General features: G+C 50.6%; 14 protein-coding genes and 5 non-coding genes across 24 annotated transcripts; 10 read left to right on the forward strand and 9 right to left on the reverse strand.

Moving 5' to 3' along the window:
* Positions 1-19,016: 19,016 nt before the first annotated feature.
* Positions 19,017-35,582, reverse strand: CENPI (centromere protein I). The gene is made up of 20 exons (XM_075720661.1): positions 35,381-35,582; positions 34,945-35,082; positions 33,849-33,967; positions 32,590-32,697; positions 31,318-31,366; positions 30,952-30,998; positions 30,147-30,236; positions 28,532-28,657; positions 28,107-28,271; positions 27,723-27,843; positions 27,379-27,470; positions 26,926-27,043; positions 26,767-26,831; positions 26,198-26,295; positions 25,640-25,775; positions 23,724-23,848; positions 22,028-22,076; positions 21,645-21,878; positions 19,978-20,019; positions 19,017-19,148 (listed from the first exon to the last, which is right to left on the reverse strand). The coding sequence occupies exons 1-20, from the start codon at positions 35,580-35,582 to the stop codon at positions 19,017-19,019; spliced, it is 2,256 nt and encodes a 751-aa protein (XP_075576776.1).
* Positions 35,583-40,330: 4,748 nt separating this feature from the next.
* TMEM35A (transmembrane protein 35A) lies at positions 40,331-43,681 on the reverse strand. The gene is made up of 2 exons (XM_009489165.2): positions 43,562-43,681; positions 40,331-40,726 (listed from the first exon to the last, which is right to left on the reverse strand). Exons 1-2 carry the CDS (start codon positions 43,679-43,681, stop codon positions 40,340-40,342), a joined length of 507 nt encoding a protein of 168 aa, XP_009487440.1. The 3' UTR covers positions 40,331-40,339.
* A 2,683-nt stretch (positions 43,682-46,364) lies between these two features.
* TRMT2B (tRNA methyltransferase 2B) lies at positions 46,365-54,622 on the reverse strand. Its single transcript, XM_009484782.2, has 12 exons — positions 54,129-54,622; positions 52,817-52,871; positions 52,204-52,323; positions 51,688-51,787; positions 50,574-50,644; positions 49,976-50,122; positions 49,742-49,836; positions 48,969-49,183; positions 48,739-48,840; positions 48,439-48,558; positions 47,324-47,423; positions 46,365-46,579 (listed from the first exon to the last, which is right to left on the reverse strand). Exons 1-12 carry the CDS (start codon positions 54,425-54,427, stop codon positions 46,453-46,455), a joined length of 1,551 nt encoding a protein of 516 aa, XP_009483057.2. The 5' UTR covers positions 54,428-54,622; the 3' UTR covers positions 46,365-46,452.
* A 2,766-nt stretch (positions 54,623-57,388) lies between these two features.
* Positions 57,389-58,465, reverse strand: LOC142594836 (40-kDa huntingtin-associated protein-like). Its single transcript, XM_075720757.1, has one exon. It carries the CDS (start codon positions 58,463-58,465, stop codon positions 57,389-57,391), a length of 1,077 nt encoding a protein of 358 aa, XP_075576872.1.
* Positions 58,466-60,834: 2,369 nt separating this feature from the next.
* LOC104034096 (putative G-protein coupled receptor 34) lies at positions 60,835-61,848 on the reverse strand. The gene has a single exon (XM_075720351.1). The coding sequence runs from the start codon at positions 61,846-61,848 to the stop codon at positions 60,835-60,837; it is 1,014 nt and encodes a 337-aa protein (XP_075576466.1).
* A 7,694-nt stretch (positions 61,849-69,542) lies between these two features.
* Positions 69,543-70,619, forward strand: LOC142594837 (40-kDa huntingtin-associated protein-like). The gene has a single exon (XM_075720758.1). The coding sequence runs from the start codon at positions 69,543-69,545 to the stop codon at positions 70,617-70,619; it is 1,077 nt and encodes a 358-aa protein (XP_075576873.1).
* Positions 70,620-73,385: 2,766 nt separating this feature from the next.
* On the forward strand, positions 73,386-79,602 carry LOC142594846 (tRNA (uracil-5-)-methyltransferase homolog B-like). Its single transcript, XM_075720784.1, has 10 exons — positions 73,386-73,879; positions 75,137-75,191; positions 75,685-75,804; positions 76,221-76,320; positions 77,365-77,435; positions 77,887-78,033; positions 78,173-78,267; positions 78,826-79,040; positions 79,169-79,270; positions 79,451-79,602. Exons 1-10 carry the CDS (start codon positions 73,581-73,583, stop codon positions 79,600-79,602), a joined length of 1,356 nt encoding a protein of 451 aa, XP_075576899.1. The 5' UTR covers positions 73,386-73,580.
* A 264-nt stretch (positions 79,603-79,866) lies between these two features.
* On the forward strand, positions 79,867-90,625 carry DKC1 (dyskerin pseudouridine synthase 1). The gene is made up of 15 exons (XM_075720639.1): positions 79,867-79,893; positions 80,117-80,178; positions 80,495-80,581; positions 81,153-81,244; positions 81,781-81,965; positions 82,481-82,545; positions 83,133-83,259; positions 83,661-83,791; positions 84,820-84,963; positions 85,417-85,537; positions 87,167-87,285; positions 88,427-88,530; positions 88,986-89,052; positions 89,821-89,979; positions 90,499-90,625. The coding sequence occupies exons 1-15, from the start codon at positions 79,878-79,880 to the stop codon at positions 90,565-90,567; spliced, it is 1,548 nt and encodes a 515-aa protein (XP_075576754.1). The 5' UTR covers positions 79,867-79,877; the 3' UTR covers positions 90,568-90,625.
* LOC142594863 (small nucleolar RNA SNORD17) lies at positions 82,650-82,907 on the forward strand. The gene has a single exon (XR_012831616.1). It is a non-coding gene; the product is annotated as a small nucleolar RNA SNORD17 (small nucleolar RNA).
* On the forward strand, positions 83,477-83,552 carry LOC142594866 (small nucleolar RNA SNORD83). Its single transcript, XR_012831619.1, has one exon. It is a non-coding gene; the product is annotated as a small nucleolar RNA SNORD83 (small nucleolar RNA).
* LOC142594862 (small nucleolar RNA SNORA36 family) lies at positions 83,958-84,092 on the forward strand. Its single transcript, XR_012831615.1, has one exon. It is a non-coding gene; the product is annotated as a small nucleolar RNA SNORA36 family (small nucleolar RNA).
* Positions 85,796-86,053, forward strand: LOC142594864 (small nucleolar RNA SNORD17). Its single transcript, XR_012831617.1, has one exon. It is a non-coding gene; the product is annotated as a small nucleolar RNA SNORD17 (small nucleolar RNA).
* Positions 87,604-87,677, forward strand: LOC142594867 (small nucleolar RNA SNORD83). The gene has a single exon (XR_012831620.1). It is a non-coding gene; the product is annotated as a small nucleolar RNA SNORD83 (small nucleolar RNA).
* Positions 90,626-93,560: 2,935 nt separating the features above from the next.
* On the reverse strand, positions 93,561-112,897 carry MPP1 (MAGUK p55 scaffold protein 1). 3 transcript variants are annotated; one of them, XM_075720687.1, is made up of 12 exons: positions 112,796-112,897; positions 106,035-106,127; positions 105,559-105,637; positions 104,450-104,535; positions 103,161-103,229; positions 100,006-100,202; positions 99,624-99,730; positions 98,605-98,685; positions 98,002-98,082; positions 96,276-96,478; positions 95,565-95,639; positions 93,561-93,737 (listed from the first exon to the last, which is right to left on the reverse strand). In XM_075720687.1, exons 1-12 carry the CDS (start codon positions 112,895-112,897, stop codon positions 93,561-93,563), a joined length of 1,350 nt encoding a protein of 449 aa, XP_075576802.1. The 3 variants fall into 3 exon arrangements, with proteins under 3 accessions (XP_075576802.1, XP_075576803.1, XP_075576801.1); XM_075720688.1 differs by having other exon boundaries at positions 100,006-100,142; positions 105,984-106,127; XM_075720686.1 differs by having other exon boundaries at positions 105,984-106,127.
* Positions 112,898-120,310: 7,413 nt separating this feature from the next.
* Positions 120,311-149,266, reverse strand: F8 (coagulation factor VIII). Of its 2 annotated transcripts, none has more exons than XM_075720565.1 (26): positions 149,115-149,266; positions 145,256-145,380; positions 144,831-144,953; positions 144,111-144,323; positions 143,005-143,076; positions 142,452-142,559; positions 140,310-140,531; positions 139,780-140,014; positions 138,507-138,681; positions 135,092-135,185; positions 133,324-133,535; positions 132,881-133,031; positions 132,524-132,733; positions 128,475-131,229; positions 127,999-128,164; positions 126,958-127,164; positions 126,143-126,371; positions 125,863-126,045; positions 125,540-125,656; positions 124,207-124,278; positions 123,790-123,875; positions 123,164-123,319; positions 122,185-122,329; positions 121,167-121,315; positions 120,706-120,882; positions 120,311-120,466 (listed from the first exon to the last, which is right to left on the reverse strand). In XM_075720565.1, the coding sequence occupies exons 1-26, from the start codon at positions 149,264-149,266 to the stop codon at positions 120,311-120,313; spliced, it is 6,690 nt and encodes a 2,229-aa protein (XP_075576680.1). The 2 variants fall into 2 exon arrangements, with proteins under 2 accessions (XP_075576680.1, XP_075576681.1); XM_075720566.1 differs by having other exon boundaries at positions 127,999-128,167; positions 133,324-133,530; positions 135,087-135,185; positions 149,115-149,263.
* Positions 149,267-159,457: 10,191 nt separating this feature from the next.
* Positions 159,458-166,456, forward strand: FUNDC2 (FUN14 domain containing 2). The gene is made up of 5 exons (XM_075720433.1): positions 159,458-159,476; positions 159,989-160,139; positions 161,509-161,584; positions 162,773-162,907; positions 163,571-166,456. Exons 1-5 carry the CDS (start codon positions 159,458-159,460, stop codon positions 163,646-163,648), a joined length of 459 nt encoding a protein of 152 aa, XP_075576548.1. The 3' UTR covers positions 163,649-166,456.
* A 1,255-nt stretch (positions 166,457-167,711) lies between these two features.
* Positions 167,712-172,180, reverse strand: CMC4 (C-X9-C motif containing 4). Its single transcript, XM_009480556.2, has 2 exons — positions 172,123-172,180; positions 167,712-168,759 (listed from the first exon to the last, which is right to left on the reverse strand). The coding sequence occupies exons 1-2, from the start codon at positions 172,178-172,180 to the stop codon at positions 168,590-168,592; spliced, it is 228 nt and encodes a 75-aa protein (XP_009478831.1). The 3' UTR covers positions 167,712-168,589.
* Positions 172,181-173,299: 1,119 nt separating this feature from the next.
* On the reverse strand, positions 173,300-175,050 carry MTCP1 (mature T cell proliferation 1). Its single transcript, XM_009491930.2, has 4 exons — positions 173,880-175,050; positions 173,608-173,778; positions 173,403-173,454; positions 173,300-173,321 (listed from the first exon to the last, which is right to left on the reverse strand). Exons 1-3 carry the CDS (start codon positions 173,985-173,987, stop codon positions 173,407-173,409), a joined length of 327 nt encoding a protein of 108 aa, XP_009490205.1. The 5' UTR covers positions 173,988-175,050; the 3' UTR covers positions 173,300-173,321; positions 173,403-173,406.
* A 3,189-nt stretch (positions 175,051-178,239) lies between these two features.
* On the forward strand, positions 178,240-187,634 carry BRCC3 (BRCA1/BRCA2-containing complex subunit 3). 3 transcript variants are annotated; one of them, XM_075720505.1, is made up of 8 exons: positions 178,240-178,411; positions 178,783-178,902; positions 180,109-180,196; positions 180,894-180,982; positions 181,601-181,656; positions 184,606-184,737; positions 185,308-185,351; positions 186,317-187,634. In XM_075720505.1, exons 1-8 carry the CDS (start codon positions 178,241-178,243, stop codon positions 186,466-186,468), a joined length of 852 nt encoding a protein of 283 aa, XP_075576620.1. In that variant the 5' UTR covers position 178,240; the 3' UTR covers positions 186,469-187,634. The 3 variants fall into 3 exon arrangements, with proteins under 3 accessions (XP_075576620.1, XP_075576621.1, XP_075576619.1); XM_075720506.1 differs by having other exon boundaries at positions 178,240-178,345; XM_075720504.1 differs by having other exon boundaries at positions 178,240-178,345; positions 181,605-181,732.
* Positions 187,635-210,134: the final 22,500 nt, after the last annotated feature.

Below are 210,134 nucleotides of genomic sequence, written 5' to 3' on the forward strand. Positions count from 1 at the left end.
ACTCATAATGAGTTATAAAATTCCCTTTTTCATTCCATTTTTAACACTGTATGACCAGTAAAGCCAGTCAGCAGTGGTCCCTTGTCTATCCTATAGATCTGAAATGCAACCTCTGATCACAACACTGCTTTTTTTGTTGTTTGGACTCTGAATAAGTTAAAATAGTGATTTATCCCACTGCCAGCATCATCTCGGCTTTACAGAAAGCCACGAGAAAACAAAGCCCAGAGCAAACAGTGCAAGGTAACATTTACCTGAATCTGTCAAATGTCTAGAACTGAAACACAATCCCACAACTCTACATTTGGCCAGTGGCAGCACCATGAAAGGAGCTGCACCAACATGTTCACAGCAGGATGGAGACCTAACATACAAAAGCTGTGAACACTATGCAGAGCTTTGCCCAGACGAGACTCAGCACATCTGAGGTCAGATGAGCAAATCGAGAGTGATGCTTGAATACTGTGACGGCTCAAGAGGCAGTGCTGAGGGACTGTGCTGTCTCCTGTCCAATCCACTGCCTGACTTGGTGATTGCTTTCCTACTTTTAGAAGTCTGGCTCCAGCGGCCAGACCTCATGTGCAAGCAGAGATGGGGCTGCTTCCAAGGCACAGAGGGAGCAATGCTGCTGGAAGAAGGTCGTTGGCTCCTTCACACCCAGCTCACTTGGACCAGCGGAGAAACTTCCTGCTTGGTCCTGGCAGGGCAGGAGCAGGCAGCACATCCTGCACAGCCAGCAATCACGCTGGACAGCCAGGCAAGAAGAAAGCCCGCAGGCCCTGGTACACTCTGCCTCTCTCACACTTTCACATCCCTCACTCCCCTGGCCTGAGATTTCACTGTCTCTCCCCCCTCCATTACACACGTTAAGAGATCAGCTTATCCTGTTACGATTTTTTTAATCCCTTAGCAATTTCTACAGTCATAATTCTCTCCCTCTCCAGCAGAACAGCCTGTGCTGAGCTCTTCAACATGCCGATAATCCAAGGTCCTGTCCTTTACCCCTCCTGCCCATTTGCACAAATGAACATCGCAGACTGCATGTGCATCACAGAACCCTTGCCCCGCTCCTTTTCCCGTGCAGGCAGGGTTATAAGGACACCTTAATAGTTATAAATGCCACGGTCTTCAAAGCACCCCAGCCTTGCTGGGCAAATTCACCTCATGCAACTCAGTACAGTGGATGATTCCTGGTTTTGACAGCAGGTAACACCATGTCCTATTCCTCCAATGCTTGCGCTATTTGGGGTCTAAGCTCTCCCTGATCCTCTAAATGACCTCTAGATGAGGCTCAACCTAGCAGAGATACAATTCTCAGTTCGTGAAAAGTTACTTTGTCTCAAAGCCTCCATCAGAGGAATGCCATTGAGTCCTACCACATTACTGGGAAGTCCATGGCTATTGCCAATGAGGTTCTGCGATGTCTCATTGCAGCTGCCATCCTGAGGCCTCAGTTCTTCTGTGGTGCAGTGCAATGTAATTTGCACTGATGTGTGTTGGCCAGGCAGGTTCAGTCAGCCTGGCAACACCACACGCAGGGGACCTCTGTTCCCAGTCCTCCCAGCACAGCCTGGTCTCTTGTTCCTCCCACCAGCGCTGCAGAATGGAAGCAATACTGGGAAGGTCACTAGCTCTGATCTTAGAATCATAGAATCGTTTAGGTTGGAAAAGACTTTTAAGATCATCCAGTCCAACCATTAACCTACACTACCAAGTCTACTCTAAGCCAATCAAGGGTAGACTAGACTAAACCATGTCCTGAAGTGCCACATCTACCCATTTTTTGAACACTTCCAGGGATGGTGACTCCACCACCTCTCTGGGCAGCCTGTTCCAATTCTTGACTACCCTTTCCATGAAGAAATTTTTCCTAATTTCCAACCTAAACCTCCCCTGGCGCAGCTTAAGCCCATTTCCTCTTGTCCTATCGCTAACTACTTGGGAGAAGAGACCAACACCCACCTCACTACAACCTCCTTTCAGGTAGTTGTAGAGAGCCATAAGGTCTCCCCTCAGCCTCCTCTTCTCCAGACTAAACAACCCCAGTTCCCTCAGCAAAATCTTACTGCATTTTGCTCAAGAATAAGTCCCCATGCACAGGGTGGGTGTGGTTCTGGAGACAGAGATGGGTAAACCATGTCCTATGGGTATCCATGTGTAGGACATGGTGGGTCTCCATGCTCTCTGTGAGCACTACAGAAAAAGGAACAGCCCTTGCCTCATCTCCTGAGTGCCAAGCTCCTGAACTCCTTCAGTGATGACAAGGTCCGTTACAACACAGAGCCATGGCACAGGGGAACTAAAGCCTGCCCGAGGCAGCAGTCAAAGAACAAGATGGAACTGGAAAGCTAAGTGCCAGAAAAGGCCGCTACCTCAAGCGCATCCCATGCAATACCTTGGTGACACAGAAACCTTATTGCAGGTTTGATGGCAATGGCTTAGCTGCTGTTTGCGACTCTGCAATAGCAAAGGCAAAGCCCAGATGCAGAGAACCCAAGTTAATGTGGAAATAACTCAGCTGCATGGCAGCCGGCACAAAGGAGGACACTCAGTGGGAGAGAGAAACAACCAGACGGTGAGGCACGACTGCAAGTGCAAGCAAATCAACAGCTACATATGATCCCTTGCCAAATTGCCTGGTCTTACAGGAACCAGGCAAGGAGAAATGCTCTTGATCTGCTCTGGCACACAAAATAGGTCCAACTCTTGCACTTTTACTTTAGTGCTTCTGTACGGCACTGTGTCTGGGCACTGCAGCATGTAGAGCAGATGCTTCCTGGCTAAATATCGATTGCCTGCTGCCTATGCCTGGTCAAGAACTGAACCTGTGATCCACCTTGTCTCTCGCACACCAGTATTCACCCTCTGCACTCTGCAGTAGGTGGGTGCTGGAGACCCAGCAGGCTACTCCCAAGGGACAACATCAATCAGAAAAGATTCAAGTGCTGGCAACTAAAACTACCATCCCTGCTGCCTACTACAAGCCTCTACTTGAAAAGGAGTTGAAAAATCCTCCTTTGGATAACTCACGGAGCAATGTGGTCAGACAGTCCAAACAGATTTAAAGTGAGGTTGATTTCCTGGGCACATTTCTGTGCAAGAAGGAAAAACATCAAGGCCCATGTGAGCAGAAGCACGTGAGAATTTCCACAGGAGGACATCACAAGAAGCAGTCTTACAGTCACCATGGAGCAGGCACTGGGGCACTGCACCCATACAATGGAGAGAGCAAGGAGTGAAATCTTCCCCACTGGTGTGTCTCACCTGGTCTCTGCTGGAGATCCCCAATCCAGGCCCAAAGGTGATCAGACCCTTCCTTAGAAGGATCAGGTACAACCTCGTTACATGGCACTGTTTTGCATCCTCCCATGTGACAAGTACCCAACACTTGCCTCTGCTCTTAGTACACCTTAAGAAATGAAGCATTAGATGTTTCACAGTGCTGTTACAGCTTCCAAACACTTTAGTAACCAAGCCACAACTGTTTAGCCTAGCTGGAGACCATGATAATCCTGTAGTTGAAAAATAAGAAAGCCAAAAATCTTGATGTTACCTTTCAACAGTTGAATGCTTGGGCATTAGGGTATATTCAAATCAAAGTAGTTACCTTTTTCCTCTTCCTGCATGAGCTGTACTTGTTACAAATTCAGCACTGGAGAGCCTGGCTCACTGCACTGCTTCCCAGGTTGTCTGACAAAGGCAGATGGAATGGCCTCTGCTCAACCAGTGCTGCTTCAGCTCTACCACACAACTTACTGCTCTGCCTAGTGATCTCTGCACTCTCCCTACTTGCAGACCCATTGCAGCAGCAGCAGCACTGGCTGGCCAGAGAGGCAGCACTTGGGTGCACAGGTTATGCCCCATCTCCTGCAGCATCTCTTCTCCACCCCAGCCAACAGTAAGATGACAGCTTGCCACCAGGGCACATGCTGCACAGTGTATTGCTACCATTTTGCTGCATTTGTTTAAAATCCTCCTGATACAAACCCAGATCCAAACTCTCCCAAACATCAAGGGAATTCACACTGCAGCTGACCTGCATCACTAAAGGTAACCCCCAGGATTAGGGACCTTCCACAGAAGCTAGAGTCCAATATTGGATGTTGAATTTCTGGCTCTCTACCACATATAACAGCAGCAAATACAGCATATAGGTCAAGAGGTCTCTCGATCACAAGGCTTATGCTTTGAATTGCTAATTTCCTCCAAAACGTTCTTTCCGGACTGAAACTTTCCACTTCAGACCTTGGCCTATAAGGAAAAAATATGGCAACATTTTGAGGCAAGGCAGCTCAGCCTTTATCCCATGAGAGGAATGGAAAAACACACATGTTCCCTGCTGCTAGAAATGTTAATGACTTTGTTGTTGTTTAACTTACTGTACAAGAGAAGTAATAACCTTTTAGCTCAGCATGCTCAGTGTCCTTTAAGGGTAAAGGTGGGAGGCTTGTGGATATTTCAAAGTTCAGCTCCCATGTAGATGCTAACAAAAGGAGCATTCCCAAGCTGGCAGACAGCAAGATTCCATCGACAGCGCAATAGCACATCCTGTTCCAGCAAAAACTGGTTTCTGCACACGTAACTAAATAGTTTAAGCCTGAGATCGAAGGCCAGCAGACTTACTTCCCAAGACCCCACTAGGTCAAGGTTAGGTGAAAGAGAAGGAAGAGAAGTCTTTGTCCCACTGGGACCAACTGTGCAAACAATACAACTCCCCCTTAGAGCATGGGCCCTTAGTCTCCATCTCTTCACAAACCAGGAATAGATACCCAAACACACTCCTTAAAAAAAAAAAATCACCCAGTCTCCCGATTCTCAGTTTCTCCTGTGTACAAGGAAAGGGGAAAAGGACCATCAACAATCTTCCACATGAGCAGGCATTTACAAGCCCATCATCCAAGGGCTAAAAAACCCAGATGCCAAAGCTGCAGCTGGGCTCCACACTGCACTTCCACCTAAATACCAGGTCCCCTTCATTAATTAGAATGAAGGGTCCTTCAATTAAGCAGCTGTCCTTAATAAGTAACATAAAATCTTTGCTGTATCTGGTAGTGAGCAAATGGCACAGAAGATGCCTTATTCACCAAGGATGGGTGAAGTGGGGCACTCTCGCATCTAATGAGCCGCATTCTTAAATGACCACTTAGACTTTGAGCTCTTAACCAAAATGTTACTTTAATTCAATGGATAAATAGGTGCCACACATCCTAATAAAGAAGCAGCATCTCTTCCGCTGGCTCACTCGCTCTCCGTTTTCCCAAGCAAAAGAATATGCACAGGTACACAAAAACTCAAGTTGAAAAATTTCACCAGTTAGTCTTGCACCAGGAAACTGGGATGATGATGTCCCCAGCTAACCAGGTGAGTGTGGGTGCATGCCCACAACATGGCCATGCAGAACTGACTGCTCCTCTCTCTGTTTAAATATAACTTACCGGAATTTATTTAGGAAGATTGAAATCTAAATTTCTTTCACATGCCATTTCAGACTCCCAGTTGGGTTTTAAGCTGCTCTCTCCAAAACTCACTTTGCCTAGGAATTCTTCCCATCTCTTCTCCTCCTCTTTCAATTAGACAAGTACTACAAATAATTACTCCGGCACCTTGAGGACCCAGCTGTAAACACACAGCCCTGCTGTGCTGGACACAGAAGTTGCTGTCTGATAGACCTGACAGACAAAAAGGAGCGGGGGAAGCAGCAAACATCCTCCAACCTCTGAAAACAGAGGCGGGACGGGGGGCAATAACTTGCCTGATGACTGAGAGAAGGTTGCAACCAACCATAAAAATTGAACCCAATTCTTCAGAGACTCAGTTGTGTCCTGTAGCCCTGAAACCAGCCTATTTAAACCTACTAAGAATCCTGAGTCTTGTCTTTCTCTACAAACCTGAGCTTTCTCCTCCCCACTGTTAGAGGCAGGAAACAAGTCTTGCTGCATTGTGAAGAACACATCACCCATTCGCCATACTATACAACTGATCAGCAATAGTGGGAAGAGCACACCCACCACACAGCAACAGCCAAGGTAATGCTGTGCTAACTTTTGGCTTCCTTGATGCTTTGTTTCTCATTCTCAGTGTCAAACTAATATCTATTTCTCTGTACTGAATATTCTGCCTTGCCCCCAACGAGCTTGTCTTTATAATAAACTCCCAGTCAAAGCACAGGGTTCTCTGGCCTTCTGAGGCCATGCATTTTATAAGCAGGCTGTGTGCCACATTAAGTCACATTTTCTTTCCTTTTTTGAGATGTATCAGAGTGACCTTATTCTTATGTTAAGGGAAACAGCAAACGAAAACGGGATGGAGCTAATTTGGTTGAATTCTGAAAAGCTCAGTTTCATCTTTATACACCTGTGAAAATGAGGTTTTTATGAAGATTGAATTCTTTCTGGTCAGTATGTCTTGTTTCATGACACTTAAAATTCCTCTTTTATGCTTTTGTCATAGGCATCCTGCCTAAAGTGGAGGCCTTGAATATATTTCTCAAAATAGTATTATAATCAGAAATTCACCATACATCTCCAGAACTCAGGGCTTTTGTTTAAACCCATTCATTTAATCCCTTCCCTATCTCACTGTGTTTAGTTTTGAAAAGAGTAATTCCAACCTGAGCAACCTCATTCACAGTTACAGTCCTGGCCAATTTTAGTGAGTAGGATGATCTGTCTCAGGTATTAATCCAGAGAGAGATGGCCCTCATCTTGATTTCTTCAATTAACAAAGAGGACCTGAACACAGCATCACATCACAGCACCCACTCCAGCACCTTCCCATCCCAGTGCTCCAGGCACCCATGCTCCTGGGCTTGATATTGTCTGGTCCTTTTCTGGAGTGCCATCACACGCTTGTCACCAGAGCCCTGCCTGGCCATCCTCGCAGCGGCAGAGAAAGCAGCTTTCAGCATAGGGAACTGGCAGGGTAGGATGCGAGATGGCACCAGAGCCACAGCAGGCACACACACTACACACAGCTGCCATAAAACCAGAAACCCTTCCGGCATGACTGAACCTTGTATCTGGGACTTCACACAGTGTGTTGCTGTAGGGTACTATGGTTGGGCAATAAAGGCCATTAAAGAAAATAATCAGGTAAGAACTCTCACGGCTCCAGAGAGATCAGTGAGCAGCAGCAGCAGAGAAGGTGCGAAGGACCTCGGATTAAGGCACAGGTAAAACACAGACTAACAAAGATTTGATTAGAGGGTTTTTTTCGATGCTAAAAACCAAAACCCAAACAAACATCGGTTTCTCCCAAAGTCAGCACAGTGTTTAAAAGTGTGGGAGTAGTTGCTCCACACTCCTGTCACTGCACACAGGCAATCTCAGCACTGAGACTCCATGAATATGATGCTGGCAATTCCACCAGTGGAGCTCTACACCTGCGATGCCATGCCAGAGGGAAGACTGAAGGGAACAGGCTGGACTGGGGACTGGTAATAATCTGTTGTGCAAAGCGGCACTAAATCTTGGTGAGCCACTGCCCAGGCTGCCCTGTCTGGCATGGAGAGGGAAGCAGAGTGCTGAGCCCTGGGGAGCAGGAAAGGTCCCGTGCCTCCTGCAGGCGTTTCTGCAAGCTGGTCAGGTCTGCCTGCATCAAAGGGAAGGTCAGCAGTGCCAATATAAGGCCTTGAGAGAGGGGGAGGAGGAATGAGTGAAAGGGATTGGGGAGAAGCTGGGGGAGGGGAGGGCAGACACATAAAGCAGGCAAGGCTGGACTGGGCAAGGTAGTGAATGAAAAGGGCAGAGCTGGGACTAGAGTCTGATCCCAGCTTACTACTCAAGCAATATTTGGGTCCCTGCCTTGCCCTGCTGTCTAATCCTCCCAGGAGGATGCTAGAAGGCCACCATGCACCCTGCCCAGGGCAGTCCTTCAGCTCAGGCAAAAACACTGCCAAGGTAAATATGCCTTCAGTGTGCAAAGAATCAGAGCTGGTGAAATCGGGATGCTGCTTACTATTGTTTGCCTTAGGAATCCGCATCACTTACTGGTTCCCAGCCTCTCCCTTGTGGAAACAGTCTTAGCCACCTCTCTTGCTCCCACTGTGTCCCCCCAACACCCTTTTCTGCTCTGCAAGTTTCTTCACCCGCACATACATGGACAGTGTTACTGTGAAGGGATATACTCATGCACACACACCCAAAGAGAGTATTTCCGAGGTTAACCATCCGCCAATATTTTTCCCTTTTCCAGCCCAGCCAGGATCTGAGCGGGAAACAAATTTTGTCATGGCCTACCTTCCAAGTCCACCAGGTCTGAGATGCGGGGGGCAGCAGCCGCTGGGCTTCGGGAGCAGGGACTGGGGCTGCCTCTGTGAATCAGCGAAGGAGTCCCTGTGACAGGGATGCATGCTGAGGCTGAGTGCTGCTGTCTGCACACTCCCTGCCTCTCCTCCTCCACCGCCCAGTGCTGCTGTGTTGCTATGCCATCACATCACCAGGAGTAACAGCATCTCTCCAAGCCTGCAAAGAGGTACCCTTGACTCCGCAAATGCGGGAGGAACAAGGACAATCCTACAAAGTGCCCAGCCCTTTGGAGGTCTCCTCAGCCAGCGATCGATCCGGAGGAGGGGAGGGAGAAGAGCGGAGATGCAAAGAAAGACACACGCACAGGAGGAGGAGGAGACAAAATACACATGGAGAGGGAAAGAGAAAAGGGAGGCGGGGAGAAATACAAATGCACAAAAGGCGCTGTGGTCTGACCTCCAGAGACCTGACACAGGCTGCTGGGCTCAGACACGCTTCCTGCTGATTGCCGACGTCTCCCCATTGCCTTTCAGGGCTGGTGGCTCTCATTTTACGTTAGATATGGCTATGTGTGTGCTGGAAAATGCCAGACACATTCACCTCCTTTCTTAACCAGAATTTGGGTGTCTGGAATAAGATTAATAACTTAAAACCAGCCCATTTTAAAATTAAAGTTAAGGAGCGAAAACAGGATAATCACTTAATTTTGGATATGCTTCCTATTCTTCTTAGAAAATAAAAATAAGTAAAGGAAAAGCCAATTCTCCAAGCTGGGGAGAAATCCTGATCCAAGTTTTTTTTAAGTGTCAGGGTATCTTAGCTCAGCTCACGAGAAACAGAAGGATTTGAGCTGCTATCTTGGCTGAGGACACAAGCAGACCTGGAGTTGGGATTTCAGTCCATATATAACAAATAGTTTTCAGTTCTTCAGATCATTCCACCCAAGGATTTCAAACTGTTCAAGATGCCAGTGATGCTATTCCCGTATTACACAAAGAGAAACAGAGTTACATGTCTTGGTCAGAAAGAGTATTCAAATAAGATCCCAGCCCCATGCTTTAGCCACTAGACTGTCTCAGCCTCTCCCTGGGAAACACGATCTTCCTGGTCCTTGTCAGAACAACCTTTAATGAGCCTTAGCCCTTCTTTTCCCAGAGCTGACAGACAAAAGATGTTCATTTTCTACTCATACAGCCATGTTCTACAGAAATATCACTGCTGTTTATAAAGGTTAACCATTTTCATATATTTATTCCTCACGAACAGTAGGTTGGGTGAACCTCAAAATGCAGGTTCACTTGGCTCATTCAGACCCAGTGAATGGATATGTGACAACAGCTTCACAATTCCACTACATTTCTGAAAAAAATTTCTGGCCAAGACTTCTCTCTTGCAGCAATGGAAAACGCAACTGGCAAACTATTTGCAGTGGCATGGTGCTTCCTGTGGGCTGTGCGTAGAGCAACATTGGTCAGGAAATGCTGTCACATAGAGCAGTAGTGCCCAGTCCACCTCATTTGCCCACTGTTGTGACCAGCATGGTGGGGAGGCCAAGTCTACCTTTCAGCCACTTTTGGCACCCTAAGAACAAAACTTTCTAATCGCACACCATTGTTGGAAGGTGGAGGTGAACGGATCAAAAGCTTTTCTCGGTCGACAATTTAAAGCTGGAGAAGACAGTCAAAATATAGTTGATCTTCAGTAAAATACATTTGAGAAAGTCCTCAAGAAACCAGTGCATTCCTCGTGGTGGTACTGGCTAGAACCTCCAGCAGGTGGGTGGCTGACCCCAAGGAACCTCTCCTTTCATCCTAGGTAGATGAACCAGGAGTCAGGAGCAGAGCCCATCAGCACATAGTGAGGCAAGATGCACAGAAACCTCGTGTAACTACACTGAAAGGAGGAGATTTTTAAATAGCAACCTCCTTATAGCTGGTTCCAACAGGAGCCACACTGAGTACTTTGAGTACCAACCCAAGAATACGTACTCACTCCACACACCTTCTGCTTTTAAAATTTTCAATAGCTTCTGCTTCCACAACAGCTGTACTGATGCAACAAAACTCATTCTGAAAAGCTGTATTTAGAACAAAACAAAACAAAAAGACATTGATAGGAAGACAGAAATCAGCAGTTTCTGCTGGGCTATTTTTGTGCATACATACACACACACACAAATAGTAAGTCCTGGATTAAGTAAGGAGAGTGAATAGAGGGCTGGAAGGCCTACCCAGGCAACACCAAACACACCATTCTACAGGGACTCATGACCAAATCCAACTGCAGCATGCATCTGTCACCAACAGTGCCTATAAGTGACGTGGCATGACAACATGGATAAACAAAGTGAGTACATATCAAGCCAAGTTACACATGTACACGAGAGACATCAGCACAGAGACATTAACAGACAGAATGAACCACAAAAACAAGGTGCTTTGCAGCACATGCATCCTAAATTATTGATAGTTTAGGGACAGCAAAATACAGCAAAAGAACTCTTGTGTCAGTTTAGCTTACATTTTGACACAAACCAGAATCTCTGGTGAAAAAGTTGCTTCCATGGCTGAAAGCATCTTCCTAAGTCCCCTAATACCTTCTGTTTTAAGGATATAATTAGGACAAACAGCCAAGCAATTAAGAACTCAAAGGAAATCGGGGAGACAAACTCAGATTTGTCATAAATGCAGCCTTTCACATAAGCACAACTTTTTAAAGTGTATAGGAAGGTTTATGACATGCAATGCTAAATTTGGTATGCTTTGAGTTCTGAAGAGAACTTAATCCAAAAAAATCTCCTAAGGAACTCCAAGAACCCAGCTTCCAGAAGACACAGTGGTATCTACCATATGCCTTTCCCTAACAAAACATGTCAGACATTTTATGTTTTACTAAATGGCAAATATGTACCCTGTTAGCAAAACTAAGACTCTCCACATACCCAAGAGGGACATCTCCATATGCACAATACTAAATACAGCATACAAACGTACAATAGATAAAAATCAAGCCATGTTTTATAAGGCATGAACATGAAATTGAAATCAGATTCTAATTCTACCAGAATCACTCCCTTTAAAACACTAGAGTTTAAATCAATTTAAATCATTGAACCAGATTCTACTTTATGCTTGTGAAATCAAAATCAGCCACACTGACTAAACAGTCACAAAATGCAGAATACCCTGAATACAAATGCATTTGCTGAAAATGACTGGTGAAAACTGTGCTATATGGAGATATACTAGCAGTATTTTTAGTTTGAAAGTTTTAAAAAGCTAGAAATAAGGGCTGTGTCTGGCCTGACCTTAAAGTATCTATTACTTTCTCTTTGTTCAAAGTCAATATTAATTTGTCCAAATCACTTGTAAGCTGGAGCATCCATAAGAGTAAGTATCCTATCCTGCATTACCAGCTGATAAAAACATTAAATAAAAAAATCTAGCATTCACATTTTCAACACAATACTTCAGGTGTTGATACAGCTAAAGGCTTTTTTTTACTTCTACTTTTTTGCTTTCCATAACCTCCCACCCCATTAACTTCCTTTTCTGAAATAGTCCTTGTCACAGATAATTGTTTCCTAAAATGCACACTCTCTTTCCTCTTCAAACACTGCAACTCCCCTCCTTTGAAATCTCACATCTCCTGAAAGAGGAGGATCATCTTCCCTCTTGTACAGAAGAGGAAGCATTGTTACCATCCTTTGGAAACTTTGCTAGATTCTTTCCCTTTCTGAGTAGAGCTCAGATTTATCAATTTATCCCAATTAAAATATTTTAGAGAATGATACTTTACCTAGGAACCTAGAATGTAGATTGTGCAAGGGAGATTACAATTTACCAGTGTGGAATAAATTCTCAAAAATCCCTCATATAGAGCACTACCAAGAACACACACAGAGAATGCAAAGTGAAGAAAGGCTTCAGGGAGCATGACGCAGCAGCAGCAAGGAAGGCAGTAGGTTAGAGCACATTCATACACATGTATTCAACCGATCTTCGCCTTGCACAAAGCGCTGCGGCATTTTGTCAAGCAACCTCTGATGAGGAACCCATGTGCCATTTTGAGCAGAGAAGCAGCTGATGGAGCCTCATGAGCTTAATTCCCAAACTAGTGCTGGAGAAGCAGTTAGAGGTTGTGAAGTTCCTACATGCGGAAACAAGTCATCGACATCCTAACAGCCTCCAAACCCCTAAACCAAAGAACAGAGCTAAACATTAACTGAGAATATATATGAAAGCACATCCTTTCTAAAAGAATACAGGAAGAGAGGAAAAAAAGAGCACTTTCCTTAGAGCCATACACTGACAGTGTCCTTGTGGATCCAGCTGCTGAAGAAGAGTTTGGTGAAAGGCTTGTGAGCCAGGCCAAGGTCCCTTATGGCTTGAAGAAATCCTATTTCTCCCCAAGAGCCTACAAATCCCTGTTTTCCTGAGACACAGGGCTCCCTCATCTGGGTGTCCTCCTAATTGAAGTAACAGATGAGACTGAGTTCTCACACAGCTGTCCATACCAAAATGACAGTAACTTGGTTTTGATGCAGGATCACTGATCTCAGTGGTTATGCTGTGCTTACCTGCAAAGGGAGAGCCAGAAGGAACAGATCTTGCACAAAGGGACAGACCTGCCCATCAATTCGAGTACATTAGATAGTCAAGCATGCTTTTGAGTAGAGCACAAAGAGCCTCTTTTCAACAAGAAGGAACAAAACTAGAATTAAGGGCCCTAAATTCAGCTTGAGAAGAATCTAAGAATGGTTACTCAGATAATGTACCATCTGGTTCCTTTTTTTGTTTAAATAACCGATGTCAAATAAATAACTGCACCTCCTTTGCTAGCATCAATAAGCACAAAAATCTTCCAAGCACAGATTCTACCCTGCCGAAAGCATTTAGAAAAACAGTGGGATACTTTCTAAAAGCACAGTACCTGGGGTGAGAGAGAAGAATGGGTAGAAAACTGATACAAGCAGACAGCTGACATGCACGGAGAAACAGAATGAATCCCCCTTTTCATTTGTTCCTGCATAGGGACTGAAACAGTCCCCCCTGAATGAGACATGAGAAGGACTACAGGGGAGAGAGGAAATCTTTTCAGAGCAGCAAGCACCAAAAGAATAAGGGGTAGGTGTCAAAAGAGTGTAAAAGAATTTGGGGGAGAGATGGAGAAAGAAAAGAGAAAGGAGAAAATGGTAGAAAAGAAAGCAAAAACATGAAGGAGAGAAGGAGAATGCAGACAGGCAGTTTTCAGGGGCCATTCTGTTCTTCAAAAACTGTCAACACATTTACAGTGTGCTTTCCACCCCCCTCCTTATTTACTGGGCCATGCACACAAAGGAGCAAGAAAGCAATCACACAGGAGCTGCAGAAGATTCACTTCAACATAGAACAGGGGTGCCCTAAGAGAAAGAAAACTGCTTAGTGATCCTTGTACAACAAACCATGATAGGAATTTTACAGGCCTAGAGACTCTAGAGAAAAGGTTGGGAGAAAACCTGCGGAGAGCAGCCTCTTCCTGCAGAGATCACACTCAAGACCTAGAGGCAGCACAGATACTGGAGGAGGGCAAGTCAAACTGCATGGGGATACAGCTGCATGTAAAAATATACATACACACAAGAAACTTATCACTGAATTCTTTAAAGGAAGAGCCCAAATGATTTAGGCAAAGAATAAAATTTTCAAAAGTGTCTGTTGCAATTCACACCTAAACCCAGTGCCTGAGGCTCAGGAGCTCAGCCACATTACACTAACTTAATATCCCATCACCTAGCCTGCACTGGAACAGTCCATTTTGCGTCACATTTCTGGCAGGTACCAAAGCTTGCCTGATGCACGTTCACTCATTAAGCTGCAGAATGGGATCACATTTGAGCCTACAGATTTCTAAATGTTGTCAAGATTAAAATAGTATTTAGAGCCTGTGTAAGGTACCTGCAGCTTTTTTTGAAGACCGTTTCAGTTTCTGCATTTGCACAAGACTATAGTAAGCCTGAAAATGGAAATTACATGCCAAAATAATTAAGGCTTTTTTTTTTAAATCTTACCCTCTGCTATGCAGACTTTTCACTCCTACAAGACAAGAAACTGAGAAGCAGAGAAATAAAGCAGCATCACAAGATATGTACTTTAGCAAACATTATTTATGTACTTCAATACTTTCCTTGCCAACTATAATTACTTGGGAGTTACTCAGGCAGGTCTAACAGCTAGATACAGATCTCAGGAATCCTGTGCTGAAAACCACATCACCATATGCTAAGAATGTCATAAAAGACCTTCTTAGGCAAAAGCAAAGTTTGGTGAAATCAAACCATTATCAGACCAAAATCATTACTTTTACCCTAAAAAGCAGAGCCAGAATGAGGGAAAGCCATTGGTACAACATAAATCATCTTTCCTGGAAGAAAATACTTGGAGACTTTGTTCTTTCAAGATATTAATCCTCCAGAGCAAGCTTGTTAACAATGCCTGTTGTTCTTCACCCAGACTGGATGTACCCTCTGACTAAAGAGCACATAAAGAGCTCCCTCACACACTCTCTCAGGAGCCACAGTGCTACAGATAAAAGCAGTCCAGTGTGTATTATTAATGACAAGTTATCAGAGGATCTAGGACCACAGCCAGACAGGAGTTTCACTGTGCTGTGATTCTGTAGAGAAGATGAACCCTTAGCCAGGTCAGATCCCTCAGTTTCCCTTATTCTTTTCTCCCCTGTGCAATGATTTGTGATAAACCATTTTGTCACAGCAGCTGGGAGGAGATTGCCCTGCTCTAAAGGGCTTATAACTGAGCTTTAACTAAAAGACAAAGGGAGCCAAATGAGGAGACACTGGGTAGAGGCACAAAAAACTTAAACATTATATAAAAAGGGCAAAGTGAATTTTATTTTGGTACCAGTTAAATGTTATTAGAAGAGTTCAGGAGCACACATATTGGCAGTTGTTAGAGCTGCAGTACAAGCCTCAGAGGTTCAATTTTCTGAGTGGCTACAGCTGTACCACCTTCTAAATCCTTGGGTCCTGATTTATTCATGGCATTAGGAATGCAAAATGCAAGCAGAGGGAAGTAGGCCAAGAGAATAGAAAGCAGAGGAACACAGAGGAACCAGTTTCTTCATTCTAGCTGAAAACAGGTTGAAATTATTAACTCTTTCAGAGCAAGCTCTCTCTGAAAGGGCAACACAGCCTGATGCATAAAAATGCAATAAGTCCCTCCCCACAAAATAAAATAATGATTAACAGAAACACAAAGCAAACATGGCTTCAGAAAAAGAATTCTGTTTAACTCTAGCCCGAGGCATTTACTTTTTCAGATGCATAATGCTCAGGCCAATGTGCCTGACAGGGGAGGGGTTAATGGTTTTGGTTCTGTGAACTGTGGACCAGATGTTCAGCTGGTGCAACTCAACATAGATCCATTAGAAATTAGTGGAGCTATGCCTGCTTACCCCAGACAGGATCCTGGCCCTGTAGTTTGAAATCTTATCTAAAACACATGCAGAGATTTTTCTAAAGGAAAAATCCTCACTTTCTGGAAGCATATAAACAGGCTATTAGAAAAGCTGCAGAATGTGGTTGAGCCAGAATGACCACTGCCCTGACCTGCTTGTAATATTACAAATCCCCTAAACTGAAAGCATGTAGAAGCCTCCCAGGAAGGGAGGCCAGACACAAGTCATCAACTTTTACTCATGGGGAGACAGCATTCCCCAAGATCAGCTGATACTAGAAATTTGGACACTGAAACAGCATCCTCAAGAAAGACTCAAGTGACATGAAAGCATGTACCTTGTAGTGAAACATGTTGAATATAATCCCCTCAGATGGAGGTTACAGGCCTGACCTAAACTTAAACATTCTAGGTTGCTGACTGACATGAACCTTAAATGAACTTTTCCTCCTGCACTGTTCTATAAAACACTACCACAAAACAGTTGTTTCTGCTACACTTTCATAGTCCATACATAGGGCAGGCACCTTAAAACAGGCAGGAAAGGGCACTAGAGGTAAATGACTGATTTGTCGCTTACCAGGAAATGGATGGGTCTTGACTATCTCCATCTTAGTCCTCAAGGCAGATGCTGTGATCGGCCAAGTTTTTGAGCATATGCTTGTAACAGAAAATGGTCTAAAAAATTTACCATGGTGATTAAATGGTAAAGAGCGAGCAGGGGTGGGGAGAGGTACAGCAGCACATTCCTCCCTAAAAGGACCATTCTTCCATTCAAGTGGAATATTAGTAAAATCAGATATTTAAAGAAAAAAGAAGAAAAAATGTCCAGATATGAAAGACGACAAGAACTACCAAGGCATACAAAGAGGCTAAAAGTCATCTCAAGTGCCCAATAATACTAGGAACATAACTGCTGCATGGGAAGGATTTTAAACAGCCATCTTGACCAACAAAGCTGACATTAAAGAAAAGTTATCTGCCCTGTCACTTTATTTCTGCACCTCTAAGCATCCAGCCTGTGCACTTTAATGACAAAATTGAACACAATTTATTTAAAGACTTTTGTAACACAGGGTAAATAAAAGACCTATGATGCTGCAACAACAGTCTTCCATAACATGATTCTGTGTTTTCTCAACCAAAAACAAAGGGAAAACTCATCTCAGGGACCAATAACAATATAACATTCAGTATATCCTAAAGGACTCTGCTATAAGCCTCTTAAATGTATTTACATACATCACACACACTCTCTTAAGAATCTAGACACTTTTCACTACTGAAATGAAGCCTCTGGCAGCACCTTCCAGTCTGACAGGAATGCTGCAGAGCTCTGCTGCTTCCACATAAACTCCAGACAGCACCCAGGTAACACGAAGTCTGTCTTCCTGGCTAGAACTAAATCCTTCTTTGAGATGTTCTGTATTTGCTCCTTCCCTCACTGAATGAGCCTGCCATACACAGATCTATAACTGGGCCCACGTCTTCACCTCATGTTTTCTAGGGCTGTCAATCCCTCCAGCCCTATTCCTACACAGAATCCCAGTGCAGCAATATGGAAGTACAAGTCTGGTCAACATCTGAAGACAACTATATGGTACAAAAGCTGAGGATTAAGTTGTCCTTAAAGAATGTAGTACACAGGCTTTCCAGCATAAGTACTAGCATTTCTTGGAAATGCTACCTTTCTGAAGGTAGCTTCGTAGAAAAATTATAAAAACAACTATGGAGCTACAGAGCTCTCCTCCTTGGGTCCTTAGCTAAGACATTTAAGGAGTCTGACAAACAATAAGCAACACTATGATAGGGATTGCTAGCCCATGGTGTTGGGGTAGTCCTCAGCCAACAAGCTGAGCTGGTCCAAAACAACAGTACCAGCTTTTAAACGAGGTAACTTGTTATATGTTAGGGCCACATTTTGAAACATACACTTGGAAGAATTTGTAATTTGTGGAGTTTCCCCTGTTGAGAAAATATAATCAGGATTTTTGAACATCTGTTTCTCTTGACAGAAATTAGCAAGCAGCTCTTACGCTAGCTAGAGTAACACAGCCAAATGAGAAAAGGCAATACTTTAGTCTAACCAGATTTTTCTGCAAAGCTCTCTTTCAAAGTCTTCAGTGAAAGACTTTCTTATTCTCTGGAGAGAATCTATATACACATATAAATATATATACAAAAATTAACCAGATCATCTATTTGAGCCAAGAAGTATGGTACTCAACCTAGAGCCAGCCTAATTTTGAGAGGATGAAGAAAGCAAACACATCCTTAGTGGCTCTGGAGTCACTCTCAGGAGTGAGATTCCTTTGATTCCTTTATTGGATCAAAGGACAGATTCACAATGCAAAATTCAGTATACTCTGACCTATCTTTCAAGTGGTTACAACCTCATTTTACAGCAGTGAAATAAACTTCACTCAAATTTTAGAGAGCTCAATTCAGCTTCTCTCAACTTCTACTCAGTGTTAAAATTAAATGACAGGAGAAGATACATTTTGTAGCAGAGTTCCTTCAAAACAGCATATTGGAAACAGTTTACAGAATATAAATTATATATATGTACATGTATAATATACAACACGTACAGAGCTAAAAACACAAAAAGGAAAGCTACATTTGCACTTATCAATAGAAAATGGTGAGCTGGTGGCTACATTGTTCAAGAGTTCATATCATCAATAAACCATCATCAAACTTTCCAGCTGCATTAGAAGAACATTAAAGTTAGCAAAAAGTCTCTTTTGGAAGCTTCATAATGAAAATGAAGTTCAGGAAGGTCAGTCTGGTCAGCCTGTTAAAAGCCAGTATATACACGGTACAACAGGGAACTGGCAAACTTGTAGTGCTCCAATGCAGCGCACATACGGTATCCCTGAAAGGCTGATTAAATTGTTTCTCATTACCTACTGTCAAGGAAGGCAAAGCAGGTCAGGGATCAACATTACTTATAAATGAAACAGCACTGGTCATTGCAGTTTTGAGATGGAAAATGTTTGTTTCTCAATCAAAGCAGATACTCCAACAGAGGAAATTGAGGATGAAAAATGTGGATGATACATAACATACAAGCTCAGCAGCTTCAGACCAGAGAAGTTCAGCAGGGACAAGAAGGGGTTCAGGGTCACTGAACCAAGCCAGCCTAAGCATTCCTTCTGTGTCTTCACTTTCCTAAAATACATGTCAGTACAAAAATGCAGACAAGGGTAATTGCTCTGTTTCTTTCCTCTGAGGAGGGAAGAATTAGTGACACAGTCCATTATATTCTGCCTTCCTGTTCCATATGATAACAAGGCTCCAGTGAGTCCCAGGGTCATACTTGCACATTCCCTGCTTTGCTGTGAGAGGCCTGGGAAACACGATTGATGCTGCTTTCAATAAAGACCTTCAGGCCCTTTAAACCTTGCGCATAGAGATATTCCAGATACCAGTTCCACTTCTTTCCCTATAAAAACAGAAAGAATAGTCAGATGTGCAGAACATAGCTTTGTCTCTTTCTTAGGCCAATCTGAAAATGTCTGCAAATATCACCGCCCACAATTTGACAACATTCATCCCAGTCTGTAAATACCCACAGGTATACAGGGTCACGTCCTGTTCTCAAATGCCCAAACTTTTCACTTATGTATTACACATTCTTAGCTTGAACATGATAAATCATGATCTTTTTTTAATACTGAAGATGTTTATAAATCCCAGTTCTAAAAAGAGCAAAGTCTATTGGATCAACAGTGAAGACAACAGGAACCAAATGAACATGGATATTAAAGCCTTCCTTCCATCACTAATGGTGATTCCTCCAGATAAGGTTTGAAGTACACTGTGATACAGGAAAGGAAACAAACTGCCACTGTACTTGCTCAGTGGAGGATCCCTGTTCAAAGCTATAACAAAGCTACATATCCATCTCAGAAATTTAATATAAGTTCACTGATAACAGAAATTCTGCTTCAAGTACACCAAAAATATAACTGGTTCTAGAGCCTGCAGAGAACAATAAACAGCCTTGTCCTGATACTGCACTGACTCGTGGAGGAAATATATAAAAATCTCAGACCACTACCCACAGATGGCTAGATACATAACTTCTCAGATGTTGATGTCCTCAATGTTTGGTCCTGTTAAGAGATTGAACCAAAGTCTACAGCTGGAATTTTTCCCTTTCAAAATTTTTATAGAGCATTTGTGGAATTGGTGAATATTATCACCTCATCCTCTTCCACACAGCTGCTGAAAATTGCCTGTTTTCACATCACTAAAACAAGAAATCTTACCTTAATTAAACTGAAGTTGAAGGTGGTATCATCTGGCCAAGCCTTAAGGAGAAGGAATAAAACCAGTATAAAGTCAGATAAAAAGTATGTCCAGAGTTGCTGGGCTCTGCTTAGTCCCCTCCTAAATCAGGAATTTCAGGTGTGCAAAGAAATTCAGAGATTTTTAATCATGCTTCAGAATGGCCTTCCAGCATCATACTGTGTCCACAAGTGGCAAGGTAATGCAGAGACCCTCTTACCTGGTGCTGCAGCATTACTGGATAGCAACAGAGAATATTTATAGGTATCTTTAACCATTGTCTGTCTACAATGTAAAAGCTACCCCTTCAAAACATTAGACAGATAATTCCCAACAATGAGAAACAGCAAGAGGAGAGAACCTATTGACATTTAGATTATTGCTTGTGTTCTCTGAGCATGCTGCAGAGCAGTGCCCTCTGGTGCTCAGCACTGAAGTGTTTAAGACAATATCACACTGCAGCTAAATATTTTTTTTCCTATCTTTAGACACAACTGTGATAGCTGCTAAGCAAAATCTCTTTATTGGTTCTGCAGTAGGAATAATGCAAAAATTCTCCACCAGAAGGTTTTGGGTTGGTATTTTTTGGTTTTGGTTTGGGTTTTTTGGGGTTGTTTTTTTTTTTTAAACATACAAAAGCTATGAAGAAGAATCAGGAAGCCTCAGAATGGAAAGGAACTAGTCAAAAGATCTGAAAAACTAATCCTGCTATGACAGCTGAAAGACAGAGGAAAAGAAAGTTGTATGTAACAAAAATAAAATAGCCGCCTCTGGCAAAGACAAAACTTGGGTTTAATCAGCAGTAAGAGACAAAATACCTAGATTCAGGACACTGATTATATAAACAAAGGCAAATTTTTAAGTGTTCCTAACCAGCATTCTTTGCTTCAACTTTAACCTCAGGTTTCCCTTGCTTCATTCCAGGAGCCAGACCTATGCACACCTTCAGCCTGCCAGCGTTCCTCACAACAAAACGGCGTCTTTGTGCACTACAAAAGCTGATTTCTCAGAGCAGCACGCGCATCTCGGAACAATAACAACTTTGGCAAGCTGCTCCTTCCACTATTCAGTAGTTGCACTGAACACATGAGGGCACCAGGAATTCCAGACAACTACTAGTGGAACTCCTATCAGCCAATACAAGACAGCACCATATTATCTTACTTCTGTACATGAAGTAGCTACTTGTATTTCTTTTTTAATAAGCCATTTTCAAAAGCTACTGCAAGAGCCAGAAAGCACTGCTAAAAGTTCTACCATGTGCACCTGTACACAATTTAACTACATATTTCTTGACCTTCTGGAGTTCAAATGCTTAGGTCATGCTCCATATTTTGTGGAGCAGGATGCACTATTGGGAAGCTTTTACTGAATTAGTAATTTATTTCATTATTTAGCTGTTTTAGTTCTATCCTCAAAATGATCATAAGCACAAATTCACATCTAAAATTCATGCTTTTATACCGTGCAAACAAAGACTATTCAAATTGTGCCACTGATCCGACACAAACACAGAATGCCATACCAGCTTTTGAAAGCTCAGTTGACTCTACAAGTCAGCCAGTACACTGAGATGGTTCTCTAGAGAAACCGTCAAGACAGAACATCTGGTGCTGCCAAAGGCCCAAATGTTGGCCTACACCATTACCTGCTGCAGGAAGAGGACAGCATAGCCCATCATGGCTGGGTGGTAGACAATGTTAAAGCTGGTTTTGAATTCCTGCACTGTCGTTTTCTTCAGCAGTTCATCATCCATACGAAGACCCTGAGGATGCGTATCCTTCTGGAATGCACTGGATGTCCACAGACAACCCACCATAGCTGTAATGTACTGGTTGTACTCTTGGTATGTCTGGCTACTGAACTTGAATTGCTGCATTTTCTGAGGGAAGAGAAACCAATAAATAGCATCCTCACAGAGCAGTTGTGTGCTCCCTCCGGTCCTTAAAAGAATATCAGAACACCTCCCCTCCATTCAGCCCAACTCCTTGATAAGGTCCATGCTAGCACATAGCAATTTGTGCACAATACCTTTTTACTCAGCTCATTTTCTTTTGCAGCCACCAAGTTGGTTCGATACCTGGAGGAAAAAAAAAAAAAAAGATAAAGTTAGGTGCCTGTAAATTTTTACTACCTACCAGTATTGAAAAAAGCTGGAGGAATGTATTAAGAAAGCTTATTTCCTCCATGAGAGATCAAACTTCACTGGTAAAAAAGAATTCAAAGGGACTTTATCACTTGTCATAGACCCACCCTTTTCCAGGCAGAGTAGGGAGACACCTGGTAATATTAATCTCTTAAATGGTTAAGACACAACTGATTTGCCTGGGACAGTCACCTTCATAAAGGCATATTCATAAATATGCAAGAATTGACATACAGCCTTAAAATCAGCAGAAAAATGCAGTGTATTTTTAAGAAGGGAGACTTTCATTCACTAAGCAGAGAAACAGAAGCCACTGGAAGTAATGCAACTTGACAGTTGTTCTATATAATAAGCACTAGCTTCTCTTATTTCCCAGAGACCATCCTGTCATGTTAATTACCCTGCAGACTCCTTAGAGAAAAAGCCACATGGAGACCCCTGTGCCAGCTGTCAGCAATGGCCTACTCTTCTATTCAGATGCAACCACTGGAACTAACAAGGACAAGAACAGCAGCCATGTTGGTGGATCCTGCAGAGAGCTAAACAGTGCTGTCTTTGGACCTGCAGGCAGCACGAGGCAGTCCCAAATTTCCAGTCTGGAGGTGGCAGAAGGCCTTCCTTCTCAGCACATTACAGAATTTGTAAGGTAAAGCTCAAGTCTAGTCGTCAAAGCACAGGAGTGAGAGGTTGTATAGTTAACTACTAGTGATTCCAGCTGGCTGACTTAAGCTCTCTCAAAACAAGATGGGAACTCCTTCCTTCACATAACAGAGTGTCCTGGTTTCAGCTGGGATAGAGTTAATTTTCTTCCTAGTAGCAGGCATAGTGCTGTGTTTTGGATTTAGTAGGAGAAGAATGTTGATAGCACACTGATGTGTTTAGTTGTTGCTGAGTACTGCTTACACTAGTCAAGGACTTTTCAGCTTCCCATGCTCTGCCAGGGGCACAAGAAACTGGGAGGGGGCACAGCCAGGATAGTTGATCCAAACTGACCAAAGGGCTATTCCATACCATATGATGTCATGCTCAGTATAGAAACTGGGGTGGGGGGTGTTGGCCAGGGAGCAGTGATTGCTGCTCGGGAACTGTCTGGGTATCGGCCAGCAGGCAGTGAGCAATTGCATTGTGCATCACTTGCTTTGTATATTGTTGTTATTATTATTATTATATTATTATTTTACTTTATTTTATTTCAATTATTAAACTGTTCTTATCTCAACCCAGGAGTGTTTCTCACTCTTACTCCTCCAATTCTCTCCCCCATCCCATCATTGTAGGGGGAGTGAGCGAGCAGCTGCATGGTGCTTAGTTGCTGGCTGGGGCTAAACCACGACACAAAGATATGGAAATACCAGGAAAGAGGTCAGAATCCTGCTATTTTGGATAACAGACTGAAAAAAAGACAGTAGGAACTACAGCTATAAAATCCTGTATTATGAAAGCTGGGCACAACTGGAACTCTCACTTTTGCCTTGCATGGTAAGAAAAAGCAGATTTCAGATTTTACACAAAAGTAATTTCATTTCCAAAAGATTGAAAGAGAAGACAAGGAGTGCCTACAGCCCACACCATTTGTAGTACCTGTACATAATGTAGCAAAGCTGATTCAAGCTCACAGAATCCATGCTGAGAAGCGCTGGGTAGAATACTCCAGCAGGAGGCATTATCAGCAAAGGCAGATTGTACCTCAGATACATGTCACACACCTGCAGAAATGAAGCAAATCCAGGCAGATTATTACTGCCATTAACAAATCCCAAAGCATCTAAGAGCAAAAGAGAGCATGATGCTGCATTCCAGCCAGTGCCATCAACTTCTCCTAGGAGGGAAGGCCAGGGTGAAGAAATTCTATTTGTTAGCTTCTCAGTACGAGACATATTCATCAGTTCATATCTCAGTCTCTGCTTCAATCATTTAGGTATACCATATGTTTTGACATGGTTACTTGCTGAGTCAAATCTACCCAGATAGATCCCTGTAAGAAAGCAGCAGCCATTTTTTCCTGATCTTTTAGATCATTCAACATACATAGCTGGGATTGCACTGGAGTTGACCGTGTTCCTAGCCCGGTTTTCTGATACCAGCCAAGCCAAACAGACCATACAACTCTTCCAGTTGGGAAATTAGATCTTTCTATTTCACCTTGCTGGAATTGCATGAATACATGATAAAGCTTTGCTCTAAGAAAAGATGATATGGCCATAAAACATGGGTTTAGAATTTAAGGTTGAGTTTCAAGTAAAAAAGTCATTTTAAAGTTTCTGCAGATTTAACAAAATCTTCAGCTATAATGACAATCTTAAAGTATGGATAAATAATTGAAAGCAATATTGCTGTAACTTAATGTATTAGTGTCCTTTATAGCTTAGCCACAGTAACTATTCCCAAAGGTATGGTCTTCAGAAAGGTATGCATCATTCTCAGAAGAGCAGTGGTCTAAGAATATGCATATCTAGTTACTACAGCTCAGACCATAAACAACTAAGCTGTGACAGCCTGCCATCTCGAAGATGGATACTTTTTACATTTTGTTAAATTAGGCACAACAATTGTTTTAGGACTCCATCCCCTAATCACATAATAGGCTTCTCACTAGTTTGCCAGACTGTCACCTTTCCTCTTGCCCTCAGTACAGCTATGCCATATAAGGTATAGGCAGATATTTGTATGTAACAATTACTGGTATTTTCAGAAATTTAGACTCTTTACTTAATATCTCAGCTGCATGATTTTCAAAATCTCTAGAGTTCTGAATACATAAGCAAAACGTCAAGAAAAAATTCAAATCCTAGTTGTCTGCTAGAGCACCAATAATTATATATCGAAGGGTGCATGATTCTCTGTATATTCCTATAAAATGAGCATTTACTTATTTTAAACACAGCCTTATGCCAATGTTATTGCCCACTAGTTTTGTGCCTTTTTAATGGTCATTTTAGTTACAAGTAGATTCCAGAATTATCATTGTTTATTCAACTCTTCACAATTTTATCCAAATTGTAGGAGCAACAACAGCACGGCTGGAGTTCACACATCAGTAAGCACATCTACAGAGAGGACGTGAGGAAGCTAGAGACTAGTCTTAAGCCTATTTGATGCTGCTTATTTTGTCTACAGGACAAACGGGGGAAAAAACTTAATTTTTTAAGGGAACATTTAAGGAAAAAATCAGGATATGGTGTTTGAAATGGAATGGAACATTGTTCTTTTCTATAAATTAGCATAAAAAGCACATTATGCCATATTGTTACTTCCCCGTCCACATTTCCCTTCTGACTTGGGAGCAATTGCTTTCTAGCAGCATATTTAGTTCTGCCTATGGATGCAACAGCAGCAGCTATCACCTGTAGATCTACCAAGTATTTGGAACATTCTTGCATTTAATCACAAAGTTATATTAACTACAATGAGGAAGGTGTTTTCATGCTCTAGCTTAGAAAATGCAAATAGCCTTAGAGTATTGGGATTTTGAAAGCCAAAATGAATGGGATACATACAGTCTCATAGAAATCCAGGATGAAGTACAGCAAGAAAGTAGGATTGTTTTCCAAACGCAATGCAACAGTAGAGATCCACCCAACAAAGTGGATCAGTTCAGCCACCACATTCACTAGTCCAGACAGGGTGGTATTCCTGCAGCAATGACATGACGCAACATTAGTATATACATCTCTTTGCAAATGGTAAAAAGGAAAAGTGGTAAAAAGGAAACTGAAGTTTATCCTTCTGCCCAACCAAACATTCAGCAACATGCATTTGTTCTTCAACATACCCAGTAACATATTGTTACCAACATTATTACAAACATGACCCAGCTGTCGGTATTACAAGGATTTTGACTTCTGGACATTTCAATTTTCAGTGTCAATAGAAATACTTTTAAAGAAGGAGAAAGAACAGGATTGACAGGGTAGCTTACAATATAGCAGAAACATTACAGCCTTATTAACCTCTAGTCAGTCTTTATGCTAGGTAGTAGGGCTCGAATACATATCTAAATACACTAGTGAACAATGCACAGAACACTGTGTTGCATTTATTTCAGACAAACTTACAAAGAATGGACTTGAGAGTCAGACTCTGAATCCAGATGAATCACGTGCCAATTTAACCAGTTCAGCAACAGCTCTTTCAGGCTCTCAAGAACACTGCACTGCAAGAGGCAAAAAGAAAACAGGTTGATAACAATTTACATAAGTGAATAATACTAAACAAAACAATGCCATGAGAATTGACACATACAAGGAAAGATACCAAAAGTTTCTCAGGACCACAAAAAGCAGCAAGATAACTGCTTGTCCCCTTGAATTGAATGTATGTGTTATGCAGCTTTTCCTGGAGAACGCGAGTTTCAAATACTGAGGTAAAATTGCAATAAAACAAGCCAACTATTGTCTTGTGTACTATCAGTTCTTTTTATTTCCAGTGTCCCAGTTTAATTCCAGTCAAAAAAGAAAACGTCTTAAGGGAACTCAAATTCCCAAAGTTACACCGTAAGTATATATTTTACCCTCATTTGGGCACAGACTTCCCCCTATACCGTCCCTCAGACTGCTACACCTGACACAAGTGCAGACAGCAATATCAACTAGAAGCAAACAGCCACTGTACTCACTTAAATTACCTTAAAGTAAAGGGACGATGTGAAAAAGAGCTGTGCCAGGGGATCATAGAGATGTGACTTCATTTCTGAAACAAATGAGAAAGCAGCATGATATCTGTCCACAAATTCTATCCCCCAAGCTCAGACACTATCCTCACCCAAAGGATCTGCAACACGTACCAGAGAAGTTGCTGAGGGGGATCCAGCTCACAAGTCTGAGTATTTGTGATCGACAACAGAAGCCATCCCAGAGAGGAAGGCTCTTATACAGGAACTCTTCACAGGAAGAAAATCCCTCCTACAAAGCAGAAGATGAACATTCAAAAACTCATCTCGTATGGCTGCACCTTGCCATGCTCACTTCACCCTGGAGAAAGAAAGAGGCTTACACCTCCTTCCTGCCATACAGTTCACCAGGACATTCAAATTATCATTCTCAATATCATTCTTAAATTTTCTTTCTTGCAGAAAACAAGGCCATCTCCAGAATACTGACTTGCTACAGGCATATGTATTTTTATTACTCAAGACACTGTCACTCCTCAGAGATACTACAGGAAACAGGTTAAGTCCCAAAACTACTTTAAGGGAAGACTTTGTGAAACCCTTGGCTTCCACAAAACAGGCACTTACCTGCAAGAAACACTCTGTCTTGTAGACAGTTTCCAGGAAGTCCTTGAATTCTTCTTCATACTGGTTATTATCAGCCACACACCAGGTGCATTCTCAACAGGAGAGGATATGAATATGAGTATTTGAAAGAGTATTAGGAGAATACGAATATTAGGAGAGTATTTGAATATAAGCACAGCAAGAATAAGCACAATCAGAAACACAATCCAGTTCTCTTCCAGTGGTTGTTTTAATGCTATGTGATTATCACTATAGATCTGAATAGCAAAGTACCATTACTGAAAGGTGAAAAGCCTCAGGCAAACTTTACCTCCCTACCATGCAAGGTAATACTAAATTCCTACCTTCCTGAAGAGTCTGGCCCATCCAATAGTAGAGCCTCAGGTAAATAGATTCATCTTTGATGCAATTCATGTAGTGAAGCAATAAAGGGTTTGTTAGGACTGAACCCATCTGGGAAGGAAACTGCAAGATAAATAAAAAAAAGACAAGACTTATTCAGTATTTACATCAGCAAATTGCCAGAGAATCTCATTCTATCAGTTGTCCAATCCTTTTATGGGCAACAAGACCATCTCCAGGACTCATTCATCACCCTCATGTAGGACTAGATGCTCTGTCAGAACTAGGTAGCCCACACACTATTCACATGTAAACAGGGTATATGGAAATATCCTTTGATCTCTCAAAACATTCAGTAAGCTTACCGAGACCTTCCTGAAACTCACCTCTAGATGGTGAATATTTTGTAGGAGCTGAGAAAAAGTCTGCAGCTGCTCCACTGGAAAAGACTCATTTGTACTGTACAAATCAATACGGTTCTTTTCCCTGTCCTCTTCTAAATTATTTTTGGTTTTACTCCTTACAGGTATAATCAACTGGGTATTCCACTTCTGTAGAAAAGAAACACAAGTGAATAGAATGATTTGGTTTCCAATGCAATCAAGTGCACTTGTGACCAGTGTTCCTATAAAGATCCTGTTTTGCAAAAAAGGTATCCAGGCTTTCATTATAATGGGAATGCTGCATTTTTATATAGCTACTCCACCCTTCCCAGAGCTGAAATAAAGCCTGACTCCCATTATTTGCCAATATTCACAACAAAACCAGCTGCTTGGCACCTTCTAGGATCTACCTTAGGCCCATAACCTACCCTTTTTCGTGACTGAGGTTGAGCTGTGCCTAAAAACAGTGGCTGAGACACTGGAGAGTTCTGGTTTCTTCGCCTTACTGTGTTAATTGCTGCTTTCCATGGGCCCTCCGAATTCTTGAAGTAAGTCTGAAAACATAAATCAGACATCCATGCAAGAAGCCAAACTAAGACAAAGCGACAGAAAGATCAGTTTCTATTCTGATAAACGCCACTACAGCGATATACACTCAACTCTGACTGACAGACCAAGAGGCTAGGTTTTCACAGCACAGAACTCTTGTCATTTCTCAGTTTTCATTACCTTTTGACTATAGTTCAACAGTTATGCTTTTATTTCCTTCTGAAATGATGTTCCCTTTTTCACAAGAGATCTCCAACATTTATAATCCTCATTCAGATCAATCATCATTTCATAGAGTAAATCTCAAGTATACATTAAAATAAAACATGACCAAGGTATGCTTATAAGTTACTAGGAAATCTTCCTGAATTCAGCATCAGTGATATCTAAACAGAACGATTCAATGAGTAATTGCATTCTTGAATTAATGTAGATGCTACAGCTAAAAAGAAAACTGGAAAAATTAACCCAACAACTTTTCGGCACGAAACTTATTTTTCATCACTTCAATTGCAATCAGTCTTTAAATCCTAATCAAGTGCCAAACCATCACAAAAGTATTCAGATTGGTTTGGGCCTAGGTAATCAAGCTTCTATTACACAAGTTAACACAGTGTGTTCATAAAAACAGTTGAAGATGTATCCAGGTTTTATTTGCTAGCTATTTACTTCACTTCTGTGCATGCAAAAAAATGTAAATTCTCCAACAGACGACTGCGCAGCACAATGCGAGGTATAAATTTATAGAGCAATGTAAGTACACAAGCAGATTAAAATAAAAAAATTTTATTTTACAGAAGCACTACTTGCCTACATATAAATTAAATGACTCTTCAAAAAAAAAACCAAACTCTAGGTCTATCCCATTGAAGTACCAAAAGAAAATTTGTTGCAGAATTTAGGTCTCACCTGCTGCTATTTTCTGTTATATATTCAGTTTCTGCTACAAATATTCTACTTGGTCAAAGGGCTAAGTATACACATAAACCTGTCTAAAAGCAGAGTCATTTTTTGCTGTTACCTTGAGGCTCTGACAAACCAGCTTACCCCATTTTTCTCCACTTTTTTCCTCTTTCCTATGACGTAGACTTTCCAAGTGGGAAGTTAGTTACTGACTTCCACTGTTATTTGTACTTGAGAAAGTCAGCAATTTGGAAAATGCCTTGTACAAATAAGACAGTTTGTTTCCTGAAGAACTTAACATTATGCAAAACAAGTCAAAACAGCAAGAACACCAAAAGGAGGATTACAGTAACCCTCATAAGGATAAAGGTAGATGCCATTCCATTCCAAATCATCTCATTGTGCTGAAGAGGGAACAAAACACAAGGCAAGGAATCCTCATCTAAACCTGATTTTACTTAGTGAAGAGGAAACAGATTTAATCTGCAGCATTAAATCATGCCATAGGTTAAATGGAAAGCTCGGCACAAATACCGTTGTAAGTACTGGTTCCAAATAGATTAATAGATCCAAATAGATCTAATTCCTTACCTTCATTTTCCCAGGAAGTGTTATGGTTACCAGCTCAGGACAGAAGAGTTTGTAAAGTGATAGCAGAGCCTGCAGATGAGACTGCATTCCCTGTCAAACAGCAGAATAAAAGGAAACACACGTGGGGTATGTTTTTAATATAAAAACTGAATACTGTATTCTAGAAGAACCCCCCCGCCCCCCGCAATTACTAAAAGCTTTCTAAAGCTACACAGCTGTAAGTAACCACAGATGTAACCAATGAACTGAAAATGAAAGGAAGAACAGAAAATGTATCAATGAAATACCATAGGAAGGGGATTGAAGAAGGAACTTCTCATAACTCTAATAAAAATTAATTTAACAATCGAAACTATGAAAAATACACTCTTCTGCTGTCTAAACAATCCAAAAACATGTTGTTATAGCTACAGGTTTTTTCTTACAAAAAAGGGAGCAAGATCCTCTACAATCTTATATTTCTCAGTCATTTTTGATACCACTTGAAAAAGGAAGATTAATAGAAGATTAAAGATGGTAATAGATAAATGCAGCTGTCCCTCACTTCAGAGATTTTACCACACCTAGCCATAAAACATATAGCTTTGTGCATGTCATTGCATGTGCTCACAAAACACAGATGAAAATTAGGGATGCAAATGCAAGATAGACAAGCCCTGATGTTACAAAGACTACAACCTACAATTCCAAGTCTAACCCTGTCCTGAGACAGTAGCCACTCTTCTCCATCCTGTAAGGACATTAGTCTTACAAAGTGCATTATTAACGAACAGTTCAGACTCTACAAGATTTGAAATAAACTCACCATTTTTGCTTGGAGGTCAATCAGTCTCCTAATCCGAAAAGGCTTGACTGGGTACACAATTAAGAACATAATGGATTTAAAAACCACTGTATAGGACATTTAAGCAAAAATGCAATATCACTTTTATTACAGAAAGTCACGGCAAAGCAAGCAGAACCAATTAGTCTTATTTCTAGGCTAACAGACAGGTTTCCAATTCAGAAAGCATTACACAAATTAGGCTGAACTACCATTCATGCTTCCTTGCCTTAACAGCAATGTATTGGCTAGTCATTGTATTAGCCCCATTGGAAAAAAAAAGGCAGTGCCAGCAAACAGAATAAGAAACAAAATGGTATTCCATCTCATACAATTGGATCTACTCACCACTTTCTTTCCTGGTCAGCAGGTAGAGCAGGTGGCAGACATAGGGGCACTGCAAGGAAAAGGCAGCAATGAACTATCCTGCTGGTGTAGACTGCTAACCAGGATACACTAAAAGCAACACAGAGGCTTCACAAGCTAATATCGCTTCATTCAGTTGGCTGCCTCAAGTCATCGCTGCATCCCCACTGGGGCAGAGCATACCTTACTTCCTTAGGAAGTAGCATGTTTTTTACATGTCACATATGTCAATTTTATTTAGAAATATTATCTGCACTATGAATAGTCCCTATAATAATCAAGCTATTCAGTGAGTTTGGATCCTATTTTTTGAAATATGGTCTAGATATTTCAGGAGTCAGCAGTGAAAGTACAGTTACATTTTCAAAACGAAAGGCACCTTTGAATCAAAATAATTTGTTAGAGCTTCTAACTGCAGTTGAGGCTGTAAGGGTCTTAAATTAGTTTCACACCAACTCTGCTGCACTTTCCAATTGGCCCATCATGCCTGAAAATGTTATTTTAAACAGTAAGAACTGAAATCGAGTTTTATGAAAAGATTATGAAAACCATAAAAAACTTTGCAAGAAATACAACTCAGAACTTTGGGAACTTTAAAAGTCTTAACCACAAAATATCCTAAACTGAAAGAATATTAACAATTTCATATCTAACATGACTGCCAAGATCATCTTAATATGAACTGAATCCAAACACTTCAATGTTCCAGCACCTGGATTTTACCGTTGCCATATAGCAGAAATCTCCTGATTGCTTGTTCTGATTTAAGCTACATTTCAAAACAATTAAGTAGAACAGCATTTAGAATTTCTCACCTTTAAATAAACATTGCTCTAAAAGGTTTTTTTTCTTTCTGCCAAGGTATGCAAGTGGAGTGGGAGATTTCACCTGCTGATGTCTGACATCAAAGGCAATCCCAGAGACTGTGCAGTGTCATAGTTACTCTTGGGAATTTAGACAGAATACACTCTCACTCTGTGATGCAGAATAGCAATTCTTGGAAACATGTTTAAATAACCAGACCACAGCATTGAAACCAAAATAATCCTACAGTACCTCTCTGTTTCTGAATCTAAATTACCCAGCAATCTTAGAATGCAAAATGAAAAAAAAAAAAAAGAAAATAAATTCCAGCTATCAGAAAATAGTCTTTAACCAACAGCTACTCCAGACTAATTCTAGCATTAATATACATGCACTAATGAACATTTAGGCTTATTTTGTCAATTCCATATATTCTTCAGCTCTCCTTACCATCTTCTCATCTTGCAGGAAGGAAAAGAAGAAACCATAGAGGGCATGAAGTTGTTCCTTGTGATCAATGAAGTCAAACATTGTGATCAGCCACCTTAAAAAAAGTAGCTGCAGATAGGAAAAAAGCCATATTACATTAAGTGATGGGCAAAGGCAAGACAGACCAGTCAGTAGCCAATTTAAGAGACAATCATTAAGGATACATGCCACTCTCAAGGACAACCAGATAGCTACAGATGAACAGTACAGGGATAACTCAGCTGTGGAAGAAAACCTGCCAAGAGCACCAGCTGCCATATCAGAATGGAAAAAACAGCTCAGTTCTGAATATGTGCTAACCCTCAGATAGGATCTGAGGGCACTTCACTACAAGAGAGACATTGAGGTGCTGGAACGTGTCCAAAGCAGAGCAACGAAGCTGGTGAAGGGTCTAGAGCACAAGTCTCATGAGGAGTGGCTGAGGGAACTGGGGTTGTTTAGTCTGGAGAAAGAGAGGCTCAGGGGAGACCTTGTAACTCTCTACAACTACCTGAAAGGAGGTTGCAGCGAGGTGGGTATCGGTCTTTTTTCCCAGGTAACAAGTGATAGGACAAGAGGAAACGGCCTCAAGTTGCACCAGGGGAGGTTTAGATTGGATATTAGGAAAAACTTCTTCACCAAAAGAGTTATCAAGCACTAGAACAGGCTGCCCAGGGAAACGGTTGAGTCACCATCCCTGGAAGTCTTTTAAAGACTTGTAGACAAGGCGCTTAGGGACATGGTTTAGTGGTGGACTTGACAGCATTAGGTTTAGAGTTGGACTCGATGATCTTAAGGGTCTTTTCCAACCTAAATGATGCTATGACGTAAGCCTTTGAGCAGACTACGTGAAGAGAAAAAAAAAGACTGTTTTGCTAACATTAAGTCATGTTGCTATGGCCAAGGTACACAGAATCTAAGGGAAACCTTGCTGAAGTTGGTGAAGAATGCCTCACATGGCTAAAGTATTTCACGGAAATGTTGGTGGAGAAACCATTCCTAAGGAATCCGGAGATACAAGACAAGCAGGAAGCGTGCAAATTTCCACTCACACTTAAAAAGTGTTCCTTGGTTCCCACTGCTGTTCCAGCAATGGGTGTCTCTGCCAATCTTTCTTACATAAGATACCATCATTTAGAATGTTGTACATTAAAACCTCAGGATTTTTGCTTCCTGAAAGTAATCTGTCCTTATCATTCCTGTGCAGAAGCAATACCTACTGTAAACATTTACTAAGGTACCTGGATGTTGCCTGAGCATTTGCTGACACAGAGCCAAGATACAGATGAAACCACAGAAGTTTCTGGTATTACTGAGGCTGGAACCAGGCTCTTCAGTAAACGAGTATTCACTGTATCAGCTGGAAAACAAACAATTTAAAATAAGATGGTGCTCATGTACCAGGTTCTTGGATATAATTTTGCAGCTTAGGTCCAAATTCCCTCTGGACAAGATTATTCAGAGCTTCATTGCTTAAAGTAACAGTGCACAAGAATCTAGCAGGGACTTACCTATACCTCAAAAAGTTATGAGAAACATTTCTTTCCAGCTTAAAGAAAACGGAATATCATGTATTTTAGTACTGAAATAGCCTTTAGTCTCTTGGCTAGACAACCAAAATTAACACAAATTTCTGGTCATATTAAATGACCAATTCCTTCAGCAAAACAGTATATGACTGTCAGCCAAACATCAGCAGATTACTGTTCTGGAGATAAGCTAGTAATTTTAAATCAAGAAAAGCACTAAACTACTTGCATAATGGGGAAAGAATCCTGTGTGCTCCTCTTGGGTTGGAGGGAAGGGAAAGTTTAGGGGTTTTTTCTTTGAATATTTCATTATTTATAAGTATAAATGGTGGCCACCACTTCTAAGAAAGCAGCATGAGGACTGCACTGACACTGCTGAACTGATTGTTAGGATGACATTTTAATTTTAGCAAGTTTCACTAATACAACTATGTCACATTGTTCAATTATTTTGACCTTGGGGAAAAGAAACCTACACAAACAATTACAACAAAGAAAAGACACAATTGCTGCTAAGGACTCACTTTAAGCCTTTCACAGACCTGCAATTACGAACAAAGGAAATAAACTTTTCAAGAAGTATTTGTAACAAGCCATAATTTTTTTCTGGGTATCACTCCCCTGTAGCAAGAACTGAGGTTATTTTTAGCATGAACTCAGAAATTACACTGCAGCATGCCAGAAAGATGAATTTTACGCTGAAGTACCTAACAATACAGTCACAGTAAACATATTATCTCAAGTAGGTTTGGTTAGAGGGGAAAGAGACATTCACAGAAGACATGCTAACAGTATATAAATGTTTTACCAAGTTTGCCACTGAGTGCCACATTTAGCAATACATCAAATCCTTCAGGGGGTAACCCTCTTTGCAGGGCAATGCTCTCCACAGTAGTCAAGTGTTTCTGTAGAACACTGTTCTTTTTCAGTGAAACACGGTCTTGAACTAGGAGGAAACAAACAAACAAAAAGACAACAAACACAAGAATGAAACAACTTCTGAACTGAAAATGAACTATTTTAAACTTCTCTGAACTGTCCCTACATATATTCCTTTCTGTTGGGTTCTTTATATAGTAACAGAAATGGGAAAACCTTTTAAGACATTAAAGAAATATTACAAAGCTCAGGCATTAAAGAGGGAAAACAGCAGGTAAAATTATATTTTTATTATTATTATTATTATTAAGAAATTAGTTATTATCTTTTCAATCCTAGGTAGCTAACCTTAAAACTACTCTTACCTGTCTCAAAGTAGCTCAAAGCTTCCTCAAGGGAGTCTTGCTTGCTGTCATTTTTCTGATCATTAAGAGACTGATGATTCTGCACACTTTTTTCAGGGTCAATTCTCCCTCCTTTTCGCCATGCAGAGAGATCTGTTTGAGTTTTATGGTGAAGAACTTGCAGAGGCTGCTTTGGGGTCTTAGAACTCCGTCTTCGCTGCATCTTTTCAGACTTCCAGCTGAGACTGGAGAAATTTACTCATTTGTCATGTGGGTTCCAATAATTCATTACGAAGAGGCAAGAAAATAGATCAACCTCCAACAGCTGAAGAACATCAGAGAGACTGTTCCCTGCAAGAAACGAAAAATATGTTTTCCTAACAAACAGATTTTAGAGGGATCCTGTGTAAGGTAACAGAGGAACTCCAGAGGAAAACATTTAGAGCTGCCTGCCCCCAAAAGATCAGACAATATACTCAGAAGATGCACAGACACCAGTGTATCAAAACTCCATTATTTTTCACTAAAAAAAAAAGGGGGGGGGGGGGGGATCACAAGTAAAAATTAACACAAGCTCCTTTCAATTTAAAAATTATCTAATAAAATTTTACATAGTATTTTGATCCAAAAATTAACACAGCCAGAAAGTTAGCAAAACACAATCAACAGTTTTCTTCTGAGTTTATTTTGTGCATTATCAGTTTCATTATTTGTACTGTGTATCCCAATGTAATCAGTCAACAGGTCATGATTTCCTGCAAGGTAACACACAGATTTTAGAGGATCATAATAACATTTATCATCTTATTTTACAAAAAATAGATTCTTCTGCAGCCCTTCTACCTAGCAGCTATGATTGAAAAAACCCATGGAATTTTGGTAAACTTCCAAGTGAAGCACAAGAGCTACCAACACTGCAAAACTGTCTAGCTCTGGGTAAAATACAACCGTGAAAAGTGGCATTTTCTCCTCTCTCCTGGAGACATCAACCTTTTACCTGCAAAATGTGAAATTCTGCTACAGTTTCCTGGATTTGGTAGAGTATGCATGCATCTTTTGCTCCCCAGCTTTCCTGACACAATACAACAGAATGTTTTTCAATTCATACTCCTTCTTCAGCTCTCACTTTCGCAAGATGTTAGAATCATCCCTATTTTCCTATAGGTTTGTCACTAACTTCCCTGTGCAGCATACCAAGAACAAATCTCTGTCTAGCTACGTCAAGACCTCCTCTGAAGCACGCAGGGCATTCACATTTAGAAATGAAATCTACTGACTTCAGGTGAAATGTACCCTCTCAGTATTAAAGGACAACACCAAGCACATCAGAACTCCCACAAAGATGCTTTGCATGATGGTGACTAACAATAACCGAGATGCTTCAAAACAGTGAAAATTCCTGATAGCGACTATACTGTGGTTAAATTGACATGAGCCAGACTGACATGTAAGAGTTGCAGAAAACCCCAAACACTCTGGAATCTTGCTTTTTGCACCTTGAATCACCTGAGCACACTGTAAGTGGCTCAGGAAGCAGATCGAGCTAACAGTCCTCGGTTACCACACTCTGGAGTACAACAGCTTTCTCGCAGATTCCTTAGCACCTGCTCTACCTGTTTTGTTAGGTTTTTTTTTCTTTTGTCTTGCAGGAGTTCTACCAGAAGGGTTTGGTGGGGAAGAGAGCGCCACCAGAGCTTAAAGCAGAACTAACAGACAGGCTGGAACGCCAGTTCTTACTAACAGCGAGCTCACCGTCGCACAGCTCTTCAGTACTAGACAGTTCCCCAAGGACATTTGGCACGAACATCCCTTCCCCTCCTCCCCAGCCGACGCACACACACCCTTCTCTCTCCAGGTCCCCACAGCGGCTCCCCCCGGACGCCCCCGCAGAGCCCTCTGTGACGCTCCGGCCGCCCGGCGGCCCTAAGGCAGCGGAGGAAGCCGAGGCCCTCCCGGCCCAGCCCCACCGCCGCGCTCAGGCACGCCGGTTCTGGGGCCCCAAGAGCCCCCCGCCCCGGGGGAGAAGCCGCCCCGGGGGAGGCCCCACTGCCATGGCCGCAGCCCCCGCCACAGTCACCTCCCGCCAGCACCGGCTCCAACGGCCCCGCAGTTCAAACCTCCGCGCCGCGCACGCGCACTGCGGCCACGCAGGGCCGCGGCAGATGACGAGCGCGGCCCCGCCTCCCGCTCTCGCGCATGCGCAGTGCCGCGCGCTGCTGGTAGGACGGGCGGCGCTTCCGCCCCATCCCCGGCGGCTCTGAGCATGCGCAGTGTCGCGGCGGCCTCGGCGTGCGTGCGGCGGGGGCCGCGCTGCGCGGGGGCCGGAGGGGTGGGAGGCGGAGCAGGGGCGGAGCAGGGGCGGTGGCGGGCGGTGCTGCTCTTCATCCCTCTGCTGGCAGGCAGGCAGAGGTGCCCCGGCAGGGCGGGCGGTGTTGCGGGCGGCTGGGTGGCTTTGGTGAACCGGCGGGTAGGCCGCAGCTCTGCCCGGCAGGCCGGCCGCGCTGCAGGCACCCTTCCCCCCACAATCCCCTGCCTCCGCAGCCGGCTGCAGTTGGGCAAACACTGGCGCTAGATGGTGCCTGCCATGGCAGCAATTGGATGAGACTAACGGGAATGGAATTTTGGGCTTCGAGATAAGAAGGAAAAGCGCAGGGGAAAAAGATAGGAAGAGTAAATTAGCATTGTGGTCTTACAAAAGGACTATATCGGTTCTTGGCGCCTTACCACCTCTAGCAAGCAAAGATGACCGGTAGCTTCCAAAAACAGTTCGCTAATGCTAGGGGGGCAATGATGGAGGTCACCCCTATATAGTTAAATACAGAATTCTTGTTACTGGACTCCACGGAGAGTTTTGTCTTCCTCCGTAATAAAAGAACACATAGCCAGTACTGCAGATCAGTAATTCATACTGTTGCAAATGTGAAAAGAGGGGGACGTTTTTCAGAATTCACTTAACAGTCTGAAGTTTTTGCAGGGATAAGCTTTACTATGCAGAATATTTTATGTTTATTATTATGGCATCTATAGAGGTTTCAGTGAAGAACATTACAAAAGACAAACACTTGTTTCCAAAATTTCACTGAATTAGATGCATATGTGAGGGGCAGCTGGCCAAAAGGTTGCAGCAATTTAGTTGCAAGTACTGTGTACAGGAATACACATCATGGTGTGGTTTTGAGTTGGTGGTATTTGTTTGTTTTGAATTAAAAAGTGATTAATAACTGCAGTCAGGGCATGGTAGATGAAGCATCTGAAGTGCAAGTAAAGCAAATTCTGTATCCATTTGGGATGACCTTGAGGTAGTCCGTAAAGATGAGAGATTGTCTAACAAAGGTGACATATTGGTAGTTTCCTTTGTTCAGGGTGCACATCTGATAAAGAGAATTAGTCACTCTAGGAAGAGGATTTTTCAGCATACGTATGTATTTGGGACTACATCTGTTTCAGCAGCAAACTTAACATAAGAAAACTGGATATACTGCATATGAACATCCATCATCATTTTTTATAGAGATACAATACTGACATTATACTGGAGCTTTAGTATCTTTTCTCACTGCCACATTGCACTGAAGCAGAAATTTATCTGAGACTGTTTCATGAAAATGTTCAAACGCCTCTTTTAAATACCTGTGGTTATTAATACATAGCCCAGTAGCGTTCAGATGGCTTCCATCCTGCATCACCTTGTCTTTCTGTGAAATTCCTCATGTGATTCTGCCCATTTTAGGTGCAGCGTTTGAGCACAAGAAAAATATTTTTAGATGTGTCTCTCAAAAAAGAAATTTGTTTCTGTCAAGACATTTTTCTCCAAATTTCAAAAAGTTTATTTTAATGAATAATTAAGAAAATAAGGAAAAACTGAAAACAAACAAACAAACATCAAGAGAAACAAACTCAGATGTAACACATGCTTCTTATGACGCTCTAAGATCTCAGATACAACACACAGAGATTCAGGCTCTGGTGACAGGACTTCCCCCAGCTCACCGAAGCCATACGTAGGATGAACAATGAGGTACGTGGACACGTTCAGACCCTCATCTACCACCAGTAACCGACAATTCTATAAAGTTGCAGTAGTTGTGGAAAAAGGGATTTTTTTTTTTTTTTTCTTGCAAGGAAATAGGGAGCATGATGCTATTTGCCAACAGCAGACATACCTTGGAGTTCTTTGGACAGTTTTGCTCCCCATCCCCTAACCAGGGAGCCTTACTCTCCACCAAGAGGGGTTAAGAGATGCCATTGCCTCATGTGAAGCACGCAAAAAATTACGCTTATCAGGCCATTGTCCCAGTGTTAGAGCCTCTGCAAAGTATGGAAATCCAGGAAGATGCAAATAGCGCATCCCATGGTTTCCCTGGATAACTAGCCCAAAGAAAGGACTGGGCACAGAGACAGCAAAGGCTAAGGGGTCCCTCTCTCAAACACAACAAACAGCACTTGTATGCTCAGTAAGGTCCTTCCCCGTCTTGACTACGGAAGAGGAAACAGATTTGTGGATGGGGCTGCAGAAGCCAGCACAAGGACACTGGTTATGTTCTACCCAGCCGCTGTTTGCCGAGACCGTCATGTAGCAGAAGTGCATCCAGGCTAGGTTTCAACTGCCATGGGGCTCAGGGCTGACGCTCAGGGACTAATCTCCCCACTGCAGCAGTGCCGAGTTAGCATGACTACCTGCCCTTATCTTTGCCATGCTCTCAGGCTGGTTTTGCAGCTTCTGCTGAGGCCAGTGCTACTCCAGCCAGGCTGCTAACTGCCTCCAGGCTGTCCTGGTGAAAGCTAGCTTGTACTTTTCTACATTACAGGGCAGCAGCAAAAGTAAGACTACAGTATAGACATACCATTGTGTCTCTCAGACCCCAAGTGCAACTTTATTTAGACAGACAAAAAAATATAAATAGATAAATAAAAAACAAATTTTCTGGGTGATTTTGGAGAGAGCTGCCTCGAGGGTCCGTATTTCTCACACATGCTTAACTAGGATACCTTCATTTTGCCTTTCTCAGGAGCTGCTTCATGGATGAGTGGCTGCTCATCCCCATTCACTGACAGGATCCTCTTTTCTGGCAGCTGCTCCTCAGGTTGGCGGGCAATCAGCAGGCGACAGGTAAGCAGGATCCCAAAGACTAGGGCATGGGCGTAACGCTTGAGTGGATCCCCCACTAGCTGGTGGAAAAAGAGCACAGCCAGCACAAGGAGAAGGAGGAGAAAGTTGGCCACGTCTTTGGGGCGACCAGGCACCAGCGTCATGACAATGCCACATGCCACTTCTAGGGCACCAATGCTCTTACGGAGAAGGATGGAGCTGACTCCTATCTTCTTTAGCATGGGGAGGGCCCGCACGTAGCTTTTGTATGCTCGTTTCTGAAATCAAGCAGTAATAGTATAGAACACCATAATGTAAGAAAGTAAAGGCAAAGGTGACTTCCATTGAAATAGACTGATGTGCAATATTACCTAAGATCACTTCAATCATCACAGACCCCTCTGAGACAATATCCAATCTGTACCCCTAAAGCTTCTGTTGGAGGGATATTAACATCATCAACCTGCAATTTGCCCTTTGTAAGCGATTATCTCCTCACTAGAAAACAGTTCTGCAACCTAGCATGCATCTTTGGAGCTAGGACCAGGCCAGGTGTACCTTCTCCTGAAATCTGAAGTTACAATTGCTATAATCAGCAATGCAGAACCATGTTGTTAAAAAAAAAAAAAAAGTACCTCTCAAAAGAGTAGCTCGTCCTATAATTAAACACCACACCTAGTCCCTGCAAAGCCAAGGCACAGCAAGTACAAAAAGAAGTCTCTTTCTACCTCAAAGCAATTTACAATATCCCAGTGTTTATGGGCAGTACAGTCTTAGCATGGGACTATACATCAAGCTGAGATTCAACAACCCTATCCTGTGCTTACATACCTTTGGGATCCTTTCTTTCCTCAGATGAAAGCAAGCTGACATTTGACATTCTTTGTTCCCTGGTTTATGCTGGATTTAGAAGCAGTATAACTTGCAAGACTCAGCCTCCTTACACAGCTGCCTCATTGTTTCAGGGAAGAAACAACCTCTGTCCTTACACACATTCAAGTTCTTGTATTTGAACATTAGGTGCTCATAGGCTTGTTTTTCTTCTTTTTTTTTTTCTTTTTCAATCAAGTATTTTTTTTTTTTATATTTTAATAAAGCTCCTAGTTATTGGAGACAAATTATTTCCACTTACACTTGAATATGCTATCCCTGCAAGATATTCTTGCCATTACGTTCTCTGCTTTCTACTCAGGAAGGGGGAAATGGAAGCTGAATCTCAAGCACAGAGTTGTTCAGCTCTCATAGGCACTGATCAGATTGTAGATTTACTTCCATGTGATTTTGGAAGCCTGCACTAAAGGCACACAGAACTTCCCCACTTCTCTGTAAATTTTGCTGCTTCCTTCTAAGAGGAGCTGACACTTTGCATGTGGTTAAAAAATATACAACATTGCCATTTTTGCTACTAAGTAATTGAAGATCTCATGACACATTTACTCTGTGTAGGTATTCTAAGGATGTATTTTAAACCTGCAGTGAATAAAACCTCAGAGCAGAGTATTTTTAAAAAGCTGTGAAAAATACAGCTTTGTAAAGAGATGTACTATCAGCATGTCTTAGAGTACTCTGGTACTTTATGGATTTTAGTAGACAAACTAGCATGTCTGTCTTTTGCTGAAAGAAGAAAATGCAAGTTTGGTGTTGTAGGTAGATAACAGGGGTTCTCTATTTGCTCAGGGTAAGAAGCCGTGCTTACTGATTGGCAAGATCAGGTTTTCACTGTCTCCATTACATGACAGACCACCCTGGTATGCAGCACAGCAAAAGCATGAAAGCCTAATGAGCCATGAACATGTTACAACGTGGGCTATTAAGAACGATGGAGCTGTGCAATAGCTAAGTGCCTCTGCTTTCTCTTTGTAAAAACAGAGATAATTCCTACCTGTAGGCCTGACTCTTGGTAAAGCAGAAAGGGACAGAGAAGTGAAATATTTTACAGAGCAAGGATTTTGCAATGCTTCTTAAGTCTCAGTGCTTTTTCCTGTCCCTTATGTAGCAGAAGCTCAAGAGCTTTGTTTCCTGGGCATTTTAGCTCAGTTTCTTGCTCCTGAGTTACTTCTTGGTGATTCTTCTCTGTGAGATCCCTGTGCTGGGCTGCAGACGAGGCACTGTGATTCAGATGTTATTTGAGAACTAAGGAAAAGCAGCTGGGCAGGTGGAGCAAATGGAGAGAACAGAATGTGCTGGAAACTTCCAGCACTATTTTTTTAGGGGCACAAAAATTATACCAACACTTTTCAGCCACTGCAATAAAAATATCAGGGGACAGGGGGGAAGGCAGCAGGAGAATAAACATAGACAAGGAAGCAAAATGTGGCAGCCAGTCCCTTGCCTGCCTGCAGCTCGCAGACAGCAAAGCTCTGCAGCAGGGTCAGCCCTGGGCAGAAAGGAGCACATTTCTCACCAGATGAAAAATGCATACAGTGGCTTCTTCCTCTCATCACCCCTTTCCCATTAGGCAAGAGGAGGAGAGGCTTATTTCCCAGGCTAAAGAGAATAATAAGGTAACTATTAATAATATCCTCTTCTGCCAGCTAAGAATCTCAGAGCATTTCACAGTCATCAATTAATCCCTGCACAAGTCTGGTGAGGCAGGGACAGTCAGTGTCATTATCCTTGCTTTAAAGCACAGAATTTTGAGGATGATCATCTAGCTACCAAAGCCGGCATCTTCTTTTCCTGCCCCCAGTCCAGGGGGTAGGTATTCTCCGAGAGATCAGCCGTACCTGCCTGCTAGATGTGTGACGCTTCTTCAGACCTTGCTTTTCAGAGACCCCGTGTCCCATCTTTTTGCAGGCATCGGTGTGCTGTGCTATCCCATCCTCCTTGCCTCCCTTCCCTGTCCTTACCCACAAGAGGTTTCTCCACAGATAGGCTCAGACGGAGCCCAGGCGAGGGCTGCCAGGATATCCTTGGCACTACATATTATTTGCTTCTCTCTGCGTCCATCAAATAAGGAGACACACAAGCTTCTTCCCCCTCCCTCCCATCCCTCAGGGCTCCAGAGCGGTCACCACCCTCCATGTATCCTACTACAAACACCGCTTCTGCCGCAAGGTTGAAGGGAGAGAGCCCCGATGTGTCTCCCTCCATGCTGCCACTGCCGTACTCACCATCTCATTGTAGGCATCTCTGCTGAGCCGAGGGGTCAGTTTGATGGTCCCCATAAAGACGAAGAAGAGCCCCAGGGCCACCGAGAGGGCAACAATGGTGATAGTCCTGGGAGATGCCATGGAGCTGCCAGGAACCGGTCCTGGGAGCCGCTCCTAGCGAGGCCTTCTGGCTCTGGCTGCCAGCCCGGGCTGGAGGTAGTCAGTCACCATTGAAGGAGATGAGGAATAAAGCTGCGGAGGCAGGGAGGATGGCAGCGGGAGGGGGGGTCAGCCTCCTCCGCTCAGCAACCTCTGGGTCCTAATGCCCCGCGGCCACGCCGCCAGAGCCAGGCAGCTCGAGCACCTGCTGAGAGGTGAGCATTCCTACCGCTCCTGCCATTAAGTCATCCTCTGTTTCCTTGCACGTTCCACAAATTGCCCACAGAAAGCGAAACTGAGCCAGCTCTAGGGATGTGGGATGGCAGCCTGTCGTGGTTTAGCCCCAGCCAGCAACTAAGCACCACGCAGCCGCTCGCTCACTCCCCCTACCCCGATGGGATGGGGGAGAGAATCGGAGGGGTAAGAGTGAGAAACACTCCTGGGTTGAGATAAGAACAGTTTAATAATGGAAATAAAGTAAAATAGTAATGATAATAGTAACAATATAATAATAATAATAACAATATACAAAGCAAGTGATGCACAATGCAACTGCTCACCACCTGCTGACCGATACCCAGACAGTTCCCGAGCAGCGATCGCTGCTCCCCGGCCAACCCCCCCCCCCCCCCCCAGTTTATATACTGAGCATGACGTCATATGGTATGGAATAGCCCTTTGGTCAGTTTGGATCAACTATTCTGCCTGTGCCCCCTCCCAGTTTCTTGTGCACCTGGCAGAGCATGGGAAGCTGAAAAGTCCTTGACTAGCATAAGCAGAACTCAGCAACAACTAAAACATCAGTGTGTTATCAACATTCTTCTCCTACTAAATCCAAAACACAGCACTGTGCCTGCTACTAGGAAGAAAATTAACTCTGTCCCAGCCGAAACCAGGACACAGCCAAACGCATAGCACAGTTGCTCACTAGTGGGAAAACGAGGACGTGTTAGCAGAGAGCACACAGGAGTAACTTGCTATGTAGGAAAACTGGTTGTAGGTCTCCTGTACATAGGCAGCTTTCAGTTTCAGATGGTCAGACGCTAATACACAGCAAACAACATATTGCTTAATATATTTGCCCCAGAAAAACAAAAAAGATGCTTTGCCCCTGTGGTTCTGGAACCTGATGCCCAAAAGGGATGGTGAGGCCACTGCGCCACCCTCACCCGTTGCAAATAAAACCTGCCCTGTATGTTCAGCTCCCCAGAGACTAGTGGAAAGGTTTCCTCATCCTCTATTACTTTCTGATTTTAAGTCATTATCTCTCCCCCTCTAATTTGCAACACATTTCCTTCTGACAAAAGCATAGCCAGGCTAAGGAGAAATCCAATCGGATCTTGCAGGGAGAAGCCAAGGTATAATTATACAAAACAGAACTGCTGGAAAACTGCATCCCTCACTATAAACTGAAAACAAGAGGTTGTAACAGTGTGCAAAAGTCTTACACTCGTGGCATAGTACAAGACTGACACTTCCTATGCCTGTCAAGAACGTCCCTATCACCTCCTTTTCTGGTGTAGTAAGTCTCAAGTCCGAAACCCATGTATTTTAAGCCCCTATGACTTGCAAACTGGTGATTGTTATTATTCCAAGCTCAGGGTTCCTTAGGACTGGAGTTGAAAGTCTGAAAAATACAGGCAGCTCTCCCTGTTTCTTTGGGAGTTCATCAGCCTTAATTCACCCAAATCAGATAGGGAACTCCTCATTTGGAGGAAAGAGGCAAATTGAACAGCCTGACTGTAGAGATGTGTTCTGCTACTGGTCTGGCCTAGATGACAAGGATAAACCAAAAGGCAACTTCAATACAACATAAAAGTAAAAATTAAAAAAGAAAAGGAGCCCTCAAAACAATGTCGAGTTCACAAAACCCAAGGGAACTCTGCTCCATCAGACCTACCTCCAGGTTGTAGCAGCTCCATCTTTTGAACAGCTGTAGAGAACTTTATGTAACATTGAGGTTCACAGCTTGCCAGTCAGTGAGCATGGCAGGACAGATACAAAACACACCAAATTGAGTTAGCTATTGCAGACAAACCTGATGAGGAAACAACTTGTTGCTGCTGACATTTCCACAGGGTGCTTCATACTTAGGTATCAGCAAGCATTAGCAGAGAAGGGGGAGGCAGGTGTGGAGAGACACTAAAATCTGTTTTCTCTTCATTTTGTTTTATAGAAAAATCTTTCACATTGCCTCCAACTTATCCATGTGACGGACAGCAATTCAATAGTGGTTTTAGAAGTTTATACAGAAAATATTTCCCTGACCCCAAAAGTCAACATTTGCCCAGTGAAGCATGAGGATTTCTAGTTCCTATGGTTTCTTCATAGCAAGTTCACTATCAACTTGAAAAACACCTGAAATATCCTTGAAGCAAGCAGAGAACTAATGGCATAGCAGTATTAGAAAATACAGTGGCTTTTAGTACTTTCTATTCACATGTCGATGGTGAAAACCCACAATACCAGGGAGAGGGTATTTTCCAGGCTGCTTTAAGCAGCAGCCTAAGAAGAGGTTTGCAGGGGAGGGAAGGTGATGAAATGCTACAGAGAACCTTTTCACCCCAGAAATCTGACTGTTTCCTTACAGAACAGGGTAGTTTGGCAACCCAAAGTAAGAGCAAAAGCAAAATTATTTATTTTTATACAGCTTTCAAGAAAACAAGTTAAAATCCTAACTACATTGACTGCAGTGTTCAGGACAGTAGGAGGTTGCCTCCCAAGCTCTCAGAGCTGGTATACCTGCCTCCTTGTCAGCGGGTGAACAGCAGCACCAGCTCACAATGAACAGTATGAGGAAACATATCAAAAGGTATAGCCAACACGGGGGCAAATGGCTCTCCAGCCAGCTTCTTCCCTGGGTCAGGTGGGCAGCACAGCCTGTGGAAAGCAAAGAGAGCATCCTTTAGATCAGTAGCAGAAGCCTTCCCACCATTACTGGTAGCACAATAGCACAGAGGCTGCACTAAGGAGGTATCGTGTTTGGCTAACATCCCTCAGAGCCTGCAGCTGACACTGGCTGAGGTCTGGAGCATCCATACTGAATCCCAAACCAGCTCTGAAAACCTCAGGGACAAGCTGAAGAGTCAGTGGCAGGTTTAAAGCTCCCTTTCTCACAAACCATCCCAGCTGAAAGACACTTAATACCCTTAGGAAATAATCCTCAGTTTTGCACTACCTTCATTGGTTACCTGCAGACAGATTTATCACCTGCAGATGGGCCTGCCCCAGATAAAGACTTAGCTATATGATTAACCCTAAGCAGGTGACTAATCCCCTTGGCTTCACTTCATTGGCTAGGGGACAACCTTCCTGCAGTGAACCCAGTGGACTCTGTATCCCACAGATATCCAGATGTGCTGTTTTGTTGGGGAAGGATACAAATGTCATCATAGCATGTTTGCATTATTTTCTATTCCTTACTGATGCACTAAAGCATCCTGCTGGAACACAAAACCCAAAGAATACCCACTACCTTAAACCAGCAAGTGCAGCTTGCAGGTAAACACAAATTCAGTTGCAACAAAAACTTTCCTAAGCCAAAGTTAGATATTTATGTCCTTGTCTGGACATAATAGGGTCTGTCACTAAGGTCAGTGGAAAGGAAGAGACGAGGGTGCTCACTCAAGAAAGTTCCTCATAGCTTCACCCTCTGGCTTGCAGGAGATGTAGAGCAGCCTTCGGATGGAGTTGCAGTTTCGGATAGCTTGCACAACGCTATAATCTGCAAAAACAGATACTGTGCTTTCCCAGTGACCCACCACAACCATAAGCTCTCCAGAAGGAATGATTGCACTGCAAGCATCACAGAACTGCACTGAACTGTCAAAAATACAGGGGAAAAAAAGAATATACACGTTTTGCCATGTCCTGTCTCGGGTGCAGGCTCTTAGGAGGCTAGGGATGCAACCCACACTGCTAACAGCTTAGCCAATTTGGCAGGGTAGAAGAGTGGGAGAAATCCTTCTGCTTCTAAGGGGGATGAAGGATGAGAGGAAAAATTGCTCCTTAATTAAGCAGAGGCATGTAAAACCTTCCACACACACTTGTGAGACCACATCTGGGCACCAGGACCAGTTTGGGACTTCCCAGTACACACTGGAGCAAGTCCAGTGGAGACCACTAAGACAGTTAGAGGGCTGGGGCATGGCATGCATGAGGAGAGTGTGCGGGCTGGGGTTATTCAGCCTGGGGAAGAGAAGGTGAGCTGGGATCTGTTTCCTATCTTCAGGGGCCTCATGGGGGATTACAGAGAAGATGGAGCCAGGATCTTCTCAGAGGAGCACAAGAAGAGGATAAGAGGCAACACATGCACTGCAGCAAGGGGAAATTCTGATTAAATATATAAGGGAAAATATTTTCAGATGCAGGTATCCACCCGTGGACACATTCAAACCTCAACTGGGCTTTATAGCCATGTGCAACCTTATACTACTCTGAAGTTGGCCTTGCTTTAATTGGGAGATTGCACCACAGACCTGCAGAGGCTCCTTCTTTCCTAAATAATTCTGTGAGCCTATGAAAGATGGAAAAAAAGGTTAGAGCTGCCTGCTTTAAAGAGAAAGCATGATAAAGGCACTGAAAACAGCAGACTCTATGGGATTTTAGCTGCTGTCAGGAACAAGGTAAGAAACTAGAGACTAAGCAAGCAGAGGGTTTGGAGTCAGCATAACAGGTCTCACAGAACTCGTTCAAAATTCCATGTTTTCAACATGAAAATAAATAGCATATTCTCTCACGGAGCCCAGCCCGAGATGGGTTCACCACAGCAACAAGGGGTCTGGTATCCTCCCACGGCGACAGGAGTCGCGGTAACACGGCCTCTGCCTTTCCACTGTGAAACTCACAGTTTGAAATTCCTGTGAAGCAAAAAGCAACCACGTGAACTGAGCAGAGTCAGTCTCACCAGACGTTAGGTGTACATGAAGTACCACCCTTTGCTGTATGGAGGTACCTTGTTAGGATCCCTCCACTCACTTCTGCTTCCGATTTTTCAGCAGTTACTTTGAAACTTTCTGGCACAGCGAGGTTGAACTCACCATTCAATGCTGCATTCCACCTGGCATCCTCTATTGCCTTCTCCACCACCTCAATACCAATAACCTTGGACACCTGGTGAGCCAGGGAGAGACCAATTGTGCCTAGAAACAAGGGATATAAAAATGCTCCGTGCATCCATGCTGAAGACACAAGCTTTTAGATAGTGGGGATCATTTCTGGCATGCAAGGCGCCAGCCCCGGGACCCAGGCTTACACAGCCACTGCTCACCCGTTCCACAGCAGATGTCGAGGAGGACGGTGTCCCCACCAGCTTGACACAGCTCCCCAACTGCCTGGTACAGAACTTCTGCTCCACCCGTGTTTACTTGGAAAAAGGCATCCGGAGAGATGCGAAACTTCAGGCCGAGCACTTCTTCAAAGATATGCGGTTCTCCGTGAAGGAGCTGGAAGGGCGACTGCTCATGGGTGCAGCGGGTCATGGTGCTAGCAGAGCACACAAAACCCAGCTGTTGGAAGGCAGCAGAGAGCCAGCCGATTTCCATTTCCACTCCTGGGGTGCTCATGTGCAGGGGAGGATGGCTCTCCCCCCACCAACTTTTATTTCATGTGAGCTTTTCAACAGGATCAAATCATTTTGATTCTTTGTAGGGCACCTGTAACTTGCACAGCCTAGAATTCATTAAAAGGATCAAAATGACTTTGCAGAAGGCAGCAGTCCTAGGGTCTATCCCCCAGTTTTGCTGCTAATGTGTTTTGCTGTCTTGGGAAAGTCACCATAGCTTTTTCTTTTTTCCTTTAGTTTCCCAGGCTCATAACTCCCATGAGGCAGAGCCATAGCGTATTCAAGGATTTCAGGTCTGGAGAAACAAAAGATGTGGCCATCTTAAAACCATGTCTGCAAGGGAATCCAAACTTCTGTCATTCTCTTCAAGCACTCCCTGAACTGGTAGAATTTGAATTTCATAGAATCATAGAATCAGAGAGGGGGCAGAAGAAGGAAGTGGCTTTGTTTCCACTCTTTCCCTGTGTCAAGACATATACCTTTCTTGGAAATAAAGTGAAGTCAAGGCACAGGCTGTTCCAGGACCACACGTGAAGAACTCCTTAAGCAATGCTTTCTGAGTAGCTAGTGCCTCCTGTCAAGAGCAAGAAAGGAAAACCTGGCTAGTTGGGTAATCTGATTAGACACCTCTCCCCAGCAATACCCCCAGCAAGCTCGGGTCAGCCAGATACTGCGTGCCCTCTTGCCAGGGGCCCTGTCCTCCGCGTACTCACCTGGTCCAGCTCCTGGGGGTGGAAGGTGATGATAGCCATGGTGTGGCCATGGCTGGTGGTGCGTACCACAAGCTCCCGCCAGTGTCCGCCTTCATGGAAGAGGATGCAGGGGTCCAGGGGGGAGCGACGGATGAACTCCTCATAGCACTGAGCAGAGGGGGAACAGCACTTGCAGGACAGCGAAGACGACTGCCCTGGTCTTAGGATAACCCTGCGCGCCCCAAACGGGTGGCCCTTCCACCAGTATCATCCATTTTTTCTGTTCAATTTCAATACACTGGATGAAAGCTCTTTCCGAGTTCTTGGAAGACACGACATTTTAATAACATCAGTTTGTGATTCTTACGTATTTTAATAGGTTGGCAAGAATTCATTATCACTCGATTAGCTTCATTCTCTGGGACAGTTTAGAGGCTGCAACATTAACATGCAAGTTTTAAAAACGTATTTATCCACCAACCAGAGTCAGGCCTGAAACTTCTCAGGACATGAAAATGGACTTTAAAACCCAGCGTAACTAAAATTACAACGTTCTCCCAAATAAGAGTTATGGCAGTCCCTCTATTCCACGGTCTAGGGACAGACATGACTTACTTACCTGGGCTACTTGTTTGTGTTTTGGGGGTATGTTCTCCATGTGGTTGGCTTTCACACAGACAATATTTCTTGCTGGAGAGACACAGACAGGTATTTAACTCTTTTGTGTCAGGGCAGGTAAACCACTGTAGCATCTGACATGATAAACTGTGGAGAGGGCTTTCCCCTGAATTCTCCCACTGTACCAAAAAAAAAAAAAAAACAAACCAAAAAAAACCACCCCAAAAAACCCCAAAAGAAAATAACTGGTATCTAAGTGCCCCATTAAATCCTATGATGTTCTGGGTACCTCTGCAGGACCTGCCAGAATTCCCTTTGCCAGAGATTATTGTCACTAACTTCCATGAAGAGGTTGGAGCTCTGGGAGCTTTGTAGATGTCCTCTAGCAACTCCCAAAGGAACCACTGCACTCTTCTTAAACTAAGGGAGCCAGAGCAGAGCAAGCTGGTTTCCTAACTGGAGAATAATGGTGTGGGCTTACAGCAGCAAAGCAATTTAGCTTGCCTAGAAGACAGCATTCCCACTTCAGTTCAAATGCTAAGCTGCTGTCAGAGGTAAAAATGCACCCATGGAATTATTTTTTCAATGAGAAAAGTACACAGCAACCACCCCAGCACCTCTTGCTACGGATGATTAGAAGCAAAACCCAGTATCAATGGCGTGAACGAGTTCACCACTGAGCAGCTTGCAAGGAGCACACAGCTCACATCTTTGTTGCACAAAACCAAACTGTCTCACGCATGCCAAACGCTCCAATGTCGCTCTGCTGCCTATGGACACGCACACCCCGCCATGCTCTCCCTGCTCAGCACAGGCTCCTGGAGCACACCAAAAAACCACAGGAACAGTATAGTTAAGAATAACAAAGCTAAATCCTGGAGGGGCTGCTACACAGCTGCCGTCTTTGCTGCTGTATTTAGCAAATTAGAAGCTGGTGTTTCTTTAGAAGCTAATGAACTGAAGTTTTAAAATTGCTGCCCCAGCCTTGGTGGTGTTTCTGTTGGCATCCCCCAGGATTCCGGCTTCTAACTCAGGTGGAGGCTGTCACAGCAGAGCCTTGCCCCAACCCAGCCCCCACCAGCAGTTTTCTACCCAGCTCCTTGTCCTGCGCTGACCTCTGCCAGTTCCCACATACAACCCCACGGTTTTGGGGTTCCCATCCGGTCCTCGATTCACAGAGAAAGTAGATTTGTTTCGGTAGCCATTAATGATGGGCTGAGGGAGGAAAGAAGGAAAAGTAAAGCCCTGGATGAAAAGAAAAAGTAACAGAGGAAAGCCAAAACCCAGCCTGGTTGTCCTGTTGGCAACACAGGAAGATACACATGAACGTGCAAAATGCAGAAGCGGAGCTTGTGCGTGAGACCCCCAGTCCTTCCCCTTGGGAAGGAGAAATGGCTCTCTGTGACAGAATGGTGACAGGTTTATCAGGGAAGGCTTGGGCACAAAAAAGGATTCCTAATCACTGGGCTTGTTTCACACTCTGGCAATCACAGACTGCAAAGCACAAGCTAGCAAGGACTGCCACAAACACATTCTCTGCAACCAACTAATCCCCACCATGAGACTCTTCGGGAGCCAAGTGGGAGACTGTTCGTGGGTCAGGGGGGAGAATGTTCCCACGGGATACTCACCGAAGGGACTACAGGCCGGAGAGGACAGCAGAGCCCGCCAGGTTTCTGCGCATCTATGCCCAGCTCCTCAAGACGAGATGCCAGTGTCTGCAAAACCTTCCTTTGGCTTTCATACTTCACCTGCAGAGGAGCCCTAAGCCAGAAGCTCTCACAGGACCACACGACAGTGGGCAGCTCTTCATCACCCACCTCTGGGAAGGCTAACAGGAGGGAATACTGCAAGTGGGATATAGCCCTAGAGGAACTCTGCCTTTCTCATCACCACAGCCACTTGGAGCAACGGGGAGAGGGAGGAATCCTGTGTCCGTGGTCCCCAAGCACTGGCCTGGAGCGCTTGATCCAACCTGAAGCCCCAGTGAACCAGCTGTCCCGCACTGGACAGAATCACCGTGCACATGCCCATCCTCTGTGCTGTTGGTGATCACACACGCCACCCACGGGGACCCTCCCGGTTCTGTCCTGCACAGTAACTGAAGAATTAAAGCAGCAGTAAATGGTGTCTGAAGAGTTTACAGCATTAAGCGACCAAGATGCTAGGGGCTGTTGCTCAAGGGGGATGGGAAGGACAGTTGGGGCAACACGACAGAGAAAAGTCCACGTAAGCACATCTTACCTGCAGCTGCTCTTGATAGGGAAGTCTCCACAGCGGAGTCACTGCGTTCGCTAACCTGGAAAGCACAACATCGCAGCAGTGCCCAGAGCTACTCGCCTCCTGATACTTATGGCATAACATCCCTGCCAGCTGCTTCATGGGCAGGACCGTTCTGGTATGGGCTCTGCACCAAGGCTGGCTGTGAACATCCAAACTCCCTTTTCATGGCACCTGCCTGGTGCCAAATACTTGGACTGGAAGAGGGACCCAGGAACCACAACAACCAGCTCTCCAGAGGACAGGCTGAGCCTTTGGCAGAAGATTGACCAGCGATGCCTGGGTGTCCTGGGTAAGCCCTGGGTGAGGTCTGACGCTAGGCTGGTAAAGCCAGGGGAATGACTGTGCAAATGTTCCTGGGGTCAGATGGGACAAAAACCCAAAGTGCAGGCAGAGAAGGGCGAGGGGGAAGAGATCATGTCGTAGCTTCAGATGGGCCCTGTTGCTTTCTCCCACTGAATCAGAGGCTTTGGCCATCCCTTGCTGCTGCGAGGACAGCCTGAGTCCTGTCTCCCTGGAGTTTTCCCCTAAAAGAGCAGGATGCTTCTCTCATCACTCGATGCATCATGGATCCTGCATCATCTACCTGCTCTACAGCCACTACTACATCTTTTTTGCTAATGCTGTACTAGATTAAATCCACGACAGTGAAATGCACAGTTTGTGTGTAGCAGGCAGGGAGTTACAGGCTGCCCACTCGCACTGACCCAGCCACCCGTGTAGCAGCAGTTCAGAGATAAACCTCGGGACTTGCCACTACTTGTATCTGAGGCAGGGCAAGCAAGAACAAAACACAGAAAAGCTGATTTTTTTTTTTTTTTAAAAAAAAAAAAAAAAAGACAGAGTAAGGGGTGAGGTGGATAATATGACCCAAACTGTCATAACTATCCATCAACAACTGACTCACCAAGCCCATAGAGAACCTCACCCCACAGCTGGATAAGCTGCTGTTATTGCTTACTGGGATTTTTGGAGCCACTTCCAAAGCGCCCCGTGCCAACTACTTTCAGGCACAGAACTGCAAATCAAATGGACTATTGCTTTTTGGCTTGTACGGCAACTGCTCTGCTCCTGATCCTTTCCTCTTAGACCTTTTTGTTTGTCTTTTCCATTATTCCTGTCCCCAGGCCAAGCTCCAGGGAAGCCAGCTGAGTCCTGGCTCTTCTGTTCCTGCTGGGGAGAGCTGGATGGAGGTGAAGCCCCCAACCCGCTGCTCTCACCGCTTCAGGTGCTTGGTGCTTTGGAAGAGCACTTGGTCATTTTGGAAGAGCCATACCTCTCCTCCCAGGAGGAACCTGGCAGGTTGCAGCCCTCCCTGGCCTTTCTCTTCTTCTTCCACTTCGCTACTGTCGTCTTCTCCGTCAGCAGGCTGCGGTCCCGACCAGGCAGGCTGCTCAGGAAAGCATTCGAAGGGCGAAGCTGCCAGCACAGCAGCCTCAATGCGCTGGACAGAGCCGTGGTAGGAGGAAGAGGGGCCGCACCCCTGCAAGCAGCACAGCGAGCCCACCCTCGGCCTCCCAAAAAGCAGCACGTCAGCTGCACTCCTGGAGGTGGGTTGAGAAACACCATGCTCATGGCCAGCTCCACTCCACGAAGTAAACCACTTAGTTTAAAAACACCCACGGCCGGTCTGACCCAGTGGCTGCATTTTTACTTTGCTCAGGGCTGCCAGACAGCACTTGCAGCACAGCGAGCGCGCCTGCCCTGCGCCACACAGGAAGCACGGAGGGAACAGACAGCTAAAAGCAGAGTTTCTTTCCTCCGCTGCAGGTGACCAGCCTCTGGCAGCCAGTGCGCCGGAGCTCAGTTAGCGGCGCCCACTGCCAGTCCTGCTTGCCTTGGGCCCTGCCGGTGCTTTCATAGCTCAGGTCTTATCTCGCATGATGAAAAGCTCGCTCCTTCCGCTCGCTGCCAATTGCCTCCCTGGGCGTTCGGGTCTCACGTGGCAGGATGCAGCGGGCTGCGTTTCCGCTGCCCTGTGTGGTGTTTACAGCTGAGAAACCTCCCCAGGCCGGGGAGCTCCCTGCCGTGCTGCAAGGCAGCCAAGACCCCTGCCAGGGAGCCAGGGCCAGCTCCCCCCAGCCCACTGGCACTTCTGCTCGGTGCCGAGTCCCACCGTGCCGCAGGGGCCCCTGCCTTACCTCCTGGTGCAGCGCCCCAGCAGCACTGCTGCAGGCTCCCAGCCCTGCGCTTTCCAGGTCCGGCAGCAGCAATAGGGCGGTTGTGGTGCCCGACCCGCTCCCCTCGCCACCCCGGGGCACTGAGCCATGCCCAGAGCACGCCAGCTTCGTGCTCGTGGTGAGGAGCCCTGGCACACCCCGGGGTCACGGCACCGCACGCCGCAGCCCTTAGCGCATGCACAACTGCGCCATGTCCAGGCAGCTCCGCGGCAGTCCGGCACCCAGGAGCACCTCTCCTCGGGGAATGCTGCGGAGGACACCAGCAGCCACGCAGGCTGCGAGACCACCCCGCGGAGCAGGACGAGGGGGCTCCTGCTGATGCCCGCACGCCCAGGCGGCATCAGTCAGTACCACCGCAACTCACCCCAAATGGCCTCTGCCCATTTAGGCACCTGAAACAAAGACGGCAGCAGCGGGTGCGATCAGGCTCCGATCAGTCCTGTCCCAGGATTTAAGTGTCTCGGAGAGTTCTGCAGAAGAGCGGGCCTGTAGCTCCCGGGACCGTGGGAGAAGGAAACTGCCCCGGGACACCCCCCGCTCAGACCCCAGAGCCTCTCCCAGGGTCCTGCTGGCAGACAAGGCTGCGCAGCAGAGCTCGCCTGCTCGGTTTTGCTGGCACAAATTACCATTATTGTAGTTACGGTCACTCTTCCGACCCGGTGCCTCGAGGAAGGTTCTCAACAGTGACCAAAAGTTATCTGTACGCAGTTTTTAAGTGTTCTGATTTCAGATCATCTAGGCATCTTACAGACATGCCTCGTCCAGGAATTAACTCCACACAGCTACCGCTCTAGCCTCTAAGAAGTTAGGGTAGAACAGTTGCTTTTTTTGGATGACCGCCACATAATATTCTAGTAACAGTTTCATCTGCTTTAATTGAAGAGGAGAGGGTCATTAAGTACTTTTGATGCATGGATTTTTATTTTTGCTTCACGGCATGGCACATCCAGAGCTAACTTAGCTAACTTAACCATAAAGTAACATTGACTTGTGAATTAAGCATTTATCAACTCCAATTTTATCTAGGCAAAAAAAGCTTTGTGGTCGTGGACTCTTCTTAAATATTGCGGGAATGAATGTTTGCCTTTCAGCTAGGAAAACCACAAGTTCCTACTTATTGAACTGTGGGACCTGAAAAGCATTTGAAAAAACCTGCTGTCTCTAGACCCAAGCATTAAAACCAGAAGCACATGTAATACCACTGTTGTGCCAGAATTACCTCTTGCCTCTGCCTTCTCTCCCAGGCGTGCAAACGGGATTGCTCTCTCACACAAAGCCCCAGCCTCCCGCGGGGTCTCTGGGGAGCATTTGCTGCAAGCATTTGTTTCGTTTACCATTAGCCGGGTGTACTAGAATCGCTCTTTATTTACGTGACACGCACAATTATTTGGGGACCACCAGGGCGTCTCTGGCTTCCAGAACAAAGCGTCCCCTTCTTGAGATTGCATCTTAACGCTGCAGAAATTTGGCTAGGCCTCTAGGCAACAGCTGGGTGCACCAAAGACACTGGGTTCCTTTCCTTTCTGATCTAAAGGCTAGCCGCCTTTACCTAAATACCGGAAAAAGTCCCAGTGAGCAGAAAGCCAGAGGCAGAAGTGCCCAATAGCAGGCCGGAACAGCAGCCAAAGAGAACCGAGCAAACGGTCCATTCCAGTTAAGTCATCCACCTCCACCACTGATTTCCTTCCTAATGACCCTCAGCTCTAGTGGATTTGCCATCTTGCAGCCTCAGTTCTCCAGGCTACCAGCTGTTCTACAGAAAACGTAGTCAGGCCACCACCACCGCTCCCCAGGCAACCACTTGCAGGTCAGCGACCAACTCCTTTTGTCCGCCACAAGAGCCAAACGCATGGCTTCACGTTGCCTGCAGCGTCTAATGGTTGGGGGGAGGTTTTGGGGGTGTGTGTGGGGTGGCCGTGGGGAATCTGATTTTACTGAGGTTTTTCTTAAAAAAGCAACTCCAGCAACATCTGATTCCTAGATGTGCAAACCCTGCAGCACACGCACCCCAGGTGATATTCTCCTAGCAAGTTTTCCTGGCCGCAAAGTGCGGCCAGCTCTTTAAGGAACAGCCTGGTTCTGCCTCGAATCGGCCTTTCGGCTTTGGGATTACACTTTTTCAAGCACGACAACTTCCAGTACGTACAGCGAGTAGTTTACTACGACACAAGACAAATGAGTAGATGAGCACGTTTGCTCATCGGTCACTCCGTGCTTCTGTTACAGAACCGGTAGCGAACAGAAACGCCGGACTAGAGGGCACGCTGACACAGGCTGCGGCTTCAGCGAACAGTCCAAGCCCGGCCCTGCCGCCCCGCGGAAGCACGGCGAGGCCTGTCCGCGCCGGCGGCGGCGCTCAGAGCCCCTGCCCGGCGGGGCTGAGCATCTCCTGCAGCACCAGGTGCAGCAGGTGGTTCTGCTCGGCGCTAAGCAGCGGCCAGAGCTCGGCCTGCAGGGCCTTCAGCGCCTCCGCGTCCTTCTCCTGGCACGCCAGCACGGCCGACTGCAGCAGCAAGAAGAGCTCGGCCGGCAGGTAGCTCGCCGCCGGCGGCAGCCCGCCGCCCGCCCCGGGGCCGCCCCCGGCCCCCGGCGCCGCGCCGCCCTCCGGCGCCTCCCAGCAGTACTGCTCCAGCGTCCGGGCGTGCTCGGGCAGCAGCTTGGCGGGCGGCGGCTGCAGCAGCAGCAGCAGCAGCACCCGCGACACCTCGCAGCGCGCCAGCACGTCCAGGAAGGCGCCGCCGGGCGCGCCCCCGCCCCCGCCGCCGCCGCCGCTCAGCCCGGCCCCGGCCAGCGCCTGCGCCCGCGTCAGCGCCGCCAGCGCGCCGGCGTAGTCGCGGCCCAGCAGCAGGCAGGAGGCGCGCTCGGCCAGGCAGCGCAGCGCCTCCAGGGGCAGCCGCGCCGCCGCCAGCAGCTCGGCCGCCCGCTGCAGGTGCGCGGCGGCGCGGGCGGGCCGGCCCGTGTCGCGCAGCGCCGCCGCCAGCTCCAGGCACAGCCCGGCCGCCAGCGCCGGCTGCCCCCGCTCCAGGTGCAGGCGGGCGGCGAAGGCGCCGCAGCTCTGCGCCGCCGCCACGTGCTCGCCGAAGCCGCCGCGCAGCCCCAGGCGCTGCCGCAGGTCCCGCTCCTGGCGCAGGAAGAGCCGCGCCGCCTCGGCCAGGGCGGCCGCCTCGGCGGGCCCGTGGAAGAGGCTCTGGGCGCAGCGCGCCACGGCCAGCTGGCACCAGGCCGCGTAGGGCAGGCTCTCCTGGGCGCGCAGCTCCCGCGCCAGCGCCGCGAACTGCTCCGCCGCCTCCGCCACGTTCGGCTTCCGCAGGAACCGCCGCCGCAGCTTGGCCGACACCAGCCGGTACCGCGACAGGAAGTCCCCGTCCCCGCCGAGGCCCGGCCCGGAGCCGCCCGCCCCGCCGGGGCCGGAGCTGCCCGCCGCCGACAGCATCGCGCGCCGCCCGGAACTGACGGGCCCCGCCCCGCGTGCCGCTGGCCAATCGGCGCCCGCTCCGGCGTCACGCGGACGGCGCGGCGGGGAGCGCGCTGACAGCGAAGAGGGCGTGGTCACGTGGTGGGCGCGGTCAGCACCGCCCCTTTCGCCCCGCCCCGGGAGGCTCCTCCGGGCGGGCCCGGCCCTGCCCCGCCGCGGGCTCCCCCGCCGCGCCGCGCCGCGCCGCGCCGCGCCGCGCCGCGCCCTGCCCTGCCCTGCCCTGCCCTGCCCTGCCCTGCCCTGCCCTGCCCTGCCCTGCCCCGCCCCGCCCCGCCCCGCCCCGCCCTGCCCTGCCCTGCCCTGCCCTGCCCTGCCCTCCGGGCGCACTCCCGAGAGACACCGCCCGGGGCTGCAGGGCCGGCGCCCAGCTCTGTGACCCTGGGACTTGCCGAGCTGCGGGTGGCCGGGCTCAGAGGCGCCCCTGGGTCCCAGCAGCAGCTGGCCCAGCCCTTCTCTCTCGGGGCGGGGAGGAGCAGCAGCAGGAGCTGCCTTCCCGGTCAGAGACGGACACGGTGTGGGGCACTGCCTATGGGGAGTGAGCGTCAGCCCCTTCGCCCTGGGACTTCTGCTGCCCGGGGGCTGCCTCTGCTTCGTCGCCAGCCTCCTGCTTCCTCCTGCCTGCTAGCCCCCCCGCGGCACGTGGGGTCCCATCTCTTCTCACCTGCGCCATCGTCCCTCTTGTTTCCCCCAAAAGGGAAACCTGCGCTGCTACCGTGTGTCCTGCATGGCCCTCCACTCCGGAGTGGGGTGCGGGGTGCTGGCCAGGTGCGGGGCCGTGAGGATTTCTAGCCCCTGTGTCGAGGGACTCCGCTTTACGCGGGGGGAAAATGTGACTTCCCACACACAAGCTGCATAGGGCGCGCACGCTCTGGTGCTGCGGTGCTGAGGCTTCCGAACCACATACCGTTTCTGCTTTGATTCTTGTTAATGCTAATCGGAAAATGTGACCTTTATTTGCACGTTTCCACAGGAAGAGCTTGGCTTTCAGTGTTTCCCCACACCCCCATTAAAGAGGAAAATGGATATCCCTCTCCTGCTTTTAGCGTTTTTAGTAGCAGAGATGAAAGAGTCTTGTCCTCTGATTTTTAAGGTGCTCCTTCGACAGAGCTACAGTGGGGTTTGGGGTTGCTCAGGCCTTGACTGGAAAGATCAGAGGATTCAGTCTTTAACAAAACATTTTACTGTCCCGAGTATTATTCAAGTGTTTGAGAGAAGCAGTTACTAGAACAGTTTGCAGTCTGAATGAACATCCTCCCTCCTCCTCATTGCCCAGGCTGGGTTTCCCTGATGTGCGAGCGGCTCAGTCTGTGTCTCCAGATCTGCAGTCTTCTAAAATAAGCAAACAGCATAGAAAACAGAAAAAATACAAACAGGGAAATGTTCTTTTCTGCAGGGGAAGAATGGACACCAACGAATAAGAAAGGCAGAAAATCTTGCTAGGCGCTTCTGTGGTGCGTTCCCTTTGGCCATTGGACCCCTTGCTGGATGTTCTTGGTATGGTCCAAGTGCCAAACAAGTGCTGTGCAATGGCCAGGCAAAGCTGCTGGTCCGGGGTGAACATGCCAGTGAAATGAGCAAAGGAAAATTGCTAAAGGAGATGCGGAGCTGTCTGAATACACAGAAAAGTGAGGCTGACCTGGAGTTACAAAGACTGCAAGAGAGGAAACAAGAGGAGGAAAAGTTATCATTGTCCTGGCTTGGGGTTACAGGTTTGCAACGTTTCCTGGCATGTCTGTCCTCCGAGGCCCACAGTGTACATTTCTGGGTTCCACCATGAAGCAAAATATTCACCCACTCCCCAAGTAATGCTCTGATGGGTGTCTCCCTCTTCCCGATGTTTCTGCACTCATCATTTCCCTTTCCCTTTTCCTTCTTTCTCTGGTGTGGAGACGATGTGGCACTCAGAAAACATTCACAGTGGATTCCCATTCCTATTCCTCCCATCACTGCTCTTCCTCCCCTTGAAGGAGCCTGTCTCAGTCCTGGGCTCTGTAGCTGCCCTTCCCCAGGCTGGGTGGAGACCCTCGGCCAAGGCTGTTTCTCCTTTGATGCTTCCAGCCTTCATTCTTCCTGGGAAATACGTTCTTCAGCTGTGTCAGCAGAGCTGGTGCAGGAAAACGTAAGGTCCCAGTTATCCTTTACTCTTCATTTACCGTCCCCCGCTTCCCCGGAAGCTCTAGCCCTGGTGATGTCAGTGGAAGAAACACAAAGTGGTTCCAGTTTCTTTCTCCATCTTCCCAGCAAGTCTTGTCTGGTAAATACCAGCAGTCAGAGCAAATCCTTGATGAGAAGGTGCTATGCCCGAGACCTTGGCCCCCCTGGAAAGCTTATATCTCTGTCACAGACCTGCTGTGGCTCAGCCCTCCCTGGTTCCTCAGGAGAGCTACCTTCAGCCTGCCCTGGATGGTGCAGAGCACAGCCCTCCGGAAGCTGCTGGACAAGGAGAAGAAGATGACTGGGTCAAGGCAGCTGTTGAGGGCTGAGATGCAGAGCACAAGCTCATTAGTGAGGTGGAGACCCTGCTTCCAGGGCAGACTAGAAATGGTCCCCACTTGTGCAAGGATGTAAGGAATGCGGACAATGTGGTAGGGGGTGAAGCATACAATGAAGATAATTAGGACTACAGAGGTCTTGGCAATGGCTCTTGTGCTGGTCCTCTTGTTCAGCTGCTGAGCTTTCACTGAGGAGACTCTGTGGAGCTTGGCAAATATCTTGCTGTAGAAGTAGAGGAAGAGGAGCAGCAGGATGAAGAAAGTGGCTACTGCAACCATATTAAAAGCTGCTGCTGTGATGCTTTTGCTCCTGAAGTGGAAGCATTTGTGGTCACAGGGCCCTTTCCCTCTTGTCTCAAAAAAGAAAGGCAGCATGAATGCTGTGTGCACCAACCAAACCACCCCAGAGGCCATGGTGCTACAGGACACAGTGTGAATCCTAAATTTCTGCAGGGGCCAGATGATCTTCAGATAGCGGTCAAGGCTGATCAGGCTGAGGAATGTGATGCTCACATACATGTTGAGGTAGAAGAAGGCCCCAATGATGTTGCAGAAGATCAGAGGCTCATTCTTGCTTTGAAAGGTGATGCGGAAGGGCAGGCAGAGGGAGAGCAGCAGGTCAGAGAGTGCCAGGTTCCTCATATACACGGTGATGGAGGTCGTGCGCTGTGCGCTGCACGAAAACACCCAGAGTGCCAGGGCATTGCTGAGCAGCCCGATGATGAAGATGAGGGAGTACATCGCAGGGAGTGCCACAGAGAGGAACTCATCTCGGATCTGACAGCAGGAATTGCTGAGTCTGTGCTCTGTGGGCTGGCTGGCAGGAATGGGGGTGCTCAGGGAGTCCATCATTAGGGCCATGGATCTAGAAAGAAAAATGCAGGAGGTGTTGGAGCGGACATATGGACTGCAGGGCAGAGCCAGCCTTGGGTGCTTTAGGATGGAGGCAACAGAGCTAGCTGGATTTGCTGTTTGCGACTGTCATGGTTTAGCCCCAGCCAGCAACTAAGCACCACGCAGCCGCTCGCTCACTCCCCCTACCCCGGTGGGATGGGGGAGAGAATCGGAGGGGTAAGAGTGAGAAACACTCCTGGGTTGAGATAAGAACAGTTTAATAATGGAAATAAAGTAAAATAGTAATGATAATAGTAACAATATAATAATAATAATAATAACAATATACAAAGCAAGTGATGCACAATGCAATTGCTCACCACCCGCCGACCGATACCCAGACAGTTCCCGAGCAGCGATCACTGCTCCCCGGCCAACCCCCCCCAGTTTATATACTGAGCATGACGTCATATGGTATGGAATAGCCCTTTGGTCAGTTTGGATCAACTATTCTGGTTGTGTCCCCTCCCAGTTTCTTGTGCCCCTGGCAGAGCATGGGAAGCTGAAAAGTCCTTGACTAGCATAAGCAGTACTTAGCAACAACTAAAAATATCAGTGTGTTATCAACATTCTTCTCCTACTAAATCCAAAACACAGCACTATGCCTGCTACTAGGAAGAAAATTAACTCTGTCCCAGCCGAAACCAGGACAGCGACACACCATGCTTTAAAAATACCATGGGTTGAATGTCTCAAATTCACAGTTCTGTCTTGCTGCACAGGGGTGGTGCCACCAGGCACCTGATTGCTTCAAGCTGGATCCTTGTGGCATCTGTGTGTGCCTGCATATGCAGCCACCACAGTGCCTCTTACCTGGGAGGCTGTGCAGGTCCCTGCAAGGGCAGGCACTGACCCCTGTGTATGTGCACAGCCTGACTATCGACACAAGTATATAGAGATCTGGATGTGTGTCGTGCAGGGGTGTGTGCATGTATGTACAGCTCTGTGTGGGTATGTGTGTGTATGTACAATTGCATGGCAGCATGACCTTCATGTGCAAGTGGGAGTCGGTATAGCGATACACGAGCTTTGTGTGTATCCGCACACTTGTGACTACTGCGGGGCTGTGACAGTTTGCCTGAGTGTGTGCAGCTGTGCCGCAGTCCCCATGCCCGTGTGCAACTCCAGCCATACTTGAGCCCATGTGTGTGGCAGATGTCCCTGCCTGTCCTGGGCTCCTTCTGCTGAGCCCACGGTTCTCCCCACCCAGCCCCAGCCCAGCTTTTCCCACCAGCCATAGCCCCAACCTGAGCTAGCTGGCCTCAGTACCCCACACTCCCTCTTCCCCACCAGCATTCACCCACATGCCAAAAACATCCCAGTGATTCATAGCAAGAAGAAAAGCCAACCCAGAGTCACCTACCTCTCTCAGCACCTCTCCTCTGCTCCTTCCCCTCCTGTGACAGTGGTTCCTGCTTTCACCGGAGCCCCTATAAGCCCTTGGCTGGTGACGACATCTCTTACCGTGACAAACATCCTCTACAGTTTCCCTGCTCCTCCCATGTGGGCTTGATGGGTTTTTCCCCTTCTGCCCCTGGAGAGGGGGTGCATTTTGCAGGGGTTTGTCCTGATGCAGGCTCTTCAACACACCCCATGCACCCACTTCTCTGAGCAAGCACTGGCCATGGCAGCAGCTCATGTGAATGAGCCAATCTAGAGAGAGCAGGGGTCCAGCCCAGGGTGCTGCTCTCTCCAAATCGGCTCATTCGTACCAGCATGGGTCAAGCTGCAAGCTGAACCTGATACCCCTCGTGAAAGCACCCCATGCCACATCACCCACTGCTCTCAGGGACCACGGGGGATGCTGGGCACTTAGGGGAGAGCTCAGCCACAGGGAGATGGGGCACAGCAGTGTGCCAGCTACCCCATGGCATCGGGGCTCTGAGTGTGAGTCTATGCTGGCAGAAGGAGGGGAGTTCTCCCAGCTTTTGCCCACGCCAAGGGGGAAGCGATTCAGCTGGAAGTCCTTTCCTGGAGACCCCTGGCCTGATCGTGCACTGGCTTCAGCCTTGCCCAAATGATATTCCCAGTGTTGCCTGCACCAAGCATCTGGCTGTGGTGGCATGGGGACAGACCAGAGCTGCCAGGACAGCTCCTCTGGGCATGGGATTTGCACAGACAGGGGACAGGTGGCGCGTCCCCTAGCCCTTATCCCAGACAGTGAAAGCACCACAGCCATGTGCGTGGAGCAGATTATTCTGCAAATCGTTCCCACATTAGCGGATTTAGCTCGCAGAGCAGCGTGAGGTGCATCCACACAGATGCAAATAGCCCCGGCAGGCAGGGGAGGAATGGGCAGGCGATAGCAGAGAAGGAGAAATCCTTTCGTATGCTGCTCTCCGATGGCTGCTGCAGCAGGGTCTGGCTGGGGCTGAAAGAGCAAACAGAGCTGTACGCAGCCATCCTGACCAAAGATGGGACAGCACCCTCCATGCTGTCAGCACTGCTGTACACCCAGGAAAGGGGAGGCACCAACAGCCAAGGTGGCTGGGCAGAGCTCAGGGTTGAGCCCAGCATCCTCCCAGGCCCATGGCAAGCACTGCAGCCCCTCTTCCCACAAATACGACTGTCTCCAGCCGCCCCCAGGCAGCTCCTCATGCCCCTTCAAGTGACCTGAACTCAGGATCTCTTCACGTGCAACTCACATTCCAGTGCAAGCCCCAAAGGTCAGTAAATGAAGCAGGTGCTGAGGAGTGAGTCAGTCCTCCAGCCGCGTGCGTCTGAACGTGAGCAGTGCAAAACATCTGTCAGCAGTGCAGGCAGCGGAGAGCTCTTGGCACCGAAATCCCTGAGAGCTTGGGGGCTGCCGGGCAGCTCGTGGGGGCTATGGAGGTCTGAGCCCCTTGGGGAAAGGAGTTGTCTACATCCTACCCTCCTGGTTCCAACCCTGCAGCTGCCCTGCAAGAGGCTTTAGGTCCAGCTGCGTTCAGACCCCTCAAAAGTAGGTCAAGTCACCATTCACATGGGCCAGAGAGAAACCCCTGCCCCTACCTGCCTGTGCTCTTACTCCTTGGCAGAGACTCGCCCAGGAAGTCTGTGGGCAGGTGCTGCACTGCCAGGGCATGTATCAGCACCAGTCACCCTCCTGCAGCAATGCCGCTTCCCAGGCCAGCGGAAATCTGCTGTTCATCTGCCTCCCTTCAACAGGAGCCCCCCAGCCCATGGGCTGCCTTCCCAGTATCATCAGTCTCAGGTTTGACCCTGAAGCTTAACCCAGACCTGGGGATGGGTTGGGTCACTGGCCATCCTCTGTTCTACTGCAAGGCACTGTCACATACCAACTTAGTGGCTCTGGGAAACAGGAATGAAATCCAGATCCATGGGGTGCCTTACCAGCGGGTGCACGTGGCTTGATTTGAAACACCTTGGCTGTGCTCCTCAGACACCCCGACAGCATCCCTGCCCTGGGTGAGCTCAAGGTGCTGCCTCTCTCCAGAGAGAAACCACAGCTTCCCTGCAGGGCCACCATAGGACTGAGTAAGGGAGGAGGGTTTGTTCTAGCTGTGGAAATCTTAAAGCTTGAAGAACAGAGGTCAGAGGCTGTCAAACCCCTGATTTCTCCAGCTCGTCCAGTGTCTTGTGCTGCATCAGCTTCACCTTGCTGAGTGGTTAGGAAAGATAAACCTAAGCAGACCTGCCAGCTGGCAGGCAGAGAAGTAACTGTAAACTGAGAAAGGCAAGGAGATTTGAAAGTGCATTTCTACAGCATCAACTGGCTGGTGTCAGCCACTTGGGTAAGCACACTGCCACACTCGTGTCCCCCATGTTCCTGCCCAGCCCTTCTGCAGCAACCCAGCTCCTGAAAGGACCCCAGGATGGAGCCGGGAGGAGTAAGCACCTGGTTTCTGCCACCCTGGGTGGGAGCCATGAGGGTGTAAAGGAGAAAAGCGAGGCCAGGTCGCAGGGAGGGATGTCGTCTGTTAGACAGGCTGGTTACCACTGGGATGGCACGAGCCTGGCTGTGCAAGCCCCATCCAGAGGTTGGCAGAGCAGAGGGGTCTGCTGGGACTGGGAGCAGGAATAAGGTCTTTAGTCCTGAGGATGGGTGGTTGCTGCCCATGCTTGGCTTCAAGCGCAGGAAGCACACAGTCACCCACAGCTTGCACGCTGTCTTGCAGCACAGCAAGACGCCGACAGCTTGTGGTCTGTGTGGCTGTTGTGAGATGGTGTTTTGTGAGCATTACCATGCCACAGCATCATCACTTGCTTGGGGAGTTTTTTACTCATTCTGAAGAGTCACAGAGGGATGAGCTATATTATCAATCGCACTTCAGTTTCATTTACCAGCTTTGCAGTACCTTTTGTGAGCTAAGGGCATAGGTCAGAGTGGGTTTTTCTTATAATTCTATTTGGTTTTTTTATTATACAAACTGAACTCTGAGCATCAATGCGAGGTACTGAACTTGAACTTCAGTTTCAGGCATTGACACCCACACTGCCCTTTGGGACTAAGCTTTTACCGGTGCACTGATGGGGCATGTGTAGGAAAGTGCCCCTGTCCCAGCAACCATATGGCTGCTCTGAGCTTGTTCAGGACAAGCTGAAAGCTGAGTGCCACCTGCCACCAAGCCTGTGCAATATGATATTCAGCAGTGGGGAGAGAGCAGGAGAGAGGTCTGGCTGCAGAGGACCCCACAGGGCTCCCCAGCTGTGTCACCTCAGCTCACGTTGGGGGTGCAGTTTGGTATATGTGTTCGTACATGTAGGAGTGTAAGAACAGCCTCTCTCAGCCAGACCAAGGGCCTGCCCAGCCCAGGACCTTGCCTCTGGCAGTACTGTAAGCAGACGCTCAGGGAAAAGCAAGAAGCAGGCAAGCGTGCATGACACTTCCCTTACCCACTCACTCTCTCCGGCACCAAGTATTTTCAGCACTGGGGATTTCCGAGTGAGCTGTGGTTTATGTATTTAGGAACACCAAGAGCTTTTTCACCCAAGTGTTTACCAGTCACCCTTTGAACTCACCTAAAATTCCTGCCCCCACGCATCCGCTGGCCCAGAGTCTCACCCACCTGCCACCATTTGGGTGAATTCTTCTTGTTTGAACCTGGTTGCTGCTGGCGTGACCAGAGAGCCCTTGCTGCCCTGCCCTACGGCTCTCCCGGGCCGCCCGCCGGGGTGCCACCGGAGCGGGGAGCACGGGCCCGCCCAGCCGCAGGGGGGGCAACGCGGAGAGCTGTGCTCTGCACCATCCAGGGCAGGCTGAAGGTAGCTCTCCTGAGGAACCAGGGAGGGCTGAGCCACAGCAGGTCTGTGACAGAGATATAAGCTTTCCAGGGGGGCCAAGGTCTCAGGCATAGCACCTTCTCATCAAGGATTTGCTCTGACTGCTGGTATTTACCAGACAAGACTTGCTGGGAAGATGGAGAAAGAAACTGGAACCACTTTGTGTTTCTTCCACTGACATCACCAGGGCTAGAGCTTCCGGGGAAGCGGGGGACGGTAAATGAAGAGTAAAGGATAACTGGGACCTTACGTTTTCCTGCACCAGCTCTGCTGACACAGCTGAAGAACGTATTTCCCAGGAAGAATGAGGGCTGGAAGCATCAAAGGAGAAACAGCCTTGGCCGAGGGTCTCCACCCAGCCTGGGGAAGGGCAGCTACAGAGCCCAGGACTGAGACAGGCTCCTTCAAGGGGAGGAAGAGCAGTGATGGGAGGAATAGGAATGGGAATCCACTGTGAATGTTTTCTGAGTGCCACATCGTCTCCACACCAGAGAAAGAAGGAAAAGGGAAAGGGAAATGATGAGTGCAGAAACATCGGGAAGAGGGAGACACCCATCAGAGCATTACTTGGGGAGTGGGTGAATATTTTGCTTCATGGTGGAACCCAGAAATGTACACTGTGGGCCTCGGAGGACAGACATGCCAGGAAACGTTGCAAACCTGTAACCCCAAGCCAGGACAATGATAACTTTTCCTCCTCTTGTTTCCTCTCTTGCAGTCTTTGTAACTCCAGGTCAGCCTCACTTTTCTGTGTATTCAGACAGCTCCGCATCTCCTTTAGCAATTTTCCTTTGCTCATTTCACTGGCATGTTCACCCCGGACCAGCAGCTTTGCCTGGCCATTGCACAGCACTTGTTTGGCACTTGGACCATACCAAGAACATCCAGCAAGGGGTCCAATGGCCAAAGGGAACGCACCACAGAAGCGCCTAGCAAGATTTTCTGCCTTTCTTATTCGTTGGTGTCCATTCTTTCCCTGCAGAAAAGAACATTTCCCTGTTTGTATTTTTTCTGTTTTCTATGCTGTTTGCTTGTTTTAGAAGACTGCAGATCTGGAGACACAGACTGAGCCGCTCGCACATCAGGGAAACCCAGCCTGGGCAATGAGGAGGAGGGAGGATGTTCATTCAGACTGCAAACTGTTCTAGTAACTGCTTCTCTCAAACACTTGAATAATACTCGGGACAGTAAAATGTTTTGTTAAAGACTGAATCCTCTGATCTTTCCAGTCAAGGCCTGAGCAACCCCAAACCCCACTGTAGCTCTGTCGAAGGAGCACCTTAAAAATCAGAGGACAAGACTCTTTCATCTCTGCTACTAAAAACGCTAAAAGCAGGAGAGGGATATCCATTTTCCTCTTTAATGGGGGTGTGGGGAAACACTGAAAGCCAAGCTCTTCCTGTGGAAACGTGCAAATAAAGGTCACATTTTCCGATTAGCATTAACAAGAATCAAAGCAGAAACGGTATGTGGTTCGGAAGCCTCAGCACCGCAGCACCAGAGCGTGCGCGCCCTATGCAGCTTGTGTGTGGGAAGTCACATTTTCCCCCCGCGTAAAGCGGAGTCCCTCGACACAGGGGCTAGAAATCCTCACGGCCCCGCACCTGGCCAGCACCCCGCACCCCACTCCGGAGTGGAGGGCCATGCAGGACACACGGTAGCAGCGCAGGTTTCCCTTTTGGGGGAAACAAGAGGGACGATGGCGCAGGTGAGAAGAGATGGGACCCCACGTGCCGCGGGGGGGCTAGCAGGCAGGAGGAAGCAGGAGGCTGGCGACGAAGCAGAGGCAGCCCCCGGGCAGCAGAAGTCCCAGGGCGAAGGGGCTGACGCTCACTCCCCATAGGCAGTGCCCCACACCGTGTCCGTCTCTGACCGGGAAGGCAGCTCCTGCTGCTGCTCCTCCCCGCCCCGAGAGAGAAGGGCTGGGCCAGCTGCTGCTGGGACCCAGGGGCGCCTCTGAGCCCGGCCACCCGCAGCTCGGCAAGTCCCAGGGTCACAGAGCTGGGCGCCGGCCCTGCAGCCCCGGGCGGTGTCTCTCGGGAGTGCGCCCGGAGGGCAGGGCAGGGCAGGGCAGGGCAGGGCAGGGCAGGGCGGGGCGGGGCAGGGCAGGGCGGGGCGGGGCAGGGCGGGGCGGGGCGGGGCGGGGCGGGGCAGGGCAGGGCAGGGCAGGGCAGGGCAGGGCAGGGCAGGGCAGGGCGCGGCGCGGCGCGGCGCGGCGGGGGAGCCCGCGGCGGGGCAGGGCCGGGCCCGCCCGGAGGAGCCTCCCGGGGCGGGGCGAAAGGGGCGGTGCTGACCGCGCCCACCACGTGACCACGCCCTCTTCGCTGTCAGCGCGCTCCCCGCCGCGCCGTCCGCGTGACGCCGGAGCGGGCGCCGATTGGCCAGCGGCACGCGGGGCGGGGCCCGTCAGTTCCGGGCGGCGCGCGATGCTGTCGGCGGCGGGCAGCTCCGGCCCCGGCGGGGCGGGCGGCTCCGGGCCGGGCCTCGGCGGGGACGGGGACTTCCTGTCGCGGTACCGGCTGGTGTCGGCCAAGCTGCGGCGGCGGTTCCTGCGGAAGCCGAACGTGGCGGAGGCGGCGGAGCAGTTCGCGGCGCTGGCGCGGGAGCTGCGCGCCCAGGAGAGCCTGCCCTACGCGGCCTGGTGCCAGCTGGCCGTGGCGCGCTGCGCCCAGAGCCTCTTCCACGGGCCCGCCGAGGCGGCCGCCCTGGCCGAGGCGGCGCGGCTCTTCCTGCGCCAGGAGCGGGACCTGCGGCAGCGCCTGGGGCTGCGCGGCGGCTTCGGCGAGCACGTGGCGGCGGCGCAGAGCTGCGGCGCCTTCGCCGCCCGCCTGCACCTGGAGCGGGGGCAGCCGGCGCTGGCGGCCGGGCTGTGCCTGGAGCTGGCGGCGGCGCTGCGCGACACGGGCCGGCCCGCCCGCGCCGCCGCGCACCTGCAGCGGGCGGCCGAGCTGCTGGCGGCGGCGCGGCTGCCCCTGGAGGCGCTGCGCTGCCTGGCCGAGCGCGCCTCCTGCCTGCTGCTGGGCCGCGACTACGCCGGCGCGCTGGCGGCGCTGACGCGGGCGCAGGCGCTGGCCGGGGCCGGGCTGAGCGGCGGCGGCGGCGGGGGCGGGGGCGCGCCCGGCGGCGCCTTCCTGGACGTGCTGGCGCGCTGCGAGGTGTCGCGGGTGCTGCTGCTGCTGCTGCTGCAGCCGCCGCCCGCCAAGCTGCTGCCCGAGCACGCCCGGACGCTGGAGCAGTACTGCTGGGAGGCGCCGGAGGGCGGCGCGGCGCCGGGGGCCGGGGGCGGCCCCGGGGCGGGCGGCGGGCTGCCGCCGGCGGCGAGCTACCTGCCGGCCGAGCTCTTCTTGCTGCTGCAGTCGGCCGTGCTGGCGTGCCAGGAGAAGGACGCGGAGGCGCTGAAGGCCCTGCAGGCCGAGCTCTGGCCGCTGCTTAGCGCCGAGCAGAACCACCTGCTGCACCTGGTGCTGCAGGAGATGCTCAGCCCCGCCGGGCAGGGGCTCTGAGCGCCGCCGCCGGCACGGGCAGGCCTCGCCGTGCTTCCGCGGGGCGGCAGGGCCGGGCTTGGACTGTTCGCTGAAGCCGCAGCCTGTGTCAGCGTGCCCTCTAGTCCGGCGTTTCTGTTCGCTACCAGTTCTGTAACAGAAGCACGGAGTGACCGATGAGCAAACGTGCTCATCTACTCATTTGTCTTGTGTCGTAGTAAACTACTCGCTGTACGTACTGGAAGTTGTCGTGCTTGAAAAAGTGTAATCCCAAAGCCGAAAGGCCGATTCGAGGCAGAACCAGGCTGTTCCTTAAAGAGCTGGCCGCACTTTGCGGCCAGGAAAACTTGCTAGGAGAATATCACCTGGGGTGCGTGTGCTGCAGGGTTTGCACATCTAGGAATCAGATGTTGCTGGAGTTGCTTTTTTAAGAAAAACCTCAGTAAAATCAGATTCCCCACGGCCACCCCACACACACCCCCAAAACCTCCCCCCAACCATTAGACGCTGCAGGCAACGTGAAGCCATGCGTTTGGCTCTTGTGGCGGACAAAAGGAGTTGGTCGCTGACCTGCAAGTGGTTGCCTGGGGAGCGGTGGTGGTGGCCTGACTACGTTTTCTGTAGAACAGCTGGTAGCCTGGAGAACTGAGGCTGCAAGATGGCAAATCCACTAGAGCTGAGGGTCATTAGGAAGGAAATCAGTGGTGGAGGTGGATGACTTAACTGGAATGGACCGTTTGCTCGGTTCTCTTTGGCTGCTGTTCCGGCCTGCTATTGGGCACTTCTGCCTCTGGCTTTCTGCTCACTGGGACTTTTTCCGGTATTTAGGTAAAGGCGGCTAGCCTTTAGATCAGAAAGGAAAGGAACCCAGTGTCTTTGGTGCACCCAGCTGTTGCCTAGAGGCCTAGCCAAATTTCTGCAGCGTTAAGATGCAATCTCAAGAAGGGGACGCTTTGTTCTGGAAGCCAGAGACGCCCTGGTGGTCCCCAAATAATTGTGCGTGTCACGTAAATAAAGAGCGATTCTAGTACACCCGGCTAATGGTAAACGAAACAAATGCTTGCAGCAAATGCTCCCCAGAGACCCCGCGGGAGGCTGGGGCTTTGTGTGAGAGAGCAATCCCGTTTGCACGCCTGGGAGAGAAGGCAGAGGCAAGAGGTAATTCTGGCACAACAGTGGTATTACATGTGCTTCTGGTTTTAATGCTTGGGTCTAGAGACAGCAGGTTTTTTCAAATGCTTTTCAGGTCCCACAGTTCAATAAGTAGGAACTTGTGGTTTTCCTAGCTGAAAGGCAAACATTCATTCCCGCAATATTTAAGAAGAGTCCACGACCACAAAGCTTTTTTTGCCTAGATAAAATTGGAGTTGATAAATGCTTAATTCACAAGTCAATGTTACTTTATGGTTAAGTTAGCTAAGTTAGCTCTGGATGTGCCATGCCGTGAAGCAAAAATAAAAATCCATGCATCAAAAGTACTTAATGACCCTCTCCTCTTCAATTAAAGCAGATGAAACTGTTACTAGAATATTATGTGGCGGTCATCCAAAAAAAGCAACTGTTCTACCCTAACTTCTTAGAGGCTAGAGCGGTAGCTGTGTGGAGTTAATTCCTGGACGAGGCATGTCTGTAAGATGCCTAGATGATCTGAAATCAGAACACTTAAAAACTGCGTACAGATAACTTTTGGTCACTGTTGAGAACCTTCCTCGAGGCACCGGGTCGGAAGAGTGACCGTAACTACAATAATGGTAATTTGTGCCAGCAAAACCGAGCAGGCGAGCTCTGCTGCGCAGCCTTGTCTGCCAGCAGGACCCTGGGAGAGGCTCTGGGGTCTGAGCGGGGGGTGTCCCGGGGCAGTTTCCTTCTCCCACGGTCCCGGGAGCTACAGGCCCGCTCTTCTGCAGAACTCTCCGAGACACTTAAATCCTGGGACAGGACTGATCGGAGCCTGATCGCACCCGCTGCTGCCGTCTTTGTTTCAGGTGCCTAAATGGGCAGAGGCCATTTGGGGTGAGTTGCGGTGGTACTGACTGATGCCGCCTGGGCGTGCGGGCATCAGCAGGAGCCCCCTCGTCCTGCTCCGCGGGGTGGTCTCGCAGCCTGCGTGGCTGCTGGTGTCCTCCGCAGCATTCCCCGAGGAGAGGTGCTCCTGGGTGCCGGACTGCCGCGGAGCTGCCTGGACATGGCGCAGTTGTGCATGCGCTAAGGGCTGCGGCGTGCGGTGCCGTGACCCCGGGGTGTGCCAGGGCTCCTCACCACGAGCACGAAGCTGGCGTGCTCTGGGCATGGCTCAGTGCCCCGGGGTGGCGAGGGGAGCGGGTCGGGCACCACAACCGCCCTATTGCTGCTGCCGGACCTGGAAAGCGCAGGGCTGGGAGCCTGCAGCAGTGCTGCTGGGGCGCTGCACCAGGAGGTAAGGCAGGGGCCCCTGCGGCACGGTGGGACTCGGCACCGAGCAGAAGTGCCAGTGGGCTGGGGGGAGCTGGCCCTGGCTCCCTGGCAGGGGTCTTGGCTGCCTTGCAGCACGGCAGGGAGCTCCCCGGCCTGGGGAGGTTTCTCAGCTGTAAACACCACACAGGGCAGCGGAAACGCAGCCCGCTGCATCCTGCCACGTGAGACCCGAACGCCCAGGGAGGCAATTGGCAGCGAGCGGAAGGAGCGAGCTTTTCATCATGCGAGATAAGACCTGAGCTATGAAAGCACCGGCAGGGCCCAAGGCAAGCAGGACTGGCAGTGGGCGCCGCTAACTGAGCTCCGGCGCACTGGCTGCCAGAGGCTGGTCACCTGCAGCGGAGGAAAGAAACTCTGCTTTTAGCTGTCTGTTCCCTCCGTGCTTCCTGTGTGGCGCAGGGCAGGCGCGCTCGCTGTGCTGCAAGTGCTGTCTGGCAGCCCTGAGCAAAGTAAAAATGCAGCCACTGGGTCAGACCGGCCGTGGGTGTTTTTAAACTAAGTGGTTTACTTCGTGGAGTGGAGCTGGCCATGAGCATGGTGTTTCTCAACCCACCTCCAGGAGTGCAGCTGACGTGCTGCTTTTTGGGAGGCCGAGGGTGGGCTCGCTGTGCTGCTTGCAGGGGTGCGGCCCCTCTTCCTCCTACCACGGCTCTGTCCAGCGCATTGAGGCTGCTGTGCTGGCAGCTTCGCCCTTCGAATGCTTTCCTGAGCAGCCTGCCTGGTCGGGACCGCAGCCTGCTGACGGAGAAGACGACAGTAGCGAAGTGGAAGAAGAAGAGAAAGGCCAGGGAGGGCTGCAACCTGCCAGGTTCCTCCTGGGAGGAGAGGTATGGCTCTTCCAAAATGACCAAGTGCTCTTCCAAAGCACCAAGCACCTGAAGCGGTGAGAGCAGCGGGTTGGGGGCTTCACCTCCATCCAGCTCTCCCCAGCAGGAACAGAAGAGCCAGGACTCAGCTGGCTTCCCTGGAGCTTGGCCTGGGGACAGGAATAATGGAAAAGACAAACAAAAAGGTCTAAGAGGAAAGGATCAGGAGCAGAGCAGTTGCCGTACAAGCCAAAAAGCAATAGTCCATTTGATTTGCAGTTCTGTGCCTGAAAGTAGTTGGCACGGGGCGCTTTGGAAGTGGCTCCAAAAATCCCAGTAAGCAATAACAGCAGCTTATCCAGCTGTGGGGTGAGGTTCTCTATGGGCTTGGTGAGTCAGTTGTTGATGGATAGTTATGACAGTTTGGGTCATATTATCCACCTCACCCCTTACTCTGTCTTTTTTTTTTTTTTTTTAAAAAAAAAAAAAAATCAGCTTTTCTGTGTTTTGTTCTTGCTTGCCCTGCCTCAGATACAAGTAGTGGCAAGTCCCGAGGTTTATCTCTGAACTGCTGCTACACGGGTGGCTGGGTCAGTGCGAGTGGGCAGCCTGTAACTCCCTGCCTGCTACACACAAACTGTGCATTTCACTGTCGTGGATTTAATCTAGTACAGCATTAGCAAAAAAGATGTAGTAGTGGCTGTAGAGCAGGTAGATGATGCAGGATCCATGATGCATCGAGTGATGAGAGAAGCATCCTGCTCTTTTAGGGGAAAACTCCAGGGAGACAGGACTCAGGCTGTCCTCGCAGCAGCAAGGGATGGCCAAAGCCTCTGATTCAGTGGGAGAAAGCAACAGGGCCCATCTGAAGCTACGACATGATCTCTTCCCCCTCGCCCTTCTCTGCCTGCACTTTGGGTTTTTGTCCCATCTGACCCCAGGAACATTTGCACAGTCATTCCCCTGGCTTTACCAGCCTAGCGTCAGACCTCACCCAGGGCTTACCCAGGACACCCAGGCATCGCTGGTCAATCTTCTGCCAAAGGCTCAGCCTGTCCTCTGGAGAGCTGGTTGTTGTGGTTCCTGGGTCCCTCTTCCAGTCCAAGTATTTGGCACCAGGCAGGTGCCATGAAAAGGGAGTTTGGATGTTCACAGCCAGCTTTGGTGCAGAGCCCATACCAGAACGGTCCTGCCCATGAAGCAGCTGGCAGGGATGTTATGCCATAAGTATCAGGAGGCGAGTAGCTCTGGGCACTGCTGCGATGTTGTGCTTTCCAGGTTAGCGAACGCAGTGACTCCGCTGTGGAGACTTCCCTATCAAGAGCAGCTGCAGGTAAGATGTGCTTACGTGGACTTTTCTCTGTCGTGTTGCCCCAACTGTCCTTCCCATCCCCCTTGAGCAACAGCCCCTAGCATCTTGGTCGCTTAATGCTGTAAACTCTTCAGACACCATTTACTGCTGCTTTAATTCTTCAGTTACTGTGCAGGACAGAACCGGGAGGGTCCCCGTGGGTGGCGTGTGTGATCACCAACAGCACAGAGGATGGGCATGTGCACGGTGATTCTGTCCAGTGCGGGACAGCTGGTTCACTGGGGCTTCAGGTTGGATCAAGCGCTCCAGGCCAGTGCTTGGGGACCACGGACACAGGATTCCTCCCTCTCCCCGTTGCTCCAAGTGGCTGTGGTGATGAGAAAGGCAGAGTTCCTCTAGGGCTATATCCCACTTGCAGTATTCCCTCCTGTTAGCCTTCCCAGAGGTGGGTGATGAAGAGCTGCCCACTGTCGTGTGGTCCTGTGAGAGCTTCTGGCTTAGGGCTCCTCTGCAGGTGAAGTATGAAAGGCAAAGGAAGGTTTTGCAGACACTGGCATCTCGTCTTGAGGAGCTGGGCATAGATGCGCAGAAACCTGGTGGGCTCTGCTGTCCTCTCCGGCCTGTAGTCCCTTCGGTGAGTATCCCGTGGGAACATTCTCCCCCCTGACCCACGAACAGTCTCCCACTTGGCTCCCAAAGAGTCTCATGGTGGGGATTAGTTGGTTGCAGAGAATGTGTTTGTGGCAGTCCTTGCTAGCTTGTGCTTTGCAGTCTGTGATTGCCAGAGTGTGAAACAAGCCCAGTGATTAGGAATCCTTTTTTGTGCCCAAGCCTTCCCTGATAAACCTGTCACCATTCTGTCACAGAGAGCCATTTCTCCTTCCCAAGGGGAAGGACTGGGGGTCTCACGCACAAGCTCCGCTTCTGCATTTTGCACGTTCATGTGTATCTTCCTGTGTTGCCAACAGGACAACCAGGCTGGGTTTTGGCTTTCCTCCGTTACTTTTTCTTTTCATCCAGGGCTTTACTTTTCCTTCTTTCCTCCCTCAGCCCATCATTAATGGCTACCGAAACAAATCTACTTTCTCTGTGAATCGAGGACCGGATGGGAACCCCAAAACCGTGGGGTTGTATGTGGGAACTGGCAGAGGTCAGCGCAGGACAAGGAGCTGGGTAGAAAACTGCTGGTGGGGGCTGGGTTGGGGCAAGGCTCTGCTGTGACAGCCTCCACCTGAGTTAGAAGCCGGAATCCTGGGGGATGCCAACAGAAACACCACCAAGGCTGGGGCAGCAATTTTAAAACTTCAGTTCATTAGCTTCTAAAGAAACACCAGCTTCTAATTTGCTAAATACAGCAGCAAAGACGGCAGCTGTGGTAGCAGCCCCTCCAGGATTTAGCTTTGTTATTCTTAACTATACTGTTCCTGTGGTTTTTTGGTGTGCTCCAGGAGCCTGTGCTGAGCAGGGAGAGCATGGCGGGGTGTGCGTGTCCATAGGCAGCAGAGCGACATTGGAGCGTTTGGCATGCGTGAGACAGTTTGGTTTTGTGCAACAAAGATGTGAGCTGTGTGCTCCTTGCAAGCTGCTCAGTGGTGAACTCGTTCACGCCATTGATACTGGGTTTTGCTTCTAATCATCCGTAGCAAGAGGTGCTGGGGTGGTTGCTGTGTACTTTTCTCATTGAAAAAATAATTCCATGGGTGCATTTTTACCTCTGACAGCAGCTTAGCATTTGAACTGAAGTGGGAATGCTGTCTTCTAGGCAAGCTAAATTGCTTTGCTGCTGTAAGCCCACACCATTATTCTCCAGTTAGGAAACCAGCTTGCTCTGCTCTGGCTCCCTTAGTTTAAGAAGAGTGCAGTGGTTCCTTTGGGAGTTGCTAGAGGACATCTACAAAGCTCCCAGAGCTCCAACCTCTTCATGGAAGTTAGTGACAATAATCTCTGGCAAAGGGAATTCTGGCAGGTCCTGCAGAGGTACCCAGAACATCATAGGATTTAATGGGGCACTTAGATACCAGTTATTTTCTTTTGGGGTTTTTTGGGGTGTTTTTTTTTGGTTTGGTTTTTTTTTTTTTTTGGTACAGTGGGAGAATTCAGGGGAAAGCCCTCTCCACAGTTTATCATGTCAGATGCTACAGTGGTTTACCTGCCCTGACACAAAAGAGTTAAATACCTGTCTGTGTCTCTCCAGCAAGAAATATTGTCTGTGTGAAAGCCAACCACATGGAGAACATACCCCCAAAACACAAACAAGTAGCCCAGGTAAGTAAGTCATGTCTGTCCCTAGACCGTGGAATAGAGGGACTGCCATAACTCTTATTTGGGAGAACGTTGTAATTTTAGTTACGCTGGGTTTTAAAGTCCATTTTCATGTCCTGAGAAGTTTCAGGCCTGACTCTGGTTGGTGGATAAATACGTTTTTAAAACTTGCATGTTAATGTTGCAGCCTCTAAACTGTCCCAGAGAATGAAGCTAATCGAGTGATAATGAATTCTTGCCAACCTATTAAAATACGTAAGAATCACAAACTGACGTTATTAAAATGTCGTGTCTTCCAAGAACTCGGAAAGAGCTTTCATCCAGTGTATTGAAATTGAACAGAAAAAATGGATGATACTGGTGGAAGGGCCACCCGTTTGGGGCGCGCAGGGTTATCCTAAGACCAGGGCAGTCGTCTTCGCTGTCCTGCAAGTGCTGTTCCCCCTCTGCTCAGTGCTATGAGGAGTTCATCCGTCGCTCCCCCCTGGACCCCTGCATCCTCTTCCATGAAGGCGGACACTGGCGGGAGCTTGTGGTACGCACCACCAGCCATGGCCACACCATGGCTATCATCACCTTCCACCCCCAGGAGCTGGACCAGGTGAGTACGCGGAGGACAGGGCCCCTGGCAAGAGGGCACGCAGTATCTGGCTGACCCGAGCTTGCTGGGGGTATTGCTGGGGAGAGGTGTCTAATCAGATTACCCAACTAGCCAGGTTTTCCTTTCTTGCTCTTGACAGGAGGCACTAGCTACTCAGAAAGCATTGCTTAAGGAGTTCTTCACGTGTGGTCCTGGAACAGCCTGTGCCTTGACTTCACTTTATTTCCAAGAAAGGTATATGTCTTGACACAGGGAAAGAGTGGAAACAAAGCCACTTCCTTCTTCTGCCCCCTCTCTGATTCTATGATTCTATGAAATTCAAATTCTACCAGTTCAGGGAGTGCTTGAAGAGAATGACAGAAGTTTGGATTCCCTTGCAGACATGGTTTTAAGATGGCCACATCTTTTGTTTCTCCAGACCTGAAATCCTTGAATACGCTATGGCTCTGCCTCATGGGAGTTATGAGCCTGGGAAACTAAAGGAAAAAAGAAAAAGCTATGGTGACTTTCCCAAGACAGCAAAACACATTAGCAGCAAAACTGGGGGATAGACCCTAGGACTGCTGCCTTCTGCAAAGTCATTTTGATCCTTTTAATGAATTCTAGGCTGTGCAAGTTACAGGTGCCCTACAAAGAATCAAAATGATTTGATCCTGTTGAAAAGCTCACATGAAATAAAAGTTGGTGGGGGGAGAGCCATCCTCCCCTGCACATGAGCACCCCAGGAGTGGAAATGGAAATCGGCTGGCTCTCTGCTGCCTTCCAACAGCTGGGTTTTGTGTGCTCTGCTAGCACCATGACCCGCTGCACCCATGAGCAGTCGCCCTTCCAGCTCCTTCACGGAGAACCGCATATCTTTGAAGAAGTGCTCGGCCTGAAGTTTCGCATCTCTCCGGATGCCTTTTTCCAAGTAAACACGGGTGGAGCAGAAGTTCTGTACCAGGCAGTTGGGGAGCTGTGTCAAGCTGGTGGGGACACCGTCCTCCTCGACATCTGCTGTGGAACGGGTGAGCAGTGGCTGTGTAAGCCTGGGTCCCGGGGCTGGCGCCTTGCATGCCAGAAATGATCCCCACTATCTAAAAGCTTGTGTCTTCAGCATGGATGCACGGAGCATTTTTATATCCCTTGTTTCTAGGCACAATTGGTCTCTCCCTGGCTCACCAGGTGTCCAAGGTTATTGGTATTGAGGTGGTGGAGAAGGCAATAGAGGATGCCAGGTGGAATGCAGCATTGAATGGTGAGTTCAACCTCGCTGTGCCAGAAAGTTTCAAAGTAACTGCTGAAAAATCGGAAGCAGAAGTGAGTGGAGGGATCCTAACAAGGTACCTCCATACAGCAAAGGGTGGTACTTCATGTACACCTAACGTCTGGTGAGACTGACTCTGCTCAGTTCACGTGGTTGCTTTTTGCTTCACAGGAATTTCAAACTGTGAGTTTCACAGTGGAAAGGCAGAGGCCGTGTTACCGCGACTCCTGTCGCCGTGGGAGGATACCAGACCCCTTGTTGCTGTGGTGAACCCATCTCGGGCTGGGCTCCGTGAGAGAACATGCTGTTTATTTTCATCGTGAGAACGCAGCGCTCGGGGCCGGCCGCCTGCAGCCGAGGATGGACGCCCTGCTTCCCGCTGCCCGCGGGCTCCGGGCCCCGCAGCTCCGCGCCAGCCGGCCGCGCACGCGCTGCCGCAGGCAGTGCCGGCCGCCAGGGGGCGGGGCCTGCGGCCGCCGCAGGGGACGCCCGGGCCCGCGCGGCGAGCGGTCACGTGTTGGCGCGGGGCTTGTCGGGAAGGGGCGGCCCTTCCGCTTCCTGCGCGGCGGCGGCGGCGGCAGCACCACGCGGCGCGGCCATGGCGGATGGGGACGGTGCGCGGCGGCGGGACCCTGCGGGGTGGCGCCTCTCCCCGCCGGGCGCGGTGTGCAGAGGCGGGCGGGGGCTCGGAGAGCAGCGGCGTGGCGGCCTCCGCGCGGGGCTGGGGGCCGGCGTGGCGCCACGTGGGGGAGGGTCGGCGGCGGCGCCCTCCCGGGGCTGCTCCGCTGCTGGCGCGGCGGGGCCTGGGCGGGGACGCTGAGCGTGTCGCTTCTGCAGGTTCCAGCGTGAAGAAGCGGCGGAAGAAGGAGAAACGGGTTCTTCACGATGAGGATATAGCGGTGAGTGCGGGGAGGGCTGCCCAGGGCCGGGCTTGGGGTGCCCGGGGGCTTCGCTAGCCCGATGCGCGGTGGGGCGGTCCGTGGGGCCGGGGGGTAGGGCTGGGAGTAGTGGTGCCGGGCAGCGCGCCCAGACGGGCTTCCCTCCCCGCCATCACCGGGGGGAGCGTGGCCGCTGCGCGGGCAGAGGCCGCGGTGCGTGGCGGGCAGCAGAGCCGTCACTTCGGGGGCGGTTCACGGGCCGCGTGGAAGTGGCGGGCGGGAGCGCGGGCCTCTGGGTTTCCCTTCTCTGATCTCGGGTAACTTTGTCTGCCTTCAGGATATTCAGCACACAGAAGAATTTTTCATCAAGCCCGAGTCCCGGATCGCCCAGCTGGACACGTCTCAGTGGCCCTTGCTGCTGAAGGTAGAGTGGGTTGCAGACAACCTCGTGGCCCATCCCTGCTCCTTCTTTTGTCTTCTCCCAGCGCAGGCCCGCGGAGATGTACAGCTCCTTCTCTGCGTAACCCTGCCACTAAGAAACAACATGTGACATTCAAAGCAGAGGCAAACCCTCTGCATGCAGAAATCATTTTATAAAGTTTGTCCAGCAGTACCATTTGCATGCCTGCTTTCTAAGTTTGTTGTCTCCTGTAAAGACCCCACCAGATTTTTTGAGCTATTTATTTCGGTCTGTCTGTGGTCTGTATAGACTTCTGAGTTGCTTGTGCTGAGTTTCTGGGGCACACTGGATTTACCCTGCATTGTAAAGATTGTTATTCTGCTGCTTTTCCATCTCTTTCAGTGCAGGACTTCTGTTTCTTTCTCTTTCTGTAAAACATTTTTGTGGTTTCATTGTCGGGTCATTTTTATTTTGGAAGAGGCTCTTTCACTTAAATACACAAATCAGACATAACTGGGGAGATGTATTGGGGCACAGTAATGCTGAAACCAAGGTGAGCTCAAGAACACTTGTAACTTTTGCTTGGATTTTGTAGAACTTCGACAAGTTAAATGTGATGACAGCACACTACACACCTCTTTCTTCCGGTGCTAATCCTCTGAAGAGAGAGATTTCTGACTATGTTAGGTGAGTGCAATAAGGGCCAAAGTGGTTTATTTTTCTTTCACAGTTAATATCTTCAAAACATTTTCTGTTCTGCATTCCCCTTGTACCTTTCTGCTTGACTCGGTTACTTGCTGCTAACCAGTAAATGTCTAAATAGGACCTGCTGGTCACTTCCTGTAAAGTTGGCTTTGTTCTGGGATTATGGCTGGTCTGTGGACGGACATGCAAATGCCTGAGGAAATTCTCTGGGGTCTTATGGAAAGTTCTTTGGCCTGCTAGGCTTTGAGACTACTTGGAGTTTGTAGCGTTTGGTTTAAGTGCAGAGTAGCGATGAGCAGTCTGGGGAGAAGAGAATTCTTTGACTGTGGAATATATCACCTGCTGTGCGTAGAGCAGCTTGATGTGTGCTCACTGAGAGCAGCTATGAGGCTCATCACTTATTTGGCTGCATAGAAATACATTTATTTGCAGCCATGACAAATATTGTCAAAGTTTTTGCACTCTTGCTGTGTTTTCCCTGATGCTTAGCTCCTGCTCTCTGTCATTGTGCACTATAGGTCTGGCTTTATTAACCTCGACAAACCTTCCAATCCATCTTCCCACGAGGTGGTTGCGTGGATCCGACGCATCCTTCGAGTAGAGAAGACTGGACACAGTGGCACTCTGGATCCTAAGGTGACTGGGTGCCTCATTGTGTGCATTGAGAGGGCAACACGACTGGTCAAATCTCAGCAGAGCGCAGGTATGTTTACTGCCCAGGACCATTTGCAGTCTAAGTAACTGGGGAGGTGTGGAGTTCTTTTGGAGACAAAATGGAGATTTCCAGTCTTTGAAAGGGCTGCCCTTGGTCTTCAGTGCCTTGAGCTTAAGAGTTGCTTATCCTTCTCACTCCAAGCCAGTGACGGTGCATCCATGCTGTCACAAGTTTTGGGTTTTTTTTTTGATTGCTTCTCTGGGGCTTGTGCTGTTTTAAGTCAGTGAAAACACTTCTGACAGACTGGTTTCACATACTAACTGAACTTACGGCCTCAGCCTCTACCAGTCCAGTGAAATAAAACTTAGTGAAGAAATAAATGTAGCTTAGATTTATTTTGTTGGAAGAATAACCAACTCCATAATAAACTGTGTGCACTTCCTGGGAGAGGTGGTTGTGAAAATTTCAGGGCTCTGTGGGTGTGTGGCTGTGAAGCAGTGTGGACCTTGAGGTCAACATTAAATGCAAGTGGCCACTCCTGACTGCTCTTGTCGTTCTTTCAGGCAAAGAGTATGTGGGAATTGTTCGGCTGCACAATGCAATTGAAAGTGAGGCTCAGCTTGCCAGGGTAAGTCTCGGCATGCTCTTAGCCATGCCGGCACTTTACATGCAAAGTGTTCAGCATCGGTGGGAGATGAGAGGGTAGGAGTGGAGCTCAGGTGCACTCTGTGTGTGAGGTGATGACAAAGTTTATCCATTCTCTGAGTGCAGTGGCGCTGCCCTCCTGCAGCACCCTGATTCCTGTTCTAGGGTCTGGGTGCTGTGCAGCCTCCAGAGACCCTCCAGTCCAGTCTGCCAGTGTCCTACTGGGGGCTGCTGTGGTGTGTGGCTGGCTGGCTGCCTGCAGGAGTGAAGTGGTGCTGGCAGGGGGTTGGAGCCCCTCTCTGGGGGGCTCCATCCTCACTGAGATGAGGGATGATGTCTGATCACATGCTGCCACCTGACAAAAAAGCCCAGCTGTGCTCACTGGCAGCTGGGGTAGCATTTTGACCGCATCACTGGTTCAGATCGGCTTTATTAAATATGACATCACCAAATTATGATGAACCTTGTGGTTTCTCACTCATGGAAGTGGTTGTAGTTGCTGGAAACCCCAAGGTGCTCCTGTGTTAGGGCACAGGTGTGAGCTGTTACTTCTTTTGCTTCTACCCTCAGGCAATAGAAACGCTGACAGGCGCGCTGTTTCAGCGACCACCCCTCATTGCTGCTGTCAAACGACAACTGAGAGTCAGAACCATCTATGAGAGCAAACTGGTGGAGTATGATCCTGAGAGAAGACTAGGTAAAACAGGGCTTTCCTGCCTTCCTATTAAGCTGACAGCTGATAAAATTTCCTGTGAAATGGGCTGCTTCCTGTTCTTAGCAGATGTCTCAAGACATAAATCCTCACCACCAGTCTCTTCGCCACCATCAAGCAGTAACTTCTTCGCACATTACTGTGGTGTGCTGAGAAGCAAATCCCATCTATTTTTTTGTACTGCTGCATTCTTCATTGAAGAGCCAAATGATGTCAATTAGATGGCATTAGCACTCAGTGCAAAGATGACCTTCATCTATCACCCCAGGCTGATGGCTCTGTGAAGGGTTAGACGTACCACTTCTCTCGGAGGGAGCTTCTGGATGTGGTTTGCTTCTAGATATGTATTTAAATACTGTTCTGTCCTGTCCTGCCCTGCGTTTCAGGTATCTTCTGGGTGAGCTGTGAAGCAGGCACATATATCCGAACACTCTGTGTTCACCTTGGTTTGCTGCTTGGTGTGGGGGGCCAGATGCAAGAGCTTCGCAGAGTGCGCTCAGGCATCCTGGGAGAGAAGGTAGAGTAGCTCTGACTATAACCAGTAAATTTGAAATTGTCAGAATTGCAAGAGTTCCTTGGAACTGTGTTAGTTTTACAGTGTTAAAGAAGGTATAGGTGGGCGGCTGGGAGGAGTTTTGTGAATAGCCCCAAAAACATGGGAGCTCTTGCCGTAGATGGTCTGTAACCAAAGTGTTGAGTTCAGTTCAGGGTGTTGTCCCTGTTCTGGTAATTAAGCTTTGGGACAGTGAGTGACTGGGAAGTGCGCCATGGTGACTGAAAGTTTGTTTTATGCCACCTGTGTTTCTCAGCCTACAAACCACACATGTGCCATGAGTTCAGGCATGTGGGCTGTCTGCTTAGCAATCTGTGACCGCTTGGTGTCAGGGCACAACGCAGGGAACATGCTTCATCGAAACGAGCCTGGGAGATGCAGTCTTGTGTGATCTTGAACACTTGTACAGTCTCTTCAGTCTGGTCATACCTGGATCCTGCTGCTAGTCCAAACTCCAGAACTAATTTCTTTCCTTGCCAAAGCAGGAGTATTGGAGTGCAAGTGCTTCCCCACCCATCTGTGCTCTTACCACATCTGTAATCACTGGCAGTCATTTCTGAATTCCAGGTGTTTGGGTGCTCACAGCTGCTTCAGGAATTTATTCCACGTTCATTCATTCCATACTCATTCCTTGAAGAGCTGGTTAATTTAGACTTCTACTCACTAATCTTTGTCTAGAAGTTCCAGGTATTTGTTTAAGTTTGGTTGTATTTCAAAGTTACATGTGGGTAGACCACATGAAACCACACTAGATCCAAGTGCTGTCTGAGATTAGGAAGGCTGAAGTCTGGTAGCAGAAGTCAGGCTGACCTCAAGCTGTTGATGGAAAGTATTCTTGCCTCTTTTAGGTTATTTTTTTGATGCTTCTGAGTTGGGCATCTGTTTTTCACACCCTTTCAGCACACTATTTGCTATTGGACTTCAGCTGTTTTCTTGTGTGTGTTTCAAGTTGGCGGCTGGTAGGAGAGTTTAGAGGGGTTGTGTGTTTGCAGGACAACATGGTGACTATGCATGATGTACTGGATGCACAGTGGCAGTATGACAACAACAAGGATGACAGCTACCTGCGAAGAGTTATCCTGCCGTTGGAGAAACTGCTGACTTCACACAAGCGGCTAGTCATGAAAGACAGTGCGGTGAGTTCCTGAGATAGTGTCAATTGACAGGCAGAGACTGCAAAGTGTCCTCCTAACTTGTACAGCTAATATCATAAATGGGGGATTAGGATCCACGTGGTGTCCAGTGCTGTCCTGATTGTGAGCTGTGTAGGACCTAGTACAGGCCACTGCCAGATCAGCAATGGGATGCAGAAGCTGAGAAGTGAGTGGCAGAGAGCTGCTCTTCTCACTTCAAAAGCATGCTGATGGTTATAAGAGATCTGCCTCACATGTTGTTTGCTGTGATAGGTGCTGTGCTTTGCCTGCTTCTTCCAAAGCTCCCAAGTTTTATATAGTGGACAATAAGAAATAGATACATAGGGATGTTGTTGGGACAGTAATGGCAATGGGAAGCTAAAATACTAGAGGCACTTCTTACCTCGTTTTTATTCTCTAATAGCTTATAAGCTCTCCTGTTCCCTACATTTTCAGGTTAATGCCATTTGCTATGGAGCCAAGATCATGCTGCCTGGTGTCCTGAGGTATGAGGATGGTATTGAGCTTAATCAGGAGATTGTTGTCATCACCACAAAAGGAGAAGCTATCTGCCTAGGTATGAAACTTGTTGTTCTTCTTGTGCCCAGCTAACTGCAGAAATAACAGACTGCATTCCACTGAATGCACAACAAATGAGTCCCCATGCGCAAAAGCTTTAAATAGTGCTTTCTGATGGGGACTGTGGGTTAGTATGGACCAAGGCAGCTGGTGTTGGGCAGGATGTTAAGAAACAGCGCCTGCATCAGTCCTTGGCAAGTTGTGAAGAGTTCCTCAGCCTGGTTTCAGCTGCGTGATGCTCAGGTGCGCTCTGTGTGTGAGGTGATGACAAAGTTTATCCATTCTCTGAGTGCAGTGGCGCTGCCCTCCTGCAGCACCCTGATTCCTGTTCTAGGGTCTGGGTGCTGTGCAGCCTCCAGAGACCCTCCAGTCCAGTCTGCCAGTGTCCTACTGGGGGCTGCTGTGGTGTGTGGCTGGCTGGCTGCCTGCAGGAGTGAAGTGGTGCTGGCAGGGGGTTGGAGCCCCTCTCTGGGGGGCTCCATCCTCACTGAGATGAGGGATGATGTCTGATCACATGCTGCCACCTGGCACATCGCGCTTTCTGGTCTCTTCTCCCAAGTAACAAGCAATAGGATGAGAGGAAATGGGCTCAAGCTGCGCCAGGGGAGGTTTAGGTTGGATATTAGGAAAAATTTTTTCACGGAAAGGGTAGTCAAGCATTGGAGCAGGCTGCCCAGAGAGGTGGTGGAGTCACCATCCCTGGAAGCGTTCAAAAAATGGGTAGATGTAGCACTTCAGGACATGGTTTAGTCTAGTCTACCCTTAATTGGTTTAGTGTGGACTTGGTAATGTTAGATTAATGGTTGGACTGGATGATCTTAAAGGTCTTTTCCAACCTAAACGATTCTATGATTCTATGATTCTGAGCAGATCAGTGTAAAAGGATTTGAGCAACTACCAGCTTCTGTGAAGTGACTCGAAAGGGTGCTTTGTTCTAATCAGGGTCTTCAAAGAAGCTGTGTAGGTGGCAGATGCTGACATACTGTACAGATGGTCTGTCATGGTGCTCAGTGCTGCACGGTCTCATGCTCTGTCCAGACCCATGGGACTGTGGGGCCTTGGAGGTGTAACAGAGCCAAGCCATTCCACCCTGTTGTTTGTACTGCTTGCACTCTGGTCATCTTGGGGACCTGGTGAGAAAAGCATAATTTATTCGTAGGATTAGTCTCCTCTAGTTTGGCTCTGCAAGGTTTTGGGAGTTGACAAAGGAGCAGCACTGCTCCTTTCTTTAGTGGTGTGGTTCCCTGAGCTGTGTGGAAGTGCTCCAGCAGCTGCTCACAGAGCTCTTTCCCATCCAGTGGTGGTGTTGGTGGAGCTTGGGGAAGTGGTTGGTCTTACTGTGTTCACTGATCCAGAACTGGTCTTTTGCTGTAAGCCGGAGAGGCCTGTGCTTATGGTGTGGTTAAACCATGACTGACACACTTGCAGCCTTTCAGCAGGGCAGCTCTCTGAAGCATTAGTCTAGAACTTACCTCCAGGGAGGTTTTGGGGTGAAATGGCACTGGTGGGGGTTGTTGCTCCTCTTTATGCTGACAGAGGAAGAACAGGCTGAATGCAGCAGGTTCCTGCGTTGCTGTTGCAGTTCTGCTGTTAAAAGAGTTAATGAACTCTCTACCTGCTTCTGCAGCCATTGCCTTGATGACCACAGCAGTCATTTCTACCTGCGACCATGGCGTTGTGGCGAAGATTAAGAGAGTGATCATGGAGAGAGACACGTATCCCCGCAAATGGGGTCTCGGTCCCAAGGTGAGCATTGTGGGGGTGCAGTCAGTCCCAGGGTGGCAGTGGGAGCCCAGCTGTTGGGATGTGGGTCTCAGGGCCCCTCAGGCAGAGCTGTGCCCGTGTCTTCTCCAGGGCCTCAGTGTAATTCTGCTGTGCTCTCCTGGAGCCACGATGGTGGCACTTCCCAGTGCCAGGGCCGTGCCAGCCCAGTGCTGGTGGGAGCGAGGCTTTCCCTGCCAGTGGAACCTGGGCACCTCTACCCAAGGCCCATCTGGGGCTGCTGCTGGTGCTCAGGCTTGGACTTCTGAGGTCTGTACAGCACCAACTCTCCTCTGTTAAAGAGCCAAATGATGTGAAGTAGATAGCAGTAGCACTCTGCAAAGATGACCTTCATCTATCACCCCATACTGATGGCTCTGGAGGGGCTGGGGAAAGAGTTGCTTTTCCTTCTGGTGCAACTGCAACAGTGCCAAAACGCAAACTGTCTTGTGAGACACTAAATTGTGCCTGAAGGACAGGAGCAGTGGGAACACCTGTTGTTGTGTTCCTTTCCTGTCTCAAGCATGTTGTAGACATGGAAACTCAGCAGGCGAGCAATGCTAGCTTAACTGCAGCCAGACTGGTGTGTTGCTGTGGTGAGTGATACAGCTTGGACTTAAAACTCAGTGCCAAACTGCTGTGGCTTATTCCATTCCTGTGGTTCAAGTGAAGTGTAGAAAGCTGTGTGGATGTGTGCACATCTGTCTCGCAGCAAATGTGAGGTAATGCAGGCCAGTTCAAGCATCTTGGAGTCTTCAGCTGCAAATGCAAGGCTTTGCTAGAGTGGTTCAGCTGAAATGTGGCGGGTCATTGCTGGAGAAACCCAGTCAAAGATCTGAGCTCCATCATGTGCAGAGTCATCTTATTCTGCTGCTGTTACTTCCCCCACAAATTAGCCCTTATTTACTGATGAAGATGCCTCCTGTCTGAGATTTGTAGGCTGCTGTGCAGGGGATGTTTTGTGTGATTTGTTAGAAGGTCCTTGAAGAAGTGTTAAATTAGTAATGCTGTAGTTGTTGGCTTGGCTTATTCCTTGATTACCTCCTCTTAGGCTGAGTGACTGAAGCCCCAGGGAGGATTTCTCCTCCCTGTAGCTGCAGTCTGACTTGTTGCATGTTGCTCTCAGGCCAGTCAAAAGAAGATGATGATCCAGAAGGGTCTTCTGGACAAGCATGGAAAGCCCAACGAGAGCACACCAGATTCCTGGAAGAAGGAGTATGTGGATTACAGGTGGGTACAGGGTGTGTGACTCCCGCATGGTGGGCAGAGGGGAGCCCTGTGCAGCAAGGGCTGGGCTGGATGCTGCTGTTTGTGCTTGGAGCATGTTAGACCTGGCCTGAGACTATTGCCTGTCCAGACCTGTGGGGTGCAGTGGCATTTCTTGCAGTCCCAGGGAACATGCTGCTAGTGGGCAGTGCTGGAGGGAAGGGCCCTGAGCAGATGGTTATCCCTTTCTAGCCTGTACTTGTGGTTTTAGAGGGAGTCAGTCTGCTAAATTAAACGGGGGAAGCCTTGCTGTCACCCAGCCCAGCTGGCCCTGGTGCAGGCTGCAAGTCTTCCCCACACCAGCCTCCCCATCCAGTGCCTGGTGCGGGTTACCGGAGCCCCTGCGACGGGGACAGGGCTTTGTACTTTGTAGCACGACGCAGCGGCTGTCCTGCTCAGCCTGGGATCTTCTCTTTCAGGGATGCTTCCAAGAAAGAGGCAGCTGCCATTCCCCGAGCTGCTTCGGAGCTGGAGAGGGCTCCAAAAGTGAGTATCATTAGTGCTCTCTGGCCGTAAGGTTGTTTGGGCCCTGATGAAGAGTGGATACCCGCCTGTTCCTTTAGGCAGTTGATATCAGGTGCTGGATTGTGTGCTGCTTTGGTTGGTTGTTTTAGAGGGGAAGGTGTTTCATATTTTGGGAACCTAGTGCCCCAACATGTGTTGTGGTTGCGTGGCCCATGAGCTAGCTGTAGGGTAACCTGTTTAGGGCCTTACCCCTGGGTGTTTGTCTCTGGGATGTTGTACTTTGGGTGCAAGTCCTGTAGCACAGTATAAGAATGAGGAGCTCTGACTTGTGGTGTACAAGCTGCAGCGTCCAAGGAAATATGTTGTACGGAGCCCCAATGGAGGTTTGTTGTGCCAGAGAACCTTTCTGGACACTACAGACAGTTGCAGAAATGTCCATGCAAGAGTTGCATCTAAAGTTCCGTAAGTCAGAGCTTGTGCTGTGATCTAAGGATCTAAGTCAGGGCTTGTGCATGCACTTGGAAAGGTGCAGCAGTGTTTCAAACTCTGGAGCATTTGGGGTACAGGAAATACTGAGAAATATGGTGTGCAGTTCTGGCAGAAGCAAATCCTAGACAGTGTATGCTGGAGGGGACCACTGGCAGTCTGTAGCTCACAGTCAACGCTTAAAGCATTGTTAATTGCGGTGATTGATTGAATCCAGCAAAATACTTGCAATGGGCTTGCAATGGTTTTCCCATCACTTGAGCTCCTTTGGAAGATGGCGTGTCTGACGTGTTCCCCTAACAGAGGAAGCGAGAGTCAGAGAGTGAAAGTGAGGAGGCTGTGACCCCACCATCCCCTGCAACCTCACCACCAGAGGAGCTGAGCAAGAAGCAAAAGAAAAAGAAGAAGAAAGAGAAGAAGGCCAAAGAGGCAGCTGAGAGTGCAGGAGAGCAAATAGAAGTGGTATGTAACTGGGTACTGCCTTGGTATAGTCCAAGCATGGGAGAGATTGCTGTCTCTCCCTGGTACCTCCAGGATAAACTCATAAGCATCCTGCTGTGCATGTCCCCAAAGTGCCAGGCTCCCCACAGGCAGAGAAAGATGTCTATATGGGTGCATTTGTAAACTGAACTGGTTGAGGGTGGTGGGAGATTGGGCAGGTGAACCTTGTGGGGGTGGGTCTGCAGTGGGGCAGGGATGGGGTGAGCAGTCATCTGTGCCCCATGGCAGTCGGTGGGTACATGTTCCTGGCCAGGCCACCTCTGTGCTCTGGTGCCCTGTAACAGGCCCCGGTGGGAGGATGGTGTCTGGCATGGTGCTGGCATTCAGTCAGTGTGCTTGAGTGCTTGTATGGTGGTGAGGGAGGATTGCAGCCATGGGGAGCCTGCACTGCATCTGGAGTGAGGCATTTCCTCCTGAAATGAGCAGTGGGGCATTCCTTTTTGATTCCTTCCTGACCTCTTCAACCCAACCTCTTCATAGACCAGTGACACCAGCACGAAGAAGAAGAAGAAGAAGAAACAAAAGGAGGTAGAAGAGAGCTCAGAGTAAGCGACTGGATCTGTCCAAAGCAGGCAACATCATCGGTAGGGAGGGAGGAGTCTGAGGCCTTGAGAAAAAGAGGACTGGCTTTGCGGCAGACAGGCCAGCAAGTTCCAAGTTCCTTTTCTGCTGTGTATACGAGTGAGTGGGTGTGTTTGCCCAGGATACGCCCTGCTGAGGTACCCCTCCTCATCCTGTTTTAAGGGTTGCCAGAGGAGTGGGGTGCCTGACTGCCCCTGCACTGGATTGCTTTCTAAAGCTGAACGCTGTGATGCCAATAGAAGTGGTATCTTCAGGGAAGCTGTAGCTCCTGGCTCTTACTTGGTGTCTTTTTTTTCACCTTGAGAGGGAGGAATAACGTTTCTCCCTCTTCTTGTCCTGCCTCTTTCTTGCTTTTCTTCCAAGGTTAGAGCTGTTACCTGACAGTCGCAGAATGCATTGGCGTCTGGAGGACTGGCTTTGTCACAGGCCATTTGAATGGGTTTGGATGGGGACAGTCAAATTGGTTATTTGAAGGGCTCTGGTTTGTTTTAACCTGGCCATATGCTTGGCTTGATCCTCAGCTAGGTGAGATCAAATAGTCCACCCAGATATTCTTCAGTACTTTTTTTTAACTTTATCATAAAAGGATTAGAACATTAAATTCCTGCTTTTCGCTTTATAGTGTGGGGACCTGCTTGTTAGCTGTCAGCTGATTGCCAGACCCAGTGCCCCAACCTTGTCAGCATGTACCTCTTGCTGGCTCTTTGCTCTTCTCTACCCAGTTGTTGGAATGGGACCACAGCGCTTTCAGTTGCCTTCCCCGGTTTTGGTATCTAATATGCTCTGAAGGCTAGAAGCGGGGATGCTGCTGGGTGCAGAAGCAAAGTGACCAGAGGGTGGCTGGTCAGTATGCTTTTTTAAAGGGCTTTTGGGAGTGGAGTCCTTGTGAGGAAAAGCTTGGCCAGAGGCAGTTCTGCAAGGGGCATCAGGTGTGGGGCTTGAGCAGTTTCAGAAAGACTTGTCCTAATTTCCTTATCTGGGATGGCTTGCTGGGGGTGGGAGGTCTCTCCTCTGTCACAGGGGTCATGCTGAGCCAGGATTTTAGCCCCTTTTAACAGGGAAGGATTCAGGCTGCTTTGTTCTGAGCTTCATCCCTGCAGAGATTCTGTAACATTTGTCTTGGCATCATGCATTGCTTTTGTCTCGTGTCTGACTTTTCTCCCCTCCAATGCTAGAGATACATACAGGCAGTGGGGCCAGCAGCTGGTGGCTGTCAGAACCTGAGCAGAAGAAAAAGTCCCATTTTTATTTACTCTTTTTTACATAAAAATAAAAGCCCTATTTTTGAACGGGTGATTTTCTTGCTCATCTGGCTCCTATTAAGAGGTCAGTGGTCTGTTCATGGGAAGGGGAGGCAGCTTAATGTGTGTGTGTGCTGCAGCTGGGCAGGTAAACAGCTGCCCCTTCTGCCCAGCCTTTGTGCTGCTCTCCTGAAGAAGCTGCTGGTGCAGAGAAGTGGTCATGTTGATGTGGACCATCACTAGAGGGGCCTTTGTTGCTGGTCAGGACTTCACTGGTGCTTAGGGGCCACCCTACGCTTCTGTAAAACCCACTGGGTCGTGTGCCTGCAAGCTTGAGTGTTCTCTTTCCTCCTTTGCCTGTGCTGGAGTGAGCTGCTAGAGAGGTCTGATGGTGGCTGGAGGGACTATTTGGTCCTGGCTTGCCTAACTGTCAGTGCATTAGGGTCAGGGAGGTGGGAACAGGCTTCCAGCTGTGAGCAAGTGCTCAGCCTAAGAGGTAAAACACCAGTCACAGCAGTGTTTCAGCATGTTTATTGCTGCTCATTGTTTCCCTGCAGTGGATCAGAACGCAGGTCCCTATTGCACATCAACAGATTTTATTTTTGGCATCCTTAAAAATTTGCGCAAGACTTCTTAACCCCCTTCCTCTTTCCCCTAGCTGACTGCTGAACACACAAATGAGATTTTCACCTAAATGATGGCTATGGTTTGCCCAGGAGCCATGGAGATGCTTCCTGGACATGGTCATGGTGGGGCTTGTGCATCAGTACACTCCTGCAGAAGGAACCCCTTTGTGTGCATGGCTTTTATGTTTGCATACAGTGTACAAGACACGCTAGACTCTGGAAAGCATGCCTGGATGATCTTTGTAGAGACACCGTTTCTGCTGTGTGTAACAGATAATACTTGTGGCTGGATCTAATTTATCCACTGAACTGTCCCTCTGGGGTTTGGTCTGTGGGACTTCCTCAGCTGCTGCTGAGTTTCTCCAGCCAGATGGTAACAATCCAAGCTGCACGGTGAGAATTTAAATGCAGTGAATTTTTACAACCACAGTTGCACAGGGTGAATCGGAAAACTCCAGCCTCAGAACGTGGGGTGAGACCTGTCTGGGGGCGGCGTGCTCCATGCCGCTTTTGTCAAATCCACACTCACCTTTTTCTGCTCTTCCCCATTTGTTGAGGGGAAATCCTTGGATGTAGGAGCCCTGCTGTGGTCTGTGTGAAGCCTCCTAAGCTGTGGGCTTCCTTGAAGCCTCACAGACACCAGCCAGGCTTTTGAGTGGTTTGTGGCACAGGTGTGCATTCCTGCAATGGCAGGGGACATCTGCCTGGAAAGTCCCTGCTCTGCCACTTCCCTTGGGACTGATGCAGAGAAGATTGGCTGGGTGCTACAGCAGGACTGTGCTTTCACTTGAGTGCTGAGGCAGGAAGCTGTGCTCTGAGCTAACAGGATGCCCTGGACTCTGCTGTAGCCATTAACTTAGCACTGCATTGCAGTGCTCCAGGAGGCGGCTAACCCCTGGGTAGCCCCTGTTCTGTGTTCCCTGGAAGAGGAGATCCAGAGGCCCTGTGTGTGTGTCAACCAATTGAGACCATGTCCATGGAGCAGCAGAGGAAGGGAGTTGTGCTGGGCTGTGTGTGGATCAGGGGAAGCTGAGAAGGTTTCTCCCCATGGCTGCAGGTGGTTGATGGGAAGCAGCTGGGGTTGGATGCCCTCTCAGTAGACCCAGGAGATGGGCACCCACTGTGGAGAGCTGCAGGCCTGCTCAAAGGCTTCCTGCAGCAGCTGGAGACTTTCTTCCACCCCGTTGTTGACCAGCGAGAGGTCAAAGTAGTGTGCATATCTGCTCCGGATGCTCTCTGAATCCTTCCGGAGCTGCTGCAAAGCCTCTGACTGCAAGAAATAGGAGAGAGTGCTCAGGAGTCTGGGGAGGAGGGAAATTATACAGCCTACCCCAACAGGCAAACTCACTCCCACCACCCAAACAACTCAAGAGGTTGCTAAGTATCTGAGCATCCCTGCAGCTTGTCGACAAGCTAGGAGCTGCTGTGTGATCTCTGGGAGTGTGTCTGGGGGTTTTGCTGGACTTTCATGCAATGCTGGGAGCATCGGGTTACCTGCTAGAGTGAGGTTAGACCTGCTTGGTCTCGTATTTATCTTTGAAGTTCTTTGTGGGAGCTCCCTGGGAGGAGAAGGTTCACAGAGCACCAGCCTGCTCATTACTACACTAGCCAGTGTAGTCAGGTCAAGGCCGGTTTCAAGGTAGGATCTCTGCAGCATGGTCCCTCCCACGGGCTTTTGACCAAAACAGCACTGGCTGGCAGAGCTGTACCAGCCTCCCTCTACTGGTTTTGGCTGGGATAGAGTTAAATTTCTTCATAGTAAAAGCAAAGCTGCCTGCCCTCTCCTGCCGGTATGGCTAGTCTGTAACAGCTCCCCAGCTAGCAGGGGCATCCCAGGAGTGTGTCCCTGTGGGCAGCTGTGCCCTCAACAGCGAAGTCCAGACCAATTTCCAGGTATCTCCCTAACGGCGCTTGAAACAGAAGCTTCCAGTGTCTGTGGCTGGTGGGAGGATAAGCTTGGGGTGCTGTGCTTGCTGCAGCTCTGCTGTTTGTTGCCCAGCAGCTCTTGGGCATGAAAAGAGGAGAGCAAGAAGCAGTTTGCCTGGCTCATGTGAGCTCTGCTGGGTCACATTTTGGATCTGCTGCATCCCTTCTAGTAAGCACTTACCTGAGCTGCAGCAGCTAGCTATATATAGTGCCTGCACCAGCGGGGCTGGTCCTGCCCACTGCGGCAGGAGTTAATTCCTCTGTCTGGAGGCAGCGGTGAGTGATGGGGCATGGAGCTGGGGGCAGCAGGCTGCCTGCTTTTTCTGCCCTGACACTTGCCCCCCTTTTTGCCCCCTTCCCCCCTCACCCCCCGCAGTGTGCTACATCTGGCTCTACAATCCTGTGCAGGTTAACGTGCCTCTAAATGTCTGTGCAGTGCTTGCTCTGAAGGCTGCATAAATATTGTCACTGCAGACTCTGTATCTTTAGGCTTTACAACCCCCAAATTAATAGGTTGGGAGAGGTGACCTTGGCTGGTCACAAGTCCAGGAGGAGCACAGCTATGTGGGTTTCCCTGTTTTCCCATTGCTTCCTGTCTCCCTGCAGAGGTTAGCCCTCAGGGGAGCTGGTCCAGGCTGCGGCAGGGTAGGGTAGGCAGCACTGCTCCCTTCATCGGGGGCTTCCCAGGAAATGGCAGTGTGTGGCTGCCAGCCTTGCGGTGCTTGATGCTGCATGAGTTAACTGCAGCATCACTGCTGCTTTCATCCTAATTTTGGAGGGATGAGCATCTTAATGAGGCAAAGAATGAAAGGAGATGCTGTTTGTGTGTTCCATTTGCATAGCTGATGGCAGGATCCGGCTCTGCAGACAGCCCTGGGTGCTTGGCTGTGCTACATGTTAGCGGCTGATTATGCTGCAGGGAGGGTGGTTGCTGGGGGATGTCAATCTGGGAGAGAGCCTACGGCTGCAGGAATCGCCAGTTCCTGTTTCTCAGGTCTGGGCTGAGGAAGTTGCCCTGCTCTCCTGGACCACAAAAAGCAATGCAGACGGGAAGAAGCTGGTGTGGAGCAGGGAGAGAGCCCTGGGCTGCTGCATCGGGCTTGTTGCCCCCCGTGCTGTGGGCAAGCAAGCACAGCTGGAGGGCACTCAGCCTCAGTGCCCTGCCACCCACCTGCTCTGCCTTGTCTGTTGGGGCAATGAAGACTATGAATGGGGAGAGCTCAGCCGTGCGGACGATCTTCAGGGTCTGTGGAGAGAGGGGTGTAGTTACCAGTGTGGCCATTCCTCAGGGTGGGAGCTGCCCCCCACTACCCCACGCTGCCCCCCAGCCAGGGTGCAGTGGTGCCTGGGATGCCATGGTGGGCTAAAGGGGCCATCCCTAGTCTGGGGACCATGGGCTGTCTGGGTGGACTCCTGAGCCTAGGGGTAGTTGGGTGATGTGGGGACAGCTGGGTGAAGGTCCCAGCATGGCTTCCCCTGCACCTTATGGGGGAGGATGTAAGGCCATCCCCAGCTGTATTCTGGGCTGGCTGCTGGGCTACTTGGGGACACAACTGCCTCTGCAAAGCAACACCCACACGTTTGGTGTCGGAGAGGGGAAAGGGTCCCTGTGCAGGGTCCATGGTGGCCCTGCACCCCCACTCCCACAAGCAGCCTGGCCTCGGCCTTGCTGTCACAGCCAGGTGTGTGTTGTGACAGGGATTATCCTCACTGCACCCATGCCTTAGGAATGGAAATGCCACCCCAGCACTTCCTGGCTTTTTCCTTTGGGAAGGACAGGTGGGCAGTGCACCAGGGAAGGCAGGGACAGTCACAGCCAGCACGCAGGGTAGTTCAATCTGTAGCAGCTGCCTTCCTGCCCACCCCTTCCCCTGCTCCCTACCTGGGGCTCAATGTCCAAAATAGCAACTTTGTCCTGCTGGTGGATCTTGTACACTGTTTCAAACTTGGTGCCAAACATGTTTCCCTGGTAGCTTCCAAACTCCAGGAACTCATTGGCTGAGATGTCCCGGGTCATCTCCTCGGTAGAGACGAAGTAGTAGTCCTTCCCATCCACCTCATTCTTCTTCTGGGGGCGTGTGGTGTCTGGGGAGGGAGGGAGATGGTGAGTGCTAGCCCCCAGAAGGACTGGGGAGCAGAGCAGAGCAGGCAGCCTCCACTCTGGGTGACCTGGTGTAGAGTAATTGCTGGAGGTGACTTAGACATTAGACTTAGATTTATGATTTCAAGAAAAACACAGCATTGAAGAAGCTGCCCAGGTGGTATGCAGCTGGAATTTATTCCACAGGAAGTTCCCTAAGCCTGTAATCTTGGATGTCGCAACCCAGGGGAGCCTGGTGTGGTGATTCTAAGAGGAACTGCCCAGGGGGTGGAGTGGTGCGGAGACATGACATCCAAGCCCTGCGATAAGGGAACTCGGAGGGGCACCACGGCACTGATAAGCTGCATAAGTGATACCCTGAGTCAACAAACTGTCATGATGTTGACAAAATCCTGTCCTTTTGGTAAACTTTGCTCATTATAATACCAAAACACACCTCCATCCCCAAACCTACCCACCTCTAAGGTGAGACCATTCCTCACTGAGCCTGCGCTCTGAATTTTTCCGAGCCTATACCTTTAAAATGAAGAGAGAAAGTTTTACACCAATTGTAATAAAGTATGTATGACTAGAGTCCCTCAAGCGCCACCTGAAAGGTTAAAAAAACCCTATAAATTAGCCTAAGAGAGAGGTGATACCATCATGTACTACTCTGACCTCTGGGATCAGTCGACGGGCTGAGCCTCTCTCCCCACCCCATCGGGATGCCTTTGGGTAAGAATCTAACACTTGGTTATACCAAGTGCCTCCCTGGGAAACTTAGAAACCTCTATAGAGTCACTTTTATGACTTTTGATGCATCTGTATTATCCAAAGCTTTGGTATTTGCATGTGCCTTGCAGTCAGTGAATTTATCATCGGTAATCCAAAGAACCTGTGTGTCTGTTGCTTTAATAAATTGCTTTGACTTATTGGTCTAGCCGTGATAGTGGTCATTGAACGCGACCAGACGCTTTAAGTGTGGTCGTGATAGTTCATGCAGCACGACTAGACGGAAGGTGCCAACATTATTTGTGAATCTGTAATCGCGATAGTTCAGTGTACTGAATGCGACCGGACTTATAACGATAAATTGGGTACCTTCCAAAGCCCTCTTGACGCAACACCTGGGCATCTTCCCTTTTTGAGCATGGGGCTAGGGCATGGAGGACCTGTGTAACTCAAGACTAGGCTGTACTAATCCCCTTTCAACTCCTTTCTGTTTGGGATAAGTAGGGAACTCAGCCAGCCCCTAGAGAGCCATTGGGATGTGAAGAGTGAGGTGTCTCTGTAATGTGGACAGGAGCGGCCCTGCAGCCATCTGTGGGTAGGTTCAGCGCATGGGACAGCAGGCAGAGAGGCCCTACAGTGCCCTGTGTGTGGCCTCTGACATCGGGGACTTGGTGGTGCTGGAGGAACATCTCCCCACCTCCAATCATCTCATCTCCTGCTGTCAGAAGGTCCTGGCTCAAGGAGGTGAGATGCAATGCACCCTGTGCTGTGTCATCCACCCTGGCTGGGTACTTACACGGGGGTGGGTACATGAACTTCTCCGGGTTGTTGCTGAGCAGAGCATTCTTGATGTGGCTACGGCCGACACCGCTGGCTCCTGCAGAGAAGGAGGGACGGATGCTGGAGCCAGGCTCAGAAAAGCCTGGCAGGAGACGCTGGGGCCCCTCCACAGCTCTCCCTGCCTGGGCAAGCTCACCTCCAGCCCCAGCTGGAGATGGGACTGGCACCGAGTGGCCAGCATGGCTGGGCTGCATAGGCTGCCCATGCCCGCGGATTCCACTAACAAGTGCTCAGCACCCAAAGCATGGGAGTGCTTGCTTTGGTGCAGCTGTGCAGACCAGAGCTGCTTTTAATGAAAGTTATCCATAAAGCTACTTAGGAGCTGGAAACTCCTGAATTAACTCTACCTCAGCATCACAGTGAAGGTGCCAGACCATGCACAATGTTGCATGGAGGAAGTCAGCCTGCTTGGTGACTGCTGCAGGCAGAAGAAATGCTCCCCAGAGCTTACTAGGTTTTGAAGGGAAGCGCTGCCCCAGCCCCTGTCCAGTCCTGGTTCCCCCCAGGACCCAACACATGCAGACCCTGTGCTGCAGAGGATGCCTGGGGCAGGACCTACCAATGAGCACCAGAGTCTTCCTCTTGAAGGCAGGCAGCCTCACCACCTCCTCATATGAAACCACATCCAGCTGGTCAAAAACTGGGGCAGAGGAGAAACAAGACAGCAAATGGTCAGAGCTGGCCCAGCCACAGCAGCAGGACCGCATGCGCGTTGGACTGAAGCCAGGTCCTTGGGCAAAATGGAGGGAGCGATCAGGACAGGGTCGGAGCTTGTCCTTTTGGCTACTTGGGGAAAAGGACAGCAGCCTTAGCAGCAAGCAGCACATGAGGTGCAGCAGGGGTGCTGGGGAGCTGGACCAGCAGCTGCTGAAGGAGAAGCCATGGCTGTTCTCACTCAGTAATTCTGCTCAAGACAGTAGGACCTGGGTGGCGAGGTGGCAGGACATTGCAGGGAGCTTGTTGCTGTGGGAGCTTTATTTATCTTGCTGATTTACAGCCTTGTTTGTTGCTGGCTGGAGCTGCATGCCAGGCTAAGAGCCAGCACATCCTTGGGCACCCGCCCTTGCTGGCCCAGGGCGTGCTAACACGGGGCATTTGCACAGGTGGCTGAGGGGCAGGCTCCCTGCCCCACCAGGGACACAGCTTGGCAGCTGTAGGTAGCAGTTTGGGCTGCTCTCTAATTGCTGAGCAGCAGCAAGGCCACTGCCTGCCCTGTGTTCAGCATCCTGCAGGGTTTGAGGGCCTGGGAGCCTGCCCTCCCAAGGAGCTTGGGGCCAGGAGCACCAGGGATTGTCACTGCAGGACAGCACGGGAGCTCGGTGCCTGGCTCCCATGTGAGCCAGCCCCAGCTTCATGCACTACAGAGCTGCATGGGGACACAGCTGTGGCCACCTGAGAGGTACAAGGACTTTGGAGAAGGGACTCAAAACAGCTGACAGCTGCGGGGTATCCTCCCAAGGTTCCACTGCCAACACAGCTGGGCCATTTGGCCTGACTCCCATGGAGGATAGACCTGCCCCTGCCCAGAGGCAGGAGGCCAGGTCTGGGGATGGAGGCCATTGCCCTGCTCACACTTACTTGAGCTGTGCTTGGCCAGGTATTTATCTTTGCACTTCTTCTTCTTCCCAAAGGGGCTACAGCTCGGGGATTCGCTCTGACTGGACTGGGTGACGCTCGCCACACGCCTGCCGAGAGAGGAGGACACCACCATAGTCCAGCTGTCACCCCAAGCCCTGGGGGAGCAGCAGGATTGTCCCTCAGACATGCAAAGGTAAGAGGAGTAGGGTAACTGCTGGGACAGGTAAAGGCTCACCCTGCAGCAGGTAAAGGGGACATTTGCCTCCTTTTCCCAGCAGTGATGCTAGCTTTACCCAACGTGGTCACACTCCTGGTAGCACATGGTCACTGTTCCCGCCTCCACTCCCAGATCCAGCCCTTCTGGCCAAATCCAGGGACCTACCACTCCTGCAGCTCCGGAGAAGGGATGAGTCCTGCTGACTCGGTGCAGGAGCCCTCCACCCGGCCCTGCCACCAGTTGCTGTCGTCCTTGTTTATGATTTGAATCACATCGCCAGTCTGAAACTTCAGCCCCGCTTCCTTGCAGGGGATCAGGTTGTCTTTTTTGGGGTCATAGTCAAACTGTGCCCTCATGAACATCTGCAAAAGAAAGAGTGGGCTGGAGTCAGCATGGCCATGCAGAGTGGCTGAACTTGGTCGTGTCCAGCTGCCGGACCCACATTGCATCCCCCGGCATTGACTGCAGACCCAGCTCTAGGCACAAGGTCCCAGCTCCAGGAGGGACCCCAGCCCCTGCTGCTTTCCAGGCCCCACGAGGCTGGGTGGGGAGAAAGGAGACGCAAAAAGCTGTTGGGGAAGCTCTTGGGCATGGAGCTGCAGTGAGATGTGCTGGTGGGTGAGGGAGGGAGGAGGACAGCATCTTGGCCCTAGGAGCCAGTGAAATGGCTGCTGCCTCTAGGCAGGCCTGCATGCCCCACAGCTGGTGCTTGAACCCTGACATGTAGCCCCCCCCCTGCAGTCCCCCGGGTGCTACCCAGTGCTGGTGAGCCAAGCCGGCTGGAGATGAGTCCCACCACCCAGACCAACACAGTGCACAGCACTGGGTCTGCAATGGGGTGAGCAGAGCGGAGCCATCGCAACAGTGTGCCCTGCAATCCCATGTCCTGGGGACCCCAGGGAAGGCCACATCTCGATCCCCAGCTGCTGTGCCCTGGCATTGGGCACTCCCCTGCATTGCACAGAGCCTTCCAGGAGTCAAGGGCAGTGTCGGGTCCATCTCTGCCTGGGTCTGTCCTGGCCTCTTCAGCATCAGCTACTCTTGCAAAGTTACGTTCATCACAGCTGCAACTGGAAATGAGCTGCTGCTTCCCAGGCCACTGTGCCATCCTCCTGGGGCTGGGGAAGCCCTGGGGACCAGGAAGGCGTGAGAAAGTGGCCTTTCCCTGTCCCTCTGCTTGCTCAGCTCTTTGGCAGGGAGTCTACAGTGCCTGCTCCTACTGGGGCAGCCCAGCCCGCTGCCTCCCCCTGGCCTCAAGGCCTCCTGAAGCCAGCAGGCAGCCAGGTGCCCCTGGGCTCTCGCTGCCCCTGAGCATCTTTGCAAGGTCAGGAGAGAAATGGCATGTGGCTTTTGCACATGGACCTTGTTTTCCAGGAAGGCTGTTCAGGAAGAACAGACTGTCGGAGAGCAACAGGATGGATGAGAGTCACCTATCCCTAGGAAGAGGGCAGACAATGTGCACCCAGCATTTTCTGTACTGCTGCTTGCTCTTGGTACCTGGATGAATGCTTTCTTCTCTGAAACACTGCCGCAGCTGCAATTTGTCTCTGGCCAGTGCAGCCGGCAAGATCAGGACCAGGTCAGGAGGGGGCAAAGCCAAGGCAGGGTATGGAGGATGGGGAGTGAAAGGCATGGTTTAGGGAACAAAGTAAGGCTGTGGCTAAGCACTGAACTCACATTGCCCTCGTTCTCCTCCTGGGTTTTTTTGTGCTGTGGGGCTGAGGCTGCCAGGAACCCCCAGTCATGGTGCGAAGTCCTGCAGCCCCTCCCACAAGTCATGGGTGCTCCCTGTTGTTTAAGACTTCTGTGATCACTCAGGAGGGTGCTGGGCCCTGAGTCAGTGGCATGCCTGCGGCTGTCCAGTAGTTGTGCCACTAGCAGAAGATCCTTCTACATGGGAAGCAGCACTATCAGACCCAGCCTTGTGCTTGTGCAAATGCAAGCTTCCCCTGAGCACAAACCTACCAAGTTATTTATCCCAGAAATGCAGCATGTAGCATGCGGGCAAAGGGATTCATGTGGGGTGATGTCTACATCCTGTCCTCAGATGTGATAGGCAGGGCTTGGAAAGTCATCCTCCCGGGACAGGGTAGACCATGCTGTCCTTGTTCCATATTTAAACAATTTCCCACAGTAAGTCCTCCTTCAGCAGTGCTGCTGGAGGCACAGGGCTAGTAGGACACGAACATGGTTCCCTTTCACTGCCAGAAAAGCAGAGCATATGGATCAACCTGTGACATGAGATCTCTCACAATGGAAGACAACAAAAGTGGAATCTCCTTTCAGGATGAGGACTGATGCTTGCTTTGAAAGCACACTCTGGCACCAGGAAGCTGGTCATAAACACAAACACACAAGGGACACACAGCAAGCACTGCCCAGGCACCTGCCTGGAGCCCTCTGCTCCCACAGCCCTGATATCCCAAGCCAAACATTGCCAGGCCACGTTTGGAAAGACCCTCCTTTACACCAATTAGGAATTAGCATCAGACAGCTCCAGACATCACCCACGGACTGCAAAGGGCCAGCTCCAAATGCAAGCTTATTTGCCTGCCTGCTGCCACCCCCCTCTCTGGGGCTGGCCTTTTGATTTTAAAGATCAGGGCTTCTCATGCTGGACCCTGTTCAGTACCCAGGCTTCCAGCCCCAGAGAGGCCACTATCCTGAGTATTTCAGCCACAGCAGGACTTCAAAGGCAAAGCCAGGCAGGTGTCACGCCTGCCACAGCACGTCACCCCAACCCTGGCAGTGGCAGCAGGCGCAAGGAGCTGCCTTCCTCTCCCCCACCACTTCCTTCCTCCCACTCACTGCTCACAAGCGTGCTGGCTGCGTTGGGACCTACGTCACTGTCCCTGCGGCTGGTGCACCAGGCACCAGTGACGGCAGGGAGCAGCGAGAGCCCGGTGCTGCATCTGCAGGTACTGCTGTGGCCCTGTAATGAGGATCTGGCTCTAACAGCCACAGCTCTGAAGGTGGCAGGAAACTCTCTCGCATTTCCTGGTGAGCACACGCCGCTGCTTTCCCATCACCAAACACTGCGCACATGGACCACTGTGGCTCAGGCATCCCAGGCCCATGTTTCCACATACACATTGGGTAAATACTTCCACACAAGCCCAAAATTTGCAGCGATGTGAGCACAGGACAGGTCCCTTCATCCTCCAGCAGCTCAGGCAAGGTTACCGGGCAGCCATCCCCTCATCCTTCCCCCGGCTCAGCACAGCCCTCTCCCTGGTGCTGGTCCCCTGTGGTTTGCCCTGTCCCCCCCAGCCCCACAGCCATGTCCCAGCACAGCCCACGGGTCTGGAGGCTGCACTTACCTGGAGAGCAGGGAGGCGGCTTTGTTGGTTGGGAATGACTTTTATTGAGACCATCCCCTTGGTTTCTTTCTAGCGAACAAAGGAATGGGAGAAAGAAGAGTTGGAGGAGGTGGTGCCTGGAGGCAGCCCGACAGCAGCAACCTGTGCAGGGAGCTGCTGAGTGCCAGGTCCTGCAAAGGCAAAGCTCCTGGCTGCTCCCAGCCATGCTGTGATGTTGGGGGACACCACAGCCTGGCCAGAAACAGCTCTGCTGGGGCCGCGCTAAGAGCTGTGGCATCATAGCTTTGTCATGCTTGTCCCATCCCCATGGGGGGACACTAACACCCCCACGAGGGGCTGGCTGTGGGCACTGCTAAGCATCACCAGAACAAACATGGAGATCTGTATCATCTCCGGCCTGGCTGCCCCAGTGAGGAGCCTGGGAGGAGAGGCTGGTTCTGCCAGGTCCCCTCCATCTGCCCCCTTCATGTTGGCCTCACTCCTGCCTTCCTGGTGACATTAGAGGCACAGCACTCCCTTGCCTGCCACAGGCCAGATGCACTGTTGCCGCATGTGCTTCACAAGACCTACATGGTCCCATGGGGACAACCACATTTGGAGGCTTGGAGGGGCCTCCTGGGCCAACCTCCCTTCTTGGGAGGCAAAGACAAGCTCCTCCTTGGTCCCGCTGTCTGGAGTGGGGACATCCTGCCACCAGGCAGGAGAGGACTGTGGCACTGCAGCAGGGCCAGGCCTCCTGCTTAGGCTGCACCACCACCTCCCGCCAGGTCCTGCATGTTGGGCATGGATTAGGATGGCCTCAGTGTGTGAACCCAAGGCAGGTCTGAGAACCTGTCCAAAGGTGTCTCTAGCAAGGACCTGGCAGGATCACCGTGACCTTGGCAGCAGGAAAATGGCACCAAGGTGACCTGCAGGAGCAGCTCAGGTCCGCGAGAGCAGCCAGTCCCTGGGCTGGAGTTGTACACCAGCACTGGCAAGCAGAGGTAGTTTCCAAGCCCCACACACATCAGCACATGTCAGGGACCCAGCCAACAGCCTTCTCTGCTGCTCTCAGGAGGCCAGAAACAAGCAGCAAGCACAGACCACCAAGGCTGAGTAAAGAGACCTGGCGCGTGGCTGTATTACACCACCTCAGCACAGTGGCACTGGCTCCTGCTGCATCATACTGCTGCAGGCAGCTGTGTGTTGGCTCTGATATCTGGGAGGGGGTGAATGCTCAGCCAGCATGCACATCTACAGGCCAAGTGGGTCCTTCCCGGGGAACAGCCCTGCCAAACACAAATACCTACCAGCATCTTCTGCAGCTGGTCAACTGAGTGGTTGCTCACACTCTGCCCATTGATTTCTATGATTTCATCACCCACATGAAGGGAGCCTGCCAGCAACAGGAGAAACATGAAAATGCAGGACCGGACAAGAGCTGCTCACCAAACCCGAACTACACAGCTCCACCAGCCTCCCAACCCCCTGGGCAAGCCGTGCCAGGACACTGTGGTGTTTGCCTGGGCAACGCTTGTGGAGCCACACGTCACCTAAGAACATGGGACTAAAGCACAAGGGGAATGAATTCTTCCCCCTCCAACCAATACACACACCTCATCCAGCCTGAAGGTCATCAGGTTGCTTTCTACTGTGTGTCCTTCAGCGCTTTAGACTGGTCAAAGCACCTGTTTCAGAGTTATTCAAACCCAGCCCCAAGTACCTCACCTGAAGCCAAATGACAGCCTCCTTACAGGGCCCTTAACACAAGCATTCTTGACTTTGTGTGTTTTCAGTTTATATATCCAGCCAGATTACAGCCTCAGATAATACTGCTATAAATCAGGCTCCAGCAGCGTTATTGGAATGGCTCCTGGGTTATTTTGGCAGGGGTAAGCTCAGACTTCCCACTTGGATCCAAGGCTGGAAAAGGGGCTGCCACCTTCTAAGCGCAGAACATCTCATTTCCATGTCCCCTTGGCAAGACCCAAAACCAGAAAATAGCACCTATTTATTTCTTTTGGCACCTTCATTTGGTCTGCAGAGCCAATCCACAGTAAGCCTGTCCCACCTGTGCACTTTAGGAATGGGAAGAGTCTGCAGTCTCTGGGGTATGATCCATCTCTTGTTACAGTGACCCCATCACGAGATGGAGACAGATGGCCTCTGGTTCCTTTTTGTGAGAACCCTTCCCCCAACCCTTCATTTCTCCCTAAAGCCTCCGGTGTATTAACATGACAACCATGAAGAGAGACCAGCAAGCCCCGAGTTCCTGACATATTCCTAGTGGAGGAATGGACATAAATGTCCACGTCACAGGGGAAAGCCAGCAGTGGTGGGGAGCTGCCTTATATCTGCATGGAAGGAAACCAGCTGCAGACGTGCACTCCATACACTGCCTCTATGAGTGCCTCATTACCTTGTCTGTGAATCATGCCCCCATGGAAGATTCTGGCCACCATGCAGCTCTGCTTGTCATTGAGCTTCAGTGTGATTCCCTGGAAGACAGGAAAATCCATGACTGCTCACTGGAGCAGAGAGCTCCCGCCCTCTCAGCAAAGTCCTCTCCAGGACTATGTCCACGGTGGGCTGCACAGTGGCTGGGGGGGAAGTCCCCTGCTTGGCCAGCCCAGCCTGCTGCAGCTCCTCTTGGCACAAGCATCACCGCCTTTGATGGGACTCGCCCCAGGTCCCCAGGCAGGAGGCAGGATCCAGCACCCTCTTCCCATGGCCGAGGTCTCCAGCAATCTCCTGCTTCTCCCAAGGGCAGCCTGTTGGCACGGCTCTACCTGCCCCTCCGCCCCCCTGGGTGCCACCAGGCTTTGGGATCTTGCCAGCTCTCACCATGGGCTCCTCTGTGACCTTCTCGAACTGGATGAGGCGTATCTTCCGCACCTCACGGCCGTTGCTGTGAGAGGGGCTGCTCAGAGTCGCTGAGCCGTTGGTATAAATGTCCTCAGTCATGGCATTCGGGGATTGAGTGATGGCCTGTCAGGGCAAAACAAAGACCGGGGTTTAGGGGCTCCACCTGAATGGGGCCTGGGAGTGCCAGCTCCCCACTGTGGGGCTGAGCTACTCCACCATGTTAGGGTGCCTGGGGTGCAGGTGGGGCACAGGGGGAGGAGACACACATGTGCTGGAGGAGGGGACAGTAAAAGCAAGAAAAGAAAAAGAGCAAAATAGCTCCACCCTTGAAGATGTGGATGTGGGCTTGATCTGCAGTTTTCCAGCCTGGGAAACACAGGAGGTATTAAAACTAGAAAAGCTACAGTAGCAGAAGCCAAAAGAGTCCACAGCTGATCATCTTCTGCAGCAACAAGTCCCAGACACTACTTGCGTGTCGCAGCAGCACTTGACCCGCAGCTGGCTTGCTGGAGACCATAAAGCCCAGGACAGCTTCACTGAGTGAACGGAGCACTTTAGGACTCACCCCTGAGAACTGGGGCCAGGCTCTGCTCTTGCTCAGTTTGCAAGTTCAACCTTTCCTCATCTATGTCAATGAGCAACCAGCATGGTGCAGAGCCACATCCACATCCAGGCACTGAAGGCAACGTGCTCCCGAGCCAGCTAGAAACTCCCTGTTCCCCTCCCCAGCTCACAGCTACAGGCCAGTTTGTGCTGGCTGGCACTGGGAAGCCAAACAGGGGCTTTCAGTCATGGGGAAACCTCTGTTCTTTGTCTCAAATAGGCGCTGGCACTGGGGCAGGTGCAGGGTGCATGGGGTCCCAGGCAGAGACCTCCAAACCCATCCTGCCATGCTGCAGGGACACTGCACAGTGAGCTGCCACCTCCCAGTCTCAGAAAGCCTGGTGCAGTCCTGTTAAACCCCTTGGGCACACTGGGCAACATCTCTGCACAGCTCAAATGTGCCAGTTTGGCCCCAAGTGCAGTGGACTTCCCTCACGCCTCCCCCAAATCGGTGGTGGCCCAGCTGCCCAGGCCAGCTTTGATCTGCAGCCCCTACCTCCCTTGTCAGCATGCTCAAATCCCCACACCAGCCCGCGAGGCAAAGCAAACCCTTCCAGCTGCCCCACTCCACACCAGGCTGCCGGCTTTGCTGCCCAGTTTGCAGCTCGCACCCTCCCTGGCTGGGAGCCACAGCCAGCAAACCGGCAGGGACATCCAGCAAGGTCCTCACTGGCTTTAGTCCCGCATCAGCGACATGGCACGCCATGCCCATCCAGGCAGAACCAACGCCTCTCCCTGCCACACACCGACTTGCCAACACCCAACCGAGCGCCAGGTCCCAGGGCTCCATGCCAGCAGCTGGGGAAACGGCAGCCTGATCCCGCCGTCTCAGCTCACTCTCACCCACCACAGGCATCCGGCCCGGAGCGGAGAAGACGCTGCAGACCCATGCTGCCAAGGTGCAAGATCCGTCCAGGCCACAGGGAGCTTCGTGCGGGTGCAACTGGGGTGAAGAGCATTTGCTGGTGGGGTGCAGCCACAGCACTAAACCACAACAAAATTAGCTTTGGTAGGGATGTGCCGGAGTGAGGCTGGGCTGAGGCAGCAGCCCAGCACTGTGCAATGGCTGAAAGCAGGGAGGGAGCCAAAGGCAGGGGTGGCAGAGCCAGGGCTAGCCAGGCCAGTGGGAGAGGCGCTGGCAGAGAGGGACGGACCAGCATCGAGGCATGGGCACTGTCACGGCCTCGACGAAAGGGCGCTGGCGGGACTCAGCCGGGGCAGTAAGGCCGCAGGGAGCCATGTGCCCATGTTACAGTGACAGGGAAGATGTGTGATTTATTTTTAAGCCAACTACTGCTAAAAGAGCCAACCAACTCCTCTTCAGAGGAAAAAGGCAACTGCGTGGGCTCCGGCTGCCAATGGCTAAAACATGGAGGACAAGGCTGAATCCCAGCCCAGAGCAGTGCCCCGGCCAAGGACTCACGGGGTGGGAGGAAGAGCGACTCACAGCACCCCAGCCTGGCTTGCCAGACCCAGCAGGGCATGCTGCTACTGTGTTGTTTGCAGGGCAGAGGGTCAGATCCAGCAGTGCAGGTACCTAGAGCTAGCCATTGGCTCTCTGCCAGCTGTCCCAGCTCTACCGAGCCAGCGGGTGGGAGGACGAGGAACTTCTCCAGCCCTGCCCGAGGCCAAAGTGCCCATGAGGTGGTTTGAGTCAGCACAGATCACACTTATCTTGGTCATGCCTTGGGAAAGCATTACACCGTGCAATCCCTGGCTTCAAACCTCTAGGCTCAGCAGAGTCCGATGACCCAGGACACCACACAGTCTGCTCCAGGGGCTGGGAGTTCCTGTCCCTGCCGTCCCCACCATCCCTGCCAGCTGAGCCTCCCAGCCCTGACCTTTGTTTTTTGCTGAGAGCTGGAGAAAACACCCAGCCCTTGATGCTGACGCAGCACCAGTGTCACCCTGGTGACTCCCAGAGAGCAAGCCTTGTCACCAGAGACTTGCTGCTGTGCTTGGGTATGGCCACCAGTCACTTGATGGCAGCTCTGAACCCAGCAGGGTCCTCCAGCAACTCCCTCTGCCCCAAACAGAGCCACACTGGGATGGCATGGGCTTCTGCTGACTGCACTGGCAGCTGGTGGATGGGGATTGGAAAATCCCCAGCTCATGAGGAGGACCAGGACCCATGGGGTGGCAGATTCCAGGCCCAGTGTTGGGCATCCAGAAGCCAGAGACAGGAGACATGCGTGGCTCTCATGCTCCATGCACGCGAGCCAGCCAGCTGGATCGCCTACCCTGCACTCTCCTGGCAGCTGCCACATTCTTGGCCAGCTTGGCCTGACGTAGCCTGTGACCTCAAGAGCCTTTCGAGTTGTGCTGGCAGCAGACCAGACCCTGCTACTCATGCACTGCTTCTCAGGAAACATCCGAGTGCTGCTAAGAGCTGGCTTCGTGGCCACCAGCCATTGCCAGTTCTGCACAGCCCCAGGCTCGGTCACCACTGGGGCCAGCTGTGGGGCAGACATGGGGCAAGGAGGTTGGGGGGCTGAGCTGTGCAATTGGTGCCTTGCAGCTGGCTGGCGAGGGTACAAATCCTCATGCACAAATCTGCTCCAGGTGGCAATGCACTGAGGAGCCACCAGCTCCACGGGTCAAAGAGGTGCACCCCAGCTCCCTGCCTCCATTTTCCTCAATACCCTGGATTTCTGCCCTGTATTCTGCAGCAGAGGGAAGGGTATGAGGTCCCCGGGCAGTGTTTGCTAACAGGGAATTCAGCGAGTGTGGAGCAATCCTCGTCGAGGACCCCAGGGCTTGGCGTCCTGTCCCCTGGCGGGGTCAGCATCATATGCCAGCGTTGCTCCTTCTGTTGCGCTGGCTCAGCCGTGCTGCACGCCACCAGGCAAATCAAACATTAACTGGGCAGCTTGTTTGCAGGAGGCTGAAGCAGCACTTGGAGAAAGCAGCACTATAGTGCAAAGGGCACGTTCTGTGGTTTGGTTCCTGGGCTCTCCTTGCTGCTCTAACCAAGAGACTTCACTATCAGGTGGCCTTAGAAGAGCAGGACTCCCTGGTGAGCATGTGGAGAAAGGTCAGACACTGCTGGCTTTGCCAAGTGTTCCCAAAGTCCAGCAGCCTGGATGCTGGAGGGAACTCTGGAGCCAGGATCCCCTGGGACTGCCCTCTCAGCTGGCAGGGAGGGAGACACACTCTGCTGCCCACAGTGAGCAATAAAATCCCAGCTCCCTCCAGGAATCACGACCCCTCACATTATTATCACCATGGGTGTGTGCAGGAAGGCTGGGGCACCGTTTGGTGCAGAGATGTCCTAGCCCAGCAACGTCTCCTCCTGCCCTCTAGTGCTCCAACCTCACCTCCCCACCGTCCAGCAAATGTCTGCATCACTGCATCACAGTCTCAGCACAGCTTAAAAAACAAAGCAATGTGTAAAAAGAGCAAAAAGAAAATTGAGCTTCGGAGTTGCTTTTGGGCTGCTCCAGCAGGCTGGGGAGCAACAGCCATATGGACATAGAAGTAATTCATCCCTGCCTTCTGCCAGAGGCTACTGCCTTCTCAGGTCCGCCAGCACAGCTGCAGGAGCAACCTCACCCAAGACCCTTTCCAGCAATATGATCCAAAAAAAAAAAACCCAAGGCATTTAAATCAAACAGGATTACATTTCTGACACTGGGAAAAGGCCCGGCAACACCAGCAGGTTGCAGTGGGAATGGGAACAGAGAAATAGGAGGGGTACAAGTTGTTGTGAAGGCCAGAAGATGCCACCGACTCTACGTGCCCTCGCGCTGACTGCAGATCATGGAGTGCCACAATGGAGAAGGGCCACATTATCAAGGGAGCACAGTCAGTTTTGCTGAGGCACCATCTTCCCACCAGGAAAGGCTGATGCAGCCTTCCAGATGTGTTTGTGAAACCGGTCACCTCCAAGGAACAGTCAGTAAAACCACAACACTGACAGAAGATATCTTGAGGAGCTGCCCAGCCACTCTATCCCCACCTTCCAAAACAAGCCGTGCTGAATGGCTTTTCCCCTGCAGCCATTACAGACTGGAACATGGCAAAATGCATCTGAGAGGAAAACCACCCTCCATTTGGAACCAGCCCTCCCCACTTCATCTTGGTCAAGCCCAGAAGTTTTGCTCAGCTTTCAACCACTAGTTTTGCCCATGGTCATTTCAGGATTTGGTCCCTGGGCACTGTGGCCTCGGTCTGCTCTGGTGCTGGTGCCAGTTGGATGCCAGGAACCACTGCCCACAGGAAAGCGCAGTGTCCCCTCTGCACCCTCAGGCTCAGCTCTCTCCGTAAGTACCCTCCTTTTCTCCACCAGACTCCTAAAGGTCACATTCGCTGCCCATTTTACAGCTGGGGAACTGAGTCATGGCCGATAAGAGGACATGCCCAAGGTCACCCTGCCAACCAGGTGCACAGCTGGGAATAAAGCCCACACCTCTCTGGTAAATCCATATTTGCCAGTTTGCTGATAAAGCAAAGATATGCAGGCAAGGGGAGGGGCTCAAGGGAAGAGGGCAAGCAGCTTCTTCCACTTCAGCCTGTTTTCTAGCAATGATATGGCTTCCACTCGCCAAGGGTTTGCGTGCCCTGCCACCATGGAAGGAATGCAGGTCAGCACTTCCCAGCACGCAGCTCTGCCAGAGGAAATGGGGAAGAGAAACCTCCCGGCCACCCTGTTTGACCCCAGCCAAGGAGCAGCCAGCACCCTTCCCAAAAGCTGTTGCTGGGCGATGTCCCTACTGTCCCACAGAGGGGCCTACAGCCACTGTGTGCCAGCACCATCTCTGCATGCATGCGACACGGGGACAAACACATGAGTGACTGGCAAGCTCAGGACACGCAACCCCAGTTGGGCGCCAGCCCTACAGAGCCCTTCAGGCAGATACCGGTTTGCCATCTCTCTCTTTATCCCTACTGGAATAAATATACCGTAACGCCAGGGAGATGTAGGCCAGCTCCCACATCTTCCATGCCCTGCTGCCATTGGCGATTTATCCCTGCTCTGCCTGTGGCCAGGCAGGCCCTCTTGTCTGGATCCTGCAGGCAGAGGGATGGGAGAGCTCCTCTCAGCAGCTGCCTGATCCAGGCACTTTGCTTTAAAAGCTTTTTTTTTTTTTTTTAAAAGCACTCTGCCAGGCTTGAGCCATAAAAAGCACATGAACCACTGCCGTAGAACAGATATGACAAGCCTCTTTTGGATGCTGTAGTGTCCAACAGGATGGGCCAAGGACAGCACTTCAGGGAAATCTGCTCCCTGCTCTCAGAGGCTCCCCACAGCTACAAGGAAACCTCAGCCCTGGCACATTATGCCATGGCTCCATCAGGGGACTCTTGTTCAAAGTTGAAAACCCCTGCTGGGTGAAAAGCACCAGCTTGCTTAGCACTGGGAACTGTTGACCTTCTCCCGGTTGCACCCAAGCTACCACAAATGAAGCAGCCCTCCCAGCACAATCAAGACAGCTGGTGCAGCCTGCTCTCCCTCCGTTGGAGGTGGGGTGTGCATGCCCCCCGGCCCACTCCCTGCCCCGGGGTAGGTGTGAGAAGGGCTGGTTGCATCCTCCTTCTCCGGGGCCGAGACCCACCACCACCACCACCACCCCTCCAGCCCATGCTGTGGACCTGGAGGTTGCTCAGCAGCTGAATCGGCTCATGTGACAGGCAGTTCCAGTTCAGACCAGCTCCAACTTTGCAGCAAAACAAGCACAAGCTTCTCCGTGGCAGGATGCTGAAGCCTTCCTCCCCTCCACCCAGCTGCTTCTTCCCTGCCCGGCCATGCTGTGCCATTCCCCCAAGGCACCCCACATCCCCCAGCGAGAAGCCCTGCTCCTGGGGAGTTAGTGACCAGCAGTGCCACATACAGGGCACGTACCTGGGTGCCCACCTCCTGCCCGCCGCGGGGTCTCTGCCCTAGGGGCTCTGCTCCCCGCTGCGTGTGCGGCAGGGATGGGATGGGATGGGATGGGATGGGATGGAGGGGGACTCCCGGGGGCTCCGTGCCGCGCTGAGCTGGGCGCAGGGTGCTGGGCTAAGGGCCCGCGGGCAAGGAGGGGCACCGGGGACGTGGGATGGAGGTGGGGGCACCCCGGAGCTCCCTGCCCGGCCCCCGGGGGGGGGGGGGGGGGGGGAGACACAGAAGCGCGCTCTCCCCAGGGGTGCCGGCGCCGCGAGGGCGGACCGGGGCTGCAGGGCGGCGCTGCCCGCCGGCCGCCGCTCACCTCGGGCTTGGCCCGGTTCTGCAGGAGGTGCTCCAGATAGAGGTCGGAGAGCGCCGTCCGCATGCTGCCGGCGCTGGCGCTGCGCCCCGACTTGAGGGTCATCTCGCCGCCCCGCCGCTCCGCCACCGCCGCCCGCAGCTGCAGCCAGTTCCGCTCGCTCCGGCAGAGCAGAGCAGAGCAGAGCAGAGCAGAGCAGAGCGGAGCGGAGCGGAGCGGAGCGGAGCAGAGCAGAGCAGAGCGGAGCGGAGCGGCCCGGCCCGGCCCGGCCCGGCCCGGCTCCAGCAGCGCCGCGGGCCCCCGCACGCTCTGCCCGTGTGGCAGCGGGGGGAGGCCTGAGGGCGGCGCGGCGCCGGGCGGAGCCAGGCGGCCGGGGGAGGGCCGGGGGAGGGGCCGGGAGAAGGCCGGGGGAGGCCCGGGGGAGGCCCGGGGGGGCCGGGAGAAGGCCGGGGGCGGGCCAGGGCCGGCCCCGGGGGCATCGCCGTCGCACGGCTGCTGCGTCCTCCCCGGGCCCCCCCCGCGGCTCCGGGTCGGGGCCGAGCAGCCGGTGCCTGGCGGTGCCGGGGAGGGGGGGAGGCGGTGCCAGAAGTGGAACGGATGGGGCACTGGGCTATCCGGATGCCCGGAGCGCTGTGAGCTGTGGGGAAGGGGAGGTGTGGGAGCTGCAGGCGCTGATGCGATCGGCTCCGGCAGCTGCTCTGTTGCTGCCGGGAGGACACAGCCCTAGCAGCACAGCCTGGGTAGGGAGTGAGGAGAGAGCTCTGCTGCAGCAAGGCAGCCCAGCCCTGACCCTCGCAAGGTGGGTGCTCGGAGGTGGGAAAGGTCTGCCCCCCAGCACATCCCACAGGGGAATTCAGACCGTGTCACCGAGAATGCATCGTCTTTGTACCCAAATGGAGGCAGAAAGCTTCCTTCTTGAGCAGACACCCTGATCTGGAAACTTGGGGAAAATTCTGATATAAGCTTTGTACTCTGAGGCCCTGCCTCCTTTTTTTTAACTTACCTTTAACTCTGGCCTCGTAGACTGGGGTCTAGCTTTCAGTCAGAATCTTCCCTTGTAAATCTTCTGATGCATCTTACACGGGTGGCCAGAGGTGCACCTCCTCGCTGCCATGTCTTGCTTATGACAGTGGGAATTTCAGAGCTATGACCCAGACAGCATGACCCAGAGGAGCAAACCTGCCCCAGAGAAAGGGACCACCGGGTGGTGGGTGACACACACATGTATGTGAGGCAGCAGAGAGCAGCAGGATCAGCAGGGTGACCGGGAGGATGCAGACGAGCACACGTGAGTTCTCGTAGAGGTGAGACCGCATGTCGCTCAGAGAGTCTGCCAGCCAGGACCAGCAGATGCCTGTGGAAGAGACGTGTCCTAGTGACTGCGAGGAAGCGATGGGAGAGGGATGTGAGCCACGGCCCACGCTCCCAAGAGGTCTTTGTGGGACAGGTGGTGGCCAGGGCTTCACATGCTACCAGAACGAATCCCTCTGATCCCCGAAGCTGAGTCTTGCAGCAAAACTCTCTGCTGGGGAGAACACAGAGACACTAGAAACCCTCCTTTTTCTTGGATCTGAGTGTATTTTGAAGCAGCGTCTGACCTTCTTCCCTGTGCTGATGTGCAGCATCCAGCCGCTCTCACTCACACACATGCCACTTCCCTCGCTCTGGGGCCACCATAAGGAACTTCAACCCCAGGACAAAGCCAGTGCCCTCTGTGCAAACTGGGTTTATTTGTGTGCATAGCAAGTGGAGGAGTGAGCCTGGTCATGCACCCATGTACACAGAGGATGAGAGAGTCACTTGGGGCAGCACAAAGAGCGTTCCCCAGTTGGGGCCTGTCCTGGTTTTGGCTGGAATAGAGTTAATTTTCTTCCTAGTAGCAGGCATAGTGCTGTGTTTTGGATTTAGGATGAGAAGAATGCTGATAACACACTGATGTTTTAGTTGTTGCTAAGTACTGCTTATGCTAGTCAAGGACGTTTCAGCTTCCCATGCTCTGCCAGGGGCACAAGAAACTGGGAGGGGGCACAGCCAGAACAGTTGATCCAAACTGACCAAAGGGCTATTCCATACCATATGATGTCATGCTCAGTATAGAAACTGGGGTGGGGGGGTGTTGGCCAGGGAGCAGTGATCGCTGCTCAGGAACTGTCTGGGTATCGGTCGGCAGGTGGTGAGCAATCGCATTGTGCATCACTTGCTTTGTATATTATTATTATAATTATTATATTGTTGTTATTATTATCATTACTATTTTACTTTATTTCCATTATTAAACTGTTCTTATCTCAACCCAGGAGTGTTTCTCACTCTTACCCCTCCGATTCTCTCCCCCATCCCATCGGGGTAGGGGGAGTGAGCAAGCGGCTGCGTGGTGCTTAGTTGCTGGCTGGGGCTAAACCATGACAGGGATGCTGGGTGCCTTTGCTGCAAGCTGAGGCCAACAGGGTGGACAGGGAGCCTCCAAATCACAAGGGGCAGTGTGCCCACACCTCCAGCATTGAAAAACTTCATCTTTCCCAAGACACTTCCTGGAAAACTCCAGCCCCCTGGGCTGAAGTTCCTGCAGTGGTCTCCAGCGCAGGACTGCCCTGTAGGGCTAGCTGCCCACCCCTTTCTCCTCCACAGCAGATACATCAAGTGGATGGGGATTAAGAGGCAGAAACCCATGGATCTGTCACTCAGAGGTGGCTGGAGTGGGCAGTCAGTGCTGCTCAGGACAGGGTCTTCCTATCAGTCCCTCCCCTGTGGCAGCTGTTGTGCACTTACATGGGATCACCTTGCTGGAGTCTTCCGCATCATCCACATGTAGCTCCAGATCCAATTCCTGCCCTATCCTCAGCCTCACACTGCCCAGCTGGGAGGTGGCCTTGGGCTTCGTTGAGGGAATTAACACTGCCTGCCAGGCATTATTCCACCGTCAACAGGGCTCAGCCCTAGGTTCCTGCTTGAAGAAGATGACTAACCAATCCACTGAGTAAATAAGTGGTTTATTTACCCGACCATACAATTATTTATTTATTTATGCAGAGCAGCTCGAGCTGGGTGCCTCCAAAGAGGGACCCTGAACAAAGAAATCCCTGGGCAATCATACTCTTACAATCTAAGTTCCCCACTCCTCATGCAACAGTTCTGTCCAGTAGTAATATTAGGGTCTGGAGTCTACCCGTTCTTCATTGGGTCCCTTCATTGTCTCTAGGAGGGCCGTTTCTTTTCTTAACTCTAAGATTGCTGCATTAGTTGATGATGGTAGTGGCCTTCCTTGCTTCCTTATCTGCCAGCTCAAACCAGCTCTGGGCCTTTTACTTAACTAGGTAAAAGTTCAGCATATTTGGGTGTGGCCTGTGGCCTAAGGCTTCAGCAAATTTAGCTACTAATGCTAAGCAAGTTCTGTATAAGTAGTATACCAAATTGTGCAACAGGCTTGCAGTGATGGTAGAAGATCAGGGCAGTCAGCACCAGGAGCAGAAGACAGACAGCTATGAGGGCTATGTTTTGCAGCTGAGCACAGTGGGACCTGTGGCCCAGACTTCATCTGTGGCATTCCCTGGAAAGCCTGTAAAATCAGATTAGGATGAGAAAATAATGGACTAGGTCGAGGGTCTAGAAAAGTCCCGAGGTGCCTGACTGCCTTCAGCACCAACAGATGTGCCCACTAGGCTGGAGGCTGCTGCTTGGACCATCATCTCCCCTAGCTCTGCCCAGCTGACCAAGAAGGATCCGCAGAGCACTTTGGAGCACCCTTACCCAGCAGCTGAGGCAGCCTGGGAGGAATACTCATTGAAAGCAAGCCTTGCCTCTCCTGGAGAGAGTAGGTTGAGGTGGGAGTGTGGACATACAGTGGGATCATGGGGCATGGCTTTGAAACATGCTGCCCTGAGCACATGGTGGAGGCAGGACGCCTTGGCTCCAGGCTCCTCTTGCACTCACGGGCTAGAAACAGGCTGGTAACAATGTGGGGTAGGAGGCAAGAGATATGGAGAGCAGAGAGAAGCCCTGCAGTTAATCATGGAATATGTAGTAGAAGGGAGAAATGTGACAAGAGACACCTGACAGACAGAAAAAGGAAGTCTAAGTCTGTTCATTCCCTCTTGGTTACATACGGGGAAACAAAAGCAGAGGAGGCAGTGAGCAGCTTGGCCCTAGCTCCATGGCTGAGCTGGGAATTAAGCTGTGCTTTTCTGAGTTGGCTTCGCTCCCTGTCAGCCAAGGTCCCTGCTCAGGTGCTCTCTTCAGCATGCTGCTGCCCGTTTCTGTTACGTGCTAGCAACTTTTTCTGATAATGGTGCCTGTCTGCCCAGCTGCAATACCTGCATACACCCCCCCCACATCTGGCTCAGGTTGGGGCTGTGTGTTGGGGGCTCTCCATCCAGCACGGAAGAAGCTGGATTCAGAAGCAGCCCTGGCCCATGGCTTATCTGGCTAGGGCTCAGCATTGAAACACCTCGCACACTTTGGATTGCAAAATAATCTTTGCTTGGGCTATACTAGAAAGGGATGTCAGGGATGTGTTTTGTCTTCCTGGAGAGACCAGATAGCTGCATGATCACTGGATTCACCCAGCCCAGGCAATCCTAGCAGCTGAGCCATGAAAGAGAATAAGATCCCCAGTGTCCAGGAGGATTTGACCAGTCAGCCCCTGCTGCAGCAGAGCTCTTTGCAGGGTGGTGACTAGGCAGGGCATCCCCTGGCTGAGAGGCAGAGGGCTTTGTGCTGGTCCAGCCCTTCCCCTGCACAGAAATGTCTGTGGCTTGGGGGAGGCTGTGATGCATCTCAGATCTGTGTCACACTGGGAGAAAACAGCGTCTGTTCTCCATTCTCCACAAGATAAATGTCAAGAGATGCTTCCAGTAATGGATGCCAGAGCTTGGCAGAGTCTGACACATCTGCCCACCTGCCCACAGCCCCTTCCTAGTGCTGTCGCTCAGCACAGCCCCTTCACTGCTTCCTGGGTGGCTGGAGAACAACATCCTGGAGCTGCTCAGGGCTGGTTGGTGAAGGCTGCTCAGTCATCTGCAGAGATTTCAGCCCTGTTTCCTCTTTGAAAATAATCCAGAGAGGGCTCTGGTGCACACAGCTTGTTCTGTGATCTAACCTTGTGTCACCAGACAAATGTGCCACAACATGGCAGCCTGTTTCTGGGGGCAGGATGAGTCTGAGCATCCACTGGTACAGGCAGGGACTGTGTCCCTGCTTCACCAAGCAGAACTGCGTACCAGCCCTGAGAGGCAAGGCAGCCAGAACCATACGGAGCAGGCAGTCCTGTGTGACTGACTACACCTGCATCTGAGCAGGTGGACTTGTGGTTCTCACCAATTTTGCGTTGCCAAAACCCCCTGCTCTTGACCGGTGCCCATCAGTCCCTCACCCTTAAATACCTGATGGGTATTTAAGCTACAGCTGCTCAGGCCCAGTAGTGGTAGCCATGGGCAGAGGGTGCAGATGTCTGCCATTATCCAAGGGCATCAACATGGGGGACTGGGCCAGCTCCTTAGTGAGTGTGTGTGGGTCTCTGTCTACAGTCCAGCTGCTGTTCAGGGCTGAGCTTATGTCTCTGCTCTGTTGTCTCTGCCATCAGGCCCTTCACGATGCCTGGCATGCTCCTCTGCACTGGTGGTCCAGAGACTGCAGCCAGCTGTCCTTGTGCAGCATTGGCCATTGTGCTCAGGAGAGACACAGTTGCCTTGGAGCTGAGGAAGGTTGCCTTGAGAAGGGCCGAAGGTGGCAGGTTTTGTCCTCCCAGACTGAAGGCTACCCTGCCTCAGGCAAGGGTGTTCCCCTTTGAGAAGCTTATGGCTCCAATATTCTCTTCAGGCCAGTCCCTGCGAGGCAACCTGTCCTCTCATCTGTGCCTGGTTATTGTCAGAATGCAATTAAGCCAAAGGGTGATTGCATCTCGTGCTTGGGGCTATAATGTAATCACTGCCAGGGCCACAGCAAAGACTCCTTGTACAGCAATGTGGAGCCTGGAAGTAGCATGAGGCTTTTTCAGCCCTGCTTCTTTTGAGACATCAGCTTCTGATCTCCGCTGGGTGTGGGTTCAGGTCACACGACCAGGCTGATCTGCAGCTCATGTCCCTGACTCCTCTGGACACAGGCTGTGGAGGAGACCGTCTGCATGCACCACAGCTAGCCCAGTGCACCCAAAGGTGGGCAGGAGCTGGGTGGCTCAGAGCAGCCATTTCTTGCACAGCCACCCTGGGGTCCCCATCATGACCATCCCCTGGTGCTGCTGCGGCAGAGCTCTCCTCAGAGCTGCCCCAGGCCGAATCTCTTATAGGTATGAGCAGAGACTACCTGACTCTGATGGGGTGCCATGGGAATTCACAAGCCAGTCGCTGACTGTTGCTGGGCTGGTGCACCTACCCTGCCCATTCCACTGCAATGGTGGCCAGCACCTGGCTCAACCCCCCGATTCTCCAAAGCCCCCTCATAACCCTGCCTCTCACCCCATGCCAGCTGCCAGAGGTGTTTGTGGGGCTGCCTGGCTCCCGAACCAGAGGGAGGACTCAGCGCTCGGGATGGGTTGGCGCGGGCTCTGACGAGCTGGCAGTGATGACAATGCTGCCACTGCTGCGGAGAAGAGTGCTGCCTGCCTGCTCCACAGCCCGCCAGGCGGTCCAGCCCTTTGTGAGGTGGCCATTGCTCTGGAAGGTCCCCACCCCATGAGAGGCATGAGACAGGAGCCGGCGTCACCCTGCTTATTGCCATTCCTGGGAGGGTGCCAGGGACGGGGAGAGCCACCCGTGGCAGGACGATGGCTCCGGCCCATGACACACCTTGCTGGGGATCATGGCAAGGCTCATCCAGTGGTCAATGTCCCACCAGAGCCCCTGTGAGCCACAGGGACCTACCAGTGAACGAGCAAGGAGGGCTTGCTCGAGGCAGGCTTGGAAAGCAGGATGGTGGCACTCAGCAACAGCAGCAGGAGCATTATGGGAAGAAGATGAAGGGAAGTGGAAGGCCAAAGCCCAGTGCTGAGTCAGGTTGAGCAAGTGCTGCCCCTCCCTCGAGGCACTGATGCCCACTGATTGTGAAATGGACACTGGGGCCTGGAGCAGGGCCTCCTCCCCCAGCCCTTATCTTTGCTGCTTCCTCCTCCTCCAGGACTGTGCCTGGGCAGCCGGAGCTTGTGCAAAATGAAGATGAGAAGCTCTGGGGCTAATTAATTACTAGCTGCTGGTAATGCTGACTGAGCCCCCAGGGAATCCAAGGCCGGAGCAGAGGAGAAAGTGCAGAGAGATACTGGAAAATTACTGTTTAATTCTTCAGCACTACACTGGAAAATTACTGTTTAATTCTTCAGCTTTACATCTGACTATATGGCATCTGGGAGATGAGGGACAGGAAGAGGCTGAAAACAAGGCAGCCACCGCAACAGCTACGCAGGCCGCCTTCTCCCCAGCAGCAGGGGTGGCCAGGGCCCTGGAGGGCTGGCTCTGACCCCAGTGAGAGTTCAGTGACCAGTTGGATGCAGGTCCTTGGGCCGGTGCTGCCCATGCCTGGCCCCCACAGCCGTCAGTACTCCTGCTGAGTGTCGCAGCCAAGGAACTCTATCCGCAGCGCAATGTGGTTGTGCCACTGGCGGGGGTGTACCCTCACATAGCGGGCAAAGAGGGGGGGCTCCAGGGTATTCATCACTGTGCTGGTGTGGTCTTGGTTTGCCTTGAAAATCTGGAGAGGAGATAGAAATCAGGGGTTGCGCTCTCCTCTGCTGGTATAGTGAGCCCATGACTTGAGGGCATGATCAACCCAGACAAGAGCCACTTGGGAATGCTTTAGGGAAGAAAACACACAGCCAGGCTCACTGCTCTTGCAAAAAATCCTGTGAGCATGTTTGCTGCCAAGGGCTGTGCTTGCTGCCCCAGGGGTGGCCATGGGCTGCCTCTGGCCGTAGAGCTGCTCTTGCCTACCTTCTCCTTGCCGTCCTGCAGGACCAGGCTCCAGTGCACGCCGTTCTGGCTGCTGGAGACAGCAAACTCCTTCACAAACATGTGGGTGAAGACAGCTTTGGCGCCTTGGGTTATGATTGCAGTCACCTTCTTGGTTACTTCAAAGTCCACCTGCAGCCACTCACTGGGACTGTTGCTCTGGGGAAGGACAGACTGCCTTCAACCCTTCAGCAGCAATGAGAAAGACACGTTCATTGCAGCCGAAGCCAAGCTAGCCCTCCACATAGTCCTGGGCTTCACCTACCCTACCAAGCATCTGTTTGGAGCTGCTGGGTGCTAAATCAGTGCAGCAAATCTCCTGCCTGTGTACAGACAGCTTGCACGTGGCTGTACACACCCCTCCGCCCAGCCCTGCCTGCTGGGATCCCACCTGCCTGCCCATGCCCCAGCTGCCTGGCTGGGGATCTCCTTGCATGGGCTACCTTTGGCCTCCATGCGTTGGTCCTCCCCTGCAGGTTCAGGCGGGCCTGGGAGGGTGACCAGCTGGAGAAGACATTGGTGCTGTAGGAGGAGGCGGAAATGCGCTGGTCAGGGATCCCTCTGTTCTCCATTCCTAGGGGCATGGAGCAGCCTGGAAGAAAGGAGCAATGCTTGTCAGAGGGGGGAACAGACCCATCATGGAGATGCCTTCTGGCTGCTCACTGGTCCAGCCACCCTCCATGCACTTTCCCTGGTTACAGGTTCTCCTGTGCCTTGCTGCAGTGTCATGGTCCCTGCACTGCTCAGGGCCCCTGTGTGCAGCATGACACTGGCTGGGGAGTGCCAAACTAGACCTGACACTAGTCCACCTTCTTTTCTTCCTGGAGATTTTATCTAGGAAGAATGTGAAGGATTTGTGCATCTGCCAGGATGTAAGGAGAACCTGTCTCCGGGGGAAGGACAAGAATACCTGGCAGGGAGACACCCTGCACAGGGTGTGATCATGTGCACAGCTGCCTCAGAGCCGGCTGGAAGGCTTGTGGCGTGGGGTGACAGCACAGCCACTGCTGCTTGTAGCTGCTGGAAAGTCCTCCCTGCTCACGTGCAGGGATAAAGAAAGGATCCCGGAGCACCACTGCCCTAGGACACATTGTGGGCCAGAGCAGTCTCACCTTGGAGTTGCAAAACCAGAGGAAAAGCCAATAGCATCTGTCTCTGCTTGTTCCCTGCTTCCCCAGACTGAGGCAGCAGCTCCCCAGCTATCAGGTACTGCTGGAGGTTTCTGGTGGTTCAGGAAAAAGTGGTGAGAGCTGGTCCCATGCTCTCCCTCTGGTATGGCTCTCTCTAAGACCATAACAAGATTTTCCAATTTTGTTCCCCCAATGTCTCAATGCCACATCCAGCCTCCTCCTTCCCCCTCCACAACTGCCTGGGGAGTCATGAAACACTTGGAGCTTGTGCTCAGCACCCCAGTGGATCAGGCCCCAGCTTTGGTGCTTGGTATCTGGAGGTGGGACGTACTGTTCAGATCACAGCCGATGAGCTCCATGCGCAGTGTGGCTCGGATGCTGTAGTGAGTGGGATTAATGCGGATGTACCGGGCTATGATAGGAGGGTTGAAGTGATTTTCTTTCACTCCGGTTGCATCCACGTTTGCAAAGAACAGCTGCAGGGAAAGGGAGGAAAAGGATTGTTGTACCAGTGGAAAGAGAGCTAGATAGGACAAGGATTATTGGGAGAAGAGCATTTCTGTCTGACACTTCCGTATCTTATCACCATCCTTACAAGAGAATGGCAGCTCAGGGAAATTATTTGAGATGTGATTCAGACCAAAGAAGTGTGAATGGGCCAAATCAGGGTGAACCACTGAGAAACAGGAGGAGGAGAAACTTAGGGTCTGTGCAAATGAACATGTTTTTATATTTTCATCAGAGGGGAGAAAAAGAAGAAGAAGAAAACAAAAAGTCAGTCCTGGGACTTTTGAACCTGGGAAAATTTTTGGCCACAGCTGGTGTACACGATCGAGGCTTTTATGGAGACTTTTCTTTTCCTGCTGGAATGATCAGCTTATGCATATTTAGGCTGTGTTTTTTTCTAACAAGTAGAGATCCCCCAAATCATCTGCATCTGCACAAAGTTTTTAGAAAGCCAAATTTGCCTTTGGGGTCATAAAAGATATTCAGGCAAAATCTTATGCCTAGCTCTAAGTAACATGCATGCAATATAACATTAAGCAGTGGATCTCGCAGCCACCTGGGATCATGGAAAGAAATAGCTCAGTCATTTTAAAATGAAACAGATAGACACAGACAGCAAGTCCCTTGCAGATCTGTAATCTGCGATTCAGTCATCCTGGCAGTGAATGCTCACTGTTCCTTCCCTAATCAAATATCTCAGACACTCAGGAGATCTCTGCCTTGTGTACAGAGCTCCCTAGCCCTCATCACCCCAAGAGACCCCATTCTGGGAAGACACTGTCCTCAAGACCTATTCGCCTTACCATCTGGGTGCTGGTGGCATTCCCTTTGTATTTCCTCCACCTTTGCCCATCAAGGCTGTAGAAGACAACAAACTGGGAGATGTAGAGGCTGGATAACTTTTGTCGGGCCCCTTGGGTTTTTATGCTGTGAATAATCATGAGACGCAAAAGGTCCACCTGAGAATGAAAGTCAGGGATTCATTTCTGATGGAAAACCCAAGCCGCATTCAGGCAATGCACTGTAAACCCATGGAAATCACTTCCTTGTGATGTAACTGAGCAGAGCTTATGAAACTAGTTCATAAAGGCACAAGTCAGCCAACAGCTGGGAGAGGGCAGGGGAAAGCTCTTTGAAGAGGTGAGCTATTCTCATTTGGTCTTTGGGGGATTTTTGCACAATTTGATGCTGCAGCCAGACCATCAAGTGATTCCTCTCCTGCACTGAGGATGAATCTGGGGGTCAGACCAGCAGCAACCATGGACAGACCCACTGCCATTAGGATCTCAGAGGTCCCCTCCCAGAGGGGAAGGAGGGAAAGTAGCAGGACGTAGCTGGGGCTATCCATGCAGATCCTTCTGCACAAGCAGCCATATGCATGCCCTTGCAATGCCCCCAGCAGTGCCTGCAACCACGGAGCCCCACTTACCTGGACCCAGGCATTGCTGCGGTCGGTGCTCCAAGCATTGATGGAGCCAGTGTTATCCAGCCTGGCCAGGTAAGGAGCCCACTGCCCTGAGAGGAGAGCACACAAGTATGAGGGTGCTGCTGACCACTCACGCTGCCCAGCCTGAGGCTGTGAGCAGCCCATCCTCAGGATGAGGTCTGAGGATCACCCTAGGGTTTAGTAGCCACATAGAGGGTGGCAGAGCACTGACATGATGGGAGAGACATGTGGGAAGGCACTTTCAGGTCCCAAGTGGAACACTGACATGGGCATGGATGGAGGAAGGATTCTGCCAGGGACGCAGTGTAGCAGGGCCTTGGGCAGGCAAGCACCTGAGTTGTATTGGTTGAAGCTGCCCCAGCCTCACCTGCCTTCCTTGCAGCAACAAACCCTACTCACCATACTGCCCCGATGCTGTGATCTGAGAGTCTGCAATGTGGCCCGAGGCCAGGCCGAGGGCATTTCGGCAGTCTGCAGCCAAACAGGGAGAAAGAGGGTGAAAACCAGGGAGAGTTGATTAGATAACAAGGCTTTTGAAGGAAAAGCCTAGGCTGGGTAGCAGCCTCAAGGCTCAGGGAGGTTGTCTCAAGCTTCTAGGAGCCCCTAGGCTTGTTTGTTTCACATTAAGCGGTGGGTTTCAGATGTCTCCACATCCATCCCTGAATCTTAGGGGTGCTGGAATTTCTTGCTCCCAACCCCAATGTCAGCAGCAGAGAGTTCCCAGCATCAGCCACAGCAGCCTCTTGCCAAACTCCTGTCCCTGAGTCCCCGATCTCTCATTCCCATGTCCTGATCTCCCAGCAATGCTGACAAGTGTCTCTTCCTTGTACCCATGTCTTGTTCCTGGGCTTTTTTGTTGCTAGGCAGCATCTTTTAAAAACAAATATCACATCGCTGAAGGAAAGTCTGCCTGACACCCCTGTGTCTCTGTGTCTCTCTTCTGGTCTGCTGAGCACAGGGCTGTTTGTCTTTTATAATAACCATTATTATTAGTGACTTGTCACATCTTGGCATCTCTGCTGCATGGCAAATGTTTCTGGGGAAAATGTGAATTTGAAATCTTAAGCAGATTTTTAACTTATGGAAACATTTTCTGGCTGACATTTAATACTCCTTTAGGAAGAGGAGAGAGACTGTCACTGTGTGATAAAATACTACTCTCACAAACCACTTCCTCCAGTGCTAACTTATGGTGAGGTAGAAATGTGGTGTTCTGCGATGAATGAAGTCAGAGGTTTCCTGTGGATTTTGCAGTTGCTCTTGGGGCTGTTTCTATCAGAGCAACCTGTAGTCAGGCAGTGTCACTCACTGCCTCCTGCCATCACTCCATGCCTCAGTTTACCTCTTCATATGTGGTTAGGCAGCTGGGCACTGTACCTTCCTGAACAGCACGGGGAGGCACCAGTATGTGCATGCAGTTGCTGGGGTAAGTGCATTTTACAGGAGGACCAGGGACCCTCAATTTTGGAAAACAAGAGCTCTGGGAGAAAATATTTTCAGGCAAATGAAACTGGTCTCCCAGCCCTCACCCCAACCATGTCCCTGACTCTGTGTTCTCTCCTGGGCTGTGTATGGTGGCAAGTTGTGACTTTCTTTCAGAGTGGAAACCCAGAAGACCCACTTGGGTCACCCCAGGGGAAACACTGAGAGCCCTGGTAGAGGGAGCTCATGTTTTTCATGCTGGCCATCACCATGACAGCAAGTGGGCCAGGGCACAAAGAGGATCACTCACTCGGGTTGTATACGAGGAAGAGAGCACTCATCCCAGCTTGCTGGTGCTCTCCCACTTTGCACTCTACCCGCCAGATCCCGGCATGCGAGGGCCACATCTCCACTGTCCCGAAGACACCTGGCCAGGAATGGAAAGCAGAGCAGAGGGGAGTTACTGGCTGTACTGGGATGCCACAGTGCCAAGCGCTGTGCAAACACAGAGCCAGACTCTTCCAGATCCATCCCCCCTCCTTGCTGTCCCTCTGCAGGCTTGGCACTTCCTAACGGACATGGACATGAAGACCCAGCAGCCAGGGTGTGCACAGTGCCTGCGCTGCATCTCACCAGGATAAAGGTTGTAGACTCCCATGCGATACTCCTGGCTAGTCCTGACGCTGAACAGCTGCCCGTGAAAGTGGACGGAGTGGATATCCTCAGTGCTGCCCATATTCAGTAGGTGCCACCGGACCCGTTCCTGCTGAGCCATCACCAGCCCAGGCAGTGTGTCACTCACGTAGCCGTTGATGGCTGGGGAAGGCAGCAGTCAGGAGCTGCTCAAGGCTCCAGGGTTTTTCCATCCCAATATAGATTGTGAGATGGAAAGGGCAAGGGCAAGGGTCCTCACCATGGAAGGAATGGTTTCTCCTAAAATCAGGGTTGTCCTGCTGGATGCGGCAGGGAGGGCGGCAGTTCCTCTCCATGTTCTCCAGGAAGTACCAGCTTTTGGTCTCGTCAAAGATGGTGAAGAGCAGGGAGAACTCCTGCACAGCCAGCTGCCGCCTGAAAATGAAGCTCAGCACCCCATGGTGGCAGATGATCAGCGGCCCAATGAGGCCTGAGTGTAGGTCCTTCTCCTGCCAGGGAGCCAGGAAAGAAGGGTTTACTGCAGAGCGGGAGGCAGCGCTGATGCCCGCAAGTGGCACAGCAGAGAGGAAAGCAGTGGCCCTGTCTGCATTGCTGGCTTGGCTCCCACTCGTGCACAGGGCATGGCATGTGCAGGGTGGGAAGGACATGCTGGGTTCACTGGGGGATCCCTGCTCTGCCCCTAGCTAAGAAAGGCTGTGCAGCAAGTGTTTGCATGTGCTTTCAAGACAAGTGGTGTCTGTCCGTCCAACAGTCCCTACCCCACTAACATTGGAACCCATGGGCCAAATTCAGCCAGGTTTGGCAGAGAGGTAGAGGACTGCAGAATGCTAGTTTCCTACAAGCCTCATAAGCTGGTACAATGGGGGAAAAGGGGAAAAACCCATTTAAGAGAAGGGAAGAGAAAAGAAAGCACCAGCAGGCATTCATCACTGTATTAGACACCTGAGAATCTACACTGCCAGAAGCTGCTTTCAGCACAGCACCATAGGAAAAGCCTTGACCTCACAGCCAGGACCCAGGCATGCTGCCCATCTCTCCTCCTTGGGATGCCCCATGGAGCACGCTCCCACCTACCAGGTCCACATTGGAGAAGTAAGCCCAAGCCTTGCAGTCAAACTCCTCTGTGGTGGGTGCCATCTGGGGCAGGACTTTCCAGGAGTACTTCCGGAGCTCACCGGGCTGCACCACCTCTCCACCTTGTGTTGTACCCTGTGTCTCCTCGTAGGCTTGCAGTGTGGAGTGGAAGGAGAAGGGCCGCGAGGCCAGGTTCTTGAATGTAACCTGCACCAGAAGGAAGGCAAAGCAAAGGGAGTGTGGGAGGGGGCTAGGTGCAGTGCTGATGGTGCCCTGGACCCTGGGGTTGGATCCAGCCAGCTGGTGGGAAGGAGGCAGCCATGTCTCCAGTGCCCAGACCTCCAGCTGGGCCCCATGCAGTGGCCAACCCCTGCTGAACCACAAGCTGTGGCTGTGCAGTGTGATCCCCAGTGGAAAGTGCATCCCAGTCATGTCAGCAGGATGAGGCCCTCTCCCTGCTCAATGGTGGCAAGGTCAGCTACACTACTGTCTCTGGAGCCCAAAGGTGCTGAATCCTTCCTGCTGAAGATTTCAGTGAAAATTGGACAACTTCTCCAGGCATACGAGTCCTGAGCTTGGTGAAGAGCTTTTCACCTCTTCCTTAGGTGGTGAGGGAAGCCCGAGCCTGCCCTCACATAGAGCACCCAAAGAAGCTGTACTGAACCCTGCTTAGCTCATTACCCTTTTTACAATCCCTTCACCCAAAAGGCTCCCCATGAAGCCCAGGAGCTGCTCAGGCTGTGCTGTTACAGGGGTTGGGTCTGTCTCAGGTCCAGGGCATTGCATCTGAATGCTCTGAGGTTCCTGCTGGCCCATTCCTCCAGCCACTGAGGTCCCTCTGAATGGTGGCTCTGCCTCCCAACCTGGTGCCATCCACGTGCCACGCAGGGCGCCAATGGGGCAGCCCCTGCCCCTGAGTCCTGAAGGCGAACCCACAAGCATCGCAGAGCCTGCAGGCCCACCTCAGCACTCCCTCTGGCTGAGCACAGCCAGCAATGGGGGGATTTCAGGTTTTATAGGAAATGGGAACTTTCAATTCACCATGATGACATCTTCAACTTCTGCCCTGATGTATGGCCCAAGGATGCCCAAGTGCTCGTCCAGCTCTCCCCGCAGCAGGGGCTGTGTGAAGGAATCATCCATGTACTCTCGGAAAACCACCTTGCGGTACTGCCGGAAAGGCTTCCTTCTGCCGCTCCAGGGGTCCCTGCTGGGGTGAGGGCAGTTAAGCAAGTCAGGTGATACTGTCCTATAGGGAGGACAGCCATGGCAGGGCTGCTGCAGAGCAGGGGCGATGCAGAGCCTAGAGCATCCCTGACCCACTTGCAAGGAAGCTGTTGCTGGCATTACAAAACTCCCCAGGTGGAGGGGAGGTGCTGGGAGCACCCTTCCCCTGGGCTGCTTGACTGGGTTGTACAGTCATAGACCTGTGATCCCGCCTGCCAGGACATACCAACTCATGCATCAAGTCATGCCACACAGTGCAGGAGGAATACATGAGGGACAGTGACACTTACATGGCTTTTAGGAAGTGCTGGGGTCTCTGGTTCCTGTATTCCCACATCACCTCCACCGCTGCAATGAAGTATTGCCGTACCTCCCCCTGGAAGGAGCGTGGGTCGTGCTCCTCTTCACCATAGATGTCAAAATCCTCCATGGTCTGCTCCGTGTCACCGTACTCGTCGTAGTCCAGCTTGTCAGCCTTTGGTGTCAAGGGGCTGGAATTGTTCAGAGCCAGTCCCTCCCTATGTCCTGGGGCATGGCTCCTCTTCCTAGATGTGCTGTTGCTTTCCCCATCCTCCTTGGACCGTCCTAGGCCCTGACCCTCTATCTTCCCAGTTTTTCTGAGGACATCTTCCCCACCAAGCACCTGCCATCTATCCAGACTGTCTTGCACATATTTGGCTGTTTCTTCAGTAGTGCTGTTGTTGCGAGCAGGGCTGCTTGGAGACAGGGAATAGTTCTCTTTGGAGGCTGGTTTCATAGGGATTTCTTCTGAGATTTGCCCAGACATGGTCTCAGGCACATAGTCCTCCATGGCATTGGCCTTGAGCTGCTGAGGCTGAGGACTGAATTGACCCAGCTGCTCCACGGAGTTTGTCTCCTCCATCTGGCTTCTCCCCTGAGCTTGCTTGCTCCCAGGAGCCCCCCAGACAGCACTTCTACCCGGCTGCAGCTCAGCCAAAGCTGGGCTCCGCAAGCCCGCGGTGTGTCCCGCTGCACCCAGGGAGACCAGGTCCCAGTTTGAGGCCAGACCTGTAGCCACAGCAGCAGTCTGCATTTCTGAGCTGCTTGCTGCCATCGCTGCCTCACTCCCCAGTGCTCCACGTGTGAGGAAGGAGCATCCGCTGCACTGGACCCCCTTACTGCTGCTCTCTACACCCCCATCTGTGCTTGGCTTCCCCTCAGGATGCGTCTCATTAGCACTACCTCCAAGCAGAGCCTGTGGAGCATCCCTGCCCGGGTGTAGTCTCCCCTCAACCATGTTTGATTTTTCTTCTAGGCTTTGCTGGGCCACCATCACCTTAGGCAAAGTGTTGCTTGATATGAGGGACCTCTTTTTGAAGTGAGTGCTGCAAAAATGGGAATGAGGTCCACATGCCTTTGGGGCTTTCTTATTCACTGCTGTCTCAGGGGTCTGGCTGGCCAGATCCTGCTCTGCTCTAGTACCCTCAGACAGGGGCTCCCTGCTGCCAGGCCAACTGGTGTTGGGAAGACCCAGACCATGCATCAAGACTCTGCTCTCCAGTGACCTGGCTTGTCGAGCTCTCCAGTCATGGCTACTCACGCTTGGGGCTGGAGCTCTGTGTCTCAGAAACTGCTCAGGGCTGTTTAAAAAAGCATTTGGGAACTGCCTTGTGTCATTGGCCATGACGTTCGATTCAGGAAAGGCAAAACTATCCATCTCTGGTAATTCCTTAGCGGCTGTAGCATCCTGAAACACTGCCTCCAAGATTAATTCATCCCTCTCTTCCATCGTTATATAGCTGGAAGGCTCAAGGTCATTGGTGTGTGCAAAGGTGGTTTCTAGAAGGCTTGTGCCTTTGGCAAGTTCACTGGCTTCTTGTTCTGTGCCACTTTTTGCAGGCAAGGAGTTACTTTCATCTGTGAGGATTTGTTCTTGTGCCAGTGTGCTGGGTCCCAGGTCTGAGAAAGAAAAATTTTTCCCTTCAAAAGACTCATAAAAGCCTTGTGAAACCACTTGGTGAGGTCTTTTTTCCAGCCTATCATCTAGCTCATTTGATGAATAATTGCTTTCTCTGGTGTGACTGTGAACCACTGCATGAAAAGTCCTGTTGTCTTCTGAAGATGCAGAAAGATTGCCCAGTGTGGAGGAGGAGTTATGATCAGTACTTAAAGCTGGTTCTGTATTGATTGTCTCCTTTGACTCGTGTAGATTTAAAGATATTTTATCAGCCCCTCTTAGCAACTTGTCCTCAGCACCCTGTGAAGACATGTCTTGAAGTCCTTCATTGAGCTCCAGGTCATTCTGGTGAAATGAGCTCCTGTTCTCTTGAAGAGGAGCTTTTCTAGTAGCATAAGCAATTGAGTCCCACAAGCTTGTTACAGGAGTAGTTGTCTTTTGAGGCTCTGCTTCCAGGATCTCTAACGTATGACCAGACTGGACCATTGTCCTTTTTACTGGCTCCTGCACCTCTGAGACTTTTGTCACCTTCTTTTCTGCCAGAGCGTCTTCTGGAGCTGGTGTGGCTTGGTGCAGCCATTGCTGACCTTCTTCTGAGCTCACAGTACCATGAACCCTTCCACTGACACTCGCTAAGTGTTCTCCATGTGGGAGAGCTCCAAGCCCTTCATCCTCTCTGATGATTTCTGACAATTCTTCTTCATCTTTCAGGAAGAATTCATAGGGCACTGATTCATAGTTTTTCTCTAGCAGAGAAGACATGGAAATATCAGGTGGATTTGGGATTGTTCCTAAAAGTGTTGTGCCACTGGAAGAGGAATCAGAAATCCTGCCATTGCTCGGGAAGGCCCCATGGCTGGGTTCTGTCAAGCACAATCTTGGCTTCTGTGTCTCATTTCTGGAAGAGGTCATGTTGTTCAGTTGCTCATTCACACATGGCCTCCGCCATCTCTTTCTTTTAGAGAAGCCCCTGGGTTGGAAGTCAAAGGCGTCCTCCTCCTCCTCTTCAGAACCCACATAATATTCCCCATCAGGGTATTGCTCAGGCTGGCACTGCAAGACTGTGAACTTGGCATGCATCCCTCGGTCTCTGAAATCAGGATTCAGGCACCCCAGCGTCCAGACGCCTGTCTCGAGAGAACAAGAGGACACCATCAGCCCACCACAATGGGAAGTCAGAAGAGCTGCCATCCCCAAGCCACTCGCTTGCTAGTGCAACCTATATTTTCAGGCAGCCTCTGGTTCATGGTAGTGATTTCATGTTTTCATAATCTGTAGAGTATCTTACAGCTGGACTTACAAGACATCAGGGTTGCTGGTAACATCAGAGCCAGTCCTGACAAGCACCATCAGCAGGGCCGGTGTTTCCTGCCAGAGCTTGGTGAGCTACACACACCTGTGATGCCCCAGCAATAGCTTGGTGAGAACAGTTAATGCACTGAGAACCCACAGAGCCTCCAGGATTATTGCCAGTAGCAGAGTAATCACCATAATCCACCCCAAAAGACATGCTGCTGCTGTCAAATTCACCTCTCCCCCAGGCAGTCGTCACGTCTCTCCCACTAAAGGAGAAAAAAATGGAAAGACTGCCTCTTGCTCACATCCCTGGCCAATGTGTTTGCTCCCTGTAGTGAGTGCCTCTTCTCCAGGTGCCAAGAGTGGGTGAGGAGGTGTATAATAACCAGGCTCTGATGCTGGAGAGAGCTGTTATCTGCTGCTGGCTGAGCTGCTTGCTTGCTTCAGATCAGCAGGCAATAATCAGAGCTCAAACCGATGCAATGTTTGCCTGGGCTTTAGAAAGCTTCCTGAGGTATCTAGAAACCCTGTCAGCTCGGGTCAGGATGCAGCACTCGTGACCATCATATCGGTGTTTGTAATCACCTGGTAAATTCTGTGTTTCCTCTGTGAGTGAGGAAATGGTTAACAGCACTGCTTTTGCAAATGCTAAGGAAAAAATGCTGAGTGGTGGGAAATAAAACTGAACGCTGAAGCAAATCCTTCCTAGGACTCCTCCGTGGCTGCTATTTATGTCCTTGCAAAGGTGTAGAGATAAATGGGATGCTGTGACCAGCAGCTGAACCCACAGCAGGGACAACACTGCTGCTCCCCTTGACCTCTGAGCTTGGAGGCAAGGGTGCAGATGCAACGTCCATGGGGCTCACATTACTGCAGCCAGCTTACTGACTTGGCAGCTTGTGTGACCTTAATGCACCCTATATTAATGAGGTAAAATACAGTAATTTAATTCCTTTGATTTAAGCTTTGGAAGGATTTAATCATTGCTGTTCCAGCAGGTTGTGCATCCCTTTGCTCTCAGGGCTGCCAAAATGTGATCGGGTACCAGGGACCTGGCTGGAGGTGCTCACTTATCTCTGCTGTGATGCCAAGCCCATGGTTTATAGAATAGCCCATGTTACTAACCTGGCTTTTCCAAACTCATGAAGACAGTTTCTCCAGAAAATGGGAAAAGGGTAAGCACGTCCTCAAAGACCATGTTGTGCTTGAATGTGTTTCCAGAGAAGAAGATGGAGAGGAAATTTGTTTGGGCCCCAACACTCAGGACATACCAGTACACAACTTCATGCAGGCAGAGTTTTGGTTGGAGGTTGTCAAACACAAAGCCGTTAATTGCTGGAAGAGAGCAAGGGTGAAACATTTCATGAGGACCTGATTCCCCCATGGCTGCTGAGCTGCTGCACGTTCCCTGCTTGTTCCCTGGGGCAGGGATAAGCCCATGTCTGCTGGGGCTTTGCAGGGAGTCCCTGGCCAAGCACTCACTGTGCATCACGTTGGAGGCATAAAACTGGGGGTCCTGGGTATCCACATGAGCTGCGTCAGTGCAGAACCGCCTGATATTCTCCTCTAGGTACCAGCTGCGGTTCTCATCAAAGACTGAAAACAGCACCAACCTCGTCTTGTCTGACATTATCTGGAAGGCGGAGAGGGAAGCGGTTATTCCTGGTCTGATCAGAGCACTCCCGGGGCCCAGGGTCTTAGCCTGGATGCATAGGGAACAGTTTACTGCTATTTCACTGGAGTTAGGGTCCAGGTTTGGAGAGAAGGGAGCATGCAAGGGAGGATGGGGAAGGCAGGGGCATTGGGACTGATGGTAGGGTTGAAGAGAACAGGACAGATGAATTTATTTTTACCCAAATATTTCACCCACCGCTGTTATTCCAGCCTTTTAGCCTGGCAGCTGAGGTGACAAAGAAAGGACCCACCTGATTTCCCCTCTGATCCATGGACTTCTTAAAGCAGATCAGGAGGGGCCCAATCAGGCCTGAGGCCGTGTCTCTGACGGGGTCGATGGAGCTGTAGTAGAAACGGGTGAGGCAGCGAGGATCTGCCTGCGTTGGCCCATCCTCAGTGGTGACCCTCCAGCTGTAGGTGAATGACTGGCCAGGGGGGATAGGAATGTCCTTCACATCCTTATCTGGCAACACACAGCCCAAGGGCAGATCAGTTAGGTCTGGGCTGCTCCTGCAAGGGGTGATCCTGCTTTTTAAAAGAGCTCAGAAAGGAGGTTTCCTGACCACACAAGTTGCATAGAAAACTACCCAAACCCACGCCCACCATGGGATGGCACACTGGCGGCTAGCATGCGCTTGCATGGAAAATTGATCTGGACAAAAGGAGCCCCTGGGACCAGGTGAGGATGGAGAGGCATATGCCTAATTTTAAAAGCCCTTCAAACTCCTGCAAACTGAAAAATTTGCCCCATCTCAGCTGTGTCCGGGCTCCAGGATGCCTAGAGGAGTTTGCAGATGAAGGTACAGAGCTGGGCAGGGCTGAAATGGGTGAAAAACAAAGCGAGGAAAGATAGATTTTTATGTAAATACAGCTAGACCATGAGAAAAGCAAGGAGGAGATCTGGAAGGAACAGAAGGAAAACTGAAATGCAAATAAATCTTTTGAGCATTCAGCAGGACCTTGCACTGGTGTAGCCTTAGGAAAAGAGTTTTCTCTGTTCCAGGTGCCCAGCTGAGCCACTGTAAAAGCATGGTTTGCAAAGCTCATGTGTCAGTCAGGCTAAGAATAGCTCTTCCTATTTATACTCCCCTAAAGAGTATCATCCCTGGGGCTCCAGGACCACGACTCGCCTGCTTTCACAGAGTTGAATCACTGGCAAAGCTGGTGAGCCGTGTCTGGCTGGGGGATGTTGACAGAGGGTCAGGGACAGGGCTCCCAGCTCCCTTGTGTGGCTTGGCTCCTTTAGTCCTGCCAGCTGATGGGCTGCTTTGCACTTTTGACTGTTCTGAAGGAAAACCTTAATTTAGATAGTAACAGGTCACAAAGCTGACCTAGTTCACTGAAATCCTTAGTAGCTGCCATCCTGGTTCTGCCACCTCTGCTGCAGCAGAAGAGCTTTTCTCCAGCCTCTGCAATTGCTCCTGTCATTGTGACACACCCAAAAGGGCAGAGAGGAGGAGGGGAGAGGGATGGGCCACAATTTTGCCCTGGTGGGATGTGGGATGGCCTTGCACAAGTGGTGATCCTGGGAGCATGCTGGCAGGGCATGAAAGCAGTTCTGGGAAAGGGACCTGGTAACTCAACAAACCCAGAGCAAAAAATGTGAGGCTGCGAGAGGGAGAGTCTGAATCATAATGAACCCCCCGCATTAAAGTGGGGAGGGGGGGAGCCCAGGGAATGAGGACTGTAGGCAAACTGGCAAACACAGGCAGGATCACCAGGGTGGTTCCTGCCTCATCAGAAAGTGGAGGCCTCCAGGATGGACCAAACAACATGGTCCCAGCTCCCTGGTTGACAATGCCCCTTCTTCCAGTCATCATCCAAGCCTTCCTTAAAGACAGGGTTACATGGCACCAAGGGGGACATGAAACAAGAATCATCATCTCTGGGATTGCAGGGCTCAGGCGCTTGGATGGATGGATTGGACAACCAGTCTTACCACGGGCTGCAGGAAGCTCTCCTGGCCCAGGAGAACGGCAGTGGCCAAGTGATGTCTCAAATCCTCCTGGCCTGCCTTACCTTGAGAGGGCTTCATGGTGTGGTATGGCCTTACGCTGGTGAGGCCGTGAGGGTAGATGTTGTATGGTCGGCTTGCTAGGTTCCTGAACACGATCTGAAATGAGGACAGCCAGTAGGAACATTTAATGCTTTCTGAATGTTGTGAGCCCTCAAAACTGCCCTCAGTGTCCTCGCAGGGAGGGAAATGCTAGGCAGGGGCGCTCTGGGTTCGGGTACCTGCCAGTGTCCAGTGGGGAGGAACCCAGACATGTCTGGGACCACAAAGTAAGAGTCAGAATAGAAGAAACGACTATTTATTTCTGTACAAGCCTACACTGTCCATTTTAGGGAGGGCATGAAAATATCAGATTTATTAAAGGGAAAGTTGCTGTCTTTAGTCTCACTTTGCATATGAGACAGAACAGGTCTGTCAGTCCAGGAAGCCTCAGAGGACCGAGACACTAAGTATGCACAGCAGTCAACAGCTTCAAAGTGCTCCCCACTTCACTGCATGAAGCCCTTCATTTATTTCTCTAAATAGCTCTGTCGGGGCTTTGCCACAGGCATTACCTTCAGCTCCATGCCCTCAACTGCACAGGGAACCCCAGGCAGGGAGCAGAAACGTGAAGCTCCTGGAAACCATCCCATTTCTCCTAGCAACAAACAAGTCAAGTGGTCAGTAGAATCATAGAATAGAATCACAGAAACTTTTAGGTTGGAAAAGACCTTTAAGATCATCAAGTCCAACCATTAGCCTAACACTACCAAGTCCACCACTAAACCAATTAAGGGTAGAGTAATAATTCATTTCATGTTTCCTGGTTTGGTGGCTGGATTAATTTTTTAACGAAAGTAAAACTAAGAATCACTAAGGTTGGAAAGGACCTATAAGATCATCAGTCCAACTGTCAACCCAACACCACGATGCCTACTAAACCATGTCCCAAAGTGCCATGTCTACACGTTTTTTTAACATCTCCAGGGATGGTGACTCCACCACCTCTCTGGGCAGCCTGTTCCAATGCTTGACTACCCTTTCCATGAAGAAATTTTTCCTAATATCTAATCTAAACCTCCCCTGACACAATTTGAAGCCATTTCCTCTTGTCCTATCGCTAGCTACTTGGGAGAAGAGACCAACACCCACCTCAATACAACCTCCTTTCTGGTAGTTGTAGAGAGCGATAAGGTCTCCCCTCAGCCTCCTCTTCTCTAGGCTAAACAACCCCAGTTCCCTCAGCCGCTCCCCATCAGCCCTGTGCTCCAGACCCTTCACCAGCTTTGTTGCCCTTCTCTGAACATGCTCCAGCACCTCAATGTCTTTCTTGTATTGAGGGGCCCAAAACTGGACACAGTATTCCAGGTGCGGCCTCACCAGTGCCAAGTACAGGGGGATGATCACTTCCCTGCTCCTGCTGGCCACACTATTCCTGATACAAGCCAGGATGCTGTTGGCCTTCTTGGCCACCTGGGCACACTGCCGGCTCATGTTCAGCCAGCCCGCTGTCGACCACTGCCCCCAGGTCCTTTTCTGCCAGGCAGCTTTCCAGCCACTCTTCCCCAAGCCTGTAGCGTTACATGGGGTTGTTGTGACCCAAGTGCAGGACCCAGCACTTGGCCTTGTTGAATCTCATACAATTGGCCTCGGCCCATCGGTCCAGCCTGTCCAGATCCCTCTGCAGACCCTTCCTACCCTTAAGCAGATCGACACTCCTGCCCAATTTGGTGTCACAGAATCATAGAATCATAGAATGCTTTGGGTTGGAAGGGACCTTTAGAGATCATCTAGCCCAACCTCCCTGCAGTGAGCAGGGACATCTTTAACTAGATCAGGTTGATCAGAGCCCCATCCAACCTGACCGTGAATGTTTCTAGGGATGGGGCCTCCACTACCTCTCTGGGCAACCTGTTCCAGTGCTTCATCACCCTCATTGTAAAACATTTCTTCCTTATGTCTAGTCTAAATCTATTCTTCTTTAGTTTAAATCCATTATTCCTTGTCCTGTCACAACAGGCCTTGCTAAAAAGATTGTCCCCATAATTGTCATCTGCAAACTTACTGAGGGCGCACTCAATCCCCTCATCCAGATTGCTGATAAAGATATTAAACAAGACTGGCCCCAAAACTGAGCCCTGGAGAACGTCACTTGTGACTGGTCGCCAATTGCATTTAACTCCATTCACCACAACTCTCTGGGCTCAGACATCCAGCCAGTTTTTTACCCAGCGAAGAGTACACCTGCCTAAGCCATGAGCTGCCAGCTTCCCTAGGAGAATGCTATGGCAGATGGTGTCAAAGAATTTGCTGAAGTCCAGGTAGATGACATCCACAGCCTTTCCCTCATCCACTAGGTGGGTCACCAGGTCATAGAAGGAGATCAGGTTGGTCAAGCAGGACCTGCCTTTCATGAACCCATGCTGGCTGGGCCTGATCCCCTGGTTGACCTGCACTTGCCTGTTGAGTTCACTCAATATGAACCTCGCCATAACTGGCACCAAGGCATGCTGGCACCTGTGGCACCAAGGTCAGGATGACATGCCTGTAGTTCCCTGGATCCTCTGTCCGGCCCTTCCTGTAGATGGGCATCACATTGGCAGGCCTCCAGTCATCAGGGACCTCCCCTGTTAACCAGGACTGCTGATAGATGATGGAGAGTTGCTTGGCAAGTGCCTCCACCAGCTCCCTCAGTACTCTTGGGTGGATCCCATCCAGCCCCATAGACTTGTGAGTGTCCAGGTGGTATAGCAGGTCATTAACTGCTTCCTCCTGGATTATGGGGGCTTCATTCTGCTCTCCCTCCCTGTCTTCCGGCTCAGGGAGCTGAATACCCTGGGGATAACTGGTCTAGCTATTAAAGACTGAAGCGAAGAAGGCATTAAGTACCTCAGCCTTTTCCTCATCCTTGGTGGAATTGTTGCCCCCCGCATCCAATAAAGGATGGGCATTCTCCTTGATTCTCTTTTTGTTGTTAATGTATTTGTAGAAACATTTTTTATTATCTCTTACAACAGTGGCCAGATTGAGTTCTAGAGGCACTTGGGGAGACACAAGAGACAGTCACCAATACTGTATGGTAAGAGCACACAGATGGAGAAGAGTGGAAGATGAGAGGACACTCCTGCCTCAGAGGAAGGTGCTGGATGCCATGTGTCATGGATTAGTTCACACAGTTCCTAAGATGCCTGCAATGAAGTCAAATCAAGGGGACTGGGCCATATCCTGTGCATCTCTGCTGATCTCACCGAGAGTATTTAGCTTTAGCTTTCAGTAATATCTGCCTTCCTGGTGAACTTTGGACATTACCAAACATGATAGAGCACCCCAAGGACTTATGTCAGACCTTAGCCACAAACCAAGAGCTATTAGGAGGAACAGCATCAAGCTCTGAAGTTTCCCCTTCCAGTCCCTCTTTGTGGAAAGTAATCTTTCTCTTACCTTAAACTGATCTCCAACCTCCCCCTTAATGACAGGCCCCAGAATTCCCTTGTCCAGTTGATCTGACACCTTGCGCTTCTTAAAGGTTGCATCCTCGTACTCCACAAACATCACTTTCTTATACTTTGAACCGATCCGCTGAGGGCCAGACTCCAGGAACAGGCGTGTCATGTTTCTGCAGGCAATGCAGAGAAAGAGCAAACAGCCACATGTGGGATGCTGTCAGAACCAGAGCATGACCTTCAGTCATCCAAGGACCTACACAGCTGCCCGGGGACTACCAGTGGGGGTGCCCATCCCTACAATCACAATATGCATCCTGGGGCATAACATTTCAAGTGATTCAGCGCTTCTTTGATGGAGAAAGCTTCAGCTAGGTTGCACAGTAGCAGTCTTGGACTGACACAGCCCTGCCTTGGAGGAAAGTGGTGACTGTGAGACCTGAGAGCATGGCAGGTTGTCCTGTGTCAGGGAACACCTCCAGTATGCGGGCATACAGAGCAGCTGCCTTTTCTTGATCATCCCAGCTCCTTCGCAGGAGCAAGACCAGCCCTAAGCTGGAGAGGACACCTCCTCTGGCTTCTCCTGTGAGGGGCTGCAGGTGGGAATTTCTGCCCCTTATGCCTTGCTCCAGCAGCTGCTGGCTGGGATCCCCATCTAGTGAAGATGAAGATGAAGAACCTGGTGACCCCACTATCAAGCCAGCCCCAGCCCACACAGCCTGTGTCAGCAGAGTCATGTCAGGAGTGGTGACAAGTGTCATTGCCATGCAGTGCTGACTAAGGTGCTTCTGCTGAGCTGCTGAGATATCGCACTTGCATCACCTCTCCCTCCAAGAAGTGGGGCAGCAGCGGGGGCTAACTGCGTCTACCATCTAGAGCAGGTCCTTCCAGACAGGGCAAGGAGACCCACACTCTTGGCTGCAGGCACATGTCCTGGCTGTGCAGGGCCTCCTGGCTGAAGGATGAGAAGGGTCACCAGGTGTTGTTGCCTGCTCAGAAGGGGCTGACCCCAAAGACCTAGGTGACAGAGACAAGTGCCCTGGCAATGAATACCTCTGTGGTGCATTTGGTAAAATGGAGAAAAGCCAGGTCCTGCCTTCCCATGGCCTCCCCAAGACCATCCTTTTCCTGCATCCATACTGTTAGTGTTAATAAGGAAGAACAAAACTGTCCAGGTTGGGCAGAAGGAAAATAAATTTCTGGGGAAAAGGGGAAGAGCTGGCAGGGCTGCCTCAAGGAGCAGCCTCTTGGGCACACATGCCCACTCTCACCTGTCCAGAGACACTGGCTTCATGGGTGCATAGTCCCAGTCCATTTCCTCAGCCGCAATGTAGTAAGTCCAGGTCACAGGCTTCTCTTTGGCAAAAGAGCGCACTTGGATCACATGATAAGTTTCCTCATCTTCTTCAGGGTAATCCACATCCTCTGGCTCATCTGACAGCTTCCCCATCTTCATCAGGCGCTCCTCCAGACACTCCTCCACCTTCACAATGGCCTCCATGCCAGCTGGGTTCAGACAAGCCAAGCAGAAAGGGTCACACTGACATGCCAGCACAGGCACGCACTCCCCCAGGCTCTGCGTGGGAGATGTCCTCTCCACTGCTGTCCCCATCAAATGGGCCATCCCAGTTTTGACCCCATACATGGGTCAACCTATGCCATCCTGGCCACGGGCCAGGTTGCACGTGGATGTAACACTATGGAGCAGGAGGGGCCTTGGAGCTGCAGCACTGCATAGAACCCTGAGCCTGCACCATCCCCTGAACTTCTTTTCCCCCAAGCTCTTGCAGAATAAGGTTACCTTGCTGATGGGACAGTATCTGGCAGAACATCCGAAACCAGCCAGCTGTTCCTGGAATGGTCTGGGCTGTGAGATATGTGGCAGGGGAGATTTCTAGGCTGCTGAGACGGTGGCCTCTCACCAGGAATGTGTGGGCTTCGAGGAAGATAGAATGGACTTCTGGTCCAGTGCCCAACCCAATCACATGCCAATAGACCTGCTTCTTGAGGCACAGTGTGAGACCTGCCAGGAGAAAAGAAAAGCTCCCAGGAGTCAGCACTGTGCCCATCCCTTGTCCCCACTCTTGGTGTCATGGACTCAGATCCTGACATGTGCTGAGTAGAGTCCCCTGACCCGCAAGGTGGTGGCCTCAAGCTGAAGTCATATGTGAACGTGGATTGTGTGAGCAAGACAGAGGCACAGGCCACATCATCCCCCTGAGATAAGACTAGATTTACAGAGTGAGGGACTTTGGCAAGGGCTCTGGGAGGCGTGCTGATGGGAGCTCACAGAGGAATGCAGTGGCAGAAGAGGTAGATATGCTCCTTGACTCTATAAATAGGGGAATCAGGAAACGGAAAGGGGAATCATACAACACTGGCAAGCCTGATACTAAAACATTGCATCTGGGGCAGGGCTCTAGCATGTCCTTAGCAGTAGTTGGAATACCCCAAAAAGGGCAGAGAGAGGTCACCAGGATTATTTGAAGGCTGGAGAAAATTCCTTCCTTGGAGAGACTCAAAGAGCTCCGTGTGCTTAGGAAATGGGAGAGGACTTGACTGCATTGTAAAAATATTTTCCTGGAGAGAAATTAGTGTGTGCTGAAGGGCTCTGTAATCTGGCAGAGAAGTGAATAACAAGAACAAGTTCCTGGAAGCTGAAGTGAAACAAAGTCAAATACAGAGTCAAGCACTTGTTTTTGGCACTGAGTACGATAGGTGACTGGAACAAATCCAAAGAGCCCAAGAGGAGACAGGGTGGAGGCTCCATCCTGAGGCCCCCACCTCTGAACTGCCATGTCTCCATCAGACACCTTTTAGACCAGGTCTCACAGCCAGCTGGGGGTGCTGGGCGGACGTGGATACCTTCTTGAGGGGAAACCCACTGTGCAGACACAGTGGCTGACCATGAGGTCTACTCAGCTCTTAAGCTCCATGGATCCACCAGGATAGGGAATTGAGGAGAGTTTTGCTTTTGCCTTTTATTGGAGAATGGCCAGACCCAGGTGGAAGGTTTCAGGGTGTGGTTCACCAAGGCTGCTGATGGTAATGACTCTCCTGACAGTGTTTCCCAATTTGCCTTGGAGACTCTTCACTCTTAGGCAGCTCTGGACCTTCTCCCGGAGTAATGCCAGAAAATGGCAACTTTCATCTTCACTGAGACCACAAATGGCCTTTTATTTTGCTTTTCTGAAAAAAAAGGAGGCTGAAGGGAGACTTTGTTGCTCTCTACAACTAACTGAAAGGAGGTTGTAGTGAGGTGGGTGTCAGTCTCTTCTTGCAAGTAACAAGGGATAGGACGAGAGGAAACAGCCTCAAGTTGTGCCAGGGGGTTTAGATTGGATATTAGGAAAAACTTTTTCACCAAAAGAGTTACCAAGCACTGGAACAGGCTGCCCAGGGAAGTGGTTGAGTCACCATCCCTGGAGGTATTTAAAAGACATGTAGATGGGATGCTTAGGGACATAGTTTATTAGTGGACTTGGCAGTATTAGGTTTATGGTTGGACTCGATGATCTTAAGGGTCTTTTCCAACCTAAATGATTCTATGATTCTATTCCCCAAATCCTACAGAGGTGTGCTGTCACAGCCAGGCTAGTAAGAGAATTTTCCCCTCAATGCTACCTCCAGCCTTGTTCACAGGGCTACAAGAGATTAAACTCTTTGCTACCAGCACTATTCCCAGACACCTCCAAGGAGGTCAGCTGCACTTGGCAACACAGACAGCCGCAAACAGGTCCTGCCCCACTGTAAACAGGCAAGGCAGATCAAGGAGTTGAGGTGTAATTGTCCCTCTGAGGTGACTAACAGATCCATCACCTCGAAACTCTTCTTGATGTCCCTGCACACATCCTTTCACAAGCTACCTTGAATTTACAGACCTGGTTACACCCCTGCTCCTAGCACCTCCCATGCCCTCCATCCCCAGCATACCGGTACTTACCAGGCAGTGAGCCATTGATGTAGCCATTGATGGTGTGCAGCTCCGTCCTGTTGTGAGGTAGGGGCTGAGGAGCTGCCGGGGAGCTGGGCTCAGAGTACCAGCTTTTCCCTGTGGAGAGAGGAGAATGCAGTCAGCTTTCACTTGAGAGCATTTCAAAGAAAAAGGAAACAGTATGAAAGCCAAAATCCAGGGAGGTCAGATGTGTGGTGCCTGGTGGAAATCCACAGCAGGCCTGGCCACAGCTCTGGATGAATGTGGTGGTGACCACTCCATGTGACAGGCCATTACTCCCCTGTAGCTTTAGCCTGTGTGATGGGAACAAGGCCAGGGCATAGGATGGGAGAGCTGGGGGGCTGCAAGCTCCCTGCACTTGGGGCACAGAAGAAGGAGTGACAGTACTGCATCAGGAGCACATTGGTTGGCAGGGCTGTACAAGGTTCAAACCCTTGGGAGGCAGTGTGGGAGCTGAGCAGCTGCGCTCACACCATGGCCAAAGCATGCACCCCAGAACAGGCTGAATTCAGGGTCTGACACGCATCAACAGGGTAGTTACCTTCATCAAACACTGCAAAGAGCATCACAAACTCCTGCTGCATGTCCTCATTCCCATCACTCGCCAGGGTCCCTGCAACATGCCACAGGATGGATCTCTTTAAGGGTCAGCAAGCACCATGCCCATCTCCCCAGGAAATTCCCTTTGTGCCCTCCAAGAATTGGTAAATCAAGGCCAGGCTGTGGATTGCTTTTGTCATGACTGACACAGCCCTGTTTCCAGCCTTGCAGTCCCCAAAAGCCCATGGTTGAGAGGCAGCTGCCTCCAGAAGGCATCAAAAGGTCAGTTTGTACTCCCTTCCCCTCACAGGCTCTCAGGATCCACACTTAGTCACCTGGAAGAGCATATTTTGTCTAGCCCCTTCATCAGCACCATTGTCTGTGCTCGTCGTCTAGACTTTGCTCCATCAGTGGAGAAACTGCTCCTGGTGAGTCACTGGAGCCTGAAGACAGTGCCCTGGGAGGAGGTGACTCATGCCCATTCCTCTCCAGTGACTACAGAGGAGTCACTGCCTCCAGGGGGTGGCTCAACCAGGGATGACCAATCCTACCCCAGGTACACTTCTTGGTGCCTTCACCCAGTCAGGATTTCATTACCTCCATATTTACTGAAGGAAGAAGAGCAGGCACAGGTACTGTGGACCAGGCAGTGCCCCAGGTGTCCTGCCTCTCTCCTGCCTGATCCTTAATCCTGGCTAATACAAACTTCCCTCTAGTTCTCCTGACAAAACCCTGTTTGACAAAGCACCCTGGCTGAAACTGAACGATCACAACTTGGTGAAGCTTTGAAGGAAAGACAAATATGTATACCTCCATAGCTATTCACCTTATGGATAGATAACGTTCAGATACAAGGTAGAAGATTTCATCTGTGGTCCAAAATCTTGCAAAGGAAAGAAGCAACTGACTTCTCTCCAGCAGGGAAATCCAAAGTGTGTTTGGCTCCTGCACTGGGAAGGAACCCTGAGGCCAAACCCCAAAAGTCCTGTTGTTGACCACAGCTTACTTACTCCACTGCCATGTTCAGCCTCTGGAAGGCATCTTTGATTTTTCTGCTTTTCAATTCATGATTGCATGTGACCTGTCCCCATCCTGTGCTGTCCTTACCAGGTCGGCAAACGAGCAGGGCTCCGATCAAACCAGAGTTGATGTCCTTCACGCTGTCGGTGTTGGAGGAATAGGAGTGGGTCAGGCATGGTGAGTCACCATCTGTCGGGCCCTGGTTTTGCTGGATTTCCCAGATGTACGTGTATGTCTTCCCTGGATCCACCCTGTCACCCTCCTTCTCTGGCTGGCTGGTCTCATCCTCATACCCTGCACCTAAAGCCAAATAAACAGACAGATGTCACTGAAGGTTCATCCCACACACACTGTGGCTACAGAAATGCCTCTTCCCCCAACCCAGAGAACAGCCTCTCTCCACCCCAGCTCCTGGAGCGAGCCCAGCTCCCACCAGTGATGGCTGGTCTCAAGGCAGTGAGCAGAGCTGTGCTGGAGACTCGTTTGTTGGGCTGTGCACCCAGCACATGCCCTGACGCTGGGCGGCACAGTCTTCCTTGCCCTAAGCATCCAACCTCAGGTTTAACCTTTGTATTACCTCTATAACTGATATGGATTTACTCTGGGCTGTTTGCTGATCTCAGCTCATTTCTGGGCTGGGCATGGTCTTGCTGTTCCCCCAGGCTAACCCACCTCTGTAACTGTCTATCCTTGTAGAGGGACATGAATAGCAGGGTCAGGGAGGGACGCACTCCCTCCTGGCAGGCAGGTGGCAGAGCGGGAGGTGCTGCACAATGGCGTGCAGCACCTGGGTATTGCCTGACTCACCCTCTGACGCCTTCCAGTAGGACACCCCAACGGCATGGAGGTTGTACGGGCGGGAGGCCAGGTTCTTAAACGTGATGACCACCGTGTCATAGACTTCTGCTCGGATGGTGGGGCCCAGGAGACCTGAAAGGGGGGGAAGACAAAACGGTCAGGCAGCTGGGGTCAGGCAGCTCACACCCAGCCATGGGCCCCAAAAGGTCTGGGCTTTCCACCTGCACAACTAGTGTTTGTCCTTCATGTAGCATGGCAGCATCAACTGCTCCGGCACTAGCAAGGCTCCCTGCATCCCCAGCAGGTCTGCTCTACTGGGACGCTACTCAGGTGCTTTCCCATTCCTGGCTGAGGAGCTGCCAGCACCCAACCCAGCATGAGTTTGGCCACTGTCAAGGAGAGCTGGGGCTCACCGCGCTGCAGGTGCTTCTTACCCATCCACGCTGGTTTAGGCTTGGGCTGTGTGAACGAGGCATCGGGATACTCCACAAACACGGCCTTCCTGTACCGGGGAAGGACACCAGGCATGGGGCGCCATGGGACCGGGTGCCCCGACACACTGCAGGAGAAAGGAAAAGCCAAGGCTGACTGCGCAGCCCCGTCCACGCATGGGCAGCAGCCATCCTCTTCCTCCCCTCCCCGCCAGCTTGCCTGTGCTGTGCCAGCCCCAGGGACTGGTCATCATGTTGTGTCCTTTGGGTTTCCTGACAACCCTCAGGTGTGTTTGGAAACATTTTACTCAGCTCACAAATGACAACATAGCAGTGATTAATGTCACAGTGTTAGCCACGATGGAAAAAAGACACAAAGGCAGGAGGCACAGCACCATACCCAGCTGCAGCTGGGAGTGGGCACAGCTGCAGGCATCACTGCCAGCCTCCTGCCTCGAGCCTTGCCCAGCTTCGTGCTTCCTCACCTGCAGAGGCAGCAGAGGCACTGGGAGTGCTGTGATAGCAGTGTCTGGTAGCCTCTGCCCCGCAGCCACCCCACACTGCATCCCCAGCACCTTCAGGTGTGGCAGACATATCACATCACGTATAACCTCGTGCATCCTCCCCAGCTCTGCCCAGGAAAGAGACTATATCAGGCTGCAGGGCAGGTTGCATCAGTTTGCTCTGCAGTCTGAGGAACGTCCCCACATTCTGACCAAACTGGGATTTACAGCCAGCCCCTAAAAAACTACTCCTTGCAGCAGGAGGATAAAGAAGCCTTTAACGTATTTCACACCCCACTTATCTCTGCTGGCCACTTGCTATCTGTAAGCAGCTTAATAAATTCATTTTCCAGAAGGAATCCAGCACATTTATGAGGATAACAAAGCCATGAATTTCTCCAGGGATTTTAGAGGCTAGCTTATCAGCCCTGGGACTGAGACCATTTCCAGTAACTAGACAGACCACTTCCAGCCTTGTTTTGTTTGGAGCAAAAGCCAGGTGGTATTTTCTTCCCTCTAAAGACGCAGGGAGGATTGCTTTCCCACTCTGACTAAGCTTTCATTCAAGCAGCGGTTCTCTTTGAGACTCTTCCTCAAGAGGAAGAGGAAGGAGCCAGAGTGACTCAAATTTAGGAAAGGGCGACGCACACTCACCCACGTGCTGCCGGCTGGAAGCCACCTGCAGCTGGAGGATGCTGTGGGGAGAACGGGGTTCACTCTCCCTGATGGCAGAGCAGGACCAGTGTCCATGAAAACCCCATGCGTGCCCAGCTCCTGCCTTTCCCAGCATCGCTATAACCCTGTGTTTGGGCTGGCAGGAAGTCACCAGCAGACATGGCCCCAGTCAGCAGGGCCACTGCATTCAGCTGACTTTGTCCACAAGCTGTTATCATTCCTGGCTTGATGGCAGTAGGGACTGGACCAAGCCTTGCTCTCCAGGGTGACCTCACACTGGGAGGTGGCAGTGCCACAGGGCCACTGGCCACAGGGCTGTCCACTGTTGGGAAGCTGTGCCTTAATCTCTAACTCACAGAAAGCCCAGCTTTGAAAATACATCCCTGAGATATGAAGGTCTGGTCCTGCTAATTCTGCAGTAAACAAGGCAGAAATCCTCTAGAGCCAGGGGGATTTTTCTGGCATGTGGGGGCATAGCTGGGAGGAGACTTGGTGACACCAGGGCTGAGTGCTAGGTCCCAGCTGGCATGGCAAAGCCTGACAGCCTTTGCAGGGGACAAGGAGGCAGAGTTCAGCACAGGGATGTCTGATCCAAGTGCTCCTGGCCAGTCCTCTGCACTTGGGGTCCCCGTGGACTTCCTACCCCAAGGGCAGCTGAAGCCAAGGCAGGGAGATAAGTTCCTGGCGCCTTCGATCAGCATTGTTATCCTCACTATCTGTTCATCTCTCAGAGCCAGAAGACAGCCAAGGTAAACACCCTGCACTGACGAAGCACTCAAACATGGACTGCTGCTATGTGGTCGCCAGCTCTGAGCCAGAGCTGAGATCCCTGGGGCTGTCACAGGACGTGCTGGTCCCGGCTCCAACCCTGCTGGTAGGGTTGTGTTTGGGAGGAAGAAAAACTGAAATCATGGGGAAGGCGTAAGCAGCTCTGGCCTGGTGTGCCATAGCCCGTTCATTTGGCAGAGCTTTCCACAAATGTGTCAGAGGAAACCCCTGGATACATACAGGGGTTTTGGAGGTCTTGCCGGAGGTGCACCCTTGGGGGCTACTGTGAGATGCTGGTACCATGAGGGAGAACAGGTGGAGCAGAAGCCACCCCACGCACAGCTTGGAGGTACCCCAGCTCCTGTGGCAGCTCTGCTTCTGCCACACTCTCCTGGCTTGCTCCTGCGTGCTCCTTCTCCCCAGCCTGGCTGTTTCTCTGTGTTCTCCCTTTGTGGGAAGAACTGGGCTGAGGCTGCAAAGCCAGGGAAAAGGCACCATCATCCAGCTGGGAACAGCCAGGCTGAGCAAGCCCCCGTTCCCACCGAGCCATGCTGCCCAGGCATGCCCTGCCTCTCTGGGGTGGAGCATGCCACCAAGTCCCTCTGAGAAAGCCAAAGTTATCTTTCCCCATTTTAGAGAAGGACAAGTGACCTCAGACTGCCTGTCAAAGCCCCGATCATCCCCATGGCAGAGCCAGGTCCCTGAGTCACTCCTGGGTCAGAAACAGTGTACAAGCGCATCATTAAAGCCAGTGCCGAAATGGAAAGCCACAGGATTGAATTAACAGAGTGAGTGACCTCACCTCCACCATAGCCTAATGGATCCGAGTGCAATATTAGTAAAAGCAGGGCAGGGGGGCCATAAGTAAAACAGGGGATGCTGGATGCAATTTTCCTACTGAACTAACCAAAGGAGGGGGGGAAACAATGTAACTCTGATACAGTGACTACAGCAGCTAGTCAGGCTGGCCTGGCTCATCACCGGAGCCTGGTTTCCAGTGCCTGACCACAGCTCCTTGCTGCTCGAGCCAGTGTGGATGTGAGCTGGGGCCATGGGCTGACATCGCCCCAGCACAGAGCCTGGGGAAGGGAGCGTGGCAGGGGGGCAGAGGGAAGGGGTACGGCTTGATCTACAGGGGATGTAGCTGAGCAGCTCTGCTCCTCATGCTGAGCCCAGAACAGCTCATTCGCAGCCATGTGCGTCCAAGCCAGCTGTGTCTCCAGACAACACCATCCTGATGCCTGAGCAATGCAACTGCCACTTTTCCTTCCTACTTCAAAATATTTGGGCAAAACCACCATGCCTTCCTCCCTCTTGTCACTGTGTACAGTGATGTTCTTTGCCCAAACACTAAAAACTATTTTCATTCCCTAAAGGAAAAATTTCAGCCCCAGCAATGTAATGTACACAAAGATATAAATAACTAAATCCGGGTTTTACCAGGGGCAGACACAGTGGAGAGCCTTTGCTGCTCTGAGTTATGTCGGGGGGCACAGCCAGCCTCCCTCTGCAGCCCTCAGGCAGGGAGGCACAGGACCCCATCTCCCCTTGCATCTCCCCAAAGGTCCCAGGATGCAGAGCAGAAGAGAAAGCACAGGCTCTTGGCTCCAGGCACAGGCTTTGAAGGGTCACAGGCAAACAGTATTAAGATAAAGCAGTGCAGAGCAGTAGTGCAGAGCAGGTCTGCATCTCTCCCTGCAGATTTATTCCATCTGTGCATTATCAGGGGTTGCACTTAGTGACTGCCCATTACACAGAAACATCCATTCCCAGCTCTTCCAGCAGCTCAGTGTACCCACCCTGCTAGGTCGTGCCCACACACTTGCCTGCCTGGACCCAAGCTCACAGTGCTGTGCATGCCAGCATGGGAGAACACCCATAGCAGGGTGCTGGAATTGCAATAGAAAGAGTTTTACCCTGCAGGCGCTTGCAGCACGGAGAGCAGGTCACTGTGCACGTAGTCCCAGGCAGTTTCCACTGCACCGATGTAGTATCTTCTGACTTTGCTGATGCCCTCCTCAACCAGGCAGAGGAGCAGAAAGCTGTGCAGGGCTCCCACCAGCATCATGTCCACCAACCGGGAACCGCTCGGGCTTCGGGAGGAAAAGTGAAAAGGAAGGAATGAGAAAGGAAAGAGGAGAGAAAAGCCTTTATCTTCTCATCCAGCTGTTCTAATCCACAGGAGATGATGATTTAAAGGCAGCACCCACAGGCTCAGTTAGAGCGCTGAGGGTTTCTCAAAGACATCAAGAGAGGAATCACTCGAGCAGGTTAGCGCAAAGAGGAGCGTGCGAGTGATGGACTCTCCCTCTCTTCCTCTGGGGTGGCAGTGACAGGAGGAGAGGAAAAAACAAAAGGAAAGGGAGGGCAAGAGCAGCGGTAAGCTCCGCTGCATGAACCAGCTGGCTCAGTGTCCTGGCCCAAATCCGGGAGTGAGGTGAGGAAAGGGAGGGTTGCAGAGGAAGGGGAATTTAGGTGTGGTCTCTGCCTGGTCCCACCTTCCCTCTCACCGCAAAGGGGAAGGAGGAGAGCGGGTTGCAGGCCAGTGCCCTGCTGCTGCCCAGGCTACAGGAGCCTTTATTTCCCCCGCAGGTCAGTCTGGGCTTGTACCTGGGGCTGGATCCCCCCAGGGAGCTGGCAGCTGCCTTCTGTACCTGCTAGCCCACATAGCTTGAAGAAATGGCTATTTAGGGGAAAATTTGCCTTCAGGATGCAGATGGCTTATGAAGCAGGAGAGACTGCCACTTGCTCCCCAGTGCTGGGAGCCTGCAGGGCACTATGCATCTGCAGAGGCAGGGCTGGAGGTGAGGAAATAGCCAGGGATGCACATATGCATGTACATATGTGGGGTGTATCCCTGTCCCCCGGGTGCCTGCACCCCAAGCAGTGATGATTTAGCCACACAACCTCACTTCGAGCCACATGGGAGGGAGAGGGTTGGGGTAATCCCTGGGAGTCCCCTTCCCGCCAGCTGTTCCTCACCCTTCTCCTCTTCTCCCAGGGTCCTGCAGAACAGCTCAGAGAAGATGCACTGAAATGTTTTTGCAAATTTATCTTTTTAACAGCCCAAGAAATCCCACCCCCTGCCCCCAAATGCACACATGCATGTGCTCACGCACACACACCAGCACGTGGTTCTTCCTCGGCTCACGAAGGCAGGAAGATGAAGAGGAACACCCTGCATGGTCCCAGCATCCGCTGGGCAAGTGAGGTAGGGAAACGTCCTGTAAATCACACTATAGGGCAGCAGGAGTGCAACAGGGGCGGTGACCCCTTTGGTGACAGTCCCAGTGTGTGCAGAAGCATCCACGTGACAGGTCTTGATGCCTGAGCAACGGGGAGGCTGTGGGGCTGGTGGAGGGATGGGCATTTTGGGGTCCCAGATGCAAATCCTTAGCACAGGGTGGGTGGGACTGGTAGGGGATGGTATGGGAGATAGGAGCTGAGCCCCCCAGGTAGGGGCAATCCCAGCAGATGCAGTAACACATTCCCCGATGTCCCACTGCCCCATGTAGCCCAGCATAGCCTGGGAACGACCTTGAGAATCACAACTCCATGGGCTCACCATGCAGGAGCACCCTATGTCCATGGGGACGGTGACGGCTCTCTGTCCCCCTCCCTCAGAGAGGGGACAGTTCTCACCACCTAGCTAGGGACACCCTCTCTCTTCCCACCCCTCTCCTCACAGCAGCCCCAGCCCTGAGGGGGAAAACCATCCCAGGCAGCTGTGTCTGGCCAGGGCTCCCATGGCAGCAGCAAGGAGTGCCCAGAGGGACTCCCCCTCAGCCCGTGTAAAACCCCAACCCGCTGAGGGGCTGCCCACTCCTTCCTGTGCTCACCCAGGCGCTGGCTGACACAGCAGGAGCTGGGGCAGAAAACGCTCCCCCCGCACCACCCAGGCAGCTCCCGGAGAGGCAAAAAGCCAGCAAGAAACACATTTCCTCCTCCTCCTCATGTGCTGGCGGCTGGCTCTGCGCCCAGCCTGGGGCTCCTTTTCTTTGCAAGGAAGATGAACAACAACCCGCCCCACATTTTCCAGCAAGTATTTTGGGGCAAAACAAGCAGTGTGTCACATTCAGGGATGCCCTGTGTGCTTTGCACCACCTGCCCTGGAGTGGTGAAGCAGAAGGATATTGTTCAGTGGTGGATGGGAAAGGGTTGTCTGGAGGTCTGGGAGAGACATGGGAGATCTGGGCTGTGCTGCTGGCACTGGTGTCCCCTGCAGTATGGATGTGACTTTATTCCAGTCATTCCATCTGGGAATCTCCTGGTGCTGTGAGACTGTGCTCACCCGGAAAGGGTGGAAAAAGTGTTTCTTCCAGAAACAAGCAGATGGGGAAAATGTCTCCAAGCAGACAACATGGCTGTGAAGAGGGCAGCTGGGGGGGTGGCACTGCAGGGTGGCCATGAGGGAGGGTTGGGGTTGGCTGTCAGGGTGGGTACTCCAGCTCTGGGTGCTGGAGATCTGCATGGGGTGGCATGGGGGCTTCTTGCCTCTAACCCTGGCAGGGATGCTCCATGCACCATGGAATGACAACATCCAAGGATCACAGAGAGGGAGTAAGGCAAAGCTTCCCTTGGGGGCTGCAGTGGCAGGAGCCTGTACACAGTCAGAAATGAATAGTTGTGATACTAGCAGGTGCTGAATTGCTGGATTTAACCTCCTGCTACCAGGAGGCAGTTCCAGGTTCCTGACCCAGAGACATAAGAGTAAATGAGAGAGATGGGGTCTGACCCGAGGGAGCAGAAATAAAATTGTATTATCAAGATACTCAAGGCTGTGGGAAGGGGAATCCAGGTGTGAAACTGGAGGACACTTGGAAATAACTACGCTGGGGGGGGGCAGATCCTGGTGCTTGCTGTATGCAGTGGGTAGCTTTGTGCAGGCACACAAGAGCCAGTGCAGAGCGAAGCATGCGGAGGACAGCTGGGCATCTGCAGGGAGGGAGCAGGCACAGCCTGGTAAGCCAGAGCCCACAAGCCCCAGCAAAAGCACATGTGGCCCCAGCAAGTGGGCTAGCATTAGCAGCTCTGGTGCTTCCAAGGGCTCTGCAAACCCATGTGGGTGCCACTGCAAAATATCAGCATCGCCTATGCATGGCTGGGCCAGGATGGGCCAGGCAGTAGCAGATGGCTACGCCTTTGAGAGAGCCACGGAGAGGCATTGGCATCCTGGCCCTGCCTGGAGTGATGCACAGCATGAGCACATCTGCCCATCCCCAAACCTCTCCGTGAGACAGCATCAGGGCACTGTCCTCCCATGCAAATGTGATGGGGAAGCCAGGACAGAGTCCTGCCACCGAGCGTCCCAGAGAAACCTGCCTGGCCAGAGCCAAGGACCCACGTGCATGCAGAAAGCACTACTTGTTTCCCTGAATTGTGCAGTTCTCGGCTCAATACAGGGCTGGGGCAGATAAAAATGACTCAGAACAAAGTGAGCCACGTCTAATCTCTCCTGGGACTTTTTTTGTGTGTATGTGTGCGTATGTGAGAGAGCAAGCGAGTGACTCATGGCAGCTTCTCAGGAATGCAGAGTATCTCAGAAGCAGCAGCCACCCATGGGGCACTTACCCTTCCCAGCACTCACATGGGCAGAGAGCACCGAGACACTGGCTGTGCCACATGTCACCAGCAATCTGACAAAAGGACCAGGCATGGCCCTTTGTACCAGCACTTCTGAGCTGGAGCATCTCCTGCCGCTGCCTGCATCCCACCTGGACCCTGCCTGCCCTGGGGAGGGCTGAGTTTTGGTGCGCAGCTGCTCCAGAAAGAGGAATGGCAGGCCAAGGGTCAAAAGAATGCATCCCTGCTCTTCAACAGACATGCCCTGGACAAGTTCCCACCATGTGGGCTTGCCACACTTCCTCCCTCCGCTGCCAGGTACACACTGCCAGCTGGCTCCTGCCTAGTCCACTGGCCATGCCCACCTGGATGCATGCCACGCTAACTCATTTCTCCAAATGCTGCAGGAAATCCCTGTCACCTTTCCAGCTCCTCCCTGCACAGCTGGAGTGAAGGATGCTGCGGGGGTTTCCTGCCTCCTCTCTGGAGCCAGTGCTGGGGTTTAGTCACAGGGCTTGTGTTTATCCCGTGTAACCAGCCCCACTGTGTTCTGCAAGGGAAGAGGTGCTTTAGGGGAACTGCTTTTTTCAGAACCCACTGTCTCAGTTAGGAACAAAAAATATTAAAACAAACCACTAACTGACCAGCCAAAAAAGGCATCTCTCCTGGTGCTTTTGTCTCCGCCAAGGCTGCTGCAAAACCAGCCCAGATGGAGAGACAAACCCTGGCCCTAGTGCAGATAAATCACAGCAGAAGCAAAGCCCACAGCTGTCCTTGGGGGGAAAATCTCCTCCCTTCGGAACCAAAGCTCTGGGCTGGAGGAGAAATGCCTGGTGGACCTTGCTTGGCCACTGCACCCCAGCAATGATGGAGCAAAGAGGGGCTGCAGCCCCATGCAGCTCAGAGATCAGGCACCCCGCAGACAGCGGGACCCTGAGGGAGCAGCAGCACAGCGGGGATGATGGCACCAACACCCCTGAGTATCTGGCAAATCCAGCCTTGAGGTTGCCTAGCCCCAGAGCAGAAATGCTGATGTGGAGGAGGTCCCAAAAATAAGCTTGCTCTCCTCCCCTGGCTTCCTCTGCAGTAAGTGGGTCAGCGGAGCATTTCTCCTTTCTCTCATTTCTCACATTTGAGGCGTCTCTGAATGATTCAGGCAGTGGGAGCACAACAGCCATGCTCCTGACACAGGGCACCCAGGGGGCTGCGCCTGCAGGAGCTGGGGAGGACAAGCATTCAGGGGGGTCCCACCGGCCAGAGGATGCTGCTCGCAGCTGCTGGCACTGCACAGCTATTGCTAAAGGATCTTTTCTCCCCAAGTCAGAGCAGCCCAGGGAAAAATAGAGCAGCCTCCACACACACATCCTTCATAAGTCACCTAATTACCCCAGCTGATTAAATGAAACTCAGAGCAATTGCTCTCCCCCAGGCTTGCTTTGAGGGTTGCTGCTGCTGCATCAGCCTGGAGATGGGGTCATGTTCCCAAGGGATGTCTGGTTTTTGCTGTCTGTTGTGCACTGTGCTTAGCTCATCTTCTGAGACACCCCGGCTACTGCAAAAACTCCTGGAATAAGCCCCAAGCCCCCAGGGCTGCTCATATTCAGCAAAGCTTCCCCTGTACACCCCAGGAAGTGGCTTGGGGCCACAGGGAAGGGGTACAGTGGTGCCCTGACATACCCGTCCCCCCAGTGCTCAGTGCTGCTCAACCCTGGCATCCTCACACTGACAGAGCTCCTGGCGAGCCAGAAAAGGGGCTAAATTTAATGGCAGGAATTTAACAGCACTCCATGGGAATGGCTATTTAAGAGAAGTACTGTCCCAGGAAACTCCTCTCTTAATCATTGCAAAGAAGAAAGAACTGGATGCAGGGAGCCGTAGCAAGCTCCCATGCAGCCTGAAGCCCTCCACCCAGCTGCCCCCCAGCCCCAGGCTGCGCCTGTCGCTGGGGCAGAGCCCTGAGCCTGAGGATGCTGCTGCAGCCTAGCACCCAGGGGTGTCCCTGCACTGTGCTCAGCTTGTCCCCACATGCCCAGCCCAGGCCTTGGGGCTGGCAGAGGTGCCTCCTGGCCAGGCAGCGAGAGCAGAGGGTGCAGACTTGCAAGATGGAGGGATTGTCAGGGAAGATGGACCAGGATCCTGGCCAAAGGGGCAGAAAACAGGCAAGAATTGAATGAGATTATGGCACATAATTCTTATTCACCTTTTACAGCTGGGGAAACTGCTGCAGGGAGCAGCAGGACTTGCCCCTGGTCACCTGCAAGGCAGCAGCAAGTCAGAGAGAGAGTGCCTGAAGGAGAGCACCTGTATCATCTGAGCAGCCACTCGGTATCATTTCATAGAATCATTTAGGCTGGAAAAGACCTTTAAGATCATCCAGTCCAACAATTAACCTAACATTACCAAGTCCACACTAAACCAATTAAGGGTGGACTAGACTAAACCATGTCCCAAAGTGCCATGTCTACACGTTTTTTTAACATCTCCAGGGATGGTGACTCCACCACCTCTCTGGGCAGCCTGTTCCAATGCTTGACTACCCTTTCCATGAAGAAATTTTTCCTAATATCTAATCTAAACCTCCCCTGACACAATTTGAAGCCATTTCCTCTTGTCCTATCGCTAGCTACTTGGGAGAAGAGACCAACAACCACCTCAATACAACCTCCTTTCTGGTAGTTGTAGAGAGCGATAAGGTCTCCCCTCAGCCTCCTCTTCTCTAGGCTAAACAACCCCAGTTCCCTCAGCCGCTCCCCATCAGCCCTGTGCTCCAGACCCTTCACCAGCTTCATTGCCCTTCTCTGAACACGCTCCAGCACCTCAATGTCTTTCTTGTATTGAGGGGCCCAGAACTGGACACAGTATTCCAGGTGCGGCCTCACCAGCGCCGAGTACAGGGGGACAATCACCTCCCTGCTCCTGCTGGCCACACTATTCCTGATACAAGCCAGGATGCTGTTGGCCTTCTTGGCCACCTGGGCACACTGCTGGCTCATGTTCAGCTGGCTGTCTACCAACACCCCCAGGTCCTTTTCAGCCAGGCAGCTTTCCAGCCACTCTTCCCCAAGCCTGTAGCCTTGCACGGGGTTGTTGTGACAAGTGCAGGACCCGGCCCTTGGCCTTGTTGAACCTCATACAGCTGGCCTCGGCCCATCGGTCCAGCCTGTCCAGGTCCCTCTGCAGGGCCATCCTACCCTCCAGCAGATCGACACTCCCACCCAGTTTGGTGTCATCTGCAAACTTACTGAGGGCGCACTCAATCCCCACAGCAATTTGCTGTGCTCCAGGCTGTCTGCATCCATTTGCTGTCCAAAATCGCACTTCTCAGCAGGAGGGATGGCTCAAGGGGTGGCCGGGGACTCACTGCCACTCTCAGCACCACGCTGTTCCTGGCACCAGGCTGCTCAACCTGCCTTCCTGTTCCCTAAACACGGCTGGCAGAAATCCCAGCTGCTGGCAGGAGGGAGCAGAAAGCCCCATCCTTTGCGGTGTGGAAGTGGGGGAGGCTGAGGGAGGGCTGGCCTGCACTGAAAAGTCCCCACAGCAGCTGGCGGGGGGAGTGAAGGAGAAGGGCTGTCACCCCCAGCCATAGACAGTGAGTGGCATGAAGGGCTGGGGCCTGAGTTTGTTTCATTTCCAGAAAATGAGAAAAGAAAGAGACAGCCAGCAGCAGAGAGAGAAACCCCGCTAAAAATCCCCGCACTCTTGCTTTGACGGGGCTGAGCTGCAAATTTCCTTTCTGCAAGCTGCAGCATGCCCCCAGCCAGCCGCCGAGCTGGGGCTGTCCCTGCGCGGCTGCGTGACACCAGCGCGGATGTCCCAGCCGGGGGAAGGGGAATTCAGATGTTGCTTCTCTCCATACTAAAAGCAGTGACACGGTGGCAGCCTCAGCAGAGCGCCACACAGCCGGGACCACAAGGCCAGCAGCATCAGGGCCACATCACGCTGAGCCACCAGAGTAGCAGCTTGGGAGCCTCAGGACACTGCAACCCTCCAGGTCCCCACGCACTGGGGACACGTTTCCTATCAACGGGGGACCCTGGCATCTGATGGAGAAGACCAGGTACGGTGCCTCGCTGAGGTTCCTTGGGGGGCATCGTGGGTCCATTTACAGAGCATTTCTGGGGGCTCTGCAAATGGGGGCTCTCTGAGGGGATATGGTTTTGCTGACTGTGTTATTGCCCAGTACTGCTCACCCTGACTGCACACAGCTGCTGGAAGCCTGTGTGGGCTGGCGAGCTGTGGCTCAGCCTAGCCACACAGCTTGGGAGGTGGTGGTGGTGCTGGGAGGGAGGGGAAGCCTTTGAGAGGGGAATGGCTTTTCAGACCTGTGTCTCCTGAGCTGAACAGGGCTGCTTGCCAGGAAGGTGCCTTGCAGGAAGCCCCAATGGCTGCAGGGTGCTGAGGTGCTAGTGCTGGGCTCTGCCGCTGCACCCACTGGCCCCTGTGCCACCCTCTGTACCAAGGAGTCCCCAGCCCTGAAGCTCCTCCAGCCCCCCTGTCAACCCAGCTCCTTCCCCACTGCTGGAGGAAGCCAAGCACCTGCCCTGGGCGATGGTGCACGTGCATAGGGAAAGATGGGGCCATGCTGCGGATGCTCACTCAGGCCAGTGGGTGCCCCTGGGATCATGTGTGCAGGGCACCCCTCTGGCTGACACTGGGGAGGAGGCACAAGAGGAACCCTGCCTGGCAGCCCTTTGCACAAGGCAGGGAGACAAAACCCGGGGACACATGGGGATGGGAGCCTACCACATACCAGACACGCAGGAGACCCCAGTGCCACCTGACACTAGTGTTTGGATGGGATTTCCAAGATGAAACACTGCCACCAGGTGCCCACTTGCACACAGCCATCCCTCCCCATTGGCCATCCCCTCCCCAACCACCACATCTTCTTTTCCCAGGGGAAGCTACTCTGCTCACTGCCGGCCCTACCTAGAGCTGAGGTGGAGACCCAGCAGAGACATGGTGCTCTTGGCTGCTCAGTAGTCGGTGTAGGATCTGTCCGACAGTCTCACTAACAGCTACATCTGATTACTGGGTCACCAAAGGGTGACCACACTGCACCTGCAGGAGCTACCCTCTGATCTGCTGGGGATGGGATGGCCGGAGTGGGAGCAGGGGGGAGCCCTGATCCTGAGCAATGCCATGGGGCTTCAGCTGCCCAGGAGATGAGATGCAGGAGCTTTCCAGTTGCCAGAGAGTAAATAAAGCCTTGTGGAGTGCAGTCTCCTTCTCTGGGTGGTTATGAGAGCAAAAGCCCTTTGGAGCATCCTGTCTACAGGGTCCCTGGGGCTCAAGGGCCGGGCACTGGGCTGGACACACAGCTTCTCTCCTCCTGCACCCCCACAGTGCCCATCCCTCCAGCTGTGCCTTGCCTGGACCTGGCACCTCAGATGGCTGAGTCCCAAGGCCCAAACCTGCTGTGGGCAGCAGCCACCAGCCCCCACAGGACGACTGCACGCAACACATCACACCTTGGTCCCCAGGGAAGTGCTGTCCTGCCGCTTTGGTTTGGGTGCACACACACTGCTCCAGCTGACTCCCTCTAATCAGGGCAGCACGGGGAACACGTGCGATGCTGCTGCAGCTCCCTGCATCGTCGCCTGCCTGCATAGGGGAAGGAGGCACTGGGCTGTTTGCGAGCAGGATGACCCTACCACCACAGCAGAGCGCTGCTACTGGTTCCCAGAACACTGTCTGCTCCCCGCACTGCCTGTGCTCCCACTCATGCACTGGTTTCCATTAATTCTACAGGAGGATCAAGCCTGCTCCTCCTTCGCTTACTCTCTCCAGGAGGATCTCTTTTTTTTTTTTTTTTTTCCTCCTCCTGGTTTTGTCTCAGGTTTTCTGGCTTTGCTATTCCCTGGGCAGCTGCATCCCCAGGTGGGAAGTAGGTAGCTTTTGTTCTGCAGAGTTCAAGTGAGCGGCTCAGAAATTGGAGGGATCATCGTTTCAGGGCAGACAATAAAATGTGTTCCTGCCAGGCAGCGCGCCTGGGCTGCCCAAACCGGCTGAGGGGCAGGCAGGGGCACATCAGGGCAGAGCTGGGTGTGTGCTGGACGCAGTGCAGCAGACCCTCCATGCTGCTTCCAACACACCCGAGTCCCGGGTCCACCACACACCTGCCCCGCTCCTCCGCGTGACCCAGCACAGAAGCCCCGGCTCACGTGCCAGGGCACCGAGCTGCCGGGAAGGCTGTGCTGGGTTTAGGCAAATGGTAAAAGGCGTTGTTTCTGTGGAGTGACGGCTCGCAGCCGAGCCAGAGCCTGCCATGTCAGAGGGAGCAAACCGCCATCGGCTTTAGGAAGCTTTTAAGATACCCTTGGGGCGCCCTTTGTCCCGCCCCTGGACGCCACAGCCCCCCGCGCTGCGCTGACACTCTGTACCGCAGCCGGTCCAACTGGGAGACCCCACGGCACCCGGAGCACCGCAGCTGCGGGGACCCGCGGAGCCAACCCGAGCCGGTGATGCTACAGCAGCGGCACCGCGCTGGACACCGCCGGGCCCACGGCCGGCCTACGCCCACGCGCGCCGCCGCCACGTGCCCGCCCCCTCCCCGCGCGTCGCTTCCCTCCGTGACGCGCCGGGGGCGTGGCGGGGCGCGGCCACGCGAGGCTGTGGCCGCGCGCCTGCGCCTGCGCAGCGTGGTCACGTGCTTGCGGCGGCCCGGCGGCGGCGAGCGGGGCCCAGCGGCGCCATGGCGGTGCCGGGCGGAGGTGGGCCGGGCCGGGCCGGGCCGGCGGCGGGTCCGGGTCCGGGTCCGGGTCCGGGTCCTCCCACTCCTCTGTCCCTGGCGGCGGGGTCCCCGGCTCCCCCAGCTCCGCCCCCCCGGCGGGGAGCGGGGCCCGTGCCCTGCGCGGCGCCGTTTCCATTGGCAACGCGCGGCGGCCGGTACCGGGGCCTGGCATCGCCTGAGGGCCCGAACCGCCGCAGGACGCTTTGGGGGCGGCTCCTGGGACAGGGCTCCTCAGCCCGAGCCACTTCCTCAGGGACGTGACCTGCGGGAGCATCGGGGGGGGGGGGGTGAGGGGTCCTGGGGATGGGGTCTGAGAGGGTGTGAGAACCTTGGGGGAGGGTGTGGGGGCTGGGGGTTCCCAAAGGCTCGGGGGGAGTGCTGGGCCCCATGTGTGACTGGGCAGGGGTCCCATGTCCCTGGGGAGGCCCTGGGCAGCTGACAGAGGGCTGTGGGACAGCAGTCCCAGCACTGAGTGTCTTCAGGTGCCTGCAGGTGTGAAGGAGGACTCATTCAACGTGCTGGACCTGGCAGAGTACACCAAGAACCGGCCCTGGTGGCGCAAGGTCTTTGCCCCCAGCTCGGGGTCGAGTGCTGAGAAGTACAATGTGGCCACACAGCTGGTGATTGGAGGGGTCACGGGATGGTAAGATGTGCCGGGGTTGCCATTGCAGCTTGTGGACGGCAGCATGCCTGCAGGCACTAGCTGGGCTTTTGGGAACATGCTGACAGGTGCAGGATGGTCATCTGGTAGTCTTTCAGAGAAGGCAAGTGTCCAGCTTGCTCAGCCCACTGTGCTCTGGCATGCTCTGCTGAACTGTGGGAGGTCTTAAAAGCTGTCTCAAATGTGCTGCAGCTGAAGAATGGAGACTATCTCCTAGGGAAGAAAATGGCATCAGGCTTTAGTTTTTGAGGCAAAATAATTTTCTTCAACTCTAGTATAAAGTGGTGGTGTTGAATTTAGGACAGGCAAACATGAGCCTCTTGGAACAAGGATACCCTCTTGCCTGCAGGTGGATGTGCTTCAGGTTTCTGCATGAAAACCTCCTGTGGAAGTGGCTTATTGCACCTGTGGGCATGGTTCCTGGGGTTTCGTGTTGCTTGTAGCAAGTGCTGGGGTTGGTGGCTTGTGACTCTGTTTGCAACTTCATTCCCACAGCAGCATTGTTTGAGTTGAAAACTTGGTGAAATCACACTGCTTTGCTTCTTGCTGTGCCTGTCGTCTTTGTCTGGCCCAGGGGTGACCATTTAAAAGTGTATGACAAATCTTTATTTTTATGAGAGCTGGCCACCTCTATTTTGTATCTTTACTAAGTGTATGTATTCAGAAATGGGTAAGAGCAGGTTGCTGTGTTGTTTTGCAATGTTGGTAAGGAAACTGGTCAAAGTAAAGTCTGGTTTGGGTGATACTATACGCTAGCCCTTTGCTGCATGACTGAGCAATGGGGTGGCACTTGCTTTAGTTCTGGTGGCTGCAGTGATGTCTTTTATGTTGAGTTTGGAGACCAGTATTGCTTTAGACCACTGCTGTCTGCTTGTTTCAACATCTTTCTTTTCTGAGAAATTAAAAGGGAAAGTAAGCAGTTGTTTGGGCAACACAGAAGCTTGCCTTGTGATTGACTCCCATGCTCTGGCATGGAGCAGCAGCAGATGTGCTGCCTAATTTCCCTTCAAAGATGGTATCAGTTAAAAAAACCCAGTTAAAATCACTTGTTGATTTTGGTGAAATCATGTGTTTCCAATTACTCTTTCTGGAGAAGGTTGACGTTGGAGATAAGAATCAAAACTGCAAAAGGCTAAAATATGATAGTGAGAAGTAAAAACCTATAAAGCATCACTTCTGGCTGGGCGCAAATTCTTTCTCTCTGGTTGCACGTGGGTTTCTTCTGCTGCTCGTCAGGCTGTCTCTGAGTCTTGGGTAATTATTGCCAAAGGCAGCCTTGCCTGTGGGAAGCATGCTGAGGAGTGTGTGTTTGCTATCTCATTCTCCTGACTGGATCCTGGTTGATTTGTAGGTGTACTGGATTCATCTTCCAGAAAGTTGGAAAGCTGGCAGCGACAGCGGTGGGAGGTGGCTTTTTCTTACTTCAGGTGTGTATGAACAGTGGGCCAGGCTTTCTGAGAACTGTGCTGGTGGGGACAAAGGGCTGTCTAGTGATCATTACCTGTTGGGATGTGTGAGGCCAATTCCCTGCTCTGCCAGGAGCTCTGTGTGGCCATGGATGTCAAAGACATGTGTTCCCCAGGGTACACAGATGCAGCAGCAAAGCAGGATCGGTGTGCGTAAACTTAAGGATTGCCAAAAGGTGCTATCTGCTTAGGGTCTGCTAACGAAGGCCAGGCCAAAGGCAGGTGGGGGCTGTTAACTGCAGGGGCACCTGAGTGAAGCAGGAGGGAGCCTTCAGCTGCAGCAAACCACGCTGCTGCTGCAGGACTGTCTGGTCAGAACTGGCTACTGTACTTAGTCCTATGCCTGTGGAGATGGTGTCCCTGGAGGAACAGCCCTGGATGTCAAGAGGGATTTGTCCATATCTGTGATATGCTTCCTGTCAACCTGGCTACCTGAGGACTCAGGCCAGCAGAGATTGGGCTCTCAGTAAAGCACTGGGGAAGAGGAGAGAAATGGAGATCCCTCTCTGTCCTCAACCATTTCTCCTGGTTTCCAAGAACCCTGGCACTGAGGGGAGCTGTTCAGATGTGGACATCTAGCTTGTACATCCTGCAGGAGGGAGAACAGCCCTCAGGCCTCACTCAGCAGTCTTATTTGTTTGCTTCTCAGGCGCTGTCTTGTGTGTGACTTGTTCCCCCCGTTCTCCTGGCTCTGCTTGTTGTGCTGAAAACCTGCTCTGAGCAGGGAGAGTTTCACTGCTGAATCATCCTGACCAGATCAAATATTTAGAGAGGAACAGGCTATTAATAGCTGAGTCCACCCACACCAGCAGGAGAGCTGCAGAGAGTCCTAATGATATACATGGCAGTTGCGAGGGGGAGGTGATGCCAGCTTTACATTAGAGAATAGAGGCTGAAGCAGGCTAAGCTGCAATGTGTGCCCTGCTGTTAGGGGATTACTGTGGGAGACTGTTGCAGGACGGTTAATACAGCTACAGGGGTGGTCCTTTGTCCAATTTTTAAGCTGGTGTGCTCATCCTCTCAGCCCACTGGACCAGTATGTGGGAGGTGGCTGTGGTCAGGGAAGGTGGGTGGGCAAGGGGGTCTGTTTAGCCATGGTCACGCAGGACTTTACTCCAGGAACTTTCTTTCTACCCCTCAAAACTTTAGATTGCAAACCACACGGGATACATCAAAGTAGACTGGAAGCTAGTAGAACGGGACGTGAACAAAGCCAAGCAGCAGCTGAAATTTCACAGCAGTGGTAACAAAATGTCTCCAGAAGTGAAAACCAGAGTGGATGAGGTGAGACAACTCTCCCAGGGCATGTGCAGGTGCTTAGCTGGAGGGACAGCAGAAAATGATTGACTCCTGGGCTGTTATAGATCTTCCTTTGTGCAAATACAAGGACAGCTTACATGACAAGCAAAACTGGAGAGATGGCAAAGCTATCTATGCATATTTGAGACAGCCAGGGTGGCTTCTAGGCATGACACTAGCTCACCATGTGTTGCCACAAATTCCTTGGGGTTGGGAGAAAATGTGCTGGGGTTATGGGGAGAAGCGTCTCTTCAGTCTGACAAGAAAAGCTGAGCAGATCTGGCAGCAGAGTGGCCTAGTTACCCTGGGCTCTGCTGTACCCTGGTCTGGCAGGCACACCCAGCAGCCCCTTCTGTCAGACTCAGTGCTGGTTCTGAGAGCACCCTGGAGCACATAGGCTTGGGCCTGCAGCTCTCAGAGCATCTAGGCTGCACTGGGACTGGATCAGTTCAGGAGCTGTACATGCACCAGGGAGATTAGGGAGGGGAGATCATTAGGTAGGATACTTTCCCAGACCCAAGCAGTGGCCTCTCTCCGAGCATCACTCACCTTGGAGAACAGCGTGAGGGATGTCTTCTTATGGGGAGGGTGGGTGGGTGAGTGACCTGCTGTTGTTGAACACTGTTGGCTCTTCTCTCCCCTGCTTAGGTGATCATATTTCTGAAGAAGAATGTTATCCTGACTGGAGCATTTGCTGGAGGATTCCTGCTTGGAATGGCATCCTAGAAACTGCACTCTGCTCTCCCTTCATGTCCAGCCTCCCCTGCCCTCCTCTACTGCTGTTCTCTCTCACTTAGAAGTCAAAGGATGTTGCCAGCAGGCTCAGTCCCTTCTGCTCCCAGGTTCCTGGGATCTTTTTTTCTTACAAAGCTGCTTCTGATTTTCAACTTTTTCCTCTGTCTGGGCTGTTAGGGTGCCAGGAAGCTTATGAATCCCAGTGTATCATTGTGATTCCTTTCCCCACCAAATATGCCCAGTCTCAAATTTTCTGATGAGTTGCAGCCTCATAAACATGTAGTGGCAGAGAAATCTCTTAAATGCGCTTCTTCCCAGGTGCTCAGGGCTGTTACATGTACCAGTTACATGTCTGCCAGTATATGTGTACAACAGCTGTCAGCTGCTCACTGCTATTTAGCTTGCACTTTTTCTGCCCCGGTACCTAGAAAGCCTGTGCTTCCCTCTGCACAGAGATGGTGTGTGCAATCCAAAATGTGCTTGGCTGTCCTGGGGTGGATGCAGAAGTATCGGGATATCCTGGGCTGTGTCCAGGACAGGTGGTTAAGGAGCAGGTTCATGCTTGCTGAAGGACTCTTTCATGTGATTCTGGGAGTTCTGCCCTCCTCCTGCCATTGCACTGCACATAGATGGCCATCTGGCTGCTTCTCTGCTGTTATTTATACTCCTTACTGGAATTGCAGCACTGGCAATGCTGATGGAAACTGAGCACTGTGGGTGACTTTAGGCCCTTTCCTCATCATGTGTTCTGAAAGTCACTTAAGCTTCCTGCACTGTAGAGTGCCTTTCTCACTTGCTAGCTGAGTGCTCAGCCTTTGAAATGTGCTGAGGCGCTCTCTTGTGGTGGGCAGGCTTCCAGCATGCTTGACTTCTCTCTGTCAGGCTAGCTGGTGCAGGCGGTGTGCGTTTCAGCTGTGCCACTTTACAGTAAATCACCTTGGGCCTCAAACTACTGTTTCTACATCTACCATGACCTTCTCTGGCCACTTTGGTGTTGGTGATGCTCTTAGAGCTGTAACCATGTGGGACAGGATTGTAGACAGGAAATGCATCCCTGTTAAGGGTACATTGTACTGGTCCAGTGTCCCTGTTGCTAGCTCTACTGGAGTGGTGGCGGGGAGCGTGTGAAATCTGGAGTGTAGTCCTCTGCCTGCCTCGGCAGAGCACAGACTCCATCTCCCCAGTCTCTGCAAGCAACTGAAATGACAGAACCGTTGGGAAAACCAGGTTGTGCTCTTGTGGGAGTGGCTCATTTCCATACTTTCCTCCTTGGTTATGTTCCTTCTTTGCATTTACCATTTCCACAAAAAAAGCTGCTTGCTTAATTCCATCAGCTGCAGTGCTGCTCCTGCAGGTGATGAGGCAGCCCAGATGGAGAGCTGGTTTTGGACAATCTGTCCCAGTGCAGCTGTGTGCAGAGCAGAACTCTAACCTACAAGAGGAAAAAAAAAAAAAATTAAAAAAAATTATCCCTTAGAGGTGTCCTGCATTGGCTGTGCTGGGCTGGCATCACCACTTTCCAGAGTGTGGGGACTTGCATGACGGGGGGGTGATGTCCTCCAGCAGGTACATGTAGGAGTTCTTGTGAAGAATGGGGTTTTTTTTTTATGTGAAGGTCAGCCAATCCTGCAATGGGAAACATGCTAGGGAATGATGACATGCATGGGTGATTGGGATGCAGCACCTGGCTTAGCAGGTGCACCCCATCTCCAGTGCTGTGTAATGCCTTTTGGATTATGTGCTGCTGCTCTCAGTATGGCTAGAAGTGGGGATCTTCTCTTGAGAGCTGCTAGAAGAGCTGGAACAGTGGGTTCTTCCACCAGAGGTTTTGAGCACTTGCAGTTGTTAATTTTGTTTCAGCTCTGTTGATTGAAGTGTCAGTGTAGCAACACATTGATTTAGCTGCGGTTTTCTCACCTTCAGGATCTGAAAAGAAGCTGCTGGTAATCAGAAAACATAAGTTGGTATCTTTACTCCTGTCCTGCCATACATGGCCAAAGAGAATGAAGGAGCAGCTGGGCTCACATCCTTTTAATGATGGTCTTCCAAAAAGTCATCCAGGACTGCAGGAGTGATATGATGCAGCAAATAGGTCTTCAGTAAATTGGTGTTTGGGAGTGGAGTGACAGATGATGGTGGTGGTTTGGGGTTTTTTTTGTTGTTGTTGTTTGGGTTTTTTTGTAGGAACCCTGCAGGGCTGAAAGTGCATGAATTGATACATTTGTATTGCAAGGGTATCTCTTGTTCCTGTAGGAAAACAGCATCACTGCCCCTCTGCCTGGTGTGCTGCATAACACAACTTCTGAGATGCGCTAATCTCCACAAAGCTTTCTCCAACGACAAAGCTTGAAGTAAATTATTAACAGACCTTATGGATGTTTTTCAGGCTCAAATAAGTCACTATTTCTGCCCAGCCCTAGGGAAGGGTGCACAGGGTTCTGCTCCACAGGGTCCTGACTTGCTGCTATTGGAGAGAAATGGCCCAGAGAGGGAGCTAAAACTCAATTGCTGTTGGAAGGGGAAAAAAGTTTCAAATTTATGTTGAGGTTGATGTGAATGCAGGCAGGGAATGGACAAGGACATCAGGATATGGCAAATCTTTCCGCTGTGCCAGTGTTGGGCTTGTGGCTGGCACCATTTGATGCTGTGGACCCACACTGGAAGCTTTGATGCTGAATCACCCTCTGTGGGGATGCATTTTCATTGATGCAGGTGCCAAGATGAGGTGTTTCCCCCACCCCGCCCACCCCCGCTCCTTTTACTCTTGTTCCAACAACTTCTGGTGTCTGTTCCAGTATGAGAAGTTTTAAAACACACTATGCTTTTAAAGTGTTTTTATATATTATATGTAAATGCTTGTTGAAGTGATATTTTATTAAATAGTTTTGCTCTAATAGCTTCTATGTGTGAGGTCTTTTGACTTCTTGGGAACCAGCGTGGTTTTGTCTTACCCTGCATGTTGCGTTTGACTCATGGGAGCAGTTATAGCCAGTCCAGTAGCATGCGGCCACCAGCCTTCCTTATTCTCTGCAGGTAACCATGGCCTGCCTTAATAAATCTGCCTCCTTGATGATCCTGGCACCAATCACCCATGTTCCCAGAAGATGGGATGCTTCTGGGTTGGGAGGTGATTCTGCTGCCAGCCTGGCTTCAGAGCCCCCCTGCTGAGCAAGTTTGCTCCACCCAAGTAGAAATGGGCACGGAGATGAGGCTTTTCTTTTTAATAGGTGCAACAGAAGCCTAAATATTTTATTTTTTATCATCTATTAGTGACTTACTTTCCACTCCTCCTGCTCAGATAGGGCAAAAGGGAAAAATGAGCTACTTGTTAAGTGTTTGAGCTGTTTCACAACATTGTCATCACTTTCCCATACTTTTCAAGAATACTAAAACCCCTATTTTGTCTTAAGGGTTTTTTTGGTGGGGAGGGAGAGGAAGGGGAAGGCTAGCCCTGAATTATTCTGATCTTGAGCCCCAGTTATAAAAATATCAAGCAGCTTCTATTTAAACATGATGATGTCACATGTTGATCTGGACTGTGAATGGCAGCCGAGCTGCCTGGCTTACAGCTATGTTGTATTCTCAATAAACAACCAAACTGAGACTACAGTTTGTTCCAGTCATTTATTTTGTATCATGGTATTTCAGAGCAGTGAATACAGATGGTTTGCTCTTCTAGGCTTCAATACACTCAACTATTGTGCCTAGACTACAGTGGTCTGTTTACAGAAGCTGTATTTCATAAGTAAGTTGTACTTGATCACAGCACAAAAGTCCTTTACGGCTAGATCTAATGACAGAGTTAGGGGCCTAGTGGGTTCAAAGTCTGGTATTTAGGTGCCTAGGCCCTGTAATGGACTTGGCACCCACTGAGGTGCCTGGACTCCTGCTACAGGGGACAGAGAGACTTAGGCAGCTCTGAAGGGTGATGCAGGAACCTGTCTACCAAGCTCTTCCTTACAGGTCACAGGAAATTCTGCTGCACAGGTGAGAGCTTCTGAAAAGCCATCTCTCCCTGGGGTCCAGACACAGCTGGCTTGTGAGTGAGTCTGGAATGCTGTGTTGAAAGCAAGTGTCTACAACTGCTTGTTCAGTAAGCAGCACCTAAATCAGTTCTTGGATCTAGCCCAGGGCTTTGTGACAGGCCTCTGGGTACCAGCGGGTTGAACTACGCTGGGTTCATAACATATTGCTTAAAGGTGCTCAATTATACATAAATTTATAAATTTTATATCAACAGTCAGATCTTTCAAATGAATATTGCTTTTTAAAAAAAAAATCCTATTCCTGTAGCAATCCCTGAAATAATGTTCCTGTAACATCTCTGTCATGCAAATAGCAGCGTGTAGGCAATTCAAATACAAAGTCTGTCCAGTGGGAAAGTGAGGCACTTGGGCAAAGTGACTTGTAGTCACTCGTGATCTATGCAAGACCTAGGAACAATCCCCAGACCTGATTCCCATTCTTGAGCTTGAACCACTGGACAGGCAAATGTTGTCTAGAACTACTGCATGATGGCAGCAATATCTTTGCTATGTCAAGATGGGCTTGTTTCACGTGTCATGCTTAAACTCACTCACTCTTCTGAGCTTATTTCCTGTAACTCTCACTCCAGAAGCCAGAATAACTTGGTTCCAGTTCTCCATTTTGAGAGCAAGGATAGATTAGAGTAAGGTAAGCATTCTAAAAACATCAAGTTGACTTTTCACAGACACAGGTGCAATGCAAAGACAATGTAGATGTTGTTTTGGTACAGAAAATAAAGTCTGTTAACCAGGCCATCTGTTGGTACTGCATTATACTTTTTGGTGTGCCGGGTGGTGTGTTCTAGGAGCAATCTGGCTTTCCTGAAAGTCTAAAGAAGGCTTGAAAAAACACACACAAGCTCTGCAGGTGAGTCCGTGCTCCGGCACCTGCTGGAGCTGCATTGTGTTACTGAGGTGGTGGGGGAATTCCTTCTGAAGTCGCCTTGAACTTTTCTCTCTCCCTTTCTTCTTTCTCAAACCCTGAACAACAGACGGATCTGCCCTTGGGGTACCGGGAGCAGCACTTCCGCATTTCCTGAAGCATGGTTTCACACTTAGACTCCATGTAGTTGTTCACTGGAAAATAAGGAGGAGACACTAAGTCTGCAGAGGGGAACAAGTTTTGTCCCTGGAGGGGGCACATCTAGTCCAGCCCTTCAGCAGCTGGGCAGTGTGTTTCTCTGAAAAGCAAGAGCTGCTTACAAGCATTTTATCACTTTCTCTGCTCTACAAAAAAAAAAAAATGTCTCTTCAGTTTCAGCTATCTAAAGCCATGCAAAGGCAGCCTTGCTGTTCTGGATCCCATCCACATCTTCAGTCTCCCAGTTTTCTAGCTATGACATCTCACTACAGTAAGAATGATGTTTACCTTATTGCTGCCCTTCAATCCCTACTTTCTTTAGCCTGTGTGCTTTTAAGCTGGATCTTGTCATCCATGGTCTTCAGCCCAGCTGCCATGTCACTATAAGGTTTACAGCTGAGTGCAAATATAAGAGCATCCAAAGAGGACTTGGTATAAACAGGGACATGTGCACCCTTCAGCACTGCGGGGTTTGTAAAAGGAAGGGATGAGGAGTATGACTGCCAACCTCCTACCAGTGGCCTGTTGTCAGCAGGCTGTAGCTTTGCAGTATAACCGAAGCAGGCAGCACGCTAGCAGGAATGCTTAGCCAGGTGCTGGCAGCTGAATCCAACTGCACAGAGCCAGGGACACGACCACCTTCCACACAAAGGTCCCACCTCTAGCTCAGGAAGTCCCTCAGCCACACAACTGTTATTTGACCTCCTCTCACTTTCCTTCCTAGCTTCTCCTCTTGGACACTGCCAGAGCTAGGACATGGGGCTAAATGAGCTCCTAATCTGACCTGGGACGACACATCTTTACTTTCTCCACATTGCCTTTGTGTCAGACTCAGAGAGATTTCACTGCATCAGCAGGTCCAGGCACTGCAGGACACAGGTGATTTGTCCAGCATCCTTTCTGTCCTAGTGCTTTGCTGGCTGCCACTGTTGGCTGAGGTGGCAAAGCCTACAGTGCTTTGCAGGGCTGGCCACCAGGCTCTCAGAGAGAAGCCCTGCGGGTACATGAGCAGACTGAGTCTGTGGCTTGAATTAATAACTAGCTGCCTGTCTGCATAGAAGCGTAGGGCCTGCAGAGCTACCCGCTCTGCCTTGGATGAGCTACGCAACTGCTACACAGCTGCACTCACCCACCCCACCTGCCACTGATTTTTAAAAGACTAAAAGAAGCAACAGCAATCCAATGTGAGACAAACACAGCACCCACTGGACAGCCCAGAAAGCAGCAGTGAACACCTTCCAGTTAACAAGCAAGCCAGCCTGCTCTGATCGCTGGGCTATGAAATCTGTAATTGGGTTGGTGAGTGACCTGTAACACAAGCACACAGGTCACCCCTGAGAAAAAAGGTTATGGTGATGTTACTGCTTTGTGCAAGCTGGCAGCCTAGGAGGCACGGCAGGCCTTTGGAGGGGAGATCTACTCTCTCTCTGCTATAACCTGCGGCTGCTGAGTGCTCCAAGGCTCTCCTAACTGTTCCTCTGCCTGTGCAGGTTTGTTTCTAAAACCATGGTTAAATACAGCCACACTCTGTGCATCTGTCAGGGATGCATTCCTGAAAAGCACAACAGTCAGTCATACAATGGATAGCAAAGCACAAAAGAGATTTACAGTGGGTATTTAGTTTCACAGAAAAAGCAGGCAAGATCTTTTGGAACAACGACCCACTCCAAAACCAGCCTTTGAAAAGCCAGCATCTCCCAAAGGTCCTGCTTCCGCCCTCCATCCTCTGCACTGCATACACTGTCTCTGCTTATTTTTCAGTTAAGGCTCTGCATACATCCTCTATCTCATTAATTCTTAGAGGGAAAATTGCTTTGCTGTCTGTCAACTCAGCTGCTTCATCTGTACAACTCGGACAACTTCACAGCACGATAATACATGAACAACAGCAGCACTCCAAAATGATAGCCAGAGAAAAAATGGACAGCGGAGCGTGCATGTAGCAGAGTCAAAGAGCTTCTTTGCTAACACTTAACTATTCAGATCAAATCTGTACACAAACCTACACAAGTAAAATACTTGGTATAACCTCCATGAATGTTAGAAAAAGAACATTGTCACAGATGGGACCAAAATGGGGTCAAACATGAGCTTTTAAGTGCAGTTACTACGGGGGGAGAAGGCAGCCCTTCATGGGAGAATGCTGCAAACCATGAAGACAGTAAAAGGTAATATCTAAACAAATGCTGGGGACATGTAGAGGGGGTTGTTTGACCCCTTGCTATGAGCTGAACACAGCTTCCAAAAAACAATCCTGGGACAGACAGACATCTACCAACAACTGACTATTGCTTTTCCCTACTTTTTCCCAGATGTTTTTCCTCCTATGCTCCTCCCCAGCCATCAGGGTGGTTGTGTTACCTGCACAGATTGCAGTCACTGTTTGCTGCAGCCTGCAAAGCCACCTCTCTACTTTCCCAGCAGGACACCCTCTTCCCTCCCTGCTATATTGTAGCTAATCTGCTTGTAATCTGCAAATAAATTAAAGGTAGAAATGAGCTGCTGTGGAACTGGCCTGGCTAATTTTACCCGTAGTGTCGCTAGCCTCCTGCCTCATCGTCCCTGGGCTAACATCAGGAGTTATTCTCACATAAAGCTCCGAGCATGCTAGCTAAGGGCTCCACCAGGTGAGTTAGGAAAAACTCTTTCCCATATGACTGAGCTGCCTTGGCACAGAGGAATGTTTTCTCTTATTCATTCCATAAGGCAAATCCTTTTCTAAGAAGCAACCAATTTTTTTTTAACTATTGTCCTCTGCAAGTAACAAGCCTGTTCTCCCCAACTCAGGGTCCCAAAACACATTATCATATTAACTCCCTTGCCCCTACACATATTTAGCTAAGCTAATACAAAACAGCGCTTAAAGGTCTCCAGAGTGACCATCTCATACTTTGAGGCCAGATCACGTATACCTAACCCATTCCTGACAGACATCTGTCTGACCTGCTCTTAAAATACCCCTGGAGCTAAAAGCTCTGCAGTGTTCTCATACAATCCACCCACTACCTCACTACCCACTCTGCAATAGCGCTTATTATAATGTCTAGCTCTCCCTGCCTACAGCTGAGTCCCAAGGCTACACATGGGATCTCACTACCAGCGTGGAGAACACTCTGAAATAAGCACAATGTTACTGTTACAGATGCTCTGTTTTGTACTAATGGTGTCTCATTATTTACAATCAAGCACAAGGGAATCCTATTAAAACCAGACATTATAATTTTGGTTGCTTTGCAACCAGGTGATGCTAATGTGCTTGCTTTCTTCCTTCTCAAGGTGAAAGGAGAACAGGGTTAAGTTAAAAGAATTAAGTTCCACCAAAAATCAAGACACCAAAAAGACAAAATGACACTTGGTACCTTGCAAGCACTTCTGTATTTCACAGGCTTGTTTCTGGCAGGGATCCTTCTGGGACATGTTCAGAGAACTAAAATGATAGGAAAATGTTACTGTAGAAACAATGTGCTTTTCAGGGGGCGTGGGGGGCAAGACACTGTCTTAAAGCCAAGGCTTTAAAGAGCTCCCAATTTCCCTCTCCATCACAGACAGTTCAGAAAACAGCTATTGCTGCTTGCAGACGCCTGCCAACATACAGAAGAATTCTCTGTGTCTGGCTAAAGGATGATAATGGACAATGAATACGGGAAGTTGTATGTTGCTAGGCTTGAAGGCCTTTTTCTTTTCTCTGGTCAAAATGTGTCCTGTTCCACTTGGATGCACAAAGATTCCAGCAAAGATTCAAATTAACACGGCTGACTAATTTTTAACAGTTCTGTGCCTCTAGACCTTATACTAAAACATGTATTTATGTAAAAGCCCTCTCTGTGAGCTCTACACAACCAGGGATTTGGTGTTAGTCATATAACTGCAGCTGGAGGAGGCATTTTAAAAAAACAACCAAAACCAACTTAGTTGTGTATGTCCCATAAGGACAAAGAGGGCTTTTTTTTTGTTCCAGGACAAAGTCTTTTGGAAACCACCCACCCCCCCACCCCCCCCACCCCCCCAGAGTGGAGGACAGCTCCATCTTGTTCAAATCCCTAGAAAGCAGGATTTCAGACACTTGATTTAACTTTCTGCAGCTGTGGCACCTGTAACTGTGATCTTCTGTGAAAGATCAAAAGATGACAAAAACTGGTGGTACTCGTAGTTGGATGGGAGACCTCTACAGGAAAGCACCACTGTTAGCAAAAGCAGTGGTGGGACTTCAGCTCCCTCTGAGCCACAGTTCAGCTCCTGCCCCTGCCCAGAGCTAGGGAGGTGCTGCCTTCCAAATTTCTGGTAATTCACTGGCCCACAGCACTTTTCAATATCGCTAGGGCATTATTTCCAGCATCCTGGCCAAACTCCACTTGGGGCAATTACATTCTGCCTACCTAGAACTCCCCCTGATGTTTCACTTAGACACAATATTCCTCTTCACTGCCTGTCCTAAACTCTTGTGTGATGTTGCTGTGTGTTGTTTAACTGCTTCCACCTCAGAGGTGGCTGCATTTCAGTGGAGACTAATAATTTATTGTACAAAATATACAACGACATCTTCCTAGAGCCACTGCTCCTGAAAGACAAAAATTCATATTAAAGAATGACTGGGAATAAACAGAGCACAGTACAAAGCAGGGGTAATGTCTACACATACCAGATTAATCACCAGGCACGAGTTTAAGCAGCAGTTCTTCAACACCACCAAGCTGTAAGCGACAAGGAAAAGTTCAGTACGTCTACAGTTACTGTGGCTGAGCTAATGGAATTCAACAAAATAACAGTCCTTTGCCGTCCCTCAAGGATCTCAAATGACTTCACAAACAGGCATGACTATGGTCTATTGTTGCCACCATCCTTACCATGAGATGGTGCTCTATCTCCCAAACGCGAGAGTTACTATCCCTGTACTGCTCACCCTGGGACAGCTGCCACATATGAGGCAGCCGGGATGGGGGGAGCTGGCTGGGTCGCAGCGCCTCACCCAGGGGAACCTGAACTCTTTGGATCCGAGCCCTCAGCATACCTTCCTCCTGGGGGAAAGTAACAAAAAGAGCAGGCAGTTACTGGCAATGCAGTAGAGGTACCTGCAATAGCAAAGCTACAATCACTGGGAAGCTCAAAGGAGACTTGCCTCTTCTGCAGCCACAAGCCACGTTTTGCGGTGCTCATCGCAGTAAACACCTACACGTCGCACCCACAGTCGGACAGGAGGAGTGCCAGCGTGCCCTCCTTCTGCCATTCCCTCAGTCACTTCAGGATGCTCCCGTTAGGTGGATGGCATCAGCCCGCAGGATGCGTGCATGGTCTCTTTAGCTCTGAATACATTCACGGAGAAAGCTCTCAGACCTGAAAGGCACCTCTGGGTGGCATCTGACTTATTGTATGAGATGCTATGTGCTGAAATGTCCCTAAAAGTCAGCTTGGGAAACTAAGGTGGTGCCTAAGTGAACAGAAATTTCATGACAAGTTGTATACTGGGACATGCATGCTGTACAGCATTTGTAAGGCATTCTGGGGCAAAAGGTGCTATTGGTATGAAGTTAAACCCTGTGAATATTGGCTTTGCTTATTCCACTAACAGTCCTATTAACAGTCTTTGTGTAAAATAGGGAAAAAAAAATAAAAAGAAAAAAGTGCTCTACACAGGAGTTCCGTGGCTAATGATGGTCTAAATCCCAAAAGCACAACTTGTGACAAGAGGTGAAATTAGCTTAACAAGACCGAAGATCATTCTGGAGACAAAGCATGAAACTCCGTATACACGACTCTCATATTTGGAACTTGCAGAGCTGTCATTGTGAAGGGTCCTTCGTCTCATCTCTCAAGAGGACGGCAGCATTGTCCATTCATATACAAGCTTCTCATGAATAGCTCTCGTGACTTTGCGTAGTTCGGCTTTTAGATGGTTACAGAGAGCCACCAATACCAGCAGGGGAAAAGGAATTTTGGACATTGAGGTGGTTCTTCCTACCAGAATTTTTGTTTAACAGCAAGTTTATCTGTATACCAGTTAGATCAAGCTGAGCCATTAGCAAATGAAGGTCAGGGGAAATGATTCTCTCTTTGAACCCTAGAAGAGGTAATCAAAATGGTACAGACAGTCTTCATTCTTTATCTAGGTTTAAAGTAGAACAGAATTAAGCTGTAATATATATAACATCCTCCTGCTACGAAGCAGATGCAATATTCCTATCCCAGTGAAATACAGCGGTCTTCTGAAAACTTGTAAAGTTATAAGGCATATTTCAGACAGGAGCAAGAAAATCTGGGTACAAAATAAAGTAGGAAAAGTCAGGGAGAGGAAAAAAATTGTTATACATTGGGGTACATATATAACAGGAAATACACTTCCATGTTGCCTTCTATATCTTACATCAGTGCTTCTCTACCTTTTTGAATCAAGGGATCACTTAGCTTTTTTGAAAACAAAACACCAACCACGGATCAGCCTGAACAGCACTGTCACAGTATTTTAATTTCTAACAAAGAAAACTTTGAATGTTCTTTTATTATTTCTTTTTCTGCCATTCTGTTTGTTTCCTTGCTTGATGTGTGGGAATGTGTATGTGCATTATAAAAAGCACCGCTGTTCTGAAGACCATCCTGTGAAGTGGTATAGCCATTCCAAGCAATGCCCCAGCAGCTGGATCACTGGCATTTAGAGGAATGTGACAGCAGACTGACAAGCCTCACAAGGCCTTCAAGAATAAGCTGAGGGTTAAAGGGACATTTCTGTAAGTCCTTTTCATTCTGCTTTACCCTAAGTCATTTTACAAATTTAAGCCCATGTGTGGAAATCACTTTGCCCACAGTGAAATGCAGCAATCGCTACTGCTCATTTTCAGTCAGCTGAATGTAATCACCCAGGTTGGAATTCGGCCAGGATACTCTCCTACCCTGCAGTAAATTGCCAAAAGCTCCGTCATGACCAAAAATGCTCAAAAACTTGCTTTTATTCCATTCAAAGCTGGAATTTCTACAGCTTATCATCCCCAGAACCAGAAGACTCAAAACTGACTTCAGTATTGGAAAAATATTACTCAGTAAGTGAACACTATTTCCTACAGCAAGTAAACTCTCCTGGAAGGTCTCCTATCCAAATACTAAGCTGGTTCAGTCTTGCTGAACTACAGGTAGGAGGACTAAAGCACAACATATATGTTTCTGTTTATTGTGTATGAACATGGTAGTGATGATAGGTACAGGACCAACAGAACAAGGTCTCATGCAGAGGACACTGTGCAGAATGGGCAGCGGTTAACATGTGTTTTCACCCTTTGCCCCACTAATTTGTCCCAAACTTCCTCTGAACTCCATAGCTCTGAGTTCAGTTGACAAAGTTCAAAGGCCCAGTCTGGCCTCTCTTTTCCACAGTCTCTAAGACTGTTATGAAGGTGCCCAGTTAGTGCCACAAATAAAATCTTGAGGTCAGGCAAAACCGTCAATTGGGTTTGAAGTAAGACAGGTCTGTCTTTAGTACTCAAACACACAAAAGAAACAGGAGATTTGTAAAAGCATTAGACATTTCCACCTGAAACTTTAAGAAGGGAAAAACAATTCCTATTTTTGCAGATTTTATCAGAAAGCAATAAAAAGCCTGAGCAAAGACATGGGTGAAAGGAAATATAAGCTTACTTATATGTAAAATAAGTTGTAAAACCTGTTTCTTACATTGCTTACTTCATAATCTATTAAAAAACCCACCACATCCAACAAAAAAACAGTCAGCTTAAATTTGCAGGATTGCAGCATCATCCTTTCACACAGATTTCAATGTTCCCATCAACATAATTGCAGAAGTCTGAGCTGTTTAAGGTATTGATTTGGGGAGATTTAAAGCCCAATCCCCATGTACAGGAACAAGACTTGCACGTATTCTGTCCATCTCAGCATCAGACCTTAGAAGTTCAATACTGTTCTGGGACCTGGGTGGATTTCTGAGCCATACAATACATGAATAAATGTGAAAATGGCCAGGAGGAGGACTGCATCTTGTGGTGAAGACAATTTATTGCTTTTGAATTGGGTACATTAAAATGTTTTACAAAAACAGTGAAAGAAATTCCTCCAGCTACTGCTTGGACCATCCCCAGAGCTGGAGCTCAGCATGCTGAACAAACTCCACCCTTTATTACCTTCTATTTTAAAAGGGGACTGGGTCAGATTGTTAGAAGAGTTCAGCTGCCATTTAGGCGCCAAGGAAAAAAAAGTGATGCTGAGGCTCAGTGAATTGGGCAGTGTTGTGCTAACATGGCTACACAGCTTCTGGATCAAGGCTGGCAAGTTTGGCCTTCTGGTGGAGACTGTGCAGCTGCCTGCACACCTCTATGCATGCAGGCTTTGGGGATCTTTAGCTTTCAGCTCAGAGAGCTGAGCTTTCCTGAAAAACCCAGCCTGTGTCTTGCAACAAGTCAGGGATCAGATGAGCTGTCTGCTGATGTAAGAGCATGTTGACTCACTCTAAAGCTTCTTCTTGGGGTTTTGGACTCTACTGTGCCTGGAGCACTCGCCCCAAGCAAGCACCTCCGGGACTCCAACTCTCCGCTCTGCCCAACCTACTGAGGGGTAGCAGATGCTCACCGACCAGCCGGAGCTGTCCAGCAGTTTGGGGAGGGAAGGTCTAGCTTTGGTAGGATCTAAAGAAACAGGAAGACAAAAAGAGATGGACATAGTGTGGGGGGACCCCCGGAGAAGGAAGGGGAGGACGAGGAAAGGGGTGCCGGAGCCAGGCCTGGTGAAGAGGCGACCGAGAAGGAGGTGTGGGGGGCGATGCGGACAAGAGGAGCAGGAAGGGCCGGATGGGGAGAGGGTGTGGGACCGGTGTGGACGGCGGGAGGGCCGGTCGTGGCAGGGAGGAGGCGGGAAGGGCCGAGGAAGCCCGGCCGCCGCGGCAGGAAGAGGGCGCAGCACGTCTCCATAGCAACCGCCTCCCACCCGGGCCGGGCCTGCAGCTCTCGGCGGCCGCCCCTCAGCACGAGACGGCGCCAGGCAGAGCGGGAGGCGCCGGGCCGGGCCCCTCGGGCCGCCCGCCCGTGACCTACCTGCAGCCCCGCGCCAGGTGACAGCCAGCGCCGTGTGCACCAAGCAAAGCCTTCCCCTGCCCTCCCCTCTGACCCCGCAGCCTCCCCCCGGCTGCTCGCAGGCCCCAATGGCCGGCGCGCAGTGGAGCCCCGCCCCGAACCGGGTCGGGCCGCACCGCCCCGTCCCGTCCCGTCCCGTCTTGTCCCGCTCCGCTCCGTCGCCCGCCCCGCCCAGGGCAGCGGCTGCAGCGCGGAACCTCGGGGCCGCCGTTCGCGTGGGCGACACGACACTTCCGGCACGCAGCACCCCTGCCTCTCCGGAAGCCAGACTGCACCTTGGCCGCGACGATTGGTTGGAATGGCCAGCGAGCCCTGCTGGGATTGGCCCTGCTGCCGAGGGCGGGCGGGGGAAGTGGGGCTTGTCCCCGCCTACTTCCGGGGTGGTGGGGGAAGACGGGCGGGTGGCGACAAGATGGCGGTGCAGGCCGTGCATTTGGAGGCCGACGCCTTCCTGGTGTGCCTCAACCACGCGCTGAGCACCGAGAAGGAGGAGGTCATGGGGCTCTGCATCGGCGAGGTACAGGGGCCGGGCGGGGCTACCCCGGGGAGAGACAGGCGGCGCGTGGGGACACCGCGGGAGGAGGCGCTGCCCGGGCGGGGCTCACGGGCTGTGTCGGTGCGGCCGTGGGATAGCGCTCTGCGGGCTCTTACCTTCCAAGCAGGGCTCGGTCACCGTGCCAGGTGGCGTTGTACAGGCCTGTGTGCGGGCGGTTCCCCGGCAGAGCCGTGCCGCTGTGCCTCCCACCTCCCCTCTCTGTTCCTGGCTAGCGCCGACTCGTAGTTCCAGCTGCTGTGAAAGTCAAAGCTTCGAGTCAGGAAAGCTTCCCATGCGCACGCCTGACTGTACTCTGATGCGTACCTTTTTCCTATTGAAGATACAGGAGCTGGCCGTTTCCTTGAGAGTGGTTATTTCTTTAGCAGAGTAATGATTGATTTTTCCTTCTGTGTCATTAGGTTGACACCAGCCGAATTGTTCATATCCATTCTGTGATCATCCTGCGCCGTTCTGATAAGAGAAAAGACCGTGTGGAAATTTCACCCGAGCAGCTTTCAGCTGCTTCTACTGAAGCAGAGATATCCTTTAGTAGAGACAGCAGCAAACTTGCTAGCAAAGTGGTTTACCTCAGACCTCTTTTTATGTGCTGTGTTTTAGTCTTTTTCCAGTTGGCTTGAAGTGGTCTGCTGCTTCCCTTCTACAACTGTTTGGTTTGGAGGGCTGTGCTGGTATTTGCCATTCTGTGGGGTCTTTGTTGGTTCCAGCGTTTGCAGTGGAATTGTGTTATAATTGTTTTTTTATAATTTCTTTGTATTTGGTCACAAGTAAAGCTTAAGTATATTTTTGGGGGAGGGTAGCCATTCAGCAGGGAGGCTTAGTCAAGATGAAAGGTTGACAAGTCTCTGTTTCCAAGTGTGGTGCACTGGGGAGCCTTTTCCCTACATACACTCAAGGATGCTGTTTTGGACAGTGTCGTGGTTTAGCCCCAGCCAGCAACTAAGCACCACGCAGCCGCTTGCTCACTCCCCCTACCCCGATGGGATGGGGGAGAGAATTGGAGGAGTAAGAGTGAGAAACACTCCTGGATTGAGATAAGAACAGTTTAATAATTGAAATAAAGTAAAATAGTAATGATAATAATAACAATATAATAATGATAATAATAATATACAAAGCAAGTGATGCACAATGCAATTGCTCACCACCTGCCAACTGATACCCAGACAGTTCCCGAGCAGTGATCGCTGCTCCCCGGCCAACCCCCCCAGTTTATATACTGAGCATGATGTCATATGGTATGGAATAGCCCTTTGGTCAGTTTGGATCAACTATCCTGGCTGTGCCCCCTCCCAGTTTCTTGTGCCCCTGGCAGAGCATGGGAAGCTGAAAAGTCCTTGACTAGCATAAGCACTACTTAGCAACAACTAAAACATCAGTGTGTTATCAGCATTCTTCTCCTACTAAATCCAAAACACAGCACTATGCCTGCTACTAGGAAGAAAATTAACTCTGTCCCAGCCAAAACCAGGACAGACAGCTTGCTGCCATGTTGCTTTACTGCCACATGCAAACAAAATCCAATTTGCTTCTGCAGCAGTGGCATCCAGCCAGTGCTGGGGAAGAGGCTTCCATCAGCTTCCTGACGCGTGTCTTGTCACCCCTTTGAAGGCATCTGGAATTCTGCTGACTGATGAGAAACTCTTTTAAAACTCTGCTGGTTTTCCTTGCACAAAAAACTTCTTCTATTTGCTCTGTTGGTTTCAAAAGCACCTTGACTCACACACAGGTTGGCTGAAATGACAGGACGTCCCATGAGAGTTGTGGGCTGGTATCACTCTCATCCTCATATTACTGTCTGGCCATCACATGTTGGTAAGAGCAGTTTTGGTCTAGGTTCTGTATGAAAACTCACAGCTGGCTAATCATGTTACTCAATCTACTGGATTTTCAGAGCTGCACATCCCAACTATCAAAGTTTGGTTTCTCAAATGTCCTCTGGTAAGACAAGATTGCCTGGATGGGCTTCAGGAACCTCTGCCAATATAGCCCCATTCCTGGCTGTGTGCCAGGTGCTCCAACTGCATGTGACTCTAGTCACAGATCAGCTACTACTAGTACTGCTGTTCTTTCAGGCAGGAAAACTAGATCTAGGGTGTGGGGAATAGCAAAAAAAGCTGTGGGAATCATAGGCCTGCTGTGATGATTTTTGACATCTGTGAGTGTTAATGCAAAACCAAAAAATTTTTTGAAAGAAGTGTGTATCTTATATGTGTTGGACATGATGGCTATATAGTGATCTGTGGCACCAGGCTGATGGTGCCTTAGGATCTTAGGATCATTTCTTGTTTTGTTAACTCATCTTGCATTTTTAAGATTTGCTATTTAATTAAATTTTAAATAGGATCTTTTTTTTTGTTTTTTTAACTTAGTCACCTAGAGTAAGTACTTCAAAATAAAGCTTGTGACATTTGTTACCAAATTCCAGGTCAGCCTTCAAAAGGTGGCAAATCTTTTTCCACTCCTTCAGGTGACCAGTGCAGTTCTTACTCTCTTACTTCTTTGTCTACAGATGTCCGCACACAAGCTATGTATCAGATGATGGACCAAGGTTTTGTAGGGCTTATCTTTTCCTGCTTCATTGAGGACAAAAACACAAAGGTAGGCAACTTAAAAATGGCAATAAACCCTCCAAGTACTCATGAGAAACATTAACTCCAGGACAAAGCTGAAATCCTTGGATGCAGCCTGCAAGAAGGGCTGAGCTCTGCTTGGAGCACAAAGCACAGCTAGAGTGGTGATGTTTGGATCATAATCCCAATGACAAAAGAACGAGTTATTATTTACTCTGTGCTGATCCACAGCCTGGGTCTCCAGCCAGCAGAGCTGGGCTGGTACTAGGGTTCTGGGACTGCATCAGATGGCTGCAGCATGCGTGTGCATGCCCTTCAGGTGTTCAGTTCGGCAGATAAAGCTTGTTGCACCTCTGTGCCTCTCGCCTCTTCAGGAGATGGTGCTATAGTGTGAGATAAGCTGATGGTGGTGTGTCTTGTCTAGGTTTTCCAGGTAGCTATTGCTTAAGATTTTTTTCATAGTTAATGGGTCTGTCAGTATCTGCTTGTAAACAGTTCCAGCATACCAATCAAATTGAAAAGTGTGCACCTTTGCAACCTGTTAAAATGTTATTTGAAAGCATATTCTGCTTCCTAAAGGAATGTCTGGGGGTTTGGGGTTTTTTTTTTTTGCTCTTGGAATCTGACTTTCTGCTGTTTCTCTTAGACAGGCAGGATTCTCTACACCTGTTTCCAGTCCGTTCAGGCCCAGAAGAGCTCAGAGTGAGTACAGCAGAAGAATACTATGTCCAGCGTCAGGTTGTATTTCATCTTGTCTCTCCTTTCTGGGTTGTCTCAAGTAAGTGGCTTCTAGGCTCATCATGAGGAGCAAATATTGTATAGAGATGCCTGAACGAGGTCTCCTTACTTCTGCTAATGCAGGCTGCTTAAAGAGAATCTAAAGATTGAGACTGATTAATTTAGCCTAGATAATGTAGTAGCTTAAGATTTGGTGTAGGACACTGTAGTCTGGGTATGAATTTGTGTTGTAATCTGTTGTGTAGAAAGCCCACCCTTTTGCTTTCAACTCTAGAGGTCAAGGCTTCAAGCTTGCATGGTCTAGAGTCCCCACCAACTGCACACGTGCTGTGCATCATATTGTCAGTACTGGCCATTGTCAGGACCCAAACTGGGCTGCCCAGAGAGCATCGTGGAGGTTCTTGGGCTAAATTAAGGTGAAATGACACCAATCGATTAAACACTTTATTGATGGTAAACACTAACCTGAACTTGGAAAGCATAAAGGTAGGCAACCCGAACCATGAAAGCGCAATGACAGGCAACGTGGGTTCTAATTCAAATACTTGTAAGAGGAAAGGAAAAGGAAAAAAGAGGGGAGAGAGAGATTGCCACCCTTGGATCCCGCAATGTCAGTGGTAAACGTGGCAGTCCTCCGGTGGTGGGCATGCTGCTCTTGGAGTGCAGGGCTTCCTGCAGGGGAGGCAGGTCCAGAGCAGCAGCATGGAGTTCTCCGGTGGTGCGGGTGCACACGTGGCTCCTCGGAGTTGTGTCTTTTATAGGCTAGTCCCTGCCTCTGTTCTTGCCTGCCTTGAGGCTTGTTCCAGAATGTTCTTCATCTTCTTTAACAGCCAGACCGGTCATCCCCAGGGTACTCAGGCTCCTGAGCTAGAGGATAGGGATGGGGACCAGAATGGAGCCTTCATAGTCCAGGAGGAAGCAGTTAATGACCTGCTATGCCACCTGGATGCTCACAAGTCTATGGGGCCAGATGGGATCCACCTGAGAGTACTGAGGGAGCTGGCAGAGGAGCTTTCCAAGGCACTTTCCATCATCTATCAGCAGTCCTGGTTAACAGGGGAGGTCCCTGATGACTGGACGTCATGTGACGCCCATCTACAAGAAGGGCTGGAAGGAGGACCCAGGGAACTACAGGCCTGTCAGCCTGACCTCGGTGCCAGGAAAGATTATGGCGAGGTTTATATTGAGTGAACTCAACAGGCAAGTGCAGGTCAACCAGGGGATCAGGCCTAGCCAGCATGGGTTCATGAAAGGCAGGTCTTGCTTGACCAACCTGATCTCCTTTTATGACCTGGTGACCTGCCTGGTAGAGGATGGAAAGGCTGTGGATGTCATTTACCTGGACTTTAGCAAAGCTTTTGACACCGTCTCCCATAATATTCTCCTTGGGAAGCTGCAGCTCATGGCTTGGATGGGCGTAGTCTTCGCTGGCTAAAAAACTGGTTGGGTGGCTGAGCCCAGAGAGTAGTAAATAGAGTTAAGTCCAGCTGGCGGCCGGTCACCAGTGGTGTTCCCCAGGGCTCTGTTTTGGGGCCAGTCTTGTTTAATATCTTTATCGATGATCTGGATGAGGGGATTGAGTGCACCCTCAGTAAGTTTGCAGATGACACCAAACTGGGTGGGAGTGTCGATCTGCTCGAGGGTAGGATGGCCCTGCAGAGGGACCTGGACAGGCTGGATTGATGGGCTGAGGCCAACTGTATGAGGTTTAACAAGGCCAAGTGCCGGGTCCTGCACTTCAGTCACAACAACCCCATGCAAGGCTACAGGCTTGGGGAAGAGTGGCTGGAAAGCTGCCTGGCCGAAAAGGACCTGGGGGTGTTGGTAGACAGCCGGCTGAACATGAGCCAGCAGTGTGCCCAGGTGGCCAAGAAGGCCAACAGCATCCTGGCTTGTATCCTGGCGCTGGTGAGGCCGCACCTGGAATATTGTGTCCAGTTTTGGGCCCCTCAATACAAGAAAGATATTGAGGTGCTGGAGCATGTTCAGAGAAGGGCAGCGAAGCTGGTGAAGGGTCTAGAGCACAGGTCTTATGAGGAGTGGCTGAGGAAACTGGGGTTGTTCAGCCTAGAGAAGAGGAGGCTGAGGGGAGACCTTATCGCTCTCTACAACTACCTGAAAGGAGGTTGTAGTGAGGTGGGTGTTGGTCTCTTCTCCCATGTAGTTAGCGATAGGACAAGAGGAAATGGGCTCAAGCTGTGCCAGGGGAGGTTTAGGCTGGAAATTAGGAGAAATTTCTTCACAGAAAGGGTAGTCAGGCATTGGAACAGGGTGCCCAGAGAGGTGGTGGAATCGCCATCCCTGGAAGTGTTCAAAAAATGGGTAGATGTGGCACTTCGGGACATGGTTTAGTCTAGTCTACCCTTGATTGGTTTAGAGTGGACTTGCTAGTGTAGGTTAATGGTTGGACTGGATGATCTTAAAGATCTTTTCCAACCTAAACGATTCTGTGATTCTGTGCAGGCGCCATTGTGAGGGGGTGGTAACGAGAGTCATGAGCCCCTTCCCTTCCTCAAATGAACTGCGCATGGCCTTCAGCCATCAGAAGGCAGAACTGCACATCCGCATGCCTCCTGGCTCCCTGCTAATCTGCTTCTCACCTGTGGCTCAGTGGTGCTATGCAGACCCTAATTTATCCCTATGGAGACCTTAACTTGACCTGCCACAATGTTTGAGACATTAACTCTTTCGGTCTCTCACAGCCATCTAGTTGCTTTAGCATTTTATCGTTAAAATGTAAGACAAGTGTGGGGCTATAAAAGCCTTCCATTTGCCTATCAACTCAGGCATGTGTTCCCAAAAGTAAACCTGCAGCAATGCCACCTGTTGGACAGACTGTTGCTGGTTTGTAGAAGTCCTTTTTTTTTTTTTCCCTCTGCTGCTTTGAAGTTAATTGTATCTTTACAATTTTAGATATGAAAGGATTGAAATTCCTATTCATGTTGTCCCCCATGAAACCATTGGAAAAGTGTGTCTGGAATCAGCTGTAGAGCTGCCCAAGATCCTTTGCCAAGAAGAGCAAGATGCCTACAGGAGAATTCACAGGTAACAACACTGGGGCTGCACCCCTCTCCAAGACTGTCTTTGCTAACATGTTCTACTGTTGCTGTACTTAAAGTACCATAACCTTAGCAGCGGTATAGAAAATAAGAAGTATTAGCATCTCATATGCCTTTGTAGGAGAACTGATTGAATACCTTCCCATTAAGGAGTTCAAGTTCTCTCAGCCTTGCACACAAGAGCCTAAGCATAACTGCTCCTTTGCTGCAACAAAAAGAGCTAGAGCATGTGTGAAACTAATGGTGGCACTTCAGTGATGTGTCTGTGTGTGACAGTAATTAGTGTTTAACCAGGGTAAGAGTGCAGAGAGGTAGTCTGAAAAATTATATTAAATATCAGATTTTTTTTTTCCTGCCTCTGGTGCTCAACACTGATGTTTCTGTGCTGTAAGCTCTTTGTTATCCTTGTGAATGTACAGGGCTCCAACAAGTGACGAGGTTTACATGTACCTCCAGTATCAGTGGCTTGTAGGTAGCTGGTTCTATAGCCTGGGTTTGCCTAATATGCAGTTCACTTCTGTCTCGTCACTAATCTGCATTCTGTTCATTCTCGTAGCCTCACCCATCTAGACTCCGTAACCAAGATTCATAATGGCTCAGGTAAGGATTCCTTTTTTGCATGCAAGAATCCAGGATGCTGCTTCCAGAGTCAAAGCAGTAGCTTTGAGCAGGGGTTGGTTTGGTTCTAACTTTGGGGGACAGTAGATCACAGCTGGGTAACAGTCCTCCCTTTGCAATAAAAGGCACTTGTAAATAACTATAAAAGCACAAATGTTTGTCTTTTTCTTTGCCATGCAGTTCATTTCCAGTCACAAACACTGTGTAACCCAGGGAATTCCCTGAGACCATTAACTTGTTACATAAAATCTAGTGGAGGAACAGAATTGTAACTAAATACTTTAAAGGAAAACATCAAGGGCTGTAAAATGACATAATTCTGGGGTTTATGAATGCTGTTGTATCTTTTGACCTTTGTACAATTAGTTAAAATTACAACAGACTTCGGGTTTGTTTGGAGTTTTTTGTGTTGGTTTTGGGGTTTGGGTTTTTTTGTTTTTCCTGTTAGAACAGAAAGGGGATCTTGGGTTTGGTGAGTCTTAAAAGTAGTGTCTGGCTGATCTATATGCATACTTGCATCTCCTGGTGCTTCCTGTATGTTACATGAATATGACATCTTTGCTTTTGCCAGTGAGATAGGGTGAATCCTAATCCTACTTCTGTTCTAAGATAAATATCCCATTGTCCATTCTCACCTGTTCAATAAGTGAGGCATTCTTTGCTTCTGAATTTATAAATTAATTAGCATCAATGATGACTTACATGCAGATTTCTGTTGTAGGTCTGTCATCCCTCCTCTGGGTGTCTAAAGGAGAGATTGAAATAGCTTGTTTCCCTATTTAGCAAGCTGCTGATTCTGATTTTCCTGTGGGGATGTCTGGTTGCCTTGGCCAGGATGTTGGAGGGTTTTCCTTGGCTGTCTCTAATGCTCTTGGCTTTGGGGTTTTTGTAGCACAATGAGTCTTTTGTGTGTTTGCACTGGTATGATATGTTCTTGCTCTTCCCAGTGTTCACAAAGAACCTCTGCAGCCAGATGTCTGCCATCAGTGGGCCGCTCCTTCAGTGGCTGGAGGACAGACTAGAGCAGAACAAACAGCGGGTGCAGGAGCTGCAGCAGGAGAAAGAGCAGCTCCTGGAAGAACTAGCTGCTTTAGAGTGAAGGAGGAAATGCAGACCCTTCAGAAAAGAGACATGAAAAAAACTCTGCAAGACCTACTCCTGGCTGAAGGGTGGCCCTGCATTGCCTTACAGTGAAGATACTAGCTGTGCCTCTTCTCTTGCCCCATGCAGCAAAGAGCACATCTACAGGATAAGGGCTTTATCTGCCCCAGCTTGATGGAAAGCAGTGAGTGGTATCTCTCCAGGTGCTGCATGATGCAGTGCAATTCTAGCTCAGTGGTGGGGTTGCACAGCACCTGAAGAGACTTCAGTTCTGGATGGCACACACCTAGGGAACATTGTTTCTCCCTCCCCTATATTTTGACAGAAGTCTTGTTGCTTTACATGTATTCCAGGAGCCTAGAACAGGAGAGTTAGAGGGGAGAAGTGTGTCCCTGCAGTCATATCTGATGCTGCCAACTTCTTCCTTCTTTTAGTAGCTTCAGTTGACCATGATCTTATATCCAGTAATGTTCTGGATTACTGGCTATCCATCTAGACAGGTAATAGGTCGGAGGGAAGCTTGGGAAGAGACCTGGAAGAACTTTGACATAGGATATGTGTTCAGTATACTTCAAACCAAATAAAGAATTCCAAAGCCAGAGTTGTTTGGAGTAGAAATGAAATGGATGCTACAAAGCGCCAGTGCCTGCATTTTTTGGAGATGGTCTGTATTCTCTTACTTCATGTAGTGCTGTTGCATGCCCAGCACTGAGGTTCTCTGCTAAATGGGCTGTTTCTGCTGGCTCGGTGGGAGGAGTGTGGTTCCTTTCCAGAGGGAAAAAGGCTAAGATGCTGACAACTGACAGATACACAAGCTTGTCATGCTGCCTCCAGGCTTGACGAGAGCTCCTTGGAGAATACCCAGCAGCCCTGGACCTCACGGCCCTCCAGTGCAATCTCCCAGGGTGTCCTGCCAAGCACATCCCAGATAAAGCCAAAATGAGCTCTCCTGCAGTCCAGGCCTGCAATTCTGTTATTTGCTTTGTTTTGCTGCTTTCAAGATCCCAACCAGGATCCCTGGATTGCTACCCCTCCCTAGGGAGGCCAGGGGCCATTCCCACTTGAGGTTACAGACAGTCCACCGTAGAAAGAAGCTAGTTAACACTTGCTGGGCTCCTGGCCCCATGCTGCCATATGTGGTCTGAGCTCCAGGACAAAGCTGAAATCCTGCATTTGTCCTTGGATGCAGCCTGTAAGAAGGGCTGAGCTCTGCTTGGAGCACAGTCAAAGCATGACTAGAATGGTGATATTTGGATCATAATCCCAATGACAAAAGAACGAGTTATTAATTACTCTGTGCTGATCCACAGCCTGCATCTCCAGCCAGCAGAGCTGGGCTGGTACTAGGGTTCTGGGACTGCATCAGATGGCTGCAGCATGTGTGTGCCCTGAAATGTGTGCATGCCCTTCTGGTGTTCAGTCTGGCAGATAAAGTTTATTGCACCTGTGACCTCTTTGTGCTGAGATGACTGATTAGTGCAGGGCAGTCCCTGGCCTCCTGCCTCACAGGGCACCCTAACCCCCTCACCACCCATACCCTGCTCAATAAATGTTCCCTGACTGGAGACTACCTGTGCTGTGTTTGGCTGCCAATCTCATCTGTCTTCAGCAGTGATCAGGCAGATCCCTGTTCTGCAGAGCAAGACAAGCCACAGCTTGACACCCTGAACAACAGGGGAGAAGGAGCCACATCCCATTAGGAAACCCAGAGCTTTCCTTCAGGGAAGCAGGGCTTTTCTTCACAGGAAGAAAAAGTGATCAAACCCTCTTCCCAGGGCTTGGCCAAACAGAAATTGCTCAACAAAAGCCCAGTAGGGAAGTTCTGATGTAAAAAATACACCTGTCTCACATCCCTGAGGAAGAGTTGAACTTAAAACCAAAATACCCTTCCCCCACCAAAAAAACCTGAACACAAAAGGCTGCAAAAGGTTTTTACAGTTGGAATTGGCTTGAAAAGGAGAGCAATACTGCAGTAAAAAGTTTTCTAAAAGAATTTAAAATCAGTTTCAATCCAAAGGACAGGGACCCGCAAGACTCTAATAGAGCAAACCATTCTTCTAAAGAAAAAGCAGGGTGGGGGGGTAGCATTAAGTTCTTGTCAAGAACACACAGTGTACTCCATGGCTTGCCCCTTCCGGCCACAACCCTCATGAGCACCACAGTCTGCTGCATACCAGAAGGCAATGGGTCAGGTGCAAACAGGGCTTTTCTGACAGGACTGTCCTGGCTTTCAAGGAGGCAACACAACCCAGCAGAGCCACTTCAGGCCCCAAGTCCAGAACAACACACGCTGTAGTATCAGCTGTTGCATACCTTTTGGCTGCCTTTGACTCCAGTTCACATTGGAGTTCTAGCATGTCCAATACGGCAGCACTCAGTGGTGGCATGGCTTCATTCAAGCCACAATAGTCCAATGTTAGCCTCCACGCTCTGTTAGATTTTTGCACTGGCCATGTGAGACTATTAAAGGGTGAATGAGTCTTATTGATCACTCCTTGACTCTCCAATCGCCTAACGAGCTTATGGATGGCAACCAGGGAGTCTCAACTGGTGTGATGTCGCCAGTACACTGTCATGGTAGTAATTGGCACCTGCTCTTCTTTAACCTGCAGCAACCCCACCACAGCCGGATCCCCTGGGAGACCAGGCAAGCTAGACAGCTGCTTACTCTTCTCCATACTCAAGGCAGCTATACCAAAAGTCCAACAGTACCCTTTTGGGTCCTTGAAGTACCCTCCTCTGAGATATCCTATGCCAAAGATACATTGAGCCTCCAGACCAGTCACAATAGGATGCTTTTGCCACTCATTCCCAGTTAGGTTTACCTCAGCCTCCAACACAGACAGCTGTTGGGATCCTTCTGTCACTCTAGAACTACAGATGGTTTCTGCCCCTTTCTAATCTGATGGTATTAGAGTACTCCGTGCACTGGTGTCCACTAGAGCTTTATACTGCCCTGGGGCTGATGTGCCAGGCCATCGAACCTACACAGTCCAGTAAACCTGGTTGTCCCTTTCCTCTTCCTGGCCAAAGGCAGGGCCCCTCTATTCCTGGTCAGAGTATTCATTACTTTATTTTTCTAACTCCAAATCAGAAATCCCTTCATCAGAGTCAAAAGTAAGACCAGCCCTTCTACTCTGCCCAACAGGCACTGGAGCAGCAATTTTCCTGGACGGATGCCTTTTGGCTGGTGTTTTTCTCTTGTAGTTCCTGTACCCAAGCTTCTAGTCTCCAGGTAGGCTCACCATCCCCCTTCCTCATGTCCTTCCCCTGGTCATGCAGGGGTGGCATGTGATGTGTGCCACCAGTACCCTCTCCCTTGAGCAGAAAAAGGCTGAGACATTGGTTGGTATGGGTGAGGAAGACCTATCCTTTAATTGCTGGGACAATTGTTGGGACAGCTTTTCCACAGCTGAGACACAGGTCTGTAGGGAGGAAGTAAGATTCTCTTCGAATTCTTGGAGTTGTCTGGCCAGTCCATCCACAGTTGGTGCCTCTGTGTCTGTCCAGCTCATTCTTGCCAGGGTGTATGAAGTTGGTGCACTTTGTACAAACTTTTGCCATGTGGGCCGTGTGCACTGGATTTCATCTGGGTCTTTGGATACCTGGTTGTCATCCAGGTTGCTCCTGTTCCTGTCACTGCTCTGCTGCAGAACAGGCAGCCTCTTCTGATGTTCTCTTCTGCTCCCTCTTAGGAGCAGCTTCTTCATCCCTCACTAAATGAGTTGACTTCTGCTTCCGTTGTTTCTTCTTAATTACAGGGGCAACTGACACAGTTGAAGGCTGAGTCTCTGGTTTAGCCACAGTGTCTGTTGGTTTGTCTTCAGATCAAGAGACACTCTCTTCTCCTTGAGGGTGCTGAATAGTACTGAACAGTGTTCGGTAGGTGCCAGCCAGGTCCCAGCACAGTGCAGTAAGTTGTGTGTCTCTGGAATAGGCAGGGCATCTTTTTTTCAAACATTCTCTCACTTCATCAGGATCCCGCACTTGTTCAGGAGTGAAGTCCCAGACCATTGGAGGTGACATGCTTTCTACATACCTGCCCATACACCTACAACCACACTGCCGCAGGGCCTGGGTGATATGCAGAAACCTGCAGCAGTAACATGCAAGTAAAACAAATTAGCAAAACCTGCTGCAGAAAGTGAATTTGCAGAATCCGGATACACAATCTGAATAGGCATTGGAGCCTACAAGAGACAAATTTTACAATGAAACTCATATGTTACTTGACTGTTATGTGAACTTTTATAGTATATGTGACGTGTATACATATATAGAAAGTTATTAGGGAAGTAGGCTGGTATTTGTCAGAGAGACAAGGTAATCTTTAAGTTAGTAACTAATCACTTCAAGGCCTTCCCAAACTTCAAATAAGTATTTAAATGAAACAAAGCCTCATTAAGAACTTGGCAAATATCAAGTCAGCAAAATTGGTGTCCTGAAAAGACTTCATACCTTAAGAGACAATTAGAGGAAGGTGCCCATGACCACCGAAGACCACCAGAGAGCCCCGGACATGCGCAGAAGGAAATGCTGACTCAGCAATAAAGATTTGGCGATAAAAATAGTAACTGAGTAATGAATATGTATTAGCTAGGTGTATCCCATGTAACCGTGTGTATAGATGCCGCAGAAGTTACTCATTGGTGTGCTTGATTTGTGGAAATATTCCACCTTGCACCCGGTGCCGAATAAAGCAATATCTCCTCTCTAAACTGTATTGGTTTTGAGAGTCTTATTTCAGGCAACAGCATCATCCCCCTGCAAATGTCCTCCTGGACATACACAAACCTGCTTCACAGCCTGAATACGCACAAACCTGCTGCAGCAAGTGCATATGCTCAAGCCTCCTGCACAACCTGCTGCAGAAACTGAATATGCACAAACCTTCTGCACTAACTGGAATAGGTACAAACCTGCTGGAAAAACCTGGTGGAAATACCTGCTGGACTAACTGGCCATGCATAAACCTGCTGCACAAACCTGAATACACAAAAACCTGCTGCACTAACTGGATACGCACAAAGCTGCTGTGAAAACAGAGTATGGGCAAATAGTTGCACTAACTGAATAAGCGGAAACATTCTGCAGAAACCTGCTGCACAAACACAGTATGCAAAACCAGCTTCAGACATCTGCTTCACAAACTGAAAAGGCACAAACTGCCTGCAACAATAGAATACACAGCAACCCGCTGAAAGAAAGCAAACACCTGCACAAACTGAATATGCTGAAACCTGCTGCATAAAACCTGTTACACAAACTGAATCTGCAGAAGTCTGCTGCACACATTAACTGTGCACAAACCTACTGCAAAACAGCAGATGCAGAAACCTGCTGCACAAACCTGATACGCTAACCGGGTATGTTGTCTCACAAAGGGAGTTCATTACTCGTTGCACAATAATCTAATTCACACACTGAGTCACAATACCGATTTTATTTCATTTCTGCAGAGATGGGTGCTAGGTGGTAACTCCACAAAGCTAGCACACCCTTGCAGTTATATTTTAAGATATTTATACTTATGTTGCCATATATCACTCCTTTATATTAGCATATTGTAACATCATTGGTTCTTTGTCCCTTTGCCTTGATTTAAAGACACAATGTTCCATAATTTCACTGCCCAGTGGGTAAGGATCTTCAGGCGGAGGTGGGAATATTTTGGCAGACGTGTGTTTTTTCCATGCAAATGAGTGTAGTTCATTTAAAGTTCATATATGCTTTTAGTTTGCATCAAATTCCATGTTCTGCTGCCCAAGTATTTCTTTGTGAGTGATAAGTTTCTGCTTTATATTTCATTCTCTACTAGCTGACCTCAACATTATGTCACTTGAGGCATCAGGCATGCAGAAACCCTCTGCACAAACTGAATAAAGACAGACCTGCTACACAAACTCTGGATGCATAAACCTGCTGCAGAAACTGACTATGCACACTACCCTCTGCAGAAACCAGCTGTACAGACTGAATCTGAACAAACCTACTGCACAAACTGAATATGCACAAATTTGCTGAAGGAACCTGCTGCACAACCAGGATATGCACAAAATTGCTGTAGCGGAAGAGTACGCAGAAACCTACTGCAAAAACTGCTGCACTTACTGGCTAGGCACAAACGGAAAAGGCACAGGCCTCCTGCACAAACCTGCTGTAGAAAGTGAATTTGCAGGCACTGGATGCACAATCTGAATAGGCACCATCCTCTGCAAATGCCTCCTCTGCTAACTGGACATGCACAAATCCGCAGCATAAACCTGCTTCAGAGCCTGAGTATGCAAATCCTGCTGCACCAAGTGGATGTGCACAAACCTGCTGCACTAACTGGACATACATAAACCAGCTCTTTGTCACTGTTGTCTTCATACTCATTCTCCTTGGTCAAGGTCCTTGGCTCACCTTCTGGCACTTGCAGGACGGCAGACCCCACACTTGTAGGAAAAAGTCTTTGTGTACCCCACTGTGCTCTTGCCCCTAGAGAAAGGCAGGCGCTCTCACACCCAGAGCTGCCCTTATTGACCCAGTCACCCCCTGGCTCCCGGGCCACTTCACCTTCTTACTGGCTCATCCGGCTTGAGCATGCATTTGCGGCAAGTGATCACACAGTCACTTGCACAACTCCACTTGCTCCTGTGGCTGCCCCACAGGCCCCATCTGGCCTCCCCAGTGGAAGGGCACGTGGTCTCAGCCAGGCCTCCCATGGAGGGGCTCCAGACATGGGAGAAGCCACTTCTGCATCCTCATGTTCTGCCAGGGCAAGAGGGCTGTGCTGGCCTCTCCTGGACAGTCTCCAGGCAATGGGGAAGCCACTTGTTCCTTGTGCACTGATGGGGTAGAAAGGAGCATTGCTGGCCTCCCCTTGAGGGCATCCTGACAAAGAAAAAGCCACTTCTCTATCCTTGTGCTCTGCTGGTGCAAGAGGGACTGTGATGGCCTCCCCCATAGGGTCTCCAGGCAAGGGAGAAGCTGGCAAGTTGATGTCTTCAGGCACTGTTATGTCTCTTGGCCCCTGGACCGGCAAACAAGGCTGAAGCCATTGACTTGATGTCTTCACGTGCATCACCTTCCTCAAGCACTGCTAAGGCAAGGTGGGGTGTACCAGCATCTTCCAGAATGTCTTGAGGCAATGGAGGAGCCACTTCTCCATCCTCGCACACTGCTGGGATGAGAGCGGCTCTGCCGGCCTCTCTTTAAGGCTCTCCCAACAAGGGAGAAGCCTCTTCTTCACTGTTGCATACTGCTGGGGTTAGAATGGCTGTGCTGGCCTCTCCCTGAGGCTCTCCAGCCAATGGAGACTGTGTCCTGAGGTGCTGCAGGAATGCGAGGCACTCTTCACATCACCAGCTGCCTCTCCTGCCACCTTTGTGCCCATGCCCCTCCTAGGAGCCAGCATGGCAGTCCTGAAAAAGCTCTGGGTCCAAGGGGTTGACCCAGGTGTTAAAAGATGGTAATGCTTCCTCTTCTGGCAGCAGTTCATTGCTGTTATCTTCCCACTTGTCCTCCTCAGCCAAAGCCCCTGGCTCACCCTCTCACACTCACAGGACTGCCCCCTCTGCTGCCCACTCCCACTGCTTCCTGGGGGCATGGGCTACTGGTGCTTCGGCACATCCTGCTTGCTCCTGGAGTCCTTCATGAGCTCCATGCATGTGTGACAGTGTGCTCTCCCTACCCCACCCATCCCTCCTGCCTGCCCTGACCTGACCTTTTCCCATAAACCTGCTCAAGTGATAACCACCAGTGGCAGTTGTGATGGATGTGTCTGGCGGTGATATCCGCCTTAAAGTGGATTTGGGGGAGACAAATAACAACACAATAGCTAAGGGCTAATTTATGGCAATGTGTCCATCTAACCACAGTGCTGGTCAATGTCCAGCTCAAGCCAAGTTTGGAAGAAACTGACATCTGCAGCTGGTATGTAAATATGACTTTGAATCCATCATCTTACCCCTGTAAATAGTGAGCAGCCCAAGAGCCCTTTGAGCAATCCTGCGTGGCAGCTGGCTGCACACCATGATCTCCCCTCGAGTAGGGACATCTCTCAAGGTTACTCCTTGAGGTTGAGAGAATCCTTATCACATCAGACACTCGGTAAGTGAATTGGGAATAAGTACACTGAAACTTTGTAATCTTAGCTAAGTGATATAAAAGACTGCACATATAAAATCCTTTAGACATAAACTGTTGACCAAGTTTGGGACTAAGTTTGGATCCAGCTGCACCTACACCCCTCTAAGGGAAGGAGTTTAGAATGCAAGAGAGTCCTCTCTGAACCTTGTGACTCAATGGGAGTATCTCCCTAACAGTTTTGTCTGACCCTGTAGTAAATAATCAAGTGTAGCTTGCCACTGAATCTTCTTAAACCACTGTTGCATTTAGCATTGAACTTCGTAAATCATTGGTTTATGTAAATAAAGTATATTGTTGCTTCTCTCCTACGAGTGAATTGCATCACTCTTTCTGCAACAAATTGGCATAGCTGGCAGGATGGCAAGTTGTATCACTGATTATTTACAGAGGCATGGAGTAGATCCAAGGCCCAAGTTCTCAGAAGAATGGGCTTGTAACAATTGGCATAATTGGGAAGCCATTGAAGAGCAGCACCTAAAAGTAACTCTGTGCCCCACAAAGGATAGAAAAGGGAAAGGAGTTATCTGCAAGATGCTAGGCACCTGTTTAGAAGCTGCATATCAAGAAAGGGATAACAGAAATAGGAAGAAGCAGGACGTAGAGAAAGAAATAGAAGGTAGGAAGGCAACTGAGTTGTAACTGTCTTTAAAAATTGAACAGCTGCAGAAACACAGGAAGAAAAGAAGGAAAGACAAAAGTTGGGAGAAAAGGTTGAGATGAGGCTTATACAGGCTCCCTGCCCCTCTGAGATCATACAGATTAGGAAACTAATAGTATCCCCTGAAGACTGTGATGGAGACATCTGGGGTGATCCTGATGATAGCAAGCCAGAGAAGACAATCCTTTGTTCCCCACAAATCGTCCTGAATATGAAGCCAGAACTGTTGTTAAAACAGAAAGAACTGTGGACCCCGGGGTGATCATCTGTGACGTACTACACGACATCCCCTGGGATCGGTTACAACTGACAAGTTTGCAAGAGAGATATAGCAGAAAACAAGGTGAAACTGAAACTGAATACTTGTGGCAAATATGCCTAAGTGGCAGTGACCGAATAATGTTGAGCGAGGATAAAGCAAACAGCTATTGCGGTCTGAGAGTTTTATTAAATTCATGACCTGACCCAACAAATACAGTCTATTCTATCACCAGCTGAGTACCTTATTGGGCTGGAGGAATAGACGCCGTGGAGCAAAACGAACCCTCCATAATCCCTATCAAATCTCTAAGTGACCTCTCTGCAGCCGTCACAAAAGCCACTTGCATACAATCCAAGCACAAAGGAGGACCCCATGATGTCACACTATCTGCTACAGTAGATTTCACAACGATAAAAAACCTGACTACAGAAGCCCTGGAAATTCTTAAAACCTATCTAGTTCCAAAAGAGGGTGAGATTAAAAGGAATACTAACAAAAATTAAAAGCAGGGCAATAATTCTCAAAAAACTCCAAAAACGGCTGAAATTAACACACAGAATTGTTAACTACACTGTGAAATGGGCTGGGGTGATACACCAGCTGACAACAAAGCCTGATAATATAACAAGTGCTCCCACATGGAAGATACCAGGACTGAAAGCTGTTGCTAGTCCTCACCTTCCTTTGGCAGCACTTTCACAGCCCCACAAACACTGGGGCTCCATGCTTACCTTGCCTCCTAATTGTCCCATGAATCGCTCTCACTCCCAATATAATTTCAGCCATAGCCCAGCTCCAAAATTCCAAACATCAAGCGATTTCTCCCACACCAAAGGTGCCAGGACTGAAAGCTGTTGCTGGTCCTTACCTTCCCCTGGCAGTGCATTCATCCCCACACAAAGACGCCGGTTCCATGCTTTCCTTGCCTCCTAATGGTCCCAACACCCTTTCTCACTCTCAATCTCAGCAAAGTCAATCTCCAAAATTCCAAGCATCCAGCAATATCTCCCACACCAAAGGTGCCAGGACTGAAGCCTCTTGCATGTCCTTACCTTCTCTTGGCAGCGCTTTCACAGCCCCACAAACACCGGAGCTCTGTGCTTGCCTTGCCTCTTAACAGTCTTAAAACTCTCACTCCCCGTCTCTCTTTTGCTAGAGCCCAGCTCCGAAACTACAAACACCCAGCGATTTCTCCCACACCATATGTGTAAGATGTGAAAGTTGTTGCTGGTCCTCCCCTCAAACAACTTTATTTCACAAAACAGCCAAAACTACACAACAGAAACCAATGAGAAACAGGGGCACACCAAAAAGCAATCAACATGCCAATAACATTGAACACATAACAGGTTCGAGGTGTCACTCGGCATATTGTTACTACACGTCAACACACACAGCAATGATGATCCAAAGTGTGCACGTGCATTCACTCACAAGGGGAAACGCTCTCTCTCGGGTACCCAGGAGATGTAATTGCTCACCAGGGGGAAGGGCCGAGGGCTCACTCACGGATATATCCAGAAGGAAATCACTCACGAAAAGGAGGTGAGGGCCACTGACTCAAATCACCAAGAATGCACAGCTGGGGAGAGAACATGTAAATAGGTTCTGAGGACTCACTATCTCAAGACCACCTTTTCCAGGAAATATGATGAGTACGTCTATTTCTGTCCTACATAAATGGTATGACTTTGGTTGTGCGGCATGCACGTTAGGTGGAAGTACCTCACGTGCATCCCCGGCGCAGTAAAGAAAGAACGCCTGCTTTCTAAAGCTCCAAGATGGGTCTTAGAGACTTTCTCTGAGCTGAAATTTTCAGTATCAGCTACTACACGTCAACACACACAGCAATGATGATCCAATGTGCACACGCACACTCACAAGGGAGAAACTCTCTGGGGTACCCAGGAGATGTAATCGCTCACCCAGGGGGAGGGGTGAGGGCTCACTCACGGATGTATGCAGAAGGAAATCACTCACGAAAAGGAGGTGAGGGCACTCGATCCCGGGAAGTTTCCTAACCCAAGGGCAGCAGTTTCAAACACAGACGCGCTGCTCTGAGAAGACCGCTCAAAGGGGTCTCCGGCGGCGCCCCATTTACAGCCTGGGCCGGGTCTGAGCTGTGGTCATGAAGCTCAGAAGCCTCCCAGAGCCAAGGCGCCTCGCTGGCTGTGGGCCCTGCCTGCGGAACGAGGGGCCCCTCTCCTGCTGCCCCACCGAGGGCGTACCTGCCTGCGGCACCGCGGAGCGCCAAAGGCGCGAAAATGAGGCACGAAGCCGGTGAGGCCATGTTAAACCCAGCGATCTTTTAAAGCCCCGGTGGTGTGTGCTTGTGTGCGGGGGGCGCGGGTGGAAGAGAACATGTCAGACGGTACTACCACTCTCTCACTTTCCGTCTCCGCAGAGCCCAGCTCTGAAACTGCAAACCTCCACCAATTTCTCCCACACCAAAGGTGCCAGTATGGAAAGATATTGCTGCTCCGCACGTTCCTGTAGAAGCGCTTTCACAGCCCCACAAACACTGCAGCTCTTTGCTTCCCTTGCCTCCTAGCACTCCCAAAACTCTCGCTCACTCCCAGCAGACCCCAGCTCCAAAGTTGCAAACGCCCTGTGATTTCTCCCACAGCAAAGCAGCCAGCACTCAAAGCTCTTGCTGCTCTTCAGCTGCCTTGTCTGTTGTTTCACAGCCAAAAACACACAGTGGCGCTCCGTGCTTGCTTAGCTTCTAACACTGCCAAAACTCTCTGTCACTTCGCAATCAGCAGTGCCCTGCCAGACACAGCAAACATCCAGCAATTTCTCCCACAGCGAAGGTGGTAGCATGGAAAGCTCTCGCTCCTCCTCAGCTTCTTTAGCCACCGCCTTCACAACGAAGCACACAATGGTAGATGTGCACTTGCTTCCCTCCAGGCACTGCGAATACACATTCTCAAGCTCACTCTCACCCTTGGCACAGACCAGATCCCAAAGACAAAACGTCCAGCAATTTCTCCCACACCAAGTATATGGCTGGGAATGCACTTGCAAGGGAAGCTGAGGACCAGGAAGAGCATTAAGCCCTTACACCTATGGTGTGGGAGAAATCCCTTAACATTTGTACTATTTCAGTAGGGCTGTGCCGATCCTGAAAGAAATACAGGGAGAGTGTGTTGGGACCCTCTAAGAGGTAAGGCAATGTCAGCACCCCAGTGCTTGTGGGGTTGTGAAAGCTCAGCCAAGGGAAGGTGAGGACCAGCAAGAGCATTAAGCCCTTACACCTATGGTGTGGGAGAAGTCCCTCAACGTTTGTAAGATTTGAGTAGGGCTGTTAGAATCCTGAGAGAATTAGAGAGAGTTTTGGAACCATATAGGATATTAGGCCATGGCAGAGCCCCACTTTATGTGCAGTTGTGAAAGCTAGGCCAAGGGTAGGTGGAGACCAGCAACAGCATTAAGCCCTTACACCTATGGTGTGGGAGAAATCCCTCAACATTTGTGATATTTCATCCGGGCTGTGCCGATCCTGAAAGGAATACAGGGAGAGTGTGTTGGGACCCTCTAAGAGGTAAGGCAATGTCAGAGCGCCAGTGTTTTCTGGGGCTGTGAAAGCTCAGCCAAGGGAAGGTGAGGACCAGCAACAGCATTAAGCCCTTACACTTACGGTGTGGGAGAAATCCGTCAAAATTTGTAATATTTCAGTAGGGCTGTGCCAATCCTGAGAGAAATATATAGAGAGAGTTTTCGAACCATATGGGATGTTAGGCCCTGGCAGAGCCCCACTTTGTGTGCAGGTGTGAAAACTAGGCCAAGGGAAGGTAAGGATTAGCAAGAGCGTCAGGCCCTTTAACCTATGGCGTGGGAGAAATCCCTCAACATTTGTAATAGTTGAGTAGGCCTGCGCCAATCATGAGAGAGAGGACAGTGTTAGGACCCTATAGGAGGTAAGGCAATAGCAAAGCCGCAGTTCTTCTGCAGCTTTGAAAGCTCAGCCAAGCGAAGGCGAACACCAGCAAGAGCATTAAGCCCTTACACGTGTAGTGTGGGAGAAAACCCTCAGCATTTCTGATATTTCTGTAGGGCTGTGCCGATCATGAGAGAGAGAGAATGTTGGGGCCATAAAGGATGTTAGGCCATGGCAGAGCCCCACTTTTTGTGGAACTGTGAAAGCTCAGCCAAGTGAAGGTGAGGGCCAGCAAGAACATTAAGCCCTTACACCTATGGTGTGGGAGAAATCCCTCTGCATTTACCATATTTCAATATGGCTCTGCCGCTCAGAGCAGGTGGCGGAGGCAGAGAAAGAGAGAGAGTGGGGATCCTATACTAGGGAAAGCAATGTGAGAGCCCCAGTGCTTCTGGAGCTGTGAAAGCTCAGCCAAGGGAAGGTGACGACCAGCAAGAGCATTAAGCCCTTACACCTATGGTGTGGGAGAAATCCCTCAATGTTTCTGATATTTCTGTGGGGCTGTGCCGATCCTGAAAGAAATACAGGGAGAGTGTGTTGGGACCCTCTAAGAGGTAAGGCAATGTCAGCGCCCTAGTGTTTGTGGGGCTGTGAAAGGCCAGCCAAGGGAAGGTGAGGACCAGCAAGAGCATTAAGCCCTTACACCTGTAGTATAGGAGAAATCCCTCTACATTTACCATATTTCAATATGGCTCTGCCGCTTGGAGCATCTGGTGGAGACAGAGAGAGAGAGAAAGATTGGGGATCCTATAGGAGGTACAGCAATGTGAGAACCCCAATGCTTGTGGGCCTGTGAATGCTCAGCCAAGGGGAAGTGAGGACCAGCAGGAGGATTAAGCCCTTACACTTACGGTGTGGGAAAAATCCCTAAACGTCTGTAAGATATCAGTAGGGCTGTGCCGATACGACCCTATACGAGTTAAGGCAATAGCAGAGCCACAGTTTTTCTGCAGCTGTGAAAGCTCAGCCAAGGGAAGGTGAGGAACAGCAAGAGCATTAGGTCCTTACACCTATGGCGTGAGAGAAATCTCTCATCGTCTGTAATATTTCAGTAGGGCTGTGCCGATCCTGAAAGAAATACAGAGAGAGGTTGTTGCGACCCTATAGGAGGTAAGGCAATGGCAGAGCCCCAGTGTTTGTGGGGCTGTGAAAGTTAGGCCAAGGGAAGGTGAGGACCAGCAACAGCATTAAAGCCTTACACCTATGATATGAGAACAATCCCTCAACATTTGTAATATTTCACTAGGCATGTGCCAATCATGTGGGAGAGAGAGAGTATTGGGACCCTATAGGACATTAGGCCATGGCAGAGCCCCACTTTTTGTGAAGGTGTGAAAGGTAGGCCAAGGGATGGTGAGGACCAGCAACAGCATTAGGTCGTTACACCTATGGCGTGGGAGAAATCCGTCAACATTTGTAATAGTTAAGGAGGCCTGTGCCGATCATAAGAGAGAGAGAGATTTGGGACCCTGTAAGAGGTAAGGCAACGGTAGAGCCCCACTTTTTGTGCAGGTGTGAAAAGTCAGCAAAGGGAAGGTGAACACCAGCAAAACCATTACACCTATGTTGTGGGAGAAATCCCTCAACATTTCCAACATTTCCCTAGGGCTTTGATGCTTGAAGCAGCTGGGAGGGGGGGAGAGAGAGAGAGAGGTTGGGGACACTATAGGACATAAAAGAATGTGAGAGCCCCGGTGTTTGTGGGTCTGTGCAACCTCAGCCCAGGGAAGGCGAGGACCAGCAAGAGCACTAAGCCCTTAGAGCTCTGGTGTGGGAGAAATGGCTGGACGTTTGCACTGCGGGAGCTGGTCTGTGCCGAGAGTGAGCTTGAGAATGGGTCTTGGGAGTGCTGGGAGGCAAGGCAAGGGCAGATCCCCAGTGTGTGTTTGGCTGTGAAAGCGCTGGCAAGGGAAGGTGAGGACCAGCAAGGGCACTCAACCCTTAGAGCTCTTCTGTGGGAGAAATGGCTGGACGTTTGCAGTTTGGGAGCTGGCCTGTGCCGAGAGTGAGAGGGAGATTGGGAATGGGTCTTGGGAGTGCTGGGAGGCAAGGCAAGGGCAGATGCCCAGTGTGTGTTTGGCTGTGAAAGCACTGGCAAGGGAAGGTGAGGACCAGCAAGAGCACTACGCTGTCCAGCCATCAACAGTATTCTCATGCTAAATCCAAAACATCTGACTATGACAGCTTCCAGTAAGAAAAATAACTCTATGCCAGCCAAAAGCAAGACACGGTCCTAAGATGCTCTCAGTCTTCCTTTCGCACAGCCCAGCTCCGAATTTCCAAACCTGCATCGATTTCTTCCACAGCAAGTGGTGCAAGACTGAGTCTGTTGTTGGTCCTCCCCTTCCCTTGGCAGTGGTTTCACAGCTCTGCAGAAGCTGGAGTTCTGTGTTTGCCCTGCATGGTTATGGTCCTAACACTGTCTTTTCATTCTCAGTCTCCCTTTTGCTACAGCCCACCTCCAAATTTGCAAACGTCCAGCGATTTCTCCCGCACCAATGTTCCAGTACTGAAAGTTGTCGCTGATCCTCTTCTTCCCTGGGAAGCACTTTCACAGCCCCACAAACACGGAGGCTCAGCGATTGCCTTCACTCCTAAGGGTCCCAACGCTGTTATCTCTCGCTCTCACTCTCAGCAGAGCCCTCTTAAAAAACTGCAAACATCCAGTGATTTGTCCCACAGCAAATAGTGCAGGACTGAAAGCTGTTGCGGATCCTGCCCTTCCCTGGGCAGCGCTTTCACAGCCCCACAAACACAGAGGCTCAGCGATTGCCTTCACTCCTAAGGGTCCCAGCGCTGTATCTCTCGCTCTTGGCAGAGCCCAGCTACGGAATTGCAAACATCCAGTGATTTCTCCCAGAGCATATATTTAAGAATTGAACCCTGTTGTTTGTCCTCCCCTTCCCTTGGCAGCACTTCCACAGCCCCGCAAAAGCTGGAGCTCTGTGCTTGCCTTGCATCGTTATGGTCTGTTGTGGTTTAACCCCAGCCAGCAGCTGAGCACCACACAGCCGCTCGCTCAGTCCCCCTGCTCCGATGGGATGGGGGAGAGAATCAGAGGAGTAAGAGTGAGAAAACTCCTGGGTTGAGATAAGAACATTTTAATAATTGAAATAAAATAATAACAATATAATAATTTTAGTAATAATAACATACAAAGCAAGTGATGCATAGGGCAATTGCTCACCACCCACTGACCGATGCCCAACCAGTTCCCAAGCAGCAATCGCTGCTCCCCCGCCAACCCCCCCCAGTTTCTATACTGAGCATGACGTCATATGGTATGGAATAGCCCTTTGGGCAGTTTGGATCAACTATTCTGGCTGTGCCCCCTCCCAGTTTCTTGTGCACCTGGCAGAGCATCAGAAGCTGGAAAGTCCTTGACTAGCATAAGCAGTACTTAGCGTTATCAACATTCTTCTCCTACTAAATCCAAAACACGGCACTATGCCAGCTACTAGGAGGAAAATTAACTCTACCCCAGCTGAAACCAGGACACGGTCCTAACACGCTCTGTCTCCCTTTTGCACAGCCCACCTCTGAAATTGCAAACCTCCAGCGATTTCTTCCACAGCAAATATTGCAGGACTGAAAGCTGTTGCTGGTCCTCCCCATCCCTTGGCAGCGCCTTCAAAGCCCCGCAAAGCTGGAGCTCTTCGCTTACATAGCCGGGTACCTGTCCTCATACTCTCTCTCGGCAGACCCTAGCTGTGAAATTACAAATGTCCAGCGATTTCTCCCACATCAGTGTCGGAGCTGGGCTGTGCCAAGAGTGAGAGAGGTTTGGGAGCGCTAGGAGGCAAGGGAAGAGCCCCGGTGTTTGTACGACTGTGAAAGTGCTGCCAAAGGAAGGGGAGGACCAGCAACAGAGTTCGGTTCGTACACATATGGTGTGGGAGAAATCGCTGCACATTTGCCATTTTGGAGCTGGGCTCTGCGGAGATGGAGAGTGACACTTTAGGACTGTGTGACGCATTCTCCACCCCACCCCCCCGATGGGGGCTTTTAAAAGATCGCCTGTGGGGCTGAGCACTGGCCTCAGAGCTGGCAGGACGGCCCAGCCGCAGGGGGTCTCCCGCTGGCACGCGGGGCTGAAAGCACCACGGTGACGCGGCCTTTGTCCACGTCTTCTCTTGCAGGCGGACAAGCCGGAGGGCTGGGAGGCACTGCCCCGCAGCAGGGTCACACGGGGAGAAAGAGCACCCATGCCAGCCTTGCCACCTCTCCCAAGGCTTGAAGCGACGCAGGCAGCTGCACCCCGCTGTGCACTTGCAGCTCCAGCAGCAGGATCTGCAAATGCAAAGGTCACCAAGCTGCCCGCTCTGCCAGCAGCAGCAACCGCCGGATCTTCTCTGAGAGGCAGAGCGCGTGCTGTGGGCCCCGTGGCCAGCGGCCACCGAGAGCTTGCCCCACCTGCTCGGGGCATCCTCGGTGAGCGGGGCATGGCAGCGAGGGCTGAGAGATGGGGGCCTGCCCCACGCGGCCACACGACCCGTGACGCGGCTCTGGAGCCCGCGGTCCAGTCGTTGGTGTCAGGGATCCTGAGGCACGTTGCGGCCGCAAGCCGGGGAGCCGGCCAGCAGCTGGCGGCACAGGGGCACCTTGCGCGCACCGCTGCTCTGGCGACAGCTACCAGAGCAGCGCAGGTGCAGGCCGCCAAGGGCGGCAAGGGCCCTGCAGCTCAGCCGAGACCTCGTCCCCATGCTCCAGGGGGCACCGGGGCTGCTGGCGAGGCCCGTGCACCGCTTCCCCTGGGCAGCTGCACCGGCAAAGGGCACTCGGCACGGCCGGTGGCAAGGCAGGGCTGTCGTCTGCCACCCTTGCGTCTTGTCCACGGCAAGCCGCTGCGCACACGGCCTCTGCATGCCCCGAAGCGTCTGGTGGTCCTGCGAATTGAGATGCAGCTGGTGGAGGATGAGGACGACGACAAATTGTCTCAAGACCTGTCAGGACAGGGTCAGCTGGAGGAAGACGTCTCCATCCATACCATCTGGGCCAGCCCCAGTCTGCTGAGACTCAGCCAGGAGCCACACGCAGGCCCTCACAAGGTGCCCGGCTCGGCCGGCAGCATGGACAGAGACGCCGCAGGAGAGGCACATGACCGCCCGCAGCGCGCGTCTCCTGCCCCGTCGGCAGCCTCGGACCTAGAGCCGGCAGCTTTTTGCCTGGCCGCAGGTCCTGGGCGCCAGGGGCACAGCGAGCCTCCCCCAGCATCAGCGCCTGAAGCTGTACGGTCGTCGGCTCCTCCCTTGCCTGCGGCCATGCTCCAGGCGGCAGATGGTAGTGCTGATGCTGTGGGCACTGCTCAGGGCATCCTGGGCGACCAGGACTCGGCAGCGGGGGCTGAGGGCCAGGGGCCTGCCCCCCTTGGCTCCGTAACCGGTGACGCTGCTCTGCAGGACCTGGAGGAAGAGCGGGAAGAGGTCCCCGACAGAGACGCTGCAGGAGAGGCAGCAAGCGACGTGAAGAGCGCGTCTCTTGCCCCTTTAACAGACGGAGATGCAGCGCCAGCAGAGTGTTGCCTGGCCGGAGGTCCCAGGGAGCAGGGGCGCAGCGAGCCTCTCCCCGCATCAGTGCCCGAGGAGAGCGGCTTCTCAACGTCTCCCTCGCCTGGAGCTCGCCGTCAAGAGGGCCACGGCGTGACTGTCCCCGCGTCGGCACCTGCAGATGCTCAGGCACTGGCCCCTCCCCTGCCTGCAGCCACGCCCCAGCTGGCAGATGACCGTGCCAAAACTGTCGGCGCTGCTCAGGGCGTCCTGAGTGACCGGAGCTTGGCAGCGAGGCTGGAGAGCCAAGGGCCTGCCCCTGTTGGCCCCGTAACGTGTGGCGCTGATCTGGCAGACCTGGAGGAAGAGGGGGAAGAGGTCCCTGGCAGAGACGCTGCAGGAGAGGGAGGCCGCGACACAGCGAGCGCGTCTCTTGCTCCGTCGGAGGGCGCAGGCACACAGGCAGCAGCTGCTGCCCTGGCCGGAGGTGCCGGGCACGAGGGGCACAGAGCACCTCTCCCCACCCAGCCCCTCGCCTACAGCTCTCCTTCCCCCATAGGCATTGCCGCCCTCCCGCGCGCCCCAGCTCGCCGGCGATGGCCCTCCGTCCTGCGGACAGCTTGTCGGGCTCTGCGCAGGGCTTTGCGCTGCAGCTGCCTCAAGGGACAGTGAGAGCAGCAGCGCCCGGCTGCCAGCACCTTGCCAGCGCGCTTGCCTGGCCACGCCCTGCTCCCGAGGCGCGCAGCCTGTCCTCTCTCCTTATTAAATTCCTTCCTGGCTCTATCCCGGCTGAGGGCTCTCTGTCATGTGTGCACGTGCGTGCGCGCGGGGCTGTGAGCGCAGCGGCTGGCCTCAGACCACGGGGCGCAGGGTCCCTGTGTCCCTGGGGCAGTGACTGGAGCGAGTGCGGGCGTGTGAGGGAGTGTGCTGGCCCGCGAAGATCAAGCCCCACGTGCTGGTGAGCAGGCGACGTGACCTGGGAGCAAGGGCCTGCGGGGCTCTCTGCCGGCCAGCCCTGGCTGTGAGAGACCCTGGGCGTCTCCGGTGGTGAGAGCACGGGGGCTCAGCTGTGGGACCAGGGCAGTCCCGTTCGGCTCGGGGGGGTCTGGGACGGGCTGGAGCAGCGGCTGGACAAGGGCTGCGGCCTTGGGGGCTCCTACCTGCGGGGGCCAGCAGCTGGGGAGACTGGCATCCAGGCTGGGCCAGCTACTGGGCAGGCTGAGCGTCTGAGCCCAGCTGCTGGAGGGGTGGCCCCTTGCCCACACGAGCACGTGCGGCCTCCCTGGTGGCCTTCTGGGGGGGGGGGGGGGGGCGGGTAAAGCCCCTCACGCTGACACTGAGGGTTGCTAAATGAAGAGAGGACTGTGGTCTGGAGGGGCCACTTGCGTTGGGGGTACTTGGTGAGGTGCTGGCAGCCGGGGGCAGGGGGCTGCAGAGGTGGCCTCTTGTGGTGCTGCAGCCCCCACCCCGGGCCACTCTGACATCCCAGGATAAGCCCTCTTGTGCTCTTATCTTGGTCATAATGACTTGGGCGTCAGGCACTCTCTGTCCACACCTGGGCTATCTGCTGCCTGAGTTGTGTACCGGAACGACTCGGCACGAAGCGTGGCCACAAGGTAAAATACTGACCAAAGCCAATCATCTCGTGATCCTATAGAGAGCGATCCGAGAGGGAGACCTTTCTGAGGTCTCCAGGACTGCAGTGGGCTGTGTGACCCAGTATAGGTCCCAGCTGGAAGGCCTCTCAGGGTAGATTTCGCAAGGAAATCTATCTATTTTCAAAAATTTTGCCTTTTTTTCATCCCGTACTATGACCTATCTTGTTAGTGGGGTTAGGTCTAGCGGGGTTAGGTCTAGTATAGTTACACTCTCAGGAAAGGTTATCTGGCGATGGCCGTATGTAAGCTGTCCTGGCGAGGACCAGTTAGGTGTATTTTGGGCTATCTATTATAGAATAGTCTCTTCTAGGTCAGTTTGTTGCACCACCAAGTCCTTAAACCTCTAAGCATTTGTGCTCATACTTCTCAGGTGGATATTTTGGTAGGGTAACTATCAAGATTTAGGGCTAGGTATAGTGGGTATAGATATATATCTAATCCCAGTTTGTGTCTTAGCTTTCGTGGGGTTTAACTAATCATGGATGCTACAGTCATCTTCAGGATGGCTTTTGCTGCATCTTAGGCTTATGACAACTCAGCTGCATTGCCTCAGGGACTGGAGCCGGAATTCTCCTGCAGGGGAGACACGCTGATCATGCAAACCCCAGGAAACATTCACATTCTGGTAATAAACTCATGGAGAAACATTTACACCACCAGCTGATCCATTCAAGTGTTGGCAGCTGTTTATTTAAAACACACAAAAGCCACCATTGTAGGGGCTTATTGGTCAGTCACATGCCCTTGTCCTGTGCCCACCAATGCTGCTGGTCCAGCTGGGCCCCTCCTGGGGGCCAGCGTGGGGGTCCTGGAAGAGCTCTGGGACCGAGGGGTTGATGCACATGTTGTAGATGGTGAAGTCTTCCCCTTGTGAGAGCTCTTTGTCACTGTCATCTTCCCACTCATCCTCCTCAGCCAAGGCCCTTGGCTCATCCTCTGGCACTTGCAGGACTTGCCCCCTCTGCTGTCCTCACCCACTGCTTGCTGGGGGCATGGGCTACCAGCCGCTCCATCACATCCTGCTTGCTTGTGGCATCCTTCAGGAGCTCTGGTTGCCACAGGTTGAAAGATAAGTTCACCCTTGTTATGGCTTAACGCTGGCCAGTAACTAAGCACCACACAGCCACTCGCTCACTCCCCCCCAGCAGTAAAATGTAAAAGTGAGAAACAAACTCGTGGGTTGAGATTAAGATAGCTTAGTAATTACAAAAAAAAAAAAAGTAAGAAAAAAACAGCAAAGGAAGAGGAAAACAAAACTCAAGAGCAAGAAGCAGAAGAACAAGTGATGCAAAAGAAAACACTTGCTCACCACCAACTGACCGATGCCCAGCCAGTCCCCAAGCAGTGGCTCCCCTGCCAACCTCCACTCCCCAGATTTATTGCTGAGCACATTGTCGTATGGTATGGAATATCCAACTCACGTCAGTCAGTTGAGGTCAGCCGTCCCAGCTGTATCACTTCCCATCTTCTTGTGCACCTCCAGCCTACTTGCTGACAGGGTGGTGTGAGGAGCAGAAAAGGCCTTGGCACTATGTAAACGCTGTTCAGCAGTAACTAAAACATCAGTGCCTTATCAACGCTGGTTTTAGCACAAATCCAAAGCATAGCCCCATACAAGCTACTACCAAGAAATTTAACTATCTCAGCCAAAACCAGTACATTCCCTACCCTTTATTTCATACCATTTACGTCATGCTCAGGTCCCATACTATCACAATACATCCTCATTCACCATCACCACCTGCCTTCCCATCCTTTGGTGTGTATATATATATATACGCACACAGATATCATTCCCTTAGTCTGTTGACCACCCCCCTGTAAAATGTCCATAAAATGTTCATTGTGTTCATTTAGTCCATGACTTTGGGCTCCATCTGTGGTCACTCAGGACAGGAAAAGTGGTGTGTTGTGTGGAGACACTGGGCACCAAAACCAGCTCAAGTCAGGCCACTGCAGCACAGGAAGTACCTGCTTCTTGTGAGGTTCATCCTTCACTGGTTCAGGAAGTTTCTGCTGTAGTACTTCCTATAACATGCAACTCAAATCACGGATTATAACAATTTAAATGTGTATCGATTACAATCTCCACTCCTGGTTCCTTTGGGCCAGGTTATAGGGTTTAACATTGCAAGGAACTCCTCCCCTCCCCTTGCCCCTAGTCTAGCTAGCAGCAAGGGGTTCCTGCTATAGTACCTTTGACATCTGGCAGCCACAGCAGTGGTGACATACAGCACTGTGTAACACTGCCATCGTACAACTCAAATCACAGGTTGTTTTCACCCAGGATTAAATCCCCTTGAGGTACACATTGGACTTCCCCATCTTTCTTCCCCACCAAGAGCACCCGGGTACTTGAGCAAAAACTTGCTGTTTCCCAACAAAGGCATAACCCAGACTGTTTTTCCCAGCCAGTTGCTTAGATGTACAACAGGGACCTTATCTCCTTCCACAGCACACAGGGGTTTTGATTGGGCAGGGCCAGGTCGACTGGCAGATCCTGTAGTGTTAACTAGCCAAGTGACTTCAGCTAAATTTGTTTGAATGTCCCAGCACCCATTGCTCTCTGTAGTTTTTAACAGCCCGTTGTATCATTCGATTTTCTCAGAGGCTAGTGCACGACAGGGGATGTGATACACCTAGTCAATGCCATGCTCCTTACCCCAGGTGTTTATAAGGTTGTTTTGGAAATGTCTCATTCAATTCTTTCAGGGGTGTCATGTCACCATAAAACTTGCTTTTCAAGGCCCAAGGTAGTATTCTGAGCAGCAGCATGGGTCACAGGGTGTTTCCAACCATCCAGTAGTCACTTCTACCATTGCAAGCACATGGTGCTTGCCATGGTGTGTTCATGGTAGTGTGATATAATCAACCTGCCAGGCTTCCCCATATTGACATTTCAGCCACCACCTATATACCAAAAAGGCTTTAGCTGCTTAGCTTGTTTGATTATGGTGCACATCTTATGTTCACAGAAAACCTGTGCAGTGGCATCAATGGTCAAGTCACATTTGTGACAGCATTGGCCACGTCACGTGTCATGAGCCCATTTGTGTGCTGCATCCCTTCCTAGACATCCTGATGTGTCATGATTGAGCTATAAATAGTTCATCCTTATGTTCCCATTCCACATCCACCTGAGCCACTTCAGTTCTAGCAGTCTGGTCTACCAGCTCACTGTTTTGAGGTTCTTCAGTGGCACAGCTCTTGGGTACAAGAGCATCTACGTGACATACTTTTACAACCAGGTTCTCTATCTGAGCAGCAATATCTGGCCACAATTTAGCAGTGCAGATGGGTTTACCTCTGCAATGCCAGTTGGTCCACTTCCATTGCTGCAACCACCCCCACAGAGCATTTGCCACCATCCATGAGTCAGTATAGATTTTTCTCATTCAGCAGTATCTAAATCCAGGTGGATGGCTTTCACTTCTGCAGACTGACTTGATTCACCTTTTCCTTCAGCAGTTTCAGTGACTTCTTGTGCCAGGCCCCACACAGCAGCTTTCCACCTCCAATGTCTTCCC

This window comes from Pelecanus crispus, chromosome 13 (assembly GCF_030463565.1).
Source record: "Pelecanus crispus isolate bPelCri1 chromosome 13, bPelCri1.pri, whole genome shotgun sequence".
NCBI classification, from domain to species: domain Eukaryota; kingdom Metazoa; phylum Chordata; class Aves; order Pelecaniformes; family Pelecanidae; genus Pelecanus; species Pelecanus crispus.

Excerpts from the sequence above, each read along its gene's own strand:
- CENPI (XM_075720661.1), bottom strand. The coding sequence starts at position 35,582 with ATGCAGCGAAGACGGAGTTCTAAGACCCCAAAGCAGCCTCTGCAAGTT. Across the intron at positions 32,698-33,848 it reads AATGCTCAGGCAACATCCAG|CTACTTTTTTTAAGGTGGCT; the intron begins GTACCTTAGTAA and ends TCCTATCTGCAG. Across the intron at positions 28,272-28,531 it reads AACCTCAGTCACGAAAAAGG|AAGTGGAATACCCAGTTGAT; the intron begins GTAGGTTATGGG and ends TCTTTTCTACAG.
- TMEM35A (XM_009489165.2), bottom strand. The coding sequence starts at position 43,681 with ATGGCATCTCCCAGGACTATCACCATTGTTGCCCTCTCGGTGGCCCTG. Across the intron at positions 40,727-43,561 it reads GAGATGCCTACAATGAGATG|AAACGAGCATACAAAAGCTA; the intron begins GTGAGTACGGCA and ends GCTTGATTTCAG.
- TRMT2B (XM_009484782.2), bottom strand. The coding sequence starts at position 54,427 with ATGAGCATGGTGTTTCTCAACCCACCTCCAGGAGTGCAGCTGACGTGC. Across the intron at positions 48,841-48,968 it reads CGACATCTGCTGTGGAACGG|GCACAATTGGTCTCTCCCTG; the intron begins GTGAGCAGTGGC and ends CCTTGTTTCTAG. Across the intron at positions 47,424-48,438 it reads CCCATCTCGGGCTGGGCTCC|ATTATAGCGTTGTGCAAGCT; the intron begins GTGAGAGAATAT and ends CTGTTTTTGCAG.
- LOC142594836 (XM_075720757.1), bottom strand. The coding sequence starts at position 58,465 with ATGCTGTCGGCGGCGGGCAGCTCCGGCCCCGGCGGGGCGGGCGGCTCC.
- LOC104034096 (XM_075720351.1), bottom strand. The coding sequence starts at position 61,848 with ATGGACTCCCTGAGCACCCCCATTCCTGCCAGCCAGCCCACAGAGCAC.
- LOC142594837 (XM_075720758.1), top strand. The coding sequence starts at position 69,543 with ATGCTGTCGGCGGCGGGCAGCTCCGGCCCCGGCGGGGCGGGCGGCTCC.
- LOC142594846 (XM_075720784.1), top strand. The coding sequence starts at position 73,581 with ATGAGCATGGTGTTTCTCAACCCACCTCCAGGAGTGCAGCTGACGTGC. Across the intron at positions 78,268-78,825 it reads TCACTTTATTTCCAAGAAAG|CACCATGACCCGCTGCACCC; the intron begins GTATATGTCTTG and ends GTGCTCTGCTAG. Across the intron at positions 79,041-79,168 it reads CGACATCTGCTGTGGAACGG|GCACAATTGGTCTCTCCCTG; the intron begins GTGAGCAGTGGC and ends CCTTGTTTCTAG.
- DKC1 (XM_075720639.1), top strand. Across the intron at positions 81,245-81,780 it reads GAGATTTCTGACTATGTTAG|GTCTGGCTTTATTAACCTCG; the intron begins GTGAGTGCAATA and ends TGTGCACTATAG. Across the intron at positions 82,546-83,132 it reads GTGAGGCTCAGCTTGCCAGG|GCAATAGAAACGCTGACAGG; the intron begins GTAAGTCTCGGC and ends TTCTACCCTCAG.
- MPP1 (XM_075720686.1), bottom strand. The coding sequence starts at position 112,897 with ATGACCCTCAAGTCGGGGCGCAGCGCCAGCGCCGGCAGCATGCGGACG. Across the intron at positions 103,230-104,449 it reads ACCAGCTGCAGAAGATGCTG|AAAGAAACCAAGGGGATGGT; the intron begins GTAGGTATTTGT and ends TTTGTTCGCTAG. Across the intron at positions 98,686-99,623 it reads CCTGGCCAAGCACAGCTCAA|TTTTTGACCAGCTGGATGTG; the intron begins GTAAGTGTGAGC and ends CCTCTGCCCCAG.
- F8 (XM_075720565.1), bottom strand. The coding sequence starts at position 149,266 with ATGATGCTGGTGGGAGCCCTGCACAGCTTTCTGCTCCTCTGCCTGGTT. Across the intron at positions 124,279-125,539 it reads CTTCCTCGTATACAACCCGA|ACTGCCGAAATGCCCTCGGC; the intron begins GTGAGTGATCCT and ends GTTTGGCTGCAG. Across the intron at positions 122,330-123,163 it reads ATGCCACCAGCACCCAGATG|CTGTTCTTTGCAAACGTGGA; the intron begins GTAAGGCGAATA and ends CTTTCCCTGCAG.
- FUNDC2 (XM_075720433.1), top strand. Across the intron at positions 161,585-162,772 it reads GTGGCTTTTTCTTACTTCAG|ATTGCAAACCACACGGGATA; the intron begins GTGTGTATGAAC and ends TCAAAACTTTAG. Across the intron at positions 162,908-163,570 it reads TGAAAACCAGAGTGGATGAG|GTGATCATATTTCTGAAGAA; the intron begins GTGAGACAACTC and ends TCCCCTGCTTAG.
- CMC4 (XM_009480556.2), bottom strand. The coding sequence starts at position 172,180 with ATGTCCCAGAAGGATCCCTGCCAGAAACAAGCCTGTGAAATACAGAAG. Across the intron at positions 168,760-172,122 it reads AATACAGAAGTGCTTGCAAG|TGAACAACTACATGGAGTCT; the intron begins GTACCAAGTGTC and ends CTTATTTTCCAG.
- MTCP1 (XM_009491930.2), bottom strand. The coding sequence starts at position 173,987 with ATGGCAGAAGGAGGGCACGCTGGCACTCCTCCTGTCCGACTGTGGGTG. Across the intron at positions 173,779-173,879 it reads GGCTTGTGGCTGCAGAAGAG|GAGGAAGGTATGCTGAGGGC; the intron begins GCAAGTCTCCTT and ends ACTTTCCCCCAG. Across the intron at positions 173,455-173,607 it reads AGATAGAGCACCATCTCATG|CTTGGTGGTGTTGAAGAACT; the intron begins GTAAGGATGGTG and ends TGTCGCTTACAG.
- BRCC3 (XM_075720504.1), top strand. The coding sequence starts at position 178,241 with ATGGCGGTGCAGGCCGTGCATTTGGAGGCCGACGCCTTCCTGGTGTGC. Across the intron at positions 184,738-185,307 it reads GCCTACAGGAGAATTCACAG|CCTCACCCATCTAGACTCCG; the intron begins GTAACAACACTG and ends TCATTCTCGTAG. Across the intron at positions 185,352-186,316 it reads CAAGATTCATAATGGCTCAG|TGTTCACAAAGAACCTCTGC; the intron begins GTAAGGATTCCT and ends TGCTCTTCCCAG.